Here is a 255,829-nt window from a genome sequence, read left to right on the forward strand (position 1 = left end):
GCACGGGTGAATTCCATACTGAGGTTGTGTTAACCAAGTACACAGACACAGTGTGTTACAGTCCCTACAGTGTGTTTGCACTGTTTCTTATCTTATCAGAGTGTTCAGTGCCTTGCTAAGGGACACTGCGGCAGGTCACAGCTGTCTTTGTCTCTATTGTATCTACTGAAGCTCCTATTTCTACTTTGTCTGCTGTTGTCATCAGTCAGCAGCAGCTTCTACTTCTAAAGTCTGAGTTGTTGTTGCGCAATGCCTCCTCTGATTGGCCAGCTGACACTGCCAAACAGGAAAAGAGAGTGAGCAGGCACACACACACATACACACACACACACACACACACACACACACACACACACGGCAATAAGGTGGTGTGTGTGACAGATTACAGAAAGTAGATCAGTACCCTGCAAACACTTCCTCTGCTAGCTTCGCTATGCTAAACTGCTGAGACACAAACACGTTTGTATGTCTATACTTATGAGGACCCTCTCTAACATGCCAAAACCCAAACATGTATACAAACCCCCAAACAGCCCTTTGACAAGATGGGAAACTAACAAAATGTCCTCACTTTCAAAAATATCTTCACTTTGTAAAAATGTCCTGATTTTTCAAAAATTCCCTTACTTTTAAAAATGTCAACTTTTCAAAAATTCCCTTACTTTTAAAAATGTCAACTTTGCAAATTGTCCTCACTTTCAAGATCTAAAACCTAAATTGGTCCTCACAAAGACGTCCAAGAGCACACACACACACACACACACACACACATTGAGAAGTGTGAGTTGTTGGCAAAAGGGCAGCCATCCAACAACAAGTACAGACAGAGCTATAGCATGAACGACGGTTAGAAAGATCACCAACACACCCACACACACACTAATGCCCTTTTCTAGGTGCTGAAATCTGTGAGACTCCATGTTGTGTGTTTAAAGTTTAATATTTTAGGTGTGAATGATTATCTTTGTTTATAATCCTGAATCATGTCACTGTGTGAATAAAGAAACTATTTTCCAGGTTCGGGGGAAGAGGCTCAACTGTGCGACTGACTTGCTGATCAGATAGATAAACAGTTTTTCAGATAAAGCATTTGAATAGAACAGAAATATGCTGACATATACTCCACATGCCCAAAAGTCTGTGAATATCCCACAGCTATGTGAGAGTTGAACATGTATAACAAAGGTCACCAGCCAAATCTGAACTGGGGACGTTGCTGTTCATTGTCAGTGTCTTGACCCCAAAGCCACAAGGGCACCCCAAAATCATTTTTTTAATGTATAGAGGAATATTTCATGAAATATATAGTATATATTGAGAATATATACTGCAGAATAGTTACTGATAAGCTGTAGATTACCGAGCCTTTCAACTGGCAAATTAAAATCAAGCTTGTAACGTATGGTGACGTAGCCATGATGAAATTTCTCACTGACTGACACCCATGATTAACAGCCAGTGAAGCCAATCAAAATGCCCAAAATCAACATTTGTTTATGTTCAACTTACAAATCCCACTGACATTTGTAATAACGCATATAAGTAAAACTCCAGAACTAGAATATAACCTTACTCTACAGTGTGTTGTGTGGTTCACTCCATAAGGAAGGTATTTTTTTTATTATTATTAGTAATTTTTGATCTAATGTCGTCGTTTATTTAGTATTTCTGTTTTTAGGTGCCTTTAACGAGCACCATTTCTCATAAGCCCAGGGTTTTAAAGTCACGGCTCGTCAAAAGAGGCGACCTAAGAGTCGAGGGGCCACTGTTAGTTCAGACAGAATCGTGTAACCCTGGGGTCAACGGCCAATGGTTCAGGGCTTCCAGTGTGGACAGCGGATATACGGATAACGGATATCTGGGCTAAGACTTCCTCTTCCGTGCGCCGGTCATTGTTACATTTTTAAAAAGCTTACAAAAAGCTAATCTCTAGGGTTCTGCGATTGATAAAAAGCTAAATCGTCCTGAGGTTCTGAGATTGTATTTTGGCCAATGCGTTCCGCCTCTTTTGCTCTCCACACGGACTGTTTACCTGCATGCAACCAAAGCCCTCTGAAACGTGATTGGTCAATACCACTCGGACTACAAACAGAATACAAACGGAAACGCTTCCGATACCAAAATCTTGTCCCTTGCCTACAGATTCTGCATTCATATGCAGATATCTGTTTATAGCGATTAGATCAGACGTGTCTGCGACAAGAGCAGCACAGAGACACACTTAATTTTTTCAGAAAGACAGATGAAAGAAATGCTGAGTGAGAGACTGCATTGAGTTACAGAAGCTAGTGGAAGAGAGCTCAGACATGACGTCAGGACTTCAGCTCTCTACACCCGTCTCTCTCTCTCTCTCCCCTTGTTTCCTGTCTCTATCTATCAGCTGTCCAATAAAGGCAAAATGCCAGAATAAATCCGTAAATAATTAGATAAATCTCCTGTGATGATGATGATGCAGCACGTGATCAGAGCGAGAGAGCCCTCTCGGATCCGCTATGGTATTAGACATATTGACCAGAGACATGCAGCAATACAACAGGACTGTACCAGACCAGAATATATCATTTGGACTTGGTGTTGTGTCAAAGTCTGTTTTCCCCATCAATTTGTGTCTCTCAGCGATGCCTAACAGTAACCTAACCTTAATCATGGAGGGTAACGCTACGGAAAACACATGAGGAAATACTATTTGAAGGGGACACAGACTTCGACACAAGACTGTGTGGGCTTGTGAAGACCTCTAATGCTGTCTGGAACCCTTTGAGAATATATGAATTGCTCCCAATCAGCAGAGCTCAAGCTGATTCACATGTGACAGGATGAAAATCATGATCTTTGTAAGTTTTTTAGATGCCTGGAAAGACAAGCCATGGTCGTGCCTGGTGTTTCCTCACAGGTCACATGACATGAAAGATTTCCAGAAAACTGATACTTCAGCAAATTATAGAATTATTTTCACGTTTCACAACATCTGCAGTGAAACCAGATTCAAACAGAACATACTGGGTTGTGTTTTTCTACCAGAACTCTTAACCAAGCAGAGAGTAACCTCAGTCGTTGTGGTTCTGAATACAACCAAAAACCCTGGAAGAAACCTCTGTTACCTCTGTGTGTGTGGGTGTGGGTGTGTGTGTGTGATTGGGGAGGGGGTGTGTGTGTTATGAATAGATGAAGTGATGGAGGGAGGAGTGGTGGGAGGAGTGGATGGAGTTGGATGCTGTCTCAGTTTGGAGTGGAAAAGTACAGCCCTGCTCCGGAGGCGGAGACTTCTCTGTTGAGTACACAAGCCAGCCAATCAGAACACAGAAAAACACATTGATTGACAGTTGTGCTCAGCAGAATGACAAACCAGCAGTGAGGCTCCAATTCTGAACTCTGTCTTCAAATAAACTTTATTTTTGTAGGTTTTTGATGAGAAGCTTCAGTCTCAAAGACTCTACTCTGAAATGAAACAGTATTTAATGTGAGAAAGGTTTTCATTTCTGGAACAGACTGTGAGGATGTTGAAGCAGCTTAAGCAAAACAGTTAAAAAGTTAAAATCTGTAACATATGTAGATACCAAAAGTATTGGGCAATGTTTTTTTCTTGAAGGAATGTTTTATGTTAATCAATAACTTGTAATTAAAGGATCATTTTTGCACATTTCCAGTAGTCTTCTCAAGCTAAAAAAAGCCACTGAAATGTAATTGGCCTGTTCACTAAACCCCTCCCCCAAACGGCGATTATCCAATCAGAGCTTAGCAACTGTAATTACTGCAAGCATGAAGGTATGTCAAACTTGGCTTTCTCCACAAGTGGTGTGCATGGAGCTGGAGAGATACTCTGTATGCAGAGACTAGTGGTGGAGCTTTTTTAAAATCACATTTCCAAAACCAAAAACGCAAGAACAAATGTGTAAGGAACGTATTAAACAGTGTGTTGATCTGTCACTAAGCCACTAACGTTAGCATGCCCGGCTACAAGTCCGCAATCACCACGGGGGACGAGGGGTCCTGTCCCTCCCAATATATGAAAAATGAAAATGGAAATTTGCCTGCCCCCAATATTTGTAATGACCAGTCATCAAATGCCTCCCAAAGCTAATAGAAAGCTAATGTTCTCCCCTTAACTAACTACCCTTAACTAGCTTATGACCTACAGCAGCAACCTCCGAGGCCAAAAGTTAGCATATCATTAGTTAACTACATTATTTTGTGGGGCCCTCGTTCATGACTGGAAGATCCACTGTGTGGTTCTGGTCCTGGATGATAGTATATCAGAGTTTTGGCTAAAGTAAGTGGCTCTATTCGATCTTCATTCGATTTGGAGGAGTTTACCAGAGATAACTTGGCAAACAATAGTGACTTCCTGGAGTCTTGTCAACATCATGAGGTTGAGAGGTAAAACCAGCGGAGTAGTACTGGGCGGATGGATACACTGATGTTCGTCAAGAAATAGTACCACCACTTAAAGATCCGTAGCATGTTTTCATTAGTGTGTCACCTGAAAATAAGAATCGTTGTGTTTTCATTACCTTAGAATGAGCCGTTTTTATCTACATAAGGAGCCATGTTGCACCGCCATGTTTCAAAAGTAGCCCAGAACAGAGTTTTGCAGCCACCATAGTTTCTCCTACACGGTTGGAAGAGGAGGGTATTCAAATGGTTGCAGTCTGCAATGTCACTGTTGGATGCCACTAAATCTTACACACTGGACCTTTAACTCCCCCTAAAACTGTTATTTTTACATTTCAGATTGTGTACTGAAGAAACAAACAAGACATGTGTTAATGAGTGAGCTTTAGAGGTGTTGGTAGGTGTATTTTAGAACTCTTAACAGAGCCAGGCTAGCTTATCCCCTCTGCTTCCTGCATCTGTATGCTAAGCTAGGCTAACCACATCCTGATACCAGCTCTGTACTTAAAACACAGACATGAGATTGGCATCGGTTTTGTTAGATGCCCACCATCAGCATATGAGAGTGCTGACTGTTTAATTTGTTTATAGCTGATATAATGTGTTTGACAGTACTATTTATCAGCTTGCTTTCTTTTTGTTTTCTCAAGTCATGTCTTGTAAGGCCATTTGGGCTTTGCACCTTTAGGTGTATGACACTTAAATAAAAAAATTCATTCATCCATTCAGTGTCGATCTTCTTGTAGAAGGACAGTCCTTACTCACAGATCTAAATTGTGTTCTACGCACATTTTGATAAACCAGCCTCCAGACTCCAGCATGGTAGTCATGTCTGAGGCTGACCAGTGTCTGTTTCTTGCTGCTCCACTGACCTGACAGCTTTTACTGTGCACACACACACACACACACACACACACACACACACACACACACACACACAAACGCACTGAGGAGCTCAATTCAAGAAGAGAAAGAGAGAGTGGGGGAGTTAATATCCTCTCAGCAGTGTGGTGAATGTTTCACAGGACTGACAATCCCCTCAAGACACACACACACACACACACACACACACACACTGGCTGTGGGTGATTAGCTTGGACTGAGAGAGAGCAGGGCGAGAGACATAGACTCAGTTGTGGAGTGTTAGATTCCTGTTAGATTGATATAAAGAGAGGCGATCTGCTCTCGTATTGTATCATTTTGTGGAAGAGTCAAAGTCAAAAGACTAAAGTCCAAGTGAAATCACGAGTGATTGGTGTTAAAGTCAAAGTTTAACTGCAGTTGATTTTGTGAAGTCTAAAAACATAACATTCATGACTTGAATATGACTCGAGTCCAAGTCATGTGACTTCAGTCCATAACTTTGGCATCTACTATATACTGTATATAGGAAGACGCACGAAGGGGGCGACGCTTTAGATTACGACCCACAACATACAGCGTAATTCTTCCCAATTCACAGTGTATTTTTTGTACTAATGGTGTACCAGTGCAGTACGTACTGATACATACATTGTAGGTGCAAGGGAACAAGATGTGAAGTTAGGGAATAAGGGGGCAACAATCTGGGAATTTAAAAATAATTTACACTGTAGGTATTTTTTAACTACCAGGTACCTTTTCTGTTATTACGAGGAACAGTCCGACCTACTGAGCAACAAAGCTGTGAGTTTTGGGGAAGATGGGATAATGAGTTCTGTAGCACTTTACACATCTGCTGTGATTTATCTCAAAATTACCATACACTACTTAAAGTAGACCAGGGCTATTCAGTTACAAATTCAATTGGGCCAGATGTTAAAACCAGGAAATGTCGATGAGCCAGACATTTTCAGCAGCCTATTTTTTTTTTGTTTTTGTTTTTGGTAATGACAAATTTTAAAACAAATGCAAATAAATGTAATAAAAAAAAAATAGCAGGCGTTTGGAGATGGCGTGAAATAAACAAATACTTGCCAGTCCAGGCAGAGTTAAACTGACGGTTTTCATTGTCAAATTTACGTTTCAGGGTTGACAGAGACATATTTTCAGTAGAGCACTTCCCTACTTGTGACTGTCAATAGCCAGATGTTTTGAATGTTTTATGATTGGCGGTGTAGCTATATCCATAAACATCCCGCCCGATCGGTACTGCGCATGTGCAGCTCTCAGCAGAGACGAGAAAGAAGCGGATGGCTCACTCGTTGGCTACTTTCATACACTATATATGTAGTTTACTTATTTTGTCATACATCAGATTTATGTATGCTGGGCCACTCGGAGGTCGCTTCTGGGCCGGATGTGGCCCGCGGGCCGCCAGTTGATTCGGCCTGCTGGAGGTTATACAGTAACATATACACAGGCCACCACCGCTTGTTTGTTCCAAAGTAAAAAAACAAATGTTCCCCGCAGTTATTTAGTAAGTACCCTAAACCTATTTAAAAAAAAAAAACAATGTAGTTTATAGTATATGGTAATTTTGAGATAAATCACAGCAGATGTGCTACAAAACTCATTATCCAATCTTCCCCCAAACGCACAGCTTTGTTGCTTCTAAGTTCCCAGATTGTTGCCCCCTTATTCCCTAACTTCACATCTTGTTCCCTTGTACCTACAATTATGTATCAGTACGTACTGCACTGGTACACCATTAGTACAAAAAATACACTGTAAATTGGGAAGAATTACGCTGTATGTTGCGTATCTAAAGCTTTACCAAGAGAGGTACAACATACAAACAACACCATATATAAATAGTTACTGTGAAAGTGCATTGCTGAAACACAATAATCACACATTTGGTAAATTCAATAAATAAAGACAAAATGTCACTTGAGATGTGGCATTTGGGTGGCGGGTTGTGTCTGCACATAGCAGTGTTAGCAGCATGAACATTAAGTTATTGCACGTGCGTTAAGTATTTTATTCTTCAAGACACTAGTGCTGTCAGCAGTGAAGGATGCAGTCAGTGTAAAATAATAAAATGAAGTAACATTTGCATCATATCTCACGAGCTTATCGTGAGTTTTGCATGTAAAAGCTCCAGCTGTCAGCTACATGTGTAGGAACAGGACTACACTAAATGTACTGAAAGTGTGTCAGCTGTTCCGTCTGACAACACGTCTGACACGTACTGCATGTGTGTGCCCCGAGGATACACACAAGGAAGTGAAACAGGAAACCTCAGCGTCTGATTGGCTGGCTGGGAAAACACTGACACGCCTAGATATTGAACAGCACAGTGACGCTGAAGCCCTCCGTTCAACACAAGTCTTCTTTCTTTCCCTTCGTGTATTCACCCTCCAGTGAACAAATATGCAGCAGTGTGTTCAGTCTCAACATGTACTCTAATTCAGGAGCAGCTCTCCTGGTGGCGGATCAACTGCAAACATCTAAAACTTAAACTAAAAAGTCAGGTTTTTTTTGGAGAGAATTTGAGTTCTTGATTTGACACAAAGCAGCTGATTCTGAGGCTCCCTTGATTGATTGATGGCTGGATGGAGATAATTAATCAGATATATGCAACTGACATACATGTTTACAGGATATCTGGTCAGTGTGGATTGACTACATTACACCCCAAAGGCAAGAGAAACAAAACACTTTATAAAGCCATTCCTCTGACAGACTTCTGTTAGTAACTATGGCTGAACAATGGCTAACTGAGGAGGTGTTTGCTTTTCATTTCTGTTCTCTTTTCTTCACTTGACAGAAGGTTGGAAGAAGGAACGATAACTTCCCACTGAGGTTAATAACTACAGAGCTAATGGTCCTTTTTTCCTTCTCCGTGTCAGTGAGAACTTACATGTTTCAGCGCGAAATGAGACGATTTCCTGTACAGTTTGGATCTGACCTTGTGTCGAGGTGGAAAAACTCACACTGATAAAGAAATACCCAGTCAGCACACACACACACACACACACACACATTTGTTTCACTATCCCCGTGGCGGACAGTCATTGACATAATGCTTTCCCTAGCCCCTTACCCTAACCTTAACCATCACAACTAAATGCCTAACCCTAACCTAATTGTAACCTGAACCCTAAAACCAAGTCTTAACCCTTAGTGTGCATTCAGGTTAAAGTCCCCACCGGGATGAACAAAAAGAACAAAAACACACTCACACACTGTTCCTACTTGTAAGGCCCCTGTTTCAAATAATAGTGTATCAAAAATGTCCTCGCTTTTCAAATGTCTTCTCACTAACTAACTAACTAACTTACCAAAAAAGGTCCTCCCTTTTCAGAAGTTTGTCTTCAGTCTAAAGGGTTTAACCTTAAACTGGTCCTCACAAAGACGGAGGAACAAAGGACACACACACACACAGAGCTGAGGGCAGTTAGGTTTTAGTTCCTGGTTTTGAGTCTCACTCATATAAAAGGTAATGTTTACTGAAGTTACCTCCTAACTCGAAGCTGTTTCCATCAGAGATTATCTGAATACATCCGAATATCTGAATTCTAACACAGAGTCATAACTACTAAATACAAAATTATGACACAATTTGCAATTATGAAGTTAAAATGATTTGACTTCAGGCTTTTTGACTCACTATTGAGTCATATTGTGATATACTTGAATCATTCAGAAATTTCCATCTGTTTATTTTCAAGTTAAGGATGAACTTCCGCAGAGAGCAGTGGTGCAGTTAACTGCTTTTAGATCAACTTCAGACTGTAAATGCTCCGACACCCTCTTCTGGTCATTCACCGTCATTTAAAAACTGCCTCAGAGGAGTGTGTTGTGGATTTCTGTCCCCTGATGACCAAAAGTGCTGATGAACGCAGCTTTAATGAGAGCTGTCTCTGAATGAATGGATCACAAAATGCAAACGGAAATTAAAGTAGGAAACGAACCAAAAAAAAAATTTAAAAGCCTTTTTAAAAATGATTCCATCTTGAAATTCAATAATTTATTCATTATTTAAAGCCAGAATAAGAAAACTGAATTATTGATTGGCAAGTTCAATGATGTTTACTTTTCACTGCATCATTTTAAGGGAAATGCAATTAACTAATTTCATATTTCTAAATTTATTAAAGGGCTCAGCTAATTTTGTACCACACCATCAGTTCACTGGTTAGTTCTACTCAGTCTGTAAAAACAGTCGTATAATGTGTTTGTCAAGTCTGAATATATTACACTGAAAAAGACTATAATTATTACGGTGGCACACTCCAGACTCCATGCATAAGAGAATAAGGCAGTACAACGGGTTCATAAGTTACTCTTGTAGCTTATTTCACAGCACTGAGGATTATATCTGAAATAAATGGCAATTGTGACACTTAATTTATTTGGCAAGGGATAATATTCTCTTAATTGCCTTTAGTGGTCGAATCATACCAGAATATATCGAGACAGATCACCGAACACGGATGCAATGTACATCAGCTGTTTTTTAACAATGTTTACGTGTTTTAAAGGCGGATATTTCCTTTAACCTCCTAAAAGTCACAGAACAGTTATTACAATCGCATGCTGTGGAGCCGAACATTGTTCAGACACACAGAAATGTATTTTAAATTCTAGTGGAGATCTCAAAGATTTCAAATCTGTCAGACTGAATTCAGGGGAAGAGTGTCTGAAATGAGGCAGCAGACGTGTAGAATATTGTCATGGGTTTGAATATTTCACTCAGTGTAAACATCATATAGCTTCAATGAAGCGGTGGAACGACATGATACATAATAAACAGTCAAACCTTAAACCGACTTAAAGTGGAAATTGAGTGAAATGGGTGTTAAGGAGTGAACTTCACCCTCAAAACAGTCTGACAACCCAACCAGAAGGTGAGATCTCATCACGGTGAAGATGCTCAGTCCTCAGAAGGGTCAGAATGCACACCATTAGGTAGTATTGGTGATTTTACATGTCGTCTCACATCTAAATAAGCACCTGAGTCACATTTACATCATAAATTCACTTGTTCTGCATTTTCGGACCACTGTAATAAATTTGTCATTAATCATCTTAAAGGAAAATAATAATAAAATCTGTTTAACACACACAAAACACTGCAAATGAGCCAATTTTTAGTTGTTGCGACTCTTCTCATGTCAGATTCATCTATAAAATGATTTTTTCCCCTTGTTTTGTGGGACAGAGGAGGGAAAAAAACAACCATAAATAGCAATTACACGAGAGCCCCAACTTAACATTATGTGATTCATCACTGTCAGCCATTATAAAGCATGAATCAGGAATCAGTAATAGATGATGAAAACGTATCAGTGGCTTCCCTGTGAGAAGCAGGCTGAGTCTCCCTCACACTCACACCACTAATTAAGGCTTCAACAGCAAAATACATTTTAAAATCCTTCACTGATGCAGCCTGTGGGAGAACAGAAAACACTCCTCTTCTTTCATATCATCGCTTGCTTTTACTTTTCAACTCAGAGCTATTCTCCAGCAGTATCTGCAACTGTCGAGTCATGTCTCAATAAAGCCGTATTGAACATTTAATAAACACCCATGTCTGAATGACAAAAAGCCGTCACTTTAACAGATATAGTATATGAAGCCAGAAATGTTACAGATTTCAGGTCTAAAAACAGGCTTTATTGTATCAGTTCATTCTCCTGTCCTTTGTCTGCGCCACTCTTCTTCTTCTCCTCCTCCTCCTCCTGTCTCATCTTCTCCTGCTCTTTCTCCAGCTCCTGCTGTTCTTTGGTGTCAGCCTCCTTCAGTTTCTCCTCCACATCCTCAGGAATCTCCACCTCCATCAGGTTCTCCATCCCCTGCTCCGGCTCGTCTCCAATCAGCACCTGGAGGGAGGGAGGAGACGGGGGATAGAGGGTACACTACATGACATGTGCATACAGCTGCCACTTCATTACGTACACCAATATTCAGTTTTTGTTGAAGCTGTCTCAGAGAGGTGTTGATTTCATTTTATGGTCATTTTGGAGGATGTAGTTTGCTGCTGTTGAATAGGCCTTTTTTCAGTGCAGATATTTTGAGTCATAGTAGGAAAAGCACAGGTGTTGCTAATAATATTAACGATGGCTTGTTATTCAAGTATCCCTGTAAGTCATGACAGGGTGACAGTGAGCCAGCATGAACAATATCAGCACCCTGAAACTGAAGGAGCTAAATGATATTCAGCCTTTATTCATTTTATTATTATTTATAATTTACTCAGTCGATTAATTGTCTATAAAATGTCAAAGATAAATATTAAGAATGTAAATCACAGATTCCCAGAGATTCAGTTTACAATACCATAAAACAGAGAAAAAACTACAAATTATCACATCGGAGAAGCTGCCTGCAACCAAAGAATGTTTTGAGTTTTTGCTTAAAAATGACCTTAAATGATTCACCCATTTTCAAAATAGTTAATATTATATTTTCTAAGCAACTAATCGATTAATCGACTAATCGTTTCAGCTCCTGTTATGACCCCAAACTTCTGCGATCAGGAATATCAGGAACCATGTTGTTCGAGCACATCATAGGCGAAGAGAAAGCAAAAACAAACATAGACATGCTGTCAGACGCGTCAGTTGTCTTCCGCTATGACGCAGTACACAGAATAAAATGAACTATTAGATATTTTTCACAGCAAATATTTTGAATTGTCACTGCAGGAAAAGCACAAGTGGAATTAATAACATTAACGTGTGTCAAAATGTCTGCCGCACATTTTTGTTCCTGATGCCTCACGTCTGTCAGTTCGGGACATTATCGGGCTGAAAAGTAAAAAGTGATTTGGGTGAAAGAATCGTTCTGGCTGACTTCAGGTTGACTACGCTGGTCCTGTGCGGTCTTCATTCAGGTATTTAACTCAGTTTGGAAGATTGCAAAAAACAAATACAGACAATGTTTTCATTCTTCTGTTAATTGTGTGTGTATTAAAATAAAAAACAAGAGCACAAAATAGCGTATGATTGGGTTTATTATTTTTTTTGCTTTATTTTATTTAAGAACAATTTTATAGTTACAACTCCAAAATATTATTTGATTTTTTTAAGGGGACGGTAGCCACTGTAATATGGAAATAAAACTTCTAGTTCAGCCCAACCATCACAATAAAAGCACAAAGAGTAACAAGAGAATATTCATTATTTGGTGGTTAGTTTCTACTTAATGTATTTGACAGTCAAAAGCCTTGAAGACTTGTTTGATGATTAGATTCCTACCTGCACCAGTTTCTCACAGGCTGCTGTAACGTGGACGTCCTTCTCCCAGCGGTGGAACTCTCTCATGATCGGATAAGCGTTCTTGTCTTTTAGCGTCTGCCTGCCGGCTTTAGTCGCTGTCAGCTACACAAGAGACAAACTTATTAGCTTATTACTTATTAGCTATTTAGAGCTCGACATGAAAACACGAGTCTACATGTGTGCGTTTGTTGTGCCTGTTTGTTATTTCGCACCAGTAAAAGTGTTTCCAGCAGCATCTTCCTGATGTCTGCGTCTTCTTCTCTCTTCTTGTCCTCCGGGAGGTACTGCAGGTCCACAGGCAGACCTGAACATCACATCAACTTCTGTTAGAGTCAGAACCAGCGGTACTGTGGCTGGGCTTAATTTGGATTGTGATCAACTAAAAACATTTTGTTCAGACAAGAATCTGTGTCTCAATACTTTCTGATGTTCCTTCCCACTCAGCCCTAAGCCCATTGGTTCCTACTGAAGACGTAAATCTTTATAAACTGGTCACAAACATATAGCTTCATATTTCAGAAAGGCTCAGTCATTTCCTAAAACAGCTGGGGCACTGTAGTTTTTGGCAAACGTTGTGTGGGATTGAGTCAAAATAAACTCCAGGTGATGAAGGAACATGTCACCCAGTGCAACAGTGTGACTCAATGATGTGTTTTTAATAGTTTCTGGACAACAATGGAGCTCTATGGCACAGAGGAATAAGATATATTAGGCTTTGGATACACAGATAATACTTGTTATTGGATCAATTCATTGTTGGACTGAGTTGGCACATGGGATTTGTTGACAAAAAGAAATATAGAGAATGTCACCAGACTTATCCTTTAAAGTAGGATACACTGAATTAACTAAAATAGTTTACAATTACAAACATATTCTCACCTTCATTTTCTTCCTCTGTCAGCTCTTCTGGACCGGCCAGCGGCAGCAGGAGGAAGGGCAGGATGTCCACAGCGTCGCTTAGCAACCAATCATGGTGGGCTGGACAGATTGAGGAGAGATTTGGATCAGATGACTGGAACTACCTTTGGACTACATTTCAGTGAGGACATAACAGGTTTTACAAAGACATTGCTGAACAGAACTTTTTAAGATGTCAGAGTCACTTCAGCTGGCGTTATCACAGGGGACAGACCCTGTAGAGGCTACTTCCCCTGACGGCTTACTGACATAGTTACAGTTGGGAGGAGTAAAGCTTACCTATGCGTCTGAGAGAGACAAATGCATTTACACCCTTTCAACATATAGCTATAATGCATCTCAAACCACCTCCTGAGCTTGTACGTGACCTCTGGCGGGGGTTTGAGCAGTCGGATTTTAGTCCGTCTCAAATGCTTCTTGGATGCATTTACAATGTTCTGATATCAGATAGCTATCCGAGTGTAAATGAGGTCTGTGTCTCACCGTGGTCAAAGCAACAGTTGCGCAGAGTGCCTATGACTCCTCCCCTCCTCACCACTGATGCCTGGTACTGAGTGAAGGGCAACAACCTCTGGACTACACACCTGCAACACACACACACACACACACACACACACACACACACACACACACACACACAGATAATTACGACCAAAGGGCCAAAGCATGTCAATGTCCAGATTTCAATTGAACTCACTGTGAATATTAGGGGTGTAAATTTTGTGTCTGTCCTGAAACTACTTTCTTTGGCTTAGTATGCCCTATGAACCAAATACACTACTAATTTAGACTAATAGATATATAGACTAATACACTCTGATTAGGTCTAACACAACGTCTACACAGCCTGCATAGCGAAAGCAGAACGTTAGCAGAGCAGCTTCAGTCCTCCATCTGCGTCTACACAGGATGCGTTCAGACACAGTATTTAGTGTAGGTCACCCGTTTTTTGGCAGCACTCAGAGTCCAACACACAATCACTGTAATTGCATATGTAAAACAGAAGAAAATAGACTTGAAGCAGAAAAATATGTTTTGGTTCCCATAGCGAGTGTCGTTGGTTTGTTGAACGTAAATGAGAAACCAGAGCTCATACATGCCCCAGCTTCAGAACGTGATGACTCTCCTCTGTCTCTACCCTAAATTCTCACTGGCCCTGTAGGATAGTGAAAGGAAATGTAAAAAAAATGTACTTTGTTGAGACTCAGAGCTCTGCCCACTTTTACACTTGTGCACATCTTGCAAATTGCTGCAAAAATAATTATGATATCAGTTTTGAAAACTGGGAGGCGCAGACCCCCCTCTGTCTGACCATCACTATAGTGTAATCAGTCACCTGTCCTTGTCCAAAATGTAGTTTCTGGCCTCGGGCAGCTGTGTCAGGTTGGACAGCAGAGGACCCAGGTAGTGAAGCTTAGCCTTCTTGTTGTAACCTTCATTACAAAAGATCTCCACCAGCTGAGCCAGACCAACCCCCTCCTGGAGGACCTGAAACACCAAAGAAACACCTCATCTCTCATTATCCTTTGAGGCTTTGTGGACCTGTGTGAGATCAGCAGCTCACTGATATATGGAGTCAAGCTGTGTACAGCCCTTAAAGTAATTTTGATTTTGAATTCAATCCTAAATCAGGAAGCCAGTGAAGTGAAGGGGAATATGGGAACACTGTGAACTACTTATAATGGTGCTACAGCTTCTTGGCTTAAAGAAGAATACAGAGAATTACAAAAATCAAGAAGAGAGGAGGCAAAACAATAGACAAAAACTAAATATGTAGACAAAAACTACACCTTCTTATCTTTCCAACAGCAAGAGTAAATCATCTATTTTCTGTTGTCTGTCTGTGATATAAACCATTAGGGTCTAGATAAACCATAACACCAGCCAGGGTCCCTACCAGGAGGTGACAATTTTTTCCATACAATTTTCTCCCACGATTCCCAGGGACACAATTTTTATTATTTTTTTAATTTCTTTAGGGAGAAATTAAGAGCGTTTGTTTTGATTCAACAGATCTCCCTGCTAATACAAACACGGCAGAATCGTTGTCACATAAAAATGAGATCTCACAGAGGCCTAAATTGAGATTGTATTTCAACTAACCATGCCACCCAGCCAAAACCTCTTCCCATCCCTGGTAAAACTTCTAGACCCATCACAGGGACCCACCTTGAACACAGTTTTGCAGGTCTTATCATGGCGGGTCAGGTTGGACAAGATGGTGCAGACCTGATCAGAGAACGGGTACTCTGGATCCAGAAGGTTCTTTAACAACACTGGAAGAACTTTGACATCTGCCACCAAAACCTGGGTGAAACACAACCAAGAAAATCTGCAACATGTTTGCCTTCAAAGAGTGAATCCACAACATCTCTGAGGGCTGTACAGCTCTTTTTTAGAGTAGTTACTTATTAATAAATCATCAATAAGAGTTCATTCAGACCACACTCTGCTGATCAATCAAGACTGATCACCTGGTGCAGAGTCTCGTCAGCTGACAGGTTGATGAGAATGTGGTAACAGTCCTTCACTATAGCAATAGACGGGTCAGAATTCAGAGCAAACAGGGCAACAAGTAAGTCAGGTTTAGAGCGGAGGAATCGGCAGCCATCCCTGAAAACAAACACACACACACACAAAAAGAGAGTTTGTTACTGTGGCAACTTTAAGGTGAACTAACAGCTGAGTGGCTGAGCACGAGGATGTAAATACATCCAAATAAATCCTGCACACGTCTGTGAATAGTCTTCTCTCATGCGTTTGATTAAACATATTAGCAGTACTGACATTAGAGGGGTGAGCAGGACTAACTACACACCTGCAGTGTAGCTTATAAGATCCTACATGTCAAGTCTCACATTTTACCTGTCTAAAACTTACATTTGTGATGTGAAAACACACATCTGTAATGCGCGTCCTGCTCATAGCTCAGTATTAAAATCTGTGGAGCACCCCTCCTGTCAACCAAAGTGTTTATCACACTGGACGGCAGAGAAAGAGCCGGCATCAGAGTCTGGTCTAGTTCAGGACTACGCTAGCATTTGTATCAGAGCTGAGAGCAGAAACAAGGGTCCCTGGCCGCCACATTATAATGAAAAGCTACATTATTAATGGTCATCATCATCATCATCAGCAGCAGCAGCAGCAGCAGCAGCCTCCTACCTGTGTCCAGACAGTCCCAGGATGTACTCTGTGGCGTGACCTTTGACATCAGGACGTGTACTGGGGGTTAGGAAGGAGAGCAGCTCTGCAGCCTTAGAATCACTCAGCATCTTCTAACAGTGTCTGATAAACAGCAACAAAACCACAACCAACCATCAGCTTAGACAACAGCACAATACACTACTGGTATACTCACTGCAAGCCTCACCGGCTGATCTGAAATCAGTAAAACCAAACTCCACATGAAAGAAAACCATAATAGTAAAACATACTAAGAATAAATTGACTTTTTTTACTACCATATATTTCCCATGACTGTTAGAAGAGTATGATAAGAATCTCAAATTTTGCATTAGGTTGATTTTAAAGGCAGTGGTCGAAGAAGTACTCAGATCCTCTACTTAAGTAAAAGTACCAATACAACAATGTAAAAATACTCGATTACGAGTAAAAGTCCTGCATTTAAAATCTTACTTTAGTAAAAGTATTAACAACAAATGTACTTACAGTATCAAAAGAAAAAGTACTCATTCAGCAGAAAAAATTGATGACTGATATATTATTATACATGCCATCATCAAGTTGTTAACACTGCAGTATTTTACTGTTGTAGCTGCTTGAGGTGGAGCAAGTTTTAACTACTTTATATACAGTCAAATAGTTTAGTCCACTGGTTCCCAACCTAGGGGTCAGCCCCCTCCTAAGGGTCATCCAATAAATCAGAGAGGTCATGAGATGATTAATGTATGCCGCACAAGTTTGTATTCATTTTTTAAAAACTTTTCTCTAATCTTTTTTTGTGAAATACAGGATATTGTACCTCCTTGAACAGTTACTGAAATGAAACATTTAATTTCACATCTGAGAAGTTTAGAGAGGAAATGTCTCTTTGATGGAACTGCTAACAACTCACAGACGTCTGCCAACTAGACACTGTTTTTTGTAAGAGGTCACAAGCTAAAAAGTTTGAGAACCACTGTTTTAATCTTTAACAATGTGTTGTATTTTATAAGCTTATTGCACCTTTTTGTCAAATCTTAATCTGAAAAGTCACTCCGGCTGTCAGGTAAACGTAGTGCAGTACAAAGTACAATATTTCCCTCTGAAATGTAGTAGAAAAGTATAAAACAGCATGAAATGGAAATACTCAAGTAAAGTACAAATACCTCAAAACTGTTCTTAAGTACAGCACTTGAGTAAATGTATTTAGTTACGTTCCACCACCGTTATGTGTGCACAGGAAATCAAAACTGACAGAGAGAATAAACTCAGATCTAACACATAACATTTCAGACAACCAAATGACTTTTATGGCCTGCTATTTCTAAAATTATATGTAATACACTCAGATATTTAATGACTTGATGACACCCTGCTCATTTTATTCAATTAAATTTTATTTATATAGGGCCAATTCATAACAGAAGTTATCTCATTGCACTTTTCCTATACAGCAGGTCTAGACCGTACTCTTTATAATATTAATTACAGAGACCCAACAATATTTAGCACAAACCAGCGATTGTTCTTTTCTTGAAGCAGACAGGGAGCTGTCATAAAGTCATTACAGCACCTAAGATTAAAAATAAACCTAATAACCTTTCATGCAAAATGGGTAAAACTACTATCATCCATTTGACATATTTCAGTCATTCTTATGATGAGCTCCTATGATACTTTACATCACAAGTTTACAGCAACTCGTCTACTGTGTTCTGCAGGTGTTATAATGTATTATGCAGGTACAGAAACTAGGATTAATAGAAAACTGTTTATTAGTGTAATCTGTTACAGACTCAAGAGTTTTTATCTCCAACATCTTTAGGCTGTGATTAACTTTATTTTCTACGTTGTTATTACACTGGAGATCTGTGTAATTACCTGACTGCTGCTGTTGTTTTAACATAACTGCCTTAAATCAACACAAAGATTGTAAACAAAGATAATGTAAAGAGTAGTTTGTTTACCAAAGCTACGTGCAGGCTGTTGTTTACTTTAAGTTACGTTTTCAGAGGAGGTTTGTTGCCATGTTGGATACATACACTGTTAGCTGCAGGTATAAAAATATCTTACCTTTAACGAGCTTGCCCACTTTTCATTTCGCTGTTATACTTCTTCTGTATCCCTCCACTAACATTAGACGGCATATGCACAGTCACAGAGGAACATGTGGACACCCCGGACTGCAGCTACAGCCTAAATCGCGCCTTTCTTCCGGGTTAGCTGCCTCCTTTTCTTCGTTTTCAGCAGCTTAAACGGTACTGAGTGGACGTTACTGCCCTCTAGTGTTAGCTACATGTGGTGATCTGTGGTTTGACATCCACAGCTGGATCTCGTTGCAGCTGGATAGCGTCCCAAAATTTTCTTTAAAGGACATTCTGTACAGAGACAGAGGTGGAAAGTAACTAAGTACATTTACTCAAGTATTGTAGCCTACTTAAGTATAATTCTGAGGTACTTGTACTTTCATTTTCTGCTCCTTTATACTTCGACTCCACTACATTTCAGAGGCAAATATTGTACTTTTTACTACACTGCATTTATTTGATAACTTTAGTTACTTTGCAGATTGATTAATAATACAAAATATAATCAACAAATAAATTATGACATATTATTAAAAGGTTAAGATAAGACTTTATTGATCCCCGGGGGGATTCTCAAGCTACACAGCAGTATATAAAGTAATTAAAATTAGCTCCACCTTTACTAGCATCAACATTAAAGTGATGAACACATAAATGCATCAATAATTCTAATCCAATAATATAAATTATTCTGAAATGGGCCATTCTGCATGATGAGTACTTTTACTTTTGACACTTTAAGTAAAGTTTGATACTTTTGTACTTTTACTGAAGTAAAATTTTGAATGCAGGACTTTGGAAAAGAGTATTTCTACACTGTGGTATTGCTAGTTTTACTTCTGAACTGAGTACTTCTTCCACCACTGAGTCCCTCAATCTCTTAGTTCGCACATGAATTTTCAATTTTACATATTTGAAAGATATTTTTAACTATATTCTTGTCAATAATGTCTTTTGCTTCCCTGTTAGATTTTTGTAGTGTATTGCAAGGTTGAAAGCCTTGTGGCACCTGTCTCTATTATACTGTTTGAAACTTGAAATAATAATTATATACAGTTAGGGTTTTTCTGCCAGAGGCAGCCTCAGGATCCTATAATTAACTGTACGCTGGTCAACTGTTCGAAAAAGCTGTGCTGCATCTAGTAATTATCAGGTATTTCTCTTTCACCTTCCTTACAGACGGAATAACACAGTAACCGCTTACTGTGCCTGAACAAAAACATGCAGCATCTAAATATTGTCAGGCACTTGGTCTTTCTTTCAGCCATTTTAAAAAGTGAATAACTTTAACAGCAACCACTAATAAATAGTAACATCCACGCAACAGCGCCCCCTACAGTCACACATCACAGTGGTCACCGGTAAACTAACCGGCTGCAGCTTCGTATTTAACTTCCCGACATGAGAGTGATATTCTCTCTCTGCCACAAAGCAAATACGCATGTTTCCTAAAATACTGAACTATTCCTTTAAATTGAGGTGATAATCAGACTAATTTTTGAGTGAAAATAAGTAAAAAAAACAATAAGCATTATTGGTTATAAAAAAAAAAGATACCCTAAGAAGTTGTGCTATGGAGCAATGTTTTTATAAGTGGGACGTTTAGTTTGTATCATGCAAGCGCACAAGCATATAGGCAACACAATGTACATTCCTGCTGCCATTTATGTGGAAGTAAATGCATTTAACACATTTAGACCTCAAATGATGCACACAATGCATTTTTGTGAGAAACAGAATTTAAACTTTTTTTTTTTTTTTTTTTTAAACCCAAGAAAACTCCACCTTTAACTTGAAATTTACAGGATTTTTTCTTATACACAATGACATGCACGCACAGCGAAACGGATTCCAGTCAGCCTATTGTTTCGTTTATTTAGTTCCCTGTGGAGTTTTTGACCTAGTTGTGCTACGGAGCCGTTTCTCGTCCAGGTACACGAGGACGCACATGTTCGGGAGTGGCGATACTCAGTCCTGACAATGGTTTCACACTAATCCACTGATCAACTGGTTGCGGTAACATGCCAAGATACGCTGCAATATGACTGCAAACTAGTAAACATGGATGTAAACAATTCTGGATTTAACTTTCCAAACTACTTTATTGATATATTGAAAAAAAAAAAAAAAAAACACATACAAGACATTCACATAGTTCAGTCCCATCAGCAACAGCTTCTACTCACTCCAAATGTTGCATTGATATGCGGATATTGCATAGAAATGTTCACGAATGTTGCCTGCACCACAGTACAGTTCACCTTCTGATTAAAAAGGTACAGTTCAACCTTTACTGACTGACCAGTTCAGACAACATCGGGCACTTTTCCTCTCAAACAACCATCAATGAATCAAACGCTGCTGAATGTTTTTTTGTTAAATCGTAAAATAAAATAAAAAAATTCAACTTGTCAAGGTCCAACGCAGCATCATAACATTTCACACACACAGAAAACAAAACATTTCAACAATGATATAACTGTGGAAAAGGCCTGAGCGTGTTGGTGTACTTGCGATTGTGTCTACAGTCTTCAGACATGCATTTCAGAGAAGTGTTCCTACATGCAGATCCGAGGCTGCTGGGTGAAACACCGCCCCAGGCTCTTCCAAAGGATTAAAGAAGGTCAGACACAGTGAAGCCTGTACACCGAGGAATGCTGCTGCTCCTTCGCTTCCAACGCTGAAACAACACACTATTCTTGTCACACAGCTTTCAATAGTACTTCAATACCTTTGCAAAAAAAAAAAACAGACTAAAAATCAGCATCTTAATTCAGAAACATTTCACCAAATATGTGTAGTTTGGAAAGAGTGAAGAGAAGAAAGAAACAGCATCAGTCTGGATTGTAAATAGATAAAAAAATATTCATAAAGTCATCCACCACGTGCTGAAGTGGATCCCAGTCCCAGTAATCTGCCTGGAGCCAGATATTCGAGTTCAAACTCCAAGTCAGATGAGGAACTTCGTTTGATGCGTTTCAGTGACTCAGCGTTTCTTGCTGGTAATTCTGGGTTGCCATGGTATCGTAGTACTACTGAATTTTTCTGTACTGAATGTAGTATTTGCATCAAAATCTAGAGATCTCTGTATGGTGACAAGACTACCACGTTCAAGACCGAGAAAGGCATCAGAAGGCACTGTGGAATTTGATTGGCAGACAAAGATCAGCTGGCAGCCTCTGTCTGTTGGCTCAGGGCGGGGCAAGTCCATCATCAATCATCATCGTCATCATCTTCACCATCCTCCTCCTCTTCACTCGGCCTTGTCTTTCCTCTTGGCTGTGAAGGGGACTTTGCTGGCTACCGTCGAGCCCACCGTGGAGACGCCGCCGGCCACGGCAGACACCCCGCCCTTCACCAGCCCCACCCCCATCGAGGGCACTGTAGTCACGGCCGACTTGGTTATCTCCAGGCTCTTGCCGCCCACCCAGGCCACCCCGCCCACCGCGGCGCCCACAACTCCCTTGGTGACGTTGAAGAGGCCGCCGGTCACCCGCCACATCATACCAGGGGCAGGCGCCACGTGGTCCTTACCAGAATCTGAAAACAAATCAAAAACACACAATATTCAGTTTTTTACTACCACACATACACTGCTGGACAACGTCTAAGAGAGGAAAACACCTGCCGTGAAAAAAGACTATACTGTTTATAGAGAACCACGCTGCTTCATTTGGCCAACTATCCAACTACATCTATAATTATAGATCAAGACAGAGATACGGTGGGCAGGGAAATAAAAATCAATGAACCAATAAATAAGAACAATGCCATTTTGTTCCTCATGGAGCCGAGACGTTATCCTATTTTTTTCTACCACGAAAAGACCAAATTCAGCAATATGTTAGTCCGTCTCTCTATACTTTCTGACTTGTCTGTGCCTCTCAGCCTGAAGACCAGTGGTTCCTACTGAAGACGTAATCTTTATAAAACAATCACACTTTCAAAAAAAAAAAAAAAAAAAGGCTCAGTAATTTCCAACAACAGCTGGTCGCCCAAGTGTTTTATGAATAATGTTTTTAGCAAACATCACTCAAACAGAAGTAAATAGTGCATTTGTTGGGGACTATTTTCAGTGGCAGATTAATACACATTTTTTGCTCTAGTGAGTATTTCCGGCAGCAGGATGGACTAAATCAAGATAGTGTGTGTGTGTGTGTGTGTGTGTGTGTGTGTGTTTTCATAGTAATGAATGAACTCTGCAGCCACACTAGCGGCTCTGTGAGGCTGTACTTAGGCACAGTGGTGCTTTGAGCTACACGTAAACGCTAACACCAGCATGCTACTGTAACATGCTCACAATGACAGTGTTAACATGGTGATGCTTAGCTGGTGTAATTCTTACCCTGTTCACCATCTTAGTTTAGCATGTTAGCATGCTACTATATAGCACTAAACACAAAGTACAGCTGAAGCGAATTGTTATTCATTTTACAGGTATCTGCTCATAAACCAAAGAAATGGACAAATTAAATGTTAGAATGGCGCTAGATGAAAAGTACAGTAAGTATTAAATGATAACATTGTCTGGGCACCATAAATATCTGTATTTTTTTTTTTGCCAATCCATCTAGTAGATGTTGAAACATTTCACTGGATAAGTGAAACCTTCGACCTGCTGGTGGCGCTAGAGGGAACATTAGGGGATCGCTAAAGAATTAGGATTCATCCTCTGGGCACCATGGATGTCTGAACCAAATTTCATGGCAATCCATATAACATTTGTTGAGATATTTCAGTCTGGACCAAAGTATCGGACCGAGCTGAGATGAAATTTGGATATTTGGGGTTGCTATAACATAACCAGAGGTGTATCATTAAATCTGGGCTTTCTTAACTCCCTGATGATCTGATCTCTACAAGTCACCTGGTGAGTAAGCTGTCATCAGAACTCATAGATGCTGAAAACAGAATTATGCTTGATCCAATAACGACAGGGATGTTTACTGAGAGCGGCAGCAGGGGACTAGACTGGTGCAAAGTGTCTGAGCGTTAGGACACAAAATAGCAGGTTGGAGCTGCGGCCAGTCTTTCACAAACACACATACTCCCCTGACAAACCAAGGGTTTCTGAAATAGCAGCAGGGCAACATGTGAGCACAGATTGCACCATATTCCCTGCGGATGTTTCAGCTTTAGCTACAGCCCGGGGAGGCCTCTGCTTACCCTCTGTAGGCTGGCTGTAGGCGAGTTCAGCTTCGTCCGAGGCCACGCTGGTCCCAGGCTGGGGCTCCACGCTAACGCTGTTCACATTCTGGAAAAACACAGGAAAACCCCAGGCTCTCTTTACTCTGAGTAAACCAACAGTCACAGTTCCTCTCTACCTTTAATACTTACATGCCTGGGTATCGAACCAATATGTGTGTTCATAGCACTGATTATTAAAAAACACATAGTGAAATTTGGCATCAAATGTCTGGTCATAATCTTGTTGTTCTTTGATCAGATAGATTTTCACAATCTTGCAAATTTTAGACTGTATTTCATTAATTTAGACACCATTTAGAGGGGCACTCCACCGATTTTACACATCAGTTTACTGGTCATTGTTACTACTGCTCAGCCTGTGAAAACAGTCATATAATGTCTTCTGGAGGAGCTTTGTTAAGTCAGTAAAATAACCCTGCACATATTTCTTTCTTTCTTTTCTTTTTTTTTTAAAAAAATCTGTCTCTTGTGAATTCACAAACTTTATAGAAGTGCAAAACTAAAATCACTGGAGAGCCCATTTAACGACTGTGGTTTATTTCGTTAAATGAAAGAAAGGTTTTAAAGAAGAACATGTTTATATTTCTCAAAAAAGGTATCAAAAAAACCCCATCATTCTGGCATCATATCGGCACTGCACCAGGACCAAAACATGTAAAACCCAGCCCTGTTTACATGACGACAACACTTATTGGAAGTCACTTTCTTCAGCTCCACTGCTTAAATAGTAAATAGATGTACAGTCTGAATGTACCTCTGAGTCTGTATGTTCAAGGCAAATCCCTTTTAATTAAGTCCTAAACATGAACTACAGACTGGTAACCTCACACACTGTTCGTGCTCTTGTGACAAAAGTCTAAAGTTCCCCTCATAAAGTCTCTCAGGAATTGATTGAGATTGTGGGTTTGTATCATATTTGGTTGAATCATCTTCTATTCCTGTTGCTCGGCATGTCAAATTCAGATTTTAAACGTGATAAATATAAAATTCTTTCAAACCCTGTCATTCTGTGCAAGAAAATCTATTCATTTCAACTGAATATTAGCCAGCCAGAATTATAGTCTAGCCAGCAGAGTCAGACTTAAACATGTAATTATCTGACATACTTATCACACTCCAGAGATGATGTAGATTTTCATATATTCTATTTATTTTAACCTTGTTTGTTTGACATAGGGTGTTTTGTGTATATATTTATGTGTGCACATACATTCTTTCTTTTATTAAATAATGTTTCACTTGAGTTCCTCCCCTTTATTTTATCTTTTTAAGTCACGGATGATGGAATGATTGAACACAATTTGCTTAACTTTTACTCACGTTTTATATTTCGTTTGATAAAACATTATTTAATAAAAAAGTAAAAGAAACGCTTCACAGGTGGCTTCCACACTGAACACGAGCAGCAGATCCGCCTGACTGGTGGCCATGTCAGTGTAGGTCAGTAGTCTTAACCTTTTTGACTTGTGACCCTTAAAATTAAGCGAAGCCTCCCTCTTACTACAGGTGAGCTGCAACTAAACAATGACGCTTTGACTATTAAATGATACGTAGAGGCTTCGAATCGGTGCATATTTCACACACTTGTTGCCAAAACAGAAATACTATTTCCTATAATATGAATCATCTTACAAACCATCACCCCACCCCTATCTTTTTTTTTTTTCTTCTTGTGACCCACAAAAGGGGCCCAGATCCCAAGGTTAAGAAACCAGTGTTGCATGATATCTGATTAAATGTTGCCACTGTTGAGTCTGGAAGCCAAATCTAATGTAAAAAAAAAAAAATTAATTAATTAAATTAAGATTAGGCACTGCTGTGTCAGAGTCTGAGTAACATTTGCAGAAAGCTGTGACGTCTCTCTTTAATGCTACTGGACAGAAAATGACACTTTTTCAGAGAAAGATAGAGAAGAGGCCACACATCCGGCTAACAAAATAACACCTTATTATATTCCACATCATCACTCGTGTATCCTGCTGCTGAAAAGACTACCAGTCATACAGCTGGCATGCTGTTAAAGCTCGTCACTCACACGCAGTTTGTGAACCGTATTTCTAACATTAAAAAGGATGCTGGTTAGTCCTCACCTTCACCATTGTTCCCAGCGCTTGTCCCACAAACACACCTGGCAGAGAAACTTGAGACAGGAGCAGCTTCTGCTTCAGCCTCCGAACCAAACTCTGCTCTCTGTAAATTAATGAATTTCTGTCTGTGTGTGTGAAACCTGCTGCTCTGTTAATGGCCTCCTCCTCCTCCTCTCTTCTCTTCTTCTTCGTCTTCTAATTCTTCTTCTTCTCGCTTTTCACGCCTTCATGGCATTAATCTGCTGCTTTCTAACTTCGCTTCACACACAGTACAGGCACAGCTACGCAGGTCTCTTTTCACCCTGCTGGTTCTGCCGACGTGGCGCCTTCACACACACACACATATACACGCTAAAACTACACACAACAACGCACTGGACTTCCGTTTAGGACCTTCAAATTAAAACCCTTCACAGTGGCGAGGTGGGCCGCTTGAGCATTTTGGGGTGAGTATCAAAGTGGAGGTAATGTACTGAAGGAGGAGTCCAGAGTAAATAAGAATAAAGTAACTAGAAGACAGGAAGTCGGTCTGTCTCGCAGTGATGGAAGAAGTATTCAGATAATTAACTTAAGTAAAAGCACCAATACAAAAGTGTAAAAATACTTTATTACAAGTACAAGTATTACATTTAAATTCCGACTTAAATAAAAGGGCACAAGTATTATCAGTAAAATGTTAAATATTAAAAGTAAAAGTAGGCGACTCATTGTTTGTTACCTCTTTGAACCTCAAACAATAATTTAAATGAAAATATCTGAGCAGTTTAGAGGGGAAATCTCTCTCTCTTTGGTGGAACAGCTCAACAACTCATCTGAAACATGAAACAACTAGACACTTTTCTGTAAGAGGTCACAAACATCAGGTTTAACAATGTGTTGAATTTTAGAAGCTTATCAAATGTTTGTTAATGTAAAATCTTCAACTTAAAATATCTACCTCTGAAATGTAATGGAGTAGAAGTATGAAGCAGCAGAAATACTGAAAAAAAAGTACCTGAAAACTGTACTTAATACAGTATTTGAGTAAATGTACTGTTACTTTCCACCACATGGCCTGGGAACCTAATCTTTAGCAGGTGCGTGTCCAGGTAGGGATCTCGTTTGCCACCGGCCCCCACTCTCTCTTCACGACCTCAAATCTGACATAGACATCAAATTGGTCGGACGGTGATGTTTTGTAGCGGGGCGACAATGGTCCCAGTTGAACAGCAAAAATTGTGAAATACACAGAAAAACAAGATCACAGAAATCAAGTAAAATCTTTATATATAACTGATGTGTGCACATCTTTGGAATACCATGTCCAGAAACACGTTATCAAAAAAACAACAACCGCTAAATACAGCACAGATTTTTGATGTGCAATTAATGTATGCATATTTTGGTATGTATTTTTTTTTTTCAAAACAAAAACTTTTGATTTAGTCTTTAATTAGTTGTGACATGGCTGTAAGTGTGGTTGTAGTTGTGTACCATGTCACAAGTTGCAACTCTGTTTACGCTCCAGATAACAGGAAATGATACATCTGTACTTGTTTTGTACAACACAGTGTTAAAATACTGGAAGGTAACATTAATGTGGACAAATATAACTTTTAATTTTGGTTCACATTGTATAAATCAAGAAAGCACAAATGTCATTTCCAGCTACCATCTTTGATTGGATTAGGAAAGAGTGCCAAGTTGGGAAACAGCTTTTCTATTGTGCCATGTGCTGAATATTTAGTGTAAATGAATGAATTCAGAACACACCTGAATGTAATGGTGATAAATGAGAGACATAAACTGAGGCCAATTAAATTGTCTGTTACACTGCTGTATATATATTACATAATTCTTCATCTGTACATTTAAAAAATTAAACTTTAAGATGTTTGGTGTGATTAGTTCGTGTTCTGCTGGTGTCAAGTGAAAACCTTGCATAAACAATGAAAAACATCTTTGTTTTAGCAAGATGGCAGTGAATTATTTGGTAAAATCCAAATGATTATGAGATTTATAAGTTGAGTTTTATAAATTGGTTCAACTAGTGGGGGAGCCTGTCATCCATTTTATTTGAAAGCATGAAAATCACCTAAATTACAGCCACAAGGTTAGCAAAGCAAGAGGAGTCTCACTCTTAATTCATGTCATTAATCTTAATAAATTAATTTGTCTTTGTTCATATGTTTCACATCCAAGATCACTCAGTGGGGCAAACTAAAATTCAAGACAAATTTAGTGCGTGTACACAATGTCTAGGCTATAACAAACAGTTTCAATATGTTTTGAAAAATGTAACACATGTTCTTTAACCAGGAAATTAATACACATCATGATTTTTATCATTCATCCATTAATTGATAGTGTTTGATTTCACAGTAAAAGATGCCACTCCGAGTGTGTGTCATCATTTTTGTAACACACCAAATTATATTTTGGGCCTTTATTGTGAAGACAGGAAGTCATTTGTGGGCGGTTGATGCAGATCCAGTTCCTGATCCAGCTCCGGATCCAGCCCCGGATCCTGCATCACCAACAGCTGGTTGTGTTAGTGTGAATGACTGTGTGTGCTGTCTCTGTGTGACATTACTGTGAATATATACGTGTACATATACATGTGTGTATATAGATTCACTTGTAAACTGACATGTGCTGCACACAGATGGATTTACATGCAGGTCTGTACAGAGTATATCTATATATATATATATATATATATATATATATATATATATATATATATATATATATATATATATATATATATATATATATATATATATATATATATATATATATATATAGAGAGAGAGAGAGAGAGAGAGAGAGAGAGAGAGAGAGATAGATAAGAGTCAAGGGTCAAGTGCTGCGTGGTGATGTTGGCAGTAACTTTCATTCACTCATAAAAGAACAGAATAGACTTAATGAACATGTCACACAAATATGTTGTTGGGCCCCTTATGACCCCCCAGTGGTGGAAAGTAACTAACTATATTTACTCAAATACTGGAGCCTACTTAAGTACAATTTTGAGGTACTTTACTTGAGTATTTCCATTTTTTTTTTGTTACTTTATACTTATACTCCATTACATTTATTTGATAACTTTTGTTACTTTGCAGATTCACATTAATAATACAACAAATTATCAACAAATAAATTATGATATTATTATATCAATAGAACTTAAGGACTTTGTAAGCCAACAGTATATAAAATAATTTAAATTAGCTCCACCTTTACCAGCTGTAACATCAAAGTGATGCTTACACACTAATGCATCACACTAATTCAGTGACTATATATATATATATATATTGTGAAATGGGTCATTCTGCATAATGAGTACTTTACTGGTACTTTAAGTATATTTTGATGCTAATACTTGTGTATTTTTACTTAAATAAGGTGTTGCTAACAGGTCCACACTCCAGCACAGTAGGTGGCGGTAGTGGCATCTTAACGCTGTTATTTGGTTCAGGCACATTTTGCGTCGCATTGTTTGGGGTCCTCACTGGATGCTCGGCGCCAGTCTCCCCAGACGTAAATACGAGTGAAATTTTGTCAAATATTTAGTGAAATCAAGTGGTTAAGGACATTTGGATCCTCGGTCGTCCAGCAATGAATCTAGAACTGCTCGGTAATTAACAAAAAACGTTTCTTTGTTTTCAAATCCCCTGACTTTTTTTTTGTACATCGGTAACGCTGTGTACCTGTTGTCGTTAGCATTGTACGTTATCCTAGCATGTTAACATCAACCGACACGAGTCTAATTAAAAAATACTTTAATTATTAGAATCACACTGTTAAGTTATGTTAAATTGGTTCCTAATACATAATCTGTGCCTTTGTGTAAAAATTGGTTATAAAAATGGAAGTAGACATCGCGGCTGTTAGCTAACGTTAGCCCCGATACATCGTCCCTTATTGTAGTTGAATTGAATGTTTCTCTGTGGGAAAGTACACACCGTTACCATACGTTGTATTGGTAATTTCATCATATATATATATATATATATATATATAATCAAGACTACTAACTGCTAGCTCTTAGGGTTATTAGGACCATGGGGAAATAAAAACAATACACAACTGGTCCATATGACAGGGAGTAACGCTATTCGGGAAAATAATCAAAAAGACACAAATTAGGAAGAAATAACATAAACTACGAGGCTGAATGGACTGAAATTGCAGCTTTTCTGTTTTCTCAAATGTAATAAAGGTTTCTCAAACCTAAAAAGATGTTTTAAACAGTCTTTAGAGTTTCCATGTTAATCTAGTCCACGTTTGATACGTCTAGTTTTTGATCTACAGCTGGTTTGTAAAGGTCTGTGTGGAGGAAAAGCAGTAAGATCAGACTTATTTCTGTGTTCAGAAATATAATAATATATAAATCTGGGGTTTAAACCGTCAGTGTAGTTTACCTGTTAGTACTAGTCCAGGTTTGACTAGTCCAATTACTGTGTTTTGGGGGTTTTGAGTTAAGATAGACCAAAATAGAAGGTTACATCAGAAATACTTTATTGATCCCCGAAGGGGAAATTAATTTTAAAACTGTGTTAGGGTCGTTAGTATGCTGTCTACTGGCTGTTGCACAACTTTAAACAGTGAAACAATGGGGAATAAGCTGAAAAATACTTTCTCTTAAGTTTCTCCTTAACTTACAAATGTAAAGCCAACTTCAGCCTTGCGAAAAAAAATGTAATTTATCTGAAATTTCTGTTTGTTTGGGAGGAAATTTCGGGAATATCTGAAGAATTGTATTCCTTTTGAAAAAAACTCATTGTTTTGTCTCAAGTATTTGTTTGTCTACAGCTTTAACATTACACTTTATTTTCTTATACATTCATTTTTTTTCTTTAAGCTTTAAATTCACTGTTTTTTCCTCTTATTTTTGACTCTGCTCCAGGTTAAGTTTCAAGTTATCTTGTAAATTAGCTGCTTCATTTCAGATAAATTTATCCATTTTGTTTATTTATTTATTTATTTAAATATTGTATAAATGTTTTTCTCTTGTAAATTCTTAATTCATTTCATTTTTAATCTCTGGGAAATTCAGAGTTCTTTCTTATGAATTACTGACCAAGACTTTGGATGAAACTTCAAGATTTCTCTCACAAATTTCTCATGGATAATTTCCTGCTTCTTTCCGGTGAATATTCAACTTAATTGTTTAAAGTTTCCTGTTTTAATCTTGGATATACTCTTTTTTTTTCTTAATGTATTTGTAATAAATATAAATCTGACTTTAATCTCAGATTAATAAAAGTTATCGCTGTTATAAATTTCTGAATTTATTCCTCAAAAAAATATCCTTGACTGTACAGCTCTCCCAAGGCCCAAATACTCTGCAAGAATATCTGTACCATGTTAATTATAATGAAATAACGATTAATGGAAGGTTGTGTTGTGAATGTTACTTTGTTGTTAAGTGTTTCTCATCACTGTCTCTTTTGTTATTCCTCTTCCTAGAGTCGTTCGGGCAGAACTATCCAGAGGTAAGCCACCAGCTCTTAATGTACACATGAGCTTGATAGAAGTCCTGGTTAATATTTGTGCCCTGAAAATCATCTAAACACCAACAGTTCTATCTTTTTGATTTAGGCAACAGTCACATGTGAAGCTACTCCTGGACTGCTTCAGTGGTGATGCAAACTCTGTGTTTCATTGTGTTTGTGTGTGTGTGTTGTTAGGAGGCAGATGGCACTCTGGACTGTATCAGCATGGCCCTCACTTGCACCTTCAACCGCTGGGGCACCCTGCTGGCTGTGGGCTGCAATGACGGCCGCATCGTCATCTGGGACTTCCTCACACGGGGCATCGCCAAAATCATCAGCGCACACATCCACCCAGTCTGCTCTTTGTGGTGAGAAACATCATGTAGTGTGTGTGTGTGTGTGTGTGTGTGTGTGTGTGTGTGTGTGTGTGTGTGTGTGGTCATCACTGCCTGGTGAATGTCTCATGTAATACACCAATACACTCAGACACATCCATCTTTTACCTGCCTAACCTGCTCCATCTTAGACTACATCCACACTAAACTGTGCGTGCGTTTCCAGGTTGTTTCCATAAGATCTCTGTCCACACTGAAACACCTGAACAAAGGAAAACAGTGAAATCTCTTCTTCTTTTCATCTTTTTCAACAACAAAACTGCAGCCAACATTTTGTATGGAGTGGGACAGACACAGCTTGGTTCTTCAGCTGAGTCTCAGCTGTTTAAACCTCTGGTCACTGCTTGTGCCTCATGCTTTAAACGAATTCATGTGATCGGAATGAGGATGAGTACTACGAGGTGTGGTGCTGATCACATCATTATTTCATGATTGTGACGTAGTTTTATAAAACAACCGGCTTAATGTGGACCTGTTATTCTCTGTAGGCTTAAGGTGTCAGGATGCTTCAAACAAAGTGCCTGTTGGATTGTCCTCACACCGATGTAGAAATAAATTGGGGGGGCTGCGTCCAACGATTTTTGTTGATTAGCCCGGTGTGTAGGTTAGAAAGTAAGCAAGGTTTAAACTTCCCTCCCATGCTCTCTTTTTTTCATTCTTCACCCTATTACTTCTGTCACTTTTCAACTGAGTGCAACACCAAAAATACAATTTTAATGGTTAATTAAAGAATGCTATATATTTGTGTGTGTGCGTGCAGCTGGAGTCGAGACGGCCACAAGCTGGTGAGTGCCTCCACAGACAACATTGTCTCGCAGTGGGACGTCCTGACTGGAGACTGTGACCAGAGGTTCCGCTTCCCCTCACCCATCCTGAAACTGCAATGCCACCCCAGAGACATGTGAGTGACCTGACAGCATCTGTCTGTACATGTGACATGTGTTCTGAGGTTCGGCTGTTGGTCAGATACAACATGAACAGCGCTCACATCATGTCATGGGGTTTTGCAAGTTTAATTTGTCTTGATCAGTGTAAGTAAGTTAATACAGTTTGCTATTTTGTACTAACAAATTATGTTTGTGTTTTAGGGACAAGGTGCTGGTGTGTCCCATGAAGTCAGCCCCGGTCCTGCTGACTCTGTCAGACTCCAAACATGTTGTCCTCCCTGTGGATGACGACTCAGACCTGAATGTGGTGGCGGCCTTTGACAGGCGCGGGGAGTACATCTACACTGGCAATGCCAAAGGAAAGGTCAGCCTCTCTGTCAGACAAAACTTTATTCACAGTGCACCTTTCAGTCACATCGCTGCACTTCAAGACAGCACAAGTAAATGTGAATTTTATAGAGAAAAAAACGTCAGTGCACAAAGGTTTATATGTCGAATTAGAACATTTCTGCCTTTGGCGCCCCCAGTGGTAGATTCCAAAAAGACACTGTGGCAGATATCAACGCAGGCTAACCACCCTCCACATAGACTACACCAATACATTTGATCAGATTAATAACTAATAAATCAGTTACTAAGGGTTTGATGAATACCCAAACATTTGTACATTTCTCTCCACTTGCATTTTATGCTTTAAAAGTGTTCTTGTGTTTTACGAATGACATCCAGTGTTTTTGCTGTTGTCCTTCACCATCATGTGTCCCTCTGTCTGTTGTTGCAGATCCTGGTGTTGAACACAAACACTCAGGAGCTGGTGGCTTCCTTCAGAGTGACAACTGGCACCAGCAACACCACTGCCATCAAATCAATTGAATTTGCACGCAAGGGCAGGTGAGAGGCAACAGGAGGTCAACCTGGATGCACAAACACAAACTGACTACACTATCTACACCTTTAACATTAGGCTGTAGTCCATTTGAAGTTATCTTTCCTCTGTGACACAGTCTAACAGATTCCATGTTGATTGTAGAACAGATCCATATTACATTATGTACACAGGATCCACAGAAGAAAGCAAAGAAACTTTCAAGGCTTTAAAAGCCCTAGCTGTGAAAGCAGAGCTCTTCCTGTGCTTTCTTTTCTCCTGTCTCTAATTCTACCTCCTTTTTTTTTTTTTTTTTTTTGTCCACCTGTCCTGTTTTCTGTGCAGTTGTTTCCTCATAAACACAGCAGACCGGATCATCAGGGTGTATGATGGCAGGGAGATACTGACCTGTGGCCGAGACGGTGAGCCTGAACCCATGCAGAAACTACAGGACTTGGTCAACAGGTATGTCAACACAGGACGCTGTTCCACTGCAGCAGACGACATGTGCTCATGGGGATAAGTTATGATGTTTATTTGAATTTGGCTGGTAAAGGTGTTGCTGAATTGTAATATTTTTAAGTGGGAAATTGTAATTGTCTGAAATCAAAGTCTCTGAGAGTAACACTTGCTGGGAAAGTGTTACATTTTGTAGCGCTGCATCTGTCTCTCCCTCCTATCTCTGTTTGTTCATGTCCTCCACCTGTGTTTTCTGTGTTCAGGACTCCGTGGAAGCGCTGCTGTTTCTCCGGCGATGGCGAGTACATCGTGGCCGGATCAGCCAGGCAGCACGCTCTGTACATCTGGGAGAAGAGCATTGGCAACCTGGTGAAGATCCTGCATGGAACCAGAGGAGAGTTGCTGCTGGATGTCGCTGTAAGGATGTCAAAACTGAAATTCTGGCTCAGTAGAACACAGTTTAGAGATTTAAACATTGACACAACACTTCTGTCTATGTATTTTCAGTCATATTTAGACGCAGCGTTGTTTACTATCAGATAATTTACACATCTCACCTTTGACCCCTGTCCAGTGGCATCCTGTCCGTCCGATTATTGCCTCCATCTCCAGTGGAGTGGTGTCCATCTGGGCTCAGAACCAAGTGGTAAGTAGACAGTGACTGAAAGGCTGGATACACATGAATGAACACTGTCCCAAGTTGATTATTTCAGTCTTAATCTCTCATGTTTCTGATACTCAGAATCAAAGATTTGGCTGTATGTTCCATATTATGGTAAAAAATGTGGGAATGTGACCTTTTAATGAAGCACAACTACCAGCTGAGTTGATGTAAAATGGTGGATGTAAGATTGATGTGTGACTGCTTGGTTTGTCTGCAGGAAAACTGGAGCGCTTTTGCTCCAGACTTTAAAGAGCTGGATGAGAATGTGGAGTACGAGGAGCGAGAGTCCGAATTCGACATTGAGGACGAAGACAAGAGTGAACCCGAGCAGACAGGTAGATCACACACACACACACACACACACTGCAGTATGACTGACAGGGTTTTTTTCTGGCTCACAGAGAGCCTGTGGCGGTTCTCATTTGTGCAGTTTTGACTTCTGGTTGTAGAAAATACTGTTTGCACAGGGTGGAGTTTGGGTGTAGAAATATGTACATAGCTGATCATTTGCAGAATTCACCATTTACAGAACACAACAATGGTAAAAAAAAAAAAAAAAAAAAAAAGAGAGACAGAAATCAAAATACTACAACATGATGATGGTATGTAATTTCAAGCAAAGTCTTAATTGTATAGCATGGTTCCTAAGCCACTTGGCAAAGGTTAAAGTATAAGGAGTGTTTATTTGAATGTGGGACAGTTATTTCCCCTCAAAGTACACATAAATACAGTATTCCCACCTACTAAGGCACCACTACACCGTTGTGTAGGAACAACCTCTCCTGCTCTGTCTGGATCCAGTCCTGCAGAACAATACTTCAGATGTGTCCCTGTTCCATACTAATTACTAATAAAACTAAATACTAATTATCACTGGGTGGTACGTATGTAATGGATTCAAACTGGAAAATAAGAACTAAAATGTCAGTAAGCAGGCTAAATTATGTTCAGTGTGCTGTTGTTGATGGACATCATTGTCCCACAATGCAATGCGCAGAGGAAATTGAGGAGCTACTCACAGCTTGAAAACATCAAAGCAACTTGTGGATGGTGGTGAAACAGCTCCAGAAACATCTCAGCAAAACAAATAAATATAAAATCTTTGGAAAAACATTTAGCTTTCTCTCTTATAAGATTTATTAGTAGTCGCAATCCAAAGTCACACTGTCTGCATTTCCTGTTAGTCCAAACAGTTAAGTACATTAATTTCTTGTATACTCCCTTTCTGAGTTATTTTTATTAATTGGGTGGTTGCTATGACAGCACATAACCTCAATATCATACACATTTGCATTAAACCCATTGGAATATGACCCAGCTGCTGACTGAAGGTTGACCACCACCTGTTCTGCTGTCAGATGCACTGGTCTTACTGCTTTCACTGGTTCTCTCTGGATGTCTCACACATGAACTTGTGCTCGTGTTGCAGGTGCAGACGCTGCAGAGGATGAAGAGGTGGATGTCACCACTGTTGACCCCATAGTTGCTTTTTGCAGCAGGTGAGAAACAACAATACAGCTTACTACATCAGTGCAAACAGCGTTCCCTCTCTGATCTGACAAGTATTGTGTGTTTCTTTTATTTATTTTTATTTTTTTACATGAATTTCCCACGTCATTCCGATCTCATCCCTGAATCGTTAAACCCTTTTAGCTTCAAGTATCATAACTGAAAACTAGCTTGGGACTAATTCAGTGCTCTTAAACTGTGTCTTCACAAATACTGTAAGAACATCTCATTTACAGCAGTAGCTCCATACTGTACTTTGCCAACTCAATAAAAAAAAAGTCTTAACTTACTCACTCACTAGCTTTTTTTGGAGTTTTCAGCCACATGTTAAAGTGGAAACTCCCATTTCCTGATGAAGACTGTAAGATGTGGTTGAAAGCTCTGGAAAGAGCTAGCAAGTGAACCTTGTGTCAGAAAAGATTTATAAAATCAGGAAAGAAAATAATTTCAAGTTCAGTATTTTAAGCTCAGTTTCCTGACTTAGATCTTTATCATGCATTGATTCAGTATAATTCAACTACTTCATCTTTTTTTCATACAAAGGTTGCCTGTCTAAATAAAAGATTAAAAGAAATTCAAATTAAAAGAAAGGAACCCAGTCGTACCTTTCTTTTATTCCTAAGGATCTTAGCAGACTATCAATTCTCCATGAAGATCTTCCTGACATTAAGTGATGGTTGGACCAAAACTGAGATATTAAACATTACTCATATTGTCAAACAACAGGTCAACAGGTGTTTCTCCCATGTAACGTTTTTAGGAATTTAGGATTTAAGTCAATTTTTTAACAGTCACATCAGAACTGCTTCAGCCATGCTTCCTTTCTCCTCATGACACTGAGAAAGTCACCCATGCCTTTGTAACTTCCTTGTTAGACCATTGTAATGCACTCTTCTATGGCTGTTTGTGTGTTATTTTATGTCTTTAATAAATTGACTCCGGCTTGTTCAAAACTCTACTGCCAGATTTCTAACAAACACCAAATGGCTCACATTACTTTAATTTTGGCCCCTAGTTTGTTTTAGAATTTATTTTACAATTATTTTAATTACCTTTAAGATATTAAATGGCAAAGAAGACTGAACTGTTGAATCAAACTGTCCTTCACAATGTTTATTCCTTAAACTAAACTCAAATCTAAAAGAGGTTTTGCAAAGCATAAAACAGCTGACCATATCACGTCAGCGAGGCTGATTCTGTTCATACTTTTAAATCTGTGTGAACTATTCAGCTACTGACAGTCTCGTCTGTGTTTGTGTCCTGTAGTGATGAGGAGCTTGAGGATTATAAGGCCCTGCTGTACCTGCCCATCGCGCCCGAGGTCGAAGATCCAGAGGAAAACCCCTTCGGCCCCCCGCCGGATGCCTCGGTCCAGGCTGCTGCACCAGAGGACGCGTTGGCCGGTGGAGACAAGAAGCAGCGGCAGCCTTCATCTGAAGGAGGCCCGGCCAAGAAGAAGGCTCGCACCACCACCATCGAACTGCAGGGGGTGCCCAGTGACGGTGAGAGAGAACACAGCAATAAATACACCCAGAAGATGCAATGTCGGGGTCAGGTTTATATACTGGGTACATTTTCAGTTACTGGCCAGGGCCTTTTATTTTCCTCAACTGCAGGAAATTCAAAACAGTCGTGTATAAGAGACAGACCTTTAGTTTTAATTTCCCCTGTTTTCTGATCTGCTTCTTTTTTTTTTAATTAGCTTTCAATGAAAACTCAGTATAATGTACATTTCCACGTGTCATACTCCCCACTCTGCTGAAAACACTTTCTTTTTTGAACACTTACACTGTTTTTTTGTTAATCCCAGTCACCTCTAGTTTGCCATTTTTAGCCAAGCTAGTGCTGTGGCTCTAAGGATGGTAATGTCGGTCAGCTGGTCTGATACTTTGGTCAAGACTAAAATATCTCTACAATTATTGGATGAATTGCCATGAAATTTGATAAAGATATTCATGATCTCCAGATCCTGATGACTTAGGTGATCCCCTAACTTTTTCCTCTAGTGCCACCATCATATCAAAGTTTTCACTTATCCAGTGAAATAATTCAACATGTACTAGATGGATTGGCACAAAATTTGGCATGTACATTAATGTTCCCCTCAAGATGAATTGTTCCCTTAACTTTTGTCATATGTGTATGTAGCGCCATCATCAGGTCAAATTAAAATGTTTCCAATACTTTGATTTATCACCAAATTCCTGCAAAACTAATGACATTCCCGTCATCTTCAGCTGTACTTCGTGTTTAGTGCTGATGAGTAAATGTTTGCATGTGATTAAATAAATAAAAAAATGGCAAAAGTAGACACGAATACAGAGAAGGAGAACTGAGAGCAGCAGAGTAGTGAGTATGGCGTGGCTGTTGTGATTTTTATTTACCATGTGAGCCAATTTTAGTACAGGTAATATCTTTTCATCATTGTCATATGTGTAATATAAGGAAATTAGCCAATGAAAAGGATAGTCATTTGAATGTGTCTTTCTTTTGTTTTATTGTGAAATGCTGAACTTTGACCCTGAGTCCATCCTCTCTCTCCTCAGAGGTGCACCCCCTACTGGGTGTGAAGGGGGATGGCAAGTCCAAGAAGAAGACCGCAGGCCGGCCCAAAGGCTCCAAAGGTAAAGACAAAGACTTCCCCTTCAGGCCCAAGCCCTACAAGGGCGAACGGCCCTCCTTCCCCGTGGAGGCCCTGGGCAGCTCTGGCCCAGGAGGAGGAGGAGGAGGAGGAGGGACGAAGGGCAGAGCAGAGGGGGGCCTTGCCACAGGTAAGCACGCCACCACCACCACCGCTGCTGCTGCTGCTGCTGAGTCTGGGAGCTCTGCTAGTCCTGCAGCCCTGCTAGTCTGACTGACACCTCACCAGCCCAGACTGTCCCCCCCTCACTGCTTCCACCCCCACCTCCACCCAACCACACAGCTCACTGACAGAGACCCGCCTACTGTAAAGCCACAGTCTGGAGGTCTGAACACAGAATCTGCTGCAATGTGTATCAGACCAGTATTTCATTGACTTAGTCTGACTAGATCCACAAGACTAGCTCTGATCCAGTCTGACATAATGGATATCACACAGTCTGACTAGTTACATAGTTGCCTGACTTTTTAATGAGGAAATGATGAAATACACAACACGCCTCTTAAACTCCTTTATAATATACATATTACCATTGTTGTAGGGGTGGGCGATATGGTCTTATAATATCTGTATATTACAAGATATTTTTGCTTTTTTAAAGTGATTTTTGAAAAAACACTTCTCTGCTTGTGCTGTGTGTTTTTCCTTACACATCCCCACCTGATTGTGGCTTATTGAGCCATTTACATCCACTTTTCCCAACTTCTAAAACTTGGTCTGTACTTTGTACTTATCACATTTGAATATAAAGCAGCTCATCCTTGATCTGATCTGCCCATTGTTATTAATGATTCACACAGTCCGCTACAGTCTACGATATACAGCTGTAGTTTAGATTTTATTGAGTCTGATTCCAGTTCAGATTGTTGTTCTTATTAAATACTGGTTTTGATCTATAGCTTACAATGTACAAGATAAATGTCATCTTCTTTGTTTTTTGGCTTGAGGTAGACTTCCTGCAAGTAGCTGCTTCTGACACATTAGGGTCAGGGTTGAATACTGGGAATTCTTTCTAAAACATCCTACCATTTTCTGTGGAAAATACCTTTTGGGATCCTGTTTCTTTTAGCATGTGTGGGCCTGTGTGTTTGTGTACTGTGTAAGTCTATCTTGTGTACTGAAACGGGCGCATTCTCAGAATTAACACGCCCACTCTGTCGTAGCTAAATTCCAACCTTGTAATTACAGTGATATAACTGGGCCAGCCTTTCAGCTGCAGATGTTTCTTCCAGTTACTTTCAGGCTAAAATGTCAGCTTACAGTTCAGCTTTTTGGCTAAATATTCTTTTACAATAAGTGAACAAAGTGGAGTGCAAAAACTGTAAACAGAAACTCTGCAGGCTGCTCAACAAGTGTCTTAATCAGACATGCAGGCATCCATCTCAAATCAGAGAGGAGAGCGGCGTTCAGCAGGTGTGCCGAAAGAGCTGGATGATTTGCTTCCCCAGTGCAGCAGCAGCAGTAGTAGTAGTAGTAGTAGTAGTAATAATAATAATAATAATAATAGCACTGTAAAGATGTTCAGACACTGCCATAGAATCACTCGGACATATTAAAACTGACCAGAGGACCATTCTGTGTGGTTGGTGTTGTGTTTTTTTCCACTTTAAAGGATCACTCTAGTAATATTTTATATTTTTCCTATTGTCAAAAAATTCCATGGAAAGACCCAAATCAACGATGAATTGATCCACTAACAAGTATTTGTGTTTGTGTGTATTTTCACGGGGTTTGTTGACTATAAGAAAAATATTTAATAACACCAGACTGGAAGAGGAACTGTTATTCTACTGAAATATTACCACATAATCTTAACAAAGTTTGACATCAGAAAAGTGGAAGCTTTATGATTAATTATCCACAAATGAATGGAACAGCTATCTGATTAGGAACAAGCTGTTTGTCCTCGTCTTGCAGTCAGAGCTACAGTGGGTACAGAAAGTATTCAGACCCCTTTAAATTTTTCACTCTTTGTGTCATTGCAGCCATTTGCTAAAATCAAAAAAAGTTAGTTTTATTTCTCATTAATGTACACTCAGCACCCCATCTTGACAGAAAAAAAACAGAAATTTAGAAATGTATACAAATTTATTAAAAAAGAAAAACTGAAATATCACATGGTCATAAGTATTCAGACCCTTTGCTCAGAAGTACCCTTTTGAGCTAGTACAGCCATGAGTCTTCTTGGGAATGATGCAACAAGTTTTTCACACCTGGATTTGGGGATCCTCTGCCATTCTTCCTCGCAGATCCTTTCCAGTTCCGTCAGGTTGGATGGTGAACGTTGGTGGACAGCCATTTTCAGTCTCTCCAGAGATGCTCAATTGGGTTTAGGTCAGGGCTCTGGCTGGGCCAGTCAAGAATGGTCACAGAGTTGTTCTGAAGCCATTGTTTTATTGGAGGGTCATTGGTGAACCTTTGGCCCAATCTGAGGTCCTGAGCACTCTGGAAGAGGTTTTTTCAGGATCTCTCTGTATTTGGCCACATTTATCTTTCCTTCAATTGCAACCAGTCGTCCTGTCCCTGCAGCTGAAAAACACCCCCATAGCATGATGCTGCCACCACCATGTTTCACTGTTGGGACTGTATTGGGCAGGTGATGAGCAGTGCATGGTTTTCTCCACACATACCGCTTAGAATTAACGCCAAAAAGTTAAATCTTGGTCTCATCAGACCAGAGGATCTTATTTCTCAGTCTGGGAGTCCTTCATGTGTTTTTTGGTAAACTCTATGCGGGCTTTCATATGTCTTATACTGAGGAGAGGCTTCCGTCGGGCCACTCTGCCATAAAGCCCCGACTGGTGGAGGGCTGCAGTGATAGTTGACTTTCTGGAACTTTCTCCCATCTCCCTACAGCATCTCTGGAGCTCAGCCGCAGTGATCTTTGGGTTCTTCTTTACCTCTCTCACCAAGGCTCTTCTCCCACGATTGCTCAGTTTGGCTGGGGGTCTAGGAAGAGTTCTGGTCGTCCCAAACTTCTTCCATTTAAGGATTATGGAGGCCACTGTGCTCTCAGGAACCTTGAGTGCTGCAGAAATGATTTTGTAACCTTGGCCAGATCTGTGCCTTGCCACAACTCTGTCTCTGAGCTCCTTGGGCAGTTCCTTCGACCTCATGATTCCCATTTGCTCTGACATGCACTGTGAGCTGTAAGGACTTATATAGACAGGTGTGTGCCTTTCCTAATCAAGTCCAATCAGTTTAATTAAACATAGCTGGACTCCAGTGAAGGAGTAGAACCATCTCAAGGAGGATCAGAAGAAATGGATAGCATGTGAGTTAAATATGAGTGTCACAGCAAAGGGTCTGAATACTTATGACCATGTGATATTTCAGTTTTTCTTTTTTAATAAATTTGCAAAAATTTCTACATTTCTGTTTTTTTCTGTCAAAATAGAACAGAAATAAAATGAACTTTTTTGATTTTAGCAAATGGCTGCAATGAAACAAAGAGTGAAAAATTTAAAGGGGTCTGAATACTTTCCGTACCCACTGTAGCTCCACAGTAGCTGAATTTATAGTGACTCTTCTTGTACCTACATAGTTTTATCCCTCCCAGACTGTGGCTTTATGACTGTATAACCTCTGCTAACCTCAGCCTCTCTCTGACTAATTCGCCGTCATTTGAACTTTGGGGAAGTTGGACTGTAGTTGGCAGATGGGTGTTGACGTGGCTAACGGTGGGATGGTTCAGCTTGTTTCCCTGCGGGCTAGCTGGCTAGTCTACATCTACTTCCTGCTTGGCCTTTGACCCTCCTGCTCCCACTCCCACCTCGCTCCTTGGACTTGTCATGTGACATGAACGTGTGTCTGTAGCAGCGCTGCTCAGGTCCTGTCGTTTCTGTGTGTTATGTAGTCAGTGTTAATGTCTGCACTCATCCTACTTTGAACTTCCATCAAAACTTCTGTTGCCCAACAGCTACATTAACCGTACAGGTGTGCACTGGAAATTTTGAATTCACCCTGAAATTCAAGAAACGCTGCTTTGTCAAGTTTAAAAAAAAAAAAAAGTTAATACGCCATTTTGTACAAGACTACATTATTAAAAATAAGACCAAGGCATATCGACAGCACACTGGTTATTCTCAGCATCAAATGCAATGTTATAATTGTGTCTAAGATTTGATGTTTAATATTCTTAACATTAGTCTTCCTAGTTTCACATTAAAAGCCTTCCAGCATCTTGAAACATCTGCAGGAAGTGTTAAGTGTTATTAATAGTAGCTTAACAGCGATTGCAAAAATGTCGTAGTAGAAGTGATCAGAAGAGTGGTGAGTGAAATTACTCTGTTGCATTGATGGAATTAGTGCTGTGGAAATGTACATTAATGTCTCACCTGATAAATTCAGGATAGAGTATAAGTAATTCCACCCTTCATCCAGTGTTTTTACCTGGCATTTATTAGCTACCTGTATTTATTTGTTTGTCTTGGCCGTTATTTGAGATTTGACCATTATTAGAATTCCGGTTTTTATTTGAGAATTTACAGTAGTTCATCTAAGGAGAGCATTGTCTTATTGTCTGATGCGTCTGTCTGACAGTATCTGTGTTCCTCAGCAGGGAGTCTGGTCTCACAGTCGTACAAACAACATGACATTGGAGGGATGGACTGATCACTGCCGTGTACAGTTGTGAAGAAGCACCAACAGGCTTAAACAAAGAGACACACAAAGCCTGATGTCATATTCAGACTGTGAGTGAGCAGCCTGTCTGGTGTGCAGACTGTTTCCTCTCCCAATCAGAGCACAGCATCACAGGAAAACTCCTCAGCCCGGATCACTGACAGGAGCCGACAAAGAGAGCGTGAAGCAGCCGAGTCGTCACAGTAGAGATCACATGTCCTCTGTCTCTGTAGGATTCATCATGTATAGAGCGCCTGTGTCCTGATACATTGTGTGTGTGTGTGTGTGTGTGTGCGTGTGTGTGTCGTCTTTCTTGTTGTTTTTATACGTATTAAAAAACATTTTGATTTATAAATAACTAGCTGTTGTGTGGTTCTGTGTGCAAGCCTGAACTCATCTGTAGATCCTGACAGATGATGGATTTCCGAAAGCTGGAAAATGAACCTGGGGCCGTATTCACAAAACATCTTAAGGTTTAAAGTTTGTCCTAACTGGCCGAGTTTGGTCAAAGAGTAATTCACAAAGCAATCTGACAGGAGTTGGTAAGAAATTCTAATTCACTAAGACCTACTCGAAGTCAGTCAACTGTGCCACTCTTTGTGGAAGCATTTTGGGGGGAAAATGCAACAATAATTAACTTTTATAAACATATTATGATGGCGGGCGAGTTAATAAGCATCAACTCAGCGTTCCAACAAATCAAAACAGTCCAATAACACTGAAGATGATGATGATGATGATGATTGCACAAGTCTGTCAGAATTATTAATCAAACCAAAAATAAGCTCTTAAAGATAAGAGCCCAGTTTGTTCGACAGTTCATTAAGTGTACATTAAATAATCACCAACTGCAATTAACATATATAAATATATATAAAGCTGATATTATGGGTATAGCTGGATTACCGGGTAAAATTGGTACTGTATGTAGAATTACTGCATCAAAAATTTGTTTGGCCAACTGAAAAAAGTTTAATCACACCATCGACATGTAGATGGTGTTTGATCCCTGATTAAAATCTACTTGACAAGTCAGTTTTACGCCATGTATGAAATCTCTGACACAACTTGTTAAATATATATTTGTAAATCAAAGTAAAGTGTGCAGCTGATATTTCAGACTGTATGTAGTTTAATGAAGTGGAGTATTTGTTGTTTGCTTTCTGTTGATAAGTAAAACAGTTCTGTCAGACTAAACATTTAAAAAAATATATGTTTTTAATTATCCTTTATTTAACCAGAAGGTCCCGTTCAGATACAATATCTCTTCTGCCAGTGAGTCCTGTTCAAGATGGGCAGCAAAAAAATAAAATAAAATAAAATAAAAAGGTTTCATATAAAAGTACAGACGGGAACAGATAACATACGAAAACACAACAAACAGATAAACACTGTACTTTTTACTCCACTACATTTATTTGACAGCTAGAGCTACAAGTTACTTTTTTTACATTAAAAAACATTTAAGCTTTTAAAATCCAACACATCTGATGTTAAATCTGATGTTTGTGACCTCTTACAGAAAAGTGTCTAGTTGTGACTCCTGTTTCAGATGAGTTGTTAGCTGTTTCACCAAAGAGTGGTTTCCCCTCTAAACTGCTCAGATATTTTCATTTAAATAATTGTTCGAGGCTCAAAGTGGTTTTGATACTTTAATTACATTTTACTGATAATACTTATGTTCTTTTACTTAAGTAGGAATTTTAATGCAATACTTTTACTTGTAATGGAGCATTTTTATGCTTTTTTTTCATGATAGCAACGGAGGAATCTTTAATGTATAGCAGTGCAACATATTTTATATACTCAGTGTGTGTTATATGTAAAATAATAACTTAAGGCTTTAAGGTAAGTTTTCTCTCGTTTGGGGGGCGTGTCAGAGGTGTTACCCAATCAGCAGAGACGTGTACATAAACACCTCCGTATAAAAAGGGAGTGGCTTGCGTACACAACAAAGTGTACCCTGTTGCTTTGCCGACTTCAGTGGGGGAATAAGGGAGTTTACCATCCTTTGACAAGAGCCTCATCGGTCAAATCCTGGTGCTTTCTTCAGTTGGTGAGAGATGGCTAGCCTAGTCTTCCCAGGGCACTGAGTTCGGCTACTAAGATGATAAAGTAGCATAAAATGGAAATAAAACAGTACCTCAAATTCGTACAATACTTGAGTAAATGTTTTCTCATGTAAATGCAGGCATGACTCATTAATCACACGATCTACTGTGCGTCTCAAATTCTGGATCCTCTCACTTGTCAAGCTGTCAAAAGTACATTGCAGCCCCGCCCCCGGTCCCACCTGCCCAACCTGTCCAACCCTGTTGATACCTGGTCTGACCAATCACAGTGGAGTAGGCGGGACATCAGTAGAAAGCGGTAACAGGACAGGATTGACAACTTGTCAATCAAAAAGCCAATCAAGCTAGACAGAGTTAACCAGAATAATACCGGAAACGACTTAAAAATAAAACAAACTAAAAGTTCTGTAAAGAAATACTAGGTTGACATAATGACATAAATGTCAAAATATTCAGTGGTCAGTGTAAAACAATAGACTGTATAAAACAGTACATACATCCGTCTTTAGAAAAAAAGGAACAAGAGTCATGATATTACGTTAAAGTAGTATTTTTTGTCTCAATATTAGGACTTTTCTCAAAAAATATTAGCTTGAGATGACTTTCTGGTAATAGACATTTCTTCTCGTAATATGACCTTTTCCTCATAAAATCACAACTTCTTTAATATTCTCACTTGTAAGATTAAAACTTTCTTCTTGTAATGTAATTTGTTTTTCATAATATTACAAAATTCTTGTTCTTGTAATCTGACTGTTTTCTCATAAAATTACACCTTTCTTCTTGTAATGACTTTTCTTCTCGTAAAATTATGACATAGTCTCATAAAACTTTTTGTATGATAAGACATTTTCTTTTAATGACTTTTTCCTCGTAAAACTATGTATTATTACTATATTTATTCACATATTGTGACTTTTCTTGTAAGATTGTTTTTTTTTAAAATCAGAAATACTTTATTGATCCCCAAGGGGAAACTCTTTCTATCACGTCAGAGCACACAGGAATAGAAGTACTAGGCAAAAAAAATATATAATACACTATAATACAGGTCAGAAAATAAATTAAGTACCAAGTGGATATAAGTATAAAATAAAATAAGTGTGAAGTACAAAGTGGGTTTACCGGTTGATGATAATAATATGGTATAAAGTAATAGTGCATGAACTGCCAAGTTAAGTGTGGCTTATTTATAATGAGACTGAGGATATTGCACAGCAGTAATAGAGGTATGAATAAATATCAAAATCAATAAATAGGGAATTTAAGCATATTGCCCAGGAGTATTAACACAGGACATTGCACAATTATGTCAAGTATTGCATAGATGTAATGGCCAATGTCCAGTTTAATGACTTAAGGTCATACAGACTGACACATAGAGGGAGGAGTTGAAGAGTTTGATGGCCACAGGCAGGAATGACTTCCTGTAGCTCTCTGTGGTGCTTTTTTGGGGGGCTAAGATGCCTTTTTTTTTTTTTTGAAAAATTACAACTGTTTTCTCATAATATTGTATGATCTCGTTAAATTAAGACTTTACTCTCAAAACATCACATTTTTTTGTCAAAACATTTCAACTTTATGCAACTTTTTGTCTTCCTCTCACAGTGAAACCCAATCTCTCGTGTCATTGCGCAAGAACAGTTAGTGTCCGCCTAACGGGACTTTTATTTTGAAGTCTCAATCGGAAGTAGTATTTCGGTGGGCGGCTTGGTGAGCCGGGGCCGGGCAGCAGCAGAAGTCAGTTGGTCCTGTAGTACTTCTGAGTTACTGCTAGCAGCCAGTAGTGCCAGTTGGAGTACTCGTATGTTGCCGTGCCGTTGTGTGTTACTTTCTGGCCGTTAACGGGAGCTCAGTTTGTCGTCGTTGGCGTGATGGAACTGGACAAGATGGACGAGAACGACTGGAAGTACCACGGAGAAGGAAACAAGAGCCTGGTGGTCTCACACGTACAGGTGAGTAGGCTAGGCTAACACGAAGCTAATCCAAGTTGGGCTAAAGCAGGAGGAGTGTAAATTTAGCTTTAATGTGACACCCACCGCCCGCTCAACACTTTTCTAACGTTAAATATGCTTCAGCTCGGCGTTGCTGCCGGTGGAAACTTTGTAATTCTCTGGAAAGTCAGTTTATGACTGAAAGGTGAAATGTCAACTGCCAGGATTTTTATTTATCATTGGTAACGTTACCATTAGCCTGTGTTTGCTAGCTTAGCCGGCTTGTAGCCAACAGCCAAGAGTTCAAATTAGTCCAACCGATGAAGAAGATCGTTACACCGGGACAACAACGCTTTTAAAACACCACCAATGATTAGAAATTACATGTAGATGTATGTCCAGTAAGTGACGGACTGACTGGGTGGTGTTGAATCATGAAATGTTAGATGCTGGGGAGCTAATTTAGCCGTTAGCAGCTCCTCTGGTTTTTCATCCAGCTGCTGGTTGAAGTCACACGGAGCGGAAACACGTTACTGGGCTGCTGCATAGCGGGACCTGCCTGTTAGCTCACTCTGAGGCAGACATCTAGCCTTTTCACTTAATTTCCATGCAGGTTAATCCGTGCTGGCTGACCTGGGCAGGGTGGTGCGTCCACTGACATACCCCTGACCGACTGTGGGAAAGTCTCATTCACGGGACCGGTCTGATCATGTTGTTATTGAGCAATCGGTGACATGTTATGAGGGCATGACATCTCAACAGCAGTGTTGTAATCAGCTGAGGAACTGTCAAGCTTTCTTGGGGTTTTGATTGTTTACAAAGTAATAAGTAAAAAAACATTTCTAGTGCTGGGAAACAATTCAATGTTATTGTTTACTGACTTCAAATGGAGTATCATATCATATTGTATGATCACTTTTACAAAAGTTGATTCCAAAATATTACAGTTGTAAATGCTGATACTTTTTTTTCTCGATATGTTACTTTAAGAAATACTACAAACTCTTTTTTTCACTGTCTGAACACAGGCAGGTTTGTCCAAATAAAATACAGTCTAAAACGGGCAAAATTGTGATTTAATTGAATTATTTGATCAGAAACTGACCAGACATTTGATGCCAGCTTTCAGTTTTTGATAGTTGATGCTACGGACACATTTCGGTTAGTATCAAAAACATTTTGAGCAACACAGTTCATTGTGTTGAGTATCAAGTTGTATATTTTGTTTGTGAATTTTTGTGTGTAGACATTTGCCATATATATATTGATATTGAAATACATATTCTTATAAATATTGCTGTACTGATTTTAACTGTATTTCCCAGACTATATCTTTTTTCATTGTTAATAGTTATCATAACTTTTTACAGATGAAAAACTGATAGTTGAAGTGCAAAACAACCCTAAACAGCATTAGATAATAGAGTTTGTGTTGCATTGCAGTCAGATATTCTCTTTGCTATGTACATTTACAATTACTTATTTTGTTGAAGATGTTGCTTGAAACATTTACATTTGGGGTTTGAAGGCTAAAAGGTGTCTTGATATGTATGTTTGCTCCAAATGGTGTATTCTACATTTCCAACATTGAATGTCACATTATGACACAATGCTGACGTGACTCCACTGGGAGTCGCAGAGATAGAAATATAAGTAGATAGATATTATGGGTGGGCGATATGGATACAATCTCTGGAAAACATTTAGTTTATGACTAAAATAACCAGACAGAATTGTCTGTTTTTGGCCAATCCAGCAAATTTAATATCCGACATGTCAAAGTACTCAATTAGATTGATGCAAAAATCATGTAAAAATACAATATTGCCATTAATCAGTCCTGCTCATCCAATTGCAACATTTCCCACTAATACGACAAGAGATAACGACAACATAAGCTAACTAACGTTTGCCAGTATGTTTAGTCGTTATTGCCCAACCCTAACTCACTCACTCCCCCCTCAACAGGAGTGACTATGTAAGAGGGGACTGTGAACCAACTGAGAGACGAATGGTGGAAGGATAAACAGAGTATGAGTGTACATAACTCCAATTATAATGTATTTATTATTGTTATTATGATGATGATTACCATACCTTCTTAAACTTAATGTAAACTAGAAACCTGGTTTCCCCCCCAGCTAGATTTGTTCTAAAGAACGCTGATTTCTTGTCCTTGTATACGCATAGCCGGGTTTGTACTACAGGGCTGTACGTTAACGTTTTTTGCACATAGCACTGGCGCTACAGAGGTTGAAAGTTTTGTAGCACAGGCCACAAAACTGTAGCTCGAGTATAAAACGTCTGTTAGCATCTCTCTAAAAACAACCACAGGTAGTGCAGTTCATCACTTAAACAGGCCTGTGACATTAATGTTGCATACGAGGCACACAAGACATGTTTTCAGACATTTTCTTTATTTGCCCATAATGGTAAATTGCAGGGACTTAACACCTCTTGATTTATAACACATCCATAAATTACACTTGTTCTCTTTATCAGTAATTTACGCAAACAAACATGGGAATATATGGACATAAAGACTAGAATCCCAAATTTCTTAAACGAGATTTCTTTAACGTAAAGAAACGTTTAACTACCATGGGCTCCTTTTTTTGGACAGTCAGCATGGCCAATTCCAGTCTAAATGAATTAGTGTAAAAGTAGGTTTGATTTAAAACAAACAACAAAAAAACTCAGTCAGTCAGTAAGTACATGTACATACAGTATGTGGTACGGAGCTTAAAGGTCTGAATGTTTCTATAATACAATTTCCCATTAGTAATCAGGGGAAAAAGTTACTACTGTTCTGACGAGGATAATTTTTTTGAATTGCTGAATGATGAAATTATACCAATTCTTGAGTTTTTGTATATTAGATCACATTCAGTGTATTTCTAAGCACAGCAGTAATCAAATTTACCTGTGAGGCATGCAGTGGAACAGAATTACATGCTCTCCGACCTCTTCTTTAAGCAGGTTTAGGGGTCCTCCCCCAAGAAAATGTGATGTTATTTGACTAAAAACTATGCATTTTACATAATTTAGACTATTATCATGATAATATCAAATAAAAAAACACACATGTTGTAGTTTTTCACAATACACTCAGACATTAGCAGGAAAAAAGTGAAACAAATATGCTCCCTGATGAAGTAAGTCCTGAAGTTATCCCTCACATTTTTGTGAGTGATCGCACTGTGTGTCATAAAAAAATAATAATCACAAAATAACAGTGGTTAAACAAGGCTTACAGTGAAGGGATTTGCTCATCCTCCCAAAGTCAGGGTGAAGCCACTAACTGGGTGGGTATCGTTAGGATTACATCTTTATCTTATCATTACTCTTATCGGCCCGGTTCTTTATCGATACTCTTACCGGTTCTTTTTCATTAATAAAGAATTGGGTTTTTGTTATTTATTATTTTAAAAGGAATTAATTCAGAACGGGATTAGAACTGATATATATTTTAAATATAACTAAATATTGTTTCTAGAGCAGCAACAGCTGACTGACTGGGAGTGAGATGCTTTGCCGAAGCAACAGTGCAAAACACAGCGTTAGATATCTTTTCATGTCAATATGAGAAGTGTAAAAATATTTTCGGTTCATTATGAAACTGTGGCGGACCGCCACCGTCTAGGTAATTAATGGGAAACACTGCTCTTATCCTCTGAAATTATTTAATTCAAAGTCTAACTAAAACTTGACACTAAGTTGCAAAAAACAGCTTGTGTTGATAGCTACTAAAGTTTTTACCTGATTCACCCCAGACTTTCCAGAGTGGACTTACTTCTCCTTTTGCACTGTGGGGGAAACTGTATTGGTATTTTAAACCCACCTCAGGAATCTCTTGGAGATGTTTGTGGATTGAGCCTGCTCAGTAGCTCAGGTGTGAGTCTAGGTCTGCAGGTGTGAGTCCAGGTCTGTCCTGTGTTTAAATGAGGCTGCACTGATCCTAACTGAGCTTCTCTTCTGTTCTTGCAGCTTTCCAGAGTTCTGCGCCTGCTCAAGTATCCAGCAGAGGACTCTGAAAACCCGCCACAGGTAAATACGAGTCTGTGTGTGTCTGCCGCTAAACCCTGGTCCAAAATACAGCTCAGTAAAAACATCTTGATGCAGATCACATGGCAAGTTGTGGGAATGTTTACATCTTTTTACTTAATGTGTGCTTGTTGATTACTTTTTTTTTTTTTGCAATGTGCAGTTCTATCCGTTCTTAATAAAGCAGCAAACAACTATTTGCTATGTAAAGATATAGTGGAGTAATGGCCGCCTGAGCAGAGAATGACGTTATACTCCCTCTGTGTGTGTTGTTATCCGAGCTTCTCTGTGCTTTGTTTTGGTAGCCGGTCCAGCTGCGCGTGCATGTCAGTGTATGAGAGTCCTTCCCTGTGAAACTGTTGGCTTTGAGGAGAGCAATATAACGACTGTTTCTTTTCTCATCTAACGCGTGAATTAAGGATTTAGTTCGACCAAACCAGAGTTGGTGATTGTTGGAACAGTGGAAAGACTAAAAGAGACGGTTTTGGTGAGTTTATTTTGTTTCTGTCCAATTTGAATGAAGTGTGTTTTAAGATGATGAGCGAGGTAAAATTATTGTTTTTATCAATGGAGTCTTGTGGCGAGCAAGAGCGATATAACGTCTATTTCTGGTTCAGCAAAAAGGATCTTACTGTTTTAACAAAAGGTCTCTCTGTGTAGGGATCCTTTCCATAATGTTGTCAGACACTTGGAATAACTATCTGAGCCTGTCAGTGGCAAAAACAAGCACTTTTAGTGGACGTACTTTGATGGGCGAATTTGTCCCCAAGGATTACATTGCAGCCCGTTTCGCGGCTTCCTTTTCACATCTAACTCGGTGAATTAAGGGTTTATTTCGACCAAACCAGAGTTGGTGATTGTTGCAACAGTGGAAAGCCTAACAAAGACGGTTTTGGTGAGTTTTATTTTGTTTCTGTCCAGTTTGAATGAAGTGTGTTTAATGATGATCTGCGAGGTAAAATCACTGTTTTTCTCAATGGAGTCTGGTGGGCCGTAGCACCCTTCTTTTTTGGTCTGAGATGCTCAAATGCAACATTTAGTGGCAGTGAGTAACGCATACAGCACCTTAAGGTAGACAGACACTTTACAGAGTAAGCCCAATTTTAACCCTAAAGTGGTCTCATTTTAGCATCGAGCCCAATTTCCACCAGATTTGCTGTCATTTGATGTTTGAGGGGAATCGATGCTGTCAAGACATCCATTATAAACTATAGTGAGCTTGTTTTAATATTGGTGTGGTATTTTAGAAGTTGTTATTGACTGAAGTCAACTGAACTTCAACCACATGGACATAAGCTCTTACGTCAAGTTCTCACTTCAAAACAGACCAAACTATTCTCATCTTTCACCCATCTGCAGCTCCTTTCTTCTAATAAAACTTTATTGGACACGACAGAATTGATCAGGGTTCAGTAATGTGAGCTCCCACGTCATGAGTGGTCGATTAATTGAAAATGTGTAGTGCGAGTTAACACAATGTACAAGATAAATAAATTGTACAGTGTCTGCCCGGCTTTAGGCTGCTGCACGGTGGTCCGGGTGGATCAGAGATGCACTGTTACAGCTGAGTAAACACTGGATTTAAAAACAAAGACAAAAAAAAGCTGTTAAAGCCGAGTGGGCTGTGGGCCCACGCTGCACCTGAAGGCGCACACAGATGTTAAACTGGTTTTACAGTGAATAACCCAGCTGTCAGCGGGGCTGTGTGATGGAAGAGTTAAAACTGTCAGTCATCCTGATAATGTCTGTCTGTAATGATTGATCCATGACTGAAGGAGGTGTTGGGTGACGTTTAAGCTCTGGTTCGTACCTGTTAGCAGGGTTACAATAGAAACTTAGCAGTGCAAGGCTCCATTTAGTCACAGCTCTGTCTATTGTCTGCTGATCTTACATCCTGGTCAGATTAAAGGCTTGCATAGTCCCTGATCCAAATGTAAACCAAAGTGTAGCCCTGCCCCACCCCAGAAATTCAAATTTACTTGGAGCTGCTCATCTGCTGCTATCACTCTGAAGCTGATTGACTTTTAATACAGGGATTACCAGTAGACTAAAGTTGTTAACATTTTCTGATGCAGTTAATAGTTTGTTAATGTTATTTGTAGACACAGCAGGAAAACAGACGCGTATTTGTGATTCATCTAAAACTCAAACTCATTTAATATATTGGAATTTACTTAAAAAAAAAAAAAAGAAAGAAAGATTGGATGTTTGAAGGGGTTTTGGTAACTGCTGGCACATACCAAATACAAGTAACTGCTCACATATCCAAATACAGAACAAGGAGCAGTGATTTTTGTTCAGACACTCCTGGGCGAATGACTACACCGTCTTACACAAGGAGCAGTTTTTGTTCAGACTTAGAGATCAAAACATGAAAAAACCAAGTCAGCTGTGAGGACAAATGAAGTCAATGTTCCTACAGGATCCCAGTATGGACAAAAATATATGTGGTTACTTTTGATGTAGCTTGGTCTCTAGTTATGTAGGAAGATCTATGTCTATATTCTTAATCCTGTCTATAAAGCTCTGAGCGGGTGATTGTTTGTCCAACCAGGAAATTGTAGATTGTGGGAGAGGTCCGAGGGCTGGAACAGAGTGAACCGAGTCCGATGGAGATCAACTCTGTGAGGCCATTTATCCAGAATCACATGTTGGTGTTTCGTTTAGTGAAGCCAGATAATAACTTAGCTGAGCAAATAACTCCGCTGCTCTGTTAACATTCGATGTCAAGTCTCAGAACAGGATATAACTTGCTGTTTACCTGTCTGCCTACCTGTCTGCCTACCTGTCTGCCTACCTGTCTGCCTACCTGTCTGCCTACCTGTCTGCCTACCTGTCTGTCTGTCTGTCTGTGTGTTTGTCCTCCAGACAGTGGAGCAGGCCTTCAGGCAGATCCAGAACATTGTTGACTTCAGCTCCAACGTGATGAGCAGCCTGCTGGGAGAGAAGTTCATCCACAGCGGGGTAAGACGCTGTTGTCTTCATCTAAGTTTGATCTTACACAACATTAAAGGAGTACTCCGCTGATTGAGCATTGCACTCAAAAGGTGACAAAAAGGGTCAGAATCGATGCAGCAGAACCACTCTTTTTCCACGCATTCTTCTTCCTTGTCAAAACCTGGCGCCCACATTACCCACAATGCAACTCGACCACCAACATTTCAGGTGGAGATTCGGGTGTGTTATGCCAGTAGCCGCTAATGTAGCCTTGAGCTGCGAGCCTCAGGCAGAGATGAAGAGTGGGCTACACAGGTCTGGTAAGCTCACCTCTTTCTAACTCCACACTCCCAGATTTTTGGCATTTTCAAACTTGTAGTCTTCAGCCCCGACCGACGCTGACTCAAGTGACATCACTTGAGATGGGATCACTTGGGATTCTCCTTAAAGCCAAAACAAACAAGACGAGCAATAATTACATGCACACAGCTGCCAGACTAAAAATTAAAACCCACTATGACTAATACAAGTCAATATAAGTCGGGTATATTGGACATAATTCATTAATACTGCCAAAGACATTAAGGGAAAAAGGGCCCCATTTTCTTTAAAAATGCAACATAAATTGCAACACACATCAGGGGTGTGTGACACACCCGTGGCATGTTGAGTCATCAGGACACACCACTGTCCTATTTCCCATTGTTAATGCGCGTCAACCCAGAAAATCACCAGTTTTATCACATTCACTTTGCCGATTGGGGGATTAATTTTCTGTCTGAATGACACATTTGGTGTCTGCTGCTGGCGTCAAATAAGGCCATTCTCAGTGACATGGCCGGTGTGTGTTCCAGAAACAAATCCTTTCCATTTGATATTGTAGAAACCATTTCAGATAACCGTTGATCGAAGACAGAAGGAGAAAAAGATCAAGAGCATTTGTCTTCTTGCTGCCACCATTCCAGACATTTTACTGATAAACACTGTGTGAGTTCAGAGCAGCAAACTAAAGCTGCACCGGATCAGTGCTGACGCTGTTTATAGATTTTAAGAGTAACAATCAAAGATCTTTGACCAGTAACAGTGAAGCCCGGGACAAAACCTTTTAAAAAAATGACCACAGTGCATATGTTTGTTTTTTAAGCACATTGAATCTCTATTGGAGTATACACTCCCATGAGAGCTGGGTGATAAACCAGTTTTCTAAGAGCAGAAATTCACAAAAACAATGAGTTACAGTGTTGAAGTCTGGAGGGTTTTTAGCACATACGCATTCCCCAGGTCAGATGCTGCCTAATTTTAGATTTAATATTAAACTGGAAGTCAGATTTAACAGCTGAATTTTGAGCTGAAAATTTTAGAGCACTATCAGATATTACAGCCAGGTTCCTGACATGTTATATGTTACAGTTATATGTTAGTATCTGTATAATCAGCAGGTTAATATTGTATCGGGGGTGTTTACTGAAGGTGTTTGGGCTGGTTCTGTCATGTATCACTCCCATAATAAACTGAGTACGAGCACACTGCCAGCAGATCACAGTGCTTTACATACAGTAGATAACAGAAACCAAGATTCGGCAGCAGAGACAGAGAAGTGTTGACATTTTCTGTTCACAAACTGGACTAAAGTGACTGACTGACGTTTTCTATACAGGAAGTGGTCAAACTGCCGCTAGAGTTTGTGCGACAGCTGTCAATCAAAGTTCAACATCAAAGACCAGGTAAAACTGTTTTTTTTTTTTTTTTTTTTTTTATCATTTCTGTTGGAAGCATCTGGTATTGAAATCTGTTAAAGGAACAGTTTGACATTTTGGGAAATACGCTTATTCACTTTCTTGCAGGGAGTTTGATGAGAAGATTGATACCACTCATGTCTGTACGGTAAATATGAAGCTACAGCCAGCAGTTAGCTTAGCACAAAGACTGTAAACAGGGGGAAACAGCTAGCCTGGTTCTATCTGAAGGTTACAAAATCAGCCTCATTAAGCTTACTACGTATGAGTCTATTACATAATGGATAGAGATACATGAGTGGTATCGATCATCTCACGTCACTCTTTGCAAGTAAGCGAAAAGCGTATTTCCCAAAATGTTGTACTATTCCTTTAACGTAAAATAAGTTAGATTTGATATGTAGACATTTTAATATTGTGTAAACATGCTGCCCGCATCTCTTCATACTGTTCCTGTTAGTCACCTTGTTATTAGCATTCGTCTTTTTGCATTGACATTTAACCAATTTAACTTCCGAGTATAGAAACTGAAGTCCAACTTGTTACTCTGAGGTTATGTCCGCAAGAATGCAGGTACATTTAAAAACGCTGTTGACTTTCTCAGAGCTCTTCTTCTACCTGCTCTTAAGATTAAAATGCAGTTGGCAAACAACAAAATGCAGCCTCAGTTTCAGTCTGAGTTTCATTCCAGCTGACGTCAAATATCACAACGTAGTTCTAGTGATCTGATGTTGAGTCTGCAGCAGCCCAGGAATGACTGTTTATTTTAATTAGCAAGAAGCATTTATGAGTCTCCATCAACACTGATATCATTAAAGTTTAAAGTTTATTCAGCCGTTTTGTTCAACAAACCTGAGAACAGATCACTGTGGAGTCTCAGGGGATTTTTGTTATTCAAAAGCAGGAAACAGTGTGTTGAATCTGACTTAAAGCTGGGGTATGTAATGTATTTCAGAAGCGTTTTTTGTTATTTTTTTTGTAATTCTCTTCTCTGGGGAAAAAAAAAAAATCTGTCTGTCGCAGGCTTGTAATAAGCCCAGCTAATCATTTCATTCGACCCGAATGAAATGATTGGCTGGGCTTATTACAAGCTTTACCTAGCTTACCCTAGCTTTAATGGTGATTTTGGGCTGCAAGTTTAAAAAAAACAAAACAGAATAAAGAAAATTGGCAATTCAACTCAAATAATTTATTCTAGAGCTGCAACAATAAGTCGTTTAATCGATTAGTCAATCAAAACAAAATTAATCGGTGACTATTTTGATAATCGATTAATCGTTTAAGTCAATTTTCAAGCAAAAATGCTAAAACGAGACAATTTGTTGATTTTCTTTCCTAAATAGTATTAAAGGCATAATATAAAATGTCTAAAACCGACCAGAACTATGTTATATATTTAGTTGAGTTGTGTACGTACATTATCCCAAATGTTTCCAACAATGTTCAAACACAGAGAAATCCGTAATTTTATTAAAGGTAACGGTGCGTTTCATTTGGTCGCCTGTCAACGGCGTCATACACCCGTTAACCCCTCTAGTTGCTATAACTTCCGTGGAAACACAGGAAAGAGGATATGTCAGAGAGTGAGGAAGGAAGTCGGCGAGCCACTCTGTTGTTTATTATTGTTTATATAGCTCACTCGTGATGGTGCGCCGTTATTCACCACTGTTCTGTCGCTGAAGCTGTCCCTGTAAAACTTTAATACAATGATTTCTGCCCGAATCACGTTAGATAGATTTTTATCAGCAATGGCAGTTGTTTAACAATGAAGACAACAACTCCCATGATCCCACACTACTTCACGCTGTCATCAAACTACGTCTTTTGTTATTGTTTTGATGTGAGACCTCTAGCGGCAGAAATTACATACTGTGCGTTTAAATTGAATATTTTTAGGTTTCAGACCGGTAGATAAAACAAGACATCTGATGATCTAAGATCTAGGGTTATATACTGTTTCTGATGTTTTATAGACAATTAAATCGATGAGGAAAATAATTATTAGTTGCCCTACTTTATACTTTCCTCGGGGGGAAAAAGAGGCAAGCAAGTTTACAAACACAAATACACACAAATAATTAATTCACACACACAAAAACAGTCCAAAAATACAAAATATGATGATGTAAGTAACAAGTTGAAATACACAAGGGTTAATGGCAATGACCAATCTGTAGCTGGCCAGCAAATATCCAACACCACGAAGGCACAAAAAGTACAAGGGCATTTATCTATACAGAAGGCAAACTGACCATTTTCTTGTAAATATAACAACATTCAAGTTCACTTACACAGCACACACGTACTGAAAAGTGTGTGTGTGTGTGTGTGTGTGTGTGTGTGTGTGTGTGTGTGTGTGTGTCAGCCTGGCGCTGTGATAAGGTGATGGACATCTACAGCGGCTGTGCTCTCTGTCTGCCCAACCTGACATCTCCAGTCCTCCACCAGCCAACACACACCCCTCCACTCTGCATCGAGATCAAGGTACGAACACACACACACAGACATGGTTTTCTTTTTAAGGCTGTTTTTAAATTGAATAGTGGCGCTGACATTGTTTCATGAAAGAAGGAGAAAACATTTATTAGATTGTAATTAGTTGCGAGCCTGGTTTTAATTTCAGTTTCATCTCAGTGAAAAAACTGTTCTCCCTCCTAAAAAGCAGCCCCCGTGTCTTTGCCCGTGATTCACTCTCACCCAGACAAACTGAGCTAAAACAACAAATCACATGAGTGTGACTGTGTGCCTGTGTTACTCAGCTAATGTTTTTGTGTGTTGTTTTTAGCCTAAATGTGGTTTCCTGCCGTCCTCCAAACATGTCAGCAAAGACATCAAGACCAAAGTGTGCCGCTTCTGCATGCACCAACACTACAAGGTAACTACAACCACAGTACAACTACACCTACAGCTATAGAACAACTCCATAAGGTTATAACTACAATTCAACGTAAAAATACAGAACAACTACATCATGGTCGACGCGGTTATATTTGAATGGATTGGCTAAAATAAAGCCAATCAAAATCGCATCCTTTCTTTATTGTATTCTACTGTGTTTTGTCCACCAGTGCAGCATTTCACTGCTTATGAAAGTAAAAATTAGAGCATGAAACATTATTTTTGTGTGAGTGACTGTTTTGACACCTGGATTGGCAAAGTACACGGATTCACTAAAGCAAAGCTCGGTGTACAAAACATTCAGGTAGCAGCTTCTCGTTTTTAGCCGTCGCTGACTGTCGCTTTCATAGTTTCACAAACGTTGCAGGTGGCAGATCATATCAGCTGTCACTAATTAACTTTGATTCTGTCAGTAACTTGATGACTTGAAACTAAACTTGGCTGTTGTCAGGATAAAGTGCTCTCTGCGGCCGGTGTCTGTAATCAATCAGAGATTGTTTGTGAGGGAAGAAGCTCCACTCTGTGACACGACTGTACAACAGCTCCAACAGAGTGAGACGTCTTCTCTCTAGTCGCATTCCCCAGTTAAACCTTCCTTCATATCATATCAATAATTTAAGCTTATAAACGTAATCGTTATGAATCAGGACCTTCAGTATTTGGATCAAGTATCTCGTGAAAAATCAACATTCAGGTAAATAGAAGTATCGGATCGGATTCGGTATCAACAGATTCAGTATTAAAGGAACCAAACTCTTTTTGTTGTTTCTATTATTTTATTACCTCCCTCCCTCCAGGTGGCCAATGGGAAGTGGAAGAGACGCAGTCTGTACTGTCCTCTAGACCTGTTCTCAGGGTGAGATTACCATCAACACTACTGCATTTACTGTGTGTGGAACTCATGAACAGTTATACTGTAATAATGTATATACCAACACATAATAACAGATACTGCATGGACAAAACATTAGAACACCTTTCAGTATAATACAGTACAATACAAATACACCACAGCCTCAACATGTTTCACAGAGGACTTCTTCTTCTCTGCTACTCCTACCACCAAACTGCAGATTCAGCTACTGATAAAAAAGCTGCGTTACTGTTCTGCAGCTGATGTTCTGTGGTTTCTCTCGTGTTGTTCAGGAACAGACAGAGAATGCACTTTGCCGTCAGACACCTGATAGAAGAACCTCAGAACAACTTCAAAATCTTCAAGGTGAGACACAAACACTGCCACACCTGTCTGTCTCTCTCCTACACTGTATAATGTGGAACTTTTGTGTTGGTGTACTTACGTCAAACTTAAGAATGCATTTTTGCGCAGAACGAGGACTGTGGATTTTGTCCTCCATCACTTACATTGAAATTGCTTTAAGAAGGGATCTCTTTGGATGTGGAGACCACGAATCACTTTGCTGATTCGACTCACTTCGTTCAGTTCAGACTATGTAGTTTGTTTACTTTTACTTTTTTCCCCTACGCTTAGCGGCTGCATCACCGTTCAAATGCACTCAAGTACGTACAATAACAAGTGACTGTCTTCGGTTCATTAGTACATTCAGTCAGTTTGTGGTCCAAGTTCAGTTCAGTACAATACTAGCCTACACAAGCACTGCACTTAAGGGTAATAGCTCAGCAGCCGTTTATTTACGACTGAGTAATCAGATTGATTGTTTCTGTGGCTTTAAAAGTCTTTTAATAGACTTTTAACGAGGAAGTAACGTACTGTGAATCACAGCCAGAATCACCAGTGAGGAGCTCCTCTACTAAAAGCTGCTGATTCGTTCTGTGACAACGGTGATTCCTTATAGTCACTTTGAAAGATTTGTTTGTACATGTACTGAACTCTCTGGTATGGACAAGAGAAACAATTGCAGCGACCAATAACCCTCTCATGTGCTTTGACTTGTTTTAAGATAGAAAATGTGAAAATATTCTTTAAATAGTAGTTTGTTTGTTTTTTTTGACACCTGTGATAATCTGTGTCAGTTTTCTCTGAAAGATCAATGGATAGATCAAATGCAAAAGCTCAAACAGAAAACCTGGAGCACCTCGGAGTGGAGGGGTTAACAGAAATATAAACTGAAGGCGCTCCGCTCACAAGTTACCGATGTAACTTGTATGACACGTGTGTGTGTGTGTGTGTGTGTGTGTGTGTGTGTCAGGGCGGTCAGTGTATTTACAGCAGTAAGGAGGGCAGTGACGACTCGTTGGACCTGAACTCTCTGCTGTATCATCTCAGACCGTACTTCATGTACGGAAACAACCGCTTCACCAGTCACATGGCCAGCAAAGCTGTTTTGAACGACTTCATCCAGGTAAGACCACCCAGCACACAAATATACACATATAGATAAGTGTTCTTTAATTATAAGTAAAAATATGTGTGTGTGACGGTGTTGTACAGCTGGGCAATAAACTAACACGTACATATACCAACATCAATGCGCATGTGACGTGACGTGTGAAGAGAAACTCACAGCTGGTGTCACAATGTTAGTTGGATATTTATTAGCTTTATTGACAAGAGTTAGTGTTTGACTTAAATTATAAATAACTACATTTTAACATAAAAAAAGTTAAGATAGTCTGCAATTATTGATCTGATGATATGAAGGTTTAACTGGGAGATTCGGACTCCTGAAACTGACGTGAGACTCACCTCTCAAAACAAAAACACACAGTGTGCGATGGTTAGGAAGTTTAGAGTGGACTTTCTTTATTTAACAAATCAGACTCCGGCTGCAGAGAGGACATTAACCAGGTGTCACTGAATGTGTTTGCCTTCAGACACACTGTGGTGAAGCCTCTCAGGAAAATATCTCTGTCTGTCTGTAGGTCCTGGTGAACGCCCTGCTGAGTGGTGGAGGGGGAGATGGAGGGGTGGTGACGGACAGACAAGGAGAAGGGCGCAGCTTCTGTGAAGCGAGTCTGTTCAACAAGGAGAGGATTCTCCACGGTCAGAACCTGCCTGTCCACCAGCCTGTTTACTGACTTCCTGTTTGTTATCTGTGTTCATCCAAACAGGTTATCGTGACGTCAGTTCTACTGAACGGATAATTTAACAGCTACAGCTGAAAGAATTGGTCGATTTACTAAACTAACAATATGCAAACTGTAAACCAAAACCAGACATTCTTAGCACTATTTTATTTATTGTCTTTTTATTTGAGCTGCAACAATTAATAGATCGACAGAAAAATAATCAATTCTTTGATAATGACAATAACTGTTAGTTGTAGCCCTTGTCCTTACACTAGACTCTAAATTACAGCAGTTGTCATCGAGCCTCTGGATTTTATTTTTTCCTTACTGTTTTGTCCCTTCACCCCAAGACACACTCATCTAAATCAACATGTGCAAATAAACAGCTCACTTTAATTTCAACCTAGCTTCAACCCCCCAAATCACGACTTTCATGATTTAGTGTAGTCTTTAAATAATAAAAAAAAAACAAAGAATGAGTAACAGAAGTCGCAGAGCTGCTGTGGGTCACTACTTAGTACCGGCACGCTGCTGACAAGTTTTTTATGTGAATTCTAACTCTGTAGACGAGTCTAACAGATCTCTGTGCAGCCTGTCTTTCCTCTTTTTCTTGTGCAGCAGCCTCCTTCAGAAATATTTGTGGTTTGAAAGAAGCGTTAGTGTCTTTTCAACACAAACATTTTGCTCCTAACATCTGAATCTTATTAGGTAATTGTGTGAATCTGAAAACCTGACTTACATCTTTGTGCAGCAAATATTCTTCCTGAGTTCGACCAGAATTCTGACCTGAACAGAAAAGATGACCTCCCTCCTCTCTGTGTGCGTGCAGGCTCTCAGGGTTTACCCAGTGACAGTGTTTTGTTCAGGATTCTTCAGACTCAGATGTTGGACACACTGGACATTGAAGGACTCTACCCTCTGTACCGCCGAGTGGAGCAACACCTGCAGGACTTCCCCAAGGAGAGGTAATACACAGATAACTACCAGAAGAAAACTGTAGTAAAAGTGTCTGTGTAGATAAATCTAATTCATCCGTCACCGTCTGGTCTCTGGCGTCACTTCCTGTCTGTGTCAGAACTCGTCTCCAGATAGACGGACCATACAACGAGGCCTTCCTGGAGAAGCTGCAGAAATGTCCGACTGAGGACGACAGCTCTGTGGAGTACGCTGTCGCCAAGGTCAGTCTGGTTCCAGTTTTTCCTGATTAAACTGGATCTCACAGAGAGCCAGAAACTGACGTCAGGTGCTCTGTGCGATGGTCCAGGTTTCCTGCGGTGACTTTTCTCCCAGTGTCAGCTGCTGGAGCATTTTAACACTTAATAATAATAATAATAATAATAATAAAACTTTATTTATAGAGCACTTATCAAAACAAAGTAAAGTACTTCACAACAAGAGAAATAAAATACCACAGTGAATGATGAAATATAAAGAAATAAAACACATAAAATACACAAAAGCAATAAAATAAACAATAAAATAAACAGCCAGTTCAGGTAAAATCAGGATCTGCTTTCAGATAAAAATGTGTTTTGAGACGAGACTTAAACGAAGACACTGACTTAGACAACCTAATTTCTTCGGGCAGGTTGTTCCAGATCCTCGGGGCCCTGATAGCAAAAGCTCTGTCCCCCTTAGTTTCATCCTGGACTCAGGAACAGACAGGAGACCCCTGCCCGAAGATCTCAAACTACGGGTCTAAAATATAATCTGGGGCCAGGCCATGAAGAGCCTTAAAAGTAATCAACAAGATCTTAAAATCAATCCTAAAACCAACAGGGAGCCAATGTAAAGAGGCTGAAAGAGGTGTGATGTGGTCGTACCTCTTGGTCCTGGTTAAAAGCAGAGCAGCTGAGTTTTGTACAGTCTGCAGTCGTGTCAGAGTTTTTTGATTAAAACACTGAGCTGAAAACAATCTGATTCACTGAAAATAAAACAAAGGTATAAGACGGTGTCCACAACACCTTTTTAAGTGAGACGTCATGTATGAGGCTCATTTTTTTTGGATCAATTCATAAACTGGCTTATCAAGAAGGAAACAATTGAGGTCATGTAGTGACATCGCCATCAAGCACAAAGCCTGATATTGAAGGGTGGAAGTAATGTACCGGCCCATTAACAGTGTTTTTTGTTTTTGTAAATCAGTTACTAAATCAGGCCGGTTTCCACATGTATGTGATGCCTATACTGTCTCCGCTCAGGTGTTTACCTGCCTAAACTGCTGTGTGTTTTGACTTCAGGTCCATCAGTACCGCGCCGCCATGACAGTCAAGGACTGCTCCATCATGGTCGCCCTGGTGCCCAGCAGTGAGGAAGAGGAGGATGATGAAGGGTAAGAGTTTAATTCTGAAAAGAGTGTTGATCACAAGAGTCAACTTTCAGTCTTGAACCAGATACTCACCGATGACCTCAGCTCACTTAAAAGGTGCCCTGTGAATCTTTCTGTAAACAAATAAAGTTTCTGTTTACATTCAGTGTTTCTGCCCAAAACACAGTGTGTATCTTTGACTCCTAACAAACGAGTTAAACACATTTTCTTTCTCAAAACATTTTGCAACACTGAGTTTTGGAATAATTTGAAACCTGTATTGTTTACGTCCATGTTGGCAACAGTCTTCTTCCTCCACTCCAAGTCCACAGGGTACCTTTTTAATATGAAGAGTGCTGCACTAAACACACTGTTTATTGTATTTGTTCGTTATAACACAGTAAAGGATCGTTGTTAACTAACACTTGGCCCCGTGTTCCTGTTGCAACCTGGACATCACAGAAAAGTTGTATCGAGAGATTTACCTTTAACCTGCTACACAAAATCACGTATCACAGAAAATACCAAAACATACTCTGGTTGAAGCTTCTCAAATCTTTTCTCTGTTTTAGATCATTGCAAACTGAATATTTTTGAGTTATGGTCTGTTGTTGTGACATTTTTCACTATTTTATGTAACTTTATAAAGTAAACCACTAATTAATATGTTGGTTAATTTGTTAACCTTAGAAATGGTTGACTTTATAAATTGCAACTGAACACACCATTAATTTTGGTCCCTGAATTTAAGTTATACTTAACCACTGGAGCAGTTTTGGGGTTCAGTGCCTTGCTCAAGGGCACTTAGGCAGAGATGGTGGGCTCCATGAAGGCCACCAGGTGGAGCCAAACATCAGCTCAGCATGTTAAAACTGAAACATTAGAGGCTCCCTTCTTCCTGTTCATTAATACTCCCCCTCTGCTCTCCTCCTCCCCCAGTCAGAGGCGGCTCAGGGACTTCCTCTCCTCCAGACCTCCTGCTTTCTCTTACTCGGTCTCCATCTTGGATCTGGACCCGAAGCCGTTCGACAGCATCCCCCGCCAGCTGCGCCTGGACCAGAAGATTGTCTCGTGCTACCTGAGGACTGGCGGTGCCTTGCCAAAGGGCTCTCTGCCGCCGCTCCCCGGCATCTTCACAGCTGCTGAGAGAGAGGACTGCACGCTGCTCTTCCACCCTGTGTAAACGCCCGATCAGAGCCGGACGACCCTGAAGATGAAGACTAACTGACGCCACCCTGATGCCTCACACAGAGGGGAGAGGTCTAGAATCACGTCGGACCAGAGCTGCTTATCCGAGACTTTACTGCAGCACTTGCTCTTCACTCCGCTCATGTTGACAGTTAATAGCTCTGGCTGCTGCTGCTCAGCAAAATTTAAATCTCCAGGAAGTCACAACTAAGTCACCAGACGTTTAAGCGACTTCCAGATATTTCTGTTACTGATTCTTTGTGTTGTCGTGGCGACCGACTTCTCGCTCCTGTCAGGAGGTGAATCCCAACATCATCGCTCTCTTCATATTTATTAGAAAAACTCACTGGGAGGCTTTGTTCTTTCCTCTGGTGACAAGAGAGTTCGGATTTGCCTCCCGATAGGACTTTTACGGTCGTCGTGGCAACCATCTCTGGCCGTTTTCGTTCTCCGTGGCGACGCTGCTGACAGCGAAGCTCTGAGAGAAAGAAAAAAGAAAGGAGAATGGAAGTGATGGAGAGAAAAGCAGGTTTTTGAGATGTGACGTACGTTTGATGTCATTTCCTGAATGTAGGCGGGGCCTCTGGTAGCGTCGGCACTGAGGCGGAGCCAATATGTATGTGCAGGTTGAACTGAGTTCTGTGAAGCATCACTATGGTAACAGAAGCACTAGTTACCATAGCCACAGCAACAGAGGAGGGGCGAAGCTAACATGGCTGATCTGATCACCAAACGGTCGGTGTGAGTCTCGGCAACTAGACGGAGGAGATGTTTGTTGTACCCATAATCCTTTGCAGACATTTGTGTCCTGGAGTGAGTTTCAGGTCTCTGCTGGACCCCACGGAGGTTTTCAGTCCAGCTCATCACACTGATCAACTCATAACTATTTAATTAATGAGATGAGGTGACGCAGTGTTTGGTTGTACTGAAAACCTTCATGAACCAGGTGGAGAACCAGAACTGTGACAGTGAGCGACGATTCACCTGCTCGCTCAGTTGGTGGCTGGATGTTAACGCGTTCCCTCGTCAGGAATTTGTGCCGAGATGTCGAAGGTCAGATGTTTGTGGCTTTATTTTTCTCTGTCAGGTAAGAGAGCTGAGTGTCTGCAAAGAAGAGAAACTACTGTTTTTCTCTTTGGCCCTCTAGTGAAATCGGTCCAGTTTTTGAGCTATATCTGTGTGAAATTTCTGCCTCTGCTGCAATACAATGTCGTCTTTGATGCTCACAGCTTTGAAATTTTTATCTCTTTTCAGAAACAGTGTCGCTGTAACTCTGGATGATACACAGACGACACTGGAGGCCGCTTTTATAGAAACTATTCATTCTGAAGGAAAGAGTTAAAACTAGAACAGAGGTGTTGCTGTTGAAATTCTTAATGTCTTTTTCTCAACACAAACTAAATTCCACTCACCTCTGTTGTATTCGGGCTGGAGGCAGAAATTCCAGATATCAAAACCTGGACAAATGAGGACGAAACAATCTCATAGAGGTATCAGTAGAGGGAAAAGAGAAAATACACTCAGTGGCCACTTTATTAGTGACACCTGTACAATATAATGCAATCCAGTACAACAGCTCTGTTATAAATTCTACCTTTACAAAACGTATTTTTGTCTGTTGACACTGTCAGAGAGGCGTTATTATACCGAAAGGTGTTTCTAATGTTTCGTCCGCCACCAACTAAATTCTCAATAATTATCATATAGTTAAATTAACACCTCTTTGACAGTGTCACCAAAAACCGAACATTATGAGATTCATACAGTAAGGGTGGGATTAGCGGCAGAGCTGTTGTGTTGGATTGTATTGTCTTACATAGTACTGCGTGTATATATTTAAGTAATTTGAGTAAACTGACCCTTTTTAACGGTCCAGCTGCGAGCTCTGACCAAGCAGTTCTTGTAGAGTTCTTCAAGCAAAGATGTTTGTTTCCAGTTGCCTTTTTCTGACATAAAACCTCCTTTTGTGTTGAAAAAACACATTATTTTAACTCTTATTGTTGTCAGAACAAGATTCAGCCCGTTTTGTTGTAAGAAAATCCGCGTTTCTGTAGTTGTCTAACATTCTCGTTGATTAACCTGGTGATGCGTCGCTTTATAAAAAGGTACGGTTACGTTACACTTCGGTCCTGCGAATATTTGCTCCGTCTCCCAAACCACAAATTCATTTTGTTTTGGTGCGGACTCACAGGTCAGAGTTCACCTATGATTTCACACAGCCGGCCAATAGAAACACTGTGGTTGGAAATGGAGAAGTCGGTGTGTCATCACACTTCATTGAACAGAAGACTAATGTGACCGTACACTTGCAGAGCAGAAGATTGTGAAGTGAAACGGGGAAAGTTATAACATGAGATGATTGAAAACAGAACAGGGATGCGTTTGGTCTCCTTAGCAGAGGTCAGAGGTCAGCGTGTCTGGTCTGCTGTAGATCCATTTGACCCACCAGAGCAAGGGCTGCTGGGTAACAGAGAGCAGTCCTCTTCAGATCAGCCGAGCTTCACGCTGCTGCTCCGCTGTTTTTGTGTGCCATAAGTGGCTTGTAGTGTGTGTGTTTGTCCATGTGCCTAAATGTTCTGGTGGGACAGGAAGAAGGTGGTGGTGTGTTTGTGTGTGTGTGTGTGTGTGTTGAGAAAACTTAACTTTGTTACAGGCTGCGATCCACTTTGGTTTGTCTCTACTCAGACATGACAACTTTAGGAGCTGATGTGGACGCAGCCGTGAACTCCCAGTACCTCGAACTCCTGACAACCCGAACCGAAGCTCGACAGGGTTGTCTGATGTTTGATAAACTATGTGTTCAGGAGCGCCGGGAGGTTTCTGAGGGCGGCGAGACTTGTACCCAGTCTTTGTTACCATCAGCAGATGAGTGTTGACTGCATTTCCGGGACTTGAGTCCGTTCGGGTCCAGATGTTGTTTGTGTTGTCTCGGGTCTTGTCGTCGTCGTCATCGTCAGGTACAAACTTTGTGACCTGTGATTTCCTCTCCTGGTGATCTCATCGTCCTTTTTAAACCAGCAGCGCTTACGGAGGCTTCAGATTTAAAAAAAAAAAAAAAAACTGGTAACACTTGACTTCAGTTCCTCTGTTTACAGTGTCCACTTTCCAACCTCCACAACCTCCATCAGCCAATCAAACGTCTGAAATCAAATCACACTACAAGACTGAAACTTCAGACAACGCTTCACACTTTGCTCTGATCTCCCATCATCAGGTGTGTTGTCGTCAGCTGATGATGAACGGCTGCTGCCTCGTTTATCAGCAGCAAGTTGCCATCGCTGTGACAGGAGCGATCGCGTGTCCACCCGGTCAGCAGCAGGGCGATGTGGTCAGTAGTTCTGTTAAATCCAAACACTAAAAAGGTTTAAAACGAGACAGATTTCACTTCCCTTTCTGACTGACATGCGACTTCGATGCCTGGTTGTCTGGGAGACGGAGGAGTTGAAAGGCTGGAGAGTGGACCGCAGTGAACTGAACCAACCACTGATCGTTCTAACTGTTGAAGACGCAACGGGCAGCATGAGGGGAGAGCAGAGGCTCATGGGAGTTAGAGGGAGGAGGGTGGGATGTCTCTCTGCAGTTGTAGCATCGTCTCAGAGTGTGACAGTCACAGATTTGATGTTACTGTGACTTTGGTTTGATTAATTTTGAAACTTCTAAACCGTTTAACTACTATACAAACTTTACACCAAAGCATCAGATCATTACAGCGTCCTTCTGTGTCGTAGCTGTGACATTACTATAATACTAACCCTAAAACATTTTGATTTGGTTTTTATAATCTTGTCTGTGATCACGAGAAAACCGCCGCAGTTTGTGTCTCATCATCAAGTCACGGAGCTAAACCCGTGTTTATGGTTTACGAGGGTTCACGTTATCACACAGCTCAAGACGGTTGTATGTCCGTAGCGTGACGGTTAAAAATACGGTGCATTAACAACATAACCATTAAACTAGCGTTTGGTTACCTTGAAACATTGTCATGCCCTTGAAGAAGAAACGGGAGCGAGAGAGCACGGCGCAGGTAACGTTATCCGAAAGATAAATCCCAGACGATCTTTGAAAACGCAGAACATCATTTAACAACAACATGTATTTCCAGAATCATTGAAAGACTTTATTCTGTCGACCTGGATAAAAAATATTCTCTCATGATAAACTAAAGATTTTAGTTGCAACTTTATTTCCTTATTATGAATGTAAATATAAAAAAGAAAATAACATTAATACAGACAAATATGTGATAAGATTCTCTAATTTTGTCGAGCTGTTCGTTGAGTTCCTTTCTGACCACGGAACCAGCAGGTGACAAAAACTCAACTCAAGGTCCACTTACTTGCTTGTTGTGGAGCTTTCAACTGTACTATGCATTCTTCATCAGTAGATTGAGTTTGTTAGTTGTCAAACTTTAACTTCAACATGGATGAGAAGTCCTAGAGGTGCTCAGAATCATGGGAAGTTTGAACGCCTACATTTCCTTGAAAACTGCTAATGAGGACTGTGTGATATGGTCAAAAGCTCCAGAACAAGAGAGTAAGTGGATCTTGAGTTGAGATAGTTTTATCAGTTTATAAATTTGGTTCACGTCGTATAAATTGAATAAAGTGATGTGTTATTTTCCAACTACCATCTTTGTGTGGTTTGGGAAATCTCTTCAAACGACCGTATGGGTTTTTGAAATATTGTCTGGGATTTAACGCAACGACATGAGAGACAAACTGGGGCTAAAAACCAGCGTACGCACAGCTGATACGATTCTGTTTAAGATTACAGAACAGCTGTTTTGTAATTGAGAAAACAGACTTTATTTAGACTTCTCAGTCCTCAGAGAGAGACGGAGCTCCGACAGGTGAGCTGGAGTCTGATTGGTTGGTTGCCTCTGCCTCCGCCTGCTGCCTGAGCGTCAGCCTGCAGAAACATCACAGCACTGTGATACCTACAGACTTCTAATAACTGCGTGTGGGTAAATAGCTGGGAGAAGAAAACTATTTGAAAATACAAAGGCGACACTGCTGTCTGGCATTTTGTATTTAAATTATTTATTTTTGTAGATTTTGACCAATGAGCTCTGCTGTTACAGCCGTCACAGTCGAGCTCTTTCTATTGAATAAAGATTTCTAAGAGACTAAACCATCGCTGTGTCTTTACTGATCCGTGTTGACTTTATCTGTACATCAGCTCAGTTGTGACATGTTTAAAATATAAAAGGTTTTCATGAAGGCTAGACAGCTGGCAGTGAACAGTGTTTTACATTTTAACCTGTAGTTCTGCACAGAGATGAAGATGTGAGTTATGTGTCCTGTGAAAGGCTGACCGCCCTGATGACAGACTCCATGGCCGCTTCAGGTCCCAGAATCCTCAGCAGGCTCTGAAAGGCCTCAGCAGCGCCGCCTACAGCCTGAGAGGGAAGCAACTGCAGCGCTGCAGAGACACGAAGACGAACGAAAACTGAACATCATCTCCCCTGAACAGTTTGACCTGTGATGATGTCATTAAATGCATGATGTGCAACAGAAAGGAGTGAAAGGGAAGGTTTACAAGATGGCAGTGAGACCAGCTATGTTGTGTGGTTTGGAGGCGGTGTTGAGTTGAGGACGGACAGGATTAGGAATGAGTATAAGAGAGAGACAGCTCGGGTTAGACGGTTTGGAGACAAAGCAAGAGAGGCGAGATTGAGATGGGTTGGATGTGTGCGGAGGAGAGATGCTGAAGATGGGGCTGCCAGGCGAGAGGAAGGCCAAAGAGGAGGTTTGTGGATGTGGTGAGGGAGGACAGGCAGGGGGTTGGCGCGACAGAGGAACACGCAGAGGACAGGAGGAGACGATCCGCTGTGGTGACGGGAGCAGCCGAAAGCAGCAGCAGCATACTTTGGCTTTATTTTATGTGTCTGCAATTTCCAAATAAGTAAGTAATTTGGCACTAATTAGTGGGGAAATAGAGACCGTGGTCAATTTGTACACTTCCAATTAATTAATTCCAAATAATTGTTACAAGAAAGATTGACAGAATCGATAACTGATAAATTATTTTTTGTCATTTTTCAAGTAAAAAATACCAAATATTTGCTGGTTCCAGATTCTCAGATGTGATTATTTGATACTTTTCTTTGTGATATTTAAGAGTGAACTGAAAATCTTTTTGGGCTGTAGGAAATGGTGATTGGCCTTTTTAAAACTTATTTTCTGCTTCTAAAACCAAACCTACATAAGGTTTGTGTTTAGAAGCAGAAAATAAGTTTTAAAAAGGCCAGTGTGTGTCTGTAGAGTTCAGGTAAACTGTAGGAGTCTGACAGGCGAACATCTCACCTCTCTCAGGGATCTTTGTCAGCAGGTCGATCTTTGGAGTGACTCCGCCCTCTCTGGAAACCTCAACCGACCAATGAACGAACAAGACGCAGCTACAAACAAAAACACACACAGTCAGCAGAGGTGACTTTACAGAGGCCGTGTTACTGAGCTCCATCTGTATGAGCGTATTTACCCAGGAAGCTCGGGATGATTCAGGGTCATGACCTCTGACCTGCAGCCTCCAGAAAGGGAGACGACGGACGGATACTTCTCCTGCAGAGAGACAAACAGGAAGAGAGACTTACTCATGATATTATCACAAGTTTAGAAACGTTTCCTCATTCACTGTTGGTAATGTCAGTTTGAGCATGCTCAGTGCGGCTGTGGGACATGGAGTCGCTTGTCCTGTCTGTGATATTCATCAGCAGAATTATTGAAGCTGAAAGATGTGAAAAACCAGAGCTCAGTTTTACTTTGGTTTCCAGTTTGTCTTTGTTCCTTCAGAAACGATCTGTTTCCACCAACCAAACATCACTTCTTTTAAAACCTGCAGATGCAACAATATGTTCCCATATCTGCGGGAAAATTAAACTACTGTTAAAACAAGCAGCTGCCGTCTCATTTAGTTTAGTTTCTCTGATACTGACGTATTCACGTGTTTAACTTATTATTCAAGTAATTATTATGCGGATAATTTACACTAAATATCACAGCAACAATGATAAAGAACTACTAATTAATATTCTTTTAAAAATAAAGACAACATTTCACACAAAATATGGTTATTTCAGCATACAGTTGGAAGTTGTGTTTTTAAAGAACATATTCGGCTTCTTTCAGTCTAGTTATTTTCTATTTCATGAAAAGTTACGTACAAAATTATTAGTTAATTTCCTAAATTTTCAAGGAAGATTTCTTACTTTAAAAAAAACAAAACAACAAATTGTTTTTAATTTAATTTTAGTTCTGGCCAAATTACCAGGTAAGTGTTAGTAACCCTGAAACTACAAGCCAGGAAATAACTAAGAGAAACTTGGAGAAATGATACATTACTACTGCATCAGTTGGCCTGTGGGGGGCGCTACAACTTCTGTTTAGTAACCTGAACACTGAGCCTCATTCATCAAACAAAATTCACAAGTATGTTTCAGGTACTTATGTGGACATATCCTGTAAGTTTTGTGATGATTGGCCCAACAGTTGTTGACTTTGGTCTATTTATGTGCTGAGCCACGCCCCTTTTGAAGTTTATTGGTCAATATCTTGAAAACTAAATAAGACATCAACAAACCTTATGCATCTTTTGATAAGCTTCGTCCAATGATGATCCACCGAAAATTTGGTAGCAATCGGACCTATGGTTTAGGACGAGTCAAAAATGCGTTTCAAAAGATTCAAAATGGCAGCAGAGGCAGGAGGCTTTTTGTAGAGCACATTGAGCTGGACATGTGAGAGAAATTTCAAGTCATTTGGACTTACAGTATGAGGGGCGTGGCCTGTTCAAAATGGCATTTTGGGGCCTTAATTACAGCGCCACCATGTGGCCGATTGGGCTCATATTTCTGTGGAAGCACATGCACATCATTTCCAGTTATTGGGCCAAGTTTCGCGTTTCCAGCTCACAGGAATTTGAGCCAAAGTGGCAAACAACCATTAATAATAATAATAATAATAATAATAATATAATTATGAACCAGCACAATCGTAAAAGGGTTTCAGAAACTTTACAGCTGAAATGGTGATAAATTCGAAGCTGCTTCAGTTCCAGTGGAAAAACTCTCAGAACAGCAGCAAACATTTGTGAACTTAATGACCCACAACAACGTTTAGAAGAAGTGATTCATCTGTGTTTAGGGATGTTTATTGACTTTACAAACAAGAATCCGGTGATTCTGAAGTGAAATCTGATCTCGCCATTCTGATAAACTGTGGATCTCCTTGACCCTCAATGACATTATGCATTCCCTAGCCCCCTTACCCTAACCTGAACCTGAACCTTAAAGCCAAGTCTGAACCCTCAAACAGCCTTTTGACGGTCTGACCCAAAACTGAGGGCCGGCCAAAATGTCCTCACTTTCCAAAAATGTCCTCACTCCCCAAGGTCTAAAACTCAAATTGGTCCTCACAAAGATAGACGTAGAAGTACACACACACACACACACACGGCTGTTTTCCAGTGTACTTCAGTCATTAGGGGTGTGTCCAACAGGTGAGAGATGTGTCCAGGTGACTCACCTGAGAGGCATTTGCAGCTGTGTGTGTTGTCTGTAATCAGAACCAGGCTACTGTAAGTTTCTACTCCCTGAACCAGCAACAAAAGACTACACAAGAGAAACAAACTGGTGCAGAATAAATTCTGCCCACATTAGTCACAGTTTATAGAAAAACAAACATATCTTCATGTTTCTTCCAGCAGCAGCTTAGTGACTCCTCTTTATTTCAGACTGAACTCCTCTCATCCCACTGCACAACGAGACCTCGTCCACACTAAGCAGACTAAATCCTTTTCTCTCCGTTCTGTCCTCACTTTCACACTCGGACGGGATCAATATTACAGGGTGGGGTGCATAAATATAATGAAATCTTCATCCTGCTCGTCAGTATTTAAATCTGGAGTCCAGGTTGATTTTTTTGTTCCCTTTTGCTGACTTTCTATGCATTTATTTTTGGCTGTATTTAGCACCTTTTAAACGGTCCTTATCCCACATGCATCCTTCTCAGCTATAAGTCTGATTTCTCATATTGTCAAATTAAAGTATAAGGCTGCCAGGAACCCAAAATAGGGGTGCACGGTGGCAGAGCGGCTACAGCTCCTGCCTCCCAATAAGGAGATCGTGGGTTCGTGGGTTCGATTCCCGGACCGGACCAACATCACACAATCTCTCTGGGTGGAGTCTGCATGTCCTCCCCGTGTTACCGTGGGTTCTCTCCGGGTTCTCCGGCTTCCTCCCACCGTCCAAAGACATGCATGTGTAGGTTAATTGATAACTCTAAATTGCCCGTATTGAATGAATGTGTGAGTGAATGGTTGTCTGTCCTTGTCTGTGTCTGTGTTCGCCCTGCGACGAGTTGGCCACTGTCCAGGGTGTGCCCTGCCTAAGGCCCGAAGTCACTGGGATAGGCTCCAGTCACCCGCGACCCCCTAACGGGGACCAAGCGGTAGAAAATGGATGGATGGATGGATGGAACCCAAAATACAAGGAAAATGACACAGTCGCCTATAAAAATTTACAAGTCTTTAGTCATAATCACCCAAACTATTATTATAGAACAGTTCTGGGTAGTAAAAATTATTGTTTTCTACATACAAAAGAAATAAAACTCTATAATACAGTCTTTTACATGTAAAGTAATTTTATTCCAACTCTCGTCTTTTTTCATTGAAAGTCAATGCGTGCCCGTAAATAACTGAAAATATTAATAATTCAGTTTTAAATTTCATTAGAAAATGTAAATGAGATTGTGTAAAAGCCCCACATCAACACTTCCAACTGGTTTTCTCAGCTTGTCTCTACATGAGATATAAATAAAGTTATGTTAATGTAAATAAAATATGCTACTGACAGATGAGTAGATGGACTCCAGAGGCTTAAACTCATTTTAACCACTGACAAATTACAGAATCTGGTTTTAGTAATAGACACGGATATTCTGTCTTATCAAATTATTTAAATTTAATGTTATGAATATTAGTATTTATTATTAGCACAGAAAGCCTGTTATGTTTCGTAGTTAGAAGTTAACTACGAAACATAACAGGCTGGTGGTTATTAATTAAATTATTACTGAAATAATTGTAATTTTTATGACTGCCATTGCTATTTCTTTGTGACGTTACAGTTTTTTAAACATCCTTTTACGATGTCAGAGTCAAGTACACTACCTGTTTTGTGTCTGGATAATAATGTGTTGATTTTCCTCTTTAATTATTTCATGCCGACTCTCTCTCGTCATATTTACTCATATTAAATCATACTCATCAAGCTGATTTTTACTGTTCGGGGTTTGAATGTCTTTAGGACTTTTCCTCCATCTGTGTTCTGGGGTTTTATTTAAACACGTTGCTGAGCAGAGAACGGTTTTTCTAGTCGACATTGAAGTGGCGTGTTTGGTCTTGTGTGACCTCTGCCCTACATGTAAACTTCTCCTCTTCTTCACCTCCTTCTGAGACTTTCCTGTTATTTTCACCACAGAACTGAACCAGCCTTCATGTTTCATACTCGTCTCCTCCTGTTTTTGTCCTTTTCACTGTGCAACATGTGAATATTTAACTTCTGTTTGTCCGCTTTACTGTCTTCCTCCGATATCCTGCAGCACGTAGGCAGTGTCCTCCTTCAGACAGGGAGACAGATGTCAGACCTGTCTCCCTCTCTCTGTCTGTTTATTACTCTCTCTCTCTCTCTCACTCTCTCTTTTTGTCCCAGCTGCAGTACAAATCCTGGCTTTCCCTCACAGCTCTATTAGCCTGCTCTGCTCCACACAACGGCTCCACGCTCAGACACACACCGAGAACAAGACACACACACACACACACACTTACAGTATCATCACACAGCGGCACACACACACCCCTACCTCTCCTGGAGCTCCTGCAGAACCAGAGGAGGAGAAAAGAGGGTGGAAGAATTTGGCCTCAAGTCCTGCAACCGCCTTCAAACTGCTGGTAAAGTAGAGTTAATGTCTGTCTGTCTGTCTGTCCTCAGCTCCTCCCCTCTCTCCGTCTCTGTCTGTCTGTCTGTCTTGCGATTAATTATAAACAGTTGTTTCAGTTGCTGTAGATGATTTTCACAGCTCCAAAAGAAAACACCCCCTCTTTCCCAAAAGCTTGTATCCGTGATTTACAGGATCTTAACAAAACCTGATGGATTTTCATTTAAATGCAGCCCAGACCTGAACCAGAACGGACCTAAAGGAACCAGATTCTTTAACTTTTAAGATACATGTACACGTCTGTACTCTGACTGGTTTTGATGCAGAACTCCCCCAACTTTCCCCTCAGCTCGCTGATGATGTTCTGTTTTGTTTAAGAACATCAAAAATGAGCTAAGAGGACACAGGGATTTGGGGAGTGCTATAACTAAATCAGGGAGTCCATCTTTATTTAGGTTTTGTGGGGGGTTTTTGCAAGAAGAACCTGGTTTTCACTTCTCTTGTAATTGTTTTACTGGTATGGAGTAATCTGTCATTAAAATAAAACAGAATAGCTTCTGGATCTTTTCAGAAGCTTAAAATAATGAGCTCATTCAACAATAGGACTTCCACAAGGCTTTGGTAGCGTGCACATTTATCAAAACTTTACATGCAGTCAGATGCTTTCTCTTTTTATCAGTTTGTACTTCAAGTACATCATGAGATTGTTTAATCAAATTCACAATGGCATAGAGTACTGCAAAAGGCTACGAGACCCGAATCTGGTCTGCACCTGCGTCTATGAGACATGGCGGGACTGAACCTGACTGCTGCCGCCAAGTTTGAGACACGAACCCGACCCAAGACCCGAAGCTTTATGTAACAAAATGGCCCTTGTTGGGTAGAAGAACTCTCTCAGGGTGCAGACCGCACACTTCATGCTGGTTGTCGGATGTAGTCAGAAGACATGAGGCGAGTCTTTGTTGGTGCTGGTTCTTTGAGTCTGTCAGGCCCCAATTCACTTTGTTTCCACTGTTCTCCGTTTGCTCTGCAGACGAGTTCCTGAATCTAAATGTGGGCTCTGCTCAGGAGGAGATACTAAATGCAAGTTCCAGGTACTGTCCAGCAGATGTGATGTTAAATCACAACAAGGACGACTACAACAAAAACAACTGTAACCACCATTTTACTACTACTGCATTTGTATGAAGCAGGACAACCAGTCCTATAGAAAATAAGAATTGCTTATTGGACAAACCAACATGTCCAGGCGGCCATTACCATGTGTGGACACTCAGGAGGGAGGTGGAGTCACTGGTTAGAAAGCAAAAGGTGGAGATACAACACACAGTCGATCAGAGCGGGAAAAATGAATAAGATGAAACAAGATTAAAGAAAAATAAAGATCACAATGCTGCAGCGGGGCAAACTGAAAAACTGGACAGTAATTATCTCTGTAGATACTAAATTGTTTAACAATATGCACATAAAAGCTTATTAACTTCCAGTTTTTAGAGGACTCATGACAGAAACTCTGTGTGAGAGGATACACGGTGTTACAGATGCTGAACAGAAGCTAAACTGAACATGGCTGCCTGTAACCATGACGAGCTCCAGTTTGAGTATCTCAATCCAAAATCAAACTGTATTTAATTCAGTTTTTCTATAAGGGCAAAACCTGAAGGCTGTAAATTTGAGGACATTAAGTAATTTAAGAAATAAATTAATAAATGGAGAGAACAGAGGAAACATACGTGCAAACTGGTTAGAAAATATTTATCAAAGTTTTCTCTCTTGACATGTATCGGGCTTTGTAGTTTTGAAACTTCAGCAACATGTGTTTGAACATTTGTAGTGCTGAAGCGACTGGTCAATTAACTGATAAGTCAGTCGACAGAAAATCAATTCAAAACTATTCTAATGGTTCGGGTACTTGTGTAAGTCATTTATCAAGTTTTTGACGGTTGGTCGGACAAAACAAGACATTTGAAGACATCACCTTGGACACTGAGAAACTAGGATGAGCATTTTTCACACTTTCCTAACATTTTAAAGACAAAACAATAAAAAAAGACTGTGATGATGTCATTGTTAGCTGTTAGACTCAAGAGCTTTTGTTACTGAAAAGTAAAACAAACATGTCTCAAGAAAATCAGTGGTGTTCAGAAGTAATTTTAACTATTTCCTGATTCCTAATACTGAAGAAAGCAAACAGAAATCAGCAGCAGAACAAAACCTCATCTTAAACTCTGTCTGGGTTTCATTAAACTACACTCAAACACAGCCTCCAGGTTATTTTTATCCACTTCTGTTCCTGCTGGAAGTCTCTCCATCTGAGCCTGCTCATCCAGAAACTGAACAGCTGAATATTTTCTGTTTTTCTCTCTCAGCACTCATGGATCTCTCTCTCCCTCCCTCCTGTCTCTCTCTTCCTCTGTCTCAGCACTCATCTCTCTCTCTCTCTCTCTCTCTCTCTCGCTCTCTCTCTCTCTCTCTCTCTCTCTCTCTGTCTCCCGATTAGCATTGAATTCTGGTTTCCTATTGGCCGGTGCTGAGTTGAGGTGGGAGGGTCTCTGAGCTAGCTGACTGTGTGTTCAGACCTCCAGTCTGTGGAGCTGCAGACTTAAGTTTTGTTTTCATCTAAAAGAAAATATGAATGATTAATGTGAATGATTGAAAGAGATTGTGGGCTGATGTCATGGATAAGGGAGACCCACTTACCATGACGTGTAATATGTGCGCTGCTGCTCTGGAAAAACTTCATGGGAGCTGTAGTTTTTGAATGCTAACAAGTGAATCATTGTTTAATCTTGTTAAAATCATGAAGGGTTAAAATTCTATTATCCAGTGCTGTTGTAGACATTTATCTTAGGCCCCATTTACACTTACTACTACTCACTCCCTAATTACTATGTTGTGCACTATATTTACCCACATCACCCAATTTTATTTGAGTGTTTGAATTCTGAGTTTAACTTTATTCAATATATATTGCCCTGAGAAATTCTCACAATAGAACGTGTCGCATTTTATAGATTATATATATTTTATAGATTTTTGTTGTGCGACTCTATACACCTGTTGGTGATGACGCAAAACACTACTCCAGTCCAGAAGGTGGTGGTAATGCACCTGAAGCTGTTTGCCAAAAACGCTAGAAGAAGAAAAACGTAAAAAAATCAGATAATGTTGTTGCAGTCTAACTGTCCTAAAACATTATCATAAAACTGGATTATCCACAAGAGGAGAAACCTGTCTAGGTTTTCTCTGTCAGATGTTTTGCAGAAGTTCCTGAAACCAGAAAAGTGCAGAGAAAAAAAAAAAATAGAAATAATGCACAGGAAAAAAAAAACCCCAGATGAGATGTTTGCAGCTGTTCCACATCTGTAAGTCACCTTACAGAAATGACAATTCTTAAATCCACATATTTGTTCGATCAGCATGACAAATGTTAAAGCTGCCTTAAGTGATTTTTTGGCCTCTTGAGTGCAGGGGAACAAGTTGCAAACACAGCATCTGATCCTAAAATCACCTTATAAAGTAGTTGTGGCTAACATGTTAGCAAACAGCTGCCTACTACCACATCCAGCAGACACAGAGCAACATTATCATCCCATTGGACTTTCAGTCATCAGATGGACACAAACACGACTCCAATATTTGTTGGGGAGAATTATCTTTGGGATCAGAACGACACGTGACAGAATAAGAAACAGGTCATCAGTAAATTAACGACGACAGTTTGAAGATTTCAGTCCTTCAGACTAACAGAACTAAATGTGTCTATCTGGACACTCCGGCTGGTTTGGGTCCCATCCCAACAAATCAGAGACTCCTATTATTTAACACCACCAACAACTCCCATCATGCACTTGGGCACAGCTACAGCACATTTATTACTGTTATTGGGGGTGATATAGAGAGCTGGTTCAGTCTGCTCCATTCAGAGGGGGAATCAGAGAGAAGACAAACTATCAGGTGTGAGAAGGTGTGTGTTAGCGTCAGGGCTCTGCTTTGATAATGACAGGACTGCTGTGTATAGAGTAGTCATTACACATGCATACACACACACACACACACACACACAACTGGCCATTAGGACCCCAGCAGAGAGCTATATGAGGGCCAGCGGCAGCACTGACAGCTCTTTTTGCCTGAGAAGCTGCTGCAGGTAAAAACATCTGTTTTTCTTGTCTATTTTTCTGTGGGTGGTGAAAAACCATGGATCTATCTGTTTGGTTCAAGTCATTTTAGCTGCTGGTTTCTGCAGTTATTCAGGGTTTAAAGAGACCATGGAAAATACCAATAACTACTAACAACAACGTGAAAAACTGTTTCTTTTCAGGATTTTATGCCTTTATTGAGAGTTGAGAGATAACAGGAAACGAGGGGAGAGAGAGGTGGGGAACGACAGGAAACAAAGGTCCCCGGTCGGACTCAAACCCTGGACATAACGGTTCATGGTCAGCGCCTTAAACCCCAAAGTCATGGGGTGCCCCAGCGTTTCTGAATTTTTGATTTGCAACCATGGCTTTTGGGAAAATTAACTGTTTAATTAACTATTTTCCTTTAGTCTTTTGTATATGTCATTAACCTGCTGGAATCATGCTGAGAAACCATTGAAGGCTAGGGTGTGGGTATCGAACCCATTTCTCTTTGGGTATAGGCCAAAATGTGTTTGTAGCATTGTGTATTGAAAATTGTACGGCTGCTTGTGTTTAAACTACATACAGAATTTGAGAACTTTGGCTGTTTATATTTCTTAGAGTGAGGCATCGAAAAAAGTATCGCTTTGGTATCAATACCTAGACAGGTATTGTAACAACTCTAGTATCAAAAACTTCCTATCAATACCCAGCCATAGCAAAGCCCTCAGCAGAGGTAGAGGTTCCTGTGAGGCAACCTGAACCTGGTCTGTGCTGCTCTGCAGGGATGAGGTGGTGGCTAGTGGTGGCCAGTCTGTGGCTGCTGGTGGTCCTGACCATCCCGTACGCCCAGGCCAAGAACAGACCTCGCAACCAGGACGGTGAGACCCGCTGGGGGAAGAGGAAAAGGGATGGACAGGGTAAGACTCTGCTTCTTTAAGGAAAACACTGATATCTGGCAAATCTTCTTGTTAGCCATCATGCTGTCAGATGAGAAGATTGTTATCAGTTTCATCTCTATCCAGTACAGATAGGTCCAGGACATCCAGCCTTAACACAAAGACTGGAAGGAGGAGAAAATGCTAGCCTATGTCCATCAAAAGTGACACAATTCACCTTTAAACAACTTTAAAGCGGTCTGGTTTAGAAATAGAAACATAGAGAGGATGCATTGTGGTTTTAGCAGCAGTTAATGTTGGAGCGATTTGTTGATCAACGGCTGCTGGGTGCAGTTACTTTATGCAGCCTCTCAAAAGTTCTGAACTCATAGTGTGGTTGCCAGGTTTGAGCTGTGTCCCTCAGACCAGATAAACCAATTACATTTGGAGTCACACGGGGCAGCATCTTCGGCCCCCTGTTTTTATTATATGTGAATAATTGGAATCTGTTTGTGCTGAAGTTTTATTTCTATATGCCACTAATACAGCCATTTTGGCTTTGCATAAGAATGGGAATGCATTAAAGTCAGTCTTAAGTGAGGAAATAGGTAAAATCAAGAACTGGCTCGTAGACAAGTTGCCCTAGGTTTTGAGCCAAAAACAAACATTTCTGTTTTAGCCATATGAAGAGACAAACAAGCTTACATCAAATGTGAGACAAATTAGCCAAAAACATATCTGTAAACCAGACTGCCCCTAGACTCCAGTGGCTCTGGATACCACTGTCTGTCTGCCTTTCAGAAGTTTCTGGATAGATGTAGATGAAAATTGATATATGACCATGTGTTACAGGTCATGGGCAGGCCAGAGCAGGGCGCTCTAGACCTCTGAAGATTAGACTTGTTCCTGGTCCCAGCATCCCAGTGGAGCCTGGAGAAAACCAAGGAAACACTCTGTTCCTGGAGTCCTACAAGAACCTACAAGAACAGCACTCCAGCTACAACGTTATCCCAGGTCAGTGAGACCAGTAACACAGCCTAGTGCGACCAGTAACTCTGCTTTAACCCAGGTTAGTGAGTCTAGTAACTCAGCTGTAACCCAAGTTTTAGTGAGACCAGTAACTCAGCTGTAACGCAGGCTATTAAGACCAGTAACTCAGCCTTAACACATCTTAGGGAGACTAGTAACTCATCCTAGGGAGAGCAGTAACTACTAGAGATGCTCTGATCAGGCTTTTTATGGTTGATACCAATTACAATTTAATGTAACTAGAATCGCCTGATCTGATACAGACCACCTTATGGTTTCTTAAACATTTTTACATCTCCCTTATAAAAGACCCTGCAAAAACCATCACCTTGCTTCCTGACATCATGTTAACCATAATGTTAACAACTAATTCATCATATTTCGTTATATTCTGTTGAATTAGGTAACCATGTCCTTGTTTCTCTGAATGATCCCAGGGCAACTTGAACAATCAGATGATTTATACACCAGCTAAAACTGACAAACTGGAGACGATCACAGTTTGCTTTGTCATTGATCCATCTGTCCTCATGAGAGTAACAAGTACCATTATGTTCAGTTGGTTACTGTGGTCGCATTATAAAACCTCTGTGCATAATCTGATTTTGAAAATGTTGTCTTACGTGCAAAGACACCTGTTAACGATTCTACTGATCTTATCGTGGAGAAGAGTGTTATGGGTAGCAGACTTCCTAAATAGAGCTGCAACAATTATTATTTTCAATAGAAATTTTTTCAGTTAATCCTTAACTCTATAAAATAGTGGATATATCCTTCACAATTTTCAGTCCAAGGTAACATCTTCAAATCTTTTGGTTTGTCTGACTAACAGTCCAAAACCCAAATATTCAATTTACAATTATATAAAACAGAGAAAAGCAGCCAGTCCTTACACTGGAGAAGTTGGAACCATCAAATATTTGTTGCTTTTGATTGATAATGATTTAAAGTATTAATTGTTTATCAAAGTTGCTGCAGATAATTTGCTGTCAATACTTATCGATTAATCAACAATTGTTTTTGTTATGCTACCCATCAAACAAGCCGATTGATTGCAAACTTCTTGTCCAAAGGTGAGTTTGAAGTGGAACAATTGAAGTGGAAGTATTAATGTTATACCCAAAATATATTAAAAAAAAACAACCATGTAAAAGTTGCTGAGCAACACCAGTGTGAGTTTGTTTTATGTGCAAATGGAAAGGCATATTCCAGTACATATGGAATTTCTGATACATGCAAAAATTATTCTCCAAAAGCTTGTTATGATTTAGAAAATAAAAACATGTAAAAATGTTCTAGTAGGTTGAAATTGGTGTATCTTTGCATTTAAAACCTTTAAGTGGTATATTACATAACAGAGTTTTCTAGTCAATAAAATCTTAATACAATAAAATAAAATCTTTAAATCAATAAAAACAAGGATGTATGAGTGCGGTCAGAGAACAGCTCAGCTCTTTGTCTTGTTCTCATAATCAAGCTGCTTGTTATTACAGCTCAGTAATTTAATGACAAATCATCACATTCCAACATGAACAGAAGGGAAAACCATTTGTGGGAAAAAAGCTTGTCAGAAAATAAGTCCTTAAGAATGCCATGCAGAGATGAGGACAGAGACTCCAGAGAAGAACCTCAAAGCCACGTGGAAGCCCTTCAGCTTAAAACAATAAAGTCAGCATTATGTAATTAGAAGGGAAGGTGGAGTTGGGAGCTGCAGGGGGACTTCTTTTTCATGTAGGTTCAAACCATTTGGCTCTATTTTTGCTGTTGTTTAGGATGTGAGAACATCCCTCTGTGTTCAGACGAGCAGACAAAACTCACTGTAATGTAACAACAACCAAACAGATCAGATTGCCGTTTACAGAAAGTTACAGATGTCGGACCAACATGACAACCAATCATCTTTCTAGGGTACTTCAGAGTGAAAGTTAATTTTTGATCTTGGGAACAGTAGTTTGAAAAAGTAATCTGATCTCAAGTCAACCTATTAGCTGTTTTCTGGAGCTTTCAACCGTAACTTTGAAAGAGTACAGTCTAGGCCCGCTCTATAGGAAAAGTGCAATGAGATAACTTCTGTTATTGAATTGAATCTCACAGTCTTCTCTACCTCGTCTGTGACTCTGGTACATTGTGCAATCGCATTGGTGCCTCCTACCTAAATTATCATTTACTGGAAATACCTATTTTCATCATTCTTTTCAACAGTGAGTGTGACATTTACTTTTAGGTTACATTATCTAATGCACACAAGATTTAAAAAAAACAACTCATTAGTTTTGCAGAGCCCAGGATGACATCTTCAAATGTCTTGTTTATGACATCTTCAAATGTCTTGTTTTGTCCAACTAACAGTCCAAAATCCAAAGACATTCAGTTTACAATGATATAAAACAGAGAAAAGCAGGAAACCCTCACATTCGAGAAGCTGGAAAAAAAGAATGATGAATTATGTTTTTGCTTGAAAAATGATTAACTGATAATCAAAACTGCTGTCAATTAATTGTTTGTCAATCAATGAATCAACTAATTGTTTCACCGCTAGTAAAAACACATGAAATATGCACTGAACACCACAGAATGATGGTGCCACAGCAGAGTGTGATGGTTGCTGTATTATTTACACTAAACCCTGCAATTTACTAGACAATAAAGAGATTCTACGACAGTGAGACAATATTTTACAGAGAAAAGAAAAGCTCTAAAGTATGTGTGCTCCAGCAGAGATGACAGGGTGACAGTCTCACTGCTCACAGTAAGAAGGACAGAGATAGGAGAGACAGTATTTAAGAGAAATAACCTGAGCCTCTTAACTACCTGTGTTTCTATGGATGTAACAAAGAGCATACCATTAGAAAGGATAGATGACAGACAGGACAGACTTAAAATAGACAGAGAGCCTCTTCCTGCTGTATCATAGTGGTTTACAGTCTTCTCTACTGACTCACTGCCAGTCACAGCCTCGTCCTATCCCAGGTCTGGTTGAAAGGTGGAGTTAATGCAGAGGGAGGAGTGGAAACGCTATAAATCACTGCTTTGTCTGGTTCTGATGGTAAAGTACAGGCTTTAAATTTTACTATACGCACACAGCAATTACTGCACCCGGGCCTGCTGTTACTGCTGCTGAGGAGGATGACAAGGGTCGGCATGTTAGGCTAAAAGTGTGACCCACAGGTTGCTGGTTTCAATTCGCCTTGTTCTAGACCTCTGAATCACTGCCCACATATCCGATTTGTTCAGTGATTCAATCAGGTCTTCTGTTGTTCTCATTGACAGCTGTTCCCTCATCAATCAAAAGGAAATAAGAATAGGAGCTTCATCTTTCGTAAAAATGGCCACATAAACACTTATAAGTGAGAATGAGATGTTTGCAGCTGTACAGGTTGTTGTAAATCAACATTTTCTTCGATCAACACAACAAACGTTAACCTGACTGTCCTTGCTTCGGTCGACGCTTCCAAGTTGATAAAAAATTATATTGGCAGGACGGATGTGTCATTTGCTACTGATTGATCAGGGCAAATTTTTTTCCTAAAAAAAGGTGCAAATCTGTTTTCTAAGCCCACACAAAAATGGCAGCCAGGGGGCGCCTTGGTAGCCAAATGGTGAGGACGCAAATAATTACGACTGTAACGTCCCCCAGTTTGACCTTTGTTGCATCTGAAAAGCAGCACCATATTTGGCTCTTCATCTCATTCACTGCCATACAATACACTGTTGGCAGCAACTGGTCATCTGTATCATGTGACTGGTTTCAGGCTTTGTTATTTTGTTTACTTAAGCTCAAATTATACTTTCTGCATGTGCACAGTCGCAATGCAGAAAATTGTAAATTTTTTACATCCACTCATGTTGGTGAGGGTCCATGTCTTGAAGACTGTACAGACTGTATGCAGCAACTGCATATGCTAACACATCTGCTTACCCAGACAGCCAATCTATTATAAATAGAACCGCGTTCGTGTTCACTGTTCATGTCTGTTTGCAGTATATGAAGGTCTTTAAACAGTTATACTATTTTGTGTTTCAGATTTTATCCACATCACACTGCCATATTACTGATGTTAAATTAATTTGCATTTTGAGCTTATAGACTCTGAAATAGAAGACTTATCTTGTAGACTAATAACGGTCATAATTTAACAATTGCCAAATGACTTTTACTTCCTTCATATTCTGCTCCAGAGCGTCACTGTGCGACCTGTTAATAAAGATTTTAACTACAACGAACTACTGAACTGACTGTAATGTGTCTGTGTTGTTTCAGGTAAGCAGGGCCAGTGTGTGTACCAGGGTCTGACCATGTTCGACCAGGCTGTCTGGTCTCCAAAGCCTTGTGTGACTTGTCTGTGTACCGGAGGGCAGGTGGTTTGTGACGAGATCACCTGTCCCATAATGCACTGCCATTTCCCCTTCACCCCCGCTGGGGAGTGCTGCCCTGTCTGCATAGAGCCAGGTAGAAACACAACATGTGGCAACGCCATTGTGCAACATCAAGAGGCAATAGAGATGAGCTATGTTTCTGACAATCAGGACCAATATTTTAAGGGTTTCATTCAAAACTTTACGTAATAAAAACTTTTTTACTTCTGAAAACACTTAACTTACCAACTTCATTACTGAGATGTGGGACATGGCAACAGTGCTACCCCTTAGCTTTCCAACAGGACAAGCAGGACATGCCGTTAGACAGGTTTTAAGTTTTACCTAACCATAATGATTTGGAAGTAAAAATTATGTGCACATTTAAGTTATTACCCAAACAATTTTGCTAAACTAAATCCATGTTCAGCTTTGAGTGGCTGAGCCTACTGCAGCTGGGAATGCACAGTTTTACAATTTGGCTGACAATTATATCATTATGGGTGTGTACACATTAGGTTTTATTCACAAATTAGTGGTATAGATAAAACTGGTTTAAACTAGGGATTTTTTAAAACCTGTCTTGCTCCACATCTCAGTAATAAACTGGGGAGTGAAATGTGATTGTAACTGATGAGAACAGCAGCAGAAACTTAAAGAACAAGACTCAATAGAATTCACCAATTACCCTTTGAGTTTGTGTTATTAAGTCTTCAGATGAGTCTTGAATTAAATGTAAAAGTATAATAGGGGTGGTCAGTAAGGCAACCAATGTTTCTAAATGGAATCGTATTTGGATTTTCTGTAAAATTCAGCTGTCAGAACAGTTTGAAATTAATTAGGCTGATGTTTAAATGGTTCACTCGTCTCATGGAATAAATTAAACTTTAAAGTTTCCATCTCTGAGGCCTCAGCATGTTGCTTCCTGTTTCCATCATGGCTTTAAAAATGTGTTTAGCACATTTTGGGTCAGATCCACGCACATGTTGTGAAAGTTTTAACGTGTCTGTATGTTGGGAGATACCACATGTTGTTTTCAACATGTCCAGGATTGGTTTCACCTTACTGTCAGTTCAATCTTATAAAAATGAAGACTGAATGAACATCTGAATTTACAACAAATACAAAGATGTATAGACGAGTTGCTCGAGCAACATTATTGTAAAATGTGTGCACATGCTGGAGGCAGAAAACACATCAGAATGAGTGAGAGTTTATGGGGAGGTCACCATAAGAAGTTATGTGCTATAAACTGCACAAATGACAAAATTAGTGGATGGAAATTGTTCAGTATCCCAAGAAGGAAACACCTCTGTTAGCTCAGAGTGGATAATACCTATTAGCATCTAGTGATTTGGCAGAGCCCTGGATTTTAATAAGGTGGTAGATTTGTACAGAAGATGGTGAGGAAGAAACGCCTGTTTCAAGGTAAGACAGCTCACACTGTTACTGTGTGTTTATGGCTGTGTAGTAGCTGAGTAGTGCAAATGTTTATCAGGCTCTGTGATCAATGCTTTGCTGATCAGTTCCATTTACGTTTAATGTTTCAGTGTGGGACTTGGTGACAGCTTATAGAGGTGGCAGACTGATGGCTTTGGATGGAAAATGCATTACGTTTTCATAGAAAAACATCACAAACAGGTGTGCAGAGTTTCTTTTCATGATCCTGTTTGGCCTGATTAATTACACTGCAGTCATCTAATCTTAAGAGATTTTGCACTAAGACATCTGGCATAATGGCAAACAGCAGGAATTTCATTACATTTCTCACTAACAGTTTCACATACAAATTTACCTCTAAATAGTCATTTTACTGGTTTCAAGCAAAATGCTTAATTTCTAAATAATGACATTGTGGCAATGAGTTTTCTGCCTCTTTGCTGAGCATGCATCATTTATTGTAAACAGGAAACCTGTCTATACAACCTTTGTGAAATTAAGGAAAAAACTGACAGTAAGTCATTGCTCACAGTAATACACTGCACAGTCACTATGTGCATGTATGGAGGTGAAGCAGGAGAAAACCTCTCAAAGTCATTTTGTCTATGACTTATCACTATGTAGATGAATACAGCATTAACCTGATAGCAATAACCATAGAAACATGTACATATCTGTTTAAATACACTGTGTATCAAGTATGTCTGCTGTATGTTGAGTTAACTGTAAAGGAAAAACACTACAAGCTGTTTTATATTCAGAAGAAAAGTGTTTGTCCATCAAGTGACACTGAGGTATTCTCAGACAAAGTGTCGGGAGACATCTTCGCAAAAAGTTACCCCATCTCATCTCCATAGTAACGAGCATTAGTCTGGTTCCAGACCTCTGAATCACCGCTCACAAATCTGATTTGTGCAGTTATTCAAATAGGTCTGGTGTTGTGCTCATTGATGGCAGTTTCACTGGTTGGAAAAACAACCGAGCCAATCAGAGCTTTGTAGGTGGGATTAAGAATCAATACAAAAGTAAAAAGAAAGTTCAGAAAACCAATGAAAATGTTCGATAACCAATGATGCATGCCTACGACGGCTACAAGACGCTGTCAGACGAGTATTTTTGTCTTTTTCATGTAATATTTGCTGGATGTCCCTGTTGGCACATAGTTTTATATAAAACTATAAAACAGCATTAAGTGTTAGACAAGTGAGCTAAGGTTGGTCTAAATTCAATCAAATAACGATCATATTTAAATTCAGTACCAGCTGGCACCAACATTGGCAAACACAAAAAGACCAACTTTACCTGACTGTGGTCATACAAGAACAGTTCAATGGGATCTAGTCCAGACTGGTCTACAGCAGCAGTCTGCTCTGTAGCTACAACAAGCTGGTCTTGTACCTGTCTGTCTACAACACTAACACACAGCCGTCTCTGTCTGTCCACCTCCTGTCTGTCTGTCCTCACCAACTTCCATCTCCATCCTCTTTTAGTTTCTTTATTTTCTTCTACCTTTTTCTCCACTTCTTCCTCTCGTCTTCTCTACTCTCCTATTTCTATCCCTGTTCTTCCTTCCTTCTTTCGATACCGTCACCTTTTTCTTTCCTCTCGACCACCTCCTGCCCCCTACCACGTCCTGCCCTCTGATTGGCTGCCCCGCACCACCTTACACCCACCCAAGAACCTGACCTCAGCCTTGACCTTTCTGGTGACTCCCCAGTTCCCAGTGGCCCCGGCGAGCCTGTGACCCCGCTGACCCATGAGGAGATCCAGCGAATCCTTTGGCGGGAAGAAGAGGAGCACCGTGAGGAGGAGGAGCGCCTGAGGAAGAAGGAGGAGGCGAGGAAAAAGAGGAGAAAGCAGAGGAAGGAGCAGGCGGAGAGACAAAGAAAGATAGTGGAGGAGAGGAGGAAGGAAGAGGAGGAGGCACTGAGGCTGCAGGTGGAGAAAGAGGAGGAGGAGTGGAGGAGGCAGGAGGAGGAGAGGAGGAGGCAGGAGGAAGAAGACAGAAGGCTGAAGGAGGCAGCGGAAAGAGAAGCAAGGGAGAAGGAAAGGAAGCTAGAGGAGGAAAGGAGGAGGCAGGAGGAGATACTGAGGGAAGAACTACTGGCTCTGGTGGAGGAGGAGGAAGAGGAGCGCCAGGAGGAGGTAGTGGACAAGGAGGAGGTGTGGCTGAGAGGAGATGTGTTTCAGATGCTCCCCAAAAAACATGAAGAACCCGAGGAACTAGACCTTCTCCCGGCTCCAATCCCAAGACCTCCTGCTGCAACGGAGGATGAGCTGAAGGAGATGGAAGCAGAGGTGGAGGAGGAAGAGGAGGAGAGGGAGGTGGTGGTAGAGAACAGAGGAGGTCTCCCTCCAGGCTGCGACATCTCTGATGTTACTGTGACATGTGAGAACGCCAAACTCATCTACTTCCCTCCTCTGGCCATACCTGAGCTGAAATCTCTTAGTCTGGAGGGTAAGTCAGCACCACGACAAGACAAGGAGAAAGTAGTGCCAGAGAGAGCTCCACGCACTGCAACCTGAAGAAGAATCTTTACCACTTTAACACGTCACTAGTGTGAGGGTTAGCATTTTATTGATTCTGAATCCAGTTTCTAACTCATTTGGGTTCATCTTCAAAATTTGTAACTAAAGGGAAAAAAATGACAAAACTCAAAGATTCAGTTGTGATCTGTAATTATTATTATTATTATTTTTAATTCTGATTAGGCGCAGCCTACTTCATTTTGCACACCTTATTTTTCATTAGCTTCTTGCTTCAAATACTGGAGGTCCTAATTCAGTTAAGTTGTTTAAAGGATAACCCTGGCATTATTCTACATTTTCCTTATTATCAACAAATCCCATGAAAAAACCAAAAACAACAATGTGTTTGTCTGTCCATCAATACTTGCTTACTTCCCTACCCTGTTGCATTCAGCCCCAAGCTCATTGGTTCCTACTGAAGACGTTTTGTCATGTGTTTGTGGTTCCTGCATTTTCTTATCTGTACAACATTACTTATCAACATTATTACTGATGTTTTGTCTCCAATACACCTTGTCTGCTATTATGAGAACTGTTATTCATGACCTCCTCCCAGTTACACTACAGTCCAGTGCACCTACAGAGCAGCCACCCCACACCAGTATCAGAATACATGTCAAGTCTTGTGTTTTACTTGTAAAACTCAGGTTGCTGTTTTCCTGTGTTGCTCTGTGCAGAATGACGGAGCATAACTCCCCAAAACTCCATAAAATTCCAGTGATTCGACTGTCAAAATGAGGTTCGACTCAGGGGGCTTCTTGACTCATGATTCGAATCATCAACATTTTGCCCTGGTCTTCATATGGGATTTGTTGACAATAAGAGAAATATAGAATATCACTATACTTGAACTTTCATTCATTTGAGATGAATAATTTAAGTATATATGTTTCTGACTCCAGAAACTGACGTGACACTCGCCACTCTGTTGGACCACAAAAACACACGGTCCACTTACAGTTATTGAGTTATATTACAGAGTAGTGCATCTTTTACCTTGCAAATGATCTTTGTCTGAATTTAGTCTCACAGAGAGCACATTAATCAGACATTAATGTTAATTATCTAAAGCTGACATAACCTGCCGGTGCTGATGTCATTTCAACTGGCAAAAGCTAAACATGACAAGCTGAACCTGAATTTTTTTGTACATTGCTAATACAAAGAGTGAGGAGAGACAAAATATTCAGTATGAGATTTGTTAGTCTTGCAGCTTAGCAAATTCAGGCATTTTATCAACCTAGAACTGGAATCAAAAACACAGGTTGGATAGGATTGGAACACAACCCTATACAATGCATTTAGGAACAAATGATGCAAATAAATAAAACACAAGTAAACTAAGAAACACAGTCACTAATTTGAAAACACATACGAGGCATACAGAAACACACTGCAATTACAGAAACCTGGCAATTTTCCTGCTCTCAGTGTTAACTGACTGAAATTCCTCTGACCTGCAGGCAACAACATCAGCAGCATCCCAGCAGAAGCCTTCAATGGCATCCCCAACCTGGAATGGATCAACCTGAAGAAAAACAAACTCACCTCCGCCAGCATTGATGCTAAAGCCTTCAAAGTAAGACACATTGACACACCAAAACACAACTTTTTTTCCCAACCGTCACTCTATTCTAGCATTTCTCTAGTGGCTTCCAGAAATTATGATAATGATTTTAGTGACAACGAACTCCAGTGACCAAAGTGTAAAGGCAGGCGTGTAAAATAGACATACTGAACATCTAAAAGTAATGCAATCAAACAGAAAGAAAATATGAGCATTGCTGTGATATAATGGTGCAAAGAACTATAGGTGTCACAGAGACCAACAAGAGGAATAACAAAAACTGCAGAAATCAGCAAGAGTTTTTTTAACACTTTTATGCTTTTCAATGTGACCTGAAAGTAAATTTAAACAGGTAGAAAAGAAAGATGGACAGATATTTCTGAGGCAGTCAGCTTTGCACACATTACCATCAAATACTTCCCAGTATCAACAGTATCTGTGTGTGTGTGTGTCAGGGTCTGAAGATGCTAAGGCGTCTGTACTTGGACGGGAACCTTCTAGAAGCCGTGCCCTCTGACCTTCCTCCCACCCTGCAGGAGCTGAAGATCAGTGAGAACAGACTGAGAGGAATCCATAAAAACAGCTTCCAAGGTACTGCCACAGTATCCCACAATGAACCTCCATACTGACATCAGCGATAATTTCATAAAATACTCTGCCAGCTGTCAGTCATTTACACTCAACAACTACCCACCAAAGCTGCCAACTACCTGTCTGGAAATAACACGATGCGACCACCCAGATTGTTTATAGACTCACCTCTCTGTAAACATTAAATGAGACAGAGTAACATGTTTCTCCAGGAAACCCTCTTTGGCCAAGTGCAGTACAGACACCAGCATGCAGAGACATTAACGAGACAACACTAGGGAGTTTGGCTGGCTCACTGAGATAATGGTAATTAGCTACAGTTGACTCAAGTTGGCAGTAGGGCTGAACAATGATAAAAAAATTATTTTGTGATTATTGTGACAGATATTACAACTGCGATATGAAGCGCGATTAGTGGGAATGATCATTTTTGCATCACAATTTTCATTTTCACTGAAAAAACTATTCAAATCATGATGATGTGACATTTGTTGGGGTCTGTACCAAACAAACATGTTTTCTTACATCTGGAGATTTATAGGCCATGGCATCTCTGCAGCACTACAGTACTTCATTATAATGCTTTTTTGTCATTAATTTTACCTTTATTAAAAAATTGCAGCTTCTGCAATATGAATATTGCACTTGGCCATACTGCAATTTCGATAATATTTCAATTAATTGTGCAGCCCTAGTTGGCAGTGACAAGTGTCATTTCATCCAGTATAAATCACTATTTGCCAGCTAAAATCTTCACCTCTTACAGCTTGACATCATTAATAACATAACCTATAGGCCTAACTATAATCATGCTTCTTGAGATTTTTTTTGCAGTATAAAACCAATTAAGACCTCTACACCCTGTGATCTAGATTGCTCTTACTATTGATCATGTATAGAGGGTCTTAACTGTTCAGCTCTACTCTGTGTTGTGCACTACTTTTTGATAACCTAATGTTTCACAGTAATGTTATAGATGTATGTTATACACAATGAAATGAGAATTTGCTGTTCTGTTTTGCAGAGTAACTGTTGGACTATTATAGCCTGACAGATGTTTTTGTGCTGCACTGATACCGAGACAAATATCCAATTGAGGGACAGTGACGTATCTATTTTTTATCTTTAAGATCTGAGTAGCCTGGTGATTCTGGAGTTGGAGGGAAATCTGCTGAGTGAGGGGAATGTAGATCCTCTGGCCTTCGCTCCCCTCATCCAGCTCTCCTACCTCCGGTTGGGCAGAAACCACTTCCGCACCGTACCACAGGGCCTTCCCATGTCATTGCTGGTATGAAGTAACATCTGTTTACATAACTACTGTGTGTCTCCAGCCGTCACCTCTTCATTCTCCACACTGGGATACCTCACATAGCCAGATCTTTGACTTTCTTCATAAAAGTCCAGGACACGGTGGTCTCTACTGGGTTCAAAAACCACAACCAACTGCTGCTTTGGCGAATTGGTGCCACCACAATCCTGTTCTAGCCGAAACTATTCATCATGGCATAATCCTCAATGGTTCAATAAGACTCACTGAGACACACCCCCAAAAAAACCCTTTAAAAATATTCACAGACTTTGTACTGAGGGCTTCCATCAATTCCAGAAGTGAAAAAGCTTATTGCTGCTTCTGATTCATAAGAAGTTTCTTTCCTGGTGTTGCTGATAAAGACTGCATATCATTATAAGGGGGTTTAGACACTTGTGACTGTCATTGTGGACAGCCAGTGAAAGTGAAGCCATAGAAATGTGGAGGCTCTGAGCAGGTATAATGACTTTTTGGACGACAGTTGGAAGACACAGGTACAACACTCGAGGAAAAGCTCAATAAATTGATCAATAAACCCAGCAGAAATATATTGTTTTGAATTAAATCTATCAGGCATTCCGTCACATTATCGGAGGCCTTCTTAGCAGCTGGCTGCAGTCAGTCAGTCAGGAATTTATGTTTGCTGATCCATCAGTATTTTCTTTTTGGCTCTGATGTTTAAGACTCCTCCACTGAGTAAACTCTGCTTCTACCTGTGGGAAACCAGTCCACCCAACTTGTAATTATGGCCTCTGGTTAACCACAGAAACTGCAGAACACCAGCGACATGCTGCTGCTATAAATCCACCTTAAAACCAACTTCATGTTATGACCTTGGAGAGTTTCTACACACACTCTGCAAATCCAAAACCCCCCATACCTTTTCTTGTCATTAGTCCTGAAGATTGCGATTTACCTTTAACATTTGTTCTTTGCTAACTAGCTCTGGGATTCCAGGATTTATCATTACTTTCACCTTTGTATAGCCAAGAGTGATTATGATCATGATTTAAGGATAATGCAGAGTAACTAAGCAGAGACCCAGAATGTGTCAGCACATCATTAGGTTGCCAGTTTTAACAAAGACTGCAGGTAGAACAAACGTGCATTTAGTTTTGGGGTGGATTATGCATTTATAACCAGAAACAGTCCCAACAAACCACAGACTTGTCTGCCAAGATCCCTGAACAAAAAGCACTCAGTTAACACAACTGTTTAATGACAAACTTGTAACACCCCTAATGTTGCTTTCCTTAAAAAATTAAAATTGTATGACATTATGGGATCCTACCGTGTCTCTGACACTAAATTCCAGTAATTGTCCTGAGTTTCCACCAATCAAAACATTTTCCTTTCCAAGCCCTGATGATGTCATACATTTGGTTTCTTTTTTGCTCTGTCTGTCGTTCAGGAGCTGTACTTGGAGAACAACCTGATTGAGGAAATCTCAGAGACAGTTTTCAATCAGACCCACAGTCTGAATGTGGTTTCTCTGAGACACAACAGGCTGGATGAGACCAGGATCGCTCCGATGGCTTGGATCAACCACAGGTCCGACAAAGAACCTGTCACTATCACCCATGATTCTCCCGGGTCACAGGAATTTATTAGCAATGTATTTAAATCTTCATTTTGGCTGTCACCAATATTATTATCTTCCATTTCACTACCATACCTTCATGTGCCATTTCCAACAGTGCATTTTACCTCACTTTAATTAGCACCTATTCTGATGTATTACTGAGTGTTTCCAAGAGTAAAGGAACATTTGCACTTTACTGACGGAACCACAGTGGATGGTATTTCATTTCTGTTCAGTTTTTCTCCAATCTGCTGTCATCAAGGACAATCAATCACTTATGTTCTCCCCTCATCTTTCTGCTTCTCTGCAGAAATCTGGAGTCCATCGACCTTTCACATAATCACCTGTACCTAGTCCCGTCCTACCTACCCAGATCTCTGGTCCACCTAGTGCTAGTGGGAAACAACATAGAGAGGATACCTGGTAGGTGGAAAGTGTTGATGGAAAACCTGGCTGACAAACATGATACCTAGCAGATGGGAGGGGTATAACTGTTGGTAGACTGGCATGATACCTGTAGGACATCCTCAAGAACTTTTAGGCCCCCCAAAAATTAAGAATGGCATACTACTGTATTTTCAAGAGCATGGAAATGGCTCTAAATTGATTATGTAGGTGATTTTTTTAAACCTTCTTTATTTTATGAAACACAGGTCTTTTCATTAAGTATTAATTTCGTTTTGTAATTTTGATTGTGATTTGTTGAGATGATGTGATGTCACATCACAAGAAGGACGACTACAACAGTAACCACTGTTTTATTACTGCATCTGTATGGAGCAGGACAACCACTTTAAAGAGAGAACAATAGAGAATATTAGTTGGGCAACTAGCAACTGACCGGCTTGTGCCAGCTCCAGGGGAACCTGGATTCTCAGTCGGCCTTTGTATCTCATATTTATGTCAATGTGAAAGAAAATCAGAAACAATAATGATTCCACCATCGTTGTCTGTCCCACAATCGCTTACTTCATTCGCCTACCAAACAGACCATTAAAATAACATTTTATAAACATAACAATAAATCATTAATCAAAATAATACTTTGTTGCAGCCCTAGTAGACAGGGTAAAACAGGGTCATGGTCTCCCATAGTTACATTGTTTCCTTCCAACACCTCCACAGGTTATGTCTTCGCCCACATGGACCCTGGTTTAGAGTACCTCTACCTCTCCTACAACAAACTGGATGGGGAAGGAATCGAACCTGAGTCATTCTTCGGCTCATACAACTCCATGGTGGAATTGTGTCTGGATTACAACCAGCTGGTCGCTGTGCCATCTGGCATCAACGAGATGACCAACTTACACTTCCTCAGACTTGACAATAACAACATCAGGTATGAAGACAACAAATCTGTTAGGGTTTGAAGGTTTTCCTGTGATTTTTAAATGATTATTTCCTGGGACTATATCACTCATTTTCCAGGATTCCTGGAATTTCTCACCATAAATTAAGTTTGATTTTAAAACAGAACTATGAATAATTTATCATAAAATTACATTTATTCAGATTTTCTGATGATACTCTTTGAAACTCATTTGATTTTGTGGTAATATTTTGTACAACCATTCTTCTTTGAGTTAGAAAAAACACAATTTGAACCTACCTGTTTTTTATCAATAACAATAAAGAAACAATATTTTGCTACTTAAGTGCAAGCTGCGAATTTAGCATGACGAGTAACTGGAAGGTTCCTGCAAGTATTTTTCCTTTTTGGTGAGAATTCCTGGGAAATACCAGGATCTCATTCATTTCCAAGCATTTTTCGTCTATCCATTTTCCAACCCGCATATCCTGTTCAGGGTCACAGGGATTGAAGTCCATCCCAGCATACAGGCACTATAATCTCTGTGAAGGTCACCAGCCAATCTCAGAGCATCCATAACTCAAGGATAATTCCAAATATATCAAAACTTTAAGCCTATTTTCATAGTTTTGTCCATTATTTCTACCAGTTATGATAAAATTGTACTCAACAAGTCTCTAAGGAAAGAGGCTGTACAGATTGACATTTGAAGAAAATTTCTGATTTGTGATTTTGGGCTATATAAATGATGGCTTGACCTGACCAAGTTAATTGCTGAGATCTGGGAACATATTGTGTTCATAAATCTCAGCTATTAACTTGATGAGTACAATGTTATCATGACTGATAGGAATAATGCTAATATGCTATAGAAATAAGTTGTAATAAACAGGAAATATCAAAAAACATGATTTTACAATAGCAGTGTCAATTATTGGTATGTCTTATTTATTTACAGCAGGGCTATTCAGTTGGGCCAGATTTTAAAACCAGGAAATGAAGATGGGCCAGACATTTTCAGCAGCCTATTTAAAACCCTTTTTTTTTTTGAAATTTGTCATTACCAAAAACAAACAAATGCAAATGAATGCAATAAAAAATAGCAGGCGTTTGGAGATGGCGGTAAAATAAACAAATACTTGCCAGTCCAGGCAGGGTTAAACTGACGGTTTTCAGTGTCAAATTTATGTTTCAGGGTTGACAGAGACATATTTTCAGTAGAGCACTTCCCTACTTGTGACTGTCAATAGCCAGATGTTTTGAAAAGCTACTAAGCGTGGTCGGAGCTCACATGTGAAAATGTTGACTTGTAAAAGATATGATTGGCGGTGTCGCTACATCTGTAAACATCCTGTCCGATCGGTACTGCACATGTGCAACTCTCAACAGAGATGAGAAGAAAGTGAGATGGCTCACTCGTTAGCTCCTTCCATACACTATATATGTAGTTTACTTATTTTGTCATACATCAGATTTATTTATGCTGGGCCACTTGGAGGTTGCTTCTGGACCGGATGTGGCCCGCGGGCCTTAATTACAGCATAATGAAAATAGAGATTGTTTCTTTCTCAAATTACAAACATAAAACCAAGTGATTAAAGACAGAACTCAAGGGAAAAATGTAAATTCAATACAATCCTTTAAGATCAACAACAAAGATTCCCACAACCAGAGTTTGACCAGACGTCTGACTCATTCATCACAGCCTGCCAGACAATACTAAAGCTGAAAGTTCACTGGACGGAGAGTTGTCTTGACGACAAGGAACAAAACAAGTTGATTCATATTTCCACCTGAGAGTCACCCTGTATCACCTCATTACTCACTCCCAGGTCCATGCACAGTACATACAGTCTAGGTTGTAGCATAGTTTTATATAAAAGTAACATGACAATTTAAACTCTGTACCATGCTCCATCTTCACTGCCAAGAGATGGGAAATTGTAACCAGCCTCCAAGCAAATACTGTAGATAATTGTAACATATGGTACAGTATAAACAACTATAACCCACAGTCCATTGGAAAAAATAAATGAACTTGAAAGCAAGAGCAGGTAGGGTTACCCCAAATTAAAAATCAACATTAGTTGCAGCTTTAGTCTTAGATATAACTAACTGCATCCTGATGCTGTGTCTTCCAGGAGTATCCCTGACGAAGGCATCTGTGACCCCAACCACAGCGGAGACTCCACTCTGGTGGCCCTGAGACTGGAAAACAACTACATCGACCCTCAGAAGATCTCACCAGCAGCCTTCTCCTGTGTACGCTCCTCCTCCAGTGTGGTCTTAAAACCCCAGAAAACCAAATGACCTGAGTTCACACAAAACAAAAAACTAAAAGACACTTGTTCAAACCCCCAGAAACAGAGGACAAAGATGTTGGTTTTTAATGTACCAAGAGAAATCAAAACCTAAGATAAATTTCCTCTCGCTAGCTTCCTCTGAAGCTGTATGTTATTGAGATAACACCCTAAATAATAAGATTCGACCTATTATAAAAAGGCTCTCAAATTAATGTCTGACGTACAGGTTGAACATGGAAAAAGGAATTTAACTGTCAAAACACAGTTACTGCTGAAGTAATTTGCCTTATGGGAATGGATTGAACCCTTATGAGCTGCATAAAAGGAAGATTTTCTTCTTCTCTGGCCCTAATACACTGTTTTAGGTCTGGTAAGTTGTTTTTGCACTGTCGCATGGCCCAACATAAACTGGTATGAAGGTGACAGAACACCTTCAGACTTCAAAATCAAACACATCTGTCTTGCTTTAGTAAAATGTTAAACTCTAAAATGGAAAGAATTCCCGCACCATACACAGTAAAATAAAAATGCTGATAAAGAAATGGAAAGAATTCTATGAAGTGAGACCACAAGCCCAACACATTATTTTAACAACCTCACCACCTTCATGTTCCATTTCTCAGCTCTGTTTCTTCCAATGCTGTCTTTCATAAAAAGTCTGACATGAAAAGGAGCGTGAGTAGTGAGATCGCATGTGTTAAAGATTAAGAGCAGGTTAAAGGACTATGTTGAAGTGAGTGCTTTTGGAGAGCTAATCCATCTGACAGATAAAGAGAAGGAAGATGTAATGACATGTCTGCCCACTTCCTTAATCTTTTGCATTCTTTATCTGCACTTAGTGGACAGAAGCAGGACAGTAACTTCCTCTGGTGCATCTAAACTGGATTTATTCTTGATGCAAGGGGTTAACGGGAGTCTCACTGAATGGCATAGGTTTTGATTTATAGTTCAGCATCAGATTTAACCAATTGATGGCCCCACAGCAATAAAGGCATGTATCTTACATCATCAGGCCATATTGTGCTTTAATTATATTCCCCACAGTAACGGTTTCAATTCACTTGAGTTACATCCAGGTAACTTCTATTTTACCTCTTGCCTTTGTCTTAATACTGAATAGGAGACCATTCCGTGCAGTTGGGGTGTTTAAGTGGTTTCATTCACTTTTGAGTGGGGATCGCGGTTAGCAGAGGGTTTGCTATAGAGTTTCATGGAGATGAGTATAGCTATGTGGACCATGTGGTCTGAGGAAACACAATTACTGGAAGAACCCTCTAACAAATGCCTTTGACCCTAAGGTTTCTCCAAGAACTTTCCTCATGCAGAACAGAGTTGATGTGGGAGGAACTATTGGCTCCACAAGTATTTTCCCAACTGTAAATTCCCATTTAAAAGTTTTCCTTTAATGATGTCAATGTTCCTCAACACAACAATATTATTTAACCATACTATAGGTCCATGTTTATGCCTCAACTATCAACCTGTGTAAATGTTGTGTAACATCAGCACTGAATAAAAGAAGGCTCCTGCAGCTGGGGAGAGATGTGGATTACATGCTCTTACAGTACTTACATATTGTACTGTTGCTTTAAATAGTTTTGACTAGAACATTTTGCATTTTATTTACAGTTAAGAACTGTTGTACCAAAAAGGCCAATACCAAAAATGACTTTACATGACGACATTTGAACTGAAATACATCTGTCCTTCACTTTGCTCTTGGCTGGCCAACATGCATAAATGATATGACATGATGTTTATCTGATGTGTCAACAATCATATACTATAGCTTAACACAATGTTAAAATAAAAACACTTCAGAATTAGCAAGTTACATATTCTGGTCACTTTACTACTAACTATAAAAGGATAATTATGACAATAACAACACTGGTAGTCATGTTCATTAGGTTTCAAAGTGCAATAAATTCAAATATAAAGCAATAAGGCGTCCTTATAACTGCGAGGGTCTGCAAGGGTCCCTGTGACATAAATTTAATCAGCTACTCATTCTTCAGGTCCTCATGGACATGTGAGTGCCTACCTGTGAGTGACTGCATATGAGCTTCTTCTTCTTGTTGAGAAGTCCATTTTGATTCCTAGTGCGCCTGAGTGGAACATACTGAAGCCCAACCAAAACTTGCTTTTTGAGGTTAAATACCCATGTTGATATTTGGAGTTTAAAAATCTGATAATGATGTATTGGCCGATATTCATTTTACAATATAAACACACACACTCTCTGGTGGACAAACTATGTAATTTCTAAATGTTACTGGTTGACATACTGTATCTTCGTGATAAGGTAATATCGGCTGATTTTTCAGATGTATTCTAGCTCTTTCGTCATTAGGGCGGCTGTGGATCAGGTGGTAGAGCGGGTCGTCTACTGATGACAGGGTTGAAAGTTCGATCCCCACCTCCTGTCCACGTGTCTTTGGGCAAAACAATGAACCTTGGGTTGCTCCCCAGCCACTGGGGATGCTCAAGTTCCTAATTGCCGGTCCCAACACTGGATAAATGGGAGGGTTGGTCAAAGCCTATTCCAAATCAAATATGCGGATCTTCAGATCTCCATGCCGGGTTTGCCAGCGAGATGGAAACAAATGATTCGCTGTGGAGACCCCTATGGGGAGCTGGCGAAAGAAAAAGAAGATTCGAGCTCTTTCGCATTTGAGCTGCTCATGTCCACACCACCCGAAATATATTACCATGGTTTCTAGAGTGTAGAATGCGTACACAGACATATAGTACAGAACTGCATACGCTGCTGTCTGCATCCATTTTTAAATATATGTGGGCTCTTACTTGCAGCAGTCATAATGACTTCACAGATGTTTATTATCTATTTCATAGAACCAAGCTGATTCAATTACTGCTGTCCTTGCTAATACAAGTCGATGGTCTGTTGGCTATTAGAGTGTTGATATCTGCTTTTTAAATCCCATTGCCTCTAAAGTGAATTCTAACCTGTTCTGTAAATTTACAACAAACCTGAAAAGGCAAGATTTTGCGACTCTTATATGCCACAACCTGAGAATCTGGGAACTGTCGCCAATGAGCACAACACCAGACCTATTTGAAAAGAATCTGAGTGGTGATTCAGAGGTCTGGAACCAGGCTACATACGCCTCATGTTCCCATCTGGAACACTGAAGAACACAGTGAGGTTTTCAGGATTAGATGCATGTTGACACTGAATGCAAATCTTCAACCTGTGAGGTGTATGAGTCACATTTCCAAACAAGAAGTAACATTTTATTCCACTGGATTCCCTGATTCCTTTCACTGTCAGCACATCCAGGACATTGAGGAGTACAGTCATTTACTTTCATGTTATCAAATTAACACCTCAGGCCTCAGGGAGGACAGGGAGCCATGATGACTATTAAAGGATGAGTCATGATAAAATGCGGTGATCTTTGCATGTGATGCAAAGATCTTCTACCCTCATGCAACACACATTCGGTGAAAGCTGTAATTATAAGAGCTGGAATCCAACTTTACCATAATATTTTCCTCTGGAAGTCTGAGGTTTAGGGATCATTTACTTCAGTAGCAGACAGATCTAAAGGACGACTGGAACAGAAAAGCTACAATGTGAAGAGGACAAAAACCTCAGCTTCTTTTTTGGTAAGACAAAAAGTGGAAATATTAGGTAATTATATGCAGACAAAAATAAACCTAAAAGTAGAAAAGCAATAAAAACAACAATCAGTAAAGTCTGGTCAGTTTCTAGATGCTGGCAGTCGTCATCTCATCGTACTTCAGCTGGAAAACTTTCTTCCAATGAGCCGAAGCTCAGAGATCAAAGGTTTTCCTGTAAGAGAGGAGAGAATTCTTCTTGTCTGCCAACATGAACAGCTGCTGCGTTCATCAGTCTCACAAATCAAACACATGAAGGAACAAACTAATAGCCATTAGTCACATGACCTCTTCAAAGCTCCTCAGGATGAGGACATAGAGATGAAAAATTCACTCACAAATTCAGATTGAGGTTGGACCTTCATTCAGCTCCAGAACAAGATTAATTATTTCGGGATAAATCCGGTATATTATAACTTGGGTCTTTTTTTGTAATTTTGGTCACAAAATGATTTACATTATATGAAATCAGAAAAAAACTACACAAATTTATATTTATTTAGTAAATTTAAGTTTAGTTTTCTGATTGTTACTTTTTTCTTCAAGTGAATTACTGGATAATCCTTGCAGCCCTCTAAAAGTTATTCAAATAAAACTGAAAAATATACTCCTTAGTTGACATAGTCATAACCTATAGACATATACACCCACTGACAATGGGTCACAAGTAGGCATTACTAAATTTTAAGGGGTCACAAGCCAAAAAGGGTGGGAACCACTGATCTAAACCACTTCATTTGGAGATAAAAACAAGGTGAGGGCACCTAAAATTTACTGTTAAAAATGTACTGCTATCCTAACTTTATTTATCTATTTTAAACGGCTATTTCTGTCATAGTTAGCCTCTATTTCCCCCCGATCCCTGTGTGCTCCAGTATGCGAACGCACGTTTTTCAGGCACTCGTGAATGATGTATTTGGGGGACTTTCTGAATCGCTTCGTTTTCGTTTACTTAGACAACATCCTCATCTTCTCTCGGAACCAAGCCAGTCACGTTCTTCATGTCCATCAGGTACTTCAGAGGCTCCTGGAAAACAGGCTATTCATCAAAGCCGAAAAGTGCGAGTTTCACGTCAGTTCAGTAAGTTTTCTCGGCTACATCCTTGAGAGGGGGCAGATGAGAACAGATCCAGCCAAGACTCAAGCGGCAGTGGATTGACCTACACCCACCACTCGGAAGCAGCTGCAGCAGTTCCTGAGGTTTGCCAACTTTTATCGGAGGTTCATCAGGGATTACAGTCGGGTGGCAGCCCCTCTTATAAGACTCACCTCTACCAAGATCCCCTTCTCCTGGAGTCCCGAAGCGGACGCGGCATTAGCCCGACTCAAAGCCCTCTTTACCTCGGCTCCCATCCTAGTTCAACCCGATCCCACACGACAATTACGGTGGAGGTAGATGCCTCGGACGTAGGTGTCGGAGCGGTACTCTCCCAGCGCTCCTCCACTGACCACAGACTCTACCCATGCGCTTTCTTCTCCTGAAGCCTCTCCCCTGCTGAACGAAACTATGAAGTCAGGAACAGAGAACTCCTGGCAGTCAAGTTAGCCTTGGAGGAATGGCGGCACTGGTTGGAGGGAGCTGAAAAACCATTCATTGTGTGGACAGACCATAAAAATTTGGAATACATCCAAACGGCCAAGAGTATGAACTCCCGTCAAGCATGTTGGGCCCTGTTCTTTGGCTGTTTCAATTTCACTCTCACTTACCATCCCGGATCCAAAAACATCAAACCTGACGCACTTTCCCGTCAGCACCATACCCTGGATAGCACCCCCGATACTGTCCTTTCGTCCACCTGCGTTGTGGCCGCTGTTACCTGGGAGATTGAGTCTGTAGTTTGGGGGCCCAGCATGACCAACCAGACCCCGGTAACGAGCCCCCTAATTGCCTGTTTGTCCCTAACTCAGCTCGTTCCCAGGTGCTTCAGTGGGTGCACAACTCTCGCTTCGCCTGCCATCCTGGGGTGACCCCTCTCCTTGCTTAAAAGACATTTTTGGTGGACTGCCATGGAGGCGGACACCTGAGCCTTCATGGCCGCACGTTGCAACTGTGCTCGGGGTAAGAACCTCTCACCAACCATCGGCTGGCTTGCTCTGTTGGCACTTTGTGCCCTCCCCCCGATCCCGATCCACCCACCCGGGTCATTGATAATCATCCGGCTCACTCCGTCCGGCAGCTAATGGATGTACGCCGGCGAGGCAAGGGGGCTCCAGTACCTAGTGGACTGGGAGGGATATGGTCCAGAGGTGTGGTCCTGGGTTCCACGCTAGCGTATCCTGGATCCACGTCTGGTAAGGGAGTTCCACCAAGCTCATCCGGAGAAACCTGGAGGGTCGCCAGGAGGCCCCGTTAAAGGGGGGGTACTGTCATAGTTAGCCTCTATTTCCCCCCTGATCCTGTGTGCTCCAGTATGCTTTCCCCTCCTTGTGTTTCCTGGCTGTCCCCCGTTCGTTACTGTGTGTGTGTGTGTGTGTGTGTGCGTTCTGGTCTGGCTTCCTGATCTCCTGCCTGCTGCTGATCACCGGCACACCTGACATCAATCATTCATCAGTCTCCAGTGCATATCTACCAGGCTCTACCACACTACCAGCGCCAGATCATCTCCGTACACTTGTACGAAACCTACTTAACAGCTCCTACCTTGACCTCAGATTAGTTCGTTCTCATTTTTGCCTTGTTGTAACATGGTTCTGTCTCTGTCACAGAGTTACTCACTGCTGGTGATCTCAGCCACAGTCTGTCCTCGGATCTCTGCAAGTTTGTTCCTACACCACGCCACACTAGCCAGCTGCCTCGTCTGCCCTGCCAACCTCACCTCCGGAGCCTGCCGCCTATCGGGTCCAACCTACTGTCTCCACGGGTTCGCCGCCTGACCGGTTCAGCCCACTCCACTCCGCCCGCCAGTCCAGAGCCTGCCTCCCCTTTCTCCGTCCGGAACGTCGCTACTTCTTCTTTGATCCGGACCGGTCGAGTCCTCGGGGGCGACAGAGAACTACGCCAGACACAGATATTTGCACCGCTACAATAAAAACTGTTACATACATACCAAGCTCTGTTCCATTGTGTTCTGCATTTGGGGTTCAGTGATCGTGCATTACGACAATTTCCCAACTAATTAAAAAGTGTGTGGAAGTTGGTGTTTGTATTTTTTGTTAACATTTACGTAAACCTATGGGTCTGTAAATTTAGAATTTATTTTTTCAAAGCAGCAATTAATAAAAATCAATTCATCATATATTTTAAACTATTTGCTGCGTGTAGACAAACTTCACATTTTTGCATGTTTAGCTGATCAGCTATGCACTGACTAAAAGACATTCTTGGTTGCAAATGGAATTAATTGTAATTTATTCATCCAAAGTGTACCAATTAAACACTGTGCATTTCCCCTATATTTAATACCAAATTACATCATCTTATAATGCATTTATTATTATAGGTTCAGGCTATTCACAATGACTGACTGGCATCACTTGTGTCAAGACTGTTCACAGCAAGTGTTTTTTGCTTCCACTGTGTCCTTTTACATTTCTTAAAAACTTAATGGACAGAATGGATTACATTGCTTTACTTTGCAACGACTTCAGTTTGAAAGTTAGTGTGTGCTTGTTTCACGTACATTCCCAGAGTAAATCAGGTCAGACGCAGCACACAAAATGCAAAATGAGGCACTTTACTCTGCAAGAAACCACTAATTGATGCAAACATAGGGGGGATTGTCAAATTGCAGCAAGAAGGTTAAATATAGGATTGGACACAGGTATAGCTCAGTTAAAACTCACTGCTATAACACAATGTCCAATCTTCTTTTTATTTTACTTAGATGACGTTGCTATTCTACCAGTGTTGTGAGCCCACGTCATGATTTCACTGTGGGTGCTCACAATTACCCATGGGTACCCAAGCTCCCGAGTGCTCACGGAATCTTTTACGGAATATTTATAATTACCAGATAAAAAAAAAGCTCAAATATCAATATTGGTATCAGTCTCAAAAATTCCTGCATCAGGTGTACTCATGGTGAGGTAAGGTCATGGTTAAGTCTGAGGATGGTGAACACTGGTCTGTTGTGCAGCCTGGCTAGGTAACTCTGCCAGAAGCAGGTAACATGCTGAGGTTTGACCCTGTCACAGCTCTATTAAAATGTTTCCTGGCAACAAGATGTTACTATGGCACTAAAGCAACAGCAGCGCTGAGGCAACTCCTTGGCACCGTCGCCCTGCAAGTTGCCCTGCAAGTTGCCCTGGTGACTCAAAGCTTTAAAGGCTCAGCTGGAGGAAATTCTTCTCAACATAACACAACAAGCTACAGCCGATCCAGAGCCGTCACAGACGTCTGATGGGTTGGAAAGTATGAGATCCTGAAAGAGAAGAGACATTGTGACCGCCTCCCATCAGGAACGCAGACCATCTCCCATCAGGAAATAATCTCTAACATTTAATTTGCAGTTTGAATACTGTAACTCCAACAATTACGCCATAGATTCTTTCACAACCACAAACCAATATCCCTCTTTGGACTATTAAAGCTACTGAATTAAATCTTTCTGTGGCAGACCAGTCAGCTGAGAAGTATGAGGTTTTCATGCACAAGATCCCACTGAAGAGAAGATGACTGCACGACAGACGTCTTGCTCAAAACAAAAGTTCAACATTTTAAAGGTTGCTTTTGTACTTTTTGGACAGATAGAGGGATAAAAGACCATGAGGCTATACTGATAGTTAGGCAAACATACCTAATACAATAGGATTTACTGTTAGGCTTGGGGTCCTTACAGTGCAGAACAAAGCCTGTGTCCTCTCATAGTGCACAGAAAGCAGAAAACTCTCAAGCAGGTTTACATCAGGGTCTAATCAGATCACTGCAATGTTTGGGAAAATGGCATCCTTTAATCTTAAAATCTGGCTCATAACAGGGTATTGTTTCAGCAGAGCTATGAAGCTGTGATTATGAGGAAATGGAAACTGAGCCTGACGTTTTAAACAGGAGAATCATAAATTTGGACTTGCTGACATATCAAATAATAGTAGCTTACACTGGACTTGAGACTTTTGAAATGCGATTCTTAAAAAAGAAAAGTGAGAGCCTAATTGTTTATGATAAATCTTAGTGATCCATGATATACAGTGCCCAAAGCATGTAAGTACTGAGAGGTTGCATGCATGAACAGGACATCCCTATAGTCCAGCATCAGGCAGAAAGTAGCAGAAACAAGACTCTTTTTAGTTTAGGAGGAGAAGCAAGCTTTGTTCAAAAATACAAATGGAATTTTATCTTCAGTTTTTTCACAAGCTGCTGAATATGAAGCTTAAATGAAAGAGTCATGTAAGATTAATTTCTAAATATTTGTATGAGGAGACATACTCAATAGTTTTGCTGTGGTATGGAAAAATAAGTGGAGGATACAATAGTCAATGTTACAACAGTAGTTTTTAGTTAATGAACAAACTGAAGACTGAAGTAATTCAATCTGAACCAAACATTTTATTAGAAATACTATTACTAATTTCAGTTTTCTGGGAGAGTTGGAAACTACTCGTGAGAAAAACAAACAATACATTTGCTTAAAAAGTTTAGAAATTTCCTTCAAAGAGTATGTTGAACATGGGAGAGCTCAGCAGGCTCCTTCCTGATGAGATGATCATTTAACCAGATCTCTGATGGTTTGGAAAATATGATTTCCCCATAGAGAAGATGCATTGAAACCAGAACACAGACCCGCTCCCATTTTGGATCATCTGACTGCCAAACCAGGGCATATTTGGATGGTCTGGCTCTGCCATAAGTTGTGCCTCAGAGTGCCGTTCCAGCTCAGCTCAGCAGAAAATACCAGCACTGAATGGAAAAAGGAATAGTATAACACATGAACCCCTGAGGGAGCAAGCCCCTGTTAGCTTTTCCATTCTTGGGAGGTATTTCTAATTTCTGCCTCAAATGTAAAGCTTTAGGCTTTTCTGTTGTGTCTTGATAAGATACACATCATGCAGAACACAGCACATAACAAATAATGTTGATTGGATGTTGCAAAGCATCACCTCTGTTCAGACTGCATCAATGAACATATTTTTTGTTGGACCCTTAATTATCGATCATCATGACCACAAGGGATACTTGCCTCCCCTTCTCACAGTGAATCCAGCCTATTTTTTAATGACCGACAGTGCACAAGCATAGAATGATGAGACTTTAAGTTGGGACTCACATTGAATTCCTATTTGCGCACAGTCTTTAATTGATATTCATAATTTTATCCATGCAGTTGGCATGAATAAAAACTGAAACTACAGAAGTCTATATTTCTTTTTTTATTCCCTTTGGTCAGATTGTTTTAAGAAAGTATTGCAGTGTCTTTGTCTCTTGACATTTCAACTTCAACATAATCATTTTTAGGGAAAATTGTAAAAAGGGCTCAATAATTGCTGGTTCATCATCCTGATCTCTTAACCATGAAGATCTACTACTACCTTATGACAAGCATCACTACATCTCAAACTTCATCCTCCTGCTGATCATTTCACTGATGTTTATCTAAATGTACAGTAGGTCAACATGGCAGCATCAGCTCTTTGTTTGGGGAAGTCAGTTACTATGAAGCAGCCAGGTGAAGGAATTCCTCAAACAACTTGACAGACAGCATCATCCTAAAAATCCCTTGGAGGGGCGGCAGCTCACCTCCATCCTAACTGTTGATGTTCCACTGAGAAAACCCAAACAGCTACAGCTGCTGTACAGTCTCACTATCCTGTTTAACCTAGTGCGAACAGGCCTTAGTGTAGGAATTATTCATGTTGATGTAAAATATTTAATATGGCAGCAAGCCGTGAAGAGAGGGGAGGTAACAGTATGTTCTATATAAAGACTTTGCATTCAGGAGACTGAAGCTAACTACCCTGGAATCACTTCAAAGCTCCTGATGAAAAGCACATGACTAAAGTCCTAACAATGCCTTTTCAAATGTAGTCATACAGATGGTGTGATCACAGAGAGAGTGAAGAGCGCTTTACTGAAACTCAGCCTCTTACCCTAACAGCAGAGGTTTTCCGTCGGTGGGGGTGTTCTGGGGGCCATTTTTTTTTCTTTTGGAGAGAGAGGGTGATGCTGTTCTCCGTTCACTGGGAATGTATTGACTGAGGATCCAACTCTCAGCCTTCCAGCTGGACCCTGCCGCTGCTCTGCTCACTGCGTGGGGTTTAAACCAGGACACAAACACCTGACGGCTGAGGTAGGACACACCCTGGATTTATTAACAAAACTACCTAATCTTTTTAAGTTTTTAACTAGTCGATCTGGCATGTTTTATTGTCAGAGAATGCAGCATCTCCAAGGTGTTCAGATCAGTTTAAAAGACTTCTGCTGAATACCTTAAAGGTGGTGGAGGGGTTTCAGTGGAGCCACAGGACTAGGCTGCAAATTTAAGTCTGAAAATCTTCATTTCACCAGCTGATCTAGGTCTGTATTAAAAAACAACTGATTTATTTTAAGGGAGGAAATTTCAAATGCAATTATGAGTTAGATTTGCATGCAAGTTTTAAAGCACAACAAGATCAATTTACAAGAATGTTCATAAGTCTGTGGGTCACATTTTAAGGGAACTACATAATGGGCAAAATCTGAAGGGAAGAGGATGTTGGGTTTTATATTGAATGCTGTGGTCATTCATGTGTTACTTGCCTGGAGTTCAAGTTGATCTCATTTGACAATGCAAAGTAGTTTTCCATGGAGTACAGTAATTACAAATCGTAAATACAAACACATGAGGGAAACTGTCTGAATCACCTCAAATTATTTCGATAATAGATTAATAGTCAATTATAAAAATTACTATTTTAAGAAGCAACAATTTTTCACATACCAAATATTCTCTAGTTCCAGCTCCCCCAATGTGATGATTTGCTGCTTTTTATCATTGTAAACTAAATATCTTTGGATTTTTGACTGTTGGTCGGATATAAACAAGTCATGTCACCTTGAGCTCTGTTTAACTGGGATGGAATTTTTTCACTATTTTCTGACATATTATAGTCTTAACAATTAACCCAATAATCATAAATATAATTGACAGATTATTTTATCATGAAAATAATCACTAGTTGCAGCCACAAGTGGTAGTGACATATACTGTATGCGAGTCCTGATGGGGACAGCAGGGATCAGAGGGGGATAAAGGCTGGTGGTGTCCCTCTAGGTTTGGATGTTTTATGAAATGCAAACCTCTAGAGAACTGAGTATAATTCAGACTGCGAACAAAAACACTTTACCTGCACCAGTCTGACTGGAGTGAAGTCAGATTTACTGGATCGGTTTTCAAGGATTGTTTGATTAAGTGACAGGAAAACACAATAACAAGAGAATTATCTCCAACTTAGTAAAGCTAAAGCAAAACCCCACCAAGTTGCAAAACACACATCAAGAAAACAGCCTCTTTTGTGCTAAATGTGCACATGTGGAACAAAAGACAAGTGTGGGTGCAGAGGAAGGGTCGGTGCTGAGCGGTATTTGCTGTCGCAGCAGGATGCTCGACCACCACCACACATACTTGTGGGTGGACTGACTGCTCGACTGAAGGGATCAGAATCCATCAAGATTAACAGAAGCACGAAACCAGACGATGTCGGCCTCTCTCTGCTGGCTGTGTGAATGTGTAATGGAGGAAGATATATAAATCATTTTGTGAATCACCACAGATGTTGAATAGGTGAGAGGGAGAGAAACATTTATGTTGGCTGAAAGAACTCATTTCCAGGAGAGGTTTTCAGAGCTTGATGGAAACACTGATAGAAAAAAGAGCAGCACTTAAAACCGTGAGTGAAACCGATCACTCCAGGAACTCTGCATGCCCTTTCACCATGCACTGTTTTAACAATACATTCCTAAATCAGGCTAATTTGTGGCTTTTGTGAAACTCAATTAAAGCACTAAAAACAGTTTTGGTGGGTCTGAGGTGACAATTGCACTGTTGAGCATAACGGTTACTGTAGTTTTATACAGTATGGCTTCAACACTATAGTGGTGGTTGCTACAAAGACTACGAAAACACTCTAGGAAAGCCAGCTACAGGGAAGAAACAGTCGAAATGCTTGCATCATGTTACCATGGTAACCACCAGTGTTGGAATGTAACTAAGTACATTTATTCAAGTACTGCCCTAAAGTACAATTTTGAGATACTTGTACTTTACTTTAGTATTTCCATTTTATGCTACCTTTTACTTCTACTCCACGGCAATTCAAAGGGAAATAGTTATTGTACATTTATTCGGCAGCTGTAGTTACTAGTTACTTTGGAGATTAAGATTTTATATACAAAACGTGATCAGTTTATAAAATAAAATGCATTATAAAGATTAAACTACCCAACAGTACATGAAGCAGCTATTATCAGCTTCACCTCAACCAACTACAACATTAAAGTACTGATTGCATGTTAATGCATCTAGAGAATGACATTTCTAATTGCTTCGAATAGCATTGCTGGCTTAACTTTATATGAAGGCATCAGCTGAAGGTGTATGAAGAGGTGGAATAGTAGGAAAGAGATCAAGGGTGCAAAATATAGCATAAGCAATGTAAGCAATGAAAGGTGTTGAAATAAGAGTTTAAGTGTAATGACTTCAATGAGCTTAAGTGTACGGAGAAGGAGTTGAGGTGTCATTAAAGTGTCTTAGTTAGAATAAGGGTAAAACAGCTTAAGTCTAAACCCTATAAGCACTGCAATCAGCTGCTGTGTACTAGAAAGAGTTGAGTTGTTTGTGTGCATGTGTGTGTAGTTCTATGTGTGTCTATGACCATGTGTCTGTGTGTTACTGTTATCACTAACTTTTTTTGCTTCCTTAAAGCCTTCTGTGAGATTCAGTATGTGGCAGCATTTTCAATTGGTTTTTATACATTTATACATGTAAGCATGTATAAATGTTCCTACGCTCCTATAGCGTATGTGGACATGTGTGAATTTGTAAAATATGTTCCTTCTTTGAAAGACCATGACTTGCTTTGTGTACGTGTATCTATGTGTCTCTGCATGTGTGTGTGTGTGTGTGTGTGTGTGTGACGTCAGTTAAGAAACCACCAGCTGCAGTTAACTGCCGAGGGACTGCTGGGTCAGACTGGTCACTTATTAGAGATTCACATGAGAGGCAGGAAGCAGTGAAATGAGTTGAAATAGCAGTTACAAATAATAAAGTGGTCATTTTAGGCTTTTTCCCTTTCCTTTATTGTGTTATATATCTTTTTTGTGCATGTAATAGGTTTGCAAAGTGAAAAAGCCCAAAGTCCACCCCAAAGGGAGTCACCCTCTCCCCCCTAAACTCTGCTCCTGAACTGCCTGAAAACAGCTCGACTGTAGTCCAGCCTTTACTTCCATAACGTATCTACGTCACTATGTAACGCGTCATAATGCATGAATTGAGCAGTTTCCACAAGTACACCTAAATATGAAATTGAAATAACGTTAGTTAAAATGTACAAATTAATAACTACTCTGAAACGTCTTGCTCCAGTCTCAGTTGTGAAGCTGGTTTGGGTTGTTCTGCCTGTGTTTCGGTATCAGACTCGGCTGATCCGAAGCCATAGTTACCGGCCGAAGCGGCTTTGTTTTGGATCACGCTACCTTGCTTGTCAGGATCCACCCTACTCAGCTTCTGATTGGCTAGTAGTCCTTACCTCGGTACTGCGCAGATCAAACAGAAGTGAGATGCCTCACTTGTTAGCTAAAACCGAGCGTTCAAGACACAGGGTGAAAAGAGGTGCTGCAGCAATGTGCAGTATGAGAAAAAATATGGTGTTTTTTGAAAATTAAACCATGTAAGCCTATTCTGGTATAACCCCAATTTAAAATGTTTGTAAATAACAGCTGTGTTTATCTGTAATAAAGCAACTAAGACACCAGAGATCAGAAAAGCAGTCTGATCAGCCAATTTCAATCAGCTGTGTGTCCCCATGTGCAATTAATGGTCGCCATGGTAACAGTAACTGCGGAGTGACTCCTGGGTCAGTTCATTTAACTCTAAACATAACGTCTATTCATTTGAATGGGGAAAACACTAAAAGTTTGAATGAAGTTTCTACATTGAATGGTGTTGAAGAGGTTAGGTGCCAAAAAAAAGTTAGAATGAGAATAATGGACAGTGATTATCAGAGTGTTACATTTAAATAATTTTCAGAGGCCAGTAGGGTTGGGTCCTGTTTTATTGCTGCAAAATATTTTCCTTTGTGTAGGAGTTTGTCTTTCTCAGGATGGCTTTGAAATGAATACAGTAAACGACTGAGAGACTACACACCAAAGGTGACCAACATCCACAGGCTTCGACATTTCTAAAAAGTGCCATTGAACGTCACAGCTAGTGAAAATTTAACTCGGAAACTGTTCACTTGTGAATCCCATCACAGTGGGTCATTCACGTGGACAGTGTAAACTGAGGTAAACTACAGGGTTCTGCATCTCTGTTTTGTTATGTTGACATTGGAATAAAACTGCAGGAAAAAACAAACAACAAAACGTTCCACTGCTTGGTCAGGTTATTTCCTTAGTGCCATGACATCATAGTCTAGTCCTGTCTATTAGTTTTAGAGCTAACCTAACATCTACCTTTTCCTACAGCTCTCCCTGGTTGCTGTTTCACTGCCCCGTCTTCCAATAAAACCATGAGGGTCTTCCTCCTGCTTTGCCTGCTGGCGCTAGGCAACGCCAAACCCTACCAGCCAATCAATGTCATGGACTTCATGAAAAACTATGACATCATGATAGCTGACTCGGGTGACGATGATGATGACGACGACGATGATGCCGATTATGATGATGAAGATGAGAACTGTCCAGCTGGTTGCCATTGCTCACCCAGAGTGGTGCAGTGCTCCGACCAGGGTTAGAACACACACACACACACAGTATGAACACATCTGGATCCACATGTTACTGTGAACCAGTGTGTTGAAAGCTCTGAGCTAGATTCATGGATATTGATAAAGGCTTGCTCTTTTATGTAATTATAAATGTGTAGTTTATCATTTAAGATTAGCAGTGTAAGTTTTGTTTTATTGTACATGAAAAGACTAAAACCAATAAGGTTTTGTCTCTCTCTCAATACTTTTAGACTTAAGTGACAACATGGATGTTAGAAACAGTCAGGATTGATGATTAGGATCTTATGATGCATCTTGCATCAAGGAAATGTGAACTTTCTTCTGGATTGTGGAGAAAATGCAGCCTAAGAGGTTTTTCACACCTAACTTATCACCAGACTCTGACATTGCACAGAACAAGACCATTATTTCCAAGTGAGAGAGCTGCACTCTCCTGGGCATCTGCATAAGCTGTAGCAAGTTTGGTGTGAAACTAGTGTCAAAAGAAAAGCACACTGCCATGTCACTGCATCACATTATACCTGCTTTTCCCTATTTTTGTCCTATTTACCAGAAAAAAGCGACAATTTTATCACATTAACTCTCTGGATTGGCACATCCCAGCTACAGAACATTTCATCTGTCTAATGATGAAATGGTATGTGATGCAGCTAGTGTCTGTTGCACTTACAGTAAAGCAGGACCCTCCAACTTTAGTCTCATGAAACTCTTTACTGCAACATTACCACCTAAGGGTATAAAAAAAGGCCTGGGGGTCATTGCCACAGTTGTAGACTGAATAAATCAGTTGAGTCACTACCAAATTCTTTTTAACAGACTTTCTTAAACTATGGTCCGCAACAAAAAAATTGGCTCATGGCCTTGTTTCTGATTTGTCATGTATGATCATGCATGTTCTCCTAAATCAGAGAATCACTGATACGTCATTATTTGAGACCTGAGATGGCAGAGTCAGAAAGACCATAATGACTTCTTCACCTGTACATCTCAGTATTTGTACTGACATGTAACACCCGGGAGTTGCGTGAGCTCTGATTTTCATCACTTTTGGTCCAACTCAGGTCTTTAATCTGGCATTTGTGTTTCTTCCAACAGGTCAGATCGCTGTTCCTGAGAAGCTTCCTGAAGACACTGTGATACTAGACCTCCAAAACAATGATATCACTGAGATCAAGGAGGACGACTTTAAAGGCCTCCACAAGCTTTATGTAACCTTCAGAACTGGTTTAGCCTGCACATACTGATGAACACCACAACCCTTGTTAACATTAAACAGAACTAAACATCAGGCATGGTTGAAGTTAAAGAAGTAAAGAATGACATTAATCCATCTGAAGAAAACAAACTACATGAGCAAATAAGTTCCAGTCACATCTCCAATTTCAAATTTGAGTAATGTTAATGGTATTGTATCAGTCTGAACATGTACTTATGATCTAATCTAATGGATAATTGGGAGTGAAAAATCTCCTACCAATCAAAACTACCCATTGAGATGAACAAATGGTGTGCACACATCAGCACAGTTCAGTTCAGTTCTATTTTGCTGGATCTAGACTCCAAATTTGACCAATTCAGAACCATGAAGGAAATCTTGGTCACGTGACAAGAAATGGCTAGTTGAAGATGGGACCTGAGAGACTGGCTTCCAAAAGCTTAAACAAGATGGATACATGTGAAATACATTTTGATTTTGTTGCACACACAAGACTAACACCATGTCTACACAGTCCACATAGCGAAAGCAGCACTTTACAGCAGCAGCATCGTCAGTCCTTTCTGTCTACACAGGATGTGTTCAGACACAGAATTGAGTGTAGCTCACCCACGCTTTATGAGCGTATAGAGGGAGTGAAACGCAAGCCATTCCGCAGCCTGTGTAGACAGCAGGATTGATTTAAATAGAAACATATCTCTCCATTAGATGTTTTGAGATGGACGACTGAGAAACATGGCCATACACCATAGACATGCTGTAAGAAGCTACAGCTATGCTAGCAGCTCTGTGAGGCTGTACTTGGGCTAAATGCTAATGTCAGCAAGCTCACAATGACAATGCTAACATGTGACGTTTGCCAGGTTATGTTTAACATTTTCACCATCTTTGTTTAGAGTATTACCATGCATATTACCAACATTTGTTAATAAGCCATAACACAAAGTATAGACAAATGAGGTACAATCCAAGCCACAGTGAATCAAGGAGAAGTCTGAGAATAAGTGCCACAATTATTTAGAAGTTAATTAATTAATTATTATTTTTTTACTTTTCATAAACCAAATAATTAAACAAACTGATATTTTGACCTGATAATGGCACTAGATGAAAAGGCAGGGGATGATCAAAGTTATTACAATGCATTTTGTGGGGAACATAAGATTTGCAAAAACTTTAATAATAATCCCCATCTAATATTTGTTTACATATCTCACTCAAAACCAAAAATGTCAATCTTCTGGTGGCAGTAGATGAAAAGTCAGAAAATCACCAAAGTCAATAGCCATTGAATAAATGCTGAGATATTTCCCTGTATAAATACAAATTTTGACCTGGTGACACATTAGATAAAGCGTCAAATCAAATTTTAGAATCTGTGAATCAGAAGATAAGAATCGCAATTATCATGTCAAGATACATATGAATGACAATACCATCTTGTAGATTTTAAAGTGACTATATGAAGAAACAGCTCACGAATATCAGTCCAAATGCAGCCTTACAAGGAGTCTATATGAAACTCCCAGTTGAGGAGTAGGGACGCTAACAGTGGGTCTGTTGTCTGATGTTTTCCCAGCTGGGAATAAACCACATCAAGGCTTAAACTCTGAATTATACTGTACTGTATCAAAGCAAACAAGGAGAACAATCTGCAGCCACAGCTTTGTGCTAATAGAGTTGCTTGTGTTAAATGGTGCAGCTGGCCTGAACCCGAATAGGGTTGAGTTTCATTTAAATTTAAAAACTGCTTTATATTAAGCAGATTTCAGCTGTCATAAACATCATTAATGACAAGGTATTTTGTGATTCTTTTTGTTAGAAACGTCAAACAAACTTGTAAATATTCTCTATCTTGCCATACACATGTTGAAAGTTGAGCACGAAAGTTCATTTTTGACCGTGGAAACTTTCTGTTTGACAAAAACAAACAAACAAAACCTCAATTAAATCTTAACTCTGTTGTCCATTTTACTTGAGTTGGATGTCCTAACATCAGCAAATTCTGGGGCATAGTGAGTACAACGGGGACATATAAAATGTTCCATTCTTACACTTGTTGTAAGAAATGCTGCAAAACCCAGTCTGAATCTACAAAATTTTATTCTAATTTCTTTCTCCCACAACAGGGCCTGTTTCTAATCAACAACAAGATCTCTAAGATTCATCCTAAGGCATTCAGAAACATGGACCATCTCAGACTGCTGTACCTCTCCTACAACCTGCTGACCGAGATCCCTGCAAACCTGCCTCCCAACGTCATCGAGCTCCGCTTCCATGAAAACAAGATCAATAGAATCCAGAAGGATGCATTTAAAGGCCTGAGGAAACTCCATGTACTGGGTAAGACCTGGTTTCAGCTTCCTGTATCAGATTGGCAATAATCAGTGTTCTCAAAGGCTAGGGGTGTCTAGTCCTTTGCCAAAGAGAAGTCTGCAGGTTTTTATTCAACACAACAAAATAGGTCGTTAATCATTGCCTTCTAAAATGACCCATATGACCATTTATTCATACTGTATGAGTGTTTTCTGATCTGCCGCCTCTATGGTTAAGGTTTAGTTAAGTTCAGGCAAGCCAAACTACTTGGTAATGGTAATGGTTAAAAGAAACAACATTCACCGTTAGGAGACGGGATGCAAACCTCGGTCTCCAGTGTCAAAGTCAGTCTTTGTACTGGTTAAAGTGTAGTTGAATTTAAGCAACTAAAACTATTTGGTTAAGGTAAAGAAAAAAACGCGGTAACTGTTAAAGAAACATTAACCATGAGGTGTCAAAGTCAGACAATTTTCACCCCCAATCATCCATCCCAACCTCTTTCCTAATATGGTTTGGCAATGCTATGACAAAGTCACACTACTTCTGTCTATGAGACAACAATCATTATTTCCACGACCATGAGAGGCTCAAATAGTTCTTTCTGCAACCATGTCCACATACATGCAGTATGTGCAGTATGTACAGAACTGCATTCACGTCTGCCCTACTGTCCACATCCACATCTGATTTGGAATATATATAAAGGGACATAATAGGTTTATACTAGAGTTTAGTCTAATTTATCAGTGGCTAAAGGCCTTTAATTTAAGATATTAAAACAGAATTTTTGAAATAATGTTTACTTAACATGCAACAGTGTTGGGAGTTCCACTCATTAAAAAGAGAACACTGACACATTCAAGTGACTGATAGAAAACAAAGACACCACAGCATTTTTGGACTTCTAACACAGATAGCACTGAATGAATGTTAACATACTGAACTTAAGAGCTTATTTCAATCAAGCCAAGGTTTTACTTGCCATCAGTAGATCATTACAGTACAGTAATCTACATCATTCATCTACAGTAATCAGGAGATATAATGGATCATTAATAATTATACCAGATGTCTTGTCCAAACAGAGCTGGGCGCCAACCCTCTGGCCAACAGTGGGATTGAGCTGGGAGCTTTTAACGGCTTGTCGACCCTGTATGTCGGTATAGCAGAGGCCAAACTAACCGCTGTACCAAAAGGTAGAATATCACTCACCTCATGTTATGCTGATTTAAACAAATTAATGATAAACTTTTCTTTCTCCTTCAGTCACCCACCTACTACAACTGTAAATAAGGCACACATACTGCTAATGTCTGTTAATATGATGCTTTGATTTAAAAGGGTTTGTTTTCAAATCATTATTAAAAAGCAAGTAATGAAGTTAAGTATGCTTAATCTACCCTTTACACTGGTTATGTTTAGTGTGTTTTGTATCTCCCAGACCTCCCATCCTCCATCACAGAGCTGAGCCTGGACTACAACAAGATCTCTAAGGTGGAAGTAGAAGACTTCATCAGATATAAAAACCTGCAGAGGTGAAAACCGAGTCTAGAAACTTTTTCCAATAAGCCAAGATTTTGTGCAGGCCATTGTTCAAATTATTGTTTGACTATTCTTCAAAACTCCAACCTGAGTGTTTTTCTTCCTTACTCTATGATGAAGGTTTGCAGGTAAACATGAAAAACATTCACTGTTAACATTCAAAAAGACACTCACCAGAATAAAAAAAAAGAAAATCAACACTAAACTGTAGAATAAAAAAAAAATGTGTACATCAATGTTAATACAATTTGTTAACATAATGATTTCATATAAGATTATTTGTGTAATTTAAGCTGCCAGGTGGCTTTAAACAAAAGGCTCTGTTTATGTGTAAGTTACAATGGGAAGTTTTAAATATCGGTATGTTTGTTAAGTTGATCAGTTAATTTCAGTTTTTTGTCACTTCTTAATTTCTGCAGAGTTGATGATTTTTACTCACAAGTGGCGATACCTGTCAAATATCTTTTGCCATTTTTACAGGCTAGGACTAGGTTTTAACCAGATCAAGTTTGTAGAAAATGGCAGCTTTGCCAGCATACCGAGCATCCGTGAGGTCCACCTGGACAACAACCGTCTGAAGAAGGTCCCACCGGGCCTCAGCTCCCTGCGCTACCTCCAGGTGAGCTACAGGCACTAACAAATCACTTTGATCAGTAGATTAAAGTGAATGTCATAAAACTGACAATGTCATCTGGGTTTAGTTGACAGTAGAGTTAGGACAGAGCTCAAAGCTGGCAACCCCACTATAAAGGACAGGGCTTCTGAGATGCTGTGTGCAGTCACTGCACCCAGCGGTTGTTAGAAGGAGTTAGGAGGTAGAGTTTTTCTCTTTGTGCTAAGCAAACATGACCTGGATCTGTAATGGGCGTATGGACTAGAATTTCAAAAGTTACAGTGGCAGATCCACCAATCCACCTGCCAGCCTCATTCCCATCTGACGGACTACACCACCTACCTGAGGAGTGCATTTGTTGTGGAACATCTTGCTTTTCATTTCAGCGCCAATGTTAACAGGTTAGAGCAGCCACACAGCTCAGGCACGGCTGCAGTAGCGTGTCTTCTAGAGATACGGCGCGTTGTCTATTTTATTTTCGCGTGACACACGCAGTTCTCAGCAAAAATAGACAGTTGATAGTCAGACATCATACCAGCAACATTACACCTTTCACTACAGTTTCAATGTCTATATCTGTAGAATATGTCCCAGACATGAAAGAAATATAAAAATGTTTTGTTTAAAGCTGGAGTCCTGAACTTTTGTCTCCCCCTTCTGGCAGTGAGAGTAATTACACAAACACTGTTGACACGTGTTTATGATGCATGCCTACAGTGAGCTTGCCTCAGGCTTGTGCTCAGAAGTAGTTACAAAAATACAGAGACATTTCCACAGTTATTTAGGTAGAGTAAATGTAATACCTACCTACTCCAATTATTTTACCAACCTGTCCAAGAGCAGTAACGTGACAACTGTGTCTGGTCTCAGTCCCTTCTCTCAGCGCCCTCCAACAAGGAAAAGCTAAAACTAAGCCATTGGTTATCCGTGTTGGTCCTCGCCGTCAATCACTCTCTTTTTTTGACTGTAATCTTTCGTCTGAACACCGAGTTTCTTTTTTATCTGGAGCATCAGACACTTTTCTTGGACACTTCTTAGGCTTTACTCCTAGTCGCCTACACCATCGCCACAGTTGCTCCAGAGCCATGTAGAGTTGCGTTATCTCTGTTTAATTTCAATTCAAGTGGCTTTTTTGGCATGACTGCATACAATACAAGGTTGCCAAAGCATATTAACACAAACTATACAATCATAATAAAGAAAATAAACAATTCTCAATAATAAACATTTTCTCCAATGGACCTTTTAAAAAAACGAACAAAAAAAAGTAATGGCAGCGCTCTACATGGCTCTGGGTTGCTCCCTGCTTCTGCTCTGGCAAACCAATCATTGCTGGTTGGCATAAAATGCATCATTACCAGTGCGCCAGCACAGGAATATCGCCACAGACACCAGATTTAAAAATTCTGTATAGAGATTTACCTGGCAGTGAAAGGCTTAATCAGCATTGTGTGAACTCGTTTGGTAAGGGCTTGAATGTAAAGGATGTTCATTTATATGTAAAAGTCCTGCACTCTAGCTTTAACTCAACACGTCCTGTATCCGTTTCAAATTAAAAGCCCTCTTGCGTTTCTGTGGACAGAATCCCTTCATATTCTGTCTAAATTAAATTTATAGTGAAATGAAACATTCTATTATTGATGGCCATTATCAAAGGCAAACTCAATGCAGAAAGATAGGGCTGGCAGTAGCAGTGCTGCAGCAGCAACGCTGTCTGTGTGGACACCGCAAGCGTTCAGCGATGTAGCCATCATGCACATGGAGAGATGTGGCCTGGGCATTACCTTCACAAGATGCCCAAATCTCACAGTGTAGCTGATGTAGATGTGGAAGAAAGTCTTCTTGCAATCCTTGATGTGCAACATATACTATGCTGTTGTTACATTATGAATGAAGGGGAACAGTAAAGTTGATAGTTGTTAGAATACATTATTTCAACTTTTCAGTCATCTCAAATACATCATTTTCCTTCAACTCAGCAACCTAGAGCTATAAAATGATGCCCAACTTTCCAACTTGTAACTTTCTTTCCTGATCGGAAGGTTGTGATTTTGAGTTTCCAACGTAGCAGTTAAGCAGTATTAGAACAGATTTCCCAAATCATGGTTGGTTTACTGACATGGCCGAAAAATAACTGATTAAAAACAAATCCTCTCTGTCTGTTTAGGTGATTTTCCTCCATGGCAACAAAATCAGCAGTGTGGGAGTCAACGACTTCTGTCCCATCAGGCCCAGCGTCAAGAAGAACATGTACACAGGCATCAGCCTGTTTGCCAATCCTCTTAAATATTGGGATGTCCAGCCGGCCACCTTTCGCTGTGTGACCGGACGGAGGGGCGTTCAGCTGGGAAACTTCAGAAAGTAGAAGTAGGGAGTGAAAACGATGCTTTCCAGACAGCGCAGAAATGGAGAACTGCCAATATCCTCATTACAGTATAAGGAAGGAGCTGCGAATAATTCTGATAGATAAAACAAGATGAAACTGCATTCCTAAAGTGTTAGCTGTATGTATATTAGAAACTGTAGTACATGTTATTGAATGCTGGTACAATTTACACATACAACAAAAAGTTCTCAGCCAGGAAAAAAAAAAAAAACAAACAAAAAAAACCCTAGTCTGGATGTTGTCGCTGAAAATAAAGATTAAATCATAAGCTACAACACTAAGAAAATGTTACAGCTACAGACAGTATACAAGGGGTGGACGTAATAACAAGAACAGCTGTACATTATAATGAAATTCAACATAAAGAGCCCTGACTACCTTTGTGAGGTGCATTCTGTAGGTTATTCTTTTATTCCTCAACTTTTGCTGTGTAAACTTTCCCAGGAATAAAGCGCCTCCCTCTGGTCACTTTTGAGCAAAACCAACCAAGGACTTGACAAGAGTAGTATTACATGCTGATACCTTTTTAACAAAATAGCTCTTTTTTAGTTATTTCCTTTCTAGTTTTAAAATAAGACGACATATATATTTACGCCTTTTTTAAGACATGTAATTATCATAGAAGAGTCACTATAGGTCAGAGCTGTAAGATAACAGGAGCCTAAAAACCACTTTGACTTAAACTAAAACATATTTTCCTCCCAGCAGAAGTCTGTACAGTAATTAAGGGTGGTGGCATTATTTAGTGCAATAAGTCACTTTGAAGTGTCATGTCTGTCTGTATGTGGATGTTTTATATTATCTCAATGCATGTCTGCATTGTCTTCATTTAGAAGCTGAAAGCTACATGTCAGACTGGATTATACATGGTCCTTGATGTAAACCCACAACCAAGTGAACTACAGTTATCATTGAAATTATAAGCAGGTAATTTAACTCCCAACCCAGAATGTCTAAGAGCATATTTCTTTACAAACACGTTCCTAGTTCTTCCAGTGATTTCTCATCTGAAATGGTGCTATATTTATTTAGTATGTCTTTAAATAAAACCTGGAACACCTCCCATTTACAGTATGTCTTTACTTTTTGTCAAAATGAAAGTGGGTTTGAGTTGGAAAGTTAACTTTTGATCTTGTTATTTGAGCTATTATTGTCATATCCTCTTGTCCTCTAGGACAAACTTGTGATTTTAGACTATATGAATAAATTTGACTTAACATATCAGACTGAGCTTGAATAAAACATACTATCTGCAAAAATCAATGGGCAAGGTATTGGCTGTAAAGATATTATCAGAAAAAAACCCTAAAAGGCTGATTACGGAAGATTAGAAATCATCAACTCTATATAGTTTTCAAAAATGGCATGAATTGATTTTAAAAAGGCAAAATTGGATTGCAGTCTTAGGGGAGCTGCAACTAATGACTTTATGGATTAATGGTTACAAATAACAGTCATTAGAAGTCATTTAGTCTATAAAATGTCAGAAAATAGAGAAAAATGTCCATCAAAAGTTCTCAGAGCCCAAGATTACATCTTCAAATGCCTGTGTATTGACCAACCAACAGTCACTCACTGCAGCTAAATGTTATTACTGGGACCAGTGTTGGTTTCCCCGGCAGAAGGCTGATAAAGACCAGTTGAGCTATTCCTTTATCTACCAGCTGATGTCACTGCACACTTAAGAGTTACAGCTAGTTTTCTTGGTGTCAGTGGAGGTCTGGAGATTGAGCCAGAAGAATGAAGACACCCAGGGGGTGATTGGTTCAGATTTCAAATCTACAGTGTTGAGAAACTGTGGCCTTCTGGGAGAACACAGGGGACCATTTTGTCAAAATTTTGCTATGGTTTTTCTATGCGTTCCTATTGTTGCCAAGTCTGTCTACTCTACCACTACTTCTAAAATAAGGAACTCTCTAGTAGCCAAACTTATTTGGAAAATAGTCAAAGGACGAGAGGTATTGGAAATTTTTACATAATTCCTTAAAGTAACCTTAAACTAAAAAAATAAAAGTGTAAGTTGTGTAACATACAATACTTACAGTGACTATTCATGAAGCTGCACTATTTCATCATGGTAATATTGTGGATGTCTTGTACATCATTCTCTTCATGTTTCCCCAAAATTCAGCCTGACAGATTTGGTATCTCAGGAAATTTTGGGTTCCCCACTTAAGTTTACAATAAATGATGCAGGCTTGAACAATGTCAATTTGTCAATGTCATTTGTAAACATGGAGGCACTGAAGTGTCTGTCAGGGTTGAAGGTAGCCCTGATGTCACAGGAGAAATACAAACTCACTGGATGGTGGGAAATCTTTTTAGTGACCTATATAAGGTGGGGGGAAATTTAGGTAATGACAACAACAAAAAAATGTATTTGCTTTCTTGCGGAGAGTTAATCAGAATATCAATACCGCTGTCATGTCTGTACGGTAAATATGAAGCTAGAGCTGTCCAAAGGTAACTAAATCGGTGTACCTACATTTTTACTCTTCGTTTATTTATTTATTTATTTTATTTTTTTGACGGATTTAACAAACGAAACAGAACGTGTTGATTAGTGAGCTTAAGAGGTGCTGGAAGATGGCAAGAAAGCAAATAAACGTATTTCCCAAATATCAAACTATTCCTTTAATGGAGATCTTTCTCTGACGAGTAAATTGCTTACAACAAAAACAATCCCAAATCAGTTACTGATTTTTCCAGATTTTTTACTAGCTTTTTCCAGAGCTTTCAACTGTATCACACTGTCTTCCTCAGCTGATGGCGTTTGCTCAATGGTATCTCAATCATATTTTTTTGTTACTTTTCACCTGGATCAAGGCTAGATTTATAAGTAGGGGTGTTACGAACTGATAACTGATTAATCATTGTAAACAATTTGACCCGACAAGAAACCATGATCAGAACCCATGATGTAGCATGGCATGACAGGTTTTACATACGACTGGAAGGACACAGTAAAAGGTGTTGCCTATCTCAGTGATGTGTTGCAAATTTAATTTTTGAACAGTTCCTTCCCCCAGTATTTCAAACTTATCCACCAACACAATTAAGTGTCCATGTAGACCACTTTTTGATGAACAGATGTCACACAGGACTCACATACTGGAGATCTGTTCAGATTCATCAATAAAAACCAGTAAAACTTCAGTCTTGTAGATCGACATCTTTTTCACTTGATAATGAATATTTGTAGGCTGCTGCAATTTTGCTGATACAATAATGGGTTTGGTTCTATTTGGAGTGTCCTGCATGTTAGGACATGTTAGGAATTAAGTAATCTACAAAAGCCTGTAAATTGCAGAGAATTATGTATAATCTTCATTGTTTTTTGGCTATATGTTGAATAATGACAGGCGGGGCCAAAGCAGCATTTTCATAAATGGATAGTATGATGTCCATAATGGACAATATTATGTCTATCCATCCATTAGCTATACCCGCTTATTCTTAAGAGGGTCGCGGGGCGGCTGAAGCCGATCCCAGCTGCCCTTTTGCTTGGGTTGTGTCATTGGAGTAGCCTACATTATTTGCTTGAATCAGCTCTTTACTCTCTCTGCCTGATCTCAAGAAGGTCATACATGCTAATACATCATCTCAGTTAGATTATGTAATTCATTGTATTCAGGGTTAAGCCATCTCACGCCTTCAGCTAGTACAAAACGTGGCTGCTCAGCTTTTAACAAATATTAGAAGAAAAGATCATATCAGCCCGGTTTTGCATCCAGTTATTTTGCTGATTGCTGCTCCCCTATGAGCCAGAGCGCAGCCTCAGATCCTCAGCAGGGCTCGGCTGGCTGCTCCTAAGTCCAAGCTCAAGACTAAAGGTGACCAGGCTTTTGCAGTCAGGACCCCTCAGCTCTGAAACTTCCTGCCTGAAGATTTGTGGCTGCAGAATCAGTGACATCTTTTAAATCACTTCTCAAAACTTACCTTTTAAAAAGGCTTTTTATTAATGCTAGCATACTGTTATATTTCTAACATGTCTTATCTGTTTTATTATTATTGTATTTATTTTATATTATTGTTAGGTAATTCTGAAATGTTTTAATCCTGGTTCAACCCAACCATGTAAAGCACTTTGTAGCTCTGTTTTGAAAAGTGCTGTATAAATAAAAAAAAGTTTCATCATCATCATCATCATCATCATTATAAACCTGCATTACTTGATTTCTTGGCCACTTGGGGGCAGCAGAACAAGCTGTCACCACATCACATTTTAAAGTTGAAAGCTGCTTACTTACACATACAGCAATATCATCATTTATTTACAGTTGTGTTTGTGTCCACCAGATGAAGTTCAATATTCAATCTCCTTTTAGCTCTGGTTTGGTCTCCACCAACTTCTGAGAAAAACAACTGGCTCTTTAGCTGCTAGATATTTCACTTTCTTCACCAGCTAGTCTCTAACTTTGTCTGTCTGCTGTTTGGTGCTGGACAGGTAGTGTACAGTGGGTTTATCAGAGCTTGTTTGATGAAAACAGCTGACTGCTGCTGGTGGAAACAAGGTGGTTAAGAGCGCCAAGAGTGAACCAAAACAATTCACTTTATCACTACTGGCTATATGAGGTATCACTAATGTGATGTTCCTGTTGAAACAGGTTGTACGTGTGTGACATACATTGGTGAGGGATCCATCCCGTGTAAAACAATGGACTGTCCAGTTACGGAGAGAAAAGCATTGTCATTTAACAACTGCTTCAACTTGCTTCAAAATATATTTTCGGAAGGAGACATAAAAAGTTCTTCATTCTAGCCCCGCCGACAAAAACAATTCAAACAGTGAAACACACACACAGGAATGATGAATGTGATGAAACCGATGTGAAAACGCGACATGCTGTGTGTGTTTTCTTTGCCCCCTCAGTCTCTCTGGGAGGCCCCTGTCAAACAGCAGCCAGCTCCCTGCAGACTCCCAGAAACACAACACCTGCAAACTCCCTTTGTCAGACCCATCTTTAACTGTAACTGATATCTACAGTCCACAGAAAACGAGACCGAGCTACAGTACAGTACAATGACATAGTGCTGCGGGTGGTTTGCTTCTCGACTGTTTTGTCTTTTTAAACGAAGACTCGTTGTGCTGTGGGTGGGGTGGAGGGGAGCTGCCTCTCTCTCTTTCTCCAGGAAACATATGGAACAGATCTGCCGGTTGGCCAGGCCTCGTTCTGCCACGTCGTACAGCCACAGAGACACACACACACACAGAAAATGGTCCCAACTTCAGGGCTTTTACCTCTCTTCACCCTCTGCTTTCACTCCTCTTACTCTTTTCTATCTTCCACTTAGTCCTCCATCCACGACTTCTCTCTACACGCTTCCTATCCTGCACAGATTATTCTTTCAGCTAGTGAAGTTAGTCAGAAAAATAAGCTGATCAACGATACGACGATGCTCTACATGTTAAAGTAGAACGCATGTTAATTATGTCCCAGTTAAGTTGCCACCTCCTTCAAAGTGTGGACAAAAAGGGTCATTACAGTTTAACAACAAGACTTAGAGAAAGCCAGCTCAGAAATGCAGCCTTCTTTTGCCTGAATTTGCATGACAAAAGGTCATGTATCCTAATTGCAACAATCAGTATCTAACAATCTTTCCCTAAAGCTTATTCAGGGAAAACAAGCAGTGGTGCCAATTCACACAGCAAAAGCCATGTGTTAAACGAGTGAGACGATTTTCTTTAAACCGCCATCTAGTAACTACATTTAAAATGAGATGAGATGCATCATGATCTTTCTGATTCAGCTCAGCAGGTGATTGACTGATAGATCACATTGTACGTTATTATTATTGTTATTATTATTATTAGTATTATGTTATTTGCAGTAATTAATCAGAATAGCACATCACAATGGCAGGGAAAAGTTTTTACAAGTTGGGAAAAGTCGAGACAAACGGCTCAATCAGGTGGGGATGGTGGGTGTGAGTAAAGACTCACTGCTGCACTGCAGGTCAGACACCAGGCTGAACACGTTTTAGAGTTTACATCGAGTTGAAGTTAGTTTAAAGTTCACACTGACCGGTTAGATTTGTATCATTATATGTTTGTGATATGGTATTTTTACTTGATAAATGACAAACTATAATTGGATTATGATCAATACATTTTCTGTGAAACAACTAATTGCAGAATAATTTCAGCACAAAAACATCATGTCAAATACTTAATACGGGATATTAATCATATTTGGGATACTTCCTCAGCCACGCTATATTTCTTTACCTAATTCTGTGTTGTAATATTCCCACAAAAATCACTAAAATATCAGTCAGTCTTTTTATCTCCTTTTCCTCTTTTAGTCAGCGCCTCCTCGCCAGGCCTCAATAAGTTCTTTCAGGTGAAAAGCTGCTGGACACCTTTTCCTTTCTTTCTTTCTCTCTCTCTTTTTTTGTGGTAAAAACTGTAAATCTGTGATGCATACTGGATTTATCATGCTTTCTCAGGAACGTGTACATTTTAAAGGCAGTTTAACTGCCTGGGGAGATAAATCAGCTGTCCCTCTCTGCAGTTCAAATATTTTAAATCCAAAAACTAAAAATTCTGATCACTTTTCTATCATTTCCTCTTCTTCAGCCTCCTTTACCTATCAAATAGTTGTCCAACTTTTTCCTCCTTCATGTTAAAGCCATAAAGCAAGGCACACCATAATATGCCACTGCCTCAGATGATGAACTGTAGATGGGGTGTAAGCTCCAGCAGCTCCATGAATGGACTGCATCAACGAGGATTAACTTTATAATTTCATAGTTTTTGTAGTTCCATTACATCTTCCATTGCAAGATTTTAAGGTAGTCTAAAAAACAACAGTGTTAATTCAAACCTTTTTTAAAATCTTACCATAGTTCCATAGTTTGGTGCTCTTTAAACCTAGATTAGTGTCAGACGTGTCGTTCGTAAAGTTCATAATCCAATTTTACTTGTCATAATGAATCGACTTTACTCTGACAGTTGAGGCAGTTTAATTTTCAAACTTGGCTGCATTTTTTGAGTTGATTGGAGCAAAATGAGACTCAATCTTGCTGAACTCGAGTTTGATGATAATTAGGTATTTGATGCCCAGAGTGTCAGAAATATTTTCCATCAAAGAAACGTTGGGAGGAACATTGGGATTTTACGGCTTGCCATTTTTAACATTATCTTTGACATGTTTGTCTTGAGAGGATGCAGTGAATGACCTTGGTTGCGCTGTGAGCCTGGAAGAAGCTGGTTAGAGGCCAACAAAAGAGGCAGAGGAGGCACAGAGGGAGCTCAGGTTTCCAGACTACAAACTGAGGACAAAGTGGGCAATGGTAGAGTCATTAAGCAGGAGAGGGCCACTGCGTTCAGCCGCTCCTCTGATTGGAGACCCGAAAACCTCATCAATCACTTCACAACTCACTGATGAATTCAAGGCTACTGAAATAACACCCTACCATCTAATTCTCATTAACTTTCCAGCAAGAAAAATGTCAGCGTTTCCTTTTCAAATCTGATGCTCCATCTTTTAAAAGACTTACGCCCAACAGGTTGAAAGGTCACCTAACTCTTCCTGCTATCTCAAGCTTCCTGTCAAAAGGCTACAGATGAGTCCTCCCACTGCAGAGGAAAAATATGTAAAGTCCATACAGCAGCACTGTTTCAGGAGAATTTCAAGGGGCCGCTACAACTTAAAAGACGAGGGTCATGTGAGCACCGATATATCAGTAATAACCCCTCAATGCATAGGAAAACTGTATGCACACAAGTATGGTAAGTAAGTTAGGTCAAAGTTGAAGCAGGAAGTGGGTCTGTCAACTGTAATGGATGTTAACAATGGACAGTTTGTGTAATCATTTTACCTTTCACCTTTTTTCCCCTCTACCAAATAAGTTTGTCTAACCTGGGGATTTGTTACCAACTTGTCTGATTGTCTGACTGCTCACGTCTCTTAACCTGTCAGACTTCTTTTTAGTGATGTCACCGTGTCCCCATATCACAGCTACCAAGTTGGTGAGTCATTATTACTGATGAGACAATGATGAAATGGACAAAACTATAAAAAATAAGACCCAAGTTGTTATAAACCAGAATTACTCATTTACAATATCAGACTTGGATCAATAAGAAGAATTAATAATCAAATCAGAATTCCTTTCAATGCCTATCCTTAACCATCATTCATGTATCCAAAAGGTTTCTGCTGTAGGCCTACTGTTCATGGTAAAATAAAACTCTAAGAAGAAGCTTGTTGAACCATGAAAAACTTACGTTCACACTAAGGCAGACGAATTTAAAACAAACCTTTTTTTTTTCATCTTTGGCCGCCTGTCCACACTAGGCCATTTTCTCGGACAATCGAAAACAATACTTTTCTAAAACTGAATAAATCTGACCTCAGTGTTTTCGGGCACAGCCTATAGATAAGCTGTGTAAAACGGTAATAATCTTTACTTTTCTTCCAATTACACGTGCACACACATGAAAACATTTGTCTTGTATACTTTTAAACACAGTAGATAAGAATCGTAGTTGCTTATTCTTAAATTTAGCGTCCAATGCAGTTAAATTTCAGCTGTCTGCTCAGTAACACAGGACAATACAGAATGCAATAAATATTTTTTTCATTAAAAAAAAAGATGGTGTCCCTAAGAATCGTGAGAGAAAATGGTCATCTCAATTCTGAGTAGGAAAAAAAAACATAATTCTCTCTTTGACCACAATCACAATGGTCCTCACAAGGATGAAGAGATGAAGAAAAGGAGATTCAGCAGTCCTGTTGTTCAGGTGTTTCATGGCATCTTTACTAAAACGACCTGAAAATACGAGTGTGGACACACACTGTCATCACACGTAAACAGCGTTGTCAAAATTATCTAGCTATCTATTAGTGTGGACATAGTCTTAATGCATTTCGGATCCAGATTAGGGTTACGTTTATAAATGCACGAGACAGTACTTCTATGTTTTTAGCCTTGCACATTTTCTGCAAAGTTAACAGTTACAAGTCCAAGCATCAAAACACAATTATCACAGATCGTCATTAGTTTACTGCAAAAGCACGTCCATTCAGAGCCATTCTCAACCAGCACATCATCATCATGTTTTTTAAGTGCGCGACAAATCCTGAACTGTTACTGCCAACAAACCCAAATAACTAATGAGGCACAAAGTCTCCCCAGACTGCAGTTGACGCTTTCAGAGAGGAATCAAACACTTCATGATGCCAAAATCACAGCAAAAAAACACTCAAAAGTTGGAGAAAATTGGTCGTTTAGTCTGTCAACGCTCACTCAACACACAGTCACTGTCCAAAAACACACACACACAAAACTAAAACATACACCACCAACTCATCCAGAGCAGAACCAAGGCTAAATGAGGCCAGTGAAATTAAAATGTTTAGAGGCGAAGACTGAAAGGCCTGTTTGTTCATGTGAGAGAATCCCAGCAGTGATGCTTTCTGCAGGGAAAAGACTGACATGAAAAATGAGCAACGAAGATGACGAGCCAATTGCTGTCTGGCTCTTGAGTGGAAAGACCTGGCCTATGATGACTGTGTGTGAGAGAGGGTGTGTGTGTGTGTGTGTGTGTGTGTGTGTGTGTGTGTGTGTGTGTGTGTGTGTGTGTGAGTGAGATAGAAAAAGCAAGAGAGAGAGAGTGTAGGTGTAACTGGGAGCATCAAATAAAAGTATAAAAGTAGTAAAACCAGTCACAAATGAAAAATCTGTTGCTTCACAAGTTGATTCCAAACTTGAGTTAACGTGATACAACACGTTTGTCTGTCTAAAATCACCTCATTATTGCATGAAGCAAAAATCATTTATTGATTAAAGCTGGCTGTATCACACATAAACATGGTCATATATAATAACATCGATAACAGTGTCTGGAAAACATCCATCTTGGTGTGAAAGATTCTGCAGAACAGTTACACGTTTCTGTTAGAAGCAACCAAGTGGTGCCAGTGACAATTACCATCTTAAGTAAATTAAGCATGAAGTACTTGCCCTCATCCATTCCAAATAACAGTAACTGTTCTGCACAAAACTAAGCTTGTGTATTAGTCTCATGATGAATGTAAAGGGATGTAGTCTGTCACAGAATATGTGCTCCTGGTCTAAGTATTAGTGGGTGACTGTGGCTCAGGTATAGCGGGTCGTCCACTAATCACAGGGTTGGCGGTTCAATGCCCAGCTCCTCCTCCTGTCCACGTGTCGAAGTGTCCTTGGGCAAGACACTGAAACCCAAATTGCTCCTGATGGTCAGGCCACCAGGTGTGAGTGTGTGTGTGTGTGTGTGTGTGTGAATGGGTGAATGAGAGGCAAAAATTGTAATGCACTTTGGGCAAAAGCGCTATAAAAATGCAGCCTTATTGAAAAAAACTTTAAATTTATGGACAAAACTGCATTAAAAAGTGTTAAGGGAATGCTGTAGCATTGATAAAGGCACAAAGACAGACAGGAGAGTAGAAATGAGAGAGACAGATGAGAAATACAGAGACAGCCAGAATCACAGACACTGTTTTAGCCAGTAGCGATCTTAAAGGAAGAGCTTTTGAAGAGCAGTCCAATAAAAAGAGATTTTATCCAGATGGAGTCTACTGCTGAAGAGACAGCCGTGTTCTCCTCATCACAATTAGCAGAGGGAAACATTCAAGACCACAATGTCCTATTAAACAGACATAATTACATTAACATGGGAACTTCCCAGAATTCCCCTGCTTTCACAAACACATGAAAAACGCATTGACTTAAACCACAAACAATAATATAGATGAACTGTAACTGTAGTAGGGAGAAGACAGAGTAGGTTACTGTACCACTGGACGGGTATGATTCATCGTCTGAAAAAAAAAAAACACACAAAAAAAGGCCTTACAGTTGAGGCAAAATTAAAATAGATCAAAAAAACTGGTGTTCCCGACAACTGAAGAATTTCAAGCTACTTTATTTTTGCAAGAGTCATTAAGCAATTAGCTGATTCATCGACTAGCCAATCGGCAAAAAAATTATCAGCAACGTTTGATAATCGATTAATGGTCAGTTTCCCAAACAGCAGGAATGTCTGGATAACAAATCCGGTCATTAGAGAACAGAGAACAACTATCCAACACCACCTAACACTGGGACCCTCTCAACAAACAACACTCCCCATATGCCCCATTATGCTTTGGTCCACAGACTTGTGTAGATCACAGGCCTTCAACTAGTCCCATCATACTGCAATTGCCAGTGAAGACTGTCAGCCAGCCAATAGTGGGACTCATTGGTTTTAATGAGGAGCACTGACAATGTTAACAAGCTGCTCATGTTGGATAACTGAAGAGACAAGACAACCTTCATTCTGCAGTATTTCAGATGGTGGAGAACTAACTGATATTGACTAAACACTGTGGCACAGAATGCAGACAAATGGCAAAGGCTACATATTTGCTTTGTATAGTGCGGTAAGGAACATTTTCCACTGTGGGAGAAATAATTGTGGTGATTCAATATCAATTAATCAGTAATTGATATTATTTTAAATTATATTTTTAAAAAGTGAAAAGCCATGCTGTTTGATGTCACATCCAATTATTTCACATGGGTGAGTAAAAACCTTGTTGTCAGAGCACCGTGTTAAGTTTAGATGTCAAAACATAAATAAAAACAATAATGCATTCATCTTTAGTGAGATTTTATCTAAATAAACTCTTTAACTCATTCCATTAAAGCAGTTTCATTTTCAGCAGCCTCAAGTCCAACAATGATGTATGGTACCTGAAAACACATGTTGACTCTGAACTCCCTTTGTTTTTATCTCTCTCAGCAGGATCCAAGTTACACAAAGTGCCTTCCAGCTGTAAGTAAGTCTTTATCTTCTGACTGATAAAGATGGTAAATGCTCAGCTGGGACAGACAACCTGAAGACAAATGAATCACTGTGTGAAAACTTTAAAACACCAGGGGATCACTAGAATAACCAAGGGCTGGATTGTACTGGAATTACTGATATTTAGTATTTCAAAAGATTCAAATTCAACATGAATCACCTTTGAGCCAACGCTTAACTGTCCCTCAGTTTCTGTCTGGGAGAAGGAAAATGCCAGGAATGCTGGGATAACAAATCCAGTAGTCATCAGAGAACAGAGAACAACTATCCAATACCAACGCACACTGGAACCCAGTCAGCCAGTAATACTCTCCATATGTCTCATACTGGTTTAGTCCAAACCGTCATGTCTCAGTTGACAGTCTAATCAGAGGCGGTCTCTTGTCCAGTACCAACAGACAGAGACCATTATCAAGACACTAACACTGCCGACACAACACAGCGCCAAGGCAGTGAAAAAAATAAAAGATTTGATCAGAAGAAACAAAAGCACTTGTTTTATTTGCCAAACTCTCTACATAGAGGCTGTAAAAATCAGTTGTTTCTCTCTTTAACTTGTGCACGTCTTTGCTGTAAAGCAAATCCGTGTCCATTACCATAGTTGCAATTACACTATGTGTTTCTTAGATGCTGTTCTCAGGCTGTTGATCAATCAAATCAAATAACTTTTTTTTTATAAAATGAGCCTTAAAGTAGTAACTACATATCTACTCCAAATTCTTGTGTATTGGTTTTCTAATTAGAACGGGCATCTTAGGTCGGGTGCCACTGTATCTGACTCTTCATGTATTAATGGGGTTAAGCAGGGTGAATAACTATCACCATTCGTGGACAACTTGTACATTCAGTTAGCTAGTTTTGTCACTTGGTTATCAATCGTTTACTCAACAGTTCCATCTAGAAGGTGGTAACACTAAATATTGCTAGATCTGTGCGGTGTGACATTTCAATTTAGTGATGCATGAGTCTTAACTTGGTAAACATGCTATAACTAGGCCAAGTTGTATGAATACTTGGAACTTCTGACTCCTAGCCCAGTATTTATCAAGCATCTTTGAATCCCTCCTAGGGATCATGCTGAAAGTTGGATTAAGACTAAAACCAGTCAGGCAAGCCACTTGTGTACCTAAAAAATAAATGTCTATATTTTAGTATTATACTATAAGAGTGCTGCACCGTGCATATATTGCGCAGTATTGCACATGCAGCAATGATGTTAGAGCCCTCTGGGCTGTGGCACACCAATCTCAGCTATCAACAGATAAGGACACCTCTGGAGTTCTCCTTAATATCACAAGAGATGTCATTGTAATTTCCCTTGCTAAATATTTTCCTAAAAGTAGTATCAAATATGCATCACTCTGAGAATTTTTGTCCAGTTAGTACTGACTTGCTTACTATCAGACACTTGATAAATGGGCCCTGATCTCCAAGGCACCTGGAAGATAACTTTTACCCAACATGAAACGCTATACATGAGAAAAATATAGCTCCACATAGCAGCTGATAGATTTTCATGGTATTTTATTTATCTACCTCTGTCCTGTCTGTCCGACCCACCGAGGTACCAATCAATGTTTTTTCTGCCTTCAGTGCAAAGGAGGGTTCAACTGTTATTACCTATGCCCAGCGTGAGTGGGTGGTGGGTGTTAATACCACGATTTTGGAGAAGGACAATGTTAGCAAGCCTAAAATTTACAAGAGAAGTGTGAGAGCCTATTTACCCATCTATACTCAACATAAACACCCCAGGGGATCTACTTAAATACTTTTTTAGATTTTTAGAGGTAGATAAATGGTCTTTACATGCATTTACCACAATCCACCCATGAAGTTTAAAAGATGCCGATGACCATTGAGAGTTTATTCTGACTCTGCAGGTAACCTGCCCTCCTTTACATCACAAAAGGAACCCTGAATCTTTCAAATTTCATTTTCCAAATGTTATTTACAGTTGGAATTTGGATTTCAGTATCTAAAAATTCTTTAGTCCTTTAGGTCTACAAACCAATTGCTTCTTTCTGTCTCTGCTTTAAACAATGACAATAACAACACAGACCTGGTCACCCATCCCACTCACCCCCGGTGGAACCTACTGAAAGACCCTCCAGCCTGGGTGCTGAGGTGTTTTGTTGGAGTAGAGAGCTGACAGTAAACCTCATGCTGGGATAAGAGCTTCCAGGCTTAGAGAACCACGAAGGGCTCTTTACAGTAAACAGTCAGCAGCTACACACAGACAGCAGACCCTGAGATGTCCACAACATGACATGAACCAAAGATCCAGTATAATTCATGGCAGCTGAATTCAATGGCTCTTGATGAAGTCTGAGGTGAATAAACCAAGAATAAACCAGAGGAGAACAAAACTCGATCTCTACCCTGAGACAGCGAGGCCTACCTTTGGCCTGGACAGAATAAAAAAATAAAATGGAGGCAAATGGATATCTTGAACTAAGCATGTAATAAAAACAAAACAGGAAAGAGTACACATTCAACTCAACATGTGGATTTTCTTAAAAATTCAAACAAGGAAAATGTTTTGGCATACGATCACTGTCATATCAAAATTATTGGGCAGTAATTGAAAGCATGCTCCAGTCCAGGTCTGACATCAATTCCTGCACCTACACTAGTTTCAACCTAGCAACAATTTATCAGATGTCTTAAAGAGAACTTCTGTTGCATGACAGAGTCGAATGTGCAACAGCAAACTTTAAATCCCAGCCTTCCTCCCTATGCATCCCCAACATCTGCTCTGCATCTGGCTCTGACAACAGGAACCACACATACAGCAGTTTGCAGCAGCAGCAGCAGCTCTACAATACTCTTCAATACAGCTTCACAGTGATACAATATACATCAAGCAAACAAGCCGTCAAAGCAATGAGCACAAAAAAAATCATCTGTGCCTTTTTTTCTTACGGATTAAAAACTTGAACATAAAAACTGCATTTATAGTTAGAATTCCTCTGCTTTTAAAACGGCTATAGTGTGTTTATGTTTATGATTTTAGATCAGAATGGGCCTTAATTCTAATCCAATACACATCTTTTGTCAAAAAGCGAATGTCTCCGCACGGTCTGCTAGCTGTCTGTTCAGTGTGTGCGCTGAAAAAAAACTCTGTAAATGGGAAACAAACAAAGTGGCTCTGACTGAGCCACACAACACTATTCCAGCCATGATTTGTGTGTCAGGTAATGTTAACTGACTTGCCCACGGACATTCAGCTTACTTTCTAGTTTGCCAATATATGCTGCTGTTGTGATGTTAGCTATAGTAGCAGAGTTATGAGTATCGCTGTCTGGAGCTGGTTTGCTGGCTCTGGCTGTTAGCTTCGTAGCAGCAACTGTAACGACAGTTTGCTAACCCACAACCTAGCTAAGCTAACTGAGAACCTAGCTAATATTTGTTACATTACTTGCTGTGTCGTTGTTCGTTCTATATCATGGTATTTGTCATGGTATTGGTTTTCTCCATAATCGCATACTCCACCTTTAAGTTGCACCTACTAAACCAGAGTTAGTGATTTACAAGAAATGGAACACTGTTAATTTTTAATGAAGGATGATGTCAAAAATACAAAAGTGAAAGTAATCCATTTCCCTTTATAAAAACATTGCCTGACAAAAAATTCTTTGTAATAAAGATATGATGTGGAAGAGACCATTCAAATGTGCAGAGAAATAATACAACCTTCTTTAACCCCTGAGCTATGGAAAAAATAAAAATATTGTAAAAATGAATAACTAACCTGTTGTTTCTAAAACCAAAGTGGTGGTCTCCTTGTGGAGGCTGCAGTTGTTCTGTTTTAACTATCAGGTCGTCCACTGATCCTCTGGGACTGAATTCCAAGGCTGAATGCCAGCATTTGAACCAAAGCTCGGCATGAGGAAAAACACTCACTTCTATAGTAAATAGGAAGACAGAATACTTCTCTTGCACAGGGCTGTAACTTCCAAAAGATTACAGAAAAAAATAATACACCTATAGTAATACAGACCTAAGAATTCATTTCTTTAACATTGTAAAACAGGCAACTCAACTGTTGGAACAACTTGTGCAACTTCACTTGTGCATTATGTTTAGAAAGAGTAATGTCACTATGAAAACTATAGATAAAAGATGAGCCAACACAAGCACTGAGCTAGTGAGTTTAAATGGGTAACTCAACATCACATGAATGTACAGATTATGTCCATTTCATGTCAGTCAGTCCAGGCTCACTCTTGGAAGTCATATACACTACCGCTTAAAAGTTTGGAGTCGACTGCCACAAAAGCTTGATTTGGTAAGTAAAAAAGTAATGTTTTGTACATTGAGAACAAAACGCTGTTGCAGTGGTTCAACCAGACTGACAACTGAAAGTACAGAAAGAGACAAAGATACCTCTGAGCAATCAGCAGTCATTGGTAAAATAAATTGGAACCTTAGCATTAAAATCTGTGCAGAATTCAATAGGAACAGGTTTCTGTTTCAGTGTCAAGTGCACTGTAATGCCAATAACAAGTACAGCTGGGTGTCACCACTGATTTCCCGAATCAATTCGATTCCGATTCAAAAGGTTTCAATATTCATATAATTCAATATTGATTCGGTTAGGGATATTTTAGTAACAATACAAGGGATATTTTAGAACTAACAATACCATATGAAAGACATAGATTGACCCTTTAAATCACCTTGGCTAAAGCGTTTCTCCAACCATTGTATTATAAATAAATATATAGATATAAAATAAACAACTTGACATTTAAGGTTGAAATAATGTCCCTTAATCATCAAGTCTTGCATTTCTAAATGCTGTGCTTTTATTTATGCATAAAAAAAGATAGATTGTTAGAAAGATTAGACATAGAATGTATGGTTACAACAGTATTCCAACTAAACAGAACAAATGTAAATAATACATTGTGTATAATAATGTTTTTATCTATGTTAAAATAGCCATTATTTTAGGAAAGAAGAAACATCAATATAACAGGTGACTCCAAGCTTTTGAGCAGTAGTGTACATTTCCAGGACAGGTTCCATATCTGGACGTCCAGCCAAGACTACTTCTGATAAACCAATGCTAAATGTCAGTAGACATTCGGAACTGGCTAAGAGTTTAAAAGCCCTATTTTTGTGGCTGCTTAATGACCAGCGTAAGCAGTGCTCCCCTTGAAATTCCCTGTCTGTGTGGTATTTTGGTGCCCAGCGCATACGGTGCACAGCTGGGAGGAGAGGCAAAAACAGGTAGGAGGTTAATTCAAATGAGGCAACGCACTGAGAGTTGTTGGTATTTTGGTAGAAACTGGGTCTTAGACATCGTGCTTTCACATGTCAACATAGATACTTAGACATGTGGACAAGAGGAGCCAGGGATCAAACCCCCATCCCTGCAATTAATGGACGACCCACTCTACCTCCTGAGCCACAGCCTTTGATGGTTTCCTATAATGTTTTGTATAGTGTGCTGTAGTATTTTGTATAATATCTGTACAGAGGAGTGGATCTGTTGTGACAGGACGCTTTGGAATGGAATATGACTGCGTCTTTTCAACTCCAGCGTCAACTAAATACCTAAGTTTGAGTTGTTTTTAAACGAACACAGCACCTGAGAGGCCTGGTTTACTTGCAAAATGTCACTGAAAGAGACACAAAAATTACTACAAACAATCTCAAAAGTGGTCTGGCTCTTCCACTTTCTTCATCAGCTAGTCTCTAACTTTGTCTGTCTTTCATTTGGTGTTGGGCAGGTAGTGTATAGGTATAGTGGGTTTATCAGAGCTTGTTTGCTAAAACAGCTGCCTGTTGTGCAGAGTTAGGTGATCATTTTGATTACTCTCTGTTTAATTTCACAGGGACACTAATAATGGATTTGAAGGTGGTAGTTTTGTGTCAACCATTTAATTTGAAAAACATGTAACACATTACATAATGAGTCTCTGAGCTAAAATGAAAAACCTCACTGTCAGGTCTGCAGCTGCTGGCGGCAGCCTAGAGCTGAAGGGTGGCTATGTCAAAATACCAACACACACAGCTCTCAGCGTTAATACATCATGTCAGTTGTCAGCCAGACCCATGAAGACCAAGGCTGTTTAATGCCTAGCCAGGTGGTCCACTGTGTCGAAAGCAACTCTGCAGTCAAATGGTCGTCTGTGTGTGGAGTAAATTCACTGACGTATGTTGTTTTGTCTAGGCTGGCTTCAGTCTGCCGTTATGTATCGCTCGCTTACACCTGTCACCCTAAAACCCAGCTCACAGTCACGTCGACCGCAGCTGTCAGAAGAAATAAGCCAGAAAAAAGTTTACCGTTGTGAAGACTGTGTTTACATGAGCGAAAAGTGGTGGGTTTAAAGCAGGCAACCTCAAGGATTACAACACGCAAGTTAACTGGTTTTACCAGTTTGTTGAAAAATAGCATTTTACGACTCAACCTACCCCGACAACGGAAAGAAGTCTTTTTTGTGGAGTTTTTTGTTATCTGGACCAAGGGTCGAAGGATTGTTATGTTGTACAGACTATAAGTACCTCTGAAATAAACTTGTGATTTTCAGCTGTATAAATAAAACTGACTTGACTACAAAGTAGAAACGTATCCAAATGGAACAAATACACCAATAGGATACCAGAAACACTGATGTGATACACTGCTTGGATGTTACACAAAATGAGGAAGCAGTTTCTGCCCTTCCAAATAAGACAATTTCTTCAATTTCTTCCTTTCTACTGGAATAATGCACAGATATAAAAGATTGGACTGTGGTCTGAGTGGTTAGTTGAATTTCAGGTTAGAGGTTGTTGAAGCTATTAATTATACAATATTCAGAAAATTGATTAATTGAAAATTGTCATGTCTCAAAGCTGTATTACGTTACTGCTAATGCAAACAGAATATTTCCTATTGCTGCTTCACATTAATGCTCTGCTGTTGTGTGTAAAACTACTTGTGTGATGCGCAGCATGAAATTAGACCTTGGTTGCTTTTATTTTTTATTAAAACAATGTAAGATTGTTTGGTTGCACTGTAAACAAATTCACCAATAGCCCTTTTCATTGTATTAGATAGGTTTCAGTAAGTAGCTGTTCAAGGAGTGTTGATTTCAAATCAACCAGGACAGAAATCTTAAATCTTACAACTGTAAAGGTGTCATCGTGCTTCAAACAAACTAGTTTTTATGTCGTGGCATTGGACCACATCTAAAGGCTAAAGTGTTTATACCTGTTCTGAATGGCCACTGAATGGAGAGGGGCATGACGTGATAATTGTAAAAATTATTATTACACACACTTTCAGACAGTCTCTCCTTGAAAGCATTCATGGTGTCATACAATGTTTTTATGAGTGGGTCCCTATTTGTTTGTATTCGTTCATGTGTATTGTGCACATTCACAAGGCAAGTGGGCGACAAGATAAACATTCCTGCTGCCAGTTTAATGCTATTCCTCTGATCAACAGTTGCTGGCGATAACCCACAAAGAAACGCAGTAATACACCAACAAAGGCAGTGAAGAAAAAGACTGTAAGCTAGTAAATATAAATGCAATGCAATGATTTAAAATATTCAAAAAAATCTGCTTTGCAAATGTTTTATGAGGAAGGAAATGCCTTCAACATGTTTGTTAGACCTCAAGGATACACACAATGTGTTCTGGTGAGAAACACTGAATGTAAACATAAGGTTCTTTGTTTACAAGAAAACTCCACAGGGAACCTCTAAGGGGAGCACAAACATTACAATTGGGTGGCCATTTATTATTCTGATTTGGGCATCTCAACTGACTGGACCAAGTTAGACCAAGTCCAAATTTAGCACTTACTATTACCATTATTAAGCAAACTGCAGCAAAATGAGCAAGGCAAACTGTTTTTAATACATGTCCATTTCTATTTTGGTACAAAAACACAAGAACCTTTACTTCCAAGCTTTAAAAAAGGCTTACTCATGTTCCCAAACATATTGAGCGAGTCAACATGACAGGAATAATGTGTGTTTAGTGTGTTGTTGTGGGTGGCTTTCCCCATTGACTTGCTTTATTGTGCAGTGGAATACCAGTGAAACCACTCTGACAGCCCAAACTCTGGTATAGAAAATTAGTGACAGTAAAAACATTCTCCAGTTGCTGGCCCTCTTCCCAGAGTCATAAAAGTTTAAAGGTGTTCATAATTGCTAACACACCTGTAACAGTCTGGGCTCATGTTCCTTGGTTGTTTATATCTGGGCCCCCTTCTTTTTCCTCTCCTCTTGAATGCTGAAATAGTCACATGTTTTCTATTTAACTGTTTTGCTGTTAAACTTCAGTCTTTGCTCTTTCGCTCTGCTTGTTTATAGAGAAGTACTGTCTCTTGTTGGGTTTTTTTTCCTTCTTTCATTTCACCATCTCTAGGGACAACACCAAAAATTCTTAAGAACTGCTTTGGGGAAGCCCAACATCTCTCTGGTTTGACAACCAAGGTTGAAATCAACCCAAGAACAGCTGGACTTCAACAGCTGTTGAATAGACTGAGTGAACAGAGTCTCTTAATTTCTGTTACTGAGAATCTCTTGGCTTTTCTGCTTTGGAAACGTCTCCTATACTTTTTATTGCCATTTTCCAGTAATTCTGTTTTTGATTCATTTCTGGCATTTTTTTTGTGTTTATCATATTAGCAGTTATTTATCGATGTTATTGCCTGTACAGCACTTTATAACTCTTTCAAAAAAAGGCTGTAGAGGTCTGATACATATTAAACCATAGAGATGCATTGATTAAAGAGATGAAAAGCTGAGATATGACTTGTCCAGAATGTTCTCACAATATCTTCCAGGGATCATTGTTCTGGTTAGAGTTCATACAGACCACTGAGAACCTGTTCACCCTTTTCTATCATCTTCAGCAGCATTTTCATTCTGTTCATCAACCAATTCAGTCAACTACAACATTTCAGAAGTAGCTCATTTATATGACCTTCAGATACTTGAACTCCTTCACTAAGAGAGAGAGTGAGTTGCTGCCCTAAGGGGGGGCCAATTCACTGTTTAACAGCAGAGTGCCATGACCTCAGACTCCGTGCCGATTCTAATTCCGGCTGCTTCATACTTTGCTGCAAATTGCCGCTGTATGCACCGAAGGTCGTGGCTATGAGCTTTGGGGTATTCTCCACGAGGGAGGGTAAGGTGTACCGGGAGATCTACAGGAGGATTAGTGCAGTGTCAGCAGTAATGCAGTAATGTACCGGACTGTCTTGGTGAAGAGGGGCTGGGCCTGAAGGTGAAGCTCTCAATTTGCCAGCTCTGGGTAGTGACCAAAAGAATGAGATCACTGTACAAGCCACTTAAGACCCTCAGAGACAACATGAGAAGCCTGGAAGTCCAGAACAAGCTCGGAGAAGAACCACTGCTCCTTTACATTGAAAGGAGTCAGATGAGGTGGTTTGGGGATCTGATAAGGATGCCTCCTTCTGGTTTTCTGGACACGTACAACTGGGAGGAGACCTCGGGGTTCCGACAAGCACTTCTGAAGAAGCATAATTGGCAGCTTTACTTTGCCTGCTGCCACCGCAACCAGGACTATTAAACCTAAATGTGGCTAAAAACGATGCAGATGAGACATCTTAAAACACAGATGATGTCTTTCTACACCTGGCATAGTTGAAGACTGAGTGATCGTATGTAACTGCAGTGTGCATGCTCCGATCAATTCTGATATATAAACGATAATTGAAGAAGATTATGAACACAACCAGCAACTCCAAGAAAAATTGATTAGAAAGATTGTCAGTGATCAGTTTATTCCTGCTATTGAGGATAAGCCTGAAAAGGCAAAATCCATGACTGATTAAGGGAGTGTTTTGTCATTACCTCACTATTTCACAGCTAATCACCCATTCCACTAATTAAAATTAGACTAATACAAAGACTGTGGCACTGTTGATGCGTTGCTCTACCTGTGAAGTTATGTAAGATAAAAAATAAATTTTTCATATCAGAAAGCAGAACAGAAAGTCAGAAATGTTCAAAGATGAAAAGCATCTGAACTTTTGAACAACATTCTCATTCAAGACACCTCAACATCAGGAAGGAAGCAATAAGAAAACCAAATTCTGCTGCTGGAGGGACTGTCCTGGCTCCAGTCTCGAAAACAGTCCTCAGTTGGTTTAGATAGAGCACCTTATGTCAGAAGCACAGCCTAAATCACTTTTATTCAAACAGGACACTCATTTAAAACTAAGCTTCATGTACAGTGAAACATATGTGTTAGTCCATGCCTATAATCCTGAAAGCGTCATGTCAATGAAAAACATGTAAACTCATAAGACAACTGCAAGGTGGATGAAGACACACTTAGTCTGTGCATAGTACATGTTTACATTACTTCATACCCATAACCACAGAAGGACCTGCCTCCTGGATACTACAGCTGTAATTTCACATACAGATGGGTGACAAATGAAAGTAAAACCCATCATGGTGTTGTTCCACTATGAGCCTCCAAGACAGCTTCAGTGCTCCTTCTCCTAGATTCTCCAGGTCTGGGAAAGTCTACTGGAGGGATGAACATTATTCTTCCAAAAGATATTCCCTCATGATGGTGGTGGAGAGTGCGGTCTAACAAATCACTCCAAAACCTGTTCAACCACCTGAAGGACCCCTAAGATTTCCTAAAGGCCCACTTAAACCTCCTAAGGAACCACAAGAACCTCTTTAAGGGCCCCCTAAAACCTCCTCAGTGGCCATCAAAACCTCACTAAGTACCCCAGAACGTCCTCAGTTACCACTAAAACCTACAAAAGGACTCCAAGAAACTCCTCAGTGACCACTCAAACATATGTGAGGGACCCTACAACCTCCTTTAGATTCTCCAAATAATGTACAGTTTGGTACTAAATGAAAGGAAAACTCAACATAAAGTCTGTTAGTAAGGTGTTGTTGCACCAACAGCCTCCATAACAGCTTCAGTGCTCCTTGTCATAGATTCTCGAAGTCTGTGGAGCTCTAGTGGAGGGATGAACACCAAAAGACACTCCCTCATTTGTTGTTTTGATGATGCAGTTGGAGAGTGCTGCCTAACACATATCCAAAATCTCCATAGGTGTTCAACCACCTAAGGACCCCTAAAATCTCGTAAAGGCCCACCAGAACCTCCTAAAAGGAACACAAGAACCGTCTCAGTGGCCATCAAAACCTCCTTGAGACCCCTACAACCTCCTTGATCCCCACTAGGACCTCTTTACAGGACCCCTAGCACTTTAAAGAAACACTAGACTAGATGTCTATTTGTTGTGACATAAAACATAATAATACATAAAGACTGAACAAAAAATGAGTTGAAAACATTTAGACAAAAATTTCAAGACTTTATGCTATGGGAACCATGCAACCATGCAAATTAGATCAAACTTGTCCGGTACCACATAGTCTCTGCACTTTAGTTTTGCCTGTATAACTATGTATGGCTATTACATTCAATTGTACTGTCCTCATTTTAGCTGAAAAACCATTGCCTTTCGTGAACAAGCTTCATTGGTTGATAATTTAAGGAGGTGAAAACACTGAGTAACATCAGTCACTCTGAGAGGAGTTGTCCAGAAAGCAAAGCAGATTCAACTATTGGTCAGTCCAAAGTAATCACATACATTTTAGCCTATAATCAGTGTCTATCTAATGGCTGCTAAATGTGTTGTCTGACCAACGACTGCTACAAAAACAGAGCCAGTGAAGAAAAGAAGAAAAAAAAAAACGCTCATCCAGCCTAATGAAAGATAGGTTGGTTATTACTGAGTCATTACTGAGTGGCCGGGCAGAGACCACAGACATTCCTCCTGACAAAACACACTCACACTGTGGTTGTCAACTTTCAATTTTCTGCTTTCGCTGCAGTTTTTGCTGTGCATACTTTTTTCTGTACACATTTAAGGGACATAGAAACAATTGACACTTTATTCTCTCTTTGACTGTCCTTTTTCATATGTGCCTGTTTTTGGTGTGTCTGCCTCTTTCTGTACATCCTGTCTGTGTCTCTGTCTCTCTCTCAGTGGTGGGTGGTCAGGGAAGGGTTAAGTGCTCTGCTCTATAAACTCTGCTTTAAGAGTCTGCTGGAAGCTACTGGTTCAGCCTTTAAATACAGTCATTTGACACATCCCAACAGGGGCTCGTAGCAGAGAGCAGCTGCTGACCCAAACTCAGGCTTTAAGGCAAGCTGGTGTGTCGGCGTCACACTGCTTTGGACAGCATGAAGGCTCTTTTATTCACCTGTATGCTGGTGCCGTGGCTGGTAGCAGCCTCGGCCAGGAGGTTTGACCAGGACTCACAGCTGATACCGGGATCTCTACCTGGCAGGGAGCTGAACGGATACTTCAGTGACCATTTGAAATCAAGGAGGGCAAAGGTAAGAACTTTATTATTTACATCATGCTTCTCTGCCAAAATATGCTGTCTTCAGTAACTGACGAATGCATTTATATAAATTATGCTTTGAAAATTTAAACATACTAATTTGTTTAACCTTTAACACATTTTTGCACAAGTAGTCCAATGTCAGCAAGTAAACAGTTTTAATCAGTAGTGTGTTTTGCCGTTCACTTGTAGCATGACTTCAGAAGACAATCCTTACACTTGTGGTTGTCACTGTTACATATTAATTCAAGGTGATAAGGATACATTTATAAACACAAACAAAAATATGCAATATATATAGAATAAAATTAAAAACAAACATTTTGCTTTTGTTACAGTAAATATGAGCACAAATAGACCAGAGACATTTCTGCTAAAAATTTGATTAAACAGATGAAAAAAAGATAAGAGATAAGACTTTACTAATCCCCAGGGGCGATTAGGTCATGCTTAATTAGTTGGCAATATTCAAAATCAATGATCCAAGCACATTATTCTAAAAGTTGACATTCCACTTAATAGTTTAGTCAATTCATTTGTTTTCTCCAACTTGCTCACAACAGAAACTGCCAAACTGTCAGCACTTGACTTAACTTTCCTCCCCTAAGAAGATAATATTTCATTAAGCTCACAGTTTCAACAAACACACACATACACACAACTTGCTGTGTCTAACTTGTTCTTCCACCAGACAAACCAAACCCTGAATCAACCTCACTGACCCTCAACTAACCACACTAACCTCTTCAAGAAATATTTGGATGAACCAAAACCAAAGTCTGGTCTGGTTCATCCTTTGGGAAACACTTGCAGGAAGTGAAAAACCCACAAACAACCCAGAGAATGAGAGGGAAAGAAATAAGTGTGACAGATGCAGAGGCTCTGGCCAAAGCAACACAGCAAAAAAGTTGAACCTGACTAAACTTCATCCAACAATACACGGCATTGGCCAATCAAATACATCTAAGCACGCATTTCTGCCAGATGACCTTGTAATGTGAAAAGTGTAATTCTACTGATCACCTGGAGATTGTGGAAACAGAGGATAAAGTGATTATCGCCATGATAACTTGCCAGAGTTGAAAAACTATCATAGTATCACAAACTGCTGTACAGTGTTTTGGTGTTGATAAACCTTTGAACTCATGGATCTGTTACTGAAACTGGATTTCCTGGATATTTCCTCTCTTCACTTGTACTTGAAGCAACACGCCTGCACGAACAGACTCTTGTGTTGTTGTTTTTTAACACGGTGGTGTTTACGGTCTGCATGCCCACTTAGCCGTAATTTATTAGTCTTAAAAATTTCTCGAACAGACTAAAGTTCTTGTTCAACAATGATTAACATCACACATTCAGTTACCACCTTCACTGTCCACAATGAATTCATTACAGTAAGACTTAATATTGCCACAATCACCATCAGTGTGTAAACAGTATTCTCCAAATAAAACTGTGGGTTAATCCCAGTCTACATGTCTGTGGCTGTGAGAGAAAACTGCCAAACTGTTGTTGTCTCTCCTTTTATTCAGTTCAACCATTACATCAAACCTAACCAAAACCCGACCACCTTGTTTAACCACACTTGCTGAAGAACAGTTCATTTTGTATTTTACCTCCTTATATGCTCCAAGCTGAGTCAAGCACAATGTAGTACAGATACATTCATTTGGTTTGGTTTGACACAGTGCAATGTGTTAGCATATTTTCAAAACTGACCTCCTAACCCTAGCAGTGTCAATGTTTTGCTCTAGCCAATGAGCTGGCCAGTATATGAACAGGCCGTGTTTTCTCCTTCAGAGGGCGCTGCCTCTTGCTGATGAACCTGATGACAGCCCAATCACAGAGGAAGGAGACATCTCTGGTAAGAGAAAGATCTGTTTTAAATAATGGTCAATCTGATCTGTTCTAATTTAAACTATAGGGGAAGTATAAAACTGCTAGTCAATAGTTTTGAGTTGCTTTGACTCAATCTGTTAATGGTTTGAAGGTCTGTGAAAGACACTCAAAGACAAACTACAGATTTCCCCGTCGAGTTAATCAGGGTTGTGCTGGGTTTGAACCCAGGAGCACATGTTGGCAAACAGCAATTACCATAGCTCGTTGTGGTTCATAATATCTATCTCAAAGACCATGTTTGTAGAGTTTGGGGAACTCCATGTCCATCAGACTAGTTTTTCTGACTTGTGCTTACCAAGATTTAACACCAACATGGGTACCTGTTCCTTTAGGTTCTGGGGTGACAGGAACTGGATTAAGCTAATTTTGCACATTAAAATAAGTAACCACCACAATTTTAAAAAGAGGGTCAAATTATAGTTTATGGAAAACTTGAAAGTGTAAGCTAATCATCCTAGTTATTATCACATCAAGACAAGTCAAATGTATCTACAGAGTGTTGACCAAAGTGCTTTACAAAGAGATTTTTAAAAAAATAAATAGGTAAATAACTGTAACAGACAAAATTAAACCAATTTTATAGTCATAATAATAACTAGACCTGCAAGCAGGTATGAACAGAACCAAGCCCCTTAGCACAAGTTGCACCTGGCGGCCACAAACTACTGGGCCAAGTTACATGTTAATTGGACGGACCTATGTGGAGATATGACTTCCTTTGTATGAGTACAAGTTTTTCCTTTATATCTGTTGCATTTTTTGAAGTATCAAAATTCTATTAATAACTTGTGATCATAAGAGTACATAGATTTTTCAAACAAAAATACCAAACATAACCTCCTTCCATCTTCTCAAATCGGAGGATTTTCTGCTTTCTTTGTCTTATCTGATGAACTGAATATCAAACAAAACAAGACATTTTAACACATCAACCTCAGGCTTAACGAAACTGTATTTTCTGACATTTTATATGCTGAACAATTAATCGAGAATCGATTTAGATCAATGGTTGATATAAATGTAACCAAGACCGTAGAAGATTATTCTGAAGACAGCTTGATGTTTGTGTGGTGCCTCTGTGTTACAGACCTGCCCACCTGCCTACTGTGTGTGTGCCTGACTGGTTCAGTGTACTGTGAGGAGGTCAGTCCAGACATGACCAGTATTCCCACCCTGCCTCAAGAGACGGCCTACCTTTATGCCCGCTTCAACAAGATCAAAAAGATCAGCATCAAAGACTTTGTTGGCATTGGTAAGTCTGGAAACTCTCTCCGTCACAAAATGTTGATTGTTTAGCCAAGTTTGTCCAGCCATGCTGTCAAAGACTGAAAGTTGGCAATGAATGCTTTGTCAGAGTCTTTGTCTTGATCTTTGATCAGATATTTCCTGATTGAAATCAAACTTTTCTACATTTTATACTGTATTTTATCATTTAGAGAAAGCCCTTAAAGCCATTTGTGTTAAAGCACTACACCACTTTTACAGGTGAAGATAGGTTTACTAGTCATGGTTAGTCCTAGTCAACCTGTGAAAACAGTTGAATTATGCCTGTAGAGTTTGAAAGACATTGGTATTTACCAGGATGGGAGGATCTAATGAAAAGACACTATTGAACTGCATTATGGAAAATGTAGGACCCAGTGTTTTTGGAGCTTGACCCAAACGTGGAACTAAAAGTCAAGATATCTTGGACAGGATTGATTTTGACCATTATTTAGATTTTTTTTTTTTTTTTTTTATAAATAATCGGCCTCTTGAGAGTCCCCCAACTTTATGCAAAAGTGCAAAAGTAAATCACTGGAGTACCCCTTTAAGGGGAAGTATAGCTGCATGTTGTCAGCGTAGCAATGGTATGGGTAAGTAAACAGGGTAAAGCTAACATTTTAAGCAGCATTTGCTTTCAAAAACAAGATAACTAGGTGCTTCTGACCTTCTGTTAGCTCGCTGCTCATGAATGACATATGTGAACAGGTGTCACTGTGTCCTTTTGGACACCCTGCATGGAGCTCTGACAGCAGAATTAAACATGACAAATACGCCAAAGATATCAGCTTCTTTTGATGGTTTAAAGTTTGTTCATGTTTCTGGTTCATAATATGCTTAGCCCTGTTTGACACATTCTAATGTATTTCCCCTGATGTTCAATCTACTGTTCCATTGTTTATTGGTTCATCAGATTCAAATGAGGTGGCATATAGATAGATGCCTCACTGTTTCTCAAGGTTTCCAGTAGCACCTTATGGTGGAGGCACACTGCCTCGCCTGAACTACAGACCCCCCCCCAAATGTTACCAGAAAGTATTACACTTTTATTAACTAAAGTAGTAACTAAACTCATGAAAAGAGGTGAATCACAATTTGTCAGATTCAGCTCAGCAGGTGACAGTGATGACATCATACATTCGCTTCCCGGTAACTAATGAAAGCAGCACGTTACAATTTCAGGAAAAAGGAAAATGTTCAAGGGGAAATTAGCAACAAGGAGCTCAATCAGCCATAGTCAGGTAATGGATGTGAGAGAGTAAAGCACTTTGCACCACTGCTAAACAATATTCTGGGGAAACCCTGACTTGACAATTTCCTAGCCCAAATAAGAAATATCAGTGCTCACATTTAATATTAGCTGCTCAGATTCACTGGCAACAAATGGCTACAACTGTAATAACAGTTTTTTTTTCCATCTATCAACAGCGACTCTGAAGAGGATTGACCTGACCGGGAACCTGATCTCAGAGATTGAAGACGGGGCATTCGCTAAGCTAAATCTGCTGGAGGAATTGTCTCTGGCTGAGAACAGACTGGTCAAACTTCCTATGCTCCCTGCCAAACTCACATCCTTCAACGCCAACCACAACCTCCTCAAAACCAGGGGTGTCAAAGCTAACGCTTTCAAGGTACACATCATCAACTCTCACAACTTTTTCAATTAGGAATATCCCAATCTGATCTACTGTAAAGGATGGGACAAATCAAATAGAACAGAACTATTTGTCTTTCATTGGCGAGTGATCTTCAGAAAGATAAAAACAAATTAACAAAAGCTTCAGTGACATAGAGGTTTTTCCTGCATAGGGGAATTTTTGGCACTCCCCAAAGAGGTTTTAGCCAGCACCAAAGGAAAATCACGAGCGCCAAAATGATAAGAACTGAGAATAAAAATAGCAATTCTAATCCTCTCTATTGTGTTTAATAGCAATTTATCAAACAACTGTTGAACAAGCAGAACATAAAACTTAAATATGAAATTTTTTTTACTGGGTCTGAGCGCTCTGCTGTGAAGCTAGCACCAATGGGAAAGAGGACTTCCTGTGATTTCTCATAAAATAAAAGCCGGGACTATAAAAACGTAGCGACCAGGTCACATGGCTGTCTCTGTCTCTCTCCTCTGCTCTCTCTGTCTGTGTCATGGATGTATAAAGAGCTTCAGGTCTGTGTGTCTGTTTGACCGAGGGTGAGGCTGAGCTACACACACATGCAGAGCAGACACAGTAGACAGGATGAAGCGTGGCTTCGGCTGCATTCACACAAAATCCAGCAATGTGGCACCTTCCTGCAGGGTTGTGTGGAGGTGTGACCGTAACCGCCTTGAAACAATCAGAAAATAACGTTTTATTTCTTAATAGATTTACTGTGTTGTTCTCGCTAACGACCACCGCTGCTCTCTCTCTCTCTCTCTCTCTCTACAAGCAGCAACCGACAAATCCTACTCATTCTTCCTTTAAAGACTAACTCATTTAATCTGACGGATCACTTTATTCAAATTGAGGATTTTTTTTTTAGGGTGATGACGTCATAAAATATGACAACAGACATTCAAAGCTTCATTCGAAAACCTCAATAGAAGCTTTGAATGTAAAAAAATAAATAAAAAGACATTTGGTACAGCCCTACATTTTTGTTGATCAAATGGTCAGAAATAACAGGAAAATACATAGATTTCTGTCAAATAAGGTAACACAGACTCATTGCCTTTGCTGTACATGGACCGATCATGCTTAATGTCATGCGTAGTCACCCCTCAAAGGCCCATTCAGAGCCCGGAAAAACCCTGATAGCCAAACTGACAGCAAGCCATAAGCTCTGCTCAGCAATGTAATGCTGAAGATGAATGCAGGCTGTCCAAATCCTGTACTGTCTCCTGTAAATCTCTTCTCTGCGCAAATATAATACAGATACTAAGCAACAACACTTTAGGTTACTGTACAACATATTATAGAAAACTATTACAGGAAAGCTTGGATGGAGCCTATATTTTCTTTCTGCAGAGCTTTCAAACACATTTATTCAATAGTTCAAAATGTTGGGAAATGCGCTTATTTTCTTTCTCCCAAGAGTGAGATGAGAAGTTTGTGGTTTTACAGGGAGTTAAATGTTGGAACTCTTTCTTGACAGTATATCCATCCGGCAAGTTCTTCTGTGCAGCAGCGGCTATAACGTCGGTTACCACGTGGTCGCACAAGTTTCAGTTATGGTCTCTGTACAGGCACGAAGGTACCATACCTGTCAACCTCAGTGTGATGACAAGACTTCAGGAAGCTGTACACAGTCACTACACCTGGCTGTTGTTCAACAAGAAATAGCTGCAGCTCCTAAAACCACAAACTATCCTTTTTACATTTCTGTTTGTGTATGCATTAAATAAACAAGATACAACATGTTAATTATTGAGTCTTTATGCTAAGCTCACCACATCCAGACTCCAGCTTCGTACTTAATGTACAGACATAAGATTGATAATCTTTTCATCTCACTCACAAAAACAAAACAAAAAAGCATATTTCCCAAAAGTTTAACCTATTCATATAATTTAGTTATTCCCGAAGTTTATAGCCAGGTATGCTGTATATATTTGCAAGTACACTTTCATTTCCCATGCAGTGATAGGACAACTAATAACTGTTGAATCTACTGGGTCTCCATGGTGTGAATTTGTTTCCCCAACAGAAAATGACCAAGCTGGTCAACCTCTTCCTGGCCGACAACCAGCTGGAAGCTGTTCCATACATCCCAGACAGTGTTAAGATCCTACATCTACAGGTTTGTATCTTTTACAGCTAAAATAAGCAGAAATAAATTGATTTCAGAAACTACTGACACCCTCCAATTGCTGTACAAGTTGTTGTGTTCTTGATTTAATTTAAAACAGATTACATTCATTAATTTTTTTGCTAGAACTTACTAAGTGAGAGTTTAATAAATATTACAGGACACATTTTTTTTACCTGATCCTGAGGATTTAAAAAAAATATTATTTCATTATTTATTATTATTATTGACAAGGTAACAACAGATGATACTGATTTACAAAACATAAAGGGACACACACAGACAAGTAACAGGGGACAGCATGTGAAGAAGAAAAAACCCCAAAACAAACAAAACAAAATAATTTTAACAAAATGGTAATAGCTAAATTTAGAATAAAGAAGACGAAAAGGAGAAGACCAAAAGAAAAGCAAGAAGGAGTCAAGTCAAACTCACAGTATTTTGTAAAGGAAAAAAACGGAAGAAATGAATGTGAACTAGTTCATTTTTTGGTATTGTGAACTTTGAGCTAGCTCTTGTAAAGTGTGAACTTGCACAACACTGCCCACGTGTGTGTGTGTATATATATATATATATATATATATATATATATATATATATATATATATATATATATATATATATATATATATATATATATATATATATATACACACACACACACACACACATCTTACACTCTCAACATTGTTTCCATTTCTTCCAGAACAACAACATCACTGAGGTCAACGTCGACACCTTCTGCAGGTCCAATGACACCTACTACCTACGGCCGAGCCTCAGTGAGGTCCGTATGGACGGCAACCCCGTGGTGCTGTCTAAGTTATCCCGACAGCTTCACCTGTATGAAGGTACTGCCTGTCGGACAGTACCGCTGAGGAGGCAGAAACTTTACTGTAGCCCCTTTGTTGCTGATGGAGCAGTTCTCCCACAACAGAGTGCTGGGGGGATACCGTGACGTTCTAGATTTTGGGGTGCTGGTCCCATGGTGGAGATAAAGGTGTTAGTGTTTTTACTTCAGCAAACCTACAAACAGCTTGTGACATTGTCAGGTCAAAATGAAACCATTCACTGGACTGAAGGTGTAGAATTGAAGTAGTTTCTCTACTCTGGCCTTCTTCAGTTCTACTGACTGGTCGGGAGTACCAGGCATTTAAACGTCTGCAGGAAGTTGCACATGAGAGTTGTTGAGATTCATAGTCACATGACATGGTGCGAAACTGCCTGAGAAGGGGTGTGAAGGCCTCAATATGCTTCAAACTAACTAGTTTACCTGACCACGTCTAAAATCAGTGTTTCTTCTAGTTATGAATATTCTAACTGAAAAGCCTGCAGTCATAGCCTCCTCGTGGCTGCATCACACTGCCTCCCCAATCTCTCTCCAACAACTCTGTCTTTTAAATCATGTGTTACACTCAGAAATTCACAATAAAAGTGATGGAAGAGCTTGAGAAAGAAGTTCAAATACCACCTACTTTCACACGTCCACACACCTGGCCAATCACTGCATAAAGTGGACGTGTTTGTCAGATTATCTGTTTCAGACAACAAAAATTGTCTAACACAGCCTTCAATTCTGCCATTGGAAAGGGGGCTTCAGATGCTGTTAATAAATTTGACAAACACTTCTGAATGTCCTTCCCACAGGTGTAATGCCAGTAGAACTGATGTAACCCCCTTGAATGAGTGGAGAAGCTTCAACACCTCTACAACAACAGTCCAATTTATTGTTTCATTTTGACCTGACGCTCTCCTTCCTAGATGAATGAAACTACACAAGCTGCTTGTGACATTGAACCAACACACACGCAGCCACAAGCAAACAGGCTTGCTTGTAACTTCCTGTATCTATTAGTTTAAAACACAACAGGCCAATGTTTTCACACACTTTGTGAAGTGAATTCTAAAATAGAAACATTGTTACTATAAGTAACTATAAGTAGTTAAGAAAAGCATTGTAATTCAAGATATTACAGCAACCAAACAAGTATCTTGTACTAGTGTAAAATCTCAGATTTTGAGGTTTTACATTAATTAACAACAAAATGTTTTAGAATACTACAACAAGTTAAATGTCCAACAGGTGCTTTTAACGGACACACGCTTTTTTAGCCTTGCTAAGCCAGATCACAGTTTTCACCTTGCTCATTGTGGGTCATCAGGAATTTCATTTGGACAGACATCGCAAGAATAAATGACTGAAGTCCGTTTTTTGATTATGTGTATTAATGTTGTTGCATGCTTCATTTTAAAATTTCCAGACTAAAATTGTAGAGAAGATGAGTTTGTGAGATTTAGGCTGGCTTTGAGGTAAACACATTGCAAAAATAATAAAAGTTTTGATAATAGAAGTTTTCTCTGACATACTGTCACCACTGAAATGAAATGTTAAACAGAATGTTTTTGGGTAAACCATATTCCAATCTGTATTTTTTGCAGTTAATATTTGAGTATATATTAGCGTCCTGATGACAGTAGGAGAGAAGATGCTACAGTCTCTTCCAAACAAGATTATCACGTGACAAAATGAAAAAAGGAAAATAGCCTGTGAGCGTTGTTAAAATTTTTCATTACATTAAGTGTATGTTGCTTTGAGATGTCTTGCTTGTCAGACTATTGATCCCAGCTGACACAGACAGCTGATAAACATTAGACTGTCTTGAAATGCCAGCTGGTTAGTCTGTAAATGCTTTTCTCAGAAAATGAACATAACACTGTGGGTTTTTCTTCTGCCATTGTGTGAATTGATTTCATTTTTAATTATTCCATTAAAAATGCCTCTACATAAAGGCAATGGCCATGTAGACTTGTTCAACTGCAGGCTTTCTTAATCATTTTGTGACTTAGCTTCACTTTGTTTTTTAATTTATAGACTCCAGTAGAAGTGAACTGGAGAACAATGTATCTATGTAATGTGAAAGTTACTCCTTTTTATTTTGTCTGCTTAAAATGTCTTGCTTGTGTCCCTAACTCTTCCCTTCCAGTAATAAAAATTACTTTAGAAATTATTACTGATGTGAATAAGTGGTGTACAGGAAGATGTGTATGTGACATGATATTTTAATAAACTTTTTTAATTAAAATCAGTTTGGAATCATTGTTTGAGTCTGCTTCACATGTAAGGGATAGTGTTTTTAATATTTAGCCTAAAGTATAGGTACTGGCGGAGGTTCTGGCAGTCCCGCTTTAACTTCTTTATAGTTGTCTTCACTGTGAACAATCTCCATCAGCATCAGAAACTTGTAGGAAAACACAAGCAGCCCAAGCTGAACCTACAAATGTACCTGCCACAGCTACACTGTATCCCCTTAACACAGAACTATACATTCATATCCACAGCCATAACAAACCTGAACAGAGAACAGCTATTCTCGTGGTCAAAGAATAAAAAACAAGCCCACATACAACTTAAACATCCACAAGACACTGGTAATGGCAGAGGTTCATAAAGACAGTTTAACGTCATTTTGTTTACTTTCAGTCCTATAATTGCAACTGCATTGAGGGTACAGCCTCAAATGTTGGAATCAGCAAATATGTCTACCGATAAACACCAAGAAATGTCAGTACAGAAATGTCAGACATGTTTGAGGTCATTTTGAAACAGTGTCTTCGTTACACTGCATGTCCACTAGAGAGCACAGTGAGTTTATTTTTACACTGTAAAATGTCCCGCTCAGTATGTACAGTCATCTTCATGACTTATCAAAATCTTTGTTTATGTTAAATCAAAAGGCAAATATCGACCAATGTATTGTTATAGAATGTTTTAAACTCTCAAATATAGATATGAACCTTAAGAATAGCATTAGAGTTATAGCTACCATTGTTAAGTTGTTGGTCCTTGCAGAGTGTTGAAACCAATACCGCCATCTTTAAGCCACACGACTAGCACAACAAACACTAACACTAAACACTAACCCCATGGCTGACTGAAGAGTCTGTGCATGTTGGTGTGTCTGTGTACAGAGACATTTAACACTAATATGTCCTCAATGGAGAAATGCCAATCAGTGATTGGCCACATGCTTGTAAATGTCTGTGGTTTATAACTGCTACGTAGCCAACCATCATCTGTAGTCCTACAGTGACTGGTTAATGTTGTGGTCTACCAGCAAGAAAAATGTTAAGATTTCTGGCCTGGATTGTATGTGAATTCTTTGTGATTTATATCTTTATTTGTTTATTCCTCTAAATACATGTTCATGTCTGTGTCATTAAAGCATGGAAATCAGCATACAAGGCACTGCCCACATTACAGCAGAATGGTTACAATGGGAATTACATTTTTCCATAATAACACTGAAGAAAATGCAACTAAAGCAAAATAAGAGTTTAGAGCACACAGGCCAGTATGGAAAATGTGGGTTAATCCTCCTTCAGCCCAGCCAACTTGGCAGAACATTACATTCTCCAAGTAAACAGGAGAATAGGTTCCATATTGCTTCTGCAGCTTGATTTACTATTTGACAGTTTACTGCTACCTTTTCAATAAAGTCCACCCTGACATTTACCATGCCCACACTAATTCACACCCACTGCCTTAACCTTTATTTTTACACTCTTTCATCAGCCTGAATATAAGCAGTTTACAAACAAACTATATTCATCATCGGCATTGAGCTGACAACCACCTTTTTCACAATATTTTCAGCCATTTAAAAAGGGACAACAGAAGAAAACCCACATACACAGGCTAAGGCTGGCACTATACTACAAATTAAATTAGATTTGTCATGTTTTCAGACAATGCCAGGAGATATCTACATATCTAGAATATCTAATATCTAGAATATCTATCGCATCTATCTATCGTATCTATCTGTCCAACCATTCAGCCATTCACCAAGCCTGAAAATTAAATGTTTCCAAAATTTCACCAGAATAACAGCATTGATAAGGATTTTCATACCTTGGTTTGGGAGCCCACATTCAGTTTCATGAAATAAACCCTTTAACCTCATTATCAGGCTTACATTGTTGGACTGCCAGACTGCTATGAAGATAGGGAGACACCATGTTTTAAGGCTTCAGTTGTATATTCATGCACCTACATTATTTTGACAACAAAGGCATTCTTTTTGAAAATACCTACAATGACAAAAAAAGTGAAAGTTCTACATAGTGCTAGAGTCCTGTGGGTCAGTAAAGGGTTGTCAAAGCAAAGTCACAGTAAGAATTTTACTTATGAAATATAAAACCTGAAGTCAGTCCCTTCTGAGCCACAAAGAGAAACCTTGTCCTTCTGGAGTGACCCTCTGACCTCTAAGTTGGACAAGACAACAAGGCTCCTCCAGTGATGGATGAGGGTGAAACCCAGCAGGGATCAAGCAGAGGTTAAAGATTAAATCCAATCTTTAAGTTCCCATTTTAGGTCTGTTTGCCCTCACACTGACTGATGGACCATCTGGTCTCCCCACTGAAAGAATTCAGGATGGACTGATGCATCTTGTCCACCACAAATGATGCAGAGATCTCATTGAGCAACAAGTCAAAAATGTTCCCTCATGTTTCCAGATTCATATATAAACAATTGGAAAAAAAGCTGTGGCAATCTCACTGGGCCAAAATATTGCCATGTTTCGAAAAATTGTGATCAGTGGTGTTAAACACATTGCGTAAGAGGAAGTTCATTACAGTGCAGGTTTGTCTTCACTTACCTGGAAGTGCTGGAAGGTTCTGCGCCGGTCATTACATCTGTCTGAGAAAGTCCTGAGAGTCCTGAAGAACAGCAGAAGATCCCTGCTCTCCTCTACCCTGAAATGACATTGAATGCATCATTAAAACATTTAAGGGAATATATTAGTTCTGCTCCCTCAAAGTTGATGATTTGAATCATCGATCAGTAAAGGTGTCACAACATACCCATAACAAAAATGTGACAATATGCACAATATTAAGTAATTGTGTTCAGACTCCCAAAATGTAAACATTTTTATTTGAATACAACTCATCCCAGAGGGTGATATTAAATGTAATCCATTAACACTGTGAACTATCAGAGGTCTCAACTGCAGCCCTACACTGCTGACAAGTGTATAGTATTAAAAAAGACTAACAAGGTTTCTACACACGAGGCGTAGTGTGAGCAGCACGTTAGCAGAGCAGCAGCTTCAGTCCTCCGTCTGTGTCTACACAGTTTGAGTTCAGCCACAATATTGAGTTTAGGTCACCCGTGTTTTGGCAGCACATAATCACTGTAGTTACGTACGATTGACTCGCTCTTGGAGCCAGCCTCAAGTGGTGATTCGAGGAACTGCAGTTTTTGGCACTTGGCTTCATTTTACAGCCCAGGAGGTTGCCACTTGGGCTGAACCACCTCCTGTGTAGACACGAGGTAAGAGTCTACAGCCACTCTAGTGATTCTGTGAAGCTGTACTTTGGGACAGCGTTGAGCTGAATGCTAACATGAATGACAATGTTAACATGCTGATATTTAGCAGGTATGTTTACCATGTTCACCAATTTAATTTAGTGTGTTAGCATGCTAACATATGCTAATTTGCAATAAAAACAAAGTACAGCTGAGATTGATGTAGTGTCATTAGTTATTTGGTCATAAACTAAAGTATTGGACCAAATTAAAATTTCCACCCACTGGTGGCACTTGAGGAAAGGTCGGGGGTCATCAAAGTCATTAGTCATACATTGTCTGGGAACCATGAATCTGTACAAAATTTAATAACAATCCATCTGGACTTAACTTCAGATGCTCTTTGAGCAACCTGAAGAAAACCAAAAAAGGAAACACTTTGTAATCAAGAATTTGCTTTTCATTCAACGATAAACACAAATACTTTAAACAAGTGACTCGTTATTATTCAGTTATGCTATCTGGACCAATACGCTATTTTAATATAAAGTACAATTAACAAAGGGTCAGCCTTCACTGCAGAAGGTTCAATTTGAACGACTTTTGTTTCATTATTCCAAAGTTATGGACAAAAAGCAGGCAAGAAATCTATCTTGATGAACTGACTTAGTGACTTAAATTAGGAACAGAATAAAAGTTTCTTTAAAAAAGTTTTATAATTAAAACGATATGTCCAAAAAGCATAACCTTGTTGTATCTCCAAATGTTCTACCATTCATAAAAAAAAAAAAAACAAGCAGAGCAAATCCTGGACTACCCACCCAAAAACTGCAGAAGGTAGGTTACAAAAAGGTCCTTCCTTATATACACAGTATGGTGTATAACACAATGGCAATAGCACAGAAAATAATCTGTGTTTTGGACTCGTTCGCTCTGTCTGAGTGAGCCTGGGACATTCTGTGAAAGTTTTCCATGGGGGCCCGGGGCTAGACGGCAGACGGGTGAAGTTTCCAGACGACTGTTATTCCACACAGAGCTGATGGAAACATGGCAGCACCCTCCCATATAATGGAGCACTACCAAAAAGACAGAGAGAGAGAGAGAGAGAGAGAGAGAGAGAGAGAGAGAGAGAGAGAGAGAGAGAGAGAGAGAGAGAGAGAGAGAGAGAGAGAGAGAGAGAGAGAGAGAGAGAGAGAGAGAGAGAGATCCCTGGTTTGATATTGTTGTATTGAACTGATTTGGTCCTTCTAGCTCTGAATGATGCAGTTTGATTAAATCTTCAGTGTAGAACCAATTAAACCATAATGGTTGTAAATGCAAAAACATTAATGAGATCTAATGAGATGTGTGGACTTGGAAAATTTTATTGGCTTTAGTTCATCATCCCAAAGAAGCAGTAAAAATGTGTTTGCAGCACATGGGGGGGGGAAATCTAATTAAACCAAACACTGACTAGAATAATTGATGGTTTTATATTATACTCTGTGGATACATTTTGGTTGGGGATACATTTTAGGGCTGTTGGAATGATGAGAAAACAAGATAAGATTTGGTGTTGCGATTATCTCTTTAGCACAACTTTGTATTAATGAAGAGAACAACAAGCTTAGTTTTCTGACAGGAAAATAGGTATGCAAGAGATCAGAGTAACAGTGCATTTAAGGAAAGGCCCCGCTGCAGTACAAGGCACAGCCTGTTGTGTTTATACACTGTGAATTTTGTATTTGGACAGATTCTAAACCTATTTCTACTTTCAAACAGTAGTTTGAATAAAACAGACAGATCAACATCTCTTGGAGACCAACAGGAGCGAGATATATTAACAATTACTGACCAAATTACTATAATATTTGCTTTGGATGTTCATGGTCCCCAGAAGATCCTAATGTTCTATTAACCTCTAGATTTTTTAGCCTCATAATCAGCCCTGTCAACTTATCCGCCAACATTGTTTCCAGTCGACACAGAAGCTGTGGTAGCGGGTGGTAGGAGCAGTTAACTTAACCTTTGTCATGTCTATTGAACAAATACGTTGATTTAAGATTTGTTATTTCTATAAGTAGAGTTACACAACCTGTACAGCTGCAAACAACTCATCCACACTCGTCATCATTTTTGTGGCAATTTTTCTGACTCTGACACGGGAAGATGACTTCCCTAATCTTTATCCTGCCAAAGCTCGGATTGGCTCGAATGTTTTTCCAACGGGGTAAACAGCCATTAATGAGCACAACACCACCAGAAAATCTGAGATGTGAGCTGTAATTCCTGGATCTGCATCACTTTTGAGTCAAGTTGGTCACTTTATCATACATATTAAATGCCAGAATCTAATGGGTAGATTGCCATAAAATTTACTGATCACATTCATGTTCCCAGAAGATGAATCCTTTGATAGACTCCATGTCCTTAAAATAATTGAATATTGCAGCCCGACCCACAAAAATCTGTCATCTGTAAATCTGAAATCCAATTTTTTTATGACTACAGCAAAACTAGTTTACTTACACTATACAAAATACATGAATGTATACTGTAAGAATTGCCATGTCTTTAAAGCAACAGCTGTAAATCTTCCTTTTAGCTTCAGAGCTGACTGATATCTCCTGCTGCTGTCCTGACCTCAGCACAATTTGGCCTCACACTATCAGCCTGGCTTAGACCGGGAAACACAAACTGTACTTCAGAAACCCAACAGCTTGGCTCAGTGTTTCTTCAACTACAGGCTGAGAGTCAAAATGGTTCATGGATCAGTTGGCTTGGATCCCCACATGACAACAGCAGCGCTGTATTTTAATGGCAGAGGTTCATAAGGAAATTTGACATAATCCAATCTGCCTTGAATCCTCTAAGCCCATCCCACAATGCACTGCATCAACAGCGTTTCCACATCGCAGTCACTTGCTGACTGTTTGGCTACAAGAGTTTTCAACTGTTTTGATAATAAATAGTTGGATAAAAGTGAGACTACGTCTACACTAAGCCATTTAATTTTTAAAAGGCTTTTTCATGTGAAAACAATGTGAGTCCACACTGGAGTTTTCAGTCCCATCCTATTCTCTGTGATCACCTATACTGTGTGTTTATACAGTCGAATTCACCATTTAGTTGTTTTCATTTACACATTTTTTCACATTCGTTTCTTTTCAACTGAAAAATATGAAAGTGATTTAACTGCAGCTCATAAATACTACGTGTTAACCAGGCAGTCATTCCCAAGCTGCTGCACAGTGCTGATAAAATCATTACTTTATGATCACAACGTCTGACAAAATCAACATGAACATAAATTTAGGCTTCAAGTTTATTTTTTTCAGTCTTACACATGTAACTACAGTGATTCTGACTTGGACTGTGAGAACAGCCAAAATGCAGATGCCCACACAACAGTAATGTGGCTGGACACATCTGGCGTGACATTGACAGAGGACTGAAGCTGAGCTGACATGTTGCTTTTACTATGCAGCCTGTGTAGCCACAGTGTTACTTTGATTACTAACAAAGTTAAGAAACCACTTCAGTGAGACAGGAGGACAGATGTGGAAACGACATGTGTCAGCTAAATAAAAATAACTAATAAAAATCAGTGTCAGTGTTTATCTTTAATAGTTTAGCCCAGCTTGATTTAAGAAAGATCATCAGTCTGATTTGGACTGTAATCTCTCTCTCTCTCTCTCTCTCTCTCTCTCTCTCTCTCTCTCTCTCTCTCTCTCTCTCTCTCTCTCTCTCTCTCTCTCTCTCTCTCTCTCTCTCTCTCTCTCTCTCTCTCTCTCTCTCTCTCTCTCTCTCTCTCTCTCTCTCTCTCTCTCTCTCTCTCTACTCTCTCTCTCTCTCTCTCTCTCTCTCTCACAGAGTCACACAGTCACACACTTGGACACACAGAGAGAAGGCAGTCAGTGAGAAGGCAGCAGTGTGTCAGAATCATTATCTCCAGTATTTTTCCATCTGTTGTTTGCCAGATTCTGCAGACTGGACCATACAATCCAGATGTGGTTTGGCCTCACATATAGAGCAAATCAGACTTCTGCTCGGTGGTGCTGATCCACTGACAGAACAGACGCTTTCTGGCAGACTGTGGTTATCAGGACAGAAAATGCACCTGAGCACATTAACACAACACATTTAGTTTATATAGACACAACTGAGAGATCTTCACTTGGATCCAACAGGAGTCAAGAACAAAGCAGGTGCTCCTGATGCTCAGGTGAATACTGTCAGCAAGACTGAGACTGGGGTTCACCACAGATTCAAGGCAAACTGCTTTCTGTTGCATGCCAAAACAAAATATATAAATTGTGTATTGTCAGCTCTGGTTATTAAAACAATAACCAGAACTGACACAAGCAAAGGCCACTGGATGCGACAACATGGTGGGGAAATGTATTGATTCTTCAATGCAGTGATTCTCTCTTGAAAGATTCAGCATTTGTGCTGACATTTGACATTTTTTTAAATAGTGCTATAAGAATACATTTTTTACAGTACAAATGAGCAGCTACAATATTAAAGACAAATAGAACAAAAAAGATTAGGCAAATGGTTTAACTCTGTTGAAGGCTGTTCCGTTTTAAAGCCCCTGACAACTTTTCAGATCTTTACTAGTAGTATTTCTATTCTAGGAACTGCATACAATTTTTTTTCCCCACTGTCAATATAATCACATAGATTCATGTTGGCATATGCTGTTAATACTGGTGATTTTTATGACAAAATTAATATTTGGTTCAGTCAAATTCTCTGGCCCCTCCCTTGCTGTGATGTAATAGGCAAAACTCTGGGATTTAAAAAGCACCTGGTAGGAAACAAATACTGACCAAAGCTCATTAGTTTAGACATTACAGCCACAGCAGGAAAATAACAGGTGTAACTAATATTAATGATGGCTGTGCTCCATTTGCAGGCAGGTGTACCAGTAAGCCAGCACACCTGAATGGAATGCAGCCATTATGAATGTAATGAGTTACACCTGTGTTTGACAAGTCAAAATGTCTGCCGTGAGAAAGGCTTGTTGTTTGTGAGTAAAGAGCAGACAGAGTGAGAACAAGTGGATGTGAGAGTGAGGAAGTTCAGCTGGAGTTCAGCCACAGTTTATAATTTGACATCTTCTACTTTAATAAACACTTGAGTTGACCTAAGCAGGCAGCTTCATCCTGACAGGAATAATATCCAATAATATATATGCAGAGTTGGACTGAGCAGAGCAGTGTAAATAAATGACAAACTGACTGGCCGCTGGGTTTCAATCCAAGCACACCAGTTAACCTGATAGCTGATTCACATGCTGTAATGAACTTGTGGCTGCTGACCCATGTGAGAATATACCACATGGCCTAAAATATGTGGACACCTCAACATTACAGCAATATGTGATAGTTGAACATGTGATTCCAAAACCATGGGCATTAACCTGCTGCTCTAACAGCCTCCACTCATCAGGCTATCTGGCTGCAGGGATTTTCTCCCATCCAGCTGCAAGAGCATTAGTGAGGTCCAACACTGATGTTGGGAGATAAGGTCTGGCCCAACAGTCGGCAATAAATTTCATCCCAAAGGTGTTGGATGGGGTTGAGATCAGGGCTCAAACTGCAACATCACTGTTATAGACTATTTACACTCTGTAATCGCTTGCTTAATATTTATTTATTACTTTCAGTGGACATGACATCACATCAGGTTCAGTACTGAGTGTGGGCAGATTTTAGGAGGTTGAGGGTCAGTTAGTTAAACTGGTTCTGATTTTGGATCAGAAATTAATGTAATCAGTCTGTTAAATAGACTACAGATGCATTTTTACACAATTTTTTGATCAATGTTGATTACAACAAGTAATCAATCATCATTAAAAAGGTAAATTATAAGCTTGAGAAATCTTGAAAAACCTGACTACCATCACCTAGAGGTTGATCACTCTGAAAAGCTTTGCTGTTGAAGAAAAGGTTCATTCCAGATACACGCGACAACTCACAGATCATTGGAGATGATGCGGCAGAACTCCACGGGGAGGAAGAGTGGGTACGATTTTTTTCCACATCAGCTTAACATCAATCTGCAGTGTTAGTTCTTACCCAGATAGAAAACTGCTGAAGTTCTGCAGGTCACTGGCATCCATGACCACGTTCAGATCACTGATCTTCCTCTCAGACCTCTGACCCACCTGCAGGACAAACACACCATCAATTACTCAGTTAAAAAATAATAATAATACTGAGTCACTTAGTCAATGCAGTGATGAATGATAATGTGTTATCAAATGAAGCCAGTTTTGAAAAGAGAAGACTGTAGAGTAAGCAGGAACAGACATCCAGAGCTGCTTTTTCACAGAGCCAGGCAAACCGTTTCCCCCTGCTTCCAGTTTTTATGTTAAGCTAGGCAAACCATGTCCTGACTCCAGCTCCGTACTTAAAGGTCCAGTGTGTAACATTTAGGAGTAGCTATTGGCAGAAATGGAATATGATATTTATAAGTATGTTTTCATTAGTGTATAATCACCTGAAAATAAGAATTGTTGTGTTTTCATTACCTTAGAATGAGCCGTTATCTACATAGGGAGCGGGTCCCCTTCCACAGAAGCCGCCATGTTGCACCGTCATGTTTCTACAGTAGCCCAGAACAGACAAACCAATCACTGGCTCTAAATTGGGCCTTTCGCGTTTCTCTTTTCTCGAGTTTCGCAGCCACCATAGTTTCTCCTACACACTTGGAACTGGGGTGTGTGTGATCCGAGCGGTATTCAAATGGTTGCAAACTGCAATTTCACCACTAGATGCCACTAAATCCTACATACCAGACCTTTAACACACAGACATGAGACTGATATCCATCTGAACATCTCATTCTCAGGAAGAAAGAGAATAAGCATGTTTCCCCAAAATGTTGAACTATTCATTTAAACATCCATCTCCATGTTAAGGAGAAAGGTGTTCTATATTTGGGGAGCCATATAATATATCTGTGAATGGTTTCGAAAGGGTTACACCACTAACAAAACATTTTTAAGGTTACTGGAAGTTGTATTAGCTCACATCATGTTGCAATAAAAAATGTAAGTATTAATCAAAATATAATAAAGGGTAAGAAGAGTGTGTGTTTACAAAATGACTCACTACAAAACCAAATAATTAATTTCTTTATCAAAACAAGTGAAAACTTCAGTTTAATGACACTTCATGAGCCAGGGGAGCCAGGAGTGATTCAACGAAACCAGCTGTTCTGGTGTTTAATCCAGAATGAAAACCAGAAGACTGTTGGACCTACATGAAGCAGGTTTACAGATCACAATACAGAATCTCCCTATAAGAAAATTACAATTACTGTTGACTTTACATATACAGTATCGGCTGATGTTGAGGGTCAACCATCATTTTAGTTCATCTTGAAAAACGTATTCTTTGATCAGATAGTTCCTGATTTAAATCATAATTGTGCCAGTTGTTTTAGACTGTACATTATTTAGAGATCATGTATGTCTGATGTCTGATTGGATGATGCTTAAGACCTGACAGTGATTTTCTTTGTTCTTGAGTGTTTTGCGTGTCTGACAGCTGCTGCTGAGGTCTGAGGAGCTGCTAAAATCTAAACTGTGCACTTGATGCCTCATCAGTGAACCACTGAACATGGTCCTCTGTTGCCCTCTGCTGGCTGGACACAGCACCAGCACCCAATTACACAGTCAACAAAGGTGCTTTCAGTGTGTTACCAGAACCATTTTCAACATGCCTTTTGTCTCTCTAAAAATGTGTTTTGTGTAAATCCACAGATTTCTAGACTAGACCTAGAGTCTAAAATGTGCTGGATCCAAAAATGTGTGTGAATGAAAAGAAACAGCACCGTCAATCTTTGCTTGACCAAAAGCATACAATAAATTGTGCGTAAGCAAAGGACACGAGTGTGTGAATGCTTAGCTCTTCAATACCGCTGCTGAGTTTAATCCACATTTTTACTAATACTGTGGAAAATATTATAATTTTATTGAGACTGAGGTTTTGGCTGGAGTTTTGTTTGATGACCAAACTTGATCTTGAAAAGGAGACATAAAATATTATAAAGAGCAGAAAAACATTAGATGCTTTGCTTAGTTGATATTAGATGGGTACTAGCAGATGGACACAGAGATAGTTAGTTGAAAAGGACACAGAAATTAAAAGGAGAAGTTGGATGAACTGTGTAAATCTGGAAAACACTAAAAACCAGACTACAGTCTGAAAACAAGAACGGAGAGAAATTGATTGAATCCACAAACGTTTATATGCTATCTGGGACTAGATTCCATAAATATGGAAACTAGAAAAGGCAACATTTTCTGAAAACATTTGACATTTGACTGATCTTACTTTAGCTGAAACATGGTGCTTCAATGCATTCAGAAAGGCAAATTTTAGCCTTTCTGAATGTATTGAAGCTTAATTTTAAGCATCAACCAACTCCCTTTGTCAGGTGCCTTGGCGAGGGGGTGACAGAGGGAACATCTTTATCAACCAACAGCAATGGTGGCCACAGTGGGGTTTGGACCAGAGTCCCCTGTCTCTTCAACAGATTTTTTCATGAAATGAAATGACTCACCGTGACCTCAGAGAGCTGGAACTCCACCTGAAAGACTAGTTCAGAGCAGTGGCCTGATACACAAAGCTGCTGGACCAGCTTCCCGCCACCTAGACACACACACACTGGTGTAAGTACATTATGACATTGCAAGGGACCCATTTAAAAGTGCTCTGTGGAGTTTTCTTGTAAACAAACAAAAGTTAGGTTTACATCCAGTGTTTCTCACCACAATGCATTTTTGTGTCTTGAGGTCTAACAAAAGTGTTGAATGTATTTCTTTCCTCATAAAAAAGTTTTGCAAAGCAGGTGTTTTAAATATTTTAAATCTTGTATTGTTTACATCCATGTACATGTTAGCAGTCTTCTTCTTCCCTTCCTTTGTTGGCACATTTTGTGGCGCGTTATCGCTGCCAACTGTCGATCAGTGGAATAGTGTGAAACCAACAGGATGTGATTCACGATTCGGACTCTTCAAAACATTGCTCCATAACATTGCTAGTGGTCAACAACTCCACATGGTACCTTTAACATCACAAAACATTTTTTTGATATTTGGCCATGATAGTAATAAGCATGGAAACACAGTACTAAACTGTAGTAACGCTATGGGTAAACAATAGGAACAATATACTGTACATATGAAGAATTAGGGCTGCAACTAATGATTATTTTGAACAATTAATCTGCTGGTTATTGTCCTGATTCATTGATTAATAATTGTATCTATAAAACCTCAGAAAACAGAGAAGGCTGTGGATTCAGACAGTGCTGTACTCTTACTGCTTTGCAGAGTCTTTGTGGTGCAGCTGTTCAGACTGATGCCATTCATCTGTGTCTGCTGCTTCAGGTCCTCCTCCAGCTCCTCCACCTCCTCCTTCAGCCTGAACAGCACCTTCTCCTTCCCTCCTCCTTGTCTCTGTCCACATATATATGACCTGTGGAGACAGACAACGGACTGTTCATTTACAGCACTTCAATTTACCATTTTCTACTTAACCACATGCCTCTGCACCACCTGGGTGTAATAGTAAGTTCAACAGGGAAAGATGTAAAGTTGGATGCTACAGGCTGAAAAGTGAAAAAGTGTGTGAGAGAGATTTAAAAATGAAGAATAAAAATGAAACTCACATGGCATCCTGCATTTGTCCTCTGAAGTGGAAAGTTATTTCCTTGTGGTTGTCCTGCTGTTGGTGCTGCAATGCTGCAACTTCAGCCTGGAGACACTCAATCTGAGCCTCCAGCACCCTCACCTCCTCAGTATTCTCCTCGCTCATCTTCTCCTCCATCCTGAAGGACAAACACAGACTGATTCAATAAAATAAATAAAAAACATTTAAAAGTTTCCATGGGTGAAGAGGGCAGCATAAAAGCACTGGTACACCAATGAATACAATACAAACAACATAAACAGGCTAATAAGACAACTGTCACAAACGGGCAGGGCACAAAATTAGCACCAGCCACCAGCCAAATGCTGGTAAAATATGCAAGTGGCTGGTAGATTTGCTTCACTCACCAGGGGGAAACAAACAATGGAAATCTATTGCGTGGCTTGTAAAATTTGAACATTCACTAGCCATTTGGCCGGTGGACAAAAAAGTTAATTTTGCACCTTGCAAAATGGTTTAAATAATATACTATATGCAGGATGTGAAAGGATACTATTTGAGACTTGATTGTTTACAGTAAAGCTACTGATGAAGACGCGTGATGAGAAAATACTGACGGAGTGAAAAAGACAAAGTTAATATGGGACCACCCAGCATTAAAAAGGTTGTGATTTTAAGTCTGTTAACTAGGTTATAAATTATAAATAGAGAGGCCGTTTTCCCATTGTGTTTAAGTATGAATGCACTTCCCACCACCTCAACGCGTGGCTGAATTATAAAAGAAATACACTGTCAAAAGGGTTAAGCTGGGTTACGTTAATTTTATTCACAGCAGTTGTCAAATCTAGCTAGCTAAAATGACGATAATGACTTTAGCAAAACAATTACACTAGGCGAAGTTAGACTGACTGTCGTGTCTAAAGTTAACTTCGTCTCCGTTATAATATCGAATTATTTAAATAATTGTTACTTTAAAGTACTAAATCCACAGATATAAAAGAGTGTTATTCATTTTATGGAAAAAGTAAACACTTTTCCTCACCTGATTGCTTCTTCGCCCTGACAACCAAAACAGTTTGGAGCCTCGCGCCCTCTGGACCATACCACTTTTCACGTGTCGGAGGGGGAATAAACTGTTTCTGTGATGAAGTGTCAGACAGTGTGCCTTTCTGTAGGTACAAACTGCAAATGTTTATAGAGATGTATTGTAAAAGTACAAATTAGCGCTTCATTATTGCTAATAGACACGAAACAAAAACCTGTCAGAGCTGGAAGTTGTGAGACTCCCCTCTACATAGAAAGCCGTATCTGTATAGTCGCAGATGTTTGTAATCGAGAATGATTACTACGGGTTTGAGCTAATCAATATAAAAAAAATAATTATTTCTTCTTTGATTAAACATCATAATTAAACATTTTCACAGATAAACGTACCGGCATCCCTTTCTGGCTTTATTTGTGTTTTTCTAAACCACGGCGGAACGTTTCAGTTCTACGGAAACAAGTGCGGAAGGAAAATCGTCAGGAGTGCAGCCCCGGACAGCGGACAGAGTTAACGGTAACACCAGCTGGACACATGTGAGGTAAACATTTGTTGGGTTTTCTGTCGATATAAAGTAAACCTGTAGTTTGATCGTGGTAACGCCATCAGCTCAGTTATAAGTTAATTTATTTAGAGATAGTAGTTTATTTAAACTCTGCGTGCCGCTGTTTTAGTTCCTCCAAAGATTCAGTGAAGGTCTTCAGGCTGAGCTGATGGAGACGTTAAAGTCCACTAAACGTCAAGAAATTGCGTCTGTTTTGTTTTACTTACTTATTTTCCCCTCTTAGTGTAGTCTATCCACGCAGGGAGTATTGTTGTATCATATTGACTTTTCTCGTTTCATTTTTTTGTCAGTCACAAGTGTATTAGGTCCACCTACCTACAGCTAACACAGTCTATCAACAGCTCTGCAATAAACCCTGCCAATCGTGATGGTTATAATGTTCAGTTTTGTTGAATCCGTTTTATAAAGGTGTTGATTCAACTGTATGGTCGTTTAGGAAGCTTACGTGTGTAGTTTAATCAACACTTACAATGGTTGTATAAATATAAAGAGTGCAGATCTCCTCTAGCTGACAGAGAGAGCCAACCTACACTCATGCAGTCTTAGTGATGATTCCTAAAGCTGTCACCAGTTATGAATCTATGATACAATAGGTATATACAAATTCATGACTCCTGGAATTTTTTTAGTCCAACCGCCAGTCCAAAAACCTAAAGTCAGAATCAGAAACAGGTTTATTGCCAAGTATGTTTTCACATACAAGGAATTTGCCTAGATATTTTGTTGCATAACAATAAACATAATAAGGGAAAAGAAAAAACTGCAAAAGTTAAGAATCATAAATATAACAAATGTACAAAAAAGTAAAATATATCTGTTTTTAAAAAGTAAAGCAAAATGACAAAGTTAGATATGACAGATAATCTATTATCAAAATTGTTATTGAGAAAAATTCTGGTTGATCGACTTCGACTAATCAAACTTTTTTGGCACTGCTAAGGTGCAGGTACTCACACTGAAACCTTATGGTTCATCAAAGTCAGCACCCATCCATGGTCTATTGACGAGTGGATGAATGTATAGGCAGTTAATAGATGGTTGAGCCTGGTGCTTGTTGTCTGTGCAGTGACTGTTGTCGTGGATACGGAGTGATGCGGCGGCTGTACGTCGGCGGGTTGAGCCACTCGATCACCCAGAAGGATCTGAAGGATCGATTCGGAAAGTTTGGAGAAGTGGAGGATGTGGAGCTCCGGACCAGGAGGGATGATGAGGGTGAGGAATCCATTACACACTCTGACACTCTGACAGTCGTGATGATAACAATAACAGTGTCTAATTTTTAAATTCCATTTAGTTTAGTTTATCCTGTATTTAATGTTTTATACACACTAAGGTCTTAAACTTGCTTGAGATGCAAATATAATCCATCAAGGTCAACATAGTCATTATCATGTAAGACTGTTAAATAAAATATCTTTGTTGCATTCAAAGAAGCTCTCATAGCTGATATTTAAGAATCGGCTGCTGAACAGCAACTTTATTAATGCAAGAATTTAAATTCACATTATTGGCTTAAGTAATTTTGCTTATTGTTTGTCTTTAAATCTCAAACACTATAGCTTGTCTGTATGGAGTCTGGAGTGTGCCACTGGAATTACTTGTACAGTGTTTGATTATGATCAAATAATAAATTGATCAATTTGAAACATTTATCACTAGTGCTCTGATTCTGCTTACATGTCTTTATATTAAATATTGAAGCGATCACAAGAATTATATGTCAAATGTACATTAAATACAGCAGCCAGAGGAAAAGTTAAAGTTTGCGATTCCATTTTAAAATTCAACTAATATTTTTTTAATTTAAATGCAAACGTATTTAATTTCTTTACAAGCATTTTTAATGTATCGATTGTTGTATTGATTCATTTTAAATAAACATTGGAAGTCTGTACTGACATTTGGAGTCTTGCTGGCACTCAAATATCAGACATCAGCGCTTCGTTAAACACACCGACAGGGATTTTTCACAACTTGGTTGCTCACAACAACATCACCAAATGGTGATTATGGAACTTTGACCAAAAATAAAGTCGACTAAAAGTTGGCTGTGATGATTGACTGACTGTTATGTCTCTGCAGCAAGTTTCAAGTCTCTGCAGGTTGATTTTCATAGAAATTAACTGAAGCCAATGGCTGCCTGGAAGAAAGGAAATATAAAAACTGATAGTCTGATTTGGAAAATGTTCAGTTTGAATTTTAAGTACATGCATGTTTGGGATAATCCAAATTAGCATTATCATCCTGTAGTGAACAGAAACGTCTTTAGGCTTCCTTTTTAGTATCAGTTGTTGTGGTTCCATCAGGTATAAATCATATTTGTTGTTGTTATATTATTTTTGTTCAGAGATCTCCTCAGTGACCTGCATGTGCTCTGACTCTTGCTGTTCTCCTGCAGGTATTCCTTACAGAAAAACCTACTCCATTCAGTGCAGTGAGGCTACATTAACATCAACATTTCAGCTACAAACCACACATTTGAAGACAGCGATTCTTAGTAGAGAGAAGAGTTGGTTTGAACGGGCGTCAAGGAAGCCGACCTGAAGAAATGTGAGTGAACCGAGCTGCTGCAGTAACTCAACAGCTTTATGTGTTCTGTTTAACTGATGTTCATTCAGACTGTCAGTGGGACACCTCAGCTGTCATTCTGCAAGAACCATCTATCTGAACATGTCATCTAGTGTCATTCAGCCTTTAAGTCTTATTTTACTTAAAACAGGAGAAAATGCTGTCAGTTTTAGGAGATCACAAACTTCATGGATCAGTGTCTCTTGTTTCACTTGAGTGTCAGTGTCTTGTCAGTATCAATTCTGGTTCTGGAAGATTATTCAAACATGGTGATTTGTTTCGTGTTAGTGTCCCTTACGTTGTGCTCACCATAACTGACATCAGAGCTTGTGTTGTATCATCAGTGTGTTTCCTCTGCAGGTTTGACGGTGCTGAACAAATCCAAATGGAAAGGAGGAACTCTGCAGATTGAAACAGCCAAGGAGAGTTTCCTGCACAGGTAAAGGAAAGTCTTCAGACTTTCTAACATTAACAGATTATTAACTGATTAACTGATTATTTTCTGTTTGTGATTTTATACACTGGTATAAAAAAGGGGGAGCGGGTGTCGGAAAATCAAACACATTAAGGAGGATCCCACACACTGTTTGATTTTAAGGATTTTAGGTTCAGATCAGCAGATCTCTGTTGCAATGGCAAATAAACCGAATCTGCTTATAATTTTTTTGGCAAAGCTAAAGCCTGTCTCCTAAATGAAAGCAGGTGAGGAATCACAATATAACCATCTGTGCTTTTAAAAATATTGAAATATTGTTTCCAAAACGGATCTTTAATTTTGTAGGGTGAAGGTGTTCAGATGGTCCTGGACTCAACATTCAAACAGATATCAGTCATTCTTGAGGGAGAAGTGGTTCCTTACAGCAGCAGAGAGTATATTAAGAAAAAAATATTCCACCTCCCTGAACCACACACTTATAATCTATGATGCTATATTCTTCCTGATCCCAGTGGGCGATGAGTTTGTGGTATTTGTGTCTTAGACTGGCTGAGGAGCGGCAGGCGGCAGCGGAGCATCGCCTCCAGCAGCCTGCAGCTGAGGACCAGCAACAGAAGATGCTGGACTCCATGAGCAGATCCGGCGTGGAAAACTTCACCATGAAGGCTGCGGTGCCAGGGACCGAAGTGCCAGGACACAAGGTCTGCTCATCTACTGCTGTGTGTGTGTGTGAGAGAGTCTGAGTGATAGGCAGTATCTCAGTTTGGTGTGGACATCAGATCCAGTAGAGCCCAATACCAATTTCAGCATTTGAAAGTTTCTCTGATGGACAAACTATGTAATAGAGACACTGTTTGTAAATGCCCTCCAACATATCTTTGGCCTTTCTGTAATGACATTTCTTCATGTATAGAAGTAAGCTGCCTGCACAGGAATATGGAGTCACCCTAGTGTTTGTTTACCGTATATTCTCATATTAAAGCTGATATTCAAAAACACATTGAGGAGGGTGAAATAATACCTGTAGCCAACAACAATGGCTGACATGATAAATTAAGTATAATGTACATTTCTATAGCACTAATTCCATTAGTACAACTACCGAGTCATACCACTCTGCTTAATTTGAGTCCACTTTCCCATTATATCCTGACAGATGTTAAGCTGCTGTCAGGGAAACAACGGGAAGGTCAGAATACTTTTAATGTGAAAAATCTGCTGGAACTGTTGAGTTGCATTCATGGTAGCTTAACATCGATCAGGAAAAACAGAAAGGTAAAAGGACTGAAATTATTTGGTGAATGAAAATGGCACGTTATTAAAGAAGAGAAACTCAAAGCAGCAGAGTGGTGAGTATGAAATGAATCTGTTGTACTGATGGAATTAGTGCTGTGGAAATGTACATAACACTGAATTTATCAAGACAACAGATAAACATGGAGGACATGTTGAGTTTGCAATAATAAATGGGAAGCAGGTGAAATTAGGAATAAAAGCCTATCTCTAAAATAAAGGCCATTGAAGTAAATAAAGGTCCCGGCCACTATTATTGGAGAGTTTACGGTAATCATCTTTTATGAGATGCACAGCAACATGTGTGAGGATGGAGGTGTTCACTGTCTTCTGGGTGTTCTGGTTTCAGGACTGGGTGGTCAGTAAATTCGGACGAGTCCTCCCCGTCCTGCAGCTCCGGTGTCAGAAAGGCAGCAGAGCTCGAACCCTGAAGTACGACCCGTCCAAATACAGCCACAACATCCGCAGGCTGGACCGGTCCACCGCAGACCAGCCCACACCTGTCACCCAGCTCACCTGGGAGGTACAGGGAGGGGATGATGACATCAGCAAGAAGAGGCGGGGAGAGTTCCCTCCATATGAGCCATCGAGACCCAAGAAGAGTCGGACAGACACGGTCAACTCCCATAATGCTGTGGGCAAAACCAGGTAACCATGTGATGTTGTCTGCTCCTAACAATCTGACCTAAAGGTTCCTGCTAGTTTCTGTAATTCCTAAACCTCCCTGATGGCTTCTGGGTGTCTCAGAAGTCCCTGATGGCTTTTGGGATCCTATATTTTCCAGGATTCTCAAAGGTTCCTGCTAGTTTTTGAGATTTTCCAAGTGGTATGCTCAGGAATTTCTGCTGGCCCTGGGATTCTCAAAAGTGACTGATCTCCAGCATTCCCAAAGGTTTTTACTGGTTTCCTGGATTTTTTTGGAAGTCCTGCTGGATTCTGGAATTCCCAAAACTTAATACTGGTTTCTGAGCTTTTCAGAAGTCCCTGCTGGTTTCTAGGATTCCATATTTTTCACTTCTTTAGGAATTCTCATTGGTTTCGGATTAGCTCCTGGGATTGCCAAAACCACCTACTGGTTTCTATACTTCTCAGAAGTCTCAGCTAGTTCCTGACTTTCCATATTTTCCAAGTGCTTTCCAGGATTCTCAATGGTGCCCACTTGTTTAGTGGATTCCCGAATGTTCCTAAGGGTTTCTGTAATCCCTGCTGATTTTGGGTTTTACAAATTTGCAAGTCCTTCCAAGGTTTCTGGGATTGCCAAATCTTCCTATACTAATGGTTTTTGGAAATCTTATTAGTTCTTACTTGATTCCCAAAACTTATTGCTGGTTGTAGATTGCCAAAAGGTCCGACTTGTTTCTGGGATTCTCAGTTTCTGCTAGTTTGTCGAACTCCCAAACACTCACACTGATTACTTAGAAGCTTTAAGAGGTTTTTATGATTCTCATTATCAAAAATGTTACATTTAATATAGAAACTGATGAATTTCTTGGATCAAAAGCTTTTCTTTGGTTTTTGATTTATCAGCCTCAAATATGTTTTGTGTCCAATGTCACAGATACTGTATTATGTGTATTTAGTGCAAGATGGGGGGGAACACAGAATCATTACAGAGGTGTGGACTCAAGTCTAGAATTTGTTGACTTTTACATCAGTTATTTTACATCAACTTAATTCCCGATTGCTCTGTTGGTATTTATAATTTGAAGTTCCTTTTAAATTTGGTGAAGAACAATTATGAATATTTTAGGTGAGTGTTGAGTTTTAAGATTGAAAGTAACTTGATTCCACTTCTGGGATGTTCACATGGTGTTATTCTGCTCCCATCTCCTCCTTGTTGTTCTCCTCTTAGATTTAAGCAGACTGTTGACTCTGTCGATCACACTGAGGCTCATCAGATCACCAACGGATATGAACTACCAACCAACCACAGAATGGCTCAGAGGAGGGGGGCACTGACTGATATCGATTCAGACGAGGAATTCCACAGACTGGTGGCGGCCCAGAACACCTCCCATGCCGCACTGCAAGAGGAAGTGGACGAGGATAACCTGGAAGTGGTCGGACTCGACTACTTGGTGAAGGCTGGACGCTCCCGTCAGCAGCAGAAAGGTAACAGACCAGTTTTAAACACCAATTCCACTTTTTTGAGAATTAATGTGTCTCGTCAGCGTTTCTCTTAAAGAGAAGCTGTCTGTTAGGATACCAGTATATCTGTGATAAGCTAATATTGGCTGATATATAATCCAAGTCGATTTATTGGTCTAGCTGTAGTGATAATGAATAGGAATTATGTGGAAAAGAATGAGATAATAGAATGAATAAGAAAAATTATTAAAGGAAATGTTATTTATTATCTTAAAAAAGTAATTACTATAAGGACCAGCTCATAGTTCTAGGAACATTTGTGAATTTAGTGCCAGAAGCTCAAGATGAGTCCAATGACCAGGTAAAATTTATTTTGAATATAATGTAAAATAAGCTGTAAAAAAGCAAATTTTTCTTTGGGATTCCAGGTGGTCCAGATGACGAAGAAGAGAATGACTACGACTCTGCAGACACCGATGAACTCCTCGCCTCCAGGAAACCTCCACCGCAGGAGAGACTGACTCTGCCCACTGCAGAACATGTCTCAGGAAACGACACAGACAGGAAGAGAAAGACAAAGAAGAAAAGTAAAGCTGGAGAGAAGGAGGACGATTCATCAAATGCTGAAGAAAACCTCACCTCCAGGAAACCATCCTCCACACAGCAGAGAGGAGATTCTGGTAAACAGAGTTCTCAGAGCCAAAGTCAGAAGATGACAGTCCTCCCTGTTGTAAAACCTCCTTTCTCAGAATCAGATAGTGATGATGATGATGATGATGAAGATAAGGATGTAGATGATGAGGGTGAAGATGAGGAGTTACAATCAGCTGATTACAGTTCAGATTCTGATTATGAAGCCATGTTTTCTAACGTCACCCGCCTGGAGATCTCCCTGGCTGATCTACAGAGGCTAGCTGAAGAATCCCAGCAGACCTCGAAGACTACAGCTCCCAGCATCCTCAGCGCCTCTTCTGAACAAGAAATGAACCTCATGTCCAGTTCTGCTGAACGACCTGCTCCCAAGAAAGGCACCATGCCGGAAGAGATCCTCGCCGCCATCATGGAGGAGGACAGCAGCGAGGACGAACAGAAGAAGAAAAAGAAGAAAAGAAAAGCTGTCATGTCAACGCCGCTGCCTGCCTTCCAGGGGACGAGAGCGCTGAAGGAGGAGGGGGGGGAAAGAGGAAGTGAGGTTAAAAAACACAAGCTGGACTCTGAAGCTCCTCGGCCGAACCACAGAGCAACGGACAGCAAAACTAGCAGGACTCTGAGCGGACAGAAACACACAGAAACCTCAGAAAGCAGTGAGGAGGAGGAGGAGAAAAGGGGGGAGGTGATGAAGAACATGGGTGCCCCAAGAGTTTTAAAACTGGTTCCAAGTAAAGCTACAGAAAACGCTGAGAAAACTGAGACTGGTTCCTCCTCTAGCAGTGAGGAGGATGAGGAGAGGACGAAAGTCAGTCAGACTGTTGTTACAGCTAAAGCTGCAGCAACAGCTTTACCTTCATCCACCAGCTCCTCCACTGAGGAAGACGAGGACGAGCAAGAGATCATTTCTGCTGAAGATGCTGTGAAAGCAGCACCTCCCCCTGCTTCTCACAGTGAGTCCTCCTCCAGTGAGGAGGAGGAGGACGAGGAGGAAAAGCAGGCTCCTCCCCGGGTGCCGTTAGGCGCTAAAGAGGAAGAGGAGCGGCAGAGGAAGGCCAACATGAGGAGGCTGGCTGCCGTCCAACAGAGACAGAAAGAGGCTGAAGAACACAAGAGGCTCATCCAGGGAGCTCTAGCCAACCTGGTGGGTGCAGCATTTGTGTGTTCAGTCTTTGGATCAGGCTGCTGGCTTCAGATTTAGCGTAAGGGGTTAAGGTTAGAACTGAGTTTAGGTTAAGTTTTGTCTAAGGGCTGTGGGGTCTGGATTGTGCCAACAGAATTTTATTTTAGTTTTTAATTAATAAATTGACTAATTTGAAAAGATATTATAAACTAATTCATTAAACTGAGGTAAGTCTTGACCTTGGAAACTGATTAATAAAGTTTTAGGAAACAAAGCAGATTTATTAAGTTTGCATTGAAATGATGCATCATAAACCTTTGACTGGCCAGCTGTTATGTATGTTACACAAGCGGTGTTACCTTGCTCACACTTAAAATTAAACCTCAATAACTGATTTTTGGCCACTTGAACAAACATTGACGTATATTCACCTTTTTTTACGTTGACATGGCAAATAGATACGGAGCAGCGTTAACATATATTTGGAGTCGTGTTTAACGCGCAATATTAATCTTCATTAGGATACTCCAACAGCGGGAGCAGGGAAACACATCGTCTTTGGCTCTGATGATGATGGTGATGATGACGATAAACAGCAGACAACCTCAGAGGTCACGCCGTCAAAGAAGACGCTGTTCCAGGACAGCCAATCAGAGGACGAGGCCACAGGTGATGAGGCATCAGCCAGTGAGAACAACACAGTAAAAGAAAAGGTGAGTGAAGAGTTACTAACCTGAGAGAGAGCTAGGCTAGATAGTATTTAGTTAGTTCAGAATCTACCTTTGAGTTTATGTAACTGACTGTATTCATTCATTCATTCATTATTCATTGATTTTTATGGATCATGACGACCTTTTCAACAGTTTTCTCTTATACATGTGACAGGAAATCAAACCCTAAATCAGCTGTGGTTTAACTCTGTGTGTGTGTGTGTGTGTGTGTGGGTGGTCAGGTGCGTCTGAAGCCACTGGTTCCTCAGCTATTCAACGGCAGTGAGGATGAGGAGGATGGTGATGAAGAGGAGGATGGCAGCAGGTTTGACATCAGGCCTCAGTTTGAAGGTCGAGCAGGACAGAAGGTGAGAAAAGAAGATCACGCAGTGCTGCTCCGTACGCTTACCTATCTGTTGTCGTCACGTTCTTTTAGAATTATATAACATTCCCATGCAAATCCACAATGCCCTCCATTTAGAGTCCAGATCGGCTCCCGAGGAGGAAAGAAAAGGGCCCCATATTTTGTAGTACTGAAATGGCTTAACCTTTTAAAGAAAAAGCTTAAGGCGCTTAAAGCACAAGATGAAGAGCCACCAAAGTCATCAAGGTTCATCTTCTGGGCTCTCGACATGTCTGAACCAGATTTCAAGTCAATTCAAGCATTGCGTTAAGATATCAGTGCTGTGATTGGACGCCTGCCTCTGATGTTGTTTGTTTGTGTTGTCCAGCTGATGGAGCTGCAGTCTCGTTTCGGGACAGACCAACGTTTCCGGATGGACTCTCGCTTCCTGGAGGAGGACGAGGACAAAGAGGAGGAGTCAGGTGAGGCTGTGGGTGGGGGCAGGGCTGTGGGTGGGGGTACACTCTGGTCATAGTCTGTAGAAAAGCAGGTCAAGACAGTGATGAAGAAAGGATGATGTCTCACTGACAATGACACAGAGGTCTGGTGTGTTCATTGTGCAAATTGTAGATGAATTTAGTCCATAAATCTGTTGCTTGTTTCCCTCGTAATGTTAGGCAACATTACTTATAGAGACATAATGTTACTGAAATGTTGAGATGATGCTGGTTAGTGCAACAGCTCAAACTGCTACATCGGCTTCTGAAGAAGAGATCATTTTGAGGTGTTGGCGGATACTATTTGACCTATCAGGAGGATACAATGATTCCACAGATGTATGCAAGTCTTTTGCCAAAGTTTTCATTTTCAAAAGTTATGTTTATTTTATTTTCATCTCATTTTCACTGCAAAAAAAAACGTTACCAGCAGGTCTGAAAATACATATACGCACTGTTTTGTCCTGCTGGATGTTTGTAAGTTCGTGCACTGAAGTGAAACCTGTGAGCATCTCTTTCTGGTGAATAAAGTGACTGTTGATGATTCAGAGAAAAAGAGGAGCGTGACGGAGGATGATGAGGCTCTGGAGGAGGAGAGGAAGAAGAACCTGTCCATCCTGCAGAGCGTCCTCGGCAGCAGCCAACAAACCTGCAGCAGCAAGACGTCCGGCAAGGCCAAGACCTTCAGGTCAGCCACACACACACTCTCACAAACACACACCATATGTATGAGTCTGGATCACAGCCACTTCTGAATTGGAACATTTGATATAAATAAATTTAAAAAATGAAATGTTTGTGTTTGCAGAGACGTCTCGGCGCTGCATTACGACCCCAGCAGAGAGGAACACGCTGCATTTGAGACCAAAACAGAAGAAACCAAGGAGAGGTACGAACATGAAATGTGATCGTTAATAGTGACACAGAATTTTCTGTTGGACAAATAAACTACTCATGTGGTTCCAGATATCTCCATACTGTGGTCAATAGTGTCAGATACAGCAACGATATGAAGCAGGAGCAGCAAAGAACATTCATCAGAATGTGATAATCAGGAGAACAGTAATACATAATATACTGATGTATAGTTGCATCTAATCTTATATTAGAATCAGTTTAATTTAAAGTCTTCACATAGAAAAACCTCCAATTTAAAAAATGTACTCAAACTGCATCATGTCCACATTATCAGCTCTACCTGTACTCCAGTAAAACTGTCATGTGATCTGTTGTCTTCACAGCAAGTCGGCCAGGAAGAAGAAGAGGGAAGAGGCTCAGAAGCTTCCGGAGGTTTCTAAGGAGATTTACTACGACGTGTCTGGCGACCTGAAGGCTGTGTTCGGTCCGACGAAGGATGACGTTGCTGGAAAAGAAGAGAAGACGAGCTGGGACCAAGAGGAAGAAGAGGAAGCAGGAGGGACGGATGAACAGCCGACCCCGCTGTCATCTCTCCTCTCAGCTGATCCCAGCGCAGAGAAAGAGGAGTCGTCTGGATTTAAATTCTCCTTCTTTGGAGACAACACAGAAACAGGAAGTAGAGAGACAGGTAGGTTATATCTCACATATTTATCTCAGACTGGAGATCGGAGAAATTAAAAAATTGGGAAAACAAATCTTCCCTCTGTCTCTCTGCCAGAAGAGTACAAGGTAGAGAGCATCCAGGCGCCAAAGGTGTCATGGCAACAAGACCCACGTTTCCATGAAAGCAGCTCAGAGGAGGATGAGGAAGAACAGGAGGAAGATGAGGAGCAAAGCAGCGTTGCCGCTAGAATCACAGAGTGAGAAAAGAAGATTAAATCCTGTGAAGTGCTCTGTGTTTGTTTTTAAAGGCTCAGTTTGCTTCAAACGAGGTAGATTGTATGACATGTTGTCCAAGGGTTTCTACTAGGAGTGCAACTAACGACTGTTTTCTTTATCGATTAGTATTTCCTCAATTAAAAGACATTGTTTTGTCTATAAAAAGTTAGAATAGTCGAAAATGGCTGTTATAATTTCCCAAAGTCCAAAGTGGCGTCTATTCAATTTAGTATCATTTCTCACAAAGAAAAGCAGCAAATCCTGACATTTGAGAAACTAGAACCAGTGAATGTTGGCCTTTCTGCTTGTTAAATGACAGATGATAATGATTAGTTATCAAAATAGTTGCAGATTAATTTTCTGTTGATCAAACGAATAGATTAATCGAATATTCGTTTGAGGATGACAAACATTCACTGGGTCTAGTTCATCAAGCTTTCGCTCCTCGAAGGCATTCATGGTGTCGCACTTGGCTTTTCTTACAAAAGTAGTTGTGTGAGCTTTAGAGAGATGTTCAAACCCCGCCCACTTCACACCTCCACACACCTGATAAATCACTGCGTAAAGTGGGCCTGATTGTCTGTTTCAGAAAGTTACAAAACTCGTCGGACGCAGTATGTTTGAAGTATACTGAGGCCTTAACATTTACCTGTAGACCTGTGATTTCATTGTTAAAGAGAAGGACAGTTATTCTATAATAATGTCATCTGAATGTGTGTGTGTGTGTGTGTGTGTGTGTGCTGGTGTCACTGTTCACAGAGAGGAGACGCCTTCAAAGACAGATCTATTCTTCTTCTTCCCTGAAGACAGCAGATTGACAGGTAGGATGGAGGGAAAAGTCAAAATGTTTTTGTTTTTACCTTTTATGAAGCAGCAGGTTAAATCTTCAAATATATTTTTGTGATCCCACCGGTACTGTTAAAATGTACGCCTGGGGAGAAACCACCATTACAGAGAACAAAAACATTAATTGATATGTTGTACTGTTTTGTTTTTTTTAATGTTGATGGGGCTTTTTTGCGTGTGTGATCTCAACCATCTCTCTCCTCCATCAGAGGGTCCCAGGTTGTTCTGTCGGTCCTCTCACCTGGAGGAGCAGAGGGAGCAGTGGGAGGAGAGGAGGAGCGCGCTCAGAGAGGTACACATCAGTTCACATGAACGTTTCACAGGAACATTATCAAAAACAGTCTCACCATGTTCACCTTGTCAAGTACTAAACCAGATGAAAGTATTAAAATGTTTCAGTGAATATTGCAAGAACTTCTTTCAAAGAGTAACTTAACACTAACTCTACTTTTTGAATTAGTAGTAATTATATGTACAGACATTTATTACATCATTATCAGTTGATTCTGGTCCCAGTCTATAATGTTCATTGTAACAGCACTTCCTCATCTTTTTCTGGAGAAAAAAAACAGTAATTCTATCCTCTAGACCAGGCGTAATCAACTGCCGGCCCGCGGGCCACATCCGGTCCAGAAGCGACCTCCGAGTGGCCCAGCATACATAAATCTGATGTATGACAAAATAAGTAAACTACATATATAGTGTATTGAAGCAGCTAACGAGTGAGCCATCTCGCTTCTTTCTCGTCTCTGTTGAGAGCTGCACATGCGCAGTACCAGGATGTTTACGGATATAGCTACACTGCCAATCATATCTTTCACAAATCAACGTTTTCTCCTGTGAGCTCCGACCTTCAAAACATCTGGCTATTGACAGTCACAAGCAGGGAAGTGCTCTACTGAAAATATGTCTCTGTCAACCCTGAAACATAAATTTGACAATGAAACCGTCAGTTTAACTCTGCCTGGACTGGCAAGTAGTAGTTTATTTTACCGCCATCTCCAAACGCCTGCTATTTTTTATCAAATTCATTTGCATTTGTTTAAATTACCAAAAACTAAAAAAATGTTGAAAATGTCTTGCCCATCTACATTTCCTTGTTTTAAAATCTGGCCCAGTTGAATTTGTAATTGAACAGCCCTGGTCTAGACCAAAAATAAAAATCTGATGTTTCTTTGTACTCTATGCTTTCCATGTCTGTCAGATGTATTTTCTAGGCATTGATATGACTGACACACGTTTGTGTTGTTGTTTCACACATCTTGAAATGCATTTGGACACAGCATCAGTGAGGTAACCTGGGGTCATCTGGTGTTTCGGGTCTTTCAACATCCGACACCCTCGTCCAAGCGAGCCAGCCAGGGTTGATCAGGCCCCTGCTTGTGTACAAATAGCATGTGCAGTCCATGGGTCGCCCTCTTGATCCACATTTTGATGCCTTTGGAGATTCTTATACACATTTACAGATTCTTCCACACATTCACAAATCTGAATACACCGACACGGTTTGGGAAACAGTTTCTAAACTCTTCTTACACATTTGCAGATAATATCGCTACAATACTGAGCCCATTGAGTTTTTCCCTTTGGCTTGTACTTGTTAACAGAAGCCTTCATTACTGTAGACTAAACTTGTTGATATCAACCTCAGACTGAGTGAAGGCTACTTTCCTGTTTCCACAGGAGTACCGCAAGAAACACAAGGACGCCCGGAAGAAGCTGAAGGCCTCCCAGAAGAGCTGAGGATTATGGGAAGTGAAGTCTCTGTGTTTCATTTTGCACTCACTGGTCTGGACTTCAGAATCAGGAGCTGACGGATTATTTTCCCCTCCTTGGTGCCATTTTGTGCCCCAGACTGATTTTTAATAGTCAGCAGGAGGGAGACCAAAAGACACAGACATTGAGTGAAAGTTCAAGATCATCAGAGTATCAGATTTATTTTTTATTTGAGTAAATACTGAGAGATGATTTTGTGGTCAGATCTTCTTGTTGAAACAGCATCTGGTTTGGTTTTCTCGTTAGTTGCCATGGAAACGATGCTGCAAATGAACTTCTGGACAATCCGCAGCATCAGCCAATCACAGCTTCAGGGGACCAAACCTGTTATTAAAAAAAAAAAAATAAAAAGCAATAAATAAACAAACTTGGCTTAATTATTATTATAATTTTTTTATTAGTCAGTTTTGGTCTTCCATACCTCACATCACCTATTTCTGTATCACTTTTGGTGCTACAGCTGTCAACCAGCGGGCTGAGATCAGCATCTAATAAGACTAAAGGTTAGGGTTTGATCGACGGGGCTGGAAATGGTCTCATGGTGTCGTCACACTGTTGTGATCTGAGGATGACTCGTCTCATTGTGAACTCTGTCACTTCGCAAAGCAAAATGAGATTTTGTTCATTTGAATTTTGAAGAAGCTTTCAGTTTGTGGGAATACACTCAGTGTCCAGTTTATTAGTTCCAGCTAGCTAAAGCTAATGCAGTCTCTCTCTCTCTCTCGATAGACAGATAGACATGACCTTAGGCTCTGAAAATTTTTACTTTTCACTGTTTTCTGACATTTCAGACTCTTAAATGATTAACAGCTTGCAGCCCTACTTAAACACAACATACTTCTAAGAAAAAAAGTTATATTTTAAGGGTGACATGCTTTTCTGGGTTGTTGATTCTGGGCTGGGAAACCAGCTGTAGCTTTCTTGAACTGTAGTAGGATTTAACCTGCAGGAGGGGCCGTTTCAACCTTCTGGGTCCTCACACACTCTGTGCATTGTTTATGTATCCTGTTGCCTTTAAGTACTCATCGGAAACAGTGCACGACACATCAGTTATATTACCCTGTCCCGTGGTTTTCTGTTAGTCACTCCTGGACTTTTATTAAAAACAATTTCATTTGTGAATATTCACCATGTAAGAATATTATCAATTGAAGTAAATAAAAGTCTTAAAACTACAGTGTTCCTCAAAGCTGGGCAAAAATACAAGAGTCACTTTAAGGCCCTTATAATTTTATTTTGTGCTTTGGTGCACAGTCGATCAAATGACCTTGAACTATTTGCCATGCAGTGACTTTAGGGCTGTTGACTGGTTATTCAGCCTGGGTTGAACAATGCAGAACATTTATAATGTAATGTATGTTGAGTCCATACATTATCTACTTCCGTTTAAAAACTGAAGACAATGACAATTTTTGTGTGATGTTTTTATACAATTAAGTGTTGATGCAAAGCAGTTTTGTCAAAGTAAACTTTAAAAAAGTATATGCAGCATCTCCATGCTCATTTTTCCTTATTTTGAAATGTAAAACCGGAAGAAGCTCCCAGTTGTATCAGTCGGTGTTGATACTGGTGAACAAGTGCTGAAGTGCGCAGCAAACTCAAAACTTTTCCATCAGGACCCGAAGGAGGTCGGACAGAGAGACCAACTGTTTTATGGACATTTTTACTTCAGGAGTCAAATGTTTGTTTAGCACATGTCTGTGAAAGAGACTGATAACACGGACCAGTTAGTTCAACGGTAAAAAAAAACCAAACAAAACAAAAACAAATATGAGTCCGGTTTTGTTGCTTTTGCTTCTCTTTCTGCGGACCGCAGAGCTCCGTCATGTCCACGCAGCCCGCGAGTTTCAGGTGGGGTCCGCGCTGGAGCTGCAGCCGGCGGAGGATGCTGGCGCGCCGGCTGCGGGGACAGAGGAGTCTCTCTCCCCGGAAAGGACTTCTGTGGACCGGGTTGAAAGTGCAAAAGTTCCCGACCTGAAGCGAGTCGCTCGAGGAGCCAAAGATAGGAGTTTCGGGAAAAGAGACCCGCAGTCACCGAGCAGTTACGGGCATCCGCGGCGGTACGACGACCCGAGCGGTTACTTCACCACACCGCGGACCGACCGGGACGCCTCCGCCCCGCCGGGCAACTCTTCGTCAGGCCACGGGTCGGGGCTCCTCAACCCGCTGTTCCCGGTCACCGACGGCTCTTACTGGGCGTACGCAGTCATGCTGCTCGCGCTCGTGCTGTTCGCGGCGGGCATCGTGGGGAACCTCGCGCTCATGTGCATCGTGTGGCATAACTTCTACCTGAAGAGCGCGTGGAACTGCATCCTGGCGGGGCTCGCGTTCTGGGATTTCCTCGTGCTGTTCTTCTGCCTTCCAGTGGTCGTCTTCCACGAGCTCACCTTGAAGCGGTTGCTAGGAGACGTGTCCTGTCGGCTCGTGCCCTATCTGGAGGTGAGGAGGAGGAGTTGTGTGCGCGTGACGGGCAGGTGTTCACTTTGCCTTAGTAGCGCAGGTGATGTGTAAAACATTAAAACTATTGTTTTTATATCATTTAATATCGTTTAAAGATACCACAGAAAAATGCCTATTAGTCGAGTCCCTTAAAATCAGAATCAGAAATACTTTATTGATCCCCGAGGGGAAACTCTTTCTATCACGTCAGAGCACACAGGAATAGAAGTACTAAGCAAATCAAAATATAATAAGCTATAATACAGGTAAGATAAATTAAGTACCAAGTGGATATAAAGTATAAAAGCTAAAATAAATGTAAAGTACCAAGTGGATTTAGAGGTTGATACGGTATAATACAATGTAATAATATAAGAAGTAGTGCATGTACTGTCACGTTAAGTGTAGCTTATTGAGATGATTATGAGACGGTGGATATTGCACAGCAGTAATAGAAGTATGAATAAATATCAATAAATAGGGAATTTTAAACTGAAAACAGAGTATATTGCACAGGAGTATTAAACAGAGAATATTGCACAATTATTTAAGTATTGCAGAGATGTTAATGATCAATGTCCAGTTTATCGACTTAAGGTCATATAGACTGACACTTAGAGGGAGGAGTTAAGCTCTGTGGTGCTTTTTGGAGAAATTTTCAAAATATAGCTTAATGAAATAAAGCAGCATAAATAAATGAATAAAATATAATACATATAAAATAGCATAAATGTAGTTTTTTTTTAAATAGCCTATAATTATTTGTAAAAAGGTTTAACTGAAAAACACGTATTTCTTTCCTCTCTGCTTGATGTAAACTACAGGTAACTATAGCAACAGTTACTACTGAAGTTTTAGCTACACAGTTTTATCAGTTAACTCCAGAGCTTTTTGATTAATCTATTGATTAAAAAAAAAAAAAAGAATTATTTCCATTAGTCTGTAGGCTAAAATGTTATAAAATAAACTTTAAAAAAAAGTTTTTAAAGAAAAGTTGTCTTAAATATCTTGTTTAGTCCGACCAACAGTCCAAAACCCAAAGATATTCAGTTTTCAATGATGTAAAAGAGAGAAAAGCAGCAAATTCTCACATTGGAGAAGCTGCAACCAGAGAATGGTTCGTGTTTTTGATGGAAAAATGACTTTTGAGTAATCGTTTAATGGACCATTTATTTTAGCACTGGTTAACTCACTGTAGGCTAGAAATGAACCAAACCCTGAGTTAAATTGCTACAAAAAGTCTTTTAAGTACTTTATATCTGTACCAAAACTCAGATATCATAGTGAGGCAAAGAGATGTCCAACAAGTTAAACAGTTAAAACAAACAACTTAATGTGATGACAATTAATCAGTCCCCGAGTCTGCCTTCACAATCAGTGCTGTTTTTACACCCCCATGTTGAACTCATCGTAAATGTTTTAATAAAGAGACATCCAGGTCTGTGATGAATGGCCTGTTTGTGTCTTGTTGCGCCTCAGTTTCAGACTCAGAGCAGTCTTTGCTTTCAACAGACGTGCTGTTATGGTCCATCAGGGGAGGCCAGCGGGGCCCCGCATGAAGCAACTCTTCTTCTTCAGCTCACTGAGCCAAACGATGAAACACAGAGACGTAGTTATCGGGAACTGGGATGTTTATTAACTGGTGTGTGGAGTGTAGAGACCCAAAAGATTAGATTCAACTTTATTACACGTGTACAAGTACAAGGCAACAAAATGCAGTTTAAGTGCAGGATATAAAGTGTGTGCATAAATGCAGGATAGAGCAGTATTATGAAGATATTTTACAAGTGGTACTATGGACATTAAAACTAAGTCTCAACAATGAAATTATTGCTGCCTCTAACGAAAACAGGAGAAAAACGTGATAAAAACAGAAACGTCTGGGGCCAGGCTCCAGTCCTTTATTAGTACAACACGTCGGCTCAGGATGAACCAGCAGCAGCTGAATTAGGAGACATGGAGGACAAGTTGTGCTTTAGGGCTCGGGGGAGTTCACATCCCACATTTTAAAACATACACATTTTCAGGTTATTTTCAGTGTTTCCGCACTAGGATTTAGTATTTCTCCACTTGACTTTCATTCCTGGCAGCATGGAGAAGGCTTGGAAACAACATGGAGACTAGAGCTGCAACTAACCATTATTTTCATATTTTGTTATCGATTAATGAGCAGATTATTTTTTCCAAAGTGACTTTTTAAAATGTCTTGTTTTGTCACCAACCAAAACCCAAATATAGTCAGTTATAAGCTGCTGTGTTTTTCCATGAAAGAACTGCTTTCATTTAGATACGACTTGCAAAAAATATAATTGAACAGCTAACTATGAAAAATAGAAAATGTACCTGCATGTGCGTACTTGTGTAGAGCATGTTTACATCACCTGCTGTCCAATAGGTAGTTTTAATCATCACAATATTAATAGGAATATTGTCAGATATTGAAATGCTATATGTCACAATGTTACGTTACATTGATTTGGCAGGTGCTTTTACCTGCAGTGACTTCACATTTTTTCCCACATATACACACATTGGGAGGAATTTGGGGTTCAGTATCTTGCTCAAAGACCCTTCGAGATGTGGAGGGGGAGGAGCTGGGAATCAAACCACCAACCTTTTATCAGTGGATCAGTGGGCCTGCTCTACAGCGCTCCCTCCCTCACGACATCAATCAGATGACAAGACAAGATCATATCTAGGACTGCGACTAACGATTATTTTGAGTATCGCATAATTAATACATTTTTTTGGTCTATAAAACGTAAGAAAATAGTAAAAAAAAAAAACATAACAACTCCAAAGCCCAAGACAGCACATCTTCTTGTCTTCTTGTTTTTCCAAGAAATTTGAAGACAGTCGAAAACTCAAAGGTATTCATTCGACAATATCATGAAACAAAGAAAAGCTGCATGTTCTCACAGTTGAGATGCTGGAACAAGGGAATGTTTGCAAGAGGAAATTACTTTAATAATCGATCATTACTTTAATAATCAATTATTTTGTCGATTCATTGATTCATCATTTAGTCTATAAAATGTCAGAAAATAGTGAAACATATCCATACCAGTTTGTCCGAATCCAAGGCCAACAGTCAAAACCCCCCTAAGGTTCAGTTTACAATAATATAAAACAGAGAAAAGCAGGAAATCTTCATATTTGAATGCTGAAAACGGCCATTTTTGGCATTATTGCTTGAAAAATGACTTATAACGCTTAATGGATTATCAAAATAGTTGCCAGTTGTTTTTCTGACGATCGACTAATTGACTAATCATTGCAGCTCTAAATATAATATTTCCTTATCGCCTTGTCCCTACAGTCCAGAGGATTATTTAAGTTAAGTTAAAAGCTCAGCCAATCAGCAGCTTAGTTTAGAGGGTGAGTTGCCCTCACAGAGTAATAATGTGGAGCTCTCACAGCCTCTTTGTTGCTCATTGTTGGATTTTCATTGGCTTCATCAGTCTCAACATGGACGCAGACTCTGCCGGCCTGTGGAGTCCTTGTTTTTGGCTCTAAACCAGCTCCGTACGCCTACAGAGCTTTAAATCACTTAAGTGGAGTTTTACTCATTTGTAATAACAGCTTGTATGAAACAGTCTTTAACAAGGTCAGGCTGCTGGCCTCCTCTCTTCTTTGTTTCATCACTATTTTTATGTTAATTAATTAACATTTTTTAAAGTGGTCTTTAGCAGTTTGTACTCTGAATGTTGTATTGAGCTGTGTTGAAAGCAGGTCAGGCTGCCAGCTGCCCCTGTGCTCTGTTAGTTAAACCATTTTCATGCTAATTAGAGCTCTGTGTTAATTATCTTGAGTTGTGTCTTAACTGTTTGAGGTCATTAAGCACTCACAGAGGGAGGACAGTCTCTGTAATGATAGTCTGTGTTTTTGGCCAAAACCACCGACTTTAATGTGCACGAGGCACCAATAACTGTCCCCAGTCTGTAAGCTAAGAGCTGTCGCAACATAATGGCTCTTTATTTCCTCTGTGGCTCCTTTTATTTCCCCATTTCTGTATTCTAAAGCTGTTTTTCACAACCAAGGTCTTATTACTGTAATTATGGCTAATTCACCTATTGGCTGCAGGAATAACAAGGCAGAAAAAGTCCTTAAATCTGTTCTTTAAGCAACAAAACACCTTCCTGTGCTCAGTTTAGACCGTCTGCATGAAGTCTTGTTCTGTCTGAGTTCTCAGTCGTGCTAACAGGTCACGTCTGACTGAGTCAGAGCAGCAGGGTGAATGAATACAGTGCAAGGGGCAACCTGCAGGTTAAACCTGCAAGTAGCTCTGCTAAAAAAAGTCATATTGAATTATAAAAAACTGTATTAGATGGTTTACAGTACCAGAGTTTCAATGCTGATACCAAAAATGTACCCTTTTCAGTACCACTTCATAATAAGGCAGCCTTTATAAAAGGTTTATACATCGTAACTAATGGCTTTATCAATGGTAATAAATAAATTACTAATGTTTTTCAGTTATTAGCCATAAATTAGAACAACATTTGGGCGAAATCGGCCATTGGACCACTTACCCTGCAGACCTAATGGACCAATTTGTTTTTTACAACATATACATAACATAAAAAGAGTTGCAAATCACATTAATTTTTCCCATAGACAATGGTGATTTACAGTTGGAGCACTCCTGGTTGAATCATCACTACAAAACATGAACGACTGTGTTAGAAAATATCTTTTTTTTTTTTAAATAAAAAAAAGTCAAAGGTACAAGCCTGTGGACATGAAAAGATAAGGTGTTTTTCGGAAAGAAACATTCACTCACAGAGCTTCAAATTCTGTTACGTGTGCCGCTAATGGCGAGCTGAAGCTAAAGATTACATTGTTGAGAAAACTGAGTTTACAATTTGCAGTTTAAATGAATTTACTTTTGGATTCTGGGTCAATTTTGGATTGATGGTGCTATGTTGTGTTCACAACTGCAATGAGGAAGCGTTTTGAATTCAATACAGCTTTGCAGCTCTATTAAAGCGATACTTTAAAGATTTAAACATTGTGGGAAATATACTTATTCTCTTTCTTTCTGAGGGTGAGGTGTTTAGATGTATCGATCTCATGTCCTAGTACAGAGCTGGACTTTAGGAGCAGTTACGTGCTGGAACTAACTAACATTTACTGGTTGTCTGTCTACACATGGACTGGTGATCTGTCCAGGTGTACCCTACCTCTCGCCCAATCTAAACTGGGATAAGCTCCAGCCCCCCGTAATATAAGCGGGCAAAGATTGTAGATTGTATTGTGGATGGATGGACTTAATGGATTATTTTAATAACCCTTTACTAATAACTTATCAACATTGAAGTGGTCTTTCTGATGAATGAAAGAACTAGATAAAAAGTCACCACCAGCTGAAGGATTTTTTCTCAACCTGGCAACCCAAACATTGTTCTTATTAAATGCTTATTCCTGATCTCTAAAACTATTTTCTTCCCCAAGAAACTTGTTCCATTAACCTTTGTTTCCACGCCACTCTCTCTCATTTCTCGTTCAGGTGACCTCTCTGGGTGTGGCCACATTCAGCCTCTGTGCTCTGAGTATTGATCGCTTCCATGCGGCCACCGGCCCCGGGCCCCTTCAGACGCCAAAGGTGGAGCCCTGCCAGTCGATCCTATCCAAGCTGTCCGTCATCTGGGTGGGCTCCATGGTGCTGGCCGCCCCTGAGCTGCTGCTGTGGCAGCTCCTCCAGGAAACTGTCAGCCTGCCAACGCTCACCACTGACCCGCAGCAGAGCCAGTCAGGAGGCTCACTGATGGCTGCATTCAGGGCCCGAACAGGCGCGTTTAAGGTGGATATCTGTGTCCGTGAGCCGTCTGTGGAGCTCCCAGAGAACATCTACTCTCTGGTGCTGACCTACCATGAGGCTCGCATGTGGTGGTTCTTTGGATGCTACATCTGTTTGCCGCTGCTCTTCACTCTGGCCTGCGACTTGGTGACGAGGCAAGTGTTAGCCCAGCGTCTTCCACAGAAACCCAGTGGTGACAAGGTGACCGCCAGATGCTCGTCCTCCTCTTCGTCTTCTTCCTCGACAAAGAAAAAGCGGCATGTGAGAGAGCAGAGGCTGCGTTCCACTGTGATGGCACTCACCATCTTGTACATCACATGCAATCTGCCGGAGAGCATTTGTAACATCACCCTGGCGTACGTCTCCGTCCATGTGTCCGCTGCGCTCCCGGCTCTGGCTCTGCCAGCACTGAGTCTGATTGGACAGTTCCTGCTGTTTGTGCGTTGCTCGGCGACACCGGTATTGCTTCTATTCCTGTGTCGCTCGCTGGGCCAGGCCTTCATGGACTGCTGCTGCTGCTGCTGTGAAGAGTGCCTTCCCGACGGCAACTCCTCTTCATCGTCATCTGCTTCAACCACCGCCACCTCCAACCTCTCCTCGCCCACATCGCCCTCCCCATCCTCCCTGTCTCCTTCCAGCAAAGAGGAGACGAAGAGCATGTTAGCGACAGAACCAGCAGTCTTCTATGACACAGCGAAAGACTCTTCAACAGCTATCGGGACGCCCTGCTGAGGCCCAGCACTGCATTTAGCTGCATGTAACTTTAAAGGATCATTTCGGTTTATTACAACTTGGGTCTTATTTTCTTAGTTTTGTCCATCATTTGTGTAAGTTATAATAATATTGTACTCACCATGTTAAAAGCAGATATCTCATATGATCGGATGATCAGACAAGTTGGAAACAAACCGACAGTTTATCCGGATCACACTATATGGCCAAAACAATGTGGACACCCCTGTCTCAGTCTGTTTTTCCTGGTTTGGTCTCTTAGTTCCTATGAAGGGAAAGCTTTATGCTACTTGTGATGTTTTAGACAATAGTGTGCTTCCAACTTTGTGGCAACAGTTTGTTCCTTTCCTGTTTCTACATGACAATGTCCCCATGCACAAAGCCAGCTCCATAAAGAAGTGGTTTTCCCAGTTTGGTGTGGAAGAACTTGACTGGCCTGCACAGAGGCCTGACTTCACCCCAATCCAACACTTTTGGGATGAACTGGAACACCGACTGCAAACCAGACCTTATCACCCACCATCAGTGTTTGACCTCGCTGATGCTCTTGTGGCTGAATGGGAGCAAATTCCTGCAGCCAGGTTCCAACATCTGGTGGAAAGTCTGAAACTAGAAGAGTGGAGGCTGTTAGAGCAGCAGATGTGGTAATACATGATATGGGGGTAATGTTCAGATGTCCACATACTGTGTTGGGTTGTTCACATACTCTTGGTCATGTAGTGTATCTAATCCACTTTATTTGGCAGTATAGCTAGTTTTATTGAAGGTAAAACTACAACTACAGTAAGTACAGTAGGTCAAAGTTGAAGCAGGAAGTGGGTCTGTAATGGATGTTGACATCGTTGACTTAGTTTTCTCTTCCACATTAAGTTCATCTAACCTACAGATTTGTTTCCAACCTGTCTGATCGTCTGACTGTTTGTGTTCCTTGACCTGTCAAACTGTGAAAACACTGTTTTCTTAGATCTCAGCTATTAACTTGGTGAGTACAATATTATTATAACTGATAGAAATGATGGAAACAGCAACAAAAAGTACCAAAATAATAGTTGTCATAAATTGGAATAATCCTTTAATCTCAGTCTGAATGAACTGATGGTGTGGAGCCACTGTAGGAGCAGAAGCAAGCGTTAGATGATTATATACAATATAGAGTATGTTTTTAAAAAAAAAAAAAGGAGTTTAGTGTTGTCCACCTGTGATGGATTTAATCCTGTTATTGTAGGACCCATTGTTTTGCAGTTTTTTACGATACATTTTACATGTTATAGTTATTAATCATTTTCTAATGCTCATTCAGGATATTAGTATCATCTGCTCTAAGTACTGTATTATAGAGACAAACTGGGTAATTTGAGTTTGGGGGATTTTAAAATTGCTAAACTGAAAATGTAGATGTACTGAGACTTTTGTCAGCAGACTGACAGACTGCTGTGAACTTTGTGAGCTGTTTTTTTTTTTTTTTTTAAAAAACATGATTTTGCTGTTGCTGCTCATATGCCCGACTTACACTGTGTCTACACAGGATGTGTTGTGTAAGTAGTACGTTGCAGCTACGCGCGTGTGAAACGCATGCTGTGTAGACAGCAGGTTAAAAAGGGATGAGATCATATTAGTCAAGATCAATCAAAAAATTTGAAGCTACATGAAACAATTCAGTGTGAAGTTTGAGATTTTTTTACTTGTCTTTTGGTTTAGTAAAGTTTAGATTTTCTTCAAGAAAAAACTTGTGAGTAATTCCCTCTCAGTGTGTTTTTTGTAATGTCTGGTATACACTTTATTAACTGATACAAACAGTAGAGCTGTTGATGAATGCTCTATCTGTGTTTACAGAGCCTTTTATTCCACTGCTAATTGGAATAGAAATGAGTTACACCTTTCACAGTCCGTTCAGCAGATGAAACTCTGGAAGTGCTCTTTTTACTTATTTTAAATATGAAGTTTTTATGAGTTGGTTATGATTTTTTAAATAAAAACTACAGAATTTTTCTTTCAGCAGCATAATCACATCTTAAAAGACAAGTCTGGTGATATTTTTCTTATTGTCAACAAATCCCATGGAAAGATCAAACCAACAATGAACTTATCCCACTAACAAGTATTATCTGTGTATCGAAAACCTGATATATCTTATTCATCTGTGCCATAGAGCTCCTTTGTTGTCCAAAAACTATTGTGCTGTAAATACTCACTAGAGCACCAAATGTGTATTAATCCACAGATGAAAATAGTCCCTGACAAATGTGTTATTTACTTCTGATGAGTAACTTTTGATTAAAAACTACAGTGATCAGCTGTTTTAGGAAATTACTGAGTCTTTGTTAGTCATTTTTAAAGATTTAAGTCTTCAGTAGGAAACAATCGGCTTGGGGCTGAGTGCCAATGACAGGGTAGGGACGTCTGAAAATATAGAGAGACGGAATAACACATTGTTGGTTTTGGTCTGCACATGGCATTTGTTGACAATAAGAAAAATATAAAATAACTTCAGCCATGTCCTGTAAGTTGGCTCCCATGAAAAAGCTAGAATTTCCTCCAAGTGTGTCACCTGTTAAATGGGAATTTTCTTATAGTAGTAAGTATTAGATTTAAATCTGCAGACATCCAGGTCCAGTTAAGAGTTAAATCAAATGGTAAGCTGCCAAGCATGAGTACAAATAAAGTCAGAGAGAAAAGACAGATAGAAAACAGAAAAAGAGGAAAAACAATAGAAGAAACAAAAAAAATGGGGGGAGGAGAAATTTTGTTGTTTTCCAAACAAAGAAGGAAAAACAGGCCAAAGACTGAAAAGGAAGAGTTTTCTGGTGGAGAGTTGCATTTGTTCCAAAAGCATCTGAACACTTTTGGAGAATCTTTATGTAGATTCATTTTATTTGGAAAAAGAGAGATGGCTCATGTTATACTCTGATCTCCATTGGAAGGAATGCTGCGCAGCAATGCTCTCAACACCCACTGAAGCAGAAAGCTGTTCATGCCTGACTGTGACGCTCCTTTTTGTCATTATTCAATTATTGAAGGTCACAGCTTCACAATAACAGTTGGCCTTTGAGTTTCTGAAGACATAATACACATAGTCGCTCTGTGACTGCTGCTTTGCTGGAGCGAGCAGACTGGAAATTCATTGCTTAACCAAGTATTTTCAGGCGTTTCACAGCTTTTTAAAATATTTTTAATATATTGATGTAAAAAAAAACAAGTCATCCATCTTTTCCAAAAATGTCACAACTTTGTGAATACCTTCTAATGTTGGCAGAAAGTCATCTTTAGAAATGAAAAACCTAATACACAGGTACGTAAAGAAAATACAACACATTTCAAACAAGTTGTCCTCTACGGAACCCCAGAAGTCTCAAAAGATAAGATTTTTTATAATAATATTATGATATCTGGGCACAAGATTCATATCTTGATAGAGATGAGATTCTGTCTTGTCTGTGCAAGATAATATATGGATCAAGATATGGATCTTGTGCCCACAATAACTTAGAAGAAAGTAGACATTGTGTTTTTAACTGCTGCTAAAAGTCTGCAGTCCCTCTTTCTTTCAGACTAACCGGTAAACAACAGGTGTAACAGGTCCTGTTGCTGAATTCATAAAAACGCAAATCTCTAATTCATTATTTAATTGGACCCTTTTCATGAACACGGAAAACACAACACCACCTGAAGGCACCTGGGCATGGCTGGTTGCAGTAATCAGTCCAATTATTAATCAATCACACTTTATTTATATAGCACCTTTCAGACAAATTAAATACAATTCAAAGTGCTTTACAAGGGAATGACTGCATTTAGGGTATGAAAAATGGATTTAGAGACTAATGCACACTAAAACAATCAAAAACTAAAAGTTAAATGAATAAGACAACAATAAAAGATGTATAGTTAGGATAATAAAAAAATCAATAATTAAAGTAAAATATTAAAAAAATAAATAGATAATAATGATAAAATACATATAAATAATAAAACCATGAAATTATTAAAAAAATACTACATAAAAGCCTGACTAAATAGATGGGTTTTTAGTTTACGTTTAAAAATATCAGTGTTTTCAGCTGCTCTCAGATCCTCTGGAAGGCTGTTCCAGCGGCTCAGAGCGTCGTGGCTGAACGCAGCATCTCCAAATGTTTCTGTTCTGCTTTTTGGATCCGCTAAAAGAGAAGAACCGGAGGATCTGAAAGGCCTTCCTGGTTCATAAACTAAAAACATTTCTGAGAGGTAGTCTGATGCAAGGCCATGTAGTGCCTTATAAACAAATAAAATAATTTTAAAATCAATACGAAAACAGGTAACCAGTGTAAAGACTAAAATAGGTGTAATGTGTGCTCTCCTCTTGGTTTTAGTCAGCTCTCGTGCAGCTGCATTTTGAACTAATTGTAGCAGATTTTTTGTGTTCTTTGGTAGACCAGAAAGGAGAGCATTACTGTAGTTTTAGCCTGCTAGTTATAAAAGCGTGCATCAGTCTCTCTGTGTTGCTCAGAGAGAGAAATTAAGCAATTAAGTTCACTTGGTCTGATTCTGGTTGCAGGCCCACAGCTGGTGCTAACAGGAGCTGACTCTCAGCCCAAATCTACCTAAGCCCACACCCCTAAACCTGAGCCAAATCTGGCAGCTATGGTTGGGCCAGAGCCGGCTCATGTTTTTTTATTTTTGTGTAATTTTTGTTCTTAGACTAATCCAAGAATGATCTAACTCAATACATCAATCCAACATATCTTTTTGAAAGAGATGAAACTGATATCCATCTTCTCATCTGACAATAGGAAAGACAAAGAAAAAAGTATTTCACAAAATGTTCCTTTAAAAAAGGCTTAAAAGAATGGGAGTTTCTCTTGTGTGGAGATTTGAGCTTGACATTGACTGTACATTGAATTTTATGCCTTTTTACCCAATAAACAGTTGAAGTTTCAGTCTCGGTTTCTGGTTTCCACAACTAAAGAAAAGAGGAAACTCTCAGTATGTCAAACAAGAAGCACCTGGTATACCAACACACAGGAACATGGATGGGGGGTGGAGGTTCTACCAATCGGATATTTTAATATGTCATAGAAGACCCAAAGACACACATTTAATCAGATAAAGGAAGCAGTAGAAGAAGATTTTACCTGTTGATTTCAGTGGGTTGATTATTTTGAGTGAATTAAGAAGTTCGTAGTGTATAGACAACTTCTGTTTGAATACTATGAAGACATAATGCATTCATTTTTCTGGGGACACCTGGAGGCCCTTCACAGATGTCGGTGCTGCTGTAAGTTCAGTCTTGGTTCCTTTGAGCTGAAATATTTGTCCTCCCACGTTGTTGTGCCTGGGCAAAGAGAAGGAGGAGGGGAAGCTTCAATAAGGCCTGCTTTGTTCAGGCGTCCCCCTCCTTGGCTCAGAGAGAGAGACACTTGAACAAAGCTGCATATCAATCGCCATCCACCAAGGGAGTTGCTAAGCTACACAACACCCACCACCTCCCACCAGCTGCCCCAGTCACTGAAGAGAGAGAGAAGAAAGAGGGCAGAGATGCAGGGGAGGAAAAACTGCTGCGATCCACCCAGATAAGCCAAAACCCAAACTCTTCTCTTCTTGGTTGCCTTGACAACCAGCCGAGACACAGCAGCATGGTGGCCTCAAGTTAGCAATATGGTCTAAAACCAACAAGGTCCTGGGTTTGAACCCGACTGGGGCCTGTGTGTGTGTGGACTGCATGTTCCTGTGGGCTCCCTCAGGTGCTCCAACAGTTTCCTTATACCCCAAAGACAGACGTGTTAGGTTTGAGGCATTATGGTCATGTGATTACTCTGTAATGCAGTGCAGTCTCTCATGCATTATTTTTTAATTAGTCACTAAACCACGATTTATTTGTCGCCACACAAAAAAACTACAGCACCCATGAAATTCATCAGCACAGCAGCATGCATCGTAACTTGGTTTCTTCCATATCCATAATGTCCAATATCAAGTTTTTAGCTGTAATCTCTCTGCTGTCTGTCTACATTATTTGCAGTTCAGACATGTCTGAAATCACTGCGGACACTCACTCGTCATCAGACTCTCCTCGTCTTTCAAGCCGTGACATTTAACCTTGATGGTCTGTGGACTTATGGAAAATGGTGTTTGTTAAATGTCTATGAAGATATTTTGTATTTGAACATATGGTGTGAACCACACAACATCCTTCTGGGTAAGGTTATGTTGTAGGCCTGGATTTTTAGTAAGATGCATTATTACAAATGTCAATGTGATTTTGAATGAGGTTTTCTCACACCTGGAACAGAACCTGGAAATTCCAGTTTCACTTCAGACCTCTATATTGCCATAAAAAACACCCATAACCAAACGAAAAAAGTATTTTCTGCTAACAGTCCCACAATCTCTTGGCTTCATCAATACACAATCAGTCAAAAACTCGACTTCAGTGCGAAATGTGCAATATATATAAACTTTAGGTATTTTCATTATGGTTTGAGACCTCTAAGCTTCTTGTTGGACATCACACAGCAAACAATTACAACTTACAACTTAGCGCTGCTCTTAGTAGTACGACATACCGGTTACACTGCCTTTCAGTTTTTACTCCTGATAAAGTGGTTTGATAATCTCGAAAAACTGTTGGTTTGTTTCCAAACTGTCTGATCATCTGACTGCTCGTGTTTCTCGACCCGTCAGACTTCTTTTTAAGGATGTTACTGTCTTAGTGAACTAACTGATAAAAATAATGGACAAAACCAGAAAGACCCAATCATCCTTTATACTTTAAAGCAACAGCATCAATTTTAAAGGACCATACCAGTGTTTTATAATAATATAAACCCTGTATCTCCAACATGTCAACTTTTTATGACTTTTTTAAAAAGAAAAGCCCCGTTTTTAGCTGTGTGACTGTGTTTTTTCAGCTAATGCAATGAGATTTCAAATGGTTTATTTAGCTTAACAAGTAGGAGGATTTTCTGAACTACCGAAACAACACTTTAGTAACACTTCAGTTTATCTAAAAATTTCCAAATCACTAAAATTGGAGATATGTGGCTTTGACTGGACAGCGATGATATGCCTTATATTACTGCAAATTTACAAAAAAGTGTTTACATTTCTTAAACCATTGGTTTCTATTTATTCTTTTACATGTGAAAACCAACTTTAAGAGAGACTCTTTGGTAATAATAAGGTTAAAAACACATTTAATTAATGCATCATCATGACTTATGATGATTTAATGCATGAATTCATGCAGGATGAGTTCCTGTCGTGGGTCAAAAACACAGGTCTGAAATTCTTCTTTTCATGTTATTTGATTCCAGCTAATTTGGTAGCATATAAATTAATGTATGAAGTAACTGTGATGATCCATTAACTAATAAAACATAAACTCATAGTGACTTGATCATTTGTTAACGGTGAGCATTACTTAAGCATGTGTTTTGTAACCTTATTATAAAGTGTTTCCAACAGTCAACGTGTCAGTTTGCTTTTACTGTTGTCAAAGTTACTTTAGCTTAGCATGGTAATGCACTTACTGCACAATTATAAGTACAGAGTCTGTTGAAAAGTCTTCACTGTAACACATGATGTGTAGGAAATGGGCTAAAACATGCAAAATACTGGCACTGTTTTCTAAATAACAGGTTAACAAAATAAGATAAAGTTTTTGAGTTATGAAACAGTTAATAGTCTCCATTGCAAAATGGATATGTCATGTAACACTTTCAAAATAAAAGTGCTGGCCTTCATGTATTTGGGCCTCAGTGTATTGATGTCCAGGCTCTCCTCTGTGTGCTCTGACAGTTGTTTTTTTATACTTGACTTGTTCTGCCTCCAGCCTCAGCAGGATCAGGAAATACACAGCACAATATCTGTTAGCAGCAACCATTGCCAAGACAACAGCCCACCGCTAATCAGCAATGCTAACAGCGTTCTGTCCACAAGTGGACCGCTCTGCTGACTTGATGCAGAGCCAGCACGAGGCATCAGCAAACTTGGTTGCTTAGGACCTTTCGGACACCAGGGGGCCTTCTGTTCATTTTTATTGTCAATATTTAAAGTATTAAAGGTATATTTGTTGATTTCGTTTAGGGCCAACAAGATGTCTTACCTTCTTAAGACATTTTGAGACTTGGGGATTCTAGGGTTAGGTTTCAGTATATTGGATCTGGTTCCCAAGTTGGTTCAGTATCTGGATTTGTTAAACTAACAAATATCGTACTGAATCTTTGGTGTTCTTTTCTACTGATACAACGTGTAAATTGATTAGCTTTAGAGGTGTTGGTGGTGTATTTATGAACTTTGGACAGAGCCAGGCTAGCTGTTTCCACCTGCTTCCACTCATTATGCTAAGCTAGGCTAACTACATCCTGACTCCAGCTCCGTACTTAACACACAGACATGAGATTGATTTCAGTTCTCTCATCTCACTTTTAGAGAGACAGAAAATAAACATATTTCCAAATATGTTAAAGTCTTCCTTTAAGTTTATTTATAACTTTTGCTTAATGCTAAACCTTGAAACTCTTGAAACATTGAATTAGCTGTTGCACATTTACAAGGATGTTTTCAAAAGGTCAGTGTGGAATCATGTGCACTGTCCCCTAAAGAAATAACTACAAGAAATAGATTTTATAAAGGTTGAACTCCAGACAAGATGCAAGTTCACGTTATTCCCCCAGATTCCACATAGATTAATAAAAAATTTTGATTTCTACATCGTGGAAATCAAGTTATTACAGCGTGCACAAAAAAGGTTATTTTCAGTTACAAGTAATGTAGATAATCGCTCCCTACATTAGCTGTATTGAGTCATGACGGAAAAACAATAGTGCTTTGCGTCAACTGTACATACATTTACTCAAGTACTGTACTTAAGTACAACTTTGAGGTAATTGTACTATACTTGAGTACCTCCATTTTCTTACTCTACTATATTTAAATATTTCAGAAAAAAAGATTTTTCTTTTCTTTTTTCTTCACTACATTTATTTGACAGCTTAGTTACTTGGCAGGTTCAGATTTTAAATACAAAACATACATTAGGATCAACAAATAAAATATTATGCATTTTAATAGATTCAACTACCTATATTAAGTAATTAAAATTAGCCACACCTTGACCAGATACATCGAAACATTAAAATGCTGCTTACCGATACATGTTATTGCATCAATAATAATAATCCAATGATATAATAAATATATTTTAAATATTGTATCCTGTACATTCTGTATGTTTTTAATGGTGTGCTGAGTTATGTGCATTGTATGTACCTTTGCTGTACTTTGGGAGAAGCCAAAGACAAATTTACACTGAGGTCATTAAAGTCAATCTAATCTAATAACACTCTGAAAGGGGCCATTCTGCATAATGAGAACTTTTACGTTTGATAGTTTAAGTACATATTATGTACTTTTACTTAAGTCAAATCCAGGTCTTTTACTTGTTGTAGAGTATTTTTACACTTTGGTATTACTAGTTCTTCTTCAACAGGCTTCGTCCGTCCCTGCTTGATGCTGGAGTCCCCGCAGAGACTTTTGGGCTATAAGCTTCCCATCAGGACCAGAGGCTCCGGATGCTTCCGTGTCCCCGTCACCAGAAAATAAAGGCTGTTTGTTCGGTGGTCACTTCAGTCTGAGAAGGCAGGCAGTGGAAGCCTACTGAAGCCCCACCAGCAGGCTGGGGGGGTGGACTGCCCAGACCACTTCCTCACTGAGCTCTTTAAGAGGACATGGGAAACATCAGTTAAGCCCACAAATAAACTCTGGGGGTCCCTTTCAGTCCTGAGCAAACAGTGCTTTCATTAACTTGGCAACGTTCAAGCAGGAAAAAGACAAAATCTGAAGGTGGTCTTTCAAGAAAAACATCAAACAAACGGTTTTAACCCAAATTAAATGTTTCTTCAGAATCAGAATCAGCTTTATTGCTCAAATATGTGAACACATACAAGGAATTTTAGTCCGGTTTTAAGTTGCTCTCAATCTTTCAGTTCCAAGAACAATTTACAGGAAGATAGAAATAGACTTACAGCTAAAAACAAGAACAACAAGCTGAACAAAGACAGGTAAAAATAAACATACAGCTATTATATGCATACAGGTGGGTGAAAGAATAGATGTGTATACATAAATATATATAAAAAGCAACAATGACCAACAACATACAATGTCTATATATACATCTGTAAGTTCAAAATAGTGGTGGGCAATATCACAAAATTAGATTTTGGTCTGATACCAATTATACCAGAGCCAGATCACCAATATTAATGTTAATACTTTTTATTTTTACAAGCAGCTAATGTACTATCATGCAGGGGATTGCAAAGTGTCGTGATTTTTTTGATGAATGCATCCTTAATAGGTTTTTTGTAAATATATTTTTTAAGGTTTTACTCATCACATGGATGTTACTTAAACACGAGACTAGTTTTTAATAGTAAGTGGAGTATGAAAATACTCCATTACAAGTAAAAGTCCTGCTTTCAGAATCTTACTCAAGTGAAAATACAGAAATATTAGACATTATCAAATGTACTTTAAGTATCAAAAGTACTCCTTATGCAAAATGACCCCACTCAGAGTGTTATATACAGTATATTGTATATATATTATTGGAATATTATTATTGATGCATTTATGTAAGCAGCATTTTAATATTATCAAGGCAGAGCAAATACTAGCAAAAACTAGTTAATATACTGTTATGTAGTTTAATTTATAAGAATGCATCATATTAAATTAAACTGATCATATGTTTGACATTACTATTGACCTGAAAAGTGACTAGTAACTCCGGCTGTCAGATAAAAGTAGTGATTTCCCTTGGGGGGGGATCCTATTGATGCTAGTATCGATACTCAAAACAAGACTTATCAGCAGTATTGATACTTATTATTGATCCGCCCACCTCAGTTCAATCATATATGTATTATGTATATAGTATATATTGAAGCTGACAACACCAGGTTGGCCCAAGCCTTAATGAGGCATATGGATAGTTACAACCACTTTATTACTGTAAATGTTTGTTGTGAAGCCAAATTAACAAAGAAGTGGGAAACAAGAGTTGTTAAGAAAGCCTGTAGTGAAATATCAGGGAAATGATAATGAATCCTGATATATTTTGATGTGATGGTGAGAAGTTCATGGTCAACATCAGTATGTGAGTATTTAAGTGTTGTATGTCTTTCTTTGGCCACATGGGGGCAGTGTTGCTCCATGTCAGAAGACCAGGCAGGGACTCTATCTCAATGATCGTCAGACATCAGAGACCGCTGTGTTGAAAATGTATACAATTATTAGTTTGATTTAGGCACAAAGTTTTGTAAAGCGCATGTATATATATTTCCAAAAATAATATATTTTTAAAACAAATGACAAAGCTCTGCAATGTTTCCGCTAAAAATCAGCCTGTTTCAAGAGTTTTTTTTCTAGAAATTGTGCAGTGATCTACTTTATTCTGTCTTGTTTCAAGATGATGCTCATTTCTAAAAAAACAAACAAAAACAAGCTGATTTGTATTGAAACAGCTGGAAAAAACTCTCACAAGAGGTTTTGATTCTTTTTGTTTTTCATTTGTCTTTTATTTTAAGATTTTTAAGACAGACCAGATTTATTGTGTTTGTTGTGAAATATCATATCATATATATATGCACACACATATATACACACACACACACACACCTATATGCACACATATATATATTGTATATATATATATATAAACAATACAAATACAATACAAATACAAATATAAAACATCTGCAGTTTGCTGTCTGTCTGATAGCTGTTAGGAGGCTAGAATACATGCTGAGGTTCAGCAGTAATGTAGTGTAATACTGTGCAGTGTTCCTCAGTGAGCTGTAAGTGTGTGTTGGATCTGAAGGCTGGATGTTTGTACAGGAGGTCTGCAGCTTCCTAACAAAGACCAGCTCACAACGTCCATATTTAGACTCTTAGCAGGTCCAGAAGCTTTGCTTGTTTATGATATCGAGACACAAGACACAACCCAGCATTTTATACCCGCATATGGTGTCTGCGTGCGTGTGTGCTTTGACACAGTCACATTGTGGGAACTAAGCAGGTCTTCCCAACTGTTTTCTCTTTTAGGGTTCAGAGAGTTTTCTGTTAGGTTTAGGTTACAATCTCAGAACAGTGGAGCAGCTCTTCACTCTTGCAAGGTTACTGGAAGGGTCATGGGAGTTTGCCCATCCAGTCTACGTGTGTTATATAGACTTGGAGAAAGATTACGACCATGGGGCACTGGGGCTGTTCGGTTCTTATGTAACCGGAGTGAGAGCTGTGTCCGTATTCTCAGCAGGAGGTCAGACTGTTTTCAGTGGGTGTTGGGATCCACCAGGCTTGTCACTTGTCACTGATTCGGTTTGTGATCTACATGAATAGGATCTCAAAGTGCAGCCGGGGGGAGGAGAGTGTCCAGTTTGGGGACCTCAGAATTGAGCACGAGGTTTGTGACGGTTTGAACCTGAGTGTGAAACGGTCGGGATGAGAGTCAGCACCTTCAAGTCTGAGGCCATGGTTCTCTGCTGGTAAACTGTGGATTGTTCCCTCCGGGTTGGGAGTGAGTTTCTGCCTCAAGTGAAGGAGTTCAAGCATCTCTGTCTTGTTCACGAGTGAGGGTAAAATGGAGCATCATGTCCACGGGGTATTGGTGCGGCATGAGCAGTAATGTGGATGTTGTACTGGACAATTGTGGTGTTTACAAGTTGATATACTTGTTCCAACCCTCACCTGTTGTCAAGGGCTTTGAGTAATGACTGAAAGAATGACAAGCGGTCGAAATGAGTTTCCTTATAGGGTGGCATTAGAGATAGGGCAAAGAGCTCAGACATCAGAGGGGTCTCGGAGTAGAGCTGCTGCTTCTTCACTACAAAAGGAGCCCGTTGAGGGTCAGGTTCAGGCATCTGATCAGGAGGCCTCCTGGATGAGTCCCTTTGGAGGATTTCCAACAGGTGGGAGACAACACAACTTACTACACAACCAGTAACTTTGTCTCCCAAAACACAAGCGGCTGCACATGCGAGGAAACCCCAAACTAATCCAAATGCAACAATCTTACTAGGATAACAACTACAATGTCACACAAAAATAGACCCAAACAGCACATTACAGCAAAAGTACATTACAAAGCTACATACTCTTATGCACAAAACAGACTAAAAGGATGAGCCCTAAATTTGTCATCATGATCTGGCTCTAGAGCAATGACAAAAGAGCAAAAGAGAGGCTGGTTGTAGGCAAAAAGAAAAAAATATTTTATTATTATTTTAACAAACAACATAATTAACACAAAAGAAACAAAAAACAATGGGATGTGGCAGTCAGTTTGGAAGTGTGTGCGTGGATAAGCTGTTGGGTCTATTAAAACAAACAAAGATGGATAAAGAGAGGAGCTTCACTCTGACTTCAATTTCAATATCGAAAGTTGAATAGAAAGATTCAGTTGCATCAGATAATCATCCCAACTACTGCACCCAGACTACTTCTGTCTGTGTAACATGACAGGTGCACCACGTGTTACTGAAAACAGTAATCACATTACTGTTATGCGTTACTGCCCACTGCTAAGTACATGTGTGGATAATGGTTCATGCTCTTTTTGATTTGCAGGAATCAAACTGCTGTAAATCAGTGTCCAAACCTCCACACAGCAGAGCCCCCCCCCCCGTCTGTCTTTCATTCATTCTGTCTGTCTCTCTACCTTTCTGTTTGAAGCCGAGCTGTATTTAATTCCCAGTTTCCCTCCCCCTCAGAGACTCAACACTCCATCCCTTCCTGTCCTTCCCTTTGTTTCTCTCTCTTCCTCCTACACCTTCTCCCCCTCTTTCATTCCAACTTTCATCATCCGCCGCCTTCAGCTAACCAGCCTCCCAGCTGAATTATGAATAGAATTCAAATCAGTTGAGCTTTACTGTCTCCCACCCCCTCTCTGCTTGCCCCCTCCATGTCTGCCTCTACTTTCTAACTTTTTGTTTCGTATTGATTATAGCTGTGACCTCACACCCACGCGGCTCAGCCTCCTATACATTAACCCTTTCCTTGTCTTTCTGTTCTGGCTGATGTTAGCTTCTTACTGAGCCTCGGCACTCAGCCAATGCTTCAGTGTTCACAAAAAAAAAGAAAAGAAAAACACCTACATGACTGAATGTGGTGATGAAGCTGAAACGATGGTAGAGTGTTGTAATGCTCGCTGTCAGATGCTTTATGAGGAGTAAGTCAGGACTGCCCTCCCCCTCGATACTTGACCATAAAGGAATAGTTCAACTTTTTGGGAAATACATTTATTCACTTCAGAACAGCTGGTTTCATTGAATCACTCCTGCCTTAAGTACGGAGCTGAAATCACAATGTGGTCAGCCTAGCTTAGCATTAAGACTTGAAGCAGGGGATAGCCTGGCTCTGTTCAAAGATCAAAAATACACGTACCAACACCTTTAAGGTCTCTTTCACACCTGTAGTTCGGTGAACTTGGTTCGAACAAATTAAAGTTTCATGTTCACACTGACTTTATAAACGAACCTGCACTGGGTGTTGATATGTGTTGATGTGACATTATCAGCCTAATCGATGCAATTGAGCAATCAGCTAGAACAAGGCTGCCATTGATTAGCTGTTGTTTCCTGACACCTCTACAGGCTCCTGATGATGGTTTTAAAATAAAACTTGAAACTGCAACAAGGCCTCTGTCCTGTTTTGGGGTAACTCTACTCTCTGCAATCTTTATTGTGTTTTTGTTGGCAATGACTGTAACTAGTGGTATGCGGAGTGTATTTTAATCATCAAACAAATTCAATCAACCACAGAAAGTTCTCAAATTACTTCTGCAGCATTATCCACATCTCCATTGTCGATACATGCGATCAGTACGAACAGGAACTGTTGTTTTTCAGTCTAGTTGCTAGATTGTGTTTCTGTTGCTTCTTGACAACCAAAGACATACTTTCACAAGATAAAAAAAATTTCTTCCATAATTTTGCTCTCAGAAAAAAACGTTTGACCAATTAAATGTGTCTGTTTAATGACGTCACAGGATTGTTTCTCCACCACCTCCTCCACATCTTTTTGAATAATCAGTTGATTTCTGTTGTGTGACAACAGAAACAGAAAAATATGTAAATGAGAACAACTAGCCTATGTTGTGAATTCGGCTGCCATTAAAACACATTTAAAGTGACCATAGAAAGCAGGGAGGAGACTGAATGGAGGTTTAATGGGACCTCACAGAAAAAATATGTATATTGAGGCCACAAAATGCTATTGCGTGCTCACGAGATACAGTTCGTTTGCACATTTTAATAAACTCGTGGCCACGAGATACGTGTATATAGTGAGAAACGCTTAAAGGCCTTAACCAGCCGATGTGCAAAGATAGATCTCTCTCCATAGCCTTCATGACAGGAGGAAAAGGACACAGCCAGGGTTTAAAGTGTAATATTTAATGTTATCTTTGCTGTCATTCTCTTATTCCCCTTACTTTAAGCCCCACAACAAAGCAAGTACACATTTTGACTGTAAAAAATCTACTCATGGACCGCTTGTGTTAACTTTCCTCCCCAGTGCTGAAAAGGGACAGATTACGTCATTCTGAATATTAAGTAGCCACGTGCTTCTGAGAACATCTAACCTCAATCTATCTGTAAACCATAAACAGCTGGTTAAGGCCTTTAAGCGGTTCTCTCTATATACACTTATCTCGTGGCCACGAGTTCATTAAAACGTGGGAACGAAGTGGTATCGTGGGCAAATTATAATTTTGTGGCCTCAATATCCATATTTTTTTTATCTGTGATACTTTCAGTGTGCCATACTTACTAACTACAGAAACAAAAAAATTGTTTTGCTGTGTATATTAACAAATCAAATACATCATTAAAAATTTGTTCTAAGTCAACTCCCAGTAAAAACAGGTATTTTTATACATTCACAAGCGAATTACATGCTTCAGAGACCAAGCTGCTCCAGCAAATATAGAGCCAGTGTGTAAAGATCGCTAGATAGTGGTATATTTCAGCAGTTGGGGAGGCATGACATGTTTTCAGCTTCCAAAGGGGATCATAACAGAAAAAGTTTGACAACCACTGCCCGAGTCCACCTTGGGGATGTAACAGTATGCTTCAAACAAACTGGTTCATATAAAATGTCATCCAACCACGTCTAAAGTCAAAGTGTTTCTACCTGTTCTGAATGTCCACAGTGACCGGTGGGTGTAAAGCCTGCCACCACAGAGAGACAAGATGCGATCAATTGTACAAATGCGGATAAAAGTGTACACTTTGAGACAGTCTCTCCTTGAAGACATTACTGTTGTTGCACTCATTTTCACACCTCCCCACAGCTGGTCAATCATTGCGTGAAGTGGGCCTGATTGTTACAATTAGTTACAAATATTGACTGATGTCTTAACACTGAGCTGACAGGACACTTTGGGTGCTACAACAAAATCAGAAAGTGTACCTTTAAGTAGATGGAAACATCATCAATTTTTCCATGTGGAGGTTGATCTGCTAGATTTAGAAGAACAGCCACCAGTTAATCAGTGTCACAGCTTGAGCACCATGACTGCAGCACAGAGCTGGTTATATAATGTGTGACTGTGGGATTCCCAGCAGCACTGCCTCCTCCACTCAGCAGTCTGAGGAGAGGAGGGGGGCTGCAGAATGGAGGAGGGTATTGAGATTGCGATCATGAGTGTGAAGGGCTCAGGTTGGCCACCAGCTCCTCCACTCTTCAATAATCCAATAATTAAACGCAGCATCTAAACATGGGGTCCCTCTGCTGCTGCAGCCAGGCTGAATGCACATCCATACTGTACTGTACTGCCTATTTGTATTGAATCTGAGTGCACAGCATTCATTTACATTTAAGAAGAAGAGTGTCCCTGTTTCTCTGGATAATCCACAGAACACATTTTCATTTTCAATGAGACTATTTTTCAGTAGAAACTAGTCCCCCCCAAAGAAATTGTTGACAGCGAGGTCTGTGCACAGAGTAACTGTCAGTTGGTTCCTCAAGACTCAGGTCCACTGCCATGGCAAAATTCTTTCATCCTGTACTGTAGTCTGATGCCTTGTGCTGAACCTGCTGTACCTTGACTACTTTCTCTGTCTGTAAGGCATGTCAGCACAAGCTTGCAGGTGACACATTCCTGTCAATGGTTTCACATTATTCCATTGACCTACAGGTGGCAACAATGCGGCAAGAAATGCAGCAATGCGCCAGCAAAAGGCAGGGAAGAAGCAGACAAGTTAACATTGATGAATACAATGCAGGTTTCAAAATTATCAAAAAATGTTTTATGAGGAAGGAAATGCATTGAATGTGTTTGTTAGACCTCAAGAATACACACAATGAGTTTGGGTGGTTAACACATAACTTTATTTACAAAAGAAACCCTCCACATGGAACCTTTAAGTCTGACAATATTCAATATATAGTGTTTCTTATTGTCAACAAATCCCATGATGCCCCAAGTTAGGGCACAAACATGGTCCACGCAAGTTAACAAACGCAGACGCTTCGAGCTACGCAAGATTGATTTCACGCTTTGTTGCGTTCTGGAGTGTCACCTGAAAAATCTTAATACAATGCAAGCATGAGCTGTAGCCAGAGCGTTGCAGCTAGGGGGCGCCAGATCACGAACCAACAAGAGAAAGCTGACCCCTTCTGTTTGGGTTCACTTCCGCTCAAAACAACCATGGCTGACCAGTTTGACGAAGCTCTAGCTGAACATGTCTGTATCATGGATGTATTAAGGAGAACCGTACGCAGAGCCATATTTATGACACTTCATCACGTCTTTATTCAGACAGGAATGCAATTGAAAACGTGTATACTGTGATCATGGAAACACTGTTACTAGCTCCACCATGAGGACTGAGGTTTGTTAGAGCATAGTTGCGAGGACCCTGTTTGTTTCTTTATACTTTTTAACTTCCCTACCCTGTCTGTGGCTTTCAGCCCCACACCCAAGTTTTTGATTTTTAAAAAGACTTAGTAATTTCCTAAAACAGCTGGTCACAGTAATTTTTTGCAAACGTTACTCAAACAGGAGAAAATAGTGCACTTGTTGGGGACTATTTTCAGTGGCGGATTAATCCACATTTGATGCTCTAGTGAGTATTTCCAGCAGCAAGAGGGTGTGTGTGGGATTGAATCCAAATAAACCACAGTGTGTCTGTTCATGGTAATGAATGAACATGTCACCCAGTGCAACAGTGTGGCTCACTGATGTGTTTTTGAACAACAATGGAGCTCTATGGCACAGAGGAATAAGACATATCAGTCTTTGGATACACAGACAATACTTGTTAGTGGGATACATTCATTGTTGTTGTTGTTGTTTTAAATGGGGTTTATTGACAATATATAGAATATAACCTATAAGTCTGGTTATATTCACAGTTCTCTTTACATTTAGAAAGAGGTTAGCATAAAGGTTGGGGTTGTAGTTGTGATGGTTAAAAGTAGGTACAGACATGAATGTGTGTGTGTGTGTGCATAACAATATGCATAAGCATAAGAGCCGAATCTTATATGATTTATACATTATTTACAGTGACTTCAATTTCTCACAGAAGCCCAAAGGAGTTTAAAGATGTCCGCCTTCCTTCACATGCTGCAGCTTGTCTTTACTGTGAAGTTGAACAGCAGCAGAACAGACTCACAACATCTGACTCTACAAAGCTGTACAATGCAAGTTTTCCCCCCTCCACCTTTTACCGGCTACTTTGCAGAAAAAACTTTTTACATACAAAACATATGATCATCTTGTAAAAATGTTTCATCTTCATGGATCATTATTAACATGAACATTGTGTCTACACAGAACGTATCTGCACATTGGATTTGATGGTTAATGTCGGCAACATTTTGGCAGTAATTGACAAAACAATCTCACCACAAGGTTGATTTAGTTGCTGTTCTGGAGCTTTCAATGGCATCACAAGATCTTCCTCATTCCCGTCATCATGGAATTATATTATATACTTTAAGGAATTCTCCCTCGTTGGCTTAAAAGTTAAGGTTTTGACCTTGTAAACAGTAGAATAGTGGAAATTTGAACATCCACAATTCCATGCAACTGGGCAAAAACTCCATCTGCTGAGGAAGATCATGTGATATGATGGAAAGCTCCAGAACAGCTACTGAATGGACCACGTGGTAAGACTGTTTTGGCAACTGCTGTTTCCATGATCAAGAATGACTTTCAATTTCATATTCTTACGCAGCCCGCAAAGTCCCGCAAGATGCGATTTTATTTTATTTTTTATTATTATGTGTGCACAAGATATCAGATCCATCTTGTGCTCTTCAAAGGTCCGGACAAAATGTCCTCACTGCTGAGATCTAAAACTGAAATTGGTCTTCACAAAGATAGATATACGATCTCACACACACACAATCTAAAACTGAAATTGGTCTTCACAAAGATAGATATACGATCTCACACACACACAATCTAAAACTGAAATTGGTCTTCACAAAGATAGATATACGATCTCACACACACACACACACACACACACACACACACACACACACACATAGGAAGAGCTGTAAGAAACACAATAAGACTGGGATATTACCACAAAGCGCCTCCTCCTCCTCTTTTCCATCACTTTGACCTCCTTTCCCCCCTTTCATCTCCATCTCTCTCGCCCTCCCTCTCTCCCTGATGACCTGTTTTCCTCTCCCCCTCTCTCTCTCTGACCTGCTGACTGATATTGCAGCTCGGAGTGTTTTACTGGTCCATGGACAGACCATAAACTCTGGATTTACAGCCTCCTCTCTCCTCCTCCCCTCTTGCTGTTTGTCTCGGTGTGAATGGGCGTCAGGAGCTGGTTGAATATTTACAGTCTCCAGAGTCAGTCAGACCAACTGAGGCTCGATTCTGAACAATGTGTGTGTGTGTCAGAAGAAGGAAGAAAATATCTATTTTAATCTGTTTTTATATTTTGTTTTACTTGACACAGCTGCTGTCAAACACATCCATCCACCCATTTATTCATCCAACCAGCAACCCACCCATCTATCTGTCCATCCATCCATCCATCCATATATATACCTCCATCGATTTACTCACCATCCATCCATTATTCCACTCATTCAACTACCCATTTATATTTATCCCTTCATTTATTTAACCATCCGTCCATTTGTCCACCCATTTACGTATCTGTCTATCCCTACATTTATCCACCTATCCATCCATCCATCCATACAACTAACCAACCACCCATTCATATACAGTTATACATCCATCCATTCACTTAACCATCAGTCATCTATCTATCTGCCCATCCATCCAGCCATCTGTCTGTTTATCTATCCATCCACCCATTTATGTGTCTATCTATTCCTCTATACATCCATTCATTAATCTGTCCATCCAACTATCCATCAATTTATCCATCCATCGTTCATTCACTTAACCATCCGTCCATTGGTCCAACCATCCAACCATCATTGCAGCCATCTATCTGTCCACCTACCTATCCATTCCATTTACTTAACCATCTATCATCCACCCATCTGTCCACCTGTCCATCCATCATGCTTTCATTTAACCATCCCTCCATTTGTCCATCCATAAATGTATCTATCCCTCCATCCCTACATTTATCTAGCTATCCATCCAACTATTCATGCAGCTATCTATTCATCCATCCATATATACATATACATCCATTCACTCACTTAACCATTCGGTCGTCATCCATCTAGCTGCCAATCAAAACAACTATCCATCCACCAATTTATGTATCCATTTATCCCTCCATCCATCCATTTATTCATCTGTTCATCTAACTAACCATTCAATTTATCCATCCATACATCATTCATTCACTTTAGCACTCGTCCATTGGTCCATCAGGGATGTAAACTAATACACTATGAACAAATATGAGCAGTATCTGAAATTTTGCTGTAATATTACACACCTGCATTCCATCAAATCATCCATCTGTCCATTCATCCAACCATCAATCTATCATATATTTATCTATCCATTCTTTTAACCATCCATCCATCCACCTATTTATTTCTGTTGAAACTGTCGCTTCAACTGATTGAGTCATCCATCTATTATTTAGCCATCCACCCACCCATCCAACAATTTATCATCCTTATATGAGTTGGAGATATAATACAGCATATGATAATATAACAAACATAGGGACTGTTTTTTATATGGACTTCCTCTATCTTTAATACTTTTTAATACTTCAATACATTTTGCCAATAATACTTCTGCTCCACCAAATGAAAATCTGTTCAAAGACTGTTGGCCAACCCCTTGAGAAACTCTATGAATGAGCCTACCATAATAACATATTAAGGCTGGCCAACAACATTGTCTCTGACCTCAACCATGTCCTGAACAGTGAATACAAATTGTTACCATCAAACCAGAGATACAGGGTTCCACAATTTAATAAGGTTAGATTGAAGCACTCTTTTGTACGCCAGTCAATCCTAAAACTAAATATGGAGCTTAATCCCAGATCAAATGTACGTTGAAGGGTCTTGAATATTGTCTTCTGTGACTGTAATGTTATGTTAAATGTATGTATCTTTGTTTCTTGTCTTAATTTTTGTCTTTTCTGTGATGTTGCAAATGGAGCTGCTGTGATGAAAGAAAAATGTCATCATCATCATCATCATCATCATCATCATCATCATGTATGGATGGAGTTAGGGGTGTAGCCACCTACCAAGACACCATTACACCAATGGTCACAGCACTCTACTTGGATTATTGGTAGATAATATTAAATTAAATATGAATTGATTGTAGATTCTATCTCCCTAGATGTTCAGCTGAACTAAACCCTGATGCTTTTCCTTTAAAGATACACTGATTTGGTGACAGCGTTCCCAAATCTCCACCCAGCTCTCTGTTGATGTATTCAGACTGAGCACACACTTTTAGAAACAAAGAAGCTGTCAGAAAGACACTCAGACACTCAAACATCAGCTGATGGACACAACGACCCTGAGTGTTTCCCTCCTGGGAGCTGTTTCCTCTCTACACCATGAATCAATGTGGATTATAGGAGCTGAGTCCTGACACATCAGCAGCAGGCAGCGCTGATCGCATGACCGTGTGCTCTAACAAGGGACTGTGTGTGTGTGTGTGTGTGTGTGTGTGTGTGTGTGTGTGTGTGTGTTTTGGGAAGGGTGGGCTAAAAAGTGACTGCAGCACTTTGCTGAAGCTAGATGCCGCAATGGACACATAAATAAGTACTGCACCAGTCTCTTTGTAGCACACACACACACACACACAGAGGCAGGAATCCCCCCTGTGCAACACGTCCACACTCTGTCGCACAGTTGAATGAAGCCATGATAGCATGTGGGCTCGTTTCAGTGTTACATGGTGGTGTATGGGCGACGATGTAAAGGTTGAATGTTGCTCTACAGTCTGCTAACATTAAACCTGCTCTCAGTACAATAGCAGCTTGAACAGCAGACATAAAATACAACAATGGCAAATGTGCCTTCTATAGCTGTAACTTATTTTTTGTAAAATGACTGTATTTCAACTCAGCCCATGTATTGTAGCCTAATCCTGTCATGGTTTTGGGTTTTTGACCTGTTATTTCCTGTTTTATTTTGTAATATTCTCCCTTCCGCTTGTGTCTGGTAGTTGTGCTTCCTGTCTTTGATTTTCTTTCATTGTTTTCACCTGTGTCTATTGGTTCCACCTGTGTCTCGTTGTCTCCCCTGCCTGAGTGTATTTAGTCTGTGTTCTTCCTTTGCTCTGGGTCAGCTTGTTGTTGTATTTCTGTCAAGAACCTGCATGTCTTGCATCTGTTTGTGCTGGAGTCTGTGTTTCCCTGCTACCTTACCTGTCTGTGGATTTTTGCCTGCTCACCGTTGGACTTGTTTCTCTTTTGGGCTGCCTACCTGCTGAGAGTTGCTTTGCCTGCCAATTCAGTGTAAACCTTTTTTGTTTGTTTTGTTACTAGTGATCTGCACCTGATAGTCTGTGTTTGGGTCCTGTTCCCTGGCATTCCCCATTTCCTGGTTTGATTAATCGTAACAAATCCTAAAGTATGTTGTATAATTGACGTTGTTCTATTCATTTGCGCTGCCTCAGCTACCTCAAGTTAACAACTGACTTCAGATTTGTTGCCTTTTTCCATCTATACTGTTGAATCGAAGTCCTTTTCTCACATTACTTCTCAGATGATTTAGCGTTATAATTATGTGTTTAGCTCAACTGGCTAGTTTACTATATTTGATGTTACTGACAGGATGTCAATGTTACGTCCCTGGTCTAAGGGACCCTAGACATAAACTGCAGTATACAGACTCTCCAGTGTTTCCACTGCCAAGGATGACCAGCAGCGCAGTACAAATGGTTACAAAGAAAATCTCTAATGCAAAACCCTAAAACTGTCTTAACAGAATACAAAAACAAATTACAGGCTTCTAACAAACATTTCCTAAGTGGAAAAACAAGAGAAGCTGCTATTACACAATGCTCAGAATTGAACAATTAAATGACATACAACAAATGTACTATTACAGAAACAAAATTAGAACCCTAACACACAGTTGCAGAGGTGTAATTTCCACTGGGGATGGAGAGACCCTCACTTTTCAAAATCTGATTATTATTTTTTTTTTTTTTCCAACCACACTTTTTGTTTCAGGTTGATTTTCTTAATAAAGTTTCCCTGAACATTGTCATATTTTTGTCTTGCCACCATAATCCAGATGAGAGATCTGAGCTGATTAAAAATATTTCTTTTTCTTCTGGTTATTCAGCCTTCAGTTATTACTGTGTGCTCAGAACAATAAGCTTATTGAGCAGGAGCGAGTGGAGCAGTGAGTGCTTTGCAGATTTTCCCTGGGTTTCCCCTCTAAGACTACATACAGTAGACACTACATACTTCCCTACCTCATTTTGTAAAGGTTTTGGGGCATGTACGCAGCCTGAAAAGAGGGCCTGCAGACACTACTCAGGGCTGGGGGAAAAAGGTAGTGCCAATGTCATATATTTTTGGATAATATTTTTATTTACAGTTAATATTCTCCTAAAAAGATGCTAACATGATGTATCTGGCTTGTTTGTAATATCCTCCACTCTTAATATGGACATACTCTTGCTTTCATCTTTTGGGAGTTGGAGGAGCTGTTGAAAGAGGAAAATATATATGGCGTCGAGTTCCTTCACTATAATGAAGTCAAACTATAACGTGCTTGCAGCTTTTAATGACAGAAAGCAGTTCAGGTGATGAAGAGATGCAAAAATAAACGCAGAGTGATGTTTGTCCTGTGGAGTCAACACACAGATTCAGTCACCAGATTCCACTAAACTGAATTTTTCGATTCCTTTTGTTGTTGCCAGCATGTAGAGCAGGTGGGCCACAATTTACAAAACACTTTTCTCATCACTTGGTCATACTGACGTCTTTGGTGTATAGATGATCTTCCATGTTTACCCAGTCCACTCACTTTCCCCAAACATGTTTTCTCAGGAACCTTCAGGTTAAGATCCTGCTGCTTGCTGCAGGTGTGATGGATTAGAGGGAACCGATCTCACTCATGAGCTCTGCGGCAATTGTATGCAAACATGCATGTGTATACACTTACTGGCCACACAGGCAAACACACATATTGTAAACTCTGGGAAAGCCCTGACCTGATCCATCTAAGAGCAAAGTCAGCAGTTTTCAGTTCATCTCTAACCTGAAAACAGCTGAGGGGTTTGTTCTCAAAAACTGAAGAGTCATCTGGATGAAGGAAGGAGTGAAGTGTGCGAATGCTTATCACTTATTGAGCAATAGCTACAGTAAGCATAATAGGATTAAATATTGGCTGCATCATACCTGATGGACAGTTAGTGAGCTGAACAGGGTCTTTTAATGAGGGTGACTCCTGTACTGCCTTCTTTTTATTAAAGATATTTTTTTGGGCATTTTGCATTTATTGGACAGTAGCAGCTGTAGATAAGAGAGAGAGAGGGGACGACATGACAGCAAAGGGCCCCGGGTTGGAATCAAAACTGGGCTGCTGTGGTAAGGACTCAGCTTTAATGGTACGTGCTTTTTTAAAAAAAAAAAATTTAAACCACATGCCGCCTTTGATTTGAGACATCTGCTAACAGCTAGCTAAGATGACAGTGATAACGCTAACACAGACTACACAAAGTAGCTCAGCAGGTGGTGAGAAACGACCTGTGTCCCAAACCATCAACAGGCAGCACGGGTTTAAAGCACAGAAGCCCCTCTACCACAAAACTAACGTTAGCAGTAAAAAAAAAAAAAAAAAAAAAAGAAATATTAGCACAAGTGAAATTCCTACAATTTACCTGCTGCAAAAAATAAAAACAGAATAATAAAAGCAGAATACGTATTCTGGATATTATATTTGTAACATTAGCACGTATGAAAATCCTGCTCTTTCCTCAATATGACGCATTTTCCATCCAAAGCCAATTTGCACAGCTGTCACCAAGTCGAACACTGAAACTCTAGATGCTGTCAGTCAATCTAGTTTGTTTTCTGCCTTCCATGTGCATCTCACTGGTGTCGTTTCTCAGAAACCTGTCTAGAAAATGTCACTAAAAAGTGAAAAATGGCCGCCATAATTTCCCATAGTGTACAAAGTGACGTCTTCAAATTTCTTGTTATATTTGACCATTAGTCCACAACCCAAAGATATTAAGTATACAAATAAGCCTAATCCTTTATGACAAAGATAACCAGCAAATATTCACATTTGAGGAACTGAAATACGTAAATTTTTGGCTGAAACGATAAGCTAAATAGTTAATTTTCTGTCGCTCAACCAATCGATTCATCGATTAATTGCTTCAGCTCTAGTGGCTATGCTGTAAATTTTGGCATCATATGTCCAGGTTTTGAGCTATTTGTCTCAGATTTCTGCCTCCACCCCAATACCATGGAGGTAAATACAATTTCTGCAGACCTCACAGTTTTCATAAAGGGACTATTTCTTCAACAGAAAAGGGTGTTAAGTTGCCCTTTAATAAATCTGTGTCATCAAATTATCACAAACTTGGGGAGGGAAGATGGTTGAATTGGGGCCCACAGCTCATTTTTGCCCCTGGCAGGTTGATCTTGCCCTGCGTGGTCCTGTCTCCACAATTGTGTGTGTGTGAAAGGAGAAACAACATTCGCGACACATCAAACCCCTAATGTTTCCACCCATGTAGATGTGAATCTGTGATGAGGGGGAGAGAAGAGTGAGGAGAGAGGGTGATGGAGGTGACGTGTGGGGGGACGGACGGACGGACAAATGAAATGTGTCCTGCCGCTGGAAGAGTTATGGCTGCCTGTCAGTGATTCATCGCAGACTGCAATCAATGAGCACAGAGGGGAAAAACACATCAACACACACATACATACTATACATACACATTCACTTCCAAGAAATGAATAGTAAAGGCTTCTCTCTGTACTGAATTCCTCCCTCAGACCGTGTTTGGAGATCAGCTTCCTCATCTTTTACACAACATGTTCATCAGCATGCAAAATGTTTCTGCAGAATTATGCTTTGTTTATTGCTCCCCTGCAGTTTCTGACAGTACCAATATCATCACGGCTACCGAAGCGTTACCAATTTAGCCAGTGACGTTGCATGTGTTTCATAATACTCCTCCCCTGGTGGTTGTAAAGAAGACCCTCAGCTCATTCATCTCACTGTGGTCAAATTAGACACGAAGAGACTTCTTCAGTTGGTGTCTTCAGATACGAAGCTGCTCTGTTTCTCCTGTGTTTGTTTCTCGAAAGCTCTCTCTCATGTCTGCTTCATCTGAAGTATACAGATTTAGGCTTTCAGGGAATTCACTCTCTAAACTGTGTAAATCACTTCTAAATGACTAAAACAATTACTCCTAAATATTGATGTTTGGTATAAATATTAAATGGTCCTGGGTAAAGAACATCCTCAGTTAGCAAACATGTTTGTACATGGTTTGTGACAATAATGATACTGCAGTTACTCTGACAAAGAAGTATGTGTAACCAGAAATGATTAAATGTTCTGAGAAAGAAAAAAGTCACTGGGTGTTTGCTAAGGTGTTTGGGGTGGGGTAGGACAGACATGTTGGGCTGGTTACTATGGTGATTAGGCTGGTTGCTAAGCTGTTGCTGGGTAGTTGTCAGAGTTTTACCTGGTGGTTGCTGACTTGTGGCAATTCTGGGCATTTATTTTCTTCTTTTGTTTATTTATATTTATTTATATTGATATTTACTGTGCTTGTGTGTGTGGGCTTCTACAGTACCTTTGTAAGGATCTCTTTGAGTAGTAAGCCTCACTTCTTCAAAGGACTGTTTAAGGGGTAAGAATTGGTTTCAGGGTTTACTGTTTGAATTAGCTTAAGGTTGGGGTTAAGACGGGGGTATGCCTGAAATGCCTGAAGGTTAAAGTGTCTATTGGTGTTCCAAGACGGGGTGAAAAAACTGCCGATATTAAGTGTGTTTCAATCCACCTGTTTCTATGCACATTTAAATTTGTGCATTAAAAAATATTGAGTGGAAACGCCGGAAATTTGAAAAAACAGTTGAAATATCGTAAAAAAGATTTTACACTTTGCTGAGGTGGAAAAGTTGGTGTATCGCTAAAAGCAAAATGTGGCAAAGTGCAGTGCAAAGTGCAAATTTTCACCATTTGAGGTTTGACTGGTGTTCATTTAATTACATCATCTTGTTGTGCCCTCTTCTTCTGCAATGGTTTAATGGCACCCAACTGGAAAATTAGTACCACCAGCTGTTTATCTCGACGAACCAACTCCTAATAATCATATTCATATTTTCTTTTGCCAATTTCCTGGACATTCAGTTAAAATTTTAGCAACATTTAGATGAAAACCTGACTATAGAGAAGGACAAAATGAGGGAGTCCCTTGTATTCTGATGTCAGGATGGTTTCAGATGCTGTTCAACCATCTGACAAGCACTTCGGATAAAGTATAGTGACGCCTTTACACATGTAGACTTGCAGACAAGGGAAGAAATTATGTCAACACGTAATGACTTTTTAGGGATAATTGGCTCAAACGGTGAACACAATTTATTATCTAAAAATAAAGAGCTGTGAGGTTATATGCTGAAATAACAGCTGCTAGCTCGACTCTTCTGAGGTAAAATTATATTTTTCATGTGTGATTAGTTTCAGCCATCTTGAAGGTTGTACGCTTCATGTATCCTCTCCTTTCCAGCTTCTGTACTCTGCTCTTTCCTCTGCTTCTGTATTTCTCTCTGTATTTTGTCTCAAGCTTTGTCACGGGAAAACATTCATTGCTGGTCATCTATTATTGAACAACCTCAGCATTTAATTATAAATGACTGTGTCCCCTTGAGAGTGCTAATGACTCCCCTCTCACACAGCATATTAACTAACTTTGTTTTCCTGTCAGTCAAACTGTGTGCAGAAAGAGACAATTAGTTAAAAATAGAGCTATTAAAATTAGAGTTATTAAGAATATATGTTTTTATTTTGAGTAGTTTACAATACATAAAACAGTGAAGTGAAATGTGTTACAGTCATGAGTACAGGATTCTTACTGCTGTAGGAAATAAACTGCTTTAAATATGAGAGGATTTGGTCGACAGTGGAAGAGTGTTACGCAACTTTTGGAAAACACCTTTCAGAGATACAAATCACTTCAGTTCTTTATTGTCCCGCTGGGGGAAATTTGGCTTGCAGCAGAGCACAGATAAACAATGACAGTACACACATAACGGTACAACAATAAAATCTTCACTTTCAGATTTTCATTCTGGGACTTACTGACACTGTTTTAACAGTGGAAATATGGAAAACTTTTAAAGTGTGACATTGTGTAGAGCAGGACCATTATTTTCACTTGTGTCTTTCAGCGTGCAGATGTGCTCTCCTGGGCAGCTGCACAAGCCATAGTAGCGTGCACCACCATGATTTTCCACCAAGCAAAAAATAAAACTGCAGCAGTTTTATTCTATTGAAGAATGGAGGAGAAATTAATTTTATGCACCTGTGAATTCTCAATCTCGGAACCCATCAGCTATCGTCTGACGACGATTTGATTGCAGATAAATAAATAAAAAAGCTTATATAAAGCTAATCTCTAGGGTTCCGAGATTGATAAAAAGCTAAATCGTTGTCTGACGATAGCAGATGGGTTCTGAGATTGCATTTCGGCCACTGCATTCTCCGCCTCTTTTGCTCTCCACATGGACTGTTTACCTGCATGCAACCAAAGCCCGCTCAAACGTGATTGGTCAATACCACTCGGACTACAAACGTTTTCGGCCACAGCAGGTAGCTGTTTTCAGCGAAAAAGCTCTGAAAACCCACTGTACACTACCTGCTCTGCATCGAACGGCAGACAGACACAGTTAGAGACTAACTGCTGAAAATAGTGAAACATTTAGCAGCTAAAGAGACAGATATTTCCCTCAGGAGTTGGTAGAGACCAAAAACAGAGCTGAAAGAGAGTGAATATTGAACTTCTATTCATCAGGGGACAGAAACACGACTCCAAATAAATCATAATGTTGCTCTTCAACTGCTGAATGTGTAAATAAGCAACTGTTTGCTAAAAAGTTTGCTATGTCAACTTAAAAGGTCAATGCTGTGTTCACAACTTGTTTCCGCTACCCCCAAGTGATAAAAAAAAATCAGTTATTGCAGGTTTAAAGTCATGTTATTCAACTCTGTTAAAATTCAGATGTATTCATTCATCATATAAGCTGTTTTGTAGGATGGTAATGACGTATGTCACGCTGTTCATCCTATGCTTTACCTCAAGTAAAGTATGCACTTGTACTTTTAGTGTGACTTTTATGTTTTATGAATTGTGAATGTGATTTATATACTACTGAGAATGAGAGAATGAAAGAGAGAGAGAGATGTCCCAGTAACGTCTGTCACTGGTTAGTTTTGTTGCTGTTTATAAATGACATAAAGATAATGTTAGAAATTACTAACTGAAAATACTAGCATTAAAACATGCAACAACAACAGACAAGAACACTGATATTGGACAATTCTGAAAACCCTGGATTTGTTATGATGTTGGCAAACAGGGAACAGGAAAGGACCCAAATGCAGACAGAGGAGGCAGCACGATGATTTAAGTGATTTAATAGAGCTTATTGGCAGGTACAGGTATGCGGGCAGGTACTAAACAGGTAACAGGCAGATATAAGTCCAACATCAGAGAAGCCAAAACCAACATAGCAACTGGGACGAACTGACAAAGGAAAGACACAGACTTACATACACTTAGGTGAGGGAGACAACGAGACACAGGGGAAACCAATGCTGTGGACATGTACATTATGGTACATTTATTAAGACAACAGGTAAACATGGAAGAAGTGTTGAGTTTACATAAACAGCAAATTAAAACGAGCAGATCGAGAAAAAAGGGAGGCTTCTTACTAAAATATTATCAAATGTGATAAAAAAAAAGGCCTAAGTTTCTCTGCAGTTGAAGTAAATAAATTAAGAATTTATTGTATTTTTAAGGAATTTAAACAGTTTAACAGCTTAAAAATGTGTTTTGGAGTTTAATTTCACCTCATATCTCTATTTATAAAGTAAAAACACCAGGATTTAATTTGGGCTTCATTAATGGCCACGAGATGCTGTTCCCTGAAGCACAGAATAAGTATGTCTGGAAGGACACTTCTGTCTTTTCTTATGCTGTTTTACTGCTTTTTCTTTCTTTCCATCCTCCTCCACTCCCCCCCAGCTCTCTTGATCTCTCTTTAGTCTCTCTTTCCTTCATCCAAAGAGAATCATTAAAGCTCAGATATGATAGTTGGGACACATCAGAGGGAAGATGTACCCCCACGTCCTGCTGCTTCACCTCCTCTTTTCAACTCTTCTTCTGCCTTTTCTAATCTCATTAACATTTGACATTTACATTCCCCCTTCATCCTCCATCACTGAGCAGCTTGCTCTGTCTCTGCACTGTCCCATCTCACTTTCTGCAGATGAGTGTGTAGGTCGATGAATCCAACAAAAAACTAGACAAACTTTTCAATCCAACATGAAAACAATTTTCACTCAACTTTGATACTGATGTTTTGCTCTCTTGGAACATTTTGAAAATATTTTGCACTGTCTTCTAAACTCTCATTCACACATTTTTCTTACAGTAACATGTTCTTATGTTGAAACACTCATTATCCGTCAATCCATCCATCCCTCCACCCACCTCAGATGTTCTTCAGCTCCTCCAGGGAGTTTCCGAGCCTTTTTTTAGAGAAATATTTTATTTTTTAAATATACAGTGACGCAAAGATTCTGATTGGCTGGAAGCTGTGGATTAACGAACAAGTCAAATTAAAAGACAAAATACGTTGTTTGTCCATGCCCCATAGAACGACACACAGATGTGTTTTCTGATCTGACGCCACTATCAGCAGGACAATGTTTTTCTGTGCCTTCCAAAGCCGTTACAAATCACTGTTGAAAAATAAATCTGTTTTATGATGTGACAACGCTATGGTTAAAGTTTGGTTAGGTTTAGGGAAAGATCGTGGTTTGGGTTAAAATTACTATGTTAGGGGACCTCGGTTGTCATGGTCATAATAATAAACACGTGGTGAAGGTTATGGAACGATTGTTTGCTTTAAAAAAACACTGACTGTCAGTTGGAAACGTGAAATGAACAGCAGTCTCCCCGTGTTTAGGACTATAATAACGTCACCTGACGTCCTCCTTTGCTCCCGTCACAACTACTGTGGCCACTAGAGGGCGCTGGCACTTGAACATAAACATGTCGTTTTGCGGCACTTGCTGAAATGACTAATGCTGTCGTTCTTCTTGGGAGGACAGTCTCGGTCTCATTCTAATTTTTAGTAACTGGGCAGTTTAACTGGACAACTATGCCTCAGGTGTTTGCAGCAGTATTAAACTATAGGTAAGAGTAGCAACAGTGAGACTTAGCTAAAGAGCTTGGAGCTAGGTTTATTTGTGTGACCATTAAATAAAAACACATAAAGAGCTGCTTAGTGAGAACCACGCTACTTTAATTTCAAACATGTTTGATGCAACCAAAACTGAAAAGAGACAAAGATGGAGAGCTAACGTGCCTGTGGGAGGAAGAGTGCTATGGTTCAGGCTCAGGTTCTCTCCTCACTTCCTCTTATCATTCACATCGTCTCCCAATTTCAGTCTCACTCTTCCTCTTCTTCCTCATTCTCATTCTGCTTCCTGCTTCGTCCCATCAGTTCTCTCTCTCTGTTGTTGTTGTCCTTGTTTTCTCTCTGTCTCTCGCCCAGGCCTGCTCTCTCGCCCCCCCCTCCCTCCCTCTCTCTCTGACAGGTAATCAATGAGCAGGCAGCCATGGGGGAAGAGGCTTCGGCTGCATGAATTTCCAATGGGACTGTCGACCCAATAGGGGTGGGTGTGGGGGGGTACCACTGGAGCGTGCCACAGAATACAAAATGTACCACTTTGTGTGTGTACATACACACTCTCACAGACATCCACAGTGTGTTAGGACCGCTGAAAACACAAACACTTCAGAGGTTTGTGTGTGACAAAAGCCCAGAGTGATGCAGGGATTATTTTCTTTTTACCGATAGTTCCTACATGAAACTGCTCACAACAAATCTGTGGTCTCATCTTGAGTAACCGGATCATGATTTCTGGAAAGAGACATTGCTGTTGAGTTTTTCAAATGTATTTTTTTGGTGCTTTGAGCACCACAAGCCAAGTGCCATATAGTCCTATTATATTAAAAAAATGCAGACATCTCTATGGCCGATATCTTTAAAACTCGGCAACTCACACCAAAAAAAATCTAGATGGATAAATAGCACTACAGGTAAGATGAAGAATATGTATTTTTGATTTTGGGGTTAACTGTCTCTTTAATGGAGTTATAAATCTAATTTGCACTGGCTGTAACAGCTGGTTTCTTACACACGTGGCTTTGTTTAGTACGTGTTGTTTGGATGAAGTCATTTAGTGGACAGTCTGAACTATTTTATTTCTAACTCCATCTTGAATCACATAATAACAATAACAACTCAAAGAGCAAAATCCCCCTCTTTGTTGAGTTGTGATTGTAAAATGGCAATGTAGAAGCAACTGAATGATTTTTAAACAGTTTAAGTAGTATTATTAGAATTGTTATTGTGCAGGGATTTCATGTGGTATAAACGAATCCAAAAAGCTGAATCGAATCAGTATGCTTCATGTAGACGATGTAGAGCAGGAACGCTCAGTTCTGTGTTGAAGGCAGTGACGACATGATTGTGATTTGTTGTGGCACAGAGATTTAACAGGCGTGTTTCCAGGCAGATGTGGCAGGATGAGGATCAGCTGCCCCCTGTGAGACCTGAGCAGGAGGAGGTGGACATGAGGTCATCCTTCACCGCATGTAAGTCGTCTACATTACGTGTTGCTGTTTAAAGTTGCTGAATGTAAGAAGATGCTGAGTCAACTCCTGTTAGTGTTTCAGTGTGCTGCTCAGGCCTGCAGAGCCTGATAGAGGTCGAAGGCTGTCTGATGTACAACATGTCAACACCTTCGTCATATTTCTGTAAGTGTGATGAAGCAGCTCACAGCTCCGTCACATAGCTGACGGTGTTCTTTCAAAATATCTAGAAGTATAAAGTCAAAGACGAACATGATTTTCTGTTGTAGAAGCAGCAGAAAGTGGGCAAGAAAATCATTACTGCAGTTTGTAGGATTCCTCTTTTGAACTAACTCTTTACCTGCCAAAGTTGACAAAGACAAAACTGAAGTGCTGCTCGACCAAATGTCTTGCAGCACTTGGAGAAAGTGTCGGGGTGCTTATTAACACAATGTCTGCTAACACGCCTGCAGCTACCACTGAGGACACTGAGGTCATGTCTAGTTTGGCTGATGTGGAAGTTTTAGCAACCTGTTTAACCAAACTATGTGTAACTTTTAATTTGGATGTAAATCTGGCGTTGAAAAAGCCTGCCAGGATATTGATCAGGGACTACATCAACTTTTAGTGGTTTAAAGAAATAAATAACAAAGCTTTACGCACACTGTGTACTATCTGGATGTCCTGGAAACTGTAACATGAACGGATAGTGAGAATAAATACTCCACAAGTGTTTAGTTTTTACTGTAAACTCGCTCTGTTAGTCATGTGTGTCCCACTCATATGACTTAATATTATGGCATGAATATGCAGTATTTGGTTCTTGAGATCCTCTGATGTTTTGATTTATGGTGTACATTTCCTCAGAAGAGATCTTAGTGAATAATCACTCTTTTCTGTCTAGCGGAGAAGGAAATGATGTCGACTATTGTAACCCCCTCTTCACCTGCCTCAGCAAAACATCCCTGGATCATTTACAAGTGGTCCAAAATGCTAACCTTTTGACCAGGTCCTCCAAAAGGTCTCATGTGATACTGATTTTGGTTTCTCTTCACTGGATCCCCATCAAATTCAGGGATTCAAGGATCACTTATAGAGCTCTGCATGGTCAGGCACCTGCTTATATTAGAGATCTGCTGCAGCCCTATATTTTTTGTTTAGCCTTGCCTTTGTGTAATTTTTTACTTTCTATCTACTCCCTGTATTTCCCCTAGGATTTTTTCCAGCAGCGGTGCTGAAGTGCATGAATTTTATTTTGCGCTGCTAGAAGATATTTAGCACGTCCGCTGACACGAGAAGGGCTTTAGACACATATTTGTACACAGTTGTAGATGTCGAATAACGTTTCATAAAATGCTTAGTTTAGCTAATCAAATCATAACAGAAAACACAGCCTAGTAAAAACCCACCCCATCTAGGCATAGGCCTGACGTTACATTCATTAACAAATGGTGGGGAAATTTTGAGTATGTACTACATACTAATTGTCATAGTATACTGCTTTAGCAGTTAGTATGAAATAGTAAAGTATGTTGATATTTTTGTATACTAACAGGAAATACAATATGTGTGACATCTGTTGTCAATCGAACTGCAACTTTGGAAAGCTGCTGCCAGTTAGACTTCACAAAGTGAAATAAACAATTATTCCATCCACAATTTGTTTACATTTTTCCGTTTCCTTTGTGCTTTGCTTTGTAGGAGAATAGTTTGCATCAACGGCACACTCAAAAGTCGACTGTATTTACTATGCATGCTGTCTGCTTTGAGAATACTTTATTTCCTCACTTTTCTAGTATGAACACACTACAACTACAGCAAAAACCTGCTTAGAATCATGTAGTATGAATTTGGGACACAGCGTAAGAGTCCACAGCCATGCTCCCAGCTCTGAGAGAGTGTGCTCAGGCAGAGCGGTGCTTAGAGCAAAATGCTAACGTCAGCATGCTAATATGCTCACAATGACAATGCTAACATGCTGATGCTAAGCAGCTTTAAAGTTAACCATAGTTCACCATCTTAGTTTAGCATGTTAGCATGCTAACATTTGCAAATTAGCAACTAAGCATAACTTTTCCTCTACCCTGGTGCCTCTTTAGAGCCATCTGAAGGTCTCTGTTCCATCAGTGGTCTTTAATAGGAATGATGACGTCACTGGCAAACCACAATTTTGTACAACCAGCACCAGACTGTTGTTGGGTTGGAGTGGAACCAGGGGCATATGAAATCATGTCATTGCCAGAAAATTGAGTTATTTATGTATAATGTAATGGTAATAATGCACCAAGTATTGACCCCTGTGGCACCCCGTTATTGATGGCATTAATGATTCAGCACCATCAGTCACAGCAGTCTGATTGTCCCTGTACTTAAAACTGAAAGAATTGAGGTTCAATACCCAGTACTAATCATCAGTATGTTGTTTGTTCTGTTCAACACTGTCATAATGTGGCTGTAATGAGCACTGCCTCCTCTAGGGGACAGTAGCAAGGCTTTAGACTGATTGTGTTGTTGCTTCACCTGACTCACAGCTTGGAGGAGATGTTTGTGTGAATGAGACCCTGTAAAGTGGAAACTGAATGGTATTTAGTCCAGAAAGCTTATACACACACACATACATACACACACACACACACACACACACACACAGACTCACACACACACACACAGACGCTTGACAAACTTTCTCGTTACTGCAGAGTGCAGATATCACTTCTCTCAGCTTCACTCTTCTGTCAGCTCCTCAGGCTGGAGATGGGTCTGGTGGGCGTTATTGATTGTAGGAGCATCATCACCCGCACTCAGAAACATGTTCACCAAAGGCCAACAAAGGTCACAGCTGTGAACCCTGAATACTTTATTGACTTCAACTCTTTTCTCTCACTGTTTTCACCGTGTCAGTTCACGTTAGGATAATAAAATGTTCTGCAGGACTCAGCAGCATTGAAGTCACGTCAGAGAGGACATGCTTCTGGCAATCTGGCACGTAGTATTGGTGATCAAAAGGTCAACAATATACAACAAACAACAATATACAAACTATTTTAACTTTACAACAGGGTTGTAGTACTTGAGTCTGGTCTCAGTAAGTTCAGTCTGGAGATGTTTTTTTAGCATGTTGGACTTTGTCTGGGTCTCTTTGGTATTTTTACTTTGACTTGTCTTGGTCTTACAGTTGTTTTGACTCAAAGTTGTTTCAGTCTTGTTGGCGTTTTAACTGACTTGTTTCTGTCTTGCGAGTGTTTTGACTTGGACCTGGCTTGGTCTCGAGATTTTTTTGACTCTGACTTGTCTCGCCATTATGGGTTTTGGGTCTGACTCGTCTCAGTCTCAGGGATGTTCTCACTGACTTGTTGACTCACACATGTCTCTGTAACATTAATATTTTAACTCGGACTTGTCTTGGTCTTGTAGTTGTCTTGACTCTGACTTGTTCCAGTCTCGTGGGTGTTTTGCCTTGGATTTGTCTCTCAGAGGTGTTTTGACACTGGCTTGTTGACTTGACTGTGCCTTGGTCACGTTGGTATTTTGACTCTGACTTGTCTTGGTCTGGACTCCACAAAAATGAAGAACTAAGAATAAAGTTTCTGATTCAAAATTCAAATTCAAGTGGTTCAAAAAGGGATAATTCAAATATTGTCAACTCAAGGGTGTTTTAGCTCGGACTTGGACTTGACTCTGAATCGACATAAGTGGTCTTGACTACAGTGCTGCTTTATAAAAACATCCTTTTAATACATTGAAGACTGTCTGACACTTTCCTCCTCTCTCCCTGATCTCCTAATGTTAAAAAGGAGGGACTTGACAGAAAAAAATACGTGTTAGGATTGGAGGAGAGACTTATTCAAATGCATATGCTATTATACAGCTGGAGCTAAATCCCAGAGGCAAAACAGTGAATATATTTTTAATTTATTTTTATTTTTGAGCAGAGCTTTGATAAATTCTCTGTCAGCGGCAGTGAACTCTGTTGGAGAATAGGAGACGTCGGTTTTAGCTCTGGGGGTTGAAGAAGCAGCATCATCCGGACGGCTGCGAACCCCAGAGACGGTAAAAAGCAAGCGGCTGCAGAGACTGCTGGGCAAAATGTTGTTCATAAACAAGCACACAACATAATCAGGCCAGCTCCCAGGGTCTGTACACAGCAAAAGTGTTTGAGAGTTTGGAAAGTGTAAAATATTTATTCATGAGTTCTTACCAGGAAGCAGGTGAGTGTGTTTGGATGCATGCTCTGAAAAACAGGATTCACACACAGATGTTCCCTTAGAAACACAGAAGCCAAATGCTCTGACACCTTGTGAAATACTAAGATCTAGACATAAATCTCTTTATTGTACTATACTGTGAGATGAAACTCAGCAAGTGAAGCGTCAAGGCACAATATGAACATGATGGTATAGCGTACTGTGTTTGCAGTTAGTGTGTATACTATAGTAGAAAAGGTTTCAGTTGTACTCATCTGGACATTGTTTTCAGAATCAAGACGTTGTGTATACTATACTAATACTAATTGGTATGTAGTATGAAATTGGGACACAGCAACTGACAGCTCCTGCGCAGTCTGTGGTTCAAGTAATGGAGTAACATATGCAGTCACAGAGTAAGGTAGGGAGTGCTGAGGTCACAGACGGGGGTAACTACAATGGCCTCCAGCTGGTTAACTACCTGTTAGGCTGAGAGAAGTAACAAACAGTTTTTAAAGCCCGCCCACGGACATCGGATGTACACAAACTGGAAGACGTAGAGGGCGCTGTCACTGCAGAAAAAAATTCAAATAAATATTTTATTTGTGATAATTATAATTTTGACCAAATAAGATACACTGGGCCACTTCGGGGCAGCAGAAACAATTGTGAGCACAACATTGACATATCATCACCTTTAAGTTAAGTTGCCAACTTGTTAGCAGACAGTTGCTCATTTACACATCCAGCAGTTACAGAGCAACATTTATTTGGATTTTCTGTCACCTGATTACTTTAAATCCAATATTCACTCTCTTTTGGCTCTGTTCTCGGATTCTACCAACTCCTGAGGGAAATATCGGGCTCTTTAGCTGCTAAATGCTCCACTTTCTTCACCAGCTAGTCGCTAACTGTGTCTGTCTGCTGTTCAAGGCTGAGCAGGTAGTGTACAGTGAGTTTTTAGAGCTTTTTCGCTGAAAACAGCTGCCTGCTGCTGCCGAAGACGACACTATGAGAGCGTTGAGAGTGAAACAAAACAGTAAAGTTGCCGAACTGATAAACAATGAGCTGAAACTCACTATAAAGCCGAGGGGAGCTTCAGGTTCGGGTGTTGATTCTCTGTAGGTTCATCACTACGAGCAAACCCTTTAACATGTCATTTGTTACACTGTTATTATAAAAATATTGATTATAGCTGCTTTAAGAACTTGCTTGTCCTTGACCTCTGATATATTAGCAGTTTGAAGAATCACTGTGCACTCTGAAGATAGATATTTGGTGTTTTATAGATGAACTCATCAACTGAAGAGGCAGATATCTACAATGGTCATTTGGGGTCAGGACTCGTGTTGTTCATGCTTGGGTCACAGCCCAGAAACTGTACAACACATTACTGGATCAGATTTTTGGCTGTTTCCTAACATTTAATTAAATTTTCAGCAGTGATTAAGTCCTGTCACTGTTTATTTGAACGGCTCATTACACTGAAGGGGCACATTTAATCTGTGAATGAGAGGTTGAAAAACAGTCCTGTTCTAAAGATAGAGATGAATTTGGGTGATTGAGGGACGTTTAGACCAAAAAACCAAAACCATCCGAGTGTCGGGGCAGTCATCAGTCACTGTGCACCAAGTGGATAAACACAGTTGCGATGTGGGTGGTTGCTTTTTTCCATTTTTATTGAAATGCTTAAGTAAGTATTTCTACAAAATATTCTCCCCACACTCTGGACATTTAAAAAATCTAAGTATATGACAGCATCCATCCATCTGCAGGCAAGGCAGTGTCACGGTCATGCACTTTCAGGGACTCATTAACAGTCTCGTGCTTCAAGTCGGTGTTTTTAGCTAACCTTGAAGATTTGAAGCATTTAGACCGAAAACACCCCTATGTTCAAACAAGAACAGGAGCTTTAAGGTTCATTTATGTATCATTGTACAACAGGGTTCTACACTGAAATGCAAGCTATAGTGCCTTCATGCAACACACACACACACACACACACACACACACACACACACACACACACACACACACACACACAAAAACAACAACAGAAAATTATTACTCACTCTGGAGTGCAGAGGATGAATTAAGGAGTCTCACAGCCTGAGGAAAGAAGTTGCTCTGTAGTCTGGTGGTCAGCAGATTCTGTATCGCTTGCCAGACGGCAGCAGGGTGAACAGGCTGTGGCTGTGGCCGGGGTGGGTACTGTCCTTCAGTATCCTTTGGGCTCTGTGCAGGCACCTCACTGATATCACGGTTTTAATCACCCGCTGCAGAGCCCTCCGGTCCTGGGCCGTGCACATCCCATTCCAGTTTGTGATGTTTCCACTCAGGATGCTTTCTACTGCTCCTCGGTAAAAGTCAGGTTTTAGTAACAGATTAGTTTGAGTTTGAAGGCTTATCAGACACCAAAACCACTGCACAGTGGTTTATGATATTCAGAGACAGGATTTGGAAAGTTAGCACAGTGACAATCATTGACGATCACAATGCTCTGATCTTGTTATAAAGAATTCTACCAGGAATGTGCTTTTGCATGTATTTGATTGGCCACAGCAACATCTTGCTGTTGTCAAATTTCAGCCAGGTTTAACATTTTTGGCACCCCTACTGCACTGCCAGACTGGGCTCATTCAAATGAATATTTGAGCTGCGTTAATTTCAGATCACTTACTGACGTAATTACACGTTGTAATGTGAAGATTACATCTGTATTTACATCCTTAAACATCTGGCTAGAATGTGTCTCAAACATTTAGATTTAATTCTGTCTCTAATGCTTCTTGGATGCATTTACGCTTGACTTTCTTAATATGAGATTGCAGTCTGATCTGCTCAAGATGCATGAAGGGGCTAAATACGGTCTGAGATGAGATCAGTTCACACCAGATCAGTTTAGATCAGATGAAGGCAGCAGGTCCTCAGGTGAGTCTTGATCTGGTTTTGATCAGTTTGTCTTTTCACTCTGAAACTCTGATCGTCTTTATGTAACCACACAGCTTTGTGTTGTTGCCATGGCGTCGATATCTGACACTCTGCTGCAGCGCCTACATGATTTAGGTGGCACAGTCACATCTGAATCAAACACACACACACTCTTTATAACTGAAGTGTGTGTGTCACAGTGAGGGAGGAACAACAGAAAACAGTATTTAGTATCTGCTGCCTTTGTGAGCTGGCTGCATGTTAAGTGGTTCCACTTCTTTTACACATATGTATGTAGAAAATACACACACACACACACACAATATAAATATATATAAAGCTTTCTGTTTCTTTGTTTCAGACGGCTGTGCTCTTGTTTTTATTAAACTAAAATATGGGTTTGGCTTTTAAATAAATCATTATTGAGATCTGCAGCCAACTAATCAGTGTAGCTTTAGGAACTGATTTTGCAGGTTGCTGTTGTCAAGTCAAACCACCTCATCGATGTGTCATCATCATCTAATTTCAGCTTCAGCAAGAAATAAATAAAACATCTTCTGGTCTGGATCCTTGTTGTCTGCAGACAAACCAGGAAACAGAGTGAAGAACAGATCGTTGTTTCTGTGACGTCAGCGAGTGAAGTCTGCTGAAACATTATTACTCAGCAATTACACTGATGTGGTCATTATGCAATATATAAAGAACACACACACACTCACAAACACTGAAACATTGAGACACACATACAGTAAGACTCATCAACATAACTCAGTTTACTGAACTCTTATTTCATTTGAAACAGCAGCCTCCATTTTAACATATCTGCTAATTAATGCACTCTGCTCTTGTTGGGAATGTGTAATTAGAAACTACCATCTGTGCTGAAGCAGAGATCAGTCCTGAGGTCACTCGCACATGAATCCATTGATTTTACATGATGATCAACAAACTGCAGACCGTTTTGTGTTGTACTGGTTCCCATCCTGGTGCCCATTATTACCAGTCTCATCCCATTGCTGTTATAGCTTGGGAGAGTCTCAATTGACTTCTGCTTCTGTTTCTACTGCTTGCTTTGGGGGCGAGTTCCTTGAACAAAATTTCGGCACTGCTCAGGAAGTGATACTAAATCCAAGTTTCAGGTACTCTCGGGGGGATAAACATGGCAAACAACGCAATTACTAAATCCGCTGATATCAGTTTTTCCGCCATTACTTGTAAATGTGAGAGAAAATCTATGTCAGCATCACTTCCTCAATTGTTGTCTGACAACTGAACTGAACTCCACGCACCTACCAAATAGCGCATGAAAATGATGCTGGCATACCAGTGCTGTAGCTGTGCAAACTATAAATATAGGCTAGTTAGTAGGTTGAACTGCACAATTCTGCTCCTTCTCCACATATTTGAAAAGTGTCATTTATGTCTTTAAAGTCCAATAAAAATAAACTTGTCCATATGCAAAACATCAATCCTTATTTATCCAATAAAAAGTCCTTATATCACAAACAAACAAATGCAAAATCAGGTTAAAGCATAAAAGGTCAATTAACATTAAATTACGGTGTTGTTTACACTATTGATTTATTATTGATTTCATTAATAATTTAATTTAGCCCTGCACGGTGGCAGAGCGGCTAAAGCTCCTGCCTCCCAATAAGGAGATCGTGGGTTCGTGGGATCGATTCCCGGACCAGACCAACATCACACAATCTCTCTGGGTGGAGTCTGCATGTCCTCCCCGTGTTACCGTGGGTTCTCTCCGGGTTCTCCGGCTTCCTCCCACCGTCCAAAGACATGCATGTGTAGGTTAATTGATAACTCTAAATTGCCCGTATTGAATGAATGTGAGAGTGAATGGTTGTCTGTCCTTGTCTGTGTCTGTGTTAGCCCTGCGACGAGTTGGCCACTGTCCAGGGTGTACCCTGCCTAAGGCCCAAAGTCACTGGGATAGGCTCCAGTCACCCGCGACCCCTAACGGGACTAAGCGGTAGAAAATGGATGGATGGATGGATGGATGGATTAAATCATAAATTGGTCAAGTCATATAGTTGGGTTGGGTCCAGAATTGATTTAGAGATGATTGCAGGGAATGGATTGGTTTTTGTTTGTTTGGTTCGTGTTGAGCTTTGGGGCGGGTACGGGTTTGCAAACTGGACCCATGCAGGACTCTGGTCCGGAGATTAAAAACGTTCTCACATGTTAGAACTTGTTTGAAATATTTACTCAAATGTTTTGTTTTGATAACTTTGTGTTTTCAGTCTCAGCTTACAAGGCTGTGGCTAATTCTTGGAAGCAGTACCAGTGCAGACCTGGAATATACCAAAGATTTGTTCATTCATTGTTTTGCTCGTATCCATCACCCCCAGCGTGTAGAAATTTCCATTTTTGAGGAGGCGCAGATCAGCTCTGGTGGAGGTTGTGATGTAGCTGCAGAGGCTCCTGGGCTCTGTTGCTATGCTGTAACCTCCCAATCCAGTTCAACTATCAAACTAAAGCTGTTTGAATTTGTACTTACTTGGGAAGAAAGTAAAGAACCAAGAAAACAACCTAAAGACAGCTGAACAGGTTCTGCAAAGCAACAGACTGAGTACAGGTTAGCTGTGTGTGTGTGTGTGTGTGTGTGTGTGTGTGTGTGTGTGTGTCACTTACGTGGGTTGCGTGGGTTGAATGTCAAATTAATACATCTCATTGACATGTACAAAGTGCTTTTTCTTCTACTGGTGTGATATATGAACTGTACTACATGGTCATAGTGTAACTCTGTGTGTGTGTGTGTGTGTGTGTGTGTGTGTGTGTGTGTGTGTGTGTGTGTGTGTGGAGCTGAGGCTGTGCTGCTGTTTGAAGTGAGCAATGGGGTGCAGCGCTGCAGCTGCTGTTTGCATGCTAATGCTGTGGCAGAGCTGGAGGACGTGGGAGAGGAGGGGAAAAGGCCAGAGCCCGCCCCCACACACACACAGACACACACACACACAAAATCCCAACCTGCCATTTCACACTTCTCCGGATGGCGAATCAGAACAGGCTGGATGTGTTGGTGTGTTGCTGCTTCACTGCAGAGCATCAGGAGGATCAAACACATCAATATTAAAATGAGACGAACCAAAACCTCCGCTAGTCCTCGCTGGACAAATGTTGAGCATCAGTTGCAGAATAGAAAACTTCTTTGTAACTACTCAGTTTATATAGGTTTTACAGTGTGTGGATCATTTGCTCTTGTCGGCCTTGATCAGCGACCATCTGAGAAGGGTCCATCTGTAAACCATCTTCCTGGGAACCCCAGTTCTGGGAGCTGATGGGAAGAACATAATAATAATAAAAATAATAAAGCTGCAAGCGTCAATGATCGGAGTCCAAGCAGATTGCGGATTGCAGATTGCGAGAAACACAACTCTTGATTTTCTTTAAAATAATGAATCACGGTCATCACTGTGCTGATGCTCTGTTGAAGTATGTAAATCTACTTTTAGAAACATTTGATGTAGCTTATGACCTACAGTGAAGACGTGTTTCTCATGACTACATTTGTAGCTATTTCTTTAACAACTTAAGATCAGGGAAGTCTGTAGATGATCCTGACTAAGTTCTGGGACGATTGGCACAGCAGAAAAACACACAGAAACAATTGCACAATTTGACATTTTTAGAGCAGAAGACCAGATGCAGATGACTTGAGAGATTAAAATGATGAAATAATTGTGACTCTAGGCCAAGCCGTTTTTGAGATAATAGCGCAAACGTAAACTTGATTATTACAGCATCACCTTTGAGGTCAATGAGTGTCATTTTATGTGCCTGAGTAGTGGCTGGAATTTGCATCCCACCAATTTTGGTGTTTCTACGTCTTAAGATTTTTGCTGCACAAACACTTTTAACAGAGAAAAATGATAAGAAGAAGACATTTTCATTGTGTCACTATAGGCAACCTTCAACTTGATATGACCTAAATGAGCACTTGAAAACACACCACATGCATTAATTGCCACATTGTTGGCAAGTAGGACTTGGCCACCTGAGGATTCAAACCCTGGACCTTTGTATCCCCAGAAAAGATGACTGACTGCCCCACTGGGGAGACATGGTTACTAAACCTTCTCACAACTTGAGGTAATGACATCACATGTGCCATGTTTGAACTTAAAACGCTTACAACAGTCAAAATGTTGGTGATAAAATTCTGACAAAAATCACACATCCTTCTGCTGGTTTCCGGTGTATTGTCAAATACTTTGGCAAAGTTTGATCAAACATTTGGTGAAACAGAAAATGTTGTGCATGCAGTACTGATTACAGTAAGACACTGACTGTCACTCATCGTTTGACATGTCTGAACACAGATGTTAATTGATTTAGCATATTTTGAATAATATAGTGACGGACTGAACTGACCATAGGTTGCAGTGGGGCAAACTTTTGTCACACATCAGTGGATGTGGTGAACATATTTCAGCTCTGTAGGACGTACGGGTGATTAAAAAATAAATGTTTAAAGTTTGGAATTTGTTGTAATAAGCCACGCCCACTTTAATCAATCATTACCAAATTTTATGCATCGACTGAGTCAGGGCCCTAGATCGTGCAAACTGAATTTCATACGAATCCATGCAGCCGATTACAAGATAAACTTTTCGCATTTGTGGCGCCCTCTAGAGGTGAAACACAATGTGCTTTAATGTGTAAGCTTAGTGAAAACTCCTGAACATGTGTCTCAAATTTCAGGTTGATATCTCAATGCATTCATGAGTTATTGCAAATTTTTGAAAATTACCTGTTTTGATAAAAATTTGTTGGGCTTGTGTAATCAAAACGGATTGACATATTGAAATTTCTTTAACAACTTAAGATCAGTGAAGTCCGCAGATGATCCTGCACAAGTTTTTGGACGATTGGCCCAGCGGTTTCTGACGAGATGTTGAAAATAGGATTTTGAGAAAATTGAGAAAAAGTTGCAAAATTTTACATTTTAGAGCAGAAGACCAGAAGACCAGTGGAGCAAAGATGAAGATGACTTGAGAGATTAAACTGATGAAAGAATTTAGACTCTAAGCCAAGCTGTTTTCGACATAATTTCGAAAACGTAAACTTGATTATCACAGCGCCACCTTGAGGTCAATCACAGACAGGAAGTAAAAACACAAGACACACAAGGGAAAAAGAATACTACAAAATAAAACAGGAAGTGATAACATCAAAACCACCACATATAGCAGCTCGCTGGAGACCTAATGATAATTTTATTGTTTTTCAAAGCCAAAGTTAGAAAGTGCTTTACAGAAGACTTAACACCAAGAAATGTATAGTGTGAAATAAAAAAGAATAAATAACGGAGAGTTCATCAAAATTAAGCCTGATATCAAATGTGATGCTGAGATTTCTGCAATGAGGCTCAATGGTTGAAGACAGGACATTTTATCCTCATTAAAGTTTCCTCACACTTTAATCTTCCGTAAAACACACATGTAATCCCAAAGTGAAATGTCCAACACCATCATCAGCTGATCACACCAGTTTGTGGGAGTGTTTAAAATACTGTTTTGCTTTTCATGAGGGGATGGTGAGTTTGAGCTTTGTTTCTAATCCAAAACCATTCTTTTGGCAACAAATGCTTTACTGTGGTTTGACACCAGATGGTCACAGATGTTACAGTGATTAAAAATTACAGCAAACCACTTTAAAAGCATATTTGTTGTGGTTGTTTGACCATATTGAGTTGACAACTTTTATAATTTGTTGTCAATCCACATTAGGATCATACTGTTTTTTGTTTACAGGGACACAGAGACTTTATAGTAGATGTATGTTCACCTTTATCTGACAATTTTTGTTATTACGGTGACCTCAGGCTGTCCTGATGTCGATCATTGACAAAATAAGATGTGGACAAAGTAGGTGGAGAAACAATGACATGCTCATGCTGTTGGCTCAACCTCGATCTCATAACGTCATCAAACATACACAGATTTCATTGGTTAGAAGTGTTCTTTGTTGCACCTGTAACCACAGTGATGTGAGTACACCTGTAAGTCGCTGCAGCAAGGTGAAAAGTTAAACCACTTGAGGTGCAACAAAAACAAGATTTTAAGGGGTGTTAATTACACCTCTACACAACAGTTTGTTGAGCTCACCACTCAGAATTCACACAAATTTAGTTCATATCATTAATTTCTCTATGAATATGCCAGCATTGTGACATATTGCGGATGTAATTTATTTTATAGTGCTAGCGAGCCATTGTGCTAAAACAACTTGTTGATCTTTTGTAGTATGCTGAGTCGACTGTATGACTGACCAGTACATAAATTCTGTTCCTATCCAGGCACACATTTTTATGTTATTGTCTTTGTTATATAGTTTTTGCCGTTTGCCAGTTCATGAGGTATAAAGTTAAATTCAAAATACTTTATTCGTCCCTCAAGGGGCGTCCCTGAAAACATATGATCACACAAAGAATGAATTCACGCACATAAAAACTACAAAGGAAAAAAAGTTGAAAGACACAAGTGCTAATGGCAACGGCCACTCCATAGCTGAACAACAGTGTCCAACACCATGAAAGCACATTATGTCAATAAGTACAAGGGCATTTATCAATCTTTAAACAGAGTAAACTGACCATCTCTTTTACCAGCTGTTCACAAGTCTGATAGCTTCTGGAATAAAACCAAACTTCCTTCGATTTGTTCTACATACAGGCGATCTAAAATGATATATGCTCGTGTTTGCTAGCCAACTGTACGACTGACCAGTACATATATTCTGTCCCTATCCAGACAGTAAACAGCATCACAGAAATAAATACAAGCCTCCCGTCCATCAGTCCTTAACACAACACAATGAGTCAATGTGTTGCTCAACTAGCCAGTTACAGAGGTGTCTTGCTGAGCTCAGTTACACCGGCAGGTAAAAAGACTTGATGGTGTTATAATTGACTAACACCATCAAGTCTTTTTACCTGCCGTTTACCTGTTTCAAAATCTGGGTGGCACAACACACTGCAGAGTAAATTTGATTTTTAATGCAAGAGGTTTGTAGGTAATGAGGGTGTATATGATGGGCTATTGAAGCGAAAGCAGCTCCTCTGAGTTGAAAGCCGGAACTGCTGATGAAAAGTTAATGGTATCAATGAGGAGCGCCCCCCCCCCCCGGGTAGCAGTAATGACAGGGTTGGACTCCATGTCAGGGACCACCAGCAGAGCAACAGGCCAGGAGGGAAGCCTCACCCTGCTACCCAGGGCAGGGACTCCTCTCCCTGGTTATTCATCAGCTGACAGCTGGCTGCAGGAGCCAAGGCGCTGAGGATGATGAGAAACTCCCTGAGTAGGTGACAGGGATTAATGTTCCATCTGGAAAAGCGTCGCCTAGTATAGATTATCTCTTGACCTTTCACCTCGACTGTTCATCAAGCGTGGAAACTGCTGAGGCCGTGATTAAACTGCATATATTTTAAATTTTTACGGTTACATAGAAATAATTTAACTCTGTCAGTTCAGAGCTCAGTCAAGTTGTGTTCATACAGAGATTTTTTATTTCACTAATAGTCAGAATAAGATCCCAGTCAGAACAATGCCGATCAAAACTGTGAAATATCTCTGGAGATTTTGGGTTGCTACAACAATATCAGAGACTGTTTGACCAGAGCTGGAGCCACAACAGTTTTAATCAGCTTGAGTGTTGTTGTTGAAGGCTTCAGTCATGAATTATAAACTTCATACCAGAAGTAACTCAGGGGTCTTTATCTTAATTATTTATTTTAAAGTAATCAGATAATTTATCAGTGAATATAAAGAAAACCAATGAAAGTAAAATTTTAAAACCCCCACAAAATACAGGTGAAAATTGGATTATAAAAGGTTTACTGTAAACTCCGCTGAATGGCTTCCTCTTGCAGGAAAAAGCACAGAAACATTATGATGTGTGGGGACATAAAATCCAGGTAAAGATGCTCTTATTTTGAAAAAATATGGGTGTTTTGGAAATATGTAAAAACCAAAAGCAATAGGCCTTAAAGCCCCTGAAAACTTCAGTAGTAAAATCTTCAGTATTTCCCTGTAAAATTAAATATTCATGACTAAATAAGCAACAATCAAAGTTAACGTTTGGGGGGGAAAATACCCTTACGTATTACTTATTAAGAGTAAGAGCCTTCTTGCTGTGGAAGTAGTAAGTAATATTGCTATGTCTTGTGTTGTTGCAGTTGCTTGATGCTGTGTTAGCAAAGTTGTCAACTCGCTAATTTTTGATCATAAGTCAGCCCATTTTGAAATGGTAGCAGTGTTTCAGCAAAACTAAAACTTAATTCTTTTTTATTATTCTCTTTGTTATGTTAGTGTTCATCTCGGATGACACAATAAATAAAACTATGCAGGGGGGGTATCAAGACATAATTTGTATTTACGAGAGTGGTGTAAAAGTGAATTGCACTCCATAACTGTAGGGGCACCAAGTCGCAAAAAATACCAATTCTTGCATAATAGGGTTTTAAATTAAATAACCCAAAACTGTTCAAACTTAGACATAGTAAGATGACTATTGAGAAAATTGGTTTTCAGGGCCTTTTAAAGGACACTTATGTCCTTTCAGGTATTATGGGGGTTGATTGGTTTGTTAAAATTCTCTGCTGTGAACTTGTTCCACTGTAAATGTACAAAACTGCTCCTATGATGTGATGTTTAAAACATAATTGCAGTTTAAGACAGTGTAGTCCCTCATTCGTCCAGGAGTGTTCTATCATAGAAAAGGTTTCAGTCGTAGTCATCTGGACACTGTTTTCAGAATCTAGACGTTTCGGCTCCCATCCGGAAGTCATTGTCAATTGTGAAAATGGTCTGAGAACTCAGAAATTTAAGCTACTCTGTGTTACCTAAGCCCTGCCCTCAGGAAGGGCTTAAGTAACACAGAGTAGCTTAAATTTCCCATTTTCACAATTGAGAATGACTTCCGGATGGGAGCCGAAACGTCTTGATTCTGAAAACAGTGTCCAGATGACTACGACTGAAACCTTTTCTACGATAATTGCAGTTTATTATATAGCTTTTTTAACCATTATTTCTGTCTATAATAATAACATTGTACGACTAAACCCCAAAGTTTTGGCTGAAGTGCCTCTACCCTGGAAATTCAAATTGGTTTGAGACGAAAGCTGCCACCATATACGTCACCTGCCACCAGATCAGCCAATTGCAAAATTCAATTGCAATAGCCGGGTTTCAGCCAGTAGAGGGCAGTTGCTATGTATATTTACAACACAATATGTAGAATTCAAATACTTTGCACTAAAATGTCAAGATTTTAACCTGAATCCATCAACAACACTACTAAAAACCATATACATTGGTTTTCAGCTGAAAAAAGTGGTTTGGGGGTTTAGTTACTCTTTAAAAAGAAGTCTGACAGGTCAAGAAACACGAGCAGTCAGACGATCAGACAGGTTGGAAACAAACAAACAGTTTATGTACTTTATCTGAACCAGTGAGTGCAATGTTAATATTAGTGATAGAGATGATAGAAATTTCAAGCAAACAACAGCTACTTAAAGTAACATAATGACAGCTGTTTTAGCCATTTTCTACTTTTACCAACCTGTAATCTGGTTCTAACCTGAAACTTTTCAGGATCTTGTGAGTCTTTGGTACGAGGTTCTTCCTTTGTTTCCACTGTATTTTACAAAGTGGGATGTTTCAGATATAAATTATTAAAAAGATAATGGGATGACCACAGCATTTCTGTTTTCTGTATGATAGAAGAGTGAAGTCAGTGGTTGTGCGACAGACAAGAATGGATGAAGTAGTGTCGATATTGTTATTGATTTTCCTTCCACGTCTCTGCTGGAGCTGTGTAAAGGCTCAGTAAAACAGGTCTGAACTCAAAAGCACGACTCTTGAGACCAGGCTGGTAAAATAAAAAGGTTACTCGAGTTCAAAAACAGGCAAAAGTCAAAACCAGGCAGGCAGGGGATATGAGGCAAAATTATCCAATAGGGGATCAGGCTGGCGAGCAGGTGTCCAAAAGGCAGGCAGGGGGCAGGCAAAACTCTGGCAGGCAGAGAAAATGGCTGGAACGCTAAAGCAGAAGCACAATAGACGATCTGGCGGGGAATGAATGGAAGTGGGCCGGTATATAAGCTACTGGGCTGGTGGGGATGTGGGAATGGGTGTGCAGGTGGGCAGGGGAGGTCAGGTGATGGGGAATGGCGGGATCACAGGGGTTACTTCAGGGCAGGTGGGAGTGGCAGCTATCTGAAATGCCAGGAGAGTTAGTGCACGGCAGGGGGGAAAACAGACAAGGAAAATGTGAGACTAGGAATTGGCTGACATTGTGACAAGTTGGCACAAGCTGGTCGGCGGCCAAAACAGCGTCCAGCGAGTCGAATCACTTTGTTGTTTTTCGGTTTGCTTTGCTGCAGCACTGTGATCATTTATTTTTCCATAATCTTGTTTAATCCTTTAATTTTTTCCTGCTCTGATTGACTGTGTGTTGTATTGCTGAGTCAAGTCAAGTCAATTTTATTTATACAGCCCAATGTCACACATCACAAATTTGCCTCAAGGGGCTTTACAATCTGTACAGCATACGACAGAAATATTCTAGTCCACCTTTTGGTTTCTAACTGCTGACTCCAGACCCCTCAGACTGTTCTCCACTCAACAAATACTAACGTTTCTTCTATTTAGTCATGCTAGCACCGTGGCTCAATGGATCGCAGTGTTGGTGAATCGATCGGGCCACCACTTTGGTTCAGACTGAAATATCTCAATGACTACTTGATGGATTGGCATGAAATTTTGTTACAGATATTCATGTTCCCCAGAGGATGAATCCTGATGACTTTGGTGATTCCTTGACTTTTCCTGTAGTGCCACCATGAGGTTGACATTTGTGTTTTTTAGTGAAATATCTCAACAACTATTGGATGGATTGCCATGAAATTGGTCACGTTCCCCTCAAGATGAATTGTAATAACTGATGATACCTTGACTTTTCATCTAGCGCCAGTTTGCCCAGTACTTACTGGTGACTAAACACCTGCAGAAATAATGACATTCCCATCAGCCTCACCTGTACTTTGCTTTTTGTGCTAATTAACATGCTACACTAAGATAGTGAACATGGTAAACATTATACCTGCTTAACATCAGCATGTTACCATTGTCATTGTGAGCATGTTAGCATGCCGATGTTAGCATTTAGCACTGCTGCCTAAATACAGCTTCACATGGCTGATAACATGGCTGTGGACTTTTAGGCTTTTTTAATGGATTGGTTGTCCTGCTCCAAACAGATGACTGACCAATCACAATCGACAGCACCGCAGCCAACCCCTGAAAGTACCTGAAACTTGCATTTAGCATCACCTCCTGAGCAGAGCCAGTTTGTTAGTTCCAGGAATTTGTCCCCAGTGCAGGTGAAGAACAGTTTAAACAGAAGTTATGTTACTTGGAAAAGGGCTGAAGGTGAACCAGCTCTATGTCTGTCTATCTTCATCACTTCATCACATGTTCACATCTGCTGCCACACAGAGAACAAATGGAAATCATATCCCTGACTTACACACCAGTTAAAGTCACATGGATTCCATTTAGTTCATACTGCTGTTGATAAAAACCTCTCTCTGTGCTATTGAGCCAGCCGGTTTTGGTTCCTTCACATATAGAACTGAATCTGTGTATATCATGTTAGCAGGAGGCTCAGGAGAAAAAACAGAAAAGCCTTTGTGATAAAAATAATACAGATTACGTGAGAAGGTAGCCATGGATACAACATTCAGTCACCCTTGTCAGCGGCATATATGGAGAGATTTATGTGTTTCCACCTCAAGTGGTTGTCTAAATGCTGTGTGTTGTCAGATAGCTGCAGTGTAGGTGGATTCTGACCCCAGGAAGTCACAGCGTTACATAAGCCTGTTGGTTTTGAATCTCAGCCTCCATTCCATAATTAAGATTAATACTGAAAAGTTTCTCTTGGAAAACTGATTCACATTCCAGCAGGACTGCTGATCAATGATTTCATGATTAAATCACTGATTTTGATTGGCTCCTGCTCTTTTCACAGAAAAACTCCCACATGTGAGACCTCAAAAAAAAGCCTCCAGGTGAAGTGTTAACATGTTATTTTAAAATGCAGACAGATTACTATGAAACATTAAAGGACAATTCTGCTTTTTACAGTTTTGTCCATCATTATTATATTTCCTGAAAATATTTTACTTGCCAAGGATGTGTCTGAAATAACACCCCTCGTTCACTCATTCACTACCCCCTACATAATGAACACTCAGCAGTTCTGTAGTGAGCAGAAAACTAAAATTTCGGACAATGAATCATCATCATAGCATCATCACTGAGAGAAAGTACAGGACAGTACTTTTTTTGTTCCATTGAGGGAATTTTTGAGGGCACTATATAGTGCATAAATAAAGTTAATACCTCAGCAGCCAGCTATCTGCAGCAGAGTTACCATCACGATTGTGTCTGTAGAATTCATGGTTTTTCAGTTAGCTTTTAACAGAAGTACTGTTCTGTATATCACGGCCAACAGTGACAGTTCAGTCAGTTCAGTTTGAAGATCCGGTGTTAAAGATTAATTCATACATGTTCTGAACCTCCAGACATCACTACATCACTGTGCAACAGAGCACGAACACACATCAGACAATTTGAACAAACATATTCAAATCCCCATTTTATCCAGATCATCTAAATTCTTGTCTCTGAAGTGAAAATGGAAATGAGTGCACACAAAATGTTTTAAATAGTTTCATCCCTCATTACGCAGTAAAGCTGTTTGTGTACATCCAAGGTAAGAATACTTACCTACAGAAACAGTTAAGTTGAGAAAAGGGAAACTTAATAAAACTGTATAACAGAAAGAAGTTGTAAAACCTGAAATATGCATATTTCCCAAATGTTGAACTATGCCTTTGTTTGTTTTTGAGTTTGAGATGTTCATATGACCATAAATCTCATGTCTGTGTGTACAGAGCTGGAGTCAGGTGGTTAGCTAGCTTAGCATAAAGACTGAAAGCAGGAGGAAACTACTAGTCTGGCTCTGTCCAAAGTTCAAAAATATACATAGAAACACCTCCACATGTGTTCTTTCTGCCTTCTTTTTCCTGAACCAATCTATAGTATATTTAAATATATGATTTAGGAAGCTTGACTACAAATCACATGAATTCCAAAGGCTGAGAATACAGTAAATGCTAGTTATTGCAAATTTTGCAAGCTGTTTTCTCATAACGTACACATTTCTATAGTTATTTTTTATTTCACAGAACAACTCAAAAAGTCAGCTTCTGCTTAAAAAATATAATATAGTCAAACTAAATTTAATTTACTCTAACTAGCTTTATTATTAGCTATTATTAGCTATTCAAGCTGCTATTGTCTCATCTGTTCAGTACGCATCTAAATTTACATATAATTTCTAAACCTATATGAAGGCTGTTGCATTGACTGTAACTGAAGTGTCTTGAATAGAGAGGATCCAGACACCAGAATAAACTAACTCTTGCAAACTCTGTGCTGTTTGTGAAAAAATAAAACCAATTTTAAAACAAAATAAAGGAGAAGGAGTTCCCCAGACAAACAATGGGAGTCAGTGATTGGTTGTTAACACAGGTACGCACATTCACAGCTGAGACATGTTTCTGTCTGGCTGCTGATTGGTTGACTGAATGTGCTGAAGCTCTCTCCCACTCTCTGAGCACAGTCAACCCAGAAGTCTGCAGCCACAGTGAGCAGGATGAGTGCACATTCAATGAGGAATATTGGCGAGTCGACTCTCTAAAAAAATTGCTAAATGGATTTTAAAAGTCTCCAAATGTGGCAAGAAAATCGCTACATTGGCAACACTGCACATGGCGCACAAACACCCTCCTGCAGGGACGCAGAAGTAACTAATAATGTGCCAGAAAGTTACGGGTGGCATCTGGGCTGGTCCATCAAATTCCAGGGCACTACATGAGAAGCCAGAAGATTTATCCTCTGAGGACCCTGACTGTCTCCATCAAATTTCATGCCAATCCATCCAACAGTTGTCAACATGTTTCACTCTGAACCAAAGTGCTCAGAGCCTTGCAGCTAAAAATATAAAGTCGTGTTTCCATGAAATTCAGCCACCTGCTCAGTGCTGCAGTAACTCTGAGCTGCAGGTGGAATAAGTCTTTCGTATCTGTGAAACTGCAGGGCAGAATCACCAATAACACATCACACGGTGATGTATGACGCTATTACACTGCAGACAGCAAGATCAGTCAGCAGCCTATCTTCAATCTGTGCTGCACCAAGCTTTTTTAACAAATACAGCTTACAATGATTTCTACGATTAATGCTTTTCTTTAGTGAAATTGTTCATACATGTCTAATACTAGTCTTGTAATATTGTTGGTGTTGAAGGATAAGTTTCATTTCCACTGAAGGACCTGAGAGGAACTGATTGAATGGCGAAAAGCTTAAAACATTGATTTGATAAAGCAAAGTGAGTCATACAGGACTTTTATGAGACTGGTGAGACTGGTCACATGTACTCGTTGAACAGGAATCCATTAAGTCTTTCACTGTAGTTGGTCAGATATGAGACTCAAAAATGCTGTGGCTAATGTGGCTGTCAAAAAGACATTATGGGAAAATGTCATATAACCAGTCTCCTTTGCCTCTTTATGTGTGTGTTTGTGAGCTCCTGCTGCCTTTGAAGCCATGAACAGATGGAGAAGTGACTTTTTTGCCCTGAGTCTCTCAGGACTGTCTCTCTCCAGTCTCTGGAACACCTCCAGCAACTAAATAAATGCTTTAGATGGTTTAGGTCATGGATCAGGGGGCCCCGTTCAGAAAACATCTTTAAGCTAAAAGTAGCTTCTAACTGGCCAAGTTAGGAGAAACTCCTAGAAATAGTGTTAGTGTCAGTCCAGGGTAAGACCCCGCCTGCGTCTTATTGTCATATTTGTGGTTGTTCTGACTGTGGGTTGGTTCTGAGCCAGTTCCATTTTGGATTCAGTGCCCAGTTGGCAAAATACAGTACCTGATAAATATTAAATATTCTGATAACATTAGCAGATACTCATTTTTAGTCAGTGCTGACCGTCTCTTTCACTGGTTAGAATAACTGGAGGCAGATTATATCACCTGTTCCTAATTTATGTAAATTCTGTAAACTCAAATTTTTGGATGTCTGGTTATTGTTCTCTCTGCAAAATGGTATCTGAACTCAAGAATCATTTTAACAAAGATAATTTGTGGTTGCACAGAAACATCAACCTGCAACACAACTCTTCGACCTGCGAGTGGACTATATGTTTTTGTAGTTCAACAAGGCTAACAGAGTGGCTACTCTTCTTTAGACAAATGATTTTGCTGATTGCATCACATCATAATTGTTGCTGTTCAACTTCATTGTGAATCAGGACCTCCAGTATGTGGATCAAGCAGTCAGTAGGCTCCAGCTGTGTCAGATACATGTTTAATCAACATTTCATATTTTATGCTGCTTATCTCATTTTCAGGTTACAGCTTTGGGTTGTCAACATAATCAGGCTGATGCTCAAAACTGCTACTTCAAAGTCTGCGAAAAGTTAGAGGCACTCAAGAGGACGCTGAGTCACTAAGCCCTGCTCACATTCAGTCAGTGTGCTGCTGTTAATGCGCTTCCTTCTGCCAGTGTTTTAGAAAAGTGATAAAGAGCTTTTAGAAAGGTATCGGTTTAATTGTGAGAGTTTTCACAAATTGAAACAATCCAGTAACACCAGAGATGAATGTTTGCACAACTCTCCACTATTGTGACAATGCAGAAATGCAGCTATGCAGCAAGGATGTACCAGGAGTATTTACAAGAAATAACTACAATAAAGGAATAAATAAATAAATAAAGCTGATTTCATGGCCATCACTGGATTACCTGATGTATTTGGTGCTATAGATGGAACACACCAAACATCAAATCCTGATCATACGAGTGTCCTCTTATATTTAATCTCCTACAGTTTACTTTGAGTTTGGTGGACGTCCCCCAGTCTCCGTGTCCTCATGGTCTTCACAGATGCTGGGCTTTGTGGTGCGTCTCTTCAGATTAAATGTTCGCCTCTTCTCCTGCCTGTCCTGCCTCGGACAGACTCTGCAGGATGTATTGACATTAGATACACAGGTGTGTTGTGACAACAGTGTGTTCAGGAGGTGGAGGTGAAGAACTGCAGCAAATAAGGCAGGTGAGTCCTGACCTGGCTCTTTCCGCTGATCTGATTCACAGCAGGGGGGTGGAGGGGTCTAAATGTTACATAAATGTAACAAGCAGTGGTGGAAAAGTATTCAGATCCTTTACTTAAGTAAAAGTTCTAATACCACACTGTAAAAATACTCCATTATAAGTAAAAATCTTGCATTGAAAATGTTACTTAAGTAAAAGTGTGTAAGTATAATCAGGAAACTTAAAGTATTTACGGTAAAGTTACTCATGCAGAAAAATGGCCCCTGTGACTGACTTAGCAAATCCTCACATTTGTGAAGCTGGAACCATGAAATGTTTTTGCATGAAGAATGACTAAAGGATTATGAAAATAGTTGCTAATTAATTTTCTGTCAATTGATTAATCGACTAATCGTTTCAGCTATACTTTTCATATCTTTTGTGTGCAAAAATCTTCATTTGTTAAGTAACTTGTAACTAAAGCTGTCAAACAATTGTAGTGCAATTAAAAGTACAATATTTCCCTCTGCACTGTAGTGGAGTAGAAGTATAAAGCAGCATGAGAATAAATTACTCAAGTAAAGTACAAGTACCTAAAATGTGTACTTACATACAATACTTGAGTAAATGTACTTAGTTACATTCCACAACTAGTAATAAGAGTTTAGACACTCATCGAAACGGCAACATTATCAGGTGACTTTGAAAGTACATTCAATTCACAACTTTCACTAAAACAGATGAACAAACGAGGACAATCTCTCTGTAAGTTGACTGTAAAAACTGTAAAACTAATTAAAACTTTAAACTCCTCTGCAGTTTGTTCACATTTCACCAAAAATACTATTTTCCATCTTTAGACCTGAGTATGTTTTTCCACTAACAACATGAACCAACTATAACCTAAAGCAGGGGTGTCCAACCATGTGCTGTGGAGAGCCAACAGTCTGCAGGTTTATATTCCAACAAACACTCCACCCACTAATGAGCACTCCTTCAGGTAGAGGAGGGAACGTCAGCAGTGTTGGGGTGATTCGAATGAAGAGTGTTGACTCGCATGGATCATGGTTGGACACCTGTGGGGCCACATTAACAAGGTATCTTATCTTACCACTAGAAGTCCTCCTAAATGATGCTAATACTTGTAGCTAAGGTCATATTCAGATCAACATTAGCATTGTGTGAAAAAACACACTGATTACACTTATTCAGAGTCTGTCTAGTCTAGTCTATCTAGAGGCTCAACTTTTGCTGCAACCCTCTGCGTTGATCAATCAAATATGTGCTTGTGGTGATTGTGGAGATGAACACCTGTCAACCCTGTCTCCCAGAAAGATGCTTATATACTTCTAAGTTGTAACAGAAAAAAAATGTTTTGGGAGAATGCCACCTAAATTATGTTTTTTTTATCAATACAATGAGGAAACGTTTTTAATGATCTGCAAGGTCACAAAACGTTCACTGACACGCAGCTGTTTGGATGTGACTGCTGGATATGTAAATAAGTTTGCTAACAGGTTCACCATCAATTTTACATGATGATAATACTGTATGTCAGTGTTGTGTTCACAGCTTGTTTCTGCTGCCCCCAAGTGGCCAAGTTATCAGTTACTGCAGGATTTAGTGGCATCCAGTGGTGAAATTGCAGTTTGCAACCATTTGAATACCGCTCATATCACCCTCCTCTTCCAAGCGTGTAGGAGAAACCACGGTGGTCGTGAAACTCGCAAAAAACGGGAAGGACCCTACCTAGAGCCAGTGTTTGGTTTGTCTGTTCTGGGCTACTGTAGAAACATGGCGGTGCAACATGGCGACCTCCGTGGAAGGGGACCCGCTCCCTATGTAGATATAAACAGCTATTACTAAAAACATTTAGTCCGATTTCTAGGAGAATGTGTTGAACAGTAAAGTGTGTTATATTTTGCAAACTGCAAAAACAGTATACTAAAAGATGACTATATACTATATATAGTGGATATAGTATACAGGCGGAGAGGAAGTCCTGTGGCTCAGATCTGCACCTGGAAGTTGCCTGACGTCCTCCTGGATCCATATTCTTTATACATGTTTACAATCTATCTATAATTTTGTCATGCTGATTGTCTATACTGTAATTTTACTATGTTGGTCTATTCTGTGCACAAGACATCTATTGCATGTCTGGGAGAGGGACCCCTCCTCTGTTGCTCTTCCTGAGGCTTCTTCCATTTTTTCCCCCTGTTAAAGGGTTTAAAAGGGAGTTTTTCCTTATCCGAATCGAGGGTCTAAGGATAGAGGGTGTCGTATGCTGTACAGATTGTAAAGCCCCATGAGGAAAATTTGTGATGTGTGGTACTGGGCTGTATAAATAAATAAAATTGAACTGAATATATACAGTTCTGGGATCGACACGCAGCCCTGATGTCAGACTGAGGATGAGAAGCTGTGGTTGGTGGTGTGTGATGGTGATTTTGGGAACAGTTATGAGAATCAGTAGCTCTCCTTCATCAGCAGTCAGTTTCTGTTGAAAGTGAAGCGGTGTACTGTGCTGTTAAATGGCAGCTTTAACCACCTCTCTGCCTCTCTGTCATTAGCATAGCGTAGGAGGCAGAGCTGATTGAGTGGCCAGTTGGCAGTCAGAGAGAAATTTCTTTTCAGATTCTTTGTTCATGTTCTGCATTTGGACCAGAAATATTCACCATACATGAGCACAGTCTCATCAATGCACATCTCCATCGCTCATTTACAATGATGTGCTCTCTCCTTTTCATAACTACATATTAGGCAGAGCAGGGCTTTAATAGGAGCAGTTTTATAGTTTTTTTACCCATCAAAAAAAACTTCCCAGCTGGAAATGTTAAACATAATCATCAACCCCATAATACATTTGAAAGGACGAGTATCTGTTCCTCTCCAAACGTTAAATACATAGCAAATACATATGCTATTCAAGGTAGACTCTTTGTTATTTGACTCAGCTGAGATTCAATTTGATATTTTTAATTGTATTGTTGAATTAAAGTGTTTCAGTTTTAACTGGCAGAGAACAAAAAGAACATTCATTCCGCTATATTTAAAGTATTAAATAGAAAATGACCTGCCACACTAAAAATAGTAAACAACCGACAGTAATATCCTTCCCATAATTTGTCTTGTGTATCACTGTAATGGCTCGGTCACATTAGTATTCAAACAGTGAAATAAGTGACTTAAAACAATCAGCGTCAATGGAATCGCTGCAATCAGTGGATTCACTGGCACTTAATTTATTTTCCTATATTATGAATTCAAAATTGTGACTTTGTCAAAATTATAAGATACAATGATCAATATCATGAGATATATCTCATAGTTTTAATTTACTGTGTCAAAAGTGTGTGAAATTTGACTGATGAAACTAACTCATGGTTTTATCAGGCGTTGATATTTCCTTCCTAACTTTTCATCTGTTAATTTATTTTTCTGGCATGAATGGGCCTCCATACACTGGTCCAGAGTACACCTTCAAGTATCCCATCAAGTAACATTTACTGTATTTGTGAATCCCAGTATCACATTCAACGGGCTTTACAGGCACACATCAACAAGAGTTCCTGACCCAGCCCAGCACTCACTAAATATACAAATATAAACAACTTTCTTCTCAAAATATTATGACTTTATTACTTTATTAAGACTTTTTTTTCTCATAATAGGTTGATTTAATCTCAAAACATTATGACCTTATTCTGGAAATAATAAACAATTTTTTTTCTTGAAATTTGACGACTTTATTCTTGAAATATTATGACTGTTTCTCAATGTATTTCAACTTTATTCTCAAAATAATATTAGTACTAGGCTATGACTTTTTCATTTATATAAACACTTAATTTTCAAAATATTACAATGTTTTTATACATCAACTTAAAGTAGAAATATTATCACTTTTTTAAACTACTACGACCCTTTTTTGGAAATAACATGACTTTTTTTTTCTTGAAATATGACATTATTCTTTAAACATTATGAAATTAATCTTGAAATATTATGACTTTATTTATGACCTATCACAACTTTATTCTTGAAATATTATGACTTTTTCTCAATGTATTCTGACTTTATCCTCGAAATCAGTGGCAATCCTCCCTCTTAATATCTTAGTATTTAACTTGTTGAAATATTACGACCTTCATCTCAAAATATGTCTACTCAACCTTGAAATATTACAAGTTTATTCTCAAAATACTACGAATTTTTCCTATGTCAATTTAATCTTTAAA

The 255,829-nt window shown here is 39.8% G+C and overlaps 9 protein-coding genes across 18 annotated transcripts; 6 read left to right on the plus strand and 3 right to left on the minus strand.

The window, feature by feature from the left end:
- Window positions 1-9,264: 9,264 nt before the first annotated feature.
- hgh1 (HGH1 homolog (S. cerevisiae)) lies at window positions 9,265-18,853 on the minus strand. Its single transcript, XM_044168202.1, has 10 exons — window positions 18,696-18,853; window positions 16,623-16,745; window positions 15,935-16,073; window positions 15,630-15,767; window positions 14,797-14,948; window positions 13,944-14,044; window positions 13,422-13,520; window positions 12,752-12,843; window positions 12,519-12,641; window positions 9,265-11,141 (listed from the first exon to the last, which is right to left on the minus strand). Exons 2-10 carry the CDS (start codon window positions 16,730-16,732, stop codon window positions 10,935-10,937), a joined length of 1,161 nt encoding a protein of 386 aa, XP_044024137.1. The 5' UTR covers window positions 16,733-16,745; window positions 18,696-18,853; the 3' UTR covers window positions 9,265-10,934.
- A 1,938-nt stretch (window positions 18,854-20,791) lies between these two features.
- On the minus strand, window positions 20,792-26,352 carry zgc:153675 (uncharacterized protein LOC768179 homolog). The gene is made up of 3 exons (XM_044168215.1): window positions 26,008-26,352; window positions 23,876-23,963; window positions 20,792-22,249 (listed from the first exon to the last, which is right to left on the minus strand). Exons 1-3 carry the CDS (start codon window positions 26,014-26,016, stop codon window positions 21,963-21,965), a joined length of 384 nt encoding a protein of 127 aa, XP_044024150.1. The 5' UTR covers window positions 26,017-26,352; the 3' UTR covers window positions 20,792-21,962.
- Window positions 26,353-29,458: 3,106 nt separating this feature from the next.
- Window positions 29,459-43,888, plus strand: rbbp5 (retinoblastoma binding protein 5). 8 transcript variants are annotated; one of them, XM_044172837.1, is made up of 15 exons: window positions 29,469-29,626; window positions 31,049-31,141; window positions 31,462-31,487; window positions 31,683-31,855; window positions 32,643-32,783; window positions 32,971-33,133; window positions 33,551-33,660; window positions 33,980-34,099; window positions 34,357-34,510; window positions 34,668-34,739; window positions 34,975-35,092; window positions 36,187-36,256; window positions 37,533-37,768; window positions 38,813-39,037; window positions 43,466-43,888. In XM_044172837.1, the coding sequence occupies exons 2-15, from the start codon at window positions 31,084-31,086 to the stop codon at window positions 43,519-43,521; spliced, it is 1,722 nt and encodes a 573-aa protein (XP_044028772.1). In that variant the 5' UTR covers window positions 29,469-29,626; window positions 31,049-31,083; the 3' UTR covers window positions 43,522-43,888. The 8 variants fall into 8 exon arrangements, with proteins under 8 accessions (XP_044028798.1, XP_044028789.1, XP_044028824.1 ...); XM_044172847.1 differs by having other exon boundaries at window positions 43,469-43,888; XM_044172872.1 differs by having other exon boundaries at window positions 38,813-38,890.
- Window positions 43,889-47,301: 3,413 nt separating this feature from the next.
- ippk (inositol 1,3,4,5,6-pentakisphosphate 2-kinase) lies at window positions 47,302-70,765 on the plus strand. 2 transcript variants are annotated; one of them, XM_044172919.1, is made up of 15 exons: window positions 47,487-47,557; window positions 51,524-51,583; window positions 52,000-52,067; window positions 54,449-54,544; window positions 56,175-56,241; window positions 58,619-58,737; window positions 59,039-59,128; window positions 59,949-60,007; window positions 60,298-60,370; window positions 61,320-61,472; window positions 61,993-62,113; window positions 62,969-63,104; window positions 63,215-63,317; window positions 64,380-64,471; window positions 65,387-70,765. In XM_044172919.1, exons 4-15 carry the CDS (start codon window positions 54,506-54,508, stop codon window positions 65,628-65,630), a joined length of 1,296 nt encoding a protein of 431 aa, XP_044028854.1. In that variant the 5' UTR covers window positions 47,487-47,557; window positions 51,524-51,583; window positions 52,000-52,067; window positions 54,449-54,505; the 3' UTR covers window positions 65,631-70,765. The 2 variants fall into 2 exon arrangements, with proteins under 2 accessions (XP_044028843.1, XP_044028854.1); XM_044172908.1 differs by lacking the exon at window positions 52,000-52,067 and having other exon boundaries at window positions 47,302-47,557.
- On the minus strand, window positions 70,658-171,485 carry LOC122865028 (centromere protein P). Of its 2 annotated transcripts, XR_006375373.1 has the most exons (10): window positions 171,312-171,485; window positions 170,289-170,447; window positions 169,941-170,095; window positions 169,179-169,267; window positions 166,685-166,773; window positions 159,967-160,063; window positions 81,406-81,587; window positions 72,116-72,195; window positions 71,941-72,032; window positions 71,011-71,056 (listed from the first exon to the last, which is right to left on the minus strand). XR_006375373.1 is itself a non-coding variant. In XM_044172943.1 (9 exons), exons 2-9 carry the CDS (start codon window positions 170,444-170,446, stop codon window positions 70,926-70,928), a joined length of 891 nt encoding a protein of 296 aa, XP_044028878.1. In that variant the 5' UTR covers window position 170,447; window positions 171,312-171,485; the 3' UTR covers window positions 70,658-70,925. The 2 variants fall into 2 exon arrangements, 1 of the variants encoding a protein (XP_044028878.1); XM_044172943.1 differs by lacking the exon at window positions 81,406-81,587 and having other exon boundaries at window positions 70,658-71,056.
- aspn (asporin (LRR class 1)) lies at window positions 110,313-125,374 on the plus strand. The gene is made up of 8 exons (XM_044172929.1): window positions 110,313-110,457; window positions 114,831-115,094; window positions 116,189-116,301; window positions 118,439-118,652; window positions 119,711-119,821; window positions 120,067-120,160; window positions 120,648-120,786; window positions 122,948-125,374. Exons 2-8 carry the CDS (start codon window positions 114,875-114,877, stop codon window positions 123,143-123,145), a joined length of 1,089 nt encoding a protein of 362 aa, XP_044028864.1. The 5' UTR covers window positions 110,313-110,457; window positions 114,831-114,874; the 3' UTR covers window positions 123,146-125,374.
- ogna (osteoglycin, paralog a) lies at window positions 146,996-155,331 on the plus strand. The gene is given in 7 exon segments (XM_044172974.1): window positions 146,996-147,353; window positions 149,162-149,225; window positions 150,348-150,512; window positions 151,952-152,154; window positions 154,205-154,297; window positions 155,013-155,129; window positions 155,131-155,331. Coding segments are annotated over 7 exon segments (852 nt in total). The 5' UTR covers window positions 146,996-147,197; the 3' UTR covers window positions 155,185-155,331.
- Window positions 171,486-171,706: 221 nt separating the features above from the next.
- nol8 (nucleolar protein 8) lies at window positions 171,707-187,485 on the plus strand. Its single transcript, XM_044172823.1, is given in 20 exon segments — window positions 171,707-171,852; window positions 172,943-173,088; window positions 174,275-174,297; window positions 174,300-174,338; window positions 174,408-174,426; window positions 174,805-174,883; window positions 175,425-175,581; window positions 176,523-176,821; window positions 178,026-178,285; window positions 178,690-180,053; window positions 180,554-180,745; window positions 180,985-181,110; window positions 181,474-181,567; window positions 182,132-182,270; window positions 182,391-182,471; window positions 182,824-183,128; window positions 183,219-183,360; window positions 184,139-184,200; window positions 184,435-184,517; window positions 185,909-187,485. Coding segments are annotated over 19 exon segments (3,645 nt in total). The 5' UTR covers window positions 171,707-171,852; window positions 172,943-172,967; the 3' UTR covers window positions 185,969-187,485.
- Window positions 187,486-188,390: 905 nt separating this feature from the next.
- Window positions 188,391-199,885, plus strand: gpr37l1a (G protein-coupled receptor 37 like 1a). The gene is made up of 2 exons (XM_044172961.1): window positions 188,391-188,501; window positions 193,950-199,885. Exon 2 carries the CDS (start codon window positions 194,100-194,102, stop codon window positions 194,970-194,972), a length of 873 nt encoding a protein of 290 aa, XP_044028896.1. The 5' UTR covers window positions 188,391-188,501; window positions 193,950-194,099; the 3' UTR covers window positions 194,973-199,885.
- The last annotated feature ends 55,944 nt before the right edge of the window (window positions 199,886-255,829 follow it).

This window comes from Siniperca chuatsi, linkage group LG2 (genome assembly GCF_020085105.1).
Source record: "Siniperca chuatsi isolate FFG_IHB_CAS linkage group LG2, ASM2008510v1, whole genome shotgun sequence".
Lineage (NCBI taxonomy): Eukaryota > Metazoa > Chordata > Actinopteri > Centrarchiformes > Sinipercidae > Siniperca > Siniperca chuatsi.

Excerpts from the sequence above, each read along its gene's own strand:
- aspn (XM_044172929.1), top strand. The coding sequence starts at position 114,875 with ATGAGGGTCTTCCTCCTGCTTTGCCTGCTGGCGCTAGGCAACGCCAAA. Across the intron at positions 116,302-118,438 it reads AAGGCCTCCACAAGCTTTAT|GGCCTGTTTCTAATCAACAA; the intron begins GTAACCTTCAGA and ends CTCCCACAACAG. Across the intron at positions 119,822-120,066 it reads ACTAACCGCTGTACCAAAAG|ACCTCCCATCCTCCATCACA; the intron begins GTAGAATATCAC and ends TGTATCTCCCAG.
- hgh1 (XM_044168202.1), bottom strand. The coding sequence starts at position 16,732 with ATGCTGAGTGATTCTAAGGCTGCAGAGCTGCTCTCCTTCCTAACCCCC. Across the intron at positions 13,521-13,943 it reads CAACTGTTGCTTTGACCACG|CCCACCATGATTGGTTGCTA; the intron begins GTGAGACACAGA and ends CAATCTGTCCAG. Across the intron at positions 12,844-13,421 it reads GACAGAGGAAGAAAATGAAG|GTCTGCCTGTGGACCTGCAG; the intron begins GTGAGAATATGT and ends TGTGATGTTCAG.
- gpr37l1a (XM_044172961.1), top strand. The coding sequence starts at position 194,100 with ATGGTGCTGGCCGCCCCTGAGCTGCTGCTGTGGCAGCTCCTCCAGGAA.
- LOC122865028 (XM_044172943.1), bottom strand. The coding sequence starts at position 170,446 with ATGGAGGAGAAGATGAGCGAGGAGAATACTGAGGAGGTGAGGGTGCTG. Across the intron at positions 169,268-169,940 it reads CACAAAGACTCTGCAAAGCA|GTGGCGGGAAGCTGGTCCAG; the intron begins GTAAGAGTACAG and ends GTGTGTGTCTAG. Across the intron at positions 71,057-71,940 it reads GACAAAGATCCCTGAGAGAG|CGCTGCAGTTGCTTCCCTCT; the intron begins GTGAGATGTTCG and ends GTGTCTCTGCAG.
- ippk (XM_044172908.1), top strand. The coding sequence starts at position 47,477 with ATGGAACTGGACAAGATGGACGAGAACGACTGGAAGTACCACGGAGAA. Across the intron at positions 63,105-63,214 it reads CAGGACTTCCCCAAGGAGAG|AACTCGTCTCCAGATAGACG; the intron begins GTAATACACAGA and ends TGTCTGTGTCAG. Across the intron at positions 63,318-64,379 it reads TGGAGTACGCTGTCGCCAAG|GTCCATCAGTACCGCGCCGC; the intron begins GTCAGTCTGGTT and ends TTTTGACTTCAG.
- zgc:153675 (XM_044168215.1), bottom strand. Across the intron at positions 22,250-23,875 it reads CTACAGCCAGCCTACAGAGG|ATTCTGGTAAGGACCACGTG; the intron begins GTAAGCAGAGGC and ends ATTTGTTTTCAG.
- rbbp5 (XM_044172837.1), top strand. The coding sequence starts at position 31,084 with ATGAAACTTCAAGATTTCTCTCACAAATTTCTCATGGATAATTTCCTG. Across the intron at positions 34,511-34,667 it reads AGTTGCTGCTGGATGTCGCT|TGGCATCCTGTCCGTCCGAT; the intron begins GTAAGGATGTCA and ends ACCCCTGTCCAG. Across the intron at positions 34,740-34,974 it reads TCTGGGCTCAGAACCAAGTG|GAAAACTGGAGCGCTTTTGC; the intron begins GTAAGTAGACAG and ends GTTTGTCTGCAG.